We start from the raw sequence: 242,934 nt of genomic DNA on the forward strand, positions 1-242,934 counted from the left end.
TTGGTTTTTGCTACACTGTGTCACCGTCTGTTTACTGGGATTTCAGGGGTGTCACCATGGTGTGCCACAGGACTATACCATTAGTGTTATCCTAGGTCACACCTGAGGGTAGGCTACAGTGTCATTTACTCTCCCTTAATTCCCATTTGTTGTATATAACTTCCTAACGAATACAAAGAAGTATATCAAGGTAGTGAGAGCTCCAATAAAGATCTACAAGAATGGCTTTATTTATTTGTACAGTAAAAACCTGTAGAAAAAATGAAAACCGTGGAGCACAGTATATGTTGGAAAGAGCAGCAAAACACCTTAATGACTTATTCCTTAAAAATTGGAAGTAGAGAATTCATTACTTCAATCGTATGTGCATAATAATTAATAACTTTTACAAAGAGCAGTAAATACCTGTACAAAGCATCTGACAAGTAGATGCACATTTAGAGTCACATATAGAACAAATGCAGCCTCGAGAGAAAACATTCCGTTGCATAAGGTAACATTGTCACCCTCTACCCCCCTGTCCTTTGCCCTGCTACACAACATTCCCCACATTTTCTACTTCTCCTAATTAATCCCCTCTGACTAGAGTGACACTTTAACTCCAGCGGACTCTGACTCCTTATATAATTCAGAATCCCAATACAGAAGTACCTGTGTTACCCGAGGTAGCAAGCTGAATTTGGAGGGCACAAGTGCTGCCTGGGGACACTGCAGTCTTGGGCACAGGGCTCTCAGGAGACAGATCAAACCCTGAATAATTTGTGACACAGACTTCTTACTGGATTTATGACCAAAATATTTCCTTAACATCACCAAGTGGGTTCCGAGGGTTCTCTAAACTGCTGAGAGGTAATGTTTGGATCTTATATTAGCAATGTTATATTTGGTTCTTATGTTACCAAGGATTATAGCATTTGCTTTTGTTCAGGGCATTCCATTCGGTAGCTACATTGGGCTCATACTGATAAAGTTACAAGAAGCTCAACAAGTTGCACTTCTCTGCAGCAAAAACTCTACATTACTTTTCATTTCTTTCTCCATGCTGTGATTTGCACCTGTATTAGGCACAGAACTACTGTTCTTATTGTATTTACCCATGGTATTATGAACTTTGGCATATTGCAGCCTAAAGGCATAAAGTACTCAGGAATTCCTTGAACAGACAGCAGTTTAGTTATACAGTACCTAGTAGCACTAGATATTGATGTACTTTGCAACACTGGACATCATTTACAATGTGGGTGCACCATATTAGTGTGTTGCAGTTGCTTCCTGCTGCATCAGTTAGAAGATCTGTGCCCAACATTAGTTCAGGTATATTAGTTAGGTAGTGGTTACCTACTCTGAGCTGTTTCACTAGCCAAACTTATTGGGATTTCTGCCCTAGTGCCCAGGGGGTTGACCAGCACCATGCTGAATGTTGAAACAACCCAAAAGCAAACCATGTGGATGTGCTAACTTAAAAACTTACCATGATGGGGGAATATAATGTGATTTAGGTCTCAAAGTTGGCACCAGATCTAGTGACCCCCTAGCAGCCAATCTGATGCTTAGTAGGGATGTACTGAACCCTTCATTTTTGGATTTTGTTGAAAAAAAGTCCTCCATAAAAGATGCAGGTGAATACCAAACCAAGTCTGATCTGTATGTTGGACATAAATTGCACAGAGAAAGTTATATGACTTAAAGAGTACAGATTCAGCCGACCGAACGCTCAGATCCAAATCCTGTAGAAAGTGATGGAATTTTGCCAAATCCTTAGTTTGGTGCACCACTAATGATTAGGAAATGCTACTTTCTGATCATTCAGTCTGGTTAGCATGGGCTTATAGCGGGAATACCAATCTGTAATACTATAAGCTATGGGAGGCTATGGGAGCAGTACAGAAGGGCATTTGTACTGCTTGCGTGTCATTGTAATAACTTGCATCTTTATAAAAGGAGTCAAATTGGGAAGAGAAGGGGTTTGAGATGATCATAGGCTGGTGCCGCTGTACTTTCCCATAAAAGTTACTAAATATTTATATATTAGTGGTAGTAAATGAGCATTTTAGCACTTCTAATTGCATTAGCATTGCTCAAACCATCGGCAGACTGATCAGTAATCCTGTCAATGGGAAGATTCTTCCCTACAAAACACTGATCCTGCAGTCCTGGCACATGAAATGGGGGAAAGCTTCCCTCATAGTTATGTGGTCTCATGATTAATATGTTTTCTCAACCTGCCTTTTTCCCTACTGCATACAAACCAGCCATGCTGTGTGTCAGAAGTGCCTTGCCTATTGCTGGCTCCTACTGGAATCAGCAACTTCAAGCAGGGGAGATCTGTCAGCAACTTACAGCATGAGTGTGCTGTCTGTGTCCCGAACAAAACGGCTGACTTGAAGAAAAATTAAAGAATAATATTAGTGAAACAAATATACTAATCCATTACATCCACTACAGTTTATATAATTAGACTGTTCCCTTTTAAATCTAATTAATATAGCAACAATCTATTGAGTCACAGTATGGACTCATATTGATCTCTTTACAATGTGTCTCCTGTATTTATATTAAAAACAGCAAGCTATTCCTTGATGCCCTCTCCTTACTTGCTCACTAGAGCTAGAGCCAGGCCAAGGGAGCCCATGGCAAGCCCCCCGGTATATCTGCCCCCTCAGGGCCCTGGGAAAAATGTTATTGGTGGGTCCCCACTGCCCCAAGAAACTTGTGTCAGAATAACCCTCGAGCATGTGAACTTTAATATACCTGTAGTAAGGCAGACACTGAAGAAATGGTCTGCGCTTACTGAAGTAGATATGATCTCCAGGTGTTCCACTTTGGTCTTTGGATCAAACAAATGACAAATGGTGAAGCCACAAGAAAAAATTAAAAGCAATTGAATATCCATAAAATAGAGTTCTTCCAGTTGATTAAAATGAGGGGTCTGTCACCTCTGCAGGATGCTTTTGCCAAAGTGTGCTAGTGGGCAACCTATCCTGGTGCAAACTGCAGAGTGCAGCAGTAGCCCAAATACAATTGCTGTTTAAATAAGCACTAAGGGGTGCCTGGGGCATTATTAAATTACCCCCAGGTTGTCAGTATCCCATATAACCATTCATATTGTAAAAACGGAACTTTTTAACATGAGTGTATATCTTATATCTGTAGTTATGATGAGGTACTATACCAAAAGGCAATTTAAATTTAGATATATTTATATTAAACAGTTTAACATACTAATGCACACTAATACAGTGCAGCTCAAACCTGTCCTTAGAATAGAATTCCCTCTTATTAGACTGGAAGTAGAAAGAAAACATTTCTCTTGCAATAATCCCAGGGTCAGGGATCTCTTCAATAGAGCCGGGGAGATGATTAAATGAAAGGCACAAATGTAATGCAACTTTGGGAGAGGATATAATGAAATGTAAGCAATAAAGTGCAAAAGTATGTACTGTATAAGTGGCTCACTAAAAATAAACCACACATACACTCTTAGCTTTATAAATATAGTATAGCCCCTGTACTTTATTTCCTCAATGAAATGTATGACGATATAAGTCATGAAATAAATCTATAACAATACACCAGCCTAACCAAGGGCTTAACTAGATGTCATGGGGCCTCACAGTAAATTTAAACTGACTTTTTCTGCTACAATATATTGAAATTGCTAATTAATTACCCCCTTACATTCCTGGGCTCTCCTGCAACTATTGGGTCTGCTTCATCTGTAGTTAAACCCCTGAACGTAACACTAATAGGCTTGCCAAACATATAAAAAATCATTTCAGGGCCCCAAACCTTCCAGGAGGTTCCAATATTTTAGTTAAGCCTGCTGGGGCTTATTTACTAACAGAGATACTAAATGTATCAGATCAACTTTTAAGATTTTTGCTTTCATTCTCTAACTTGTAGTTGACTGATCACAACTAATTGGTGACTGGTGCTAACTGCAAATGGCAAATGAGAGAACCTGTAGTAGAGAACAAGCTCCACCGTCTATTTTTACACCCTAATAAATGGGACAGAGAGCTAATTTAAGGCCTTTTCTACATAGAGGTTGGTGTGAGGAATGACGCTACAGTATGCAGCGATGTTAATCTCCTCCTGTATGAATCTGGGTGATTGCCCATTCTGCACAGACCATGCCTGGCTCCACCAAGACCACCACCAACGGTTTTAGTACAGATGATTAAAAAAAAAATGTAGAGTTGGCAGCTCTGCACTATGGTTGCAACCAAAGCCAGGTTAACACAGAATGGTGCCCAAGGCAAACTCCTAGGGGCTGATTTACTAACCCACGAATTCGAATCCGAATTGGAAAAATTCCGATTGGAAAACGAACATTTTGCGACTTTTTCATACTTTTTGCGATTTTTTCGGCGCCTTTACGACTTTTCGGAAATTATCGCGACTTTTTCGTTACCAATACGATTTGCGCTCCCGCAATTTAGGGGTCATAGGTGCCCTTTAAGTTTAGTAGAAAAGTGGCAATATTGTACATCCCTCCTACAACTGCTTCATTGAACAGAAAAACTCAAAGTGGGTAACATGAGCAAAAATAGAACCTGCTGTATATTTCCAGCCTATTGGAAAAGTGATAGGACTACTTCCTGGGTGCTGCTATGTGTTCTCATCAAAATTAGGACTCAGGGATGTCAATTTTTGTCTTTCTTACAAGTCATAGCTGTGACAATCCAATGAAATCTATAATTCCTTTACCCAATTCCCCTCACCCAGGAATGCTGATCTTTTAATCAGGATAACCTATCAGGGCTTGTACTTGTAATGCTGTTTGGCTTTAATTTACTCTCCCTATGGAGAACGCCTTGGCTGCTGTAAGCAATATAGCAGGGCAAGAAGATGAATGTCCTGTACAGAGGATAAGCTCACTGTCTGTTGAAAAGAAAACAGAGAAGACAGGCCCTAGTTGTACATGGGAAGTATTTCATGTTTAATTTTGTGTAAAACCATGTGCTAAGTGCTTCGTTGATCTTGAGCAGAAACCCTTTGCTGCACCGATGAACATTACATGGGTGAAACTGTTCTCTGTAGGTGGCTTCTGCCTTAATACTTGGCCACAGTTCAATTTATATCTGCATGACAGGACTGGAACGTAAAGGGGAACTCTACCCAAACACAACTTAAGCTTTTTGAAAAGTTTAAGCAACTTTTCAAAACAGGTATGGGACCTGTTATCCAGAATGCTCGGGACCTGGGGTTTTCCAGATAAGGGGTCTTTCTGTAATTTGGATCTCTAAGTCTGCTAAAAATCATTTAAATATTGAACAAATAATTAAATTGTTTTTGCCTTCAATAAGGATTAATTATTTCTTAGTTGGGATCAAGTACAAGGTACTGTTTTATTATTACAAAGAAAAAGAAAAATTGTAATTATTTGCTTATAATAGAGTCTATGGGAAATGGCCTTTCCTTAATTCAGGGCTTTCTGGATAATGGGTTTCCAGATAAGGGATCCCATACCTGTATACCTCAATTAAAAAAATATGCAGCCTTTTCATGAGTTTTAATGTAATAATATGGTTTGGAACAGTTCCCTAAGCCCCGCCCCCTGTCCCCCTGCTGATCTGGCTGACTACTTTGAGACTTAAATAAAATGTAACAGTAGACGCCTCTCCTCAGCCTGCCTTCAGCCTGCATCCCCCAAATCCTGCAATCCCTGCACCCACAATGTCAATAAGGAAAGGAATATCACAGTTAAATGCATTATGGGTTATGTACTGTCTGTAAGGGTTCTGGCACGCGGGGAGATTAGTCACCCGCGACAAATCTCCTGTGTCTTGGGCGACTAATCTCCCTGGATTGCCATCCCACCGGCGAAAATGTAAATCACTGGTGGGATGGCATATGCGGCGGCATGATTTCACTGAAATCGCACAAGTTTCCTCTCGAGGCAACTCGCTCCTGTGGGATGGCAATCCGGGGAGATTAGTCGCCCGCAAGCAGGGAGTTTTGTCGCGGGCGACTAATCTCCCCGTGTGCCAGAGCCCTAAGCTGTGGAGAAGTTGTTACAGTTTCTAACATCAATGTTTTAGTCCCTCCTCCCCTTCCAGGATTCCAAATGATTCAGAAAGAGAAGAACTGTTTTGCAGCTGGATTCTAGCATATAAAATTGTTTACAATGATAAGTATATTAGGGGTTTTAACATATTTTAGTTTGGAAGCCAAAGTTCCCCTTTCAGCTCAATATTCACTGCTCCAAAGTTACCCTTTTTTAAATGTATGCATGCAGCTGACTGACAGCAAAACTCACAACAAAACCACTAAAACAAAGTAGTGAACACCCCCAAAGTGCCTTCCCCCAGTGACAGAAAACACCTGCCCTCAGCGACCCAATTTTTTTTGCTTTGTGTAGCTTCTGTCAGTTATGATGTAGAGAAGGGAGGCTGCACATTAGGGAACAGAGTTATGAAGCTGAGAAAGGTTTCGCCTTATTGTGCTGATTACTATAAAAGGTAAGGTTGCAGCCGAGGGCAGTTGCTATAATTATTGCAGAGTCAAAAGCTAAATGACTTAAATCAATAGCGGTAACAGAATTCCAGAAACTTTAAAGGTAAACTAATCCCACAATGCACTTCAAGCTGTAATGGCAATTACATTTTTGTATCAAATCTCCTATATTTAAGGGGCTGCCTGGGTCATACTCTGTGTAGTGTGTCATGGAGGAAGAGATTCCATTTTGTCTTACAAATATATCACTTGAGTGTATGGACAGAATAGTGTGAGAAGCAATGGGAAGAATAGCCTCTAGGAAGGACTGACCCGCATTATACCAGTCCTAGCTGGGCTTGAATGTGGCCTTGATGAGATATATAGGGCCCCTAGCATTCATTTAATCGCTATTTCTCCTTTCCAGAAACAACACTCTCTATTTTCTCTTTTCCAATAGCAATACAATCACACCATAATAGTATCTGCATGCATTATTTTGTGGGATAATTTGCCATGGTGCTTGGTTTTTTTTATAGTTAAGCAAGAGACAGATGGTTATCTACAGATGCAACTTTTTTTTGCATAAACTGGATTTTGGATTGCAGAACGTGACACGTTGATGATTTTACCTTTTGCCTCAGTAATGTCCCACCTATGAGCTTCCTGCTGTTAACTACAAATTCCAACATTTCCCTCAATGGCTCCTACAGCAGTCCAGTGTCTAAAGGTCCCCATACACGGTCCGATTGTAGCTGCCGATATGGGTCCCTTGGACCGTTTCGACAGCTTATCGGCCCGTGTAGGGGCAGAAACGAGGGGCCTGCCCAACCGATATCTGGCCTGAAATTGGCCAGATATCGATCGGCCAGGTTAGAAAATTCAGTCGGATCGGGGACCCCATTGGCTCGTTGATGCGGTCCCCAAACCGACTGCCCCATTGACACCACTTGCCGATCTCTCCAAGTGAGCGAATCTCAACATGTATGGGGACCTTAAGTGTACTCATGTACAAACACTGGGTAACTTTGTACCTGGGCAGTAACCCATAGCAATCAACTGATTAGTTTTTTTCAGCAAGTTACAGGTACAGAGCCAGACTGGCATCTGAAGATTCTGGCAAATCCCAGAGACAGACACTATTAAGCTTGTTAATGGGGGGCTGATTGGGCCTCTGTATACTTGAAATGCCTATTTTTAACCTCAGTCCAGACCTGTTCAGGTAGAACAATGAAATTACTCATAGTACTGTGCCTTCCAGTAGTTCTTATGGTACTCGAACTTTTCACTGGTTTCAGCAATGTTTTTGCATCCCTGTAAAAAGCAACTGGTTCTAGATTACTATCCTATAGTACACACTCCCTTTGCTCTGAGCATGATCCCCTCATCTAATTGTCCTTCCTCCCTCTCACAACTACAAGACATCTGCTGTGCTATATTCATCTCCTGGAACTCCCTCCCTCATCTAAAGAATACCTCCTGCTTTCTGCAATGCCTACCATCTGGCCCATAGCTTCACCTGACAAATCTTACTATTCCTTATCTTTTTCTGATCACCTGTCTTTAATCTGACATTCTTCCCCCTTTCTTACAAAACCAACCAATGATCAACATGTTGGGCTGTGAATGCTGTTCTGCAAGTCTGGAGGTCCGGGTTTCATTCTGACCAGGACACAATTTGTAGACAGTTTGAAGGGTGCAGCAAAATGCAAAGTAGACCCTGGTACTGCTGGGGGGTCCAAGAGTGTAGGAAGAACAATGGGTTCCATGCACTTAAATGATTTTCCTGTAGGACCTTAAATATTGTATATACTCTAACTGGATTATGTGTGTTCATTCCATGTCTGAGTGGGTTTTTTTGGTGTGTGCCCCCACCCCATAAGAAACAAACAAACAAAGGCAGACACTAATGCATTCTTCACTGTGGAAAACTCAAAGTAGAAAGGTGGTCCAGGTGTTCCAGACCCTCAGCTCAGAGAAGCGGACAAGCCATATAGACATATATATACATATATGTGTCTAACTGACATTTAATCATAAGCTAGCCTATTATTGTCAGTTACACACAAAAGGAGATGAAGGTTTATATAAAGATTTTGTTTGGTTTTTAACTATTTTTTTTGTTGGCCTGTTGGCTTTCCAGGGTGCCGAATACTCAACCGAACCAAAAGTCGCGTTATTTTAAGGATTCAGATTCAGTTTGATTTGGCTGAATCCAAATTCCGCTAAAAAAGGTAGAATCACCGACAAATCCCGAACCAAATCCTGTATTTTGTGCATCCCGGCTTCATTGTCTATATGTTCCCTCTCCAAAATCATACAGAAGGGTTAAATGGCTCATAATGAAACTGACCTTAGTGTGTGCTTGAATTTGCCTCTAGTAAGGACTTTAGACTGGAAACTCCATCCGGCAGGGACAGAGGTGAATGATGATCTCTGTAAAGAATATTTAAATAAAAGATAATAAATTAATATATTTCAAGCTCTCACCCTTCCACTGCTGCCAGCCTCGTGGCCATATTATACATCAGTACATCCAAAAGCCGTTACTAGGTTCAGTTTGTTCCATATCAGTTTCTTCTAATGCTTCTTAGTGCTTTTAGATGACTATAGTTATATTTATCTAAAATTCACTGTTTAACTTATCCTTAATGTACAGTGTTTTAAATTCTGCACCCGGGTCTATTGGCTGAAACAGTAATTCTTTGGTTGCTTATATAACAATACACATAATAATCCGAGTAACAGCCAAAGTGAACTGTAATTCGCAATACACTGTACAAATACATAACACTGAACTGCAATAATCATAAAGTCTTATCCACCAAATCTATAACCTGATTTTCTGTTAAAAAAAGACAAAATACATGAATATCCTTGCCGTCTGCTGGGATAATGCAGTTTATTCTGAAGCTGAAGGCCAAAACCAAGTACAATAATCACGAATAATCTAAAATCGATCTAGAAGAAATGATGCGAGTTTGGAGAAATCGATTTACAGGGAACAGCAGAGATTGAATTCCTTTGGTTTCTTTGGTGCAAATCTATTTAGTTCTCAAATTGAAAGTGCTTCTTACAAGGAGGTTAGTTAAACGCTGACCTGGGGCTTGCAGGGGGACAGGATTTATTCTGGATTTGGTGATTAGTCACACAAGCCTAATAGCTTTCTGTAAGGAGGTCAATAGGAACCAAGATGTGGTGGCTGTGATAGATTTAAATGTTCTTCAGGTTTCACACTTAGGAAAAGAATATACTGCACAGTATGGCCAATTTAATGCTTTAAATCTGGATGAAATACAGAGCACAGGTGGCTGGGAGGTTCTGTAGCCTAGGGGTTCTGTACTCGGACAAGTTTGTTGTAATTAACTCATTACTGTTGGCATACTAAGGGGCACATTTACTAACCCACGAACGGGCCGAATGCGTCCGATTGCGTTTTTTTCGTAATGATCGGTATTTTGCGATTTTTTCGGAAATTATCGCGACTTTTTCGTTACCAATACGATTTTTGCGAAAAAACACGAGTTTTTCGTAGCCATTCCGAAAGTTGCGCAAAATCTGTCGATTTTTTCGTAGTGTTAAAATTTGCGCGAAAAGTCGCGATTTTTTAATAGAGTTAAAACTTGCGCGAAACGTTGCGCCTTTTAAGTTTTAGCGCTACGAAAAAGGCGCGACTTTTCGCGCAAGTTTTAACGCTACGAAAAAATCGCCAGATTTTGCGCAACTTTCGGAATGGCTACGAAAAACTCTCGTTTTTTCGCGCAAGTCGTAATGGCTACGAAAAACTCGCGTTTTTTCGCGCAAATCGTATTGGTAACGAAAAAGTCACGATAATTTCCGAAAAGTCGTAAATATTAACTAACTAAAAAGCAAAAGAAATACTAGACGATCATATACAATAGTATAATTGTATTTTGTCTACTTTTTTTCCATGGCAGGGGGAAGCGATTTCCCTTTTGCATCTGTCGTGCTGTGAGCCTTGGCGCATAGTAACGCAGTACAGGTATGGGATCCCTTATCCGGAAACCCGTTATCCAGAAAGCTCCGAATTACGGAAAGCCCGTCTCCCATAGACTCCATTATAAGCAAATAATTCAGAATCTTAAAACTGATTTCCTTTTTCTCTGTAATAATAAAACAGTACCTTGTACTTGATCCCAACTAAGATATAAATAATCCTTATTGGATGCAAAACAATCTTATTGGGTTTAATTAATGTTTTACTGATTTTTTAGTAGACTTAAGGTATGGAGATCCAAATTACGGAAAAAACCCTTATCCAGAATACCCTTGGTCCCGAGCATTCTGGATAATGGGTCCTATACCTGTATCTAGATTGCTTTAATGTTACATAAATGATATATAATATTATTTGTTTGTATTCAAATCACAAATGTGGAAGTAAAAAAACATAGTTGTGTATTTCTTCCCCCAAATCAAACAAATATGGATATTATTTCTTATTTTTGTTTCTTTAAAAAAAAATATTGGGATTTTTACTTAAGATGAAATACTGGAACACAAGCTGGCTCCAATTCCCAAAGAAATCCTTTAGTAGGGCACAGTAAAGCTGCTCATTATTCAAGACACAAAGCCAGAACCTGCATTTGTACTGGGAAACCTGCTTATGTCTGATCAAGTAATGGCCAACATGTTTTCTGACTACACGGGGATGGAAAAAAACTACATGGAAAAAAACAAACCTAATTTTTGCCTTCCTCTCCCTCACGTCAGACAAATGAATATAGAAACTATCTGAAACTGGAACTGAATCTAAAATCTCAAGTCATTTTATTAACCCTCCCTCGAGGAACCTACATATTATAGTTTATATTTACTGTACAGGTATGGGATCCCTTATCCGGAAACTCCTGTAAAGTTTTAAATTACAAGACGGCCATCTTCCATAGACTCCATGGTAAGCAAATAATTCTAATTTTTAAAAATCATTCACTTTTTCTCTGTAATAATAAAAACAGTACCCATCCTATCCTATTGGCTTTTTTTTCTTATTAATTCATAGTAGACTAAAGGTATAAAATTTGGAAAAGATCCTGTGAAACCCCAGGTCCCGAGCATTCTAGATAACAGGTCCCATACCTGTACTACTACTGGATGGAAGCAGTAGTGTAACTATAGGAAGCAGACCCTATGGTTGTGGTGGGCAGGAGGCCTGGACCACAGGTTCTGCTTCCTCTATAGCCGCTCTTGTCACATAAATGTTGTGCCTCCCCTGCAAACTATCAGCATATGAGATGTGAGAGCAGGCAGTGGGGCCGCAGCTAGGTACTTGTGCGTGCCAGGCCCCTCTAAAGATTATTTTTGGCACGTCTTCGTTATGCCTCTGGATGGGAGGAAGGTTTATAAACCTTATCCCTTTTGATCACATATCAATCATGGGTTGCAAAAGTGTGTTAATATACTGTAAGTGGTGTATGTCACTGCAATAAGTACTCTCAGTTGTTATTTGTATTGCTAGGGTGCAATGTTCTTCAGAACCCTAAGGATGAAGACACACTGAGTTACTTGTAGCAGCTACTTTTTCACAGCTTCTAAACTCCAAAAATACCAATACTCTGCCATAGAAAATACTGAGAATTGCCTCTGCTAAAACACACTTAGAGACAGTTATCAGTAAATGATCAGCATTGTCTATTTCTCTAGCCACAATAAGTAGCTGCTACTAGTAGCTCTGTGTGTCCAATGTTGAAATATTTGGTATTTAGTGTTCTGCTTAATGAAGCATGAACATTGGTGGTTTACCTACATCTAACACCTAATTACTTTGTATTAGGTGAACCATGTCTTCCCTTAAAAATACAAGAAGTAAAACCTGACCAGGTACCACTCGAATGACCTTATTTCTCTGACACACAAATTCATTCAGCAGGTCTTTCCCCGTGATGCAAACAATAAATTATATCTTAATGAAGTTTTTCTAGTTAGGGCTATGTTAGACCCTACGGTAGGGTACTCTATTTAAAAGTGTACCAGTCAGAAAGAAAACCTAGAAACAGAGTATGCCCACAGGAATAGGAATACACACAAGCAAACCCATTTGTTAACCAATATAAGTAACATACACGGCATGTAATTCCCCTTCACCTTTACTTTGCTAAAGACATGGGAATAAATGCCAAAATAGTTTGTTTATGCCTGTGCAAGGAACCTTAAGGATTGCTGTAAAGATAAGTTGCCATATGGTAGACCTTACTGTCCTTAGGCAGGATTCCTGGGAAAAGTATGATTATAATAGCAGTAGCGTAACTAAAGGTGGTCATACACTGTACGATCTTCTCCCAAAGATCCCACCTATGGGTGGGCGATATCGGACTAATTCGGTCATTTGGCCCTGGGGTGGATATAGGTGCTGTTGGTTCGGGGACCGCATCAACGAGCCAATATGGTCCCCGATCAGACCGAAAAATCAAACCCGATCGAGACCTGGGCAATTTCAGGCCAGATGTCGGGCAGGCCCATTGTTGGTGCCTTTACGCGGGCAGATAAATCGGTCTAAAGGACTGATATCGGCAGCTAGAATCGGCCCATGTTTGGGCCCAAGTGCAGGATTAGCAATGGGGGGGATTGGACTGGCCACCCTCCAGAAGCATGCAGTTGTATGAATACCTTTCCCTTCCGTACTCTGTACTCAAGCTAGGCACCGCTGTATCTGTAATGGGCCCCATACACACCCCTTGCACTCCTGGTATTTAAGCCACTGTTCTGAAGGCAACTTTCAGCAAAATTCAGTGAAGCAGCTTAGGTGGTTAAAGGGGTGGTTTGCATTTAAATTAACTTTTAGTGTGTTATGGAATGGCCAATTCTAAGCAACTTTGAAATTGTTCTTCATCATTTATTTATTTATTTTTATTATTTACTTTCCTCTTCTGACTCTTTCCAACTTACAAATAGGTGTCACTGACTCTGGCAGCCATAAAACTATTGCTCGGGGAAACTGCCATTTTATTTTTATTGTTACATTTTATTACTTATTATTTTATTCAGGTCCCCTCCAGTCTCTTATTCAAACCACTCTTTTGTTGCTAAGTTGATTTGAACCCTAGCAACCAGATAACTGCTGAAATTCCAAACCTACAATATCACTCTCTACATCAAACTAAAAGCTAACTCAGAGGTGAACAACCCCTTTAAAGCAGATGAAATGGTAGCAGTGTATTAGGTTGGTTAGTTACCAACTTCAGTATGAGTGAAGTGAGATTCAGTTAAAACTAAGTGCAATTATTACTGAACTGTTGCTAATGATGATGGTTTCTGCACATCATTAACTCTGGCAGCCAACAATTTGGTGTTCAGTGCACCTTAGAGTTTAGGCCAAAAGCCTCTACTCAGTGCAGGGTCGGACAGGGGCCGCCGGGACACCCCCTGCCCGACTGTTCCTCCCCTGACGCGTTAAATTTATGCGTGCTCGGGAAGGACGTCGGGGTTAAGGGGGCCCCTGGGGGGGGGTTTAGGGGACGTGGCCAGTGGGGGCACCTGCAGGTCCCCAGGGGCGGGAGCCCCGGTTGGCCCTGAACCCCAGTCCGATACTGTTTGGGGTCAGAGACCAAGCTGTACTCACTACTGAATCAGTCAGAAAGGGTCTGTTCACTAGAGCTAGAAAACAAATATAACATTTGTAACATTTTAATTTAACTTTTTTTGTATGATGTTGTTTTTGATGATATTCTGACACACAACTGGTTTCCCTTTTCTATTTGTTGAGACTTTTGACTTATTATTCTGACTTATTATTCACCTCCCCCCCCTCCCAGCAGCCGATCAGTAGAACAATGGGAAGGGAGCAAGATAGCAGCTCCCAGTAGGTATCAGCATGAATAGCACTCAATAGTAAGAAATCCACGTCCGGCTTGGGACTCCTCCAGTTACATGGGTGCAGGAGAAACAATAGGTTACCTGAAAGCAGTTCTGATGTGTAGCGCTGGCTCCTTCTGAAAGCTCAGACTCAGGCACAATGCACTGACATGGCGCCTACACACCAATATTACAACTAAGAAACACATTTGTTGGTTCAAGAATAAAATTTTAAATGGCAGAGTGAATTATTTGCTATGTAAACTGTGTAATTTAGAAATATAAATGACATCATAAAAATCATGACAGAATCCCTTTAACAACCTACTGGGTTGGCACCTGAGAAGAAATCAGATTCAGTCTGAGGGTAGATTTGAATTTTATGTTATTTAATCTTTTTATTCAGGCCCTGTCCTATTCATTTTCCAATCTATGAATTAAACTATTGTCTATTGTCAGTTTGCAATTCATTAATGACATGGAATGGTTGAGTTTCTTACATTAAAGAAACAGTAAAGTTGTGTGTTTGCTACAGAAACAGTTTTTTACAAATAAGCTGCTGTGTAGCCACGGGGGCAGCCATTCAAGCTGGGAAAAAGGAGACAAGGCACAGGGTACATAGCAGATAACAGATACGCTCTTTGTAATACAATTAGAATCTACACAGAGAATCTGTTATATGCTATGTAACCTGTGTCTTTTCTCCTTTTGTCAATTTTATTAGCTTCCCCCATGGCTACACAGCAGCTTGGTTTATATACAGTAGGGTTTCTAAAACTTTTACAAGTGAAGGGCAATACTATATAATATATTACTTACTTTGATACAGGTTTATTTTTTGGTGTTACTGTTCCTTTAAATACAGGCCCTCCCCCCCCCACCCAAGCGCACCTTATACTTACTTTTGCCACAATAAGGGGAGGGAGGACAGCGGGGATTGGGTCTGGGTCAGCAGGGCCCACCGTGTTTCGACCCTGGGCATGTTTATAGTATCTCATGGGCAGTATTAGTATTTAGGGTTTATATTTCCCTGTATTTCTCCAAATCGTTCAGCAATGCGTTCTGCTGCACAGAGCCTTATTATATCTGCTTATTTGAATGAAGAGTATTATACACTTAGCAGCAGAAATGAAAAACCTTTCCACAGACTCGCACAGTGCACCCTGGTCATTTCACTGTTATAAAAACGGCAATAACCTTCCAAAAGAATAAACCTCCTGGGTGCTGCTTCTACCCCCCAAGATAAGTCAGGCAAAACAATAACTGTTTTTATAGTCCATAACTGGGCAGTGGTATGACCCTCTAAGGTAATCTTTCTGCGTATCCAATATATTTTATGCTTCTCTGTCTCGTTCCGTTGCTAACACCTCTAACTCCACTGTGTATTTATAGCAGAATTTTCCTCTAATCCTGGTTGTTATTTTAGCATTTATAATGGGTTTCATCCAGCCATGTTCAGTGTCTACATTTAGCTTTATCAAATGGTCTTATATTTTGACATTGTTAGAAATACAGTTGGGTATAGCTATTCCTAGGCACCGATGCAGGCTAGTATTTACATTTTATAGCATATGGTGTCAGATGGCTGTTCTAAATATTCATTATATTTGCATTAACATTCTCTTAGCAACCCCCAGGCTCATTGATGCTTTCTTTGTCAATAGGAAACCACACACCAACCCTTTATGACATATTAAAAAATGAAGGGGAACTATCATAAAACTTGCATTTGCATTTGTGCCTGAAACATTTAGAATATTTTATTGTTAATGTTACACTGTCGCCTATTTTATCTCCCATTTTACCTCCTAAAACTGTCATTAAATGAGAGCTGCAGAGACAACCTCTCAGGTCAGAAGCCAGAGTGAAATGAAAAGTGGGAGTGTCTCTTCAGTCTACCCAGGAAGTGGTCACAGCACTGATTGACAGGCTCAACTCAACAGTAGCAGGGAAACCCTCTCCAAGTTTCCTCTCTCTTTGTCTCTCTGTTCCCTGGCTGTATAAGTTTGCTTGTAAAATGTAACAGTAACATTTTCCTTTGTTTATAGTGCAATGGTATGTTCCAGAGCACATATGCATCATTCACAAACGAACATGCCCAAGTGGACATAACAATCTATAGTCCATAAAACATTGTCACACACTATGCAACTGCCTGTATCTATTATTAAATTATAAAAGATATACAAACAGTGCGCATTATTATTTAATGCTGTCCAATTCTAGAATACCAGGGGCCTGATTCACTAAAGGGCAATAAAACGTGCGCTATTTTTATTGTGCGCTAAAATTTTTACCGCGGCTTAATTTTGCCGATTTTTCGCACGATTCACTATAAGCATACTCGCGCTTTTTTACGCGCGATATTGCATGCGTTATTTAACTCACGAATACCAGCGGTATTTGCTGGTACATGTGCTAAATTACGCCCGCGAATAGTCACCGCATATGAATGGTAGCTTAGAAATAGTGTATAAAAATTGTTGCCGCATATAAATGGTGTATATAAATATTAGCCACATATAAATAGTAGATGCTTTTAAATAGTAGCCACTAGTGATGAGCAAATGTGTTCTGGTTTCTTTAGTGAAAAATTAGCAAATCTTTCGAAAGATCCACGAAACGGCAAAAATGTTGTGCGGGCAAAAAAATTGTTGCTGTGACTATTATTTTTTGACGCTTGTATAAATTTTTGGATGTGCGGTGAATTTTTGCGTGGTGAATTTTTTCATGCGTTTTGCCATTGGCGGATTGTTTTGCGAAACGCATGAAAAAATCCGCCGCAAAAAAATTCAACGCACGTCCAAAAATTCGCTGCGAATCCATGCCTGGCGAAACATTTCATCACTTGTAGCCAAATATAAATAGTCGCGCAAATGAACGCACGCCATGTTAGCCATACACGCCAATACTTGCGGAAAATTACTGTATTAAAAATGAACATTTCGCTGCAAACTGGCGGCTGCGTCACTCTAGGGGAAACACAGACTTGAATAAATAACACTGTAAGTCCATATTTTATTGCAAAAAATCATTTACTGTACTTTTATATAATTTTTCGCCTGCCTGTAGTAGGTGTTAATATTCGCATAGCCGAATGCGATATTTAGCGCACAAAAGTTATAGTGAATCATGCGATCGTATTCTTTTCAGCGCGGAAATTAACGCATACGGTAAAACTAGTGCGAGAAATAACCCATGCGAAAATGGCGATCTTTCACACGCGATAATACTATGGTGAAGCACGCGCAAATTATTTTGCGTTTTTTAACGCAAAAAAGCGTGCGATAATTTTTATCGCACTTTAGTGAATCAGGCCCCAGCTGTCTTTGTTTTCTTTGCAACCCCTTTCACTGGATCAGGGGAATCAGCAGAGCAGGCTAATACAGTCTGTGGAGGGAATGCAGGGTGGGATATTACAAACAGCACCACCCACCCTATGCATATTCACCCCACTCTAAAGGTCCCCATACACCTTCAGATCGGATTACTTGGCGATATTGCCAAGCGAGCGGATCTTCTCCCGATATCCCGATATCGGGAGAATCCAGGCTAATTAGATCGTTTGACCCTTGGGCCAAACGATCGAATTATTACGGCTTGTATAGGCAAAGTCGGTCTGGGGGCCGCATCAACGAGCCGATATGGTCCCTGATCTGACTAGATTTTTTAACCTGCCCGATCAAGATCTGCCCGATTTCAGGCCAGATATCAGTTGGGCAGGCCCGTCGGTAGTGCCCATACACGGGCCGATTAGCTGCCGAATCAGTCTAAGGGACCGGTATCGGCAGCTAGAATTGGCCCCTGTATGGGGACCTTAAGTGGTTTCTGCTCTGTTACTGAAGCAGATGGGGCTGGTGGCTCCCTAGCCACATACTGAATAGTCCTAAACTGAATTACTTGCCAAAGTTATGGACATATCTGAACCCAAAGGTATTAAAATAAAAGCACTTCCTTCTATTTTACATTATTTTACATGGTTTTGTGCATTGTAAAAATTTATGGTATATGTCCCCTTTAAATAGTGTTGGTGAGCCACACAAGCGTGAAAGAAGTTCTCTGGGGATGCCAAATAAGGGCTGTGATTGGCTATTTGGAAGCCCCATGTGGACTGCTGGCCTGCAGGAGGCTCTGCTTGGAGTAAAACTGTGTCTCTGTGACTCCAAAGCCAGAAATGTAAAAATGGGCATCAACTTTGAGGCCCCTGAGAGCAACATCAAAGGGGAGTGGTGCGCGCCATGTTGCTCACGAGCCACTGGTTGGGGATCACTGCTTTTATGGCATCAGTTAAAGGGGTAGTCCACCTTTAAGTTAACTTTTAGTATGTTATGGAATGGCTAATCTCTTAGCTTCTTTTCAACTGGCCTTAATTTTTTTTTATATTATAGATTTTGAGTTATTTGCCTTATTCTCATTCTTTAAAACAAAAAAAAAAAAAACAGACAAAAAAACTATACTGATTGTTACTTTTATTACTTATCTTTTAAATTCAGGCCCTGACCTATTCATATTTCGGTCTCTCATTCAAACCACTGCCTGGTTGCTAGGGTATTTAGACCCTAGCATCCAGATAGGTATAGAAAAAATGCAATAATAAGAGTAAGAATTAAAACCACATATAACAAATAAAGACCGGTTGCAAATTTTCTCTCTCTTTATATCATACTTGATGTCAACTTGAAGGTGAACAGCCCCTTTACTTATATTTAAACTAATGGAATGTATATATGTATGTATGTATGTATATAAAGCTATGACCAGCTCTACTACATACCAGCTTCTCTGTTTAAATTGTTGCTACTCCAAAACCCAATGTTCCACATTAGATACACAGATACACAGAAAGATATATAGATTCAGGGGTTACATCTCCCCCTTTAGTAAAAAAGTAGAAAATATTCCTTTGTATGGTTTTACTTGAAGTTTTTTTCATCATTATTGAACAAACTTGTCTTGTTATTTGCTACAGGGACATACAAAGTTTTCCTTTCTATTCTGGACTAAGAAAGACACAAACCTGCAGCTTCTCTGACAAGTCAAAGAGTTTATAATATTTGTCAAAAATGTCTTTTGCTGAGCTTCTGGAGAGAACTGGTGGTATGGGGAGGTTTCAGATAACCCAGGTTGTCCTTTTGTGCTTTCCTATACTACTGATGGCCAGCCATAACCTTCTACAGAACTTCAGTGCTGCTATACCAGACCACAAATGCAAAGCTAACGACACAGGGTACCAAAGCAACAGTACTGACGAAACGGGATATGAGAGATTGTCAGCTCCACTGGATGCCAACGGGCAGCCTGATAGATGCCTGGAGTATGTTGAAATTCAGTGGAGGATGGTTGGCTCCAACAGCACTTGGAACAATAGCTCAGAATTAGCAACAAGACCCTGCACAATAGGGTGGGAATATAGCAAAGATGAATTCAGTTCAACCATTATTACCGAGGTAAGTGGAATAATGACAGAAGGCTATACAGAAGATTCTAGAAGATTTTCATTGTGATTCATTTTCCAGAATAATTGTGAATGGATAAACATATTAAAGGGAAACTATTGGCAGCATTTAATCTTATCATTTATGGAAGATTGTTATGACATTCATAGTTATGTATCCCGCTGCACCAGAATATGCTCCAGCAGCAGATACCTGATCTAGTACATCACCAGAACATTAAGATGGGTCTCTTAGAATAACATCATATTTCATCCAAGTGCCTCCTCTTTTATACAGGCCAACAGAACCTTCCAACTAATGTTTTCTCCTTAAATGACTATTCCCTACGACACAGCAAGTCCAAAATAGACTTAGCTTTCATACATTGGCCAGCTAACCTTCCCCTGTGCCACCTTTCAACCAAATTTCCCATTAACAGACTATTCTCATCCCAGTATTACACCATTTGCTGAACTCTCTTTCACACTTCATCTTCCCTCCCACTTTCTTCTTTAATGGTCATATACCATTCTACAATCAGTAGTTTAAACCAAAGTCTAAATTCTTCTTCAAAGGCCACCTCTTTAGCCTTTACTAGCCATCGAGTTCTGCCAGAGAGGTTAGTGGCCTTGTGACAGATAGCAGCTTGTCTTGCTGCATAGGATGAGCACCCCTTTAGAACACATCTATAAGTGCTGTCAGATAAGGCAGAAATTATACACATGTAAAAGTAATACAGGTATGGGATCCCTTATCCGGAAACCCGTTATCCAGAAAGTTCCGAATTACGGAAAGGCCATTTCCCATAGACTCCATTATAAGCAAATAATTCTAATTTTTAAAAATGATTTCCTTTTTCTCTGTAATTATAAAACAGAACCTTGTACTTGATCCCAACTAAGATATAATTAATCCCTATTGGAGGCAAAACAATCCTATTGGGTTTATTCAATATTTAAATGATTTTTAGCAGACTTAAGTTATGGAGATCCAAATTATGGAAAGATCCCTTATCCGGAATCCTCCGGGTCCCAAGCATTCTGGATAACAGGTCCCATACCTGTACAAGTTATCTAGAATGCATGGGACCTGGGGTTTTGGATCTTCATACCTTAACTCTACTAAAAAATTGTATAAACATGAATTAAACACAATAGTATTGTTTAGCCTCCAGTGAGGGTAACTTATATTTAGTTGAAATTAAGCATAAGGCACTTTTTTTATTATTACAGAGAAAAATAATCTTTTAAAAGTTTCATTATTTGATTATATTGGAGTCTATGGGAGATGGCCTTCCTGTAATGTGGAACTTTCTGGATAAAAGGTTTCCAGATAACAAATCCCATACCTGTAATTGATTTTCTTTCATATATTCTTTATATAACAACTGCCTTGCATACAGCAATTTAGTAAGGGATATGTAAAAGCATCTGCTTGAAGAACTGAACTTATTTTCTAAATGAATGAATCCCATATCCCTATGGCATTGTTATGCGTTAATGCTGTTCTCATCAGGGAATTAGATGTCATAGACACTGCATTAACTCATCCTCTGTTACAGCTAAATAGAATGCATACGTATAACTGATCACATTCTGAAGCCATAAAATAACCACTCCATATGTATTTTTAAATAGTCCATTACTCTGCAGTGGTTCTTTCATACAATATATTTTTCTTCTTGGAATACAGTATATAAAGTTTGGGATTTAGCAACACTTCCATCCGCAGCATTAACTTCAGTGAAGCTTTAGTTGCACTTGTTGATCCACCCTGCACTTCAGCTAAGAGCTTTTTTCCAATCCCTTATTACAGAATGGCTTAAACTTATTGATATTTCGGAACTGTATGCCAACGTAAAATCCTCATTTCATGACTTTTCAAAAGTATTTCAGCTGCAGTAAGGTCAGGACTTTGAATTAGTTATTGCAGATTGAAAAGTATCTCTGCTTGAGCCATTCAGCTCTAAATATACAGCAATTGAGTGTTCAGTATTTTGCAGTGCAATCCTTTGTTGATGTAAAATCAACGAGAATGCTATTCTAAGCACTTTTGCAATTTACATTCATTGTTTTTTTTTAATTACATGATATTAAGGGTTAAAAGTACTGTTAATATGAATGCATTTTGTTACAACAGCGCCACCTGCTGGTCACCTTCTGGTCATGCTGTAGTCAAGGATGTTGTCGAGGGAGTTGTCAGGAGAAAGAAAGTGGGTTGATCTGATGTTCGTCTGGTTAGGAAAGACGTTTGAAAAAATATCTGAACTAACTGCCCCCTCCCTTGCCCATCTGTAAGAATAAATAAGTGGGTGTAGGGGCCACATTTTGGGCAGACAGGGAGGGCACACAAATGGGGGGGAAAAGCACTCTGACAGCAATACAGGAAGGCAACTCAAACACAGGCAGACATTGAATACCAAAATATGTTCACCAGTGCCCTACCTGATCCAGGAGCTGAAACACAGAAGACTTCAAGATATGAGATCATGTGCTGCGGAACAAAAAACAGAAACCCCTGTCCTTAGGATGCCTTATGGGCAGGCCTAATGCTTTCCCAAGGTTAAAAAGAAATTTTGCTTCCAATGAGAGCAAAAGTAGAAGCAGAAGGACAAATAAGTCATCATTAGGTGAGTGTGGTTGGTCTTTTAAAGATTTGGGGAGGGGCCTTCTGATAGGAGCAGAGGGGAGGAACTATCCCGGTGATTACTGACATAGAGTGAGTCTAGGGAAAGAAAGTGGGTTGATCTGATGTTCCTCTGGTTAGGAAAGATGTGAGAAAAATTATCTGACGTTTCTAATGTTTTTCCAAACCAGAAGAACATCAGATCAACCTTCTTTCTCCTTACAACTCCCTCAACATCTTCTCACCTATGTCATATTCAGCAAGTGACCAGCAGGTGGCGATGTTGTAACAGCATGCATTCATAACAGTACTTTTAACTCTTAATATCTTGGAATTAAAAAAAAAAAGTAAATAATGAATGTAAATGGCAAAAGTGCTTAGAATATCACTCCTTTAAACGGCTATGCTTTATCACACTGTCTAATGCCAACTCCCTGCATTGGATTTAAGTGCATCAGCTCTCTCAATGGAGATATTTTGAATCTGTTGTAAAGTCACCTGCCCACCAATTCTACTTCAGAGAGATTGTTTTCAACTTTATAATATGTATTAATGATTAAGGTCAGTACGTCTGGACAAGTAAGTAGAAAATATAAGATTTTTTTAAAAGAAATACAGATATTTCAGAAATGCCAACTGGGTGACACTGTTTATAAAGCACCGAAGAAGTAAAATTGTAGTAAAATTGTTTGATAATAGAGGCTGAACCTTTAGGGTTCTGTATATCTCTATTAACTGAGCGGTAGAATTACATTATCAGTAATTGCCTTTGTAGTGGGATTTGGTATGCGGACGCAAAACTAGAAGACAATTGGCCCAGTCCATTTATATGGGAGGAGTGCTGGTAGGCGCCATTATCCTAGGAGGCCTTTCAGACAGGTGAGTAACATGGACAGGTGGGTAAACTCTGACCTCCCTCATAGCTTGACATATACTACTTTAGTCTGTCACCCCCTTTTCCTTTCTGCAGCAACCCCCTCTTTCCTAATGGTGTGGCATGTGTCAGGGCCGCCATCAGGGGGGTAGAGGGGGTACAACTGTAAAATCTTTGCAAAGTTTCGCTATTTAAGTAAGTTCTGCATAAAGTTACGCCAAAACTTACACAATTTACGTAACTTCCACAAAAAACGCTGAGAAAGCTACGTAACTTGAATAGAACTTAAGTAACTTACGTATTAAGCAAAAGACAATACAGAGAAGCTTTGTAGGGACAAATTCCATCAACAACCAATCAATTAAAAATTTAAGGTTAATTCCACTGCCCCCAATGAACTGGCTGACTTATTATTATTATGTTATTATTATATAATATATATTATTATTCATTTTAACTATTAATATCAACTGCTTATATTAACTACTAGTGACTAGTTATTGGGCCCCTATACTTACACAGCTTACATAACTAATGCAAAAACATAAATAACTTCAATATCAAGCAATGACAGCGCAGAGCAGGGGCAGGTAGGTGGGAAAGGGTTAAACTTAAACCCCACTGACCCCCAATAAACCGATTTATTAGCACATTAATCAATTGAATATTTTATATGAACTGCTTATTAAAGAGTAATATCAGCTGTTTTAATTGCACACACAAGGGGCATGGTCAATATTTTGGTATTGTGGGCTTGTGTTTATGGGGCCCCATATAAATAACTTGTGCAGGGCCCCAATATTTCTGGTGGCGGCCCTGCATGTGTTTATGCATTGTGTTATTTTTGTAGGTATGGCAGAAGGGCACTGCTAATATGGTCTTACTTTCAACTGGCTGTTAGTGGAGTATGTGCTGCATTCTCTCCAAATTACCTCTCTTACTGCATTTTTCGTTTCCTCACTGGAATGGCACTGTCTGGAATCGGTCTGAACACAACTGCATTAAGTATGTGGGAGCTGTTATGTTACACTTGCAGCCTCTGGTCATGATTACGCTGTATGTGCATTATACATTGCTTGTCACTTCTATCAAGTCTGCCATAACTATAAACATTACTGACTCAGCAATCATCTGCAAATATTGCTACAATTAGAAATGCTTAGTTCAGAGGCTTTCATCTTGTAATGGTAGTTATGGTGGGATCTTCCATAATAAAAAGGGTGGTGCATGAGCATCTCTGGCCCTGAAATACTTAGATCAGTTCCAAACAGGGGTGGGCCAAGCCGACCAGGCGCCCTAGGCAACCCGGTCGGCCAACTCCGCTCACCTCCCCGCCCCCCGAACGGCGCATGCGCGCCAAAGCACAGGAGGAGGTGCGGGGGGGGGGCGTTGCGATTAGATCGGTCATTGCCTCCACCGCTAATGACAAGCGGCGGAGACAATGACAAAGTAGCACTAGGGGTAGGCAGGAGAGGTACCTGCCTGGCGCCCCCCAATCATTGCGCCCTAGGCAGCTGCCTCTTCTGCCTACCCCTAGTTCCAGCCCTGGTTCCAAACCATATTATTACATTAAAAATCACAAAAAGGCTGCATAATTTTTGACTGATGTATATTGCAAGTATATAAGTTGCTTGAAAAGATGAGAGATGTATATTGTGAAAAGTTCAAGTTATGTTTGGGTGGAGTTCCCCATTAAGTAATTTGTATGCCCTATTAGTTTTGCTGACACACAAGAAAGTGAAAAATACGCAGTGTCCCTACATTCTCTGCTCTTTGGTAAATATTGACCAATAATGTAAAGTTATGTCCTCCAGAACTTCCCCTCCCTACTCCACGCTTGGCTCTCATATTGTTCCCCAAACTTTCCCTGAACTAAATGTCATGGGAAGAAAGACATAAGGCACTGCATAGCTCTGCTGTGCTAAAGTATGAAGTTCTTGCAATAGGTGAAAATGGATGCAGGAAATGGCTTATATTAAATGCAAGGCATGGCGTTACTTGGTTGTGAGTTGCTGACAGAAGTGCAAATAGAGGTTAATGAACCTTGTGAGAAATTAATGATGACTTGTTGTACCCAAGTACCCACGCCCCAATCACTAGGAGTTTCTTATTCCCAGTCCCCTCTACCCACCCATATACGTCAACCTCTGCATTTTTTTTTTGCTTTCGCCCCATTCCCCTTCTTTTAAAGCATTATGCGGTGTCTGTGAGTAAAACCTATTAGGAGAAGGTAATAAAAGGCATAAATGGAAAAACTATGCACATTGCAAATAATTCTATCACTGTGTGTAATTTATATGTTATAGGTTGTGGGTTTTTTTTTCAATTCATTCCGTTACTGATATATATATGTGGAAAACTGATAATCCCATATTAAAGGGGACCTGTCACCCTAAGAAATAATTCCAAATCCTTTTGAATCAGGTTAGTAGAGCAAAATAAACTTTACTTACACTATTTCAATTATTGAATTTATTTTCCCTTCAGTCTTGGAATTAGTAGTCACAGCCAGCAGGCTGACGCCATTTTGTGGGCACTGTTATTAAGGCAAAGCTTTGTATCACCCCAAAATCTTATGCATTTGCCATGTAGGTGATGTATAGGAAGTGCTGAATGGAAAGTTAAAGTAATTTTTATTAAAAATCTGAGCTGTCAATCACATATTGCCAGCCCCGCCTCTAAGCCGTAGGCATAGAGGCGGGGCAGACAATTTATGATTGACAGCTCAGATTTTTAAATACATTTATAACAGGTATAGATGATTTAATTAAAAATAGAATTTGGGTTTCATGTTTAATCTTCAAAGGAGTTTTATTATACAGCTTTTTATGTGTGGGTGACAGGTTCCCTTTAAAGGGGATGTTCACCTTCTGACAATAGTCCTAATTTAAACAGCCCTGTCAGAATAAACATTTTTTGAATAATCCTTATTATTTATAATGTTTAGTTTTGAAGTTACAGACCAGGACCAGGGCTGCTAAAACTCTCACCAATCTGCTCTCTCTGTAGGGGATTTCCCAGACCAGGACTTGGTCGGCAATCAAATTAAAAAAAACTAACACTGAACTGGTTCTACGCATGCTTTCCCTCTCCTACTTTATTTCTATGTTTTGATACCATTGGCTTTTGGATCAATGAAATGCAAACAAAGCAGGAGAGGAAAGACATGTGCAATAACCAGTTCAGCCTCTACTTCCTGTTTGGGCAGAATGCCAGTTGGTGTCGGCGATCCCTTTTATACAGAGAGCAGAGGGTGAAGAGTTTTAGCAGTGCTGAGCCTGGTCTGTAGCTTCAAAACTAAACATTTTAAATAACAAAGGTGAATTACAAAAATGTTTTTTTCTGATTTTCAAATTCAGAATATTTTCTAAAGTTGAACATCCCCTTTAAAATTTGCTGTTTTCTTCCAGTTGTGGAATGGGTTCCAACCAGGGTTCGCACTGTTACTGGGACCCTTGCAGGATTTTCTTACACGGCTGGGCAGCTTCTATTGGCTGGGCTGGCATATGGTATGCGAGACTGGCGCTGGCTTCAGCTTTGTGTGTCCTTACCGTTTTTTATCTACTTCTTGTATGCTTGGTAAGTATCAGATACTCTTGGTCTGATTTATTGCTAATTACTGTTGCTATATTGTGTAGTCATTTACTAAAATGGAGGCAAGAGACAATCAGTGAGGCAACAGCCTCCAGTCAATGTTTTTCTGTGTAGAACAATAAGAATGATAGAAGGAAAGGTCTTAATGATTGCTTCAAGCTCTGTACTATTCTATAAGTCAGGGAAATAGCCTATACAGGTATAGGACCCGTTATCCAGAATACTCGGGACCAAGGGTATTCCGGATAAGGGGTCTTTCTGTAATTTGGATCTTCATACCTTAGGGGGCTGATTTACTAAGACACAATTTCGAATCCGAATTGGAAAAATTCCGATTGGAAACGAACATTTTGCGACTTTTTCGTATTTTTTGCGATTTTTTTGGCGTCTTTATGATTTTTGCGTAAAAACGCGAGTTTTTCGGCGTCTTTACGATTTTTGCGTAAAAACGCGAGTTTTTCGTAGCCATTACGAAAGTTGCGCAAAGTCGCGATTTTTTCGTAGCGTTAAAACTTGCGCGAAACGTCGCGCCTTTTAAGTTTTAACGCTACGAAAAAGGCGCGACTTTGCGCGCGAGTGTTAACGCTACGAAAAAATCGCGACTTTGCGCAACTTTCGTAATGGCTACGAAAAACTCGCGTTTTTACGCAAAAATCATAAGGATGCCGAAAACTCGCGTTTTTACGCAAAAATCGTAAAGACGCCGAAAAAATCTCAAAATTACCGATCATTACGAAAAAAACGCAATCGGACGCATTCAGCCCGTTCGTGGGTTAGTAAATGTGCCCCTAAGTCTACTAAAAAACCAATAAAACATTAATTATATCCAATAGGATTGTTTTGCATCCAATAAGGATTAATTATATCTTAGTTGGGATCAAGTACAGGTACTGTTTTATTATTACAGAGAAAAGGGAATCATTTAACCATTAAATAAACCCAATAGGGCTGTTCTGCCCCCAATAAGGGGTAATTATATCTTAGTTGGGATCAAGTACAGGTACTGTTTTATTATTACAGAGAAAAAGGAATTCAATTTTAAAAATCCTAATTATTTGATTATTATGGAGTCTATGGGAGACAGGCTTTCCGTAATTCGGAGCTTTCTGGATAATGGGTTTCCGGATAAGGGGTCCGATACCTGTATATCTTTTAGGATTAGTGATGAGCGAATCTGTCCCGTTTCACCATAAAATTCGCGAAATGGCAAGAAAATTTGCGAAACGCATTTACTGTATCGCGTGTTTTGTTGTTGCACTCGGCTATTTTCTGTAGCCCGCGTCTATTTTTTTTGGTCGCCCAAACTTTTTTTGACGCGACCTCGCCCAATTTTGATAGGACCGCACCTTTTTCTGACGCAACCGCACCCGATTTGGCGCGCAACAAAAAAGTTTCCGAGCGTCAAATTTTTCTATTGCGAATTTTCAAGGAAGTTTCTCGGCTTTAATCATTTTACATTGTATGATAAATAAGCCCCACAATCTGGCATTAAGGATACAGAAAATAAGGAGCCTTTTATCTAAAAGGTACAAAAAGTTGTTCAATTTTAGATATTGGAAATAATCTCCAAATAGGAAATAAGGATTATATTCAAAAAGTTCCTAGAGTTTATGAAAATTATCATTTAGTCATAGCTGCCACCTGGATTAAAGATAAAGTTTCCTCTTTAAATTACATATTGCCCCAGTTAAAATATCTGTGTATCTTTTTTTATCTCCTGAACAGAGAGAATGAAAATGAACAAACTGAGTTTTTTGTCAATTGCAAATTACTTAACTGCTACTGATATAGTTTGGTTATACTTATAATAATACATAGCCCATCTCTAGTTATTCTATCATACAGTCTGCAATTTAATCAGAATAGTATGTTAAGATATTCATGATATGGCCTTTGTTACTCTGGATGAATTGCTGTTTATTTTGAAAATTAATGAAAACATCTGAACATAAAAGAAAGGTTGATTTTGATGAACATTTTTGATGGCCTTTTTTCAAACTCAGATTTGCTTGACCCTTTTTTTGCACTGCTGCTTCTGATTCAAGAGCTTTCAGCAGCAATTACATGACACCAGGCCCCTCCTAACAACACCCAGCTCCTCCCCCCTTCATTTATATAACATACCAGAATTAAACTTTGGGTGAAAAAGGCTGCAAAATCCAAGGACATTTGGAAACCATGGAGTTGGTCTATATGAAGACAGAGACCATAGTGGTAAGGTAATAAAAAGCCCAGGAGCAGTAACCCATAGCAACCAATCAGCAGGTAGCATTTACTGGTCACCTGTTTAAAAGTAAGTGTCTTATTGGTTGCTATGGGTTACTGCCCCCAGGCAAACTTAGTGCCATTTATTACATTAGGGAGTAAGGATTGTCTGGTTATTGCCCAAAAGGTTCTGCAGTGGTGCTAGTAAATACACCTAAACATACTGTATATCTTACCCCTGCCTCAGGTGGTTTCCCGAATCTGCTCGCTGGCTTGTTCTGTCTGGTAAACCTGAAAAAGCCGTTAAAGAGATAAGGAAAGTAGCCAACCTTAATGGAAAGAAAGAAGAAGGGGAGAAGATCACGCTGGAGGTATGGGGTCTGTATGAAAAGCACAATTTGGAGTTTTGTTGTGTGGCCCATGTACTTTATAGTCAGGTTGTCAAGTGACTGATCTATAGGTAATGTTTCATGATTAAAATCAATGAAAAAAAGATTGCAAGACACCAAATGCCACCAATGGTTTCTGAGATGCTATGTGGCAAAGGTACCAATGATAGTGGGTGTGTAATACCCTCAGTGTCAGTTGAAAAGTCTTGAGCCTCTGCCAGTCATATTCATAGTGCCAGAGGGCCAATGATAGTAACCATATGCGGGCATTAGCAAACCTGTCAGGAGAGAACTGTATCTAAGCGGGATACCCAATATATATACCGTATATATATGAGGCCAGATATCATACTAAAATAAAACTTAACTCAGAGGTGAACTTCTGTCCCGATATTGGCCATAAATCCTAGTAATGGATGTGATCTATAACAAATCTCTCCCTGACACTTCTATTCTTTCTGCTGCAGTCACTAAAATCAGAAATGATAAAAGAATTAGCAAGTGCAAAATCCAGCTACTCGGTTATAGATTTGGTTCGAACCAACACCATACGGAGAATTTCTTGTGCTCTGAGCCTTGTGTGGTAAGTCAGGGGGCCACCTATCCCCTTATGTTATGCCGTTATATTCACTGGGAAACAAAGATCCACTCAAGGTACGGAGTGTGATTTGGGGGATTTCAAAAAGACAGGAAAGTCAAACCACCCACTAATCACCCCTATAATTGTCACCTTTCTAAATAACTTTTATCGCTGGTGGGGGGATGGAAACAAAAGAGGACAAACTGTTATGTAAAGGGGTGGGGTAGAGATGTAAAAGGAGCAGGGCTATGGCACACAATGGCCAAAAGGCAGGTTATGGAGACATTCGGCAAGAAAAAAAGGCAAGTTTGGGGTGGATTGGGGTAGATTGAGGGCAGACTTATTTTAAGGGTTTTACAAATTCACCAGTAACTTTATTGCCAGCCCTGGCCGTGGCAGGTGTTTCACTGGCTAGGCAGGTAAAATACCAGCTGGATGGCAGCTATTATCACAAAAGGTGATTTGTTTTCAAACAAGAAAAGAGGATAAGAGGGGATAAGGGGATAAGAAAACAAACAAATGCATATGGCTATGGTACCCTTTACCTTTTATAATCTCACCAGGCTTTAGGCTAGTTAGGCATTTTTTTCCCAAAGGAGTGAAATGCACACTTGGTGCACTGCAAAAGCATTCAAGTGTATATTTTCTGGTCAAAACTGTCCCTTGTGTGTAGTGACCAGCGTGTTCTACTCCTGTCAGTGCAGACATGTACAAAGGCAGCAGGGAGCCTTAAAGGAATACTGTCATGGGAAAACATGATTTTTTCAAAATGCATCAGTTCGGGATCTGAGCAGCTTAGTGCTTTGAAACCCTGTGGGTGAGCTTTTGTCTATAGTGTAGTTAGTGCTATGGTATGGTGATCCAGAAGAAAACCTTAACTGGAAAACCCCAATTCTCAAGAATGCTGGATATTAGATATATCTATATCTGTAGAATTTAAATGCCTTTATACATTTAGTGTAGTTTCCCTTTATTTCCAATTCTTTATATAATGTAAATTGTGCAGTCATACAGGCTTAAACAATGCAGCTGGCCATACTACACCTACGGTGGGCAGTATTGGACTAGGGCCAAACAAATGGATCACAGTGACATTTGTACCAGCAAGGACCACATGACTGAGCCGACACAGTCCTCAATCCAATGGGAAAATCAAACCTGGCTGATTGACACCTGACCAATTTTCAGCCAGATATTAGTTGGGTGGTCGGTGGGCCCCATACATGGGCATATGTATACCCAAATCAACAACCTATATTTGCCTGTGCATGGCCACCCAAACACAACAAAAATCAAGCCATGCCAGAATGGATAGCATATTCTTTAACATGCTATTTTTCTCTGTTCAGTAACTGGCAAAAAGATGCACTTAACCTCCTTGGATTTTCCAGGTTCTCAACCAGTTTTGCCTATTATGGACTTGCCATGGACTTGCAAAAGTTTAATGTCAGTATCTACCTAATCCAAGTCATCTTTGGAGCCGTGGACTTCCCAGCCAAATTGGTTTCTGCCACAGCCATGATTTATGTGGGTCGGAAATTCACACAGTTTATGTCACTGATTCTTGGAGGGATTGCTATCATAGCCAACATCTTTGTTCCAAATGGTGAGTAAGTCATCAATAACTGACGGTCTACTGTTGTGCACCGCTACCTTCCATGGTGCCTTCCATTCACCTTTAAGAAAACAACTTGGTACTGCTGATACAGGTGGAATCCATCTGAGAGGTGACATAGGCTATAAATGCAAACTATTTCATCTTCTCCAGCTTTAATATATACAGTAGATTATGCCATTAATATACTATTCATAGTTCCTAGGGACATTTACCTAATTCTGTTTAGCCTAAGGGGGGTTGTTTGTTTCATCCTAACCTTACTACTTCTCGCAACTTGGAGGATCAGGGTATTAGATCCCATGGAATCAGGTCCACCTCTTCCATGAGAATAAACTTGCTTCAGGCAGCAGTATGTTGGAAGTTGCCAGGGGTGGCAAAAAGCTTGCTCTGGGAACTTTGAGACAAATGTATATTTTTTATAAACGTGAATTAGTCTTTTCCAGTGTAGAGAGTGCAATTACCCCTCCTTGTCCTGCTCCAATGCAAAAGAGGTAAAGACAGGTGGGCAGGGCTTTACCCAAAGCCACCTCTATCTGCTGAATACAGTAGGTCACCTCTCCTTGGCTCGTTCTGCTAAGAAGCATAGACCACTATGCCATTTGCCATATAAGTCTTCACTTTTAGAGCTGTCACAATGGAATCTACATTTTAATTATGCTCATAAAACTATGTTATTGAAACTGGGTAAAAGAGTTGGCCTATATGCATAGTGCTACAAAGTACTGACCTTCTGAGTGTGTGGAAAAAGTCATATATAGATCTTCTCCCCAGCCAACGGATCTCTGTAACTGCACCATTACACATTTACTTTTGGAATGTCTTTCAGAGCTGCAGACTGTGAGAACTAGCCTGGCAGTGTTTGGAAAGGGTTGTCTCGCTGCATCATTCAGCTGTATCTTTCTCTATACAACAGAGCTTTACCCAACCGTTATAAGGTACTTCTTTCTTATCTAAAGCTTATTCCTACTGCTACTCTTCAGATGATTTCTCTTTCTGTAATCCAAACAGGGTATAATAACAAATGCAGGGAAGAAGCTGTATTAGTCTGCATTTGCACAAATAAGGAAATCCCTAGAGTGAGAGTAACCATATCATATCAACCTTCTTGCACCAGTACATTTCTACGCATTTTACAATGCTGATCTCCATAAGGAACATTTTGGTTCTGATGTGCTTTTGGTCTAACCTCAGAAGACCCTTCGAAACAAATTTAATATTTATAACCTGCCTCTCTCCAGCTGTTGGTAAACTGCACCTTTAAGCTGCCCTCAGACAACAGTATTGGGTTATCCTACTGTTGTCAATGTATTACCTTTAGGTAATCCTTTTATATTTCTTTCCATTAGGAAAGAAATATAAAAGGATTAAGGACTACCCTTATCTCAGATATAAGGATATTGTCATGAAGAAAGCAAAACCATTTAAAAATGTCATATAAGAGGTGACAAATGCGTGTTTTGTAACCTATAAATGGCACCATAAGTGTTATAAAGTAGCAATCCAGAAGACAATAATAGAAAATGGGGTATTGATTGCTTCAATTTCAAAGACTAAACCCAAAAAGTATATCAATAACAGATGAGTAAGAAGTGTGGCTCCATTAAAAAAATTAAATTCTGATTAATGATTACAGAAAAAGTGCTGTAATCGTTGTTTCCCCTGGGTATATACAATATAGGGGCTTTAGTTACAGTTCTGTACTTTAGCAGTATGCTACAGATAATCCAGCTCAAATGATTTGTCAGGACTTCGGTATAGTAATTAAATGTTTAAGCAAAATTAATGTGAACAGCCCAATGGAATACACCACCAAGTACTTATAGAGTTTTTATATACTTATATAGAGTTTTTAACATTTTTTATCTGATATTGTAGCATTCTATTAGAGGAAAGGTAAAGTAGTCTCCATTATCCCCAAAAGCATTACAATCTTTACCTGGCAGTTATAGGCCAGTAAATGTAACATCTGTAGTTGGCAAAGTTCCTACAATAATTAGTATGTGTATAATGGCCCAATGATCCCAATCAGTATCTGTATAATATGAATACTGCTCAGTTCATCTACTGAGAAGGCCTGAAAACTGTCACTGCATGGTGCAGATCGCCAGATGAGGCATCACAGCCGTTAGTCATTTTGGCTGTCAGCCCAAAAGAGAAAAATGATAGAAAGGTAACCATATTGTGTACTGCTCTTTGTTTGCTATGAATGCATTCTGTTCATGGTATCAACCTATGTATGGCAGCCTTAAAGGTTATGCAAGATGGGCAACTATAACCATATAAAAGTCATTCAAAATAAGCCTCATGTTCTCAAATGACAGCAGAATTGTGGGTGGGAACCAAATGTAAATCAAGGATGTTACTAACTTACATGGGTGGTAATTTAGTAAAGGTATGGGATCCCTTATCCGGAAACCCATTATCCAGAAAGTTCAGAGTTATGGAAAGGCCATCTCCCATAGACTCTATTATAAGCAAATAATTCAAATTTTTAAAAATGATTTCCTTTTTCTCTGTAATAATAAAACAGAACCTTGTACTTGATCCCAGCTAAGATATACTTAATCCTTATTGGAGGCAAAACAAGCCTATTGGCTTTATTCAATATTTAAATGATTTTTAGCAGTCTTAAGTTATGGAGATCAAAATTATGGAAAGATCCCTTATCCGGAATACCCCAGGTCCCAAGCATTCTGGATAACAGGTCCCATACCTGTATCAGGATATAGGTTACTCCTAGTAGGCTACTCCAAGTAACAGCAACCAATGAGATGTGTCATTATTTTTGGCCAGTAAACACGATGGGCTACTGGACCTGGAGGAATCTTTGCTCCTTTTGCTACAGTCCCCCAAAGTAAGGCTGTCCATACAGTGATGTTGCCAAAAGAGCATATGTTTTGCCACAATAGGGGTCTATAAAAACCTTTTGGGTGAAGAATTCTTACACAGCCTTGTGATATTCCCCAAACACTATTTCAAACCTGTCCAATAGCTATCTGGGAGATCCCCACTCATACCATGGTTACACAGGCCATTGTTTTGAATCTACTGATTGTATACAGAAAATGCCCTTTGTTTACTACATTCCTGAATTATTTCGTTTGGAAAGGTTTCCAGTCATCTTTATTCATGTATTAGACATGACTGAAGCCTTATTATATTGACTTACTCTTTACCTTCTCTTGGCATGTACCCTCCTTTTTAAGCCTTAATCTGTATGGGATTCACTGACTACACTGTTGGCACTGTACAAATAACATTTTTAGTACGCAACTAACTGCAGCGGGAAGCACAAAATAACTGTCTGTTAAGGAAATAGGGCTCTTAAACCTTGATTTAAAACTCTTGTTAATTTTCCAGAATGTGTTTCCTTCTAGCGCAATTAAATAATGGCCCATTACTGTGTTTACATTACCTTTTGTTTTAATATGCCTTTTATACAAAGCTCTAAAAATGATATTAGATAACCACTAAGTACTTGAGTAAATGTATCCACATCCCCTTAACAGCTTACTAAATTGCTTGCCTCTTGAATAAGTATGGTGCAAGACAATGCACTCCAGTATTCTAAGACAAGGAAAGGGGCACTCCTGCATTAGTACAATGCAATCGTTTCCAAACATTAAAGGCACAGTAATTGCACAAAAGTGAGCATTTATAATAGGTTTACCATGTGAATAGTACATGACAAATAGCTATATAATTATAGTATAGCTCATCACCCTGTAAAGACTATACTATGGAACCAACCTACCTAAAAGATAGTATTGTCCCTGGAGTAAAGTGAGTGGATAAGTTTCTGGAAACCCTCCCTTGATGTCATTTCTGTAGGGGGGGGGGGTTTGCTTATTGAAGTCCTTAATGTGAAGGTTTGAGTGACCCCCTGCACATATGAAAGAAGGGAAGGATAATGTTCACATATTTGGCCACCACTTAAAGGGATACTAAGGCCTACTGTAAAACTGTCCCACTGCACCCCCTAGTTACCCCCCTAATTACATATGGAAAACAATTTACCAATAAGCATTCAACTAACTAAAAACTTAATTATAGAATGCAACTGGAGTGGTTATTACAAGCACTATGTCAGGCTTCTTGCTGTTATTTTACAAACGGTGATGATTATGTCATATTGACTTCATTATATGACCGTGTAATCAGATGTTGGGATAAAGGACAGACTTGTATGTTCAGTGCTAGGAAAATTGTGCCTGTGCCTCACTGCAGTGCAGTACAGTAAGGTTTTGTATCCCTTTAATAGCTGAAGTGGATACCAGAGAATGAGGCCTAGTGAAGCCTAGTGGACCTGATGTATATATACTGTACAAACACAGGTCTGGACTGAGATTCAGCACTGGCATTTCAAGTACACTGAGGCCCAAACAGCCTTCACCAGCCCAATAAAGAGTGACTAGGGTTGCCACTTTTTTTTTACCAGCCAACAGGGGAGCAGTCTGTGACATCAAAGAGTGGGGTGATGACAAAAAGGGGCAGAGCTATGACATCAGGGATGACTCCAGGAGGATGGGGAAGAGAAGAAGGAAGAAGGATGAGTTTCCGCTAGATTCTGGGCAGATAAGGGGCTTAAGGGGGAGGGCTAGGGGCGGAACTTAAGGGTATTAAACATTTACAGGCTGCTATATTGCTGGCCCCTGCCTTAGCAGGTATTTTACCAGCTTGGCCAGTAACATAGGGTGGCAACCCTAATAGTGACTGTCCCTATGAATCCTGCACTCTCCGCGGGAGAGGGGCCAAAATAGAGTCCTGAGAAAATAGGGGGGTTAACAGTTTTGCTGAAGGCCAGCATTACATGGCATAAAAGTGGCAAGCCTGTTTACAATGTGGAAAGCAGGGACACAAAAATGGACACAATGTAATCTGCCTTCCATGTTGTATGAATTGCACTCTATTTTGGATACCTGCAGCTGCCCCTGGGAATACACTGGCTGCTCTCTTTTGCAGCTCTTGTGCCCCTCAGTGTGTTTGCACTTCTGCCCTTATGTCTTTATGATGTTCATTTAAAATTAAATACATTTCCATACCAGGGCAAACCTATGGCATACTGCCTCGTACAATGCAATTAGCATCGAGTATACCAGAGAATGGGGAAAAAAGACTCCCCAGCATCATTTATTTACGCCTTCAACCGAGTCTCTGGAGAACCTAAATGAAAATAACAAACAGTTACTAACATCTATGACTGCAGGAACAAACCAATTAATTCTATTTTGCCTGTATTCAGTATCATCATTAAAAGCCTTTTAATGTACAGATAAGGCATGCATTATCTAGGACTATATATATAGTATATATATATATATATCATCTCCTATGAGACCTGTGAGTGGAGGTGGCAAAGCAAAATCCTGTTTTATTGCTTAGTATTGGCTGCTTATAAATATAACCAGTAAGTCAAGCTGTTAAACTACACATTGCATCAATTTTTAATTAATGGCAGCCATTAAGCAGTATATTAGGCGCATACCAGCTGAAGTGTTCTCTCCATTACCCCTCCTTTAGTTCATTACTGGCAAGAATAGGAAACTCACGCTTAGTACTTGGACACTGGATGTTATATAACCGAAGGAATTCAGCTCAGAAGTAATGAATCGGAAAACCAAATTTCATAAAATTAGAGATCAGTGTTCTTTGAATGCAGCACTTTCAAAACCTTTGAAATGAGAATAATTATTGGAAACGATCGTGACATTTTTTCGCTTTGTCTTTCTAATCCTGCTAAGCTTTGCACAGTTAATTGCAATCACAGTTTTCCATTTTTTTTATAACTGTGACAAGCCTGTGTAAAATGGCTGGAAAATCCAAGAACAGAGCACAAAAGATAAGCGAGCAAGAATCCAGTAGGGAAGTGGCATGCATAAAATAGCTGTGAATGTCATGAAATTGGAGGTTTTACGATCATTGATAATGTGACCTTTTTATATTTTATCCTGTTGTAAAATCCAAAGCGTATATCTCTTGCCCATGGTTGTCTGCCTTTTATAGGAAAACTATACACCCAGAATAAATAGAACAGATAGTTTATATCATATTAAGTGGCATATTAAATAATCTTACCAAACTGGAATATATATCAGTAAATATTGCCCTTTTACAACTTTTCCCTGGGAGTGGAAAAGACAGAACTTTGCCCATTAATTGGCTGATGTGACCTAACATGTATGTGTGCCCCTGGTTTGTTTGTGTGCACTGGGAATCATATGATTCCTGGGGCAGCCCTTAGTACTTATAATGGAAATTTTATATTTATTAGTACCCAATAGCACATTTTTATGAATATGGTTTATTAAGATGAAGCAGGGATTTACATATGAGCTGTTTTGTGCAATATATTTTTATAGAGACCTACATTGTTTGGGGGGGTATGGTTTTCTTCTAAAACTAAAGGTTTTGTATTAAATATATACAATAATTATATTTTCATTGTGATGTTTCTATTTTTATTTATTCATTTATGTGCCCTTACATGAAAATACATTGATTTAGATTAAAGTTATCCATACACCTGCAGCCCTCCATGTTATGTAACTCACTGGCCATTGAGCTGGAAGGACAGATACCGTAGGAGTGGTAATTCACGTTCACAGTCACCTTTTTTTGTTCTCAGTGGCTACCAAAGAGCAGACCCTATGATTGTGGGGGGCAGTGAAAAGGGGCACAGAGGGGTGGCTCACAGGTATGCATTTGGGTTTGTAACTCAAACAACTTGCATACAAGGACTGTGGTCCTTCTGGTGGATGTGTGAGGACCATGGTCAGGAAATGATGCAAAATGATCTGACGATGCACCACCGACATACAGCAACATTACATACTAATGTAGTATTGGTGCAAACAAGGTGAATATCATTTGAAAATGCCTTTAGGGCACTTTCATCATTACCTGATGTTACTTGTTCTAAAGTATTACTTGTCCTAAGTATTTAAAATGAGCCAAACCACATATGTAACTGCTTTTCTCTCTTCAGACAGAGTGGTCTGGGCATGTGCAGCACCATGGCACGTATTGGGGGCATTGTGGCTCCTCTGGTGAAAATCTTGGGTGAACTTTATCCTTTTGTGCCGCTGTTGATATATGGAGGTGCCCCCATCATATCTGGCCTCTGTGTTTTCTTCTTGCCAGAGACTGTTAATAAACCCCTGCCAGACACCATAGAAGAAGTGGAGAAAGGGTAAGGCAAAAATGGTGGCAATAAGGAACTAAAAGCAGTAGGTCTGTGTAAGTGAATTAGATGTTTGCAAAACCAAGGAAAGTCATATATCACAAGACATTATTATTTAAGGAAATTGATTTTCACGTCAGACTGTTTATAGTAGGAATGTTTAAATGGTTTAGTCTTTACACAGAAGAGAGGAGCACACAAAAGTAGATTATACTGCTATTGATTCTTCATTCAGCTGATACGTTTCAGGCTGCAAAAGCCATTTCCAATGAAATACTTACCACATTCTGGACAAATTACTCTGCAGGGAACCCACATATCTGACTGAACCATTTAGCTCACGTGTGGCAGAATAATATACAGCCACTTACAGAATAACCTATCTACACATGATAATTCACCTGCGTCAGTTTCAGTATCTTCTTAAATTTCTATATCACTGTCGTTTATAAGCATTTTCTTATCTAAGGACGACTGTGGTTTTGTATGAAGGTTTACTGCCCTGACAATTTTATGCAACAATTTTATGCAACAAATGTATATAAAAACCAGATGGTTAAACAAATACAAACAGCAAATGCCACTAATAACATTCTGTGCAGCATAAAGACATAGTAAAGAGTTTAAAATTACATTCTCTTGCACTCATGTGCTGCATTTCTCTGAAGGGCCCAGTGGGGGAAGGGGTGTAATCACTCCCCCAGTAGTTACGTCAGACGGCAGGGCCATAACGCCACTGGTCCTGGCTATGACGCGGAGATGGGTGATGTGACCACAACTTTTTTTTGCATGTCCGCAACTTTCATGCGACTTTTTCCTCACACACTTAATTTTTGTGGCAGTTTTGTGAAAAAAATATTCACAGAGAATCCATGGCTGTCAAATAAAATCGCTCATCACTAATTATAAGACAGCCTAACTGTGGGAGGTGATCCTGAGAACAATGGAAAAATACGCAAGATTTAAACTGCAGTAACATTTTCATTGGCGCAATAGAAAAACAAAGCAAAAGGGAAATAATTAGACAGATTATTTACCCCTTAATATTTATTTTTGCAGCAAAACATACTCTCATAGAATATCTCCATATTTGTGACGAATAAGCTTTAGTTGTAAACTTTCTATCTCAGACTTAGATGAAACAGTGAGCTCGTTGGTCATATTATATTTAAACCTGCCATTAGGCCTACTGGGCTTCACCAAGCAATAACTTTAAAAGAAAACCTTTCTTAGATGTTAAAGTGATACTGACCCGAAAAAAACTACTTTTCAAAATATGAATGTACATAAAAAGTTACCTATAGGTCATGTTGATCATTGGTCATGCTGATCATTTCTCACTAATGCTTTTGTAAGTAATTGTTACTTGACGTCCCTAAACCTGACTGTTTTGCCAACCTGACTGTCCCTTTTCAGCCTGTCAGTTACAGTTTCTAATACTAATGAACTACTGCTGCGCAAATATGGCAGCCCCCTCATAGATGAACATGGAGATCAGACAGGTAATGTAAAGGCATCCGGCAAATACTTTTATGGCAAAATTATAAAGCTCATGCCATTACAATATTATCATATATATATATATATATATATATATATATAAAAAAGTTCAATTTATGGTGTCAGTATCTCTTTAAAGTGCCCACATTTTAATTTCCAAAAGCCAGATGAAACCTATTGGCTAATGAAGCCCTCCTTGGTGGTTAATATGTTCCTTTAATTTCCCTACAGCATAAATGCACCGAAAAAAGAGATTGAGAAGAATGAAATGGACTCTCTAAAGAGAGGAATGAAGGAGAACCCAGTGAATGAGGTGTTGTGACCCTGTGCAACATGTCAGGCCAAGCTCAACAAGGCAAACACTGAAATAGACTTCTTTGCTCTGGCTCTAAAGTTGAGAATTGACTCTTAAGTTGGGAATTTGGAACGAACACTAGACAACCGGGATCATCAATACCTTAGCAGCTAATGGCAAGAGCTCTTATTCAGTAACAGTTGGTGTTTGAGAGTGGAAGGATATAATTTAACTTAAACATGTTAGAAATATGTCAGTGTGTTTGATGCGAGTGTAAGGTGTGACCTGTATGAATCTGTATAATATAACACAGTGAGCAGTTTATGACCATCTACTTTGTTCTTTGGTGATAGAAAGGGAACATGTTCTGGTCTCATCTCGCCAGAAGGAATCCTGCCACTAATAACAACTTTCAATTTGTGTGTGCTTATGGCAATCATGCTCTAATCATAGACATGTACTTGATCATAGCCATGAGCTTATATGAAGGCCGTGGTCTTATGAAGTCAGTATATTAAGTTAAATAGTTATACCTAACTAAATGTTACCGAGCCCCACAAACTGACCTACTCATCATCAGCACTTATTAATATAGCACTGGCAAGTTATGCAGCACTTGAGTTATAATGAATAGGCATCTTACAATAATTAACCAAACAAGGGTTATAAAGTAAAGATAGTTTTAGAAGACCCTACTCGCAAGAGCTTACAATCTTAAGGGATAGGGTACATCTGAAACACAAGGAACATGAAAACAATTAAGCTTCCCTAAGCAGGTGGGTCTCTAGGGAGCATTTAAAAACTTGGAAAGAAGGGAAGAAGATATATTTAAAGTGTTACTATCCGTTATCCAGAAACCCGTTAGCCAGAAAGCTTTGAATTAGGGAAAGTTAGTCTCCCATAAATTCAATTTTAATCAAATAATTTTTAAAAAAAGATTGCCTTTTTTCTATGTAATAATAAGACAGTACCTTGTACTTGATCCCAACTGAGATATAATTAATCTTTACTGGAGTCAAAACAACCCTATTGGGTTTATTTAACATTCAAATGACTTTTTTTAGCAGTCTTAAGGTAAGGAGATTATTAATAATAATAGTAATAATTACAGAGAGATCACAGATTCCGAGCATTCTGCATAACAGGTCCCAAAGCTATAAATGAAAATGTTATATATATATAACCTTTAAGGTTCCAGATGTTGCTCCCAGCATTCCTCTGCTCAGTGCTGAAAATGACTTGTTCCTGGTTTGCAGTATATTGTATTAAATATATGGGGTGGGATCACTGGTTATGGGATTAGACGTGTGCTGGGGGAAAGGTCATTAAAGCAGCTGCTTAGTGGATACTGAGTATTTTAAAGGGATCACATGTGTACAACTAGCAAACCAGCACACAGCCTGCCACCATATGTGTCTGTTCATCATTTCTGGACAATGGATTATAACCCACAGCAATCAAAAAAGGATTTTGTGCTACTCTGCAAAGCAGGTTAGAAGGCACAGAGCCTCTTTTATTGAAGGTGATGAAATGCACAACATTTCCTGGCTAAAACCCTTCCTCGGGTGCACACTATCCCAAGCAATAAAGCCGGCTCTGTGCCTTTTCACTTGCTGTGCTGTGTAGCCCCGAATCCTATATTTGATTGATGTGAACTGCAATTACAATGAATCCCCAGCACCTTGGGATCTCTGGCGCACCAGTGCAAGGAAGCAAGATCCCATAAGTGAGTATAGGTGATTTTTTGTATAGTTTTGGAGATGGGATGTGAGTCATGTGAAACTGGTTTATGTATAGATGGGAGATATGTGTATTAAGAGATGAAGGAATGTGACAGAAAGGAGATGGGAGGTATTATTATTATTGTTATTATTATTAACGCATATTCCACTGAGCTGTACAATAAATTGTACATAATATGTGTATTATTTAGAGAAAGGTGGTATGTGACTCTGGTGTATATATTTTATAAAGGGATGTGACTCTGGCCTTTGTGTATTATTAAGGGGTGTATGTGTAATAAAATTTGTAAGGTCTGGGACTGGAGCATATGTTTTACTAAAAATGGGAGATATGTAACTTTGGCACATGTGTTATTAACAAATGGGACCCTGTGTGTGTATTATTAAGAGAAAGTTGGTATGTGACTCTGGTGTATGTGTATTGTTAAGAGAAATGTGGTATGTGACTCTGGTGTATGTGTTTTTTTAAAGAGATGGGAAGTATGTGACTCTGGCATATGTTTATTTAAAAGAGATGTGTTAGCCAGTAAGGCTCTGGGTTTCCGTGTAAGTAGTTGCACAGTAATTAAGAGTCTAATTTCATTGCTCCTGTCTGTGTAAATACATTAAAAGCTTGGATTAAAGCCTGCTCATGTGTGCTTCTTGGCCGGACTCCTTGTTCTCTCTTTCTTCATTGTGCTCCAACTCTCTTGCCTGAGCTATCTCTCTTCTCTTTTATCCCTTACTGATTCCCTCTTGGTGGTTTTCCATTGCCTTCTCTGTTAATGACAAAACAAGGCAGTGGCGTAACTATATATACAGCAGACTCCGCGGTCGTGGGGACCTGGGCAGCAAGGGGTCCCGGACAGCGAGGTCTGCTGTACCATAGTCCCCCCGGTCCCTCTCCTACCTTGAATATACCATCACGGCCGGGGTCAGGAGGTGCGGCGCGGTGGGGGCCAGGAGGGGGCCTTGAGGAGGGACTGGTCTGATATCTGTGTTTCATGTAAGGTCTAACACTTAAAGGGGATGTTCACTTTTAGTATGATGCAGAGAGTGATATTCTGAGACAATCTGCAGTTGGTCTTCATTGTTTTATTATATGTGGTTTTTGAATTATTTAACTTTTCATTCAACAGTTCTCCAGAATGAAATTTTAGAAGCTATCTGGTTGTTAGGGTTCAAATTACCCTAGCAACCAAACAGTGGTGTGAGTGAGAGATAGGAATATAAATAGGAGAGGGACTGAATAGATAAGTGATAAAAATTGAATAAAACTGTAGTTTCAAAGAGCAATAGTTTTTTTGGCTTCTGGGGCCACCCCAATTGAAAAGTTGTAAAGAAGCAGATCATTTAAAAACTAAAAAAAAATGAAGACCGATTAAAAAGTAGCTAAGAATTGCTCATTCTATAACATATCAAAAGTTTATTTGAAGGTGAGCTACCCTATAAAAGTGATACAGACTCCTTCAAAAAGAGGAATGTACATTAATGGGCTTATTTATCAATTTTTGAGTTTGTGAATTTGAGATTGTGAGTTTATAAACTTGAAAAGAAAACAAAAACTTGAATTGAAAATATGGCTTGCCTTTGCCTCGGACAACTCCCATTGACTTTTACATGAACGCGCAAGATTTAGGTGCCAAAGTTTTACATTCTAATTTTTGGATTTTTTACCCTTAAAGGAACAGTAACACTAAAAAATGAAAAGCGCTTTAAAGTAATAAAAATAGAAAGCACTGTTGCCCTGCACTGGTAAAACTGGTGTGTTTTCTACAGTAACACTACTATAATTTATATGATAAGCTGCTGTGTAGCCACGGGGGCAGCCATTCAAGCTGGAAAAAAGAAGAAAAGGCACAGGTTACATAGCAGATAACAGATAAGTTCTGTGGAATACAATAGTGTTTTATCTGTTATCTGCTATGTGCCTGTGCCTTTTCTCCTTTGAATGGCTGCCTCCATAGCTACATAGCAGCTTATTTATATAAATTATAGTAGACTTTCTGAATTAAACACACAACTTTTACCAGTGCAGGGCAGCAGCACATTATATTTTAGTTACTTTTATACACTTTCATTTTTTGGCGTTACTGTTCCTTTAATAAATACCAGACATTTGACATACTGGATAGATTACCATTTCCACCTTTCTAATAATTCAGTCCCCTATAACTATAGCCTGTCTTCCCTTCCTAGCGCTACTCCCCCCACCTGGGTGCTCTGAGAGTCTGCCTGCTCCATATATACCAGTTCAGAACTGTCCTTTTTCCAGCTTTTCACCCAAAATGGCAAATCTGTTGGTTTGGACAAGCTGTAGACCAGCCCCCCTACCCTTCCGTCCCCTACATATAATGTGACAAACTTACTGGCCGATAACTGCCAGGCTGAGGATCGTAATCCCTATTTTAATATAGGAATAACATCATCTTACCTCCAATCCGTAGGTACCATACCAGATGAAAGCAAGTCTAAAAATATCAGAAACAGAGGCCTGGCTAAAACTGAACTAAGCTCTCTCAGTACCCAAAGGTGTATTCCATCTGGCCCTGGTGCCTTGTTCATATTAATTCTGAGTAACCCTTTATGTACCACATCCTGCGTCAGCCACTGACTAGATTGAGCTGAGCCAACAGTGCAGCTATTGGGTGGGACTTGGAACTCTGGCTCTTCTATTTTATACACTGAAGAAATGATTTAGCACATTTGCCTTTACTGTTACCATAATTCACACTCTCAACACTCTCAGCTCTCAATGAAGTGATCTTTATATAAATCAGTACTTTACGTTTGTATTCATAGCAAAAACAAATAACTGAGCTGCAATAAGTTTTTTATGCTTGTTCAAGAACTCATCCAGGCCCCTCTTAAAGGCATTAACAGAATCTGCCATTACCACATCTCTAGGAAGGGCATTCCCCAACCTCACTGCCCTCACCGTGAAAACCCCCTACGCTGCTTCAAATGGAAGCTCCGTTCCTCTAATCTATAGGGGTGACCTCTGGTGCGCTGATTGTTTTAATGGGAAAAACGAACATCCCCCAACTGCCTATAATCCCCTCTAATGTACTTGTACAAAGTACTCATGTTCCCTAACTAACGCCTTTTTTCCAGAGAAAACAACCCCAACCCTGATAGTCTAACCTCATAGCTTAAATCTTCCATCCCCTTTACCAGTTTAGTTGCAGTCTCTGCACTCTCTCCAGCTCATTAATATCCTTCTTAAGGACTGGAGCCCAAAACTGCACTGCATACTCAAGGTGAGGCCTTACCAGGGACCTATAAAGGGGCAAAATTATGTTTTCATCCCTTGAGTCAATGCCCTTTTTTATACAAGACAGCACTTTATTTGCTTTAGTAGCCACAGAATGACACTGCCTGGAATTAGACAACTTGTTATCTACAAAAACCCCAGATCCTTCTCCATTAAGGAAACCCCCAACACAATACCATTCAGTAGATAGCTCTTGTTTATATTATTTCTACCAAAGTGCATAACTTTGCACTTGTCCACAATGAACCTCATTTTCCAGTTTGCTGCCCAGTTTTCAATTTTGTCAATCGCTCTGCAAAGCGGCAGCATCCTGCATGGAACTTTTTTTTGCACAACAGTACTCTCTATGCCCACCTCCAGGTCATTAATAAACAAGTTAAAAAGCAAAGGACCAAGGACTGACCCCTGCGGTACTCCACTAACCACACTGGTCCAATTAGAAAATGTTCCATTTACCACCACTCTTTGTACTCTATCCTTCAGCCAGTTCTCTATCCAATTACAAATATTATGTTCTAGGACAATATTCCTCAATTTTATCATTAACCTTCTGTGAGGTACTGTATCAAACGCTTTAGCAAAGTCCAAGTAGATCCCATCCACTGCCATTCCAGCATCGAGGTTCCTGCTCATAAAACTCATTAGGTTGGGGTTGTTTTCTCTGGAAAAATGACGCTTGCAAGGGGACATGATTATTCTGTAAAAGAACAATAGAGGGGATTATAGGCAGATAGGGGATGTTCTTTTTTCTCACAGAAATGATTAGCGCACCAGAGGTCACCCCTTTAGATTAGAGGAACAGAGCTTCCATTTGAAGCAGCGTAGGGGGTTTTTGACGGTGAGGGCAGTAAGGCTGTGAATGCCCTTCCTAGTAGTCTGGAAGAATCAGCAGAAAGTAAAGGCAAAGTTATTTCACTCTTCTTAATTTCTTTACTTTGGCTACAGCTTTCAAGTAGAGTATGTCATGTTACTATTTATTGGGCTGGTGGGGGTGTTTGAGCTTCTGTTTACTTAAAATGCCAGGGTCTATTTTGCATCCCATTCTGGACCTTTATGTGAGATACATGCCCAGATTGAGATTTAGAATAGGCCCTGGCAAGGTGAACAGAAGCTCAAACAATCCCAGACCAGCCCAATAAATAGTGAGTGACTATGGCATCTTACAGCAGCCCCTCTGGCATTTTGCCAGAACCCACAGGTTGCCAGTCTGGGCCTGGTGGGATATGAAAGCCTCTGAAGAGAAATGCCAAACTCTCTACTAATAAAGGGGCTATGATAAATATTCACAGGGGGTTGTGGTATTCACCTTCCTTGTAATAAATGAATGTTCTGAGCACTTTACTGTCTAGTTTAGGGCAATAGCTGACGGGGCATTTTGTCACCCATGATTAATCTCAGCTACAGTGGGCAACAACATGTCCCTTGTTTCATGCGCGGGACAAAGTCTACTTTTGTAAGGAAACTTCAGGCTACTTCGAAATGTAGCCTCCCGCATATGCTTCCCTGGTGGAGATGAAACAAGGGCTGTTTTGTCGCCTGCTGTAGCCGGGATTAATCACAGGCACCAAAACGTACCATCTGTCATCATTGCCCTCTATGTAGGTGTATTATTAATGGATGAAAAGTATAGGAGAGTTACGGTACATTTGGTTTCTGGGATTTAGGGGCATAACAGGGGATGGGGATGCAGAGACTGAAATATCTACTGAACCCTGAAATCGTGATTGTTCAATAATGGAAGGATAAGAATAAAAAATTCTTGGTCATGATTGGTGGACCCTTGAGGACCTAGTTTTTCCACTACTCAGGCAGATATTGGTTCATGCCTTAATTGTACCCTGGGAAAGTCTGGCACTCGCACTAGGCATTTAGCGCAATGCCCCTCCCCAGAGTTTCTTGGAAATGCTTGGTTATCTTCCTGTATTAACTGTTCTTCCAATTTCATGACATTTACAATCCATGTCTCTAGCACAGCATTATTCTGCTTTCATGCTTCTCTTTTATCAGCATACAGTTGGCTACTCTGCTGTATAATAAACCCCTCTTTCTAAAAAATACTGACCCCGCTTCTTTAGTGCTACAGTTTTGTGTCTAGTATCTCCCTGCACTGCTTCCAGAAACAGGAACAATGGCAGATACAAGCGGAAAACAAGCCCTGTAGCAGTGAAGGAATGCCATGGGAAAGTACAGAAATAAAGCCCCATTACAATTGTTATTTAGTAAAATAAGACAATGGGTTATGGGTCTGCATCCTTTTTTAACGCAAGTTGTTGCGCAATGTAATACAAAGTATAATAATCCTCAAGGGAACCCTCTGTATTTTGGAAGCTTAAAGCAGCCACCCTTATACTGGTCCTGTATAGTAAAACTTTCTTGTAAAATATATTTTTGTTCATAAAGTATTCTCAGTTATTATAATTAAATCCAAATAACCAAATGCAGTTGCTATATTGACCACCAGGGGTCAGTGTATCTCAAACTGGAAAAGACTGTCCAAGATGCAAATGGACTTTATTGTCCTTCTGCAGGGTATTCCCTTCACATATCTTGATAGATCTTACAGGCTCTTTAATAAACAAGAGAGGGAAATTGAAAAGGGAGTCTTTATCCCTGCATCCCCTTATCCTTGTTGCACTGGTAAATACCATATGTTTGGAAATTTCCACAAGTCCAGGGATGTGTACTATTTGCCAAGCGAAAGGGCCTGGGTGTTCTAAAACCTTGTAATAATTACCCACTCAGTTACCAAGTAGAAACTTTTCCTTTAAATACCTGTTATTTTTCAGATTGAAATCCTGTTTTGCCATCTCAGAACAAGTGTGAAATGTTTATAATTACAGGGCAATGTACAAGCTGGTGTTGGCAGCCATTCCCTTGTAATATTACACTGTTTCTGAGCTTCATTTACAAAGATGTTGTTCTGGCCATAATGGGCAGTGTGTCTGGCACTCCAGGTAGGAGCACCAGCTGCAGTTGGCTGTTAGTGGGATTCTGGGGATGTAATTCAGCAACAGGACATCACGGATTTATATGCTGCACAAGATCTTTACATTGCCCTGAATGAGGACTAGTCATATTTGCCTACCTACCAAAACATTTTAAGGTCCTACTGTTGTTTTCTTGAACTATATGGAATCATTTGATGCAAAGCACAATAATGGGAAAGGTTTAAACACACACATGGATAGGAGGGGAGGGAAGGAGAGGAGAAATATAAAGAGAGGAGGAATATAAAGTAGATACATAGCAGATAGATGATAGATAGATAGATAGATAGATAGATAGATAGATGATTGATTGATAGATAGATAGATGATTGATTGATAGATAGATAGATAGATAGATAGATAGATAGATAGATAGATAGATAGATGATAGATTGATTGATAGATAGATAGATGATAGATTGATTGATAGATAGATAGATAGATGATAGATTGATTGATAGATAGATAGATGATAGATTGATAGATAGATAGATAGATAGATAGATAGATAGATAGATAGATAGATAGATAGGGTGGAAGTTGTGCCCTTCACTAAACAATTTTAAACCATAAAGCGGTTGTGCAATGAGGGTGTAATCCCACACTAATAAGATAATGCACAAAATATATGCTCTTGTCTGTATATATATATATATTTATAGTATATATATATTTTATATGTTCAGGGTGAAGACCGCACTCAGACCACTCTCCAATTTTGGGTGCTTGGTCAATTATTAATTATACATGAAGAAAGAGGACCAGCACTCCATACTCTGTGAATAGTAATTATATTTTTATTTCACCATCGTGCTGCAAATCCTGAATTTGCAACACAAGGGTGAAATAAAAATATAATTACTATTCACAGAATGTGCAGTGCTGGTCCTCTCTCTTCATGTATATCTATCTATCTATCTATCTATCATCTATCTATCTATCTATCTATCTATCTATCTATCTATCTATATATATATATATATATATATATATATATACTCTCCATCCTATCTTATAAATCCTGAAGTTATATGTGCTGAATAGATGCCATTGCCCACCACCACCAGTAACTCCCAGGTAACAGTTCCAGCTGACTGTAAGACAACTGGAGATAAGTACAGTATAAGCTTTGTGTACTTATGGGGCTTGCTGAGGGCTATCACACAAGGGGAACAGCACACTTGCGCTCCATGTACCCAGTGCTCAGCTTTTTCAAAGGTTATGTTCAACAGGCAAAACAATGAAACAACAACACTAATTTGTAAGACTAACGAGGTTCAACCCCATAACCCTCGCTGAGGGGCCATGAAGATAGATGACCTGGTGAGGGTGCTGCCTGAGGCCCAGCTTAAACATGGTTGTGCAAAATGAGTTCATTTTCCTGAAGATGGGGAGAGTTCTTAATAAGGTTTTACTTGCTGCTCCCCTGGCAATCTAAATATTATGCTAAAAAACTCTATGCATGTAGCAGCTGCATAGCTCGTCCAGTGTTCCCTGCAGTGTATCACAAAGATTCTGTTGCATCAGGAGATGCCTCTGCTTGAGCCCCTGCACCTACTCATCAGCCTACATACATATTTATATAGAAACATTGCCCTTTTCAACCAATAATGCATGGCCTTGTCTGGTTTAAAATGTTGTTTTGAAGGCCTTACACCAATAGCCCCAGCGTTTAACTTTTCTAAAGGGGGTCTAATATGAAGGTTAATGTGTGGACCTTAGGGATCATTTACTCTTCACCAGTGCCAAAGGGCAGGTAGTGAGGACAGGGGTCCATTGTAGCATGCGTCTCCTGCCTCTCCATAACTTGTGAGTCTGAATGATGGGCAAGATCGGGGGACATGTATGGGGTGAGAGGGGTAAAGCCTACATGCCTCATCTCTACATGCCTACCCCTCTTGGTTACAGTGCTGCCTAATGCAGATAGCGGCCGGTTCAAGGGGCTAGCCTTAGGTCTATTTGCCAGCCACTGCTAGTAATGTAAATTACTTTCAAAGGTTGTCCACACACACACACATTTAGCACATACAGTTGGTACTGAGCCCAAAAAAGGTTTATTCATATAAGATGTTTGCTTTTAAAAAGGTGACTAGTCAATACTACCTGCTGATTGGTTGGTATGGGTTGCTGCTCCTGGGCAAACGTAGTGCCTTTTATAATAAAATCCCCCTGGTATGTTAACAACATGGTCCATTTTTGAGCACTTTGCCTGTTGCACTTGTGCTTGTACAAGCAACAGCCAATGAGCAGGGAAGAAGGCCGGCATAATATCTCACGCATTGGGGGGAAACAAAATGGAGACGATACAGCGAGGTTGGTTTGAAAAAATAATAAATGTAAAAATAAAGAGCAAAATAAATATGCAGAAATAGAATTAGCACCATGGACAGCATTCTGAGGGTTATGCCCTGCATACTGAGGTTTCCATTTAACATACAGCTGCTGGAATAACTTGTAATGCATAAAGCCCAGTTATCTCAATATTTCTACATTGTATGTAATGGGCCGCTGCCTGGTTCTACTAGAAGGAAGTATCTTCTGTGTTAAGACTGCAGATAGAATAAAGGATAGGTGAGATGCTTTTAGTCCATAAGTTCTTTTAAAGAATTATACAGTTGTACAGGTATGGGATCACTTATACAGAAAGCTCCAAATAACAGACCATCAGCCATAGAGTCAGTTTTTAAATAATTATATTTTGTGTTAAAATCATTCCCCTTTCCTCTGTTATACTACTAAAACACTACTTTGTACATTGCTGGGAGTTGCCCCTCACTCAGCTGGGTTGAGGTTAAGTCTTAAGGGTGGGGATTGGATAGTCCTTGCAAGTATTACACATAACATGTATGTGTGCAGGTATAAGGTATCATTGCTCCTAAACGTGCATCACTTACCCCCCCCCCCCCCAGTGAATCTGCGCCAAAACAAATGCATTGTATAGCTTACAGTGATCCAAAAGGTGCCAGGGCTGGAACTAGGAGCAGGCAAAAGAGATACACGCCTGGACTTCAATAAGGGGGGACTCTAGGCACATACCTCTTCTGGCTAAATTTAGTCAGATGGGAAGGAAACACAGCTCCATTGCCCCCCAAATATTCATTACATAGTTACATAGTTACATAGGGTTGAAAAAAGACCAGTGTCCATCAAGTTCAACCCATCCAAGTAAACCCAGCACACACAACCCACACCTACCAATCTATACACTCACATACATAAACTATATATACAACCACTAATACTAACTGTAGATATTAGTATCACAATAGCCTTGGATATTCTGATTGTTCAAGAACTCATCTAGGCCCCTCTTATAGGCATTAACAGAATCTGCCATTACCACATCACTAGGAAGGGCATTCCCCAACCTCACTGCCCTCACCGTGAAAACCCCCCTACGCTGCTTCAAATGGAAGCTCCGTTCCTCTAATCTAAAGGGGTGACCTCTGGTGTGTTGATTGTTTTTATGGGAAAAAAGAACATCCCCCATCTGCCTATAATCCCCTCTAATGTACTTGTACAGAGTAATCATGTCCCCTCACAAGCGCCTCTTTTCCAGAGAAAACAACCCCGACCTCGACAGTCTAACCTCGTAGTTTAAACCTTCCATCCCCTTAACCAGTTTAGTTGCAGTCTCTTCACTCTCTCCAGCTCATTAATATCCTTCTTAAGGACTGGAGCCCAAAACTGCACTGCATACTCAAGGCGAGGCCTTACCAGGGACCTATAAAGGGGCAAAATTATGTTCTCATCCCTTGAGTCAATGCCCTTTTTATACAAGACAGCACTTTATTTGCTTTAGTAGCCACAGAATGACACTGCCTGGAATTAGACAACTTGTTATCAACAAAAACCCCTAGACCCTTCTCCATTAAGGAGAAACCCCAACACACTACCATTCAGTAGATAGTTCGCGTTTATATTATTTCTACCAAAGTGCATAACATTGAACCTCATTTTCCAGTTTGCTGCCCAGTTTTCTAATTTTGTCAAATCGCTCTGCAAAGCGGCAGCATCCTGCATGGAACTTATAGTTTTGCACAATTTAGAAAAATAGAAACAGTACTGTCTATGCCCACCTCCAGGTCATTAATAAACAAGTTAAAAAGCAAAGGACCAAGGACTGACCCCTGCGGTACTCCACTAACCACACTGGTCCAATTAGAAAATGTTCCATTTACCACCACTCTTTGTACTCTATCCTTCAGCCAGTTCTCTATCCAATTACAAATATTATGTTCTAGGCCAATATTCCTTAATTTGATCATTAACCTTCTGTGAGGTACTGTATCAAACGCTTTAGCAAAATCTAAGTAGATTACATCAACTGCCATTCCAGCATCAAGGTTCCTGCTCACCTCCTCATAAAAGGCGACTAAATTAGTCTGGCAAGATCTGTTACGCATAAAACCATGCTGGCACAAACTAATAGTATTGTGAACTGCAATGTATTCAAGTACCCTATCCCTTATTACCCCTTCCATATAGTTACATAGTATAGTTACATAGTTACATAGGGTTGAAAAAAGACCATTGTCCATCAAGTTCAACCCATCCGAGTAAACCCAGCACACAACCTATACTAACCTATCTATACACTCACATACATAAACTATATATATACAACCAGTAATACTAACTGTAGATATTAGTATCACAATAGCCTTGGATATTCTGCTTGTTCAAAAACTCATCCAGGCCCCTCTTAAAGGCATTAACAGAGTCTGCCATTACCACATCACTAGGAAGGGCATTCCACAGCCTCACTGCCCTCACCGTGAAAAACCACCTACGCTGCTTCAAATGGAAGCTCCGTTCCTCTAATCTAAAGGGGTGACCTCTGGTGCGCTGATTGTTTTTATGGGAAAAAAGAACATCCCCCAACTGCCTATAATCCCCTCTAATGTACTTGTACAGAGTAATCATGTCCCCTCGCAAGCGCCTCTTTTCCAGAGAAAACAACCCCAACCTCGACAGTCTAACCTCATAGCTTAAATCTTCCATCCCCTTTACCAGTTTAGTTGAACGTCTCTGCACTCTCTCCAGCTCATTAATATCCTTCTTAAGGACTGGAGCCCAAAACTGCACTGCATACTCAAGGTGAGGCCTTACCAGGGACCTATAAAGCGGCAAAAATATGTTCTCATCCCTTGAGTCAATGCCCTTTTTTATACAAGACAGCACTTTATTTGCTGTAGTAGCCACAGAATGACACTGCCTGGAATTAGACAACTTGTGATCTACAAAAACCCCTAGATCCTTCTCCATTAAGGATGCCCCCAACACACTACCATTCAGTAGATAGTTTGCGTTTATATTATTCCTACCAAAGTGCATAACTTTGCACTTGTCAACATTGAACCTCATTTTCCAGTTTGCTGCCCAGTTTTCCAATTTTGTCAAATCGCTCTGCAAAGCGGCAGCATCCTGCATGGAACTTATAGTTTTGCACAATTTAGTGTCATCAGCAAAAATAGAAACAGTACTCTCTATGCCCACCTCCAGGTCATTAATAAACAAGTTAAAAAGCAAAGGACCAAGGACTGACCCCTGCGGTACTCCACTAACCACACTGGCCCAATTAGAAAATGTTCCATTTACCACCACTCTTTGTACTCTATCCTTCAGCCAGTTTTCTATCCAATTACAAATATTATGTTCTAGGCCAATATTCCTCAATTTGATCATTAACCTTCTGTGCGGTACTGTATCAAACGCTTTAGCAAAATCTAAGTAGATGACATCAACTGCCATTCCAGCATCAAGGTTCCTGCTCACCTCCTCATAAAAGGCAACTAAATTAGTCTGGCAAGATCTGTTACGCATAAAACCATGCTGGCACAAACTAATAGTATTGTGAACTGCAATGTATTCAACTATCCTATCCCTTATTACCCCTTCCAGAAGCTTTCCTACTACTGATGTCAGACTAACAGGCCTATAGTTTTCAGGCTGAGAACGAGATCCCTTTTTAAATAACGGCACCACATTAGCAATCCGCCAGTCTCTCGGCACCATGCCAAACCTCAACGAATCCTGAAAAATTATGTGAAGAGGCTTGGCAATCACAGCGCTCAGCTCATTTAATACCCTGGGATGAATCCCATCCGGTCCTGGACCTTTGTTTACCTTTACATGTTCAAGTCTCTTTTGAATTCCAAAAGTTTTCCTACTACTGATGTCAGACTAACAGGCCTATAGTTTTCAGGCTGAGAACGGGATCTCTTTTTAAATAACGGCACCATTAGGCATCATTAGGTATGTTAAATGAAATATATATCAAATAATGTACAATTCCTTTTAATGTAATGAATATATATATAAATATGTACCATAACCATATTCTTGTCGCTGGGGCCAAGCTTTGCTGTGATTGCCCATTGGTTCTAGAATAGCATCACATAAAAATGAACTTTTAATAACTTATAATGACATGGCATATTATATTTTTTTGTGGTTTCTGATTTCCCCCTGTCTCTGCATTCTGCTTCTCTCCAGCCCAAATGTTTAAATGCCATTACTGACCCTATCAACAAGAAAGCAGATTGATTTTAACGCTAGATTTTTATAGTTATTATTTTTTGTGACTTTACGTCTATTCGTGCCCTCTTGTATTCAATTTTCCAGTCTGTCAGGCTAATGCCTAGTTGCTAGGGTCAGTGACCCCATCAATCATATTGTACGCTGAATTCCAGATGGAACAGCAAACGGAACAGAAAGTGATTCAGGAACCACAAATAAAAGAAGACCATTTGCAGAATCTCCTTTGCTACCCAATACATTTAATTTTAAGGTTAACTTATAGGGAGCCTACTATAAGATATTGGTAAACTCATCATCTTTCTGTATTACTTTGTATGAACACCTCGAATGAGGCCAGGGGTCACTCACTCATTTTCCAATAAACTCTTCTCACTCTTTAATCATCACCAAACCTTGCACTTTAGATCTCATTTGCTAAACATTTCAAAGTTAATTCTTCAGTCCCCTGGTAACACTTTAACTAAATTTCCGCTACTGATAAATCTCTATGCCTTCTCACCATGCCAGCTATACATATGTTTCATAACTTTCAATTCCAAACCTCTGAATAGAAGTGGAACATACAGGTTTTTAAAGGGACTCAATGGTATAACAAAGTGTAACAGTAGAACATACTCTATAATTTGTGAAGAGCAGCATTTATAGAAATGGCTTTTCAGGAGATCCTTGAGTCCATAGGAGGGATGGGACGTTACCAGGTAATTCATGTTGTTCTTCTTTCCCTGCCTGTGTTCATGTTGGCCAGTCACAATCTCATGCAGAATTTCACAGCCGCCATCCCGAGACACCGCTGTCAAATCAATGGGTCATTTGAGGAGACTAACTTTACCGGACCATGGCTTCGGGCCTTAGTTCCCATGAAACCTACTGGAGAATTTTCAAAGTGTCTCAGGTACACCACACCTCAATATCACCTGCTCATGGACAACTTTACCCAGAATGTGGATGAGTTGGAGACAGAAACTTGTGTAGATGGCTGGGTCTATGATCATAGTGAGTTTGCTTCTACTATTATTACCCAGGTGAGAAATATATTATTATATCATATATTATTATATCATATATTCTTTCCTGTTTGCTGCCTATGCATAATATATGTATACCCGATCTTCTACCAAAACATAAATATTTCTCTGAAGCATTATTATACAGGTATAGGACCTGTTATCCAGGATGCTCAGGACCAAGGGTATTCCGGATAAGGGGTCTTTCCGTAATTTGGATCTCCATATCTTAAGTAAAAAAAAAAAATCAATAAAACAGTAATTAAACCCAATAGGATTGTTTTGCATCCAATAAGGATTATTTATATCTTAGTTCGAATCAATTACAAGGTTCTGTTTTATTATTATAGAGAAAAAGGAAATCATTTTTAAAATTCAGAATTATTTGATTAAAATGGAGTCTATGGGAGACGGACTTTCCGTAATTCGGAGCTTTCTGGATACTGGGTTTCCAGATAAAGGGATCCCATACCTGTATTATTATCTCTCTATACTGTATTAATGTTATAGTCTGGCACTATTGCAGCTTCCACTCAAAGGCACAGTAAAAAGGAAATATATAAATAATGTTTCTGCAAGCCCAATTGTTTGATTAAGAGATAATTAAGAGAATTCCAAGTGTGCAAAACTATATAGTTGTACTTGCACAAACCCTTAGGGGCTGATTTACTAACCCACGAATCCGACCCAAATTGGAAAAGTTCTGACTTGAAAACGAACATTTTGCGACTTTTTCGTATGTTTTGCGATTTTTTCGGATTCTGTACGAATTTTTCGTTACCAATACGATTTTTGCGTAAAAACGCGAGTTTTTCGTATCCATTACGAAAGTTGCGTAAAAAGTTGCGCATTTTTCGTAGCGTTAAAACTTACGCGAAAAATGCGCAACTTTTCGCGTAAGTTTTAACGCTACGCAAAATGCGCAACTTTTTACGCAACTTTCGTAATGGATAGGAAAACTCGCGTTTTTACGCAAAAATCGTATTGGATCCGAAAAAATCGCAAAGTACCGATCATTACGAAAAAAACGCAATCGGACTCCATTCGACCCGTTCGTGGGTAAGTAAATCAACCCCTTAGTCTTTAAATTGTTTGCCTTATGAAAAAATTGGTCTTTGTATAATATAACTACCCTACTTTCTTACCCTGAAGTCCTTACAGTTTTGTTTTACCCTTATTTTTGCAGTGGGATCTGGTCTGCAACCACCGCAGAATGAGACAGGTGGCTCAGTCCATTTACATGGCAGGGGTGCTGGTTGGTTCTGTTGTCTTTGGCGGACTATCAGATAAGTAAGGTTTTACTTTGTAGAAAAAAAGTTGCAGTAGTCACATTGTAAGAACTTTAGAATGCAAAGACAAGAACAGCTTGTCTCAAATCAATACCAGGGTGGTGTAAATCAAACTAAATCCTTCAAAATCACAATAAAAGACCCCTATGGTCTTTAGACCCTCTTCATTCTCTGGCAAATTAAAGCTGGTTCTGTCCGTTCTGTAGGTTAGAGTATACCAAGGCATGGAGTCACATACACAACTGGGTGATTGCATTTTAAAATTAGCAGCCAGTTTTTTTTTTATAATTTTAAGGTCCTAAGGCAGGGATCCCCAACCTTTCTTACTCATGAGCCACAGTCAAATTTAAAAAGACTTGGGGAGCAACACAAGCATAATAAAAGTTCATGGAGGAGCCAAATAAGGGCTGTGATTGGCTATTAGGCAGCTTCTATGCACACTATCAGCTTACAGGGGGCTTTATTTGGTAGGGAATCTTGTTTTTATTCAACCAAAACTTGCCCCCAAGGCAGGAATCCAAAAATAACTCCCTGGTTTGGGGGCACTGAGAGCAACATCCAAGGGGTTGGGGAGCAACAAGTTGCCCCCGAGCCACTGGTTGGGGATCACTGTCCTAAGGGCTAATCAGATGGTCCCATTGCCCAACTCTAGAACTACAAGAGCAGGTTGGGATTAGAAAGCGAGTAATTCAAAAGTAATAGATATGCTGCATTTTGGTTAGCGTTTTTACACAATATTCTCTCTAATTCTTCAATAGTGAGTACAAAAATCTATGTGCATGCACCTAGCCTGCATGAAATCAGAGGCAGCCTTAGTGTCTTTTGTCACACAGGGGGGGCTATCATGTGACAGTGTATAAATCTACTTTTATCATATTGTATATCTGATTTAATATATTTTAGGTGTAGTCATGCATTTATTTAATGCATATTAATTACAAATCACATGTGTTTAACAACATTAGAACATTAGAAACCTTTTGGACTGGTCTAAGCTTACTAGGGATGCACCCAATCCAGGACTCAGTTCAGGATTCACCCTTTTTTGTCAGGATTCGGCTGAATCCATGTGCCTGGTTGATCCGAATCCAAAACCTTAAAATCACGTGACTTATTGTCACATAAACACAGAAGTGCAACATCTTTTACTACAGGCTTAGCGCATGGTTCTATGGTTCTTTTTAAACCTTCCACTGGCAAATTAGGATATGGTTCTGTATTCTGACAAACCTTTCATGAAGAATTCGGGATTCGGTCCAATCCCAAAATAGTGGATTCAGTGCATCCCTAAACCTTGGAAAATGAATCATACCTGAAGCCTTCCCTGTCTGTGCCATTAACAAACACCAAAGCCTTCAACAATCTGGCAAAACACTGAACTAAATATATACTGTAATTTGCTGTATGTACCTCAAACAGGCTCTAGAGCAGTCTAAGGTTTAAAAAGAGCATTTTCAAGGGCAGTACTCACTTTAGAAAGTCATATCACAAAATACACAACTTTGTCTCAAAAGAAACTAATATTTGAATTTCTCCAAGGTTTGGGCGCAGGCCACTGAATATCTGGTCAAACCTACAGATGTCTGTGACTGGAATTTGCGCGGCCTTTTCTCCAAACTACATCTGGTATTGCATCTTTCGTTTCCTTACAGGAACTGCGCTCTCTGGGATTGTGCTGAACTCCTACTCTTTGAGTAAGTGGGGCCTTCATTGGGCAGTTGCTCACATGTTAATAGAAATAAAACATAGCAAAGATTTTGGGATGTGGTTGGATCGAATTAGTGATGTTGAACAATATAAAACACAGCTATATAAATGAATGCTCATTATACTTCTTTCTAGTTGTAGAATGGATCCCCACTGGTAACCGAGCTTTCACTAGCACTGCCACTGGGTACTGTTACACCATGGGACAACTGGTCTTGGTCGGACTAGCATTTATGATCAGAGACTGGCATTGGCTGCAACTGGCAGCTTCCCTTCCTTTCTTCTTCTACTTTTTGTATTCATGGTAAGATATATGTTTTAGCTTCTACTATCTATCTGTCATTAGATTAAACTACTGTTGTACTGATCCTTAACTTGTGTTGTATAAACCACAGTTGCACCACAACTATTAATTGGTCATTGGTCACATGGCTAAATGACATCGCTGTATACAGTCTTTACAACCTGTTGCAGAGAGAGATAATACATGAAAACATTTCCTTATCTGCAAAATCCTAATATATATTAGATACATTGGGACAGATTCAATTTGCTCTTCTAATTTAATTCTAGATTTTACCATGAAGCCTCAGTTAGAAAAAAAATAAAAAAATCTCACTGTTGCTTTCACTTGATAAACCATAAAATAACATTTGCTCATTGAATAGAATCTGACCCATTCTCTCTGCCCCCCAACAGAGATGGGGGTGCTGGCTTTGCTTTATGTGTTCTGCAACTTTTGCCGGATTCGAAATCCACTGCAAGGCAACACTGTATGTAATGCCTGTTTTAAGCAGGAGTTGGGTACATGGCTTTGTAGCACCTTGAATAATGCACAAGCTAGAAGGTGCCCAATGTACTACACCCTGCCAGGCCCTCATGAATACAGAGCTCCATTCTGGAGTGCAATGACCCATCCCAAAGAGCCTGATGTTTTTTGGTACCCTGCTCAACTTTTTACAAATGAGACACACTACTGTTCTTAAAAAGGCAACATATTTGTAATGAATCAGTCCTTCTTTCCTTCTATGGATTAGGTGGATCCCAGAATCTGGTCGGTGGCTTGTTCTTTCTGGTAAACCGGAAGTAGCCTGTAAAGCCCTGAAGAAAGTTGCTAAGATTAATGGAAAGAAAGAGGCAGGTGAAAAGCTCACAGTGGAGGTATGTATGCATATTATAAATAATAAATAATATTGTTAGTACGTGTTGATATGCCAGTATATCATTGTCCTTAATCAGTATCAGTGCCCTTAGAATTGTCAGATCTGAAGTAGTAGTGGAGATAACATGCTATACAAGCTAATGTCACTTTGTCACCCAGTTAAAAAATGCATTTGCTCCTTTACATCAGTCTCCTCATTTAAACCTCATAACCCCATTCTAACCTGATTGTTGTACTCTAGTCCCTCCCCCTGCCCTTCCTACTCAAGAGAAACAACCAAACATTTGCTGATTTTATATGATATATTTATTGCTCACAAATCTGAATGGAAAAACTTCATTTTAATTGGTGTACCTACAATTGATAATAAAACTACAATTTTAATTTATTTCAGTTACCTTTTTACCAGCAGTGCCTCCAACTATGGTATTTTCAGAAATCTGTTTTTTTTCCCACATCCAGGTCCTGAAGTCGAGTATGCAGAGAGAAATCAGTGCTTCCAAACACTCTACTTATTCTGTGTTGGATTTGGTTAGGACCCCTGTAGTCCGGCGAATATCCTTTTGTATTTCATGTACTTGGTAGGTTCACACTGTGAGTTATGTGAGTGGTACTCTAAGTTAAAAAGCAGTGAACTGTCTAAACATACAAATATGAAGAAAACAAGCATTTGTAGACAGAAGTCTCATTGTGCTTCATTGCTTCTCTCCCATCTCATGCTCCTTCTAGGTTCTCAACCAGTTTTGCCTATTATGGGCTGGCATTGGACTTGCAGAGTTTTGGTGTCAGCATCTATATCATTCAGATCATTTTTGGCACTGTTGACATTCCAGCAAAATTTTTTTCCTATTTTGTGATGACTTACATTGGGAGACGTGTCCTACAAGCTCTCACCCTAATCCTGGCTGGTATTGCCATCTTAGTCAACATATGTGTACCTCAAGGTAAGGACAGGGCATGTTCTCTAGTTAGTACCAAATCCAATTAACACAGGTACGTAACAGTCTAAAATTAACGATAGTCGCTATAGGCTTGGTAGAAAAGAAAACATTTATGGAAGTGTTACGTGACTGGAACCACCAAGCCAGAATCAGGTTCCAAAATACTGTATATATTCAATAATGATGGAAGAAATGCAATACATAACCTCTGTTGTATGTATGCAGAGAAGGGATGTAGAAGGGAAGGGATATAAACTATTTTCTGCATTCTGTTTAATGAACAAGATTAAGCATACATAGTAGTCCTTTTATGGCTTGAGAAAACGCTCACAAAGTTGCACAAGGCTTTATACCTGATTCTATGCACAAATACATCGGCCTTTGTACCTGAGCTTGTGCTGTAACCTATATTTTCTACTGTCATGTAGCTTTAATCTATAATTGAGCTTTATTTCCATTATATGTGTACGTGTATTATTGTGCCTCTGCCCCCATTTCCTTATATTATTGTGTTCCCCCTAGACTATCAAACAGTGCGGACCTCAATGGCTGTTTTCGGAAAAGGATGCCTAGCTGCATCATTCAACTGTCTGTTCCTATACACAGGAGAGCTATACCCAACAGTGATCAGGTACAAAAGCCTTCTGTTCATTAGTGTGAGGTTACAGGTGGTAAGTGAATGTTCCAGGCCTCAATATTATGCTGCTCAGGGCCATGGCCTATTGTGTAGTACAAGGCCAATCTCTCAGTTCCGTTTCATCAGTCTTATCAGAGGGAATGAAAAATCTATTACACTGCAGAGACAGACATGCAGCCCTGTTCAAGCCATATCAGTAAGGCTCACTAACATGAACCAAGATTAAAGAGAAACATCAGTTTGGAGAATATTTTTGCTCAAAAATATGAATCTTTCCATATGTATATTTCCAACCATATGAGCAATATGGGTAGTAAACAGGCTTCAATGGAGATGCCATATGTTAGTAGTTTAAAAGTGTATTCCTCCTGTATGTAACACCTGACCAGAGGTATTTGAGTTGTGTTAATTTCTAAAGGAATGAATCCTAAAATGCAGGAAACGGAAAGATTCTTCTGTGGGACCTAAATAAGGTCACATATCACATACCTTGACCATATAACTCCTTTTAGCTGACCTACAGGATGCTTTTATTACAAGATACGTGCAGTGTTGGATGCCAGGTAACTCCCAGTGGGCTTGGGTGTCAGTCGACCCATCTGCTCCTAACCATTTGGCCTATTTCATGGTCATTCTCTATATCTATATTTCTATACGGGAACAAAGAGGACTAGATTATAGTATGTAAAGAAAAGAGACTAGGAGAATAAAGAGGTTGAGTGAGGGGAGGAGGGAAAAATAGGAGAGTGGACCCATGACATCTCTGTTTAGTGCTGGATACACGTGCTTGCTGTTAGTTCATACAAGGCACGTAATGGGGCTGACGAGGATCCAGCTTCAGGCTCTTTTATGAAATTATATTCATAGCTAATGCCCCAGAGTTCCCGGAGCAAGGTTTAGGGGCAGTGGTTTAACTATAGTGGAAGCAGAGCCCAGGGTTGCGGTGGAGGGGCCTGGACCACAGGCTCTGCTTCTTCTATAGCTGTAGAGACATCCCCCATCCCAGTCTCTCTCCTACCTAAGAGCAAGCAGGCAGGGAGACGTGGAAACGACCAGGCAGGGGCATGTGATCAAGTGGGTGACTTGCTACCTAATTTACTTAAACTGTCACCTTGCATGTCCCCCTCTCATGCACCAATGAATGATACAGAAAAATGCCTTTTCTCTCGACCAATGTTAGAAGAAAGCCCCGCACTACAACCCACTTATAGGGTGCTCAATGTGTAATCAGAGTATACAGAACAAGAGAAAAAAGACACATATGTAAACCTGGCAAACCTATAGAATAAATAAGAAATCAGTCTTTATTAGTTATTAGTCTCGACCAAGAGAAAACAGAAGAAGTAGAAAAAGAGAGAAGAAAAGAGAAAGGTGGCATAGGGGAGAAAGAAGAAAAAATAAATGGTGGAAAAAGGCAGAAAGAAAAAAGATTGAGATGATGGTTGGTAGGCATATCCTACTTTTCACTTTCATGCTTATTGGACCATTAATTCACCTTTGAGGTCAGATACATTGAGCATACAGCACTGCTTTCTATGTAAATGTGTTCCATGCATTTAAAAAAATGCGTCCAACACTTACAGTATACTGTACCTACTAATATGTTTTTTCTTATAATTTGTTATCATATCTTTTATTACTTTTACAGGCAGTCGGGAATGGGACTGGGTACAATGATGGCTCGGCTGGGAGGAATTATTGCTCCTCTTGCTCAGATGACTGGTGATATCTATCACTCCCTGCCACTAATTATTTTTGGCTGTCTACCCATACTGTCTGGAATTGCTGGGTGTTTTTTGCCAGAGACACTTGGGGTCCCTCTGCCTGAGACAATAGAAGATGTTGAGAGGTCAGAAAAAGTTCTCAATTTTGATTTAGAGAATGCATGCTGTTGATTATTTGGTCTATAGTATTAAAGAGACAGTAAGGAGATTTTAACACAAGACACAAGACAAGCTGTCTGTTGTTACAGAAAAACTGCCTTAGGGCAACACATAAGGGTTCACTAAAGGTCGATAAGTGTTATCACATGCTTTTTTGCGTTAAAATTGACACGGAAAAAAAACGTGCAATTCGCTAAAGTATTATCGCATGTGTTAAGTCGCATATCGTGTGCGTTAAATAGCGCGCAACCGCATGCATTAATTTTACCGCATTGCGTTAATTCTCGAGCAGAAATAACACTAACACATGATTCACAAACACTTAGACGCGCTAAATATCGCATTAGTCTGTGCGAAAATTAACACCTACTTGGGGCAGGCGGTAATTATAGAAAAGTACAGTTCATGAGCTTTTGGCAACACAATATGGACTTTGCAGTGGGATTTATTGAAGTCTGTGTTGGCCCCAGAGTGATGCAGCCGCCAGTTTGCAGGGAAATGGTCATTTTCATTTAGTTTTTAGTAGCATTAATTAGCGCACATTGCGTAAAATTCCGCTCGAAAATAGTCTTCGCGACTTACATAACGCAAATAGCATCGCGTCTAAATTAACGCAAATATCCTTTTTGTGAATCATGAAAAATAAGACGTGATAAAATTTTTAACGCATGCTATAAATAGCGCACGTTTTAGAGCACCTTAGAGAATCAACCCTATAGGCTTTTGCCTGTCCTGCATGGTTCCTTCCAGCAATGGAAGGTGGAAAGCACAGCCTTTACCCAGAAATAAATGCAACTGTGATCCATAACTTGTGTCCCGGGTGTGTCCTTGTGTCCTGCAATAGTAAATGAGCCCTACAGTCTTCTATTTCACACCCTCTCCCTTCCAATTTTCTTTCAATTTTAAAGTCCTCAAACTACCAAGCTGAGTTCTCAGTGTCAAATGGAGGGCCACCAAAAAAGGCTTAGCAGTCACTTCTAACCATGTAAAATATCAACTTAAAAAAGCCAAGACCAGACTCTAGGGCCTACCACTCTCCTCTTCCACCCCCAGCCACCACCCCACAATCAGGGCCTAACAGGGTCGGGGGCCCACTGTGATTTTTCCTGATGTCCTGGTGGGCCAGGCCAACCCTGGCCATGACTGGGGATGACTTGGCAACCAATGCTGGACAAATTTAATTTACAGAAACTTACAGAACACGCAAGGCATTGTGGGAATAAAAGTCTTGGCTGGAGGAGAGAAGGCAGGGAATAGCAAGGGACAGACAGATAATGCTTTAAATAGGAATTACATTTTACAAATAACTTTACTTAAAATCACTTAAAATGCCAAAGTGATGTATACTGGAAGTTTGTTTAGAATTTACTTTATGTCATTATACAGAATTGAATTTTTTTTTTAGCATTTGGGTGAAGTTTTTCATTTAATTCTAGTAAGCAACTCTATATCATCTCTGTATTTATGTAGCTCTGATAAGAAACAAAAGAATGTCGAACTCAGTGCAAAGATGCCTTTGAAAGAAACAGAGCTGGCCAACTGGAAAACTGAAGTGTAAAGGGATCCATTACATCTTCTCAAAGCAGGAGGCCACAGAAGCACAGAAGAACCATGAGAACCTCAGCTCTAGTCCTAGATCCTTCGGTTGTCCTAGACAGCATTGCAGCATCACTATACCACTGACTGGTTCTGTAATGTGATACTTGCCATCAGGAGAATGCAGCTTCATTGTATTGAGACTAATACAGTATATCTTCAATTAACCTGGTAGAAAATACAAATAGCCATCATTACGAAACAAGATGTTTGCTGCATATTAGAGAGAGGCCCAACATACATAGGCCATAATTGTCCATAATTTAGTACTTTATATTCTGTGTATCATTATACTGACCCCCTCGCTCTCTTTTTACAAAGATAGAACGTCCGTATGATGATATAATGTACTACCACTGTATAAAATGCTTGTTATAAAAACCAAACTGTTGTTGAAGTCTTCCATTTTAGAGTCAGATATTGTCTACAAACCTCTTCAGAATGGGATATCTTTGCAACCTTTAAAGGAGCTACATTTTTCATTTTATTCCTTGCTAAAGCCAAGCAAGCAGTTTACTAGTTTTCACAATAAATTGCCACCAGGGGCACTGTTTCATTCTAGTCAATAGCCAGGCAGAGCCTGAATAAAATATAAGCAATAAAGTGTAAAATCAAATAGCTAGCTGCACGATGTGTTTACTCTCTGAATTACTCAAGCTGGGGAAGAATATACCTTCACCTAACGTGATGGACGTATGTCTTTTTTCAACCCAACTTACTATGTTACTATGTTACTATGTTCAGTCGAGCATTGTAGCTCCATGGCCTGCACCAATTCACAGTTATGGCACATTGCTACTGCCTGGGCTTTAGCAAGGACTTTTTTATTATGAAACTTGGAAGATTATTGAATGGATTGTCTGCACCCAGTTTCCTTCAAATTGCACTGCACTGTATTGGATGAAAAGAACATACATTAACCAATAGCAGAATAAATTACATATCATACCTGCCCATTCCCTGGGGCAGGGAATGGGCAGGTATATATCACCAGGGGTGGGGAAATGGGTGTGTTGGGAAAATGTAAGCCATGGGAGAGGTAGGGTTTAAAAAGGAAGTTTTACCAGTAAAAGGTTTTTGGAAATTGAGGAGATAATGGGTACCGTAATTACAAATTTACTGGCAACTACATTGATAGTAAATTTGCAATACTGGCTCCAACTAGGCCGGTCAAATATTGGCCAGGTGGGAGCCATAGTGGACAGGGGAAAGTAAATAGGCGCCTCCTTCCGTCTCATACCCATCATTCAGACACACAAGTTAGGGAGTGGTAGGAGGCCGCGCAGGCTGCAATATGGCAGCCAGTAAGGACAAGGCTCAGCTGTACCCCCTGGTGATGTAATCTCAACATTGAAGGTGAACAACAGCTTTAAGTGAGCACCAGAACCTTGTGAATGTCCACCACAAGTATAAAGAAGGTCCACCAGAAGAAGGCAAATTGTCATCCCTTGGAGCAATTTGGATTTGCATTCTTTTTTCTCATTATGCCATCTGATCTGTCCTGTGTTGTCTGGGCCCTTAGTTTTCCTTAATAAAATTCTTAATAAATACATCACTAATTTCAACCAAATAGATGATAAAAAGTTTAAGAACAGGCTCATTAGCCAAGTCACCTTAGGAAGCTAGTGTTATGGGTGAATCTGCAGATTTGGTTAGTGCAGTTTGAATTTGTCCATGAAGCATTTAATGGGCAGTTTCAAGGTACTCCTGCATTCTTGGTTACATCGCTATGTACTGTGTTATAGTTTTACTGTAGTAGAGCCCAGCTGCAAGCACAACCCCCCTTTTCATTTCCAAAGCTTTGCTGTACCCCTACGGATAAACTCCCTGTACTCCCTTCTGCAGGGCCTTGGCACAGCGTGTGTTTGTAGGAGGGTTTAAAAGCCCTCTCGGTCCTTTGTCTGATTATTGAGTCAGCCCTGCTCAGAATCACACAGAACCCATGATAAATAAACCTCTACCCCAGTCCGGTATCTTTAATATTAACATATGATGACAACAAAAAAGGAAAGGTTAAAAAGCCACTGAACCTTATCTTATGTGTGTTCCTTCTATGGGCAGTATAAATGGCTGGACTCAGGGCTCTTGTATCTTAAATTGTAATTTGTAACACATGGATTATGTAGTGAGCATGGCATCCCCAAACACCTGCTTCATTCTTCAAACTGGCATTTTGTCACTTAATGTTTTAGACTTTACTGTTTTATAATGAAAACTATTGAGCAAAACATGGAAAATCAATAGAACTGGAATAAATATTTTATTCAGCCACATAAATCTTAAATATTGCAGGTAAACATACAGTATATCCCGGAAGAACCAACCACAAGCCCAGTACAGTAGAGGAAGAATGGCTAACAACTTTCTTTAATTACAGTCCCCATTGGATCCAGTGTCAAAATTTAAGGGCCGTGGCAGACAGGGAAATTAGTCGGCCGCGACAAATATCCCTGAAATGCCATCCCACCAGCTAGAATGTTAATCGCTGGTGGGATGGCATACGCGGCGCCGAAATGGCCGAAGTTTCCTCTCGAGGCAACTTCGGCGATTTCGGCATTTCACCACGACGCGTATGCCATCCCACCAGCGATTTACATTGTAGCTGGTGGGATGGCATTTTGGGGAGATTAGTCGCCCGCGACAAGGGAGATTTGTCGCTGGCGACTAATCTCCCTATCTGTCACGGCCCTAATAGTTACAACTAAAAGCCCCCCAGATACCACTGCTGATGTGGAATAAACATTGGGATAATTGGGATAAAAAAAAAAGTCACACAGTCATTATTTTGCACTTTGCCCACTACATGGGGCATTGGGGCCCTATACCTATTGACCCAATGAGTAGAGCTCCTGCTGGTAAGTGAGCCCTTATGACTGGTAGAAGTAAATATGGCAGAATCCACAGAGCGAGGGTTCTTTACTTCTGACCAAACAAATATAATGTATCTCTTGCCTCTCTTTGCTAAATGTTGGAAAACAAAAAGAAAAACTTCTGGACAATATTTCCAACCAGAATCAGAATTAGGGGTGGAACATGCTGATCCTGTTATTTGAAAATGCACATAATCTGCCCCCTATAAAATATGATCAATCAAACTCACAAGGTCTCCAAGCAAGTGGATCTTTCCCCAGTATTGGCACCTATGTGTCACGCCATACTGGACCATCTTGGACCAATGGTCAGATTAATCTTGGACCAAAGGTCAGATTAGCCTATTCAATCCTGTTGGGAGAGGACCGCACCAATGAGCCAATATACTCCCCCACCAAACAGGGGTTTTAAATCTGCCTGATAGATATCTGCCCAATTTTTGTCTGTGGGGGAGGTCCCACACGTAGGCAAATTGTCTTTCAAATAAACCACCTGACTATATTTTCAGATATAATATTGGAGGTAGATAACACTTAACCCAGATGATCAATCATGATTTTAGTTTTCTTTCTAGAACAACCTATGAACATACAAGGAATCTTTTTCCTGGTGGTTTGTGCCACCTTCCAATGTACAGTAACACAAATAATATATACCGTAATTCCTTACAATAATCAAAACATGATAAAGATGGTAAACAGGGAATGTCGTTGTGCCATAGAATATTATGGATTCCTTAATCATTCATTAATTATAAATACTCAACTGACAAGTTACTCACAAGCTACTACTTGGGGATCACTGTGCCCTAGATTAACCTAGTTTATAATTACAAGTATATGAGGGCAATACAAGGAGTTTGGGTATAAAGATGGTTTTATTATCAGCATACAGTGGTTCTTGAAAGTTTGTGAACCGTTTAAAATGTTCTATATTTTTATATGAATGTGACCTAAAACATCATCTGTTTTTTGAACACGCAAATATGTTATTGAATCATTTTTTCATGACCAAATATAATAATTTTTGTTTAATTTGTTTAAGAAGGTTTTCTTCATCTACTTTTAGAACTTGTTTAGAAATCAGATAATATTTTAGGTCACATTCATATAAAAATATAGAACATTTTAAAGGTTTCACAAAGTTCTGAGAACTACTATATGTACGGTAGTTCCATGGACAATGGACAAAATTCTTGAAATTTCCACAAATTTGTTTTGATTGGCAATAAAGGCGGACCCCAGTCCTGTCCTCAGTGCTGGCCTTGGAGCAGACAGAAAGGACAGGGCCCTGATGCACAAGGTATGGGGCAGGAGGGAGGATGCCTTTGTGCCTACGCCTGCCCCTTTCGAATTTACATGGCCTAACACAGGCTGCTCTACATTCAAAGAGCAGATCTTTGCCCTCAGAAACAGCTGTTTGCACAATGCCCTGCGTAGTGGGCAAAGTGCACCCTATTGTCTCTTAATGAATTCCATTGTGGTTACAAGTTTTAATAGTGCTGCATTGTATATCAACATTCAAAGTTCAGTTTTACTAATGTCTGTATAGTAAAACTTCTTCCTAAAGGTGGCCATACACACACAGATTTAAGATGCCAATTCGAGTCCTTGCAATCGATTCGCCAAATTATCTACCCCTGTATGGGGACCTCCGAAAGCTTCCCCAACTGATATCTAGCCGAAAATTGGCCAGGTGTCAATAGATTTTCCCATCGTATTGGGGGCCACACCGGCTCATTTATGTGGTCCTCGCTCTGATGGCTCTTATACCCATCTTCTAGTTCAAATGTTTGGCCCTAGGGCCAAATAATAACATTATAGCCTGATATGGCACACAGATGGGCAAATTGGGAGGAAGATGCCCTTGTTTGTCAATCTCACCAAATGAGTGAATCTTATTGTGTATGGCCACCTTAAGCCTCTTCCCTGTTTATAGCTAAATAAGAGAGGAAATAGACTTCCCTGGTGCAAGTCAATATATGTATTAAAAAACAAAGAGAGTAGATCCATTTTCCAATGGACGCTGCAAGGGAACATTAATGAAGAATAAACCCTACGTATGAAGACAGAGCATTTTGCCTTGTGGTGATGGAGAACTTACAGAAGTGGCTGTGAGAATTACAATAAAAATGACGGTTAAGCCATGTAATGTTTAATATGCCAAAGCGCTATTGCAGCCAAGCTTTCCATTTCCATGTAGAAACAGTGATACTTTCAGCACACATCAGTAAGCACAGCCAACAATGTTTATGTGCCCAGCCAGAAAAAACAATTAGGATCTTTGCAAAACAGGAATAGTGTCAACTTATCAGCAAAGGTTTCCTGTTAAAAAGTAAAGAGGGGGGTGGGCTGGACAGAGTGGGAGAAATAAATAAATCATGTCAAACCTACATACCCTCCATCTGTTTGCTGAACTACAACTCTCAGCATCCCCAGCTACATACTGCATTTTATCTACAGCTGGAGGTTGGATATCCTGCTGTATGCAGTATGTAGGCAATAACTGTTATGTAATAATCTGCTTGTATTTACCCCCAAGTCCAAGGCAAATGCCCTCTGTACCCTAAACAGCACCGGGTCAGCACCATTCCAACCCTGCCCGTCACACATGCGCGAATAACCGCACACATTCACACTGAAGATGGGGAGGGGGAGTAATGTGATCTGTGGGGAGACTTGGGGGCAGTGGGAAGATAAGAGGTAGACAAAGAGGTCTTCTTCTGACCGTTGCCTCTTCTTTCTCCCCCTAGTACTCCTGACCCTGAATCCAGCTTTAAGAAGAATTGTTGAGTTGTCTATTTATCCTATTAAATGAGCAATGCCAGTGCTGCTGTATGGCTACTGCTTTAAGGGAAAACTATGCTCCCTATCAATATAGGACTCTATAAAAATATAGCTCATATGTAAAACCCTGTTTCATCTAAATTAACCATATTCATAAAAATTTTCTTTTTAGTAGTTTGTGCCATTGGGTAATCCTAAATAGAAAATTGCCATTTTAAGTACTAAGGGCCACCCGCTGGGATCATATGATTCATAGTGCACACAAACCAACCAAGGAACCTCGATGCTGGAATGGCAGTTGATGTCATCTACTTGGACTTTGCTAAAGCGTTTGATACAGTACCTCACAGAAGGTTAATGATCAAATTAAGGAATATTGGCCTAGAACATAATATTTGTAATTGGATAGAGAACTGGCTGAAGGATAGAGTACAAAGAGTGGTGGGAAATGGAACATTTTCTAATTGGACCAGTGTGGTTAGTGGAGTACCGCAGGGGTCAGTCCTTGGTCCTTTGCTTTTTAACTTGTTTATTAATGACCTGGAGGTGGGCATAGACAGTACTGTTTCTATTTTTGCTGATGACACTAAATTGTGCAAAACTATAAGTTCCATGCAGGATGCTGCCGCTTTGCAGAGCGATTTGACAAAATTAGATAACTGGGCAGCAAACTGGAAAATGAGGTTCAATGTTGATAAGTGCGAAGTTATGCATTTTGGTAGAAATAATATAAACGCAAACTATCTACTGAATGGTAGTGTGTTGGGGGTTTCCTTAATGGAGAAGGATCTAGGGGTTTTTGTAGATAACAAGTTGTCTAATTCCAGGCAGTGTCATTCTGTGGCTACTAAAGCAAATAAAGTGCTGTCTTGTATAAAAAAGGGCATTGACTCAAGGGATGAAAATTAATTTTGCCCCTTTATAGGTCCCTGGTAAGGCCTCACCTTGAGTATGCAGTGCAGTTTTGGGCTCCAGTCCTTAAGAAGGATATTAATGAGCTGGAGAGAGTGCAGAGACTGCAACTAAACTGGTAAAGGGGATGGAAGATTTAAACTATGAGGTTAGACTGTCGAGGTTGGGGTTGTTTTCTCTGGAAAAGAGGCGCTTGTGAGGGGACATGATTACTCTGTACAAGTACATTAGAGGGGATTATAGGCAGTTGGGGGATGTTCTTTTTTCCCATAAAAACAATCAACGCACCAGGGGTCACCCCTATAGATTAGAGGAACGGAGCTTCCATTTGAAGCAGCGTAGGGGGGGTTTTCACGGTGAGGGCAGTGAGGTTGGGGAATGCCCTTCCTAGAGATGTGGTAATGGCAGATTCTGTTAATGCCTATAAGAGGGGCCTGGATGAGTTCTTGAACAATCAGAATATCCAAGGCTATTGTGATACTAATATCTACAGTTAGTATTAGTGGTTGTATATATAGTTTATGTATGTGTTTGTATAGATTGGTAGGTGTGGGTTAGGTGTGCTGGGTTTACTTGGATGGGTTGAACTTGATGGACACTGGTCTTTTTTTCAACCCTATGTAACTATGTAACATACATGCTAGGCCCCATCAGCCAATTAATGGACAGAGTTCTGTCTTTTACTCCCACACTACTTCCTGTTACAGTTAGAGCTTCATTATTTCCTGTCACAAAATGGTGGCAATATTTACTGATTTTAGATTTTGATAGGAATCTGCTGCTGTAGGGCTGCACTAACAGATAGTTTATATGATATTAAGTGGCCTACTATACAAAATCTTACTAAACTGGAACATATATATATATATATATATTCCAGTTTAGTAGGATTTTGTAGTAGGCCACTTAATATCATATAAACTATCTGTTGGTGCAGCCCTCAGATTCCTACCAAAATGTAGCTAAAGCAGAACCTAGAACTATATCATAATAGCCTTAATCTCACATTCCACCCCTAACTGACTTCATGCTTTGTAAAACCCTGTATGTTAACCCAGAGGAAAGGCAAGCACAATTGCAGCATGGCTGCCAACTTCCCTTTCCAAAGTCTACAATGTGGGTAACCCTTTCACTCACGGAATCCTATGCTCGTGCCATGCCACTCATTGCCAGTAAACACACAGGATGGCGAAAGCCCAAAGAAGAACCTGGAAACTAAGAGGTATTTAATAGGAAATAGGAAATTGAGTCAATAATCTACTACCTGTTGTAATATTATCTTTATAATATTTATATTTATACATAAATTCACATGCATATATATATATGTGTGTGTGTGTGTTATATGTGGGTATGTACATATAAGTGAATATATATTGGTAATGCAAGCCATAAAAACAACTGGCTAATATTTTTGTTATAACTTCCAACTATGCAGACTCGTGTGACACGTCAAGTGACATCCCTATGATTATGGCTGATCACATCACATCAACACAAGATATGTGCAAGATATGTATATACATGGACAGACAGATAACATACGTATAAATAAAAACAAAATTTGCGTATCATAATTTTCTGGAATATCTCTTATATTAGCTATGAAAACTTACAGGCAGTGGTGCTAATACAAGGAGTCCGAAGATCCTAATCATTAGCAGATCATGGGAAATGAGGGAGGGACCCAGCCAGGAGCACAATGAACTAGATATTTCCCCACAAGGGGAATGAGTAATATAAAAGGATGTAAGAGCGTGCAGTATTGAGGAAGTGTTGGTAATTAGGTGCATTGGTGTTTAAATGTGAAGGAAAGGAGGACAGGCCCTATGAACCTCTACTGAAACCATTAGATGCAGCTATGTAGGTATGGTATGTAAGTGTGGCTTTACTGACAGGGAGCTACACATTTACCTAAACTTTCTATTGCTATCCATGCATTACTGATGGTTTCTAGAAATCAACATCTTGGTTTTACATTATTTTTATATGTATGTGTGGTTTTATATCCACCATGTCTTATGGGTAATGTATGCCTTCTAGAAAACCAGTTTTCCAGGTAGCTTACAATTAAACCCAACATTAAATAATATTATATTATTTAATTAATTATATTATATTATATTATACATATCAATGGGGTATCCTGTGAATGGCAGTTGGGCAGTATGTGAAAACTCACTCAACACTAATTGAACAATTGGCAAGGTGTGTTTTTATTTTCAACCCCCATCTGATCAGTTGGGATATTATCTGTAGGGGCAGTTGCTAATAGGTGTATAAATGTGGCCTAGACAGCAGTGAGGGGGGAGCAGCCTATGAAGAGAGGAGCCTGTGAATACGGAGGGAACAACCTGTGACAAGATAGCATGTGAGGCCTGGAGAGCAGAGGGAAGCCATGATGGGATGAGAGAAGCTGACCTTTATTCTGTTACACTGGTGGTAACAATAATGCAGACTGTATAATTAATGTCTAACTGTAAATAGTGTAAATATTGTTTTAGAATAAATAATGACTTAGTTGTAATAATTGCTTGATTTATTATTCAATATATTCCCTTTTATATACACTAATTGCCTGCTTCTGAAAAGAACTGTTACCCTAGCAAGAGGGGTGAATAATATAGTAAACAAAGTGCCCCCTATTGTAAAATATAGGGATATTATAAGTCACAAGGACTTCTAATATCCACATATATCACAACAGGGGATACTTTTTTATAATATACAATTTTTAGTGAGTCATGTGACAGATATTACATCACTAAGCTCCGATTATAACTGATGACCTCACTAAGCACCATTTATAAGGATATAATTTACAGTTTGGTACCATAGGGAAATGACCAAACTGTATATTATATTATTAATATTATATTAAATCTTACACTAGCAACTCTTATGACATCCTTCCTCTTCATTACATGTCTGTCACAGAATCTGCTGTACTACGGGGTTTTAACATATTTCTTTTCATTAAAGCCTGTAAAGATAATTATTCAGTTACCCACTTTCCTTCTGGCAGCTGGGTCACAGGCAGCATTGGCCTGGAAAGGTGGGCAATAGGAAAAAAGGGTAAAAAAAGGGAAAAGAAAACAAGAAATCTGACCATTAGTGCTAACACCAGCCATGGGGGAAGGGATTTCTTGTATCCCACCGGGGAAGACATCTGCTATAGCTGTCATGCCTGTAGGGTCTGCCCTGCATGGAAAGTCTCATTCATTTTTATTTTTGGGCAATTGGGGAATTTGATTTGTCAGACAGCTTGCAAGACACAATTCTTTTTTTTCAGTACTCAGTACTGTCCTTTATCCACCTAAAACTATTTTTCACCAAGCTACACCAAGCCTTAATTTGAGAGCCCCCTGCAGAATAACACTAGGATATACAGGTAAAGTACATTATAAAAAAGCCCCAGAGATAAACCTCCAGCTACACAGACTTGAAGGCTACAAACCTGAATAAGATGTTCTTTTCCTCTTCCTCTACATTTTCATTTAGAATGGATCCCTACCAGTGGATGGGAGAATAATCTTAGCAGGTTTGCCATAAATTGCAAGGGCCTGAACAGTACAGGTATAGGACCAATTATCCAGAATGCTCGGGAGCCGGGGCTTTCTGGATATAGGATCTTTCCGTAATTTGGATCTCCATGCCTTAACACCATTTAAACCCAACAGGATTGTTTTGCCTCCAATAAGGATTAATTATATCTTAGCTGGAATCAAGTACAAGGTACTGTTTTATTATTACTGAGAAAAAGGGAATCATTTTCAAAAATTAGAATGATCTTATAATGGAGTCTATGGGAGATGGCCTTTCCGTAATTTGGAACTTTCTGGATAACGGGATCCCATACCTGAATATATTGTTCAACAACAGTTGCTCAGAAGCTGTTTGTGTTCAGGTGGGGTTAAAATATAATTCATATATATGTTACTCCTCAACATTGTGAAGCCCTTTCTTGTATGTCTATTATACCTTCTGGCTGCATTCTTCTAGTTGGGCATATACAAACCGGATTCCAAAAAAGTTGGGACACTAAACAAATTGTGAATAAAAATTGAACGCAATGATGTGGAGGTGCCAACTTCTAATATTTTATTCAGAATAGAACATAAATCACGGAACAAAAGTTTAAACTGAGAAAATGTACCATTTTAAGGGAAAAATATGTTGATTCAGAATTTCATGGTGTCAACAAATCCCAAAAAAGTTGGGACAAGTAGCAATAAGAGACTGGAAAAAGTAAATTTGAGCATAACGAAGAGCTGGAAGACCAAATAACACTAATTAGGTCAATTATGATTGGGTATAAAAAGAGCTTCTCAGAGTGGCAGTGCCTCTCAGAAGCCAAGATGGGTAGAGGATCACCAATTCCCACAATGTTGCACAGAAAGATAGTGGAGCAATATCAGAAAGGTGTTACCCAGCGAAAAATTGCAAAGATTTTGCATCTATCATCATCAACTGTGCATAACATCATCCGAAGATTCAGAGAATCTGGAACAATCTCTGTGCGTAAGGGTCAAGGCTGTAAAACCATACTGAATGCCCGTGATCTCCGGGCCCTTAAACGACACTGCACCACAAACAGGAATGCTACTGTAAAGGAAATCACAGAATGGGCTCAGGAATACTTCCAGAAACCATTGTCAGTGAACACAATCCACCGTGCCATCCGCCGTTGCCAGCTGAAACTCTACAGTGCAAAGAAGAAGCCATTTCTAAGCAAGATCCACAAGCTCAGGCATTTTCACTGGGCCAGGGATCATTTAAAATGGAGTGTGGCAAAATGGAAGACTGTTCTGTGGTCTGATGAGTCACGATTCAAAGTTCTTTTTGGAAATCTGGGACGCCATGTCATCCGGACCAAAGAGGACAAGGACAACCCAAGTTGTTATCAACGCTCAGTTCAGAAGCCTGCATCTCTGATGGTATGGGGTTGCATGAGTGCGTGTGGCATGGGCAGCTTGCATGTCTGGAAAGGCAGCATCAATGCAGAAAAATATATTCAGGTTCTAGAACAACATATGCTCCCATCCAGATGTCATCTCTTTCAGGGAAGACCCTGCATTTTTCAACAAGATAATGCCAGACCACATTCTGCATCAATCACAACATCATGGCTGCGTAGGAGAAGGATCCGGGTACTGAAATGGCCAGTCTGCAGTCCAGATCTTTCACCTATAGAGAACATTTGGCGCATCATAAAGAGGAATGTGCGACAAAGAAGGCCCAAGACGATTGAACAGTTAGAGGCCTGTATTAGACAAGAATGGGAGAGCATTCCTATTCCTAAACTTGAGAAACTGGTCTCCTCGGTCCCCAGACGTCTGTTGAGTGTTGTAAGAAGAAGGGGAGATGCCACACAGTGGTGAAAATGGCCTTGTCCCAACTTTTTTGGGATTTGTTGACACCATGAAATTCTGAATCAACATATTTTCCCTTAAAATGGTACATTTTCTCAGTTTAAACTTTTGTCCCGTGATTTATGTTCTATTCTGAATAAAATATTAGAAGTTGGCTCCTCCACATCATTGCGTTCAGTTTTTATTCACAATTTGTTTAGTGTCCCAACTTTTTTGGAATCCGGGTTGTACATTGTTTGGTATGTGCAGGAAAAAGAGTGCATGTCATCTGAGGGAGATAAATAATTCCTTCAACAGAAAGCTCAGAATTACAAGAATGCCATGCAGGGCTGCTTAAAGGTACCAGCGACCTGGGCAAAAGTAGGGATAGAATAACCCTCAAGCACATGAAGTTCAATACAGTAAGGCAGGCAGTGAAGAAATGGTCTGCGCTTACTGAAGTAGACATGATCCCCAGGTTTGCTTCCCTCAACCAACAGCCCTTGGTGCAGAAAAGTGACAAAATGTTGAAGCCTCAAGAAAAAAAACAACCCATTAAAATAACCATACTGCAGGGCTCTTCCAGTTGATTAAAATGATTAAAAGGGTCTACGATCTCCTCAGAATGCTTCTTCCAAACAGTATCCCAGATAAAAGGTGTGCTAGTGAACTGCCCCTTTCGCTCATTTATTAAAATGGCCCTGAGGTCATGTCCCATAGAGACAACTTTAAGCAAATCATTGTATTTTTTTAAATGTTTTCATCTTTCTCTGTAATAATAAAACAGTAGCTTGTGCTTTATGGTAACTAAGCTGCATGGATCCATATTGATGTAAAAACAATCCTATTGGGTTTATTTAATGTTCATATGATTTGTAGCAGACTGAAATATGGGGATCCAAATTATGTGAGGATCCCTTATGAAACAGGCATTTGATATCTATAGACTACAGCTATAGCAAGCAATAGTATTCACTTTAGATGCATACTGTATGCTGAAATTGTGTATAGGGACAATTGGTAGCAGTGAGGCAAGAAGATCTCTGGGGTTCCATTGGAAAAACAAGAGTGAAAAGACTCAGCACATGTTCTACTCTAACATTCTCTCATACATACAGAGAGCACAGGAATTGGAACCTAGAAGCAGATTCTAGAACAGCTCAGGTTGGACAGCCAACAAGCAGGATCTGTATGACAGATAAGTCTGACCATCAAGCAAAGAGGCCAGGAGTTATGGGAAGGTCAAAATATTGCAGGCACCAAGTAGAACCTTAGGTTTATCACTTAGTAAAACCAAGTCCCAATATAAGTGGATTCCTGAGAATTCTTGCTTTGTTTATCACTTTGTTTTTGATAGAAATATTAGCATGGTATGCAGAATTTGCAGTTTGTGTCTTTAAATACTCTTCACTAAGCTCTGGGTCTTGGTACAACCTTTACTATGTTGTATAATAGCCAGACTTTAGCAACTTTTCAATTGGTCTTCTTTTTGTATTTGTTATTATTAGCCTCTTCTGACTCTATTCAGCTTTAAAAACAGGCTCACTGACTCCAACACCCAAAAACCATTGCTCTGCGAGGCTACAATTTTACTCTTATTCTTATTTTTTTACTTATCTTTCTATTCAGACCCACTACTATTTATATTCTACTTTTCTATTCAAACCCCTGCCTGGTTTCTAGGGTAATTTGGACCCTAGCAACCATATGGCTGCTAAAATTGCAAACTGAAGAGTTGCTGAATAAAAATCTAAATAATTCAAAAACCACAAATAATAAAAAAAAAATAAAGACCGATTGCAAATTGTTTCAGAATAGTACTCTCTGCAACATACTAACAGTTTATTTAAAGATGAAGATGATGAACTCCTTTAAAATACCAGTGAGGATCTCACTGGTGGGCCCCAACAACTGCTCCAATAAATTTCTAATAGTCGGTTGAGTCAGAGGAACTTGAATACCATAAAGCAGGAAATATAGAAAAAGTCTGTGCTTAATAAAATAAACATGAGGTCTGGGCTTGCCAGCCAGTACCAACGGTGGTGGGAAGAGATAAATTGTGATGACTGTTTATTAAAAATATTAATAAAAACATTTCTTCAATAAAATGTAAATGTTGAGCTGGTTAATATGAAGGCTCTGCCATTTATAGGGGATTATGCAGTCAAAAGTTACAGCAGATGAAAGGTCTGATGGTAGCCCCTTGGCTATTGCCTCCTTGCCCATTTATTTAAACAGTCCTGTAATTAACAATCATTTTGACAGCACTGCCAGGGTGCAGCACCAAGTCGTTCTGAGCACAGCAATGGGCTGCGTGTTGGTTCTCATTGTGGCTGCATTCCTGGACCTTCACATAAGACCCTCTGGCTAAAAGCTATAACTAACATCATCTTTCTAGGGCAATATTAAACTGCAGCATTGTGGGGTAAGAATGGACTGAGCCAGCAGTGTTTAAAGCAAGGCACTTAAAGAACAAGGAAAGGCTTCTACTACAGCCCTTAATATATTGTAGAGCCCCCTTGGCTGTAGCAGATTGCCAACTTTCTTTTTTAAAATAAAATAATGTGCCTTTGAACTTTGCTCTATTCGCACTCTGTCACGGCCGCCATCTTGGATCTTTTGACATGGCGCAGTGCACCTAAATGTGCATCCTCCAGCTCTTTTGACATGGCGCAGTGCACCTAAATGTGCATCCTCCAGCTCCCCCCAGCATCGTCCAGCATCCTCCCTGCCGCGCACTCCCCCCCCATGCTCCCTGCTCCCCCCCCGCTCCCTGCTCCCCCCCCCACTCCCTGCTCCCCCCAGAACTCGCCTGCTCCTTCTGTGTCCGGCTGAGCTCAGAGGGTCTGATGGAAGGGGAGCGCCTGCTTGTGCGCACTCACTGAAGAGAGACATGCGCATGCGCCGCCTACAGTCCTGGTCATGTGCAGGAGCGATGCATTATGGGAATCCTCTTTACCCAGCTCAGCGGTTTTTTTCACATTTGGCTTTTGATCATCTGAACGATCGCAATATGGGGAGACTTAAGGGCACTATTGAGACAGCTGAAGGTATGCCTGCAGCTTGAGATTAACTCTTTGGTAGCCTTTCCTTCTCCTTTAAGTTTGAATCATTGTGCCTTGCAGTGCTCATATATTTTATGCTCATATATTTTATGACCGCTGAAGTAATCACAAAACCCTATAATGCTGTACGTAGAATTAAACAGACAGCAATACACCTACATAACCCTCCCCTTACAGTACCCCCGCACTGCACTTGATTGGGCTTAATTTTAACACCATCATGGTGATACTTTTGACCCCATTGCTCAAATGCTGATTCACCATGACATCTTCAAGGCTGGTTAATTGTTGAGGAGTTAACTGCAGCAAGAAGAAAGACAAGAGGAAATGCTGAGTGTGGCATCTTGGAAAGCTTGGAAGCGTGAGGCCCTTTTAAAATCCAAGATTGATATTAGATGGGCAATGAGTAATCCATTGCAGAATCAATGATTCAATAGTGGATGCGTTTGAGCTTTATGTTGCAAGGCTTTGCCCAGAATTATGCTGATGCACATGGGCAGGTAGGTCAGGATTTTCTCCGGGTTTGGATATTAAGGAATTTCGCATTACTGTTCTAGATCTCTCTGACCCAAATTTCAACTTAGAACCAGTTCTGTGCCCTGGTTTATTACTATTTATTAAGAGTATGAAGAATAATCCTAAATAATTATTTCTTATGAAGAGCCATCCCCTAAAGCTGGGGCCCCATAGGTTAAGAATGTCTGTTTTAGAATATCTCATCTTGCTTGTTCCCCATCAATATACACAAATCCTGAGAATTGTAAGCCCTGCATATAGCAGCCAATTACATATACTATGAAGCAATTGGTACTCACTCTGCAGGGTATAGAAACTAAAGGATTAAATGTGTCTATTGTGTCCATATATACACTGTAAATGCAGATACTATGGGGATATATAAAAGGATGCAGCTATGAGAATGAATTTTAGAGGTAGAATTATAGAGAAATATCAAGTAGATACATTGTAAAAAAAAAACATTGGATCATGGGTTTGATTCCAACCCTATCTGCAAGGAGTTTGGGGAGAAGGTCTTCTCCCACAATTCAAAAGCAAAAAGGCAGGTTATTCATCTCCTGACAAGACTGACCATAGTCAATGTGATTGGAACTGTAAGCTCCACCGTGGCAGGGACTGGTGTTAATAATGTATAATCTCTGTAAAGGGCTGTAGAATAGGTCAGTTCTATATCCATAAAGTTTAATAATAAGTTTTCATTTGGGGACATGCAAACAGGCACATGAATAAACAGAGATTCACCAAATACTTGCTGCCAGTGTTGTAGTCCATAGCAACACATTAGATGTTTGCTTTTAAATAAAAACCTAATAAATTCTCACTGCTTATTGGTTGCTGTGGGTAACTGGAGAGTGAGCAAACTTTGCAGGTATTATTTCATTTCCCCAGCAGGGCCTAAGGAGGAAGACATGAAATTTATTAGTTATAAAGTAAAACACAACAATAAAGGAATAACTGAAAAAAATGACAGCTGTCATCTGCTGTACACCTGTCATGGTTACGGGTATTTCTTAGGAAATGGTACTTAGAAATATAGATGTGCACTTTCAGCAATTTTGCATTTCTTTTTTGGCTTTATCCTTTATTTTAGATTAGCATGTCTTCACCCCACTTATCGGACTGAAATACCCAGAGTACCTTGGTCATCAAAACTAACACTTACAAATGATCATAGGATCATGGTGAGTGGTTGGTGCACCATTATGTGTTGGTACAAGTGGGCAAAGTGCAACAACTCCACTAATGTGGCTATCCAAGCCGGATAAGGATTCTACTAATGTGGCTATCCAAGTCGGATATATTTTGTCTTAGAACCAGTTTAAGGCCCCCATACACGGGCCGATAGAAGCTGCCGATATCGGTCCCTTGGACCGACTCGGCAGCTTATAGGCCCGTGTAGGGACAAAAACGAGGGCCCTGGCCGACCGACATCTGGCCTAAAATTGGTCAGATATCGATCGGCCAGGTTAGAAAATCCAGTCAGATCGGGGACCGCATCGGCTCGTTGATGCAGTCCCCAAACCGACTGCCCCATTGCCGCAAATGTAATCTGATCGTTTGGCCCCTACTTGCTACCCGATATCGCCCACCCGTAGGTGGGGATATCGGGTGAAGATCCGCTCGCTTGGCGACATCTGCCCGTGTATGGCCAGCTTTACTGTCAGCTTGTGCTCTGCTCTGTACCTGTTTTGTACTCTTTTAGTGCAGAAGTACCATCTTGCCTACAGGCTTCCCTATGGTTGCCCTATGTGCCACTTTACAATTGCCAACACAATTCTATTAGCACCACTCTAAACTTTTGTGCTGGCACTTTAGCAGAAGCTGCCTTTTTTTTTGGAAAATCCTTACTGTCCCAATGTACTTCACCTTAGCAAATAAGCTCTGAGAGGTATTTCTCTCCCTTTTCCCTCTACAAATGCGGTAACTGTTTCTATGTGCATGTATGGGCCAGTGTTTCCCTGCAGTACAAACTAAATGAATAAAAACATGTGTACATGTAACACAGTCTGTTTGATATTATAAAATAAAGAAACCTCCAAAAGAATAAATGAAGTAACACCTTTATTGCTTGTGCAATTCATTACAGCACAGTTGATATTTCACAGGCATACTATACAGCTATTTTGTACATAGTACATATCCAGATAGAGGCTATTCTGCACTCTGAGCCACCCTGAGACAGACTTCCTTATGCCACCCTTCCTCACTCCATCAGTTTAAATATGAGGTACCAGAGGTACCTTTATGCCACCTCTGGTAAACTACTGCACCCCTTGGAAACTAAACTTACTGAGAAATGTACAGAAAAACTGTCACTGGGGAACAGATAACCAGAGGCTTCAAAAGTGAGAATGTCACTGAGAGACCACAGATGCACAGGTGCACAGAAATTGCCAAATGGTCACAAAGAGACTGGAACCTAGAGACAGCCACAACAAGACAGAGAGACTAGTAACCAACTACAGGTATGGGATCTCTTATCCAGAATGCAACTACTGGTAATTGAATGACAGCTATGCAATACATGAGGTTTGCAATGCATTCGCTTAGAAGCCAATGGAATACTTTCACCTGAAAATGGTAGCATCCACAAACATGGGATTCTCGCCCCAAGCTATACATATAAAGCTTGTACCCAAGGGTGCAGACACTACGAACAGCATTTCATAGATGCCCAGGGTATGTTTTTATGCCCGTGGCTATGAACTCCTAACAAGCTGGCATATGCCAAAGCAAAAGATTGACATTTACTACAGTGATATCAGATTTGAAAATGTCTTTTTTTCCCTAGGGGTCCATAAAACAGTCAGGAAACAAGTATCTAAGCATAGTCCCTGCTAGAGGGAATTTTCATGGAGCTCCCATTGATACATACATATGTATATGTAGGCTAAAGTTATCCTCCTCCCCTAATAGTCCCAGTCAGTCAGGGTTCAGTGCAACTAGGCTCCACAGCTAATACTTCTTAGGCCTTTCCATCTCTAATATAAGCAAAGCTGTTCATACCACACATATAGTGATGCTGTGCCCCAGTAGCTTTATATCTACATGATATATATGTCATTTAGTGTGCTTTTTTTCCTGATCCTGGAAGTGCTATTCCTTCCTTGGCTGTGTGACAGATTCACCTCCCAAGACATGCTTTAATGGTTGCACTTTCACTTCTGAACAAATTACTACATATGATCTATAACAGGGCTGCTCCATTAGATGTCCCTTAATGCGTGGTGCAATAAAACCCACAGAAATCTATAAAACACTCCTATATATTAAATCATTTTCATTTTCAGCTGAACCCAGTGGAATTTGTGCCAGCAAAGTTTAGCCATGGTGCAGAAATCAGCCCTAACAAGAAACTAAAATTTAAACAAAATGTACAGAAATGTATTTTGAAAAACAGATAAAGTCATTGTGCGGAATATTGTGTGAATATTACTGCCCAGGGGTGTGTGCCTTAGGGCAAAACATGCTGAGTATGCAGTATAGCTATCCAGTCTGTTGTCCTACAGCTACTACTGAAATCTAAAACTCACGGCATTGGGCTATATTAAGTTCAGTGAGAAAAATTTATCTCATGGTTTAACATGGGAAAACTTATGAAGAAATATCAATTTGAAGAGAAAAAACGCTTCTCCTAATTCAGGTCCAGTTTTTTTCCATAGACATAAATAGAATTTTGACATGATAAACAGTGAGATAAGTTTTCTCACTGAATTAAACCTAGCCCATTGTTTAAAAAGCTGCTGGGAATTTTATCTCAACATCAACTGGAGGCCAAACTGGGATACTCACATTCCTACAGCCAGTTTAGTAAAAAATAAAAAAAACATAAAAAAGCAAAAAGCACATTCAGTCTAAGCCCAATTTATTGAGCTGCACTAAAAAAGGGGATATCTTGCTCCTTGGTATTTGGAATTTGGTTTGATAAATGTCTTCATAAGTCCCCATGGCTGCCCTGTGCTTGAAACATTCCATTTGTGCTGCTGCAAAGGGGCCTTATTCTGCAGGGGCATATTTATTAACATTGGAGACAAACATCACCAGTGATGTTGCCTATAGCAACCAGTCAGATAGTTGCTTTTGTTTTCTAACTTGTAGGTGACAGTTCAAATCTAATTGCTGATTGGTTGCTATGAGAAACATAACAGGTGCTGTTTGTCTCCAATGTAAATAAATACTCCCCTATGTCTTTTACTGTCTCATAACCTCCATAACCAAGACCACACTCATTCTTGCCTGATACACTCTGACTAATATGACCACTGCCACCTCTCTTTGCCATTTTTTTTTTATGACTCAATTAGTGGATTTAAGGGATTTGGGGAATATCCCCACTGATTGGAGTGTGGTGTGTCCATCAGGCAAGGAATAGTTACATAGGGTTGAAAAAAGACCAGTGTCCATCAAGTTCAACCCATCCAAGTAAACCCAGCACACCTAACCCACACCTACCAATCTATACACTCACATACATAAACTATATATACAACCACTAATACTAACTGTAGATATTAGTATCACAATAGCCTTGGATATTCTGATTGATCAAGAACTCATCCAGGCCCCTCTTAAAGGCATTAACAGAATCTGCCATTACCACATCACTAGGAAGGGCATTCCCCAACCTCACTGCCCTCACCGTGAAAAAACCCCTACGCTGCTTCAAATGGAAGCTCCGTTCCTCTAATCTAAAGGGGTGACCTCTGGTGTGTTGATTGTTTTTATGGGAAAAAAGAACATCCCCCAACTGCCTATAATCCCCTCTAATGTACTTGTACAGAGTAATCATGTCCCCTCGCAAGCGCCTCTTTTCCAGAGAAAACAACCCCAACCTCGACAGTCTCACCTCATAGTTTAAATCTTCCATCCCCTTAACCAGTTTAGTTGCAGTCACTGCACTCTCTCCAGCTCATTAATATCCTTCTTAAGGACTGGAGCCCAAAACTGCACCGCATACTCAAGGTGAGGCCTTACCAGGGACCTATAAAGGGGCAAAATTATGTTTTCATCCCTTGAGTCAACGCCCTTTTTTATACAAGACAGCACTTTATTTGCTTTAGTAGCCACAGAATGACACTGCCTGGAATTAGCCAACTTGTTATCTACAAAAACCCCTAGATCCTCCTCCATTAAGGATACCCCCAACACACTACCATTCAGTAGATAGTTTGCGTTTATATTATTTGTACCAAAGTGCATAACTTTGCACTTATCAACATTGAACCTCATTTTCCAGTTTGCTGCCCAGTTATCTAATTTTGTCAAATCGCTCTGCAAAGCGGCAGCATCCTGCATGGAACTTATAGTTTTGCACAATTTTGTGTCATCAGCAAAAATAGAAACAGTACTGTCTATGCCCACCTCCAGATCATTAATAAACAAGTTAAAAAGCAAAGGCCCAAGGACTGACCCCTGCGGTACTCCACTAACCACACTGGTCCAATTAGAAAATGTTCCATTTACAACCACTCTTTGTACTCTATCCTTCAGCCAGTTCTCTATCCAATTACAAATATTATGTTCTAGGCCAATATTCCTTAATTTGATCATTAACCTTCTGTGAGGTACTGTATCAAACGCTTTAGCAAAGTCCAAGTAGATGACATCAACTGCCATTCCCGCATCAAGGTTCCTGCTCACCTCCTCATAAAAGGCGACTAAATTAGTCTGGCAAGATCTGTTACGCATAAAACCATGCTGGCACAAACTAATAGTATTGTGAACTGCAATGTATTCAAGTACCCTATCCCTTATTACCCCTTCCAAAAGTTTTCCTACTACTGATGTCAGACTAACAGGCCTATAGTTTTCAGGCTGAGAACGGGATCCCTTTTTAAATAACGGCACCACATTAGCAATCCGCCAGTCTCTCGGCACCATGCCAGACCTCAATGAATCCTGAAAAATTAAGTGAAGAGGTTTGGCAATCACAGCGCTCAACTCATTTAATACCCTGGGATGAATCCCATCCGGCCCTGGACCTTTGTTTACCTTTACATGTTTAAGTCTCTTTTGAATTTCCTCCCGAGTGACCCATGCGCCAGTAGCTAAATTACTAGAACTGGGCATATTACAAGGGAAGCCTTCATTATCTGGCTCCTCAGATGTATAGACAGATGAAAAATAAGAGTTCAAAATTTCAGCTTTTTCCCCGTTCTCATCAACCAACTTACCCCCCCGTGATAATAAAGTTCCCACCCCTTCTTGCTTCATTTTTTTACTATTCACATAATTAAAAAATAATTTAGGATTCTTTTTACTCCTAGCAGCAATATCCCTTTCCATCTCTATTTTAGCTTGCTTGATAGCTTTTTTGCATGCTTTATTTGCTTCCTTGTACCTGATGAAAGTTTCTGCTGTCCCAGCTAACTTGAATGCCCTAAAAGCATGTTTTTTCTTACCAACCTCGACAATAACACTTTTATTCAGCCATAAAGGTTTTGCTTTGCGATGCCTCTCCTTGCTTACAAGGGGGATATACTGTTGTGTATACCTGCAAAGCAATGTTTTAAAGATGTTCCATTTTCCTTCTGTGTCATTTAGCATATTTACAAACCTACTAGCTTTTTCTGACTTAGCCACCCCATTACTCCAGTCAATGTCCGGATAATTAAAGTCCCCCATAATAACAACTTGACCCAGTTTTGAAGCCTCCTCCATTTGCAACAATAGCTGGGTCTCATCCCCCTCATCTATACGGGGTGGTTTATAACATACACCAATGATCATTTTCTTTGTGACCTTCAGCCCTACAGAAATTTCTACCCAAAGAGATTTGACGTTTTCATTGGTAATGTCTTTATTACATGGCTTTAAGTCTGACTTTACGTAAAGACAAACCCCTCCACCCTTTTTAATCTCTCTGTCCCTCCTAAAAAGCGTATACCCATTTAAATTTGCAGCCCAGTCGCATTTATCATCCCACCAGGTCTCAGTGATACCTATTAAATCATAATTTTCAATACATGCAATATCTTGCAGCTCCCCTAATTTACCCGACAAGCTACGCGCATTAGCCAGCATGCAGCGGAGATTTTTACTTCTCCCTCTGATGTTTACATTAGCTAAGGGAGAATTAGAGCTAAGGCAATTATGAGACTGCTTTCCTTGTAACGGAAGCTCCTTATCTGATAAACTATATGCCCCCCTCACTCCTCCCCCACAACCCTTTGCTAGTACCCCTACCCCGTCTACACTAATTTTCCCATGGAATTCTAGCTCACCCACCCCCCCTTGTCTAGTTTAAACACTCCTCCAACCTCTTAACCATTCTCTCCCCTAGCACAGCAGACCCCCTTCCATTGAGGTGCAATCCGTCAGGGCTGTATAGATTGTACCCCAAGGAAAAGTCAGCCCAGTGCTCTAGGAACCCAAACCCTTCCTTCCTTCACCAAGACTTTAGCCACGCATTTAGCTCCCTAAGCTCCCGCTGTCTCCCTAAACTTGCACGCGGCACCGGCAAAATTTCCGAAAAAATGACATTGGAGGACCTTTGCCTAATCTTAGAGCCTAGATCCCTGAACTCACTCTTTAAAGTCCCCCACCTACCGTTCATTTTGTCGTTAGTACCGATATGTACCAAGACAGCCGGGTCATGCCCAGCCCCTCCCAATAATGTGTCAACCCGATCAACCACATGCCGAACCCTGGCACCAGGAAGACAGCAAACTGTCCGGTTGAAGCGATCCGCTTGACAGATTACCCTGTCCACTTTCCTAATGATCGAATCCCCTATAACCACCATCTGTTTAGGCCTAGCTCTGCTCTCCTCCCCACCACTACTAGTGAAACTGGTCTCCCGGCTGTTAGAGAGACCAGCCTCACCTAGAACCGCCAATCCAGAGTTCACACTCCCATCTTCTTCACACAATCTGGCAAATCTGTTGGGATGCACAAACCCTGGAGCAGCCTCCCTTTTCCTTTTCCCCACACTAGATTTTCTAGTCACCCAGCTTACTGCCCTATCATCCTTTTGCTGCTCCCCTCCCCCCCTACTATCTGACCCCACTAGTTCTTGTTCAGTTAACAAGAGACCCCTCTCAAGATTGTTGATTGAACGCAGTGTTGCAAAGTGTTCCTCTAGGACTCTAACGCGAGCCTCTAAAGTGGCAATTCACTCACATCCACAACAGAGGTATGCACTTTGGAACTGTTGTTCCACAACTGCATACATGTGGCAGGCTGTGCACTGTGTCAGACCTTCAATGTTGCTACAACTCATTCTCCCAGTTACAAGAACAGTTAAACAAAAAAAGGTGTAAGGACTTGTAGTAAATACCTTGTTTTACCTTGTTTATAACTCCCTTAGTGTTTAACTCCCTGAGTTTATAACTCCACTTACAGAGCCCCCACTAACTCCCTGAGTTTATAACTCCACTTACAGAGCCCCCACTAACTCCCTGAGTTTATAACTCCACTTACAGAGCCCCCACTTAAAGAGCAATCACTTACAGAGCACCTACCACCAGAGCAAGCTCCACTGGAGTGCCTGTGGTTCTATTTATGCAGTCTGTAAAGGTGAACTAATCAAACCCCACCCTCCTCAAGCTGAGGGTAATTACAAGGGAATGTAACCTGCTGTAAGCCTATGGATCCCACAAACTTTGTAAATTAGCTCCAAAAACAACAATTACTTATGAAAAAAATAAATAAAACCCAACAGTTAAAAAAACACAATGGTTTTGATAAAGTTAGTAAAGAATACTTATCCCTTTTTAGTTGAAATGAAAGCAAGTTGATTCAACCAGCCACCAGCCTGTTAGAATAGTTATTGTGATGAATCAAGAACAGAATAGGTAGCGGGACGGAGCGAGCATAGAGATCAAGAAAGGAAAGAGTGGGTCAGAGTGGGCATAGAGAGAGGACAAGGCTCCTGCATGGATCCTGAGTGAATGCAGAGACAGGACAAGGCAGGAGTGGGAACATGACAGGACAAGGCAAGAATGGGACAGATCGGGCATGGAGACAGGACAAGGCAGGAGTGGGATGTAGCGGGCATATTAACGGGAGAAGGCAGGAGCACGACAGTGTGGGTATAGAGACAGGGCAGGACTTCAAGGAGTGAGCATAGAAACAAGGCCAAGGCGGGAGCACATATACACAAATAAAGGCAAGAGTGAAACAAAGTGGTCATAGAGACAGGACAAGGCAGGAGCAGGGCAGAGTGGGCATAGAGATAGCACAAGGCAGGAGTGGGACAGAGCAGGCATAGAGACAGGACAAGGCAGGAGTGGGACAGAGCAGGCATAGAGACAGGACAAGGCAGGAGTGGGACAGAGCGGGCATAGAGATAGCACAAAGCAGGAGTGGGACGTAGCAGGCACAGAGACAGGACAAGGCAGTAGTGGAACAGAGTGGGCATAGAGATAGCACAATGCAGGAGTGGGAGGTAGCAGGCACAGAGACAAAAAAAGGCAGGAGTGGGAGATAATGGGCATAGAAACATGTTAAGGCAGGAGAAGGACCGAATGGGTGTAGGGACAAGACAAGGCAGGAACAAACGGAACGGGTATAGAAACAAGGCCAGAGCAGGAGCGGATATAGACACATGAGAAGGCAGGAGTGGGACAGAGTGGGCACAGAGAGAGAAGAAGGCAGGAGCAGGACGGAGCAGGCATAGAGACAGGACAGACTTAGCACAGGAACATGACCAGGCAAGACTGAAGCAAGGACAAAACTAGAGCAGAACAAAGCAAGAGGGGTGAGTGTAATAAGTACTAATGGGTATTAGCACTTTAAAAAAAACTTTTGAACAAAATGAGTGGTCTTAAACAGGATGTATTTTCCTTTAAGATCAGCAACCCTGAGATTGAATTCAGTGTGATAATGCAAATACTAGTGGAATATAATGCAAATAGGTGGAATATTTAATTGGGGTTAATATGGACATGGTATTTTACACAGGCAGGGGAATAAAGGGTTTGCATTGGAGGACAAGAAGGCTAGATCTTGTCCCTAAGGTGCGTCTTCAAAAGCGACCTTTCCTCGGAATATCTGTGGCGTTCAAAGACACTCAATTAGATAATTCCGAAGGACAGACAAGAGCACTCTCCTTATGATCTGCCAAATGCCAGTTAATCAAAGCATTGTCAAGCTGTCATGTCAGATTTTCTGCCACTTACTAACAAGCGCATTGGGAACACATGGCCACACAGGCTCAGGACTGCAGTTCGGCTTCTTTTGAGTGTAATTTGACATGGCACAAATGACTGCGGCTGTACGGTGATTAACCCTTGCCATAGGAGGGCTAAAAGGCTAAAATGGAGCATTGTAGTGATTTCATGTCGCAATGTTCCATGTTAGTGTTTCACTGCTCAGTCAGACACTCATGGCTCATACGGAGCTATAGACACTGTGTATAAGAGGTCAAAACAAAAAACACAGCCTTGGGCTTGCCCATAGTGAAGCCCCACAAAGCAGCAGTTATAGGTAGGGCGACATAGTTCACCCAGGGCCCCACCACTAAGCACAGCCCTGCTCTTATGCTGCTATGCCTGGGTCTCCTAGAGAGGTGGGGGGGGGCATAAACAAGGTTAAGCTGAACATTATGCCATCTATCTATGTAAAGGGGGTCAAATGGCTAGATTTTAGTTTTTCTTGCTTTAAAATCATTTTTGTTTTAACGTTCAGATTTTTTATTAAGCACTAAAGTCTAAGGAAAGTTATGTGATGACTTGTAGCTTAAATATATTTATGCTATTCTTCATTCATTCAGTAAGTTTCTTATTTGCATTATATTCCACTAGTATTTGCATAAGTAAATGTGCGATAAACATCCCTTGTTAGGGAAAGAGTCTGCGAAACTGGAACTCTTATCTGCACATTGTCATTATTTTTTAGATACAGAGTAGGCAAACTACTCTTTGAGTGACCCACACTTATAACATTGGCACCCTTGGCTGCCTTGGCAAACTACTCTTTGAGTGACCCACACTTGTAACATTGGCACCCTTGGCTGCCTTGGCAAACTACTCTTTGAGTGACCCACACTTGTAACATTGGCACCCTTGGTTGCCTTGGCAAACTACTCTTTGAGTGACCCACACTTGTAACATTGGCACCCTTGGTTGCCTTGGCAAACTACTCTTTGAGTGACCCACACTTGTAACATTGGCACCCTTGGCTGCTTTGGCAAACTACTCTTTGAGTGACCCACACTTATAACATTGGCACCCTTGGCTGCCTTTTTATCAGCTTGGGAGCCAACACAGGCCTTTACTGTGAGAGGTAGTCATGATACAAATATTGCGTTGAACCACAGCAGACTTTTGCAGGTGGTACAGGGAAAGACTGGAGACAATTGACCAGTAATATATCTCCCACTTGCATCAGAACGCTTACCACTTTTTCTTCTTTCTCTCTCACAACATTCCTCATCAAAGCCTCCAGGACCCCTATCTCGTTACAGTGTCCCAGCTTCACTTAAGTTGCCTCTTTGCAACTTTTGTAGGTTCTCCTAACCTACACCAGGATGCTACCTGTTTCCTATCTGGTGCACCATCACCCAGGAACTTTACTCCAAATTCTTAGTCCTTGCTAGGACTGTCCTTGTTAGCTGTTCTGCCAACCTCTTACTCCTTAAGCATGCTAGTCACAATTTCCTACCTCTCTGTCAATTCTAGCAAGGACCTGGTGCTGGTCTGTACTCACTGTAGATGTTTACAGGCCAAATAGGAAGTGCTCTGCTAATACACCTCCTCATATAGGCTCCTAAAAAGGACACCGCTACAAGCCAACCTTAGTGGTTGGTGTCATCTAATGGATAGCCCTGGTTATGCTTAACTGTATACATACTGAAATAAGTCCTCCTTACACACTTATGGTCCAGTACTTCCCACCTGCGGATCTGCTGTGCATTAACTGTGCATGAACTGTGAACTATGGGGTAACTAGAAAATTATGTCTCAATATATCATTTGGGTTGCACAAGCTGCATTCTCGAGTTTATTCTTAATTGCCAAGTCCAGCAATGCATACCATTGCTCTAGGTGATTGGGTCCTTGTCAAATGTCATATTGCCAAGTCTCTCCAGCCACACTGGGAAAGCCAAGCATCAAGTGCTTCAAACCATTGATACCACAGTGAAAGTTGAAGGAAAGTCCACATGGATTCCAGCACCCCACTGCAAGAAGATTCATCTAAAACCTGTTTTGTGAGTGAGCTGTAACTGTGGACATAATAACACCCCTTTTTCTGTACCAGCTAAGCCCCATGGACCACACTAGGATGAAGACAACCAGGATGATGTCTAATTGGGCTATGCCCCAAACGAAGTAAAAAGACTATGGACTTGCATTATCCTGATCAATGTGATTATGTTCCATGCCATATTTCTCTCTAACTTCTTTCAGGAACCAAGTGCAGCTGCACCATCAAAAGCACCCACAATAATGGCACCATTACTCCTGCTAAAGTTGTAGAGCGAGAGAGATTTATATGCTTAATTAGCCAATCCAAATGATAATGCTTGTTACTATGCATATTATGGCAGTAACCTCTCTTAATCTTTCTAATTGTCAGATATTTATGCGCTCTCTTTTTACTGCCTGCTGCATGCTTTGACCCCAGAAGTAATAGTAGAGATGCCACTGGGATATTTTACATTAGGCCAGTATAATCCCTTTTTGTATAGTATGCACCAGTAAAAATAGAACTGTTGCTCCTGGTGAAGTAGGTAAAGAGTGGCATTTGTGTTCAAATGGCATCTCCTTATTTTCATAGGATCCAATACTCAAAGATGTAACATTTAAAATTTTCCTCTGTTGTCTTTGTGGTAAAGAGCCTAAGGGGTTCGCAAGGTATGTTTATGATCCTGAGACATGGAAGCAACAGATCTCAAACTTTCTCATGTCCCTGCACACTTCCTTGTTATATGGAATGCCTGCAAAGGTAGCACTAAAGCTCTGAATGGCATGCCAAAGGTTAATAGGTGTTGCTTTAGCTTTAGCCTTATGTCAGTTCATTCAATGTTGCTTGACAACATTAGTAAGGAAAATGAAGCCACCTTGGTCATGAACTTCAGCAGTTCAAGACAGAAATTATGCAGCACGCCTTAGTGTTAGACTAGAAGGTTCACGGTCGGACAGGGGGGTCCAGGGCCCACTGGGGCTTCTGCCCCCCAATGGCCCCCGCTGCAGCCTTCACACCCCCTCCAACCTGTCCAACCCCTTCCCCCGAGTGCTCGTAAATGAAACTTACCTTTGGCACATCAGGGGGACCGGAGGATCGGTGGAGGGCCCTGCGGGGCTCAGTTCGACACTGGGAAAGTTTATGAACTATAGTCAAGACATTTGTAACTACATTGATGACACTTATAATATAAAAGAAGCAGTTACGCCAACAAAAGAGAATTTCCTTGCAGTCCATCTTTTCACTGTTAGCTCCATCAACATGGTTTCGGGGTACCAGCTGTTGGTTCAGTGGTACTTTTCTGTGTTTATATAAACCCTGTGATTTTTGTTTAGGGTTCTGAATCAGTTCATGTCAAATAAACTTTGCCTTTACCTCAAGTGGTCTCCACCAGTAACTGAATTTCCCTGACACTACTTTATGTAAGAGAATGGTATTTATGTAAAGGCACCTAGCCTATCAGATCTAATCCAATTGGGACGTATTGTGAATTAGTAATAATAACAGCCTGTACTTAGATACCTATGTCCCTCTCAACAAGCAGTATAGAAGGGGTTAAGATACATATGTACAAAGCTGCTAGAATAAAAAACAATTTGTAGCAAACAGCAATACAATTCCCTTCTGGTGTTTATATAGCAGCAGCTGACGGGGAATTGCTCGACCCGTCCTAGTGCCCGAGGGCTCTTAAATTGCTTGAAATGGAAATATCAATGTTTTAATCTCTTGTGGCATTTACAGTGACTTTACTGCCAGTGTGCAGAATGTAGCAATGATCTGTGGGTTACTAACCATTGGTGCATATTATAATGCCTAGCCCTAGCTAGCCAGGGTCTGTTTAAAAGCAAACAACACCCCTGGTAGGTGAGAACTAAAACACTTCTTATTCAATTTATCCTGAGGAAGCACACAACAAACCAATTTCAGTTTACCAAACGGAGACCAAATTTTGCCAACCTTAAAGGGACTGATCGGCTCTTATGGCATGATTTATAAGTACATTGCTGCAGAAAATGAAAGAACCCTATTTAAAACCACATTTATGCCTCTTTCATGGGCGGCATCTTGCTTGGCTTAGGTTAGTGACATTATTGTAAGGGTTGTGTGCATTTTGTGGCATATTTTAGTCAGCACAGGATCTGAATCTGCCGCTGGAACCTTTCATAGAATTTAGCATGAAACGTGTGACAAGTGCTGTTACAGGTGATTTTTAGCACTAAAACACACTGGCAGATTCACCCAATATTCTGGGGTCTGAAATATGCCAGAGAAGAATATAGACCTTACTGTCAGCCATGGCCAGAACTAGGGATAGGCAGAAATGTGGGCAGGGCTGGACTGGCAATTTGTGGCAACGAAATGCCAAAGGGGCTGTGGTAAGATGCTATAGGCAGTCAAATGTGATTGAGCCTGTAGGCATCTATGCACTTAAAATACCAGAGCCTATTTTGAATCCCAGTTAGTGGCATAACTAGTGTTGCCCAGGCCCTCCAAACCTTCTGTGTATGATATACCTTTATCATGCCTCTGGCGTGCCCCAAGGGGACCTGTGTACAATTGTATCCCCTGAACCTCCAGTAGTTAAGCCACTGATCCCAGTCCAGATTCAAAATAGTCCCAGGGGGTTATTCCACCTCAATTCCGAATGTTGCAGAATGAAAGCATTTAGACATCATAAAATAAAAAACATATTAGTACATCAACTAATACCCTAGTGCTTGCATATGTTAAAACATAAGCATCCAAGCCTGTGTGTGGTGTGTGCTGGGGCCTGTAGAGCAACATATCAAAGCCTAATATATGGCAGTGGCACAATGGCTCACATGCTTTGGTGAAGCTCTCTGCATCCTCACCGGGATCTAATAATCAGCAAATACATAAGTGAAAATGAGTGGCAGGAACCTGTGTATTTGTTTGATGCTGTAATTGGCGTGTCTATAAACACAAGTCTGCGTGCAATAATTCAGGCATATGCAATTGCCACATGCTGTGTTTGCTGACAAATTTACTGCATTAACTTATAAATCTATTTATATAAATTCTATTTGTGCATATCAGCTTACGTATACAGCTCAGCAAATCACACAGCTATACATATATATGTGTAAGAGGGTATAGATGACAGGAGGAGAGATGGGGGAGCTGAAATTGGGATTCTAAGGGGATTTATTAATAAAAATTAATATAGGTAACTCAGGAATAAGTACTCATGAGCAATGCATCATCTACATATTCCGAGTAGGTATCATGTCAGTTATACAGCAGGTTACATGTATAGATCATATATCAACACATATGGAATGCAAGGCTAGGTAAGCTAAGGTGCATATTGTACTTTTTTTCTGCCAGAGTATCAAATATAAGAATATATTTCACAGGATATTGTGTTGTTATAGTTCACTGATAATATGACTTCAGTTCACATAGGCACTTTGGCACCCTGTCCCCCGCTGAGATATTGATATCCTGCACATAATAATGCACCTTGATATACTTCCATATACAAAGCTTTCAGTTCAGGGCATTCCCTCTGCTTTTTTTTTTTTTAAACATTTATTGAAGTTTTGCAATAAACATGTAGGATGAATAATAGTCACATTCGACAGTTTGTCCTTCAAAAAGATAAGAAATGAAGAAAATAGAATGCTTACAGAGAAACAAAAACATTCCCTCTGCTATTTACTGTTGGGAAGGACGTTATAAGAGCACTAACCATATGTACCCAATGTCAGTAAATCAGACAACCAATGTTGTTTACTGATGCCCCTGAATGCAACAATTGTGGTCTGTAACAGGGATGACAGGCTGCAGGGATCACATGGGGCTCCCTCTGCCTGTGGGGGTCTGCTCCCCACTAATTACACCACTGTTAATAAACATCTGCTGCTTAGAAGCAGTTTTATTTAACACCCTTTGTTCAGGCCCCTACATTCATTGTAGGCATTCCTGGGGACATTTGTTGCCCACTGTAGCAATTTTCTAACATGGGCAAAAAATCTCCCCAATATGTCATGGTCCTTAAAGAAAAACACAAGGCCTTGTACATTCACTAATAGTGTATCTTGCCTTTGGGTTATGTGTTGACACTAAGAACATAAAAAGTTTGTTCCAAAGTTAAAAGTGATATATACTTACAGACAGCTGCAAGTCATGTTAGAAATGCGGCCCCTGAGGGCTGGACAGGGAAAGACCATCCACGTATAATATTGACAATTCTGTTTATTCTCGTTTTGGCTGTATAAATAAGAACACTGGGGACATTAGCAGAGTTCAAACGGTAAGGGCCACTCACTGGGCAAATATACCTGTGCATTTGTTTACCCTTTGCCTCTAACCTAAATTCCAGTACTACACAGTATATAACAGGCGCTGTGTTATTAGCTGCTTGCTCTTGTTTGCATATGACATTTGTATTAGGCATGGTATTGTCAGCGAGCATGCTCATACCTGCCATTCAACTTTATGGCACTCTTCCATGAATTCCTGATGTATACACATATATATATATGTTGTGGCAATTTGTTCACCTTGCTGCCCAGTGATACATTCTCTATCTAAATCTTTAGCTATTATGTCCCTTTCTGCGGTATAACTTTTCATAGACTGTAGACAAACTCTATAGACTTTAGGGGGGGGGGTTAACTAAGCTTGACAGTTAAGGGGAGGAATTCTGAGAGCTGTAGTTCACAACACCTATTCATGCTTGATAAACCTGATAAACTGCTGCATAAGGCCTTAAACATTACTGTAGTGCCCTGCCGTGCAATAAAGGCATTTTATTCAGGCCCAGATTTGTGGCACGGCTGACTGGGGGTGGCCTCTGTGCGCCCAGTGGACAAATCCGGCACTGATTTTATTTTAAAAGAGCCGTGTTCCAGATTATATCCATTACTACTTTCATGCAGCATTTGGAGAAACATTTTTGGATCTTGCAATCAAAGCTTCATCAATAAAAGTTTTAGCCTTCTCCATTGCAGTCATCGGGGAACTGCAACTTTCAGATCAACAACCAGGTAAAAGGGGCGGTTTACCTTTATATTAACTTTAAGAATGGTTTAGCTGGGAAAAGACATGATAAAAAGTAACAATAACAATAAAATTGTACCATTACAGAGCATTGTTTTTGCTGCTGGGGTCACTGACCCCCATTTGAAAGATGGAAAGAGCAAAATGTGTTTGTTTATCCAGTTGATACAGTAAATCACATGGGTTTTCCTTGTGTTCATCTGCATGTGGCTTATCATGTACCACTTCTTAACAGCAGCCCAGAGCACACTGAGCATGTGCAGTGTCACTGACTCAAAAGATGGTGTAACAGGATCAGAAGATGCTGCGCTGCTGTGAACAACTTTAAAGCCATGATTCATTAACATTATAGCACTAGCGCTGTGCAGTGATATGTCGCTTTGCAAACCCCTTTATTAATTGGCCATTGTTAAATTGCTTTTCTGCCAATGACACTTGACTTTCTAGCCTAAGAACTAGAAGACAGCTTTAGTAAATAGTAACTGGACAAAGGGCCCAGTTCTATGCAACAAAAGTTCATTCACACAAGGTGATAAGTCACCCTGCAAAGTTGCCCCAAGCTGCCTCACAAGGAAACTTCAGGTCCCTTCAGAAAGCTCAAGTGACACATATGTTTTCCTATTGGCAATTTACATTCTAGCTGGTATGAAAGCGTTTGAGGAAATTAGTTGCCAACGCCAACGCTAGAAGAGACTATTCATGGGGCAACTAATCTCCTCGTGTCATTGCACTTCATGTGTCATTGCCCTTAAGTGTGTCTACAGACAACATACACGCTGCTCTGGCTTTATTGCGCCATTTGGGCTAGGAAACCGGCAGTTCAGGATGTATATTTGACCACAGGGGCATGGACTAATTTGCATATGCCCCTCCCCCCAGTAATTCTTTACGTGAGCACTTTCATTTCTGGCATTTTTCATTTCTGGCCTAAAGGCAATATGTGTTGTATGGAGCATGTGGCTGTGTTCTATTTTTAAAAAAAAGCTTGTACTGTATGTATGTTATAGTGGGCACAATTTGGCTGTTGTAAGCCCACAACTCTTGTCACCACATGTCAGCTTGATTTAACCTTGAGTCATCTTTGATTTAACCCCACCTTCCCCAGTCACCAGTAGGACTGCCACCTGGCCTAGCCGATAAAATACCAGCCAGGGCCAGAGCTGGTATTCCTGTAAATTTGTAATAACTTGTCCTCTGCCCTTGGATTGCCTCCATTTCTCTCCCAGCCCACCTCCAATCATCTCTCCCAGCATCTCATTTAGACTGCCCTGCTCACTGTTTTCCCTTGGATGTGCCCACAACACCATGCCTCTGCCCCTATTTGCATCATAATTCTACACTCTACTCCCAATATCCTGGACCCAAAAAGTTGCAACTCTAGTCACCAGCTGTCATAATTTGCCCCGAATGTCAATAAACCTCACCCCAATGGTAATGAGGGGCCCTGCCACTGCAAAGACCTTCTTGCAGCTATAGATCGATTGCACTAGAGTAACTGTGGCCATCTTTGATTTTTTGTTTATTGTTGTGTGGTATGTGTGTTTGTGGTATTCTACTTGGGTGAGGTAATGCTTTGAATCTATCCTTTTATGCAGTGATGTTACTGACAAGTCTAGGGTTAACAGAGGTTTTGCAGCAATCTTACTGGCAAGTTTGAAGTTAATCAAGTGCTCATTAGCCATTTCAGTGACCTTACATTTATGAAATGCAGGGGCCACAGCATGTCGTTGAATGCTTAGGGCCACCATGCATCATAACAACGGTTGGGGCCACTTTGCCTTCTGGTGCACTTTGTGCTGCTATTGTAACCTGGACAAATGGGCATATTATTTGGGGGTGTGGCCACAAAGTGGGAATGGCCAAAATCATTTTACCGCTATGGACAATAGATCATTGTTTCACACTTTATATTTTTTATCATGTTCTGAGGTATAAAAATGCCAGTCAGAGTGTACTTTCTTAGTTAGGAAGGAGGGGGCCCAATTCTAGTTACGCCACTGAATAGAAAAGCCAAATTTCCAGTTAAAAAACTAGAAATGTTGCTCATAAATTTACCAGAGGCAGCTTTTTGCCCTAAATGCACTTTTTGCCCACAGACACTCCTTCTAGCAACCGTGGAATGGAATATGAGTAAGGGTCATGCATGTGATACCCATGAGCCGTCTATGTAGCTGCCAAATACCCATTTGCTGCCTCTCTGATCTCACCCTATAAACCTAGCCCCAATCTGTGGGTTCTGGCAAATGCCAGAGGGGCTGCTGTAAGATGCCATAGACAGTCACTATTTATTGGGCTGGTGGGGACTGTTTGGGCTTCTGTGTCCGGACCTGCTATAAACCATTTATATAGGATGCAAATCTGCAGTTGAACTAAACCCAGTGACTCACAGGGCATGCTGATATACATAGTACAGGTATGGGATCCCTTATCCGGAAACCCATTATCCAGAAAGCTCCGAATTACGGAAAGGCCATCTCCCATAGACTCCATTTTAATCAAATAATTCCGAATTTTAAAACTGATGTCCTTTTTCTTTGTAGTAATAAAACAGTACCTTGTACTTGATCCCAACTAAGATATAAATAAGCATTATTGGATGCAAAACAATCCTGCTGAGTTTAATTAATGTTTAAATTATTTTTTAGTAGACTTATGGTATGGAGATCCAAATTACAGAAAGACCCCTTATCCGGAATACCCTTGGTCCCGAGCATTCTGGATAACGGGTCCTATACCTGTACTACAACAGATGGTAACATTTTGGACCTTAAAGAAAAAATATAATAATACAGGTATAGGACCCGTTATCCAGAATGCTCGGGACCAAGGGTATTCCAGATAAGGGTCCTTCCGTAATTTGGATCTCCATACCTTAAGTCTATTAAAGAATCAATAAAACATTAATTAGACCCTATGGGATTGTTTTGCATCCAATAAGGATTTCATTTTTCCCTGTAGTAATAAAACAGAACCTTGTAATTGATCCCAATTCTGAATTATTTGATTAAAACAAATCAATGGGAGATGGGCATGCCGTAATTCAGAGCTTTCTGGATAACGGGTTTCCGGATAAGGGATCCCATACCTGTATCCAACAAATGAGGTTAGTGGTGTTGTAAAATTCAAGTTGTGGGGGCACTCTGAAACACTGATATGACCAGCCACTGTCTCTTCATTTGTTTCTGAACTACAGGTCCCAGAATCCTCAGGCAGCAGTTAAAATAGATGCAGTCACAGAGCTCAAGGATACGAGCCAACATGCACATTGATTGCTACTGGGAACAATTGATAAACTTTACAAATACAGCATCAATAGAAATAACCATTTCCCAGTGTACAATGAGCAGCCATTTTTCCAATGACTGACTGCCAGATCAGCCAATAGAAGCCAATGTCTGGCCCCCGTACGGATCAGATATTTCCCTGTGCCCTTGTGCCAGTGACATAAAGGTGACATTTACACACCCCTTACCTCCATCCTTAGGCTCTTGTTATTATCAAACATCCTCAGGGAATCGTGTATAAATGCAAATCCGTGATTGGCTCTGCGTATGCAAATATTGTCTTCTGTGTACTGAACTTATTACCTTGGGGTAATTCCTGGGGGGCTGCCATTCCCATTCCAACCCAAAAATCATGCACTGACTTTACGGAAGTTGATTTAGTGGCACCAGGAATCTGAACAAAAATGTCATTTTCTTAAAGAAAAAAGATCATGAAAATAAAATAAAAATCTGCGTTTTAGTAAATCTGTCCCTTTAAAGGGGATGTTAATCAACTTCCTATTATTATTATTATTATTATTAACATTTATTTATAAAGCGCCAACATATGCCGCAGCGCTGTACAATAACTATTCTATACTTATTGAATATTTCCAATGGTCTCAAAGTTATTTGTACATGTAACTGCTAGACAAACAGTATCTGTCAGTCCCTTGCTATTCTCTGTACTGCTGGTTCTGACTGGTGAAACAATGCAGCAGAAGGCTTACAGATCTGTCTTGGCTGGAGGAGAACTCACTTCTGCTATATTGTTCCAAGAGTCAGAACCAAAAGAGGACACACATATTGATTCCAGTTGCAATTACATTTACAAATACCTATTAAGTTGTAAATGAATGTATATTAAGCAGGGGGGGGGGGGCAGAGTAGTTACAGATAGGCAGGGCAGTCACAAGAGGAGCAGCAGGCCAAGTGGCTGCAGGGTGGGCAAAACTATAGGGGGCCTAGTAGAGCAATGCCCAATGCATACGTAGCACCTCATTCTGCCCAAAGCTTTGGGTCTTACAATGACTTTTTTTTGGTATCAAGTAACTACTTCTACTTCCAATGATGGAGACTGACAACCTTTAGCACCATTTAGAACTATATCCCAAGATGACTGATGCAGGGATTCTGAGACTTCTGCACCAACTGCAATGCAGACATTCAACTTTCCTCCTACATAGCACACAGGATACAGGACTTCTGGCCATTTACAACATTCAGCCCTTGCCTCTCCCCCAGGCCTGTTTGATAATTGAACTGGCCATAACTACCCCATTACAACAAATAAATCCCTGTGGCTAAGCATGCAAAGTGGGGCAGAGTGACTTTATATGGAGAATAACCATAGGCAAAGCAATGGAGGTGCTGAGCCCAAACTGCAGTGCTCTCAATTTATCTTCCCCCTTCCTGCTGATCAATATGAGTGGCATGTGTGTGAGGCTGAACTTGTTAGATGAATGTCTTTCTCCTTTCTTGGCCACGAGCTGCCTAGAGCAGGGGAAAGTGCCCAGTCACAACATCACTCAATCACAATACATTGTATTGCTACTCTCACCAAAAGCAGCTTTCATCTCCGCGCTGAGCCTTTTATGTGTCAGCCGTGAAATTGATTGGAACCAGTCTGAGGCCTCCTGGTAAATTCTGCATTATAGTGTTATAGTGATTAGTCCCACTGGGCCAATGTTATCATCATTATTATAATTGACAATGAATATCATCCTTCTAGAGTAATGAATAATATAGAGCCAAACATGATGAATATAAATCCAGAAAACCAGTATCCAGAAAGTCTATTTTAATCAAATCATTCTAATATTTTTAAATTATTTCCCCTTTCTGTGTAATTATAAAACACTACCTTGCACTTGATAGTAACTAAGCTGCATGAATCCATATTGGGAATATATATAATTATATAATATAATCTGGGTTTAAATTATTTCAGCAGAGTTAGGGCAATGGCCCTCTGTGAGATTAGTTGTCCATGGTTAATCTCGGCTACCGCTGGCAACTTATCTCCCCGAAATTCCTTTCCACCGGCAATAAAGTGAAGGCAGATGCATTGCTTCATTTTCCAAAGTCACACAAAGTTTCCTCCTGCAATAAACATCACATGACTTTGGAAAATGAACGACGAGTATGCCTTTCCACGAGTGATTCAGTTTATTGCTGGTGGAAAGGCATTTCAGGAAGATTAGTTGCCCACGGTAGCCGAGATTTTATTGTGGGCAACTAATCTTGCCATCACCCTAGTGCACTTATCACACTAAATTTGCTTCCCCGCCATAGGTGCGGGCCAACAGAGCCTTACACAAAACGGTTGGGGGAAAACATTGGGTTTTTTTTTGTTTTTTATTTATAAAAACAGTCCCTGCCGGCACAAGGACACCCGTATAGACTCCCCGCCCTCTCATTATGCACATGCGTGTGATGTAGGAGTGATGGATGTGACTCAGCTGTGTACATCACATGTATGTGCGTAACATGCGAGTTGTGCCTCATTATGTGCATGTATGTGCCAGAACATGGCTGACCGCACAGGGAGCACTCTTCCTATGTTAAAAAATAAAATAAGTCTATTGTTTCCCCCAACAGGAGTTTGGGCTCTATAACACCCCACCTCTAGCGAGGGAAGCAATATTAGGGTGACAGGTGCTCTTTAAAGTATAGACATCCAGATAACAGTATGTATGTATGTATATCTTTACTTATAAATCACTACTTATGTACGCAGCACTATACAGTAGAATGCATTAACACAAACAGGGGGTATTAAGATAATAATAGATAAATACAAAGTATAACAATAAATACAAGATACAGTTGCAATAAGTTAACAGTAAAAAAAAAGCCTTATTTGGAAAACCCCAGGTACCAAACATGGTAAAATGAGAAAAGAGCAAGAAAGAAATAAAATCAGTCTAAGTACCATTTCTATGAACTGAAATAATATGGTATACTTCTGTCTGCCTCCAAAATTTCTCCAGCGTTTTTCAGCGATTTCGAGGCGGAGGCGCAGTTTCAGTTTCCCATCACAAGAGGGCGGATGTGCAGCAAGTCCCCTCAGCTGTGTGTGTGAAAGTGAAGCTGGAGAGTCGCTCAGTGTATGTAGAGCGGTCAGGGAGAACAGTGCGATCTTTTTATCTCCAAGAAGAGGGAGCAGCCCCATGCACTTACCCACACACATACCCACATACCCACACACATATACATACACATACCCACATATACCCACACATACCCACACACATACCCACATATACACACATACACACACACATACACACAGCAGGATGGGAGCCCCGGCAGCTGCCATGGGATTATAAATCTGGGAGGGGAGCACTTGCTACAGGTCAAGGTAAGTCCCTGTGGGATTTTCTATTACTTGGGTTAGGGGGGGGGTAAATTCTTGGCTTTTATTTGAGGGGTTTGAGTTCTGTTCCTCTGGTGAATGAGAGCTGTTGGGAGCACCCAAGGCTCACCCTCATTGCCTCTGACCAATAGGTCCCTTCTTGGGATGCAGTGTATATAGGTGGGCAATAGAGTGGTGCCTTACTGTGATGCCCTAGGAGCAGGCAGCGAGTGCCTTATTGCCCTGCCATGAAGGAGAATCATTTAGTTAGGGGGTATGTGTTGCCCCTGCCAGGGCTGATGATGATGCCTAAGTGCAATACCTATTCGCCCCTGCAACAAGGACCTGATACAACTCAGAGCCGCATTTACTTTTATGGCAGCATTTCCATCCCTCGTGGCATTGGAAAGTCTACTGAAGTTGTTCTGTGCAACTTAGTTACCGGTTGGGATCAGACTGATGCTGGCACTATGCAGGGCTGGTGTTAGGCTGGGGCAGAAAGGGCACTTGCTGGACATAAAAGTAGGAAGGACATATTATACTGTGTAACAGTTGTTAATATTTTCAGTGTACTTATTAAGGATGTTTATTTGCAGCCTTTATAGGCTGCATTGTGTGGGGACCCTCATCTCTGTACTTCTTGCTCTAAAATACAAAGAGACCAATAGGAAGGCTGTAAGATAACCTAACTGTACTGTGCCTGCTGCATGCAGGGCTGCCCACTCTGGGGATAGACAGATCAATATGTATTAGAGGCTTCTCCCTGGTAACGTGGGTTCTAGATGCTAATTACCAGCGTGAGTGCTGCAAGGCAGGGCTGGAACACCTGGGTGTGGTGGGTCAGAGGGAGATGCAGAGACAGATGCGCCTGGCAGGGGGTACGGAGCTGCCACCAGATGAGTACTGGCTCACTCTCGCTCATTCTAATAAGAAGTTCCAGGTCCGGGTGCTGCTAGGTCCTTTTGATCTTGGCCAAATTGTTCAGCAATTCCAGGAAGCTTATTTATACAGACAATTGAAACCCAAGATTTGTCTGCTTATAAGAAATGTTACATAAAAATTTTATTATTGGAGAATGCTAAGCATTTTCATCATCTTTCCTGGAATATGACCACTAGGGGCAGAGTTTCATTGGAGCCTTTAGAATATCATTCGTTTTACCTCAAAATAGAAAAGGAAATATTTAGATAATTTTATCTTTTTAAAGAAAATTCTGTGCTCCCATGTTTTCTGAGCATTCCCAGACGAATAAAGGGAACAGAAAGGGAAACGGCAACTTTGAGAAACAAAGGTTGGGTTCCCCTACTGCCTTCAAGCAATCTTAGAAAAGACTGTTTGAATTTCTGTGCCCTAGGCAGCAGCCGTTAGATTGAAAGCTCTGTGGGGCAGAAGGAAACTGAGTGCCGTGCTGGGCACTATTAAGGGCAGAGTGTGGGTATAATGTTATATAAATAATATTGTGTATATATAGGACTGTTATATTGCAGTAATGGACAAAAAGGAAGCAGAACAGGAATATAATGGGGCTATAATAATGGGAGGAAATAAGGACACTTGTGCTGGGCGAGTAGTAGATGTAGGACCAGGGATGCCTAAAGAGAGATTGATATCAAGTATGAGAGCAGCATCTCCCACATTTCATAAATCATGCTTCTGTGAAAATGTTAAAAATCTACAGGACCCACCTCACATAAATATGTTTAACACAAATCACTGGCTCAAATAGCACTCAAAGGGGATAATATAATAAAAGGCACAGTGAGCAGTAAATGCCACCTTCTGACTGGTTATGGTGGGTCAGTGGATGATGGAACTTCTGCAACTTTAATTACATTACAGTGAAACAGGTCAGTTGTGACCTCACCATGTTTTACATCCACGTCCCTTGGGAGTCGCATGAGAAATAAAGGCCGGACATGACAAGATTTGGCCAGACATTTTGACCTATATAAGCCAGTTTAGCGATCGATAACAGGGAACTGAGACAAGAAATTATGGAGAGGACATTATGGCATGAGTATGAGTGTCATACTAATTTGGGTGTAGCAGTTGAAACCCAGCAAATACTTCCTGTCCAGTATATTTGGGAAATCCACACCCCATAAGCCATGGTCACAGGTAAGGACCCTAACCTCAATGATACACTATATGCTATCATTTTCATATTGTCTTAGTAAATAGGATTACCTTAATTTTTAAATTTCACATGGGGCTAGCCATATTCTTTATTTCCCAGGGTGCCACAGCCATATGACCTGTGCTCTGATAAACTTCCATCACACTTTACTGCTGCGATGCAAGTTGGAGTGATATCACCCCCCCTCCCAGCAGCCGATCAGCAGAACAATGGGAAGGGAGCAAGATAGCAGCTCCCAGTAGGTATCAGAATAGCACCCAATAGTAAGAAATCCAAGTCTGGCTTGGGACTCCTCCAGTTACATGGGAGTAGGAGAAACAATAGGTTACCTGATAGCAGTTCTAATGTGTAGCGCTGTCTCCTTCTGAAAGCTCAGACTCGGGCACAATGCACTGAGATGGCGCCTACAATGCTTTACCTGCATTTAGTTAGCATTCCCAGAGACTTTGATACCCCTCATGGTAGCCTTACTATGAGATACTTGTAAGTCAGAATGTCAGAATTCAAACATCCAGTAGGGATGCACCATAGAGATGGAGATGAGAGGACCAAAGGCCAAGACTCAAGCTACTTAGGATGGGATGGTGGTTCTGTGTTTTTGTTATTGGATACTTACATACCAGGGTATGTGTGGAGAGGTGAGCAATGGTTCAATAGCGGGATATGTAGCAGTTCTGTATGGATAGCTTCCCATGTATCCCTTTCCCTTATGCCAAATGTCTCTGAGACCGCAAGAGACGTTGCCTTTAGAAGAGAAGGTTTTGTAACAAATGCAGGTATGTGTAAACATTACCACGCCTCCGCAGAACTTCATTGCATGCGCTGCAGGTTTTTGTGTTTTTTTAACTTTAGCAGGCCAAGGAAAGTAAATTTACTTTGCACGGCCAACATCCTGGTCAGGAGTCAGTGAACTGCAACTAGAAGCGTCAGGAAAAGAGGAATCTAGGTATTTTCTCCAACTGCGGAAATGCAGCCCAGTAACTATGCTCGTTGGAATTGATTTCATTATTTATAATTCTTTAAATGGAATGTCCCATTTGGATATGAGCTCATTTCATTTCGCCTTCCATTAACAGAAACTCTGGGGAGTGTTATTTAGAGCAGAGTGGCAGGAATGGGCAGGGAATTGTAGGACGGTGGAATACTGGCACAGCCGGGAGCTCTAAGGAATAAACCACACTATGTAATTCAAAAAACCAAGCCTGAATGCTTTATTGGGCTATTCTTCCCACCAGTTGTTGCTTTCCCAAGGGTACATTGGTAACATCCTCTTAGAATCTGTTGGGCACAACAACCAACAATAATTATACTATGTGTTATAATTGTAATACATTCACAGCTTAGTATTTAAAAAAAGGTCAGTAGGTATCTTTGAGTTACAAAGGCATGGTGGGACATTCCCAAGGCCTTCTGTTGGTATGAAGTGTATCCCCCAGTGAGGAAATGTAGGAAGAATAGAAATTGTGCAAAGGGCCACCAGTTAATCCTGTGTGCGCCGCCGGCCAGGAAGAGCGCTCGGTTACATGGAGATTGGCTCATTCTGCACGATCTGCAGTTTGAAAATGGTTTTGGGTGGGGATCCCCTTTAGAGAGAATTTCAGTGCATAAAAGCAGGGCTGTGCTAGTATTTGTGGAGGTCGTCTGTGCCTGCAATGATGTTTGTTGGCACATTTAGCTGGGTGTATACAGGGCTTTCCAAAGGTTGGTTCCACCAGGGCTTTTACATTGCATAAAGGGAAAACAGCGTTCTAGAGCTGGATCACTGGGTGTAGCTACAGGCAGTATAGCTTGGATCTAGTACACAGGGCAATTAGTGAGAGAGGTATTTTAAGGTTGGGATGTTGTGTGCAGGAGAGGCATTGCTTGAGTGTCAGTTGTGGAGTTCATTAGAGGTCCAGACACATTTTGGTGGTTATGTAATAAAAGGCTCTAAGTTTGCCCAGGAGCATTAACACATACCAACCAATCAGCTGGTAGAATTTACTGGTCACTTGTTTGAAAGCAAACATCTTATTGGTTGCTATGGGTTACTGCTCCTGTGCAGACTTAGTGCCTTTTGTTACATAAGGGGGTTAGCATGTTATAGAATGCCCAATTCTAAGCAACCATTAAACTGATTTTCATTTTTTTATTTTTTATAGTTTTGAATTATTTCCCTTTATCTTGCTGCTTTCAAATGTGAGGGGTCACTGACCCCAGCAGCCAAAAATGATTGCTCTATGACCGTTTTTTTTATTGTTACTTGTTATTACTTATCTTTTCTTTGCAGGCCCTCTCCTATCAGTCTTTCATTCAAATAATTCCCTGGTAAGATAATTTAGACCCTAGCAACCAGATAGCTGATGAGATTCCAAACTGCAGAGCTACTGAACAAAAAGTGAAGTAATCAAAAAACCACAAATGATAAAAAATGAAGACCAATTGCAAATTGTCACAGAATATCACTCTCTACAGTATATTAAAAGTTAATGGAAAGTTGACGTGATTATTGGAATAGTTTAGGCAAAGCTCTAGATTGCTTGATGTGCTCATGAATTTTAGGGTGCGCTGTTGGATTCATCCACACGACTAGCAAAGTGTGTAGCAGTGCTAAATGGCGGCCCCTCTCTATACAGTGTGATGAAGGCAGGAATAGTAGGGCGTGCAGTAGTTATGCTGGTTGGCATCTCACACACTAAGAGGAATTGCCAGAGAGTGTAGCCACGCTGGGCTGGAACACATTGTATTACTAAAGTGCCAGAGGCTGCAGGAGCAGCAGAGCCCATGATCTCGCTGCTTGGAGCCGGACTCAGCATGAAGTACTGCCAGTGGGTATGTGTGTAGGAATAGCACTAGGGTTCCTGCTGCTGCATTGGAGACATGTATGGGAATAGCACGTACTGCTTTAATGGCGGATGGAACTGCATTGGCTTGGATACAATCTGTCACTGCAGGATTTTATTCCATAAACAAAGTGCGATACTAAACATACTTGACCCTATTTGCTGAGAAGGTGCATGAGCCCTGCCAGTAGAGCAGGGAATTGTGGGGCACCGTCACGCCCAGCATGGATGTGGGATTCTGACAGATGAGGATGCAGGGCTAGAGACTGGGGCTGACATTAGAAGACTTAGCTGTGTGTTAACATTAGGATTAACTTCCACCCTGTGCTTGTTCTTACTTCTGTCTCTTACATGCTCTGTGTATGCTGGAGAGGGCTGTGTATATATCTGGGAACCCCCTCCTGCTTCTTGAAAATGTAAGGCAGCTGCCGAGAATCTTCCCTGTGGCCGCTGGGAGATGTAGTTCAGCTCAAAATATCATCATAGCTGGCTTTTGTTTGCATATTGTGATTACTTTACAGATTGTGTACATCTGGTTATCATTGTAACAATGTCCATTATGGTAGATGTTGCAGTGCAACAGCAGGAAGGGAACTTTCATTAAACACCCCTATTTAGGGCCCCATTTTGTATTCTAGTATAATATGCAACTTTTTTCACCTGACAAGTTTCAGTGAAGTTAATGTGGGTGCTCTGGGGCATGCAGCATCAGTTGCGCCATTTAAGCATCATTCCCCTGGCTTGGGTGTGTACACCAGTATGTGCAACATGTAAAGTGAGCCCTCTACCTATCAATTGCTCAAGGCTGCACACAAAAGTATCATACACAGTGGGAAGATGCAGGTACAGGCTGAGTGTGGGTACTACAATGGTAACATTTACTGGGTTAGGGTTGGGTATGGGTTCAATTTTTCCTGACCCACACATCTAGAGTACATCTAGGTGCAAGCAGTTCTACACCCATATTTGCAACGTGCTTTATACCCTTCAGTTAAAAATAAGTCCTAAGGGCTCACTGCCAACCCAACACAGCATGCAAAGCGTTAAAAAACGGCCACAATTGGGCATTTTTTTTGGGGTACCCACAAAGTGGTTGGGACTCGGACAGAATCTAGTTGATGTCCCCACCATGTAGGTAACCTGCGGGTACCTGATCCACTGCAGTGGGGTGGCCTTTTAATGTAAAAAGATTGCTGCGTGATGTCAGTTCTGGGTATGTGATGTCACTTCCAGTCAGCACAACACTCACTGTGGGAGTGGCCTTGCATGGGGATCACAAAGCGGGTAAGCTGGTGTGGGTCAGGCTTAGGGCAAGTGGGTACGGGTTGGGCTGAAAAACAAAGCCGTGCAGGTCTCTAGTTTGCATGCTGCATTTGGGTTTGCACAAAGAGCCGAGTTAGTTAGAGCTGAATAAGTGAAGGGTAGATGTGAGGAGGCACAGTGGTGAAGTATGACTCCTTTTCAGTTTTTAAAATAGGCCAGAAGCAGTGAAGTAACTAAAGGGGGATCAGACCCCATGGCACTATAGCGCTCTGCTCTAAAAGAGCCAATTTCTGCTTTAAAAAATAGTTACCAAAGGTGGCTTTTTGCCATCTGCTGCCTGAGGCAAAGTTCTCACCTTATTGCAGGAGCGACCCTGCCCATGGCCCATAGAAAGAAAGGAAAGCCCTGGTGCCATAAATGCATAAATAGGGATCCAAATGACCAGCAGCCAGATTACACTGGTTTATGTTTATAGATTGGCAGAATCTGGTGCAACAGTGATTAGGTGAGAAGGAAAGAGTTAAGGCAAGAGAAAGCTGGGGTGGGGGGGGAGAAAGAGAGGGATGTGATGTCAGAAAAAGAAGCACTCACTTCCTTATCTTCTGAGCAGGTAGAGATATCCCACCTACCCTCCCCCTTTTTGAATATTTTGCAAAATTGTCAGGAGTTTCTCTTCTTTATGTTCTCGTATTATCTATTAATAACTGAATGTGGATGTTTTCCTAAATGCATTGTTATATTGTGCTTTCTGTATCTTTATACAGTATAAACTTGAGAGTCAGGATTGGATTCTAGTCATGTTAACTACGAATTTCTTGATCTAGGGAATGTTTCTGATCACCATTGGGGTCAGAAACAAATTTTTTTCCACTTGAGGCATAATTGGCACTGGCTTCAGGTTGGGTTTTTGCCTTCCTCTGGATCAGAACAGTGGATATATGATAATGTATTTTAAGTTTTATTTGTCACAGCAGCGGTAGGACCTTGCCAGAGTACTGCACAGGTCATTTTAGCAGAGGGAGAAAGGAGGTTCTCTCCTTTGATTGCATGGTGGATCAATTTATACAGACGCTACTACTGCTTGTGCTAGGTGACAGCCTGCTTGGATTTCCTATCAAGACACTGCAGATTCATGATGGGCAGCAGGGCTGCTGAACTTCTCCCATGGTGGGATATGCAGCTCCTGGTGGTAGCAGAGTTTGGGGCCATCCTCTCTGTAGGGAGAGGCAGCCTAATACTCAGTGCCGGATATAATGACAGTAAAATTCAAGTCTTCAGTACAGAACGGCAGAGCATTGTAGCAGTCTTTTATGGAATTGTAGAAATCCAAAAAATAGGAAAAAATGCTTCAGCAGGTTTGCTGCAAAACATTTATTATGGGTAGTGGTAACACAACATGTTTCGGGTCAAAAGGGTATTGACCCGAAACATGTTGTGTTACCACTACTCTTATGGAATTCTGGCTTTAGAATATTGCCTTGGGTAAGGCTGGCAAGGTCCTATTTATTTGATTATGTGTGAATAAATGCTGTGGCCATTTCACTCCACCTCTGTCTCCTGATGTTTCATTAAGGTATGTAACAAGGGGGTTCAGTGGGGTGCTTCAAGGCGAAGGGTCAATTGAGAAGTCTCCTTGTCATGTTCTTTCCCCAATCACGCACTTGTCCAGTGACTCTCCAGTCCAGCTGAAGCACTAGGTTTGGGGTTGGCTCACAGGTGTTGGGGTGCCCAGGCATCCCAAATTACCAGGCTTGGATTTGTGGGAAGGCCACAAAGGCCTGGACCTAAGGCGATGCAATTTTAGTGGCAGCATGGCGCTCAGCAGCATTTGATTTTTCCCGGGGCACTGGGGAAATAGGTGAGCAAGAGATTCTTTTGTGCGTGAATTCCTTGGTGCTCTGGGTCCAGAGGAGAAGCGCAAGTGACAGTGGCAGTGGTGGAGCAGTAGGGAGGAGCTGCTGCACATGCGTATGAGTGTGGGTGGGGTGCAACATAAGGTGGCCGGTCTAGGGGCACGCAAACTGGAAATCTGGGGCTGCAAATTACATATTGGTCAGAAGCCAGTACAAGGAGACATTGGTTTTGCTCTCCTCCTCATTCAGTACTTAAAACCATATGAAAATAGAGTCTGATGTGTATGATTTAATGTTCACTAAAGCACACATGGAGCATTCTGCACAGAGACTTAGACAGATGCATATTTACATGTAGAAACAATATATATATAAACAATATTCTACAGAAGGAGCACCTCCAGCAACCAGATGGTCATGCCCAGTGGCAAAGCATTTTCTTGTGCTTACTAACCATTCATTTATAATTAAAATATCTGCAAGTCATGGCAGTACCTAACTAGAAGAGCCGCTCTCTACTCTTTATATGGTTATTATTACGCAGTTCCTTGTGACTATGCGAATATTGCTCTTTTGTACCCAATAATGACAGCTTTTTCTCACTAAAATTACATGTATTTCTTTCCTCTCCCATTCATATATTTTCTCCCGGCCAAAAATAATTCTGTTGCATAATGAGGCTTTATACGGCAGTCTTTTTTTTTTGTCTTCACTTGCAGAAGCCGCTTTCCAAATTTGGGATGCCGAGATTAGTTCCCATTTTTCCTAGCAATCTGTAATAATGTCGATTTCGGTTAAGTCACCCTTATAGCCCTTCAGTCAGGAACTGAAACTTTTTCACCCTGTTAGCCCATCAGGCTGCTCCCCCATTCTGTGCTTTGGACACTCCTACCCTGATATGTAATAAAAGGCACTAAGTTTACCCAGGAGAAATATTCTATAGCAACCAATAAAATGTTTGCTTTAAAAAAGGTAAATGCTAAATGGTTGCTGTAGGCTACTGCTTCCGGGCAAACTTAGTGCTTTTAATAGCCCTGATAGTTTGGGAACCCCTGTTCTGGGGGCATTCTGGGGCTTGTCGTTAGGAAGCCATAAATTAGACATTCTTGCTGTAACAATCCCAAAGACTATAGTAAAAACATTCAAATTCATGCCCAGTTCTTCCTCGAACACATTCAGTAATAATATATATCCCCCTGTCACCCCCGTTAATGCCGCGGAGTGTTATTTATAGTTAGCGCGTGCGCTCGCCTGATGAAGATTATATTGTGTATATATATCTCTTTTGGGGCTGGAATTCTGTTCAAAGCTCAGGGACATTAGAAATATGTTCTATTTATACAATTATTCCTTTAAGGGCTTCTGAAAGCGTTGAAAGACTTGGCCCTTAAGGTTTTAGTAACAATCCAGTGCAAAGTGCTTCACTTTAATCTGCTCCGTGCAGCCAGACACATTTCTATATATTCAGTGAACTGGAGGTGTATAGTGGGGCTCATTTACCAACACTACGCAACTGGGCACTAACACGTAGCAACCAAGCAGTCATTACAAATTTTCAACAAGCTGCAGGTAGAACAATTACAAACATTTTTATTGGTCTCCAGGGGTTGCTGGCAAGGTGCAAATTTGCCCAGTGTCAATAAATGAGCCCTAGTTTTTGAGACCAGGGGAAGCAATTTCCCTTTTGCACTTCCTTGCCCATCCAGGGTAGGACTGGGCTGGCAGAAACCCTGTAGGAGTTTGCGACTGGGGTGGGAGCCCCAAAGGTTTCTGGGGTCCTTGCGGCCCTAAGGCAGCATTTTGGATTTCGCCCCACATACAGTGCTTACCTTTCCTTATGCACGGGATGGGCCGCATCACTTGTGCAATTGTGCTCTCTGCAGTAGCAGAGCTGAAAATTCAGATTTAATAATTGGAATTTTGGCTCTTGAAGCAACCAGGAACAGCTTTTTGCCACCCCTGCTGCCAGCTGAGGCAAGTTCCTCGACTCACCTCATGGCAGCAGCACCCCTTCCCCCAGACATCCCAGTCCGACACTGTGCCCATCATAAAACTTTTATGGGAAGATACAGCAGAAGGAGATAAGATAAATGAAATCCATAACCTTTGAAATTATTTTATGCTTGTAAAGCATTCAAGCTAACTGGGACAAATAAAGCATGCAAAAAAAAAACTAAGATGGAAAGGGATATTGCAACAAGGAGTACAATGAATCCAAAATTATATTTTAAATATGCAAGTTCTAAAAAAGTGAAGCAAGAAATTCTGAACTGTTATTTTTCATCTGAGGAGCCAGGTAATGAAGGCTTCCCTTTTTACCCAATTCTAGTACTACAACTACTGACGCATGGGTCACTCGGGAGGGAATTCAAAAGAGACTTGAACATGTTAAGGTAAACAAAGGTCCAGGGCCGGATGGGATTCATCCCAGGGTATTAAATGAGCTGAGCGCTGTGATTGCCAAACCTCTTCACTTAATTTTTAAGGATTTATTGAGTTTTGGCATGGTGCCGAGAGACTGGCGGATTGCTAATGTGGTGCCGTTATTCAAAAAAGAATCCCGTCTTCAGCCTGAAAACTATAGGCCTGTTAGTCTGACATCAGTAGTAGGAAAGCTTTTGAAAGGGGTCAAAAGGGGTAGGATATTTGAATACATTGCAAGTCACAATATTATAAGTTTGTGCCAGCATGGTTTTATGTGTAACAGATCTTGCCAGACTCATTCAATTGCTTTTTATGAGGAGGTGAGCAGGAACCTTGACTCTTGGATGGCTGTGGATGTCATCTACTTGGACTTTGCTAAAGCGTTTGATACAGTACCTCACAGAAGGTTAATGATCAAATTGAGGAATATTGGCCTAGAACATAATATTTGTAATTGGATAGAGAACTGGCTGAAGGATAGAGTACAAAGAGTGGTGGTAAATGGAACATTTTCTAATTGGGCCAGTGTTGTTAGTGGCGTATCATTGGGGTCAGTCATTGGTCCTTTGCTTTTTTACTTCTTTATTAATGACCTGGAGGAGGGCATAGAGAGTACTGTTTCTATTTTTTCTAATGATACTAAATTGTGCAAAACTATAAGTTCCATGCAGGATGCTGCCACTTTGCAGAGCAAAAAGTTTTGAAGCAAAAAAGGATTATTCAGTGACATCTGCCATTGACTCCTACATGATCTCGACAAGTTTTAGCTTGGAATTGTCAGATTCAGATTTTAAGTCATTTTGTTGCATAGCAAATCTCAAAAAATGTGCAACTTTTTTTCTGCGACTGAAAAAATCTGTCCGTTAGTAAATGGCCCCCTAAATATTGATGTTGGTATGTATAATTTATATATGTGAGTGTATAGATAGGTCAGTATGAGTCTGTATGTGAGTGTATAGATAGGTCAGTATGGGTCTGTATGTGAGTGGATAGATAGGTCAGTATGGGTCTGTATGTGAGTGTATAGATAGGTCAGTGTGGGTCTGTATGTGAGTGTATAGATAGGTCAGTATGGGTCTGTATGTGAGTGGATAGATAGGTCAGTATGGGTCTGTATGTGAGTGGATAGATAGGTCAGTATGGGTCTGTATGTGAGTGTATAGATAGGTCAGTATGGGTCTGTATGTGAGTGTATAGATAGGTCAGTATGGGTCTGTATGTGAGTGTATAGATAGGTCAGTATGGGTCTGTATGTGAGTGTATAGATAGGTCAGTATGGGTCTGTATGTGAGTGTATAGATAGGTCAGTATGGGTCTGTATGTGAGTGTATAGATAGGTCAGTATGGGTCGTATGTGAGTGTATAGATTAGGTCAGTATGGGTTATGTATGTGAGTGTAGAGATAGGTAAGTATGGGTCTGTATGTGAGTGGATAGATAGGTCAGTATGGGTCTGTATGTGAGTGTATAGATAGGTCAGTATGGGTCTGTATGTGAGTGGATAGATAGGTCAGTATGGGTCTGTATGTGAGTGGATAGATAGGTAAGTATGGGTCTGTATGTGAGTGGATAGATAGGTCAGTATGGGTCTGTATGTGAGTGTATAGATAGGTCAGTATGGTCTGTATGTGAGTGGATAGATAGGTCAGTATGGGTCTGTATGTGAGTGTATAGATAGGTCAGTATGGGTCTGTATGTGAGTGGATAGATAGGTCAGTATGGTCTGTATGTGAGTGTATAGATAGGTCAGTATGGGTCTGTATGTGAGTGGATAGATAGGTCAGTATGGGTCTGTATGTGAGTGGATAGATAGGTCAGTATGGGTCTGTATGTGAGTGGATAGATAGGTCAGTATGGGTCTGTATGTGAGTGGATAGATAGGTCAGTATGGGTCTGTATGTGAGTGTATAGATAGGTCAGTATGGGTCTGTATGTGGGTGGATAGATAGGTCAGTATGGGTCTGTATGTGAGTGTATAGATAGGTCAGTATGGGTCTGTATGTGAGTGGATAGGTCAGTATGGGTCTGTATGTGAGTGTATAGATAGGTCAGTGTGGGTCTGTATGTGAGTGGATAGGTCAGTATGGGTCTGTATGTGAGTGTATAGATAGTCAGTATGGGTCTGTATGTGAGTGTATAGATAGGTCAGTGTGGGTCTGTATGTGAGTGGATAGATAGGTCAGTATGGGTCTGTATGTGAGTGTATAGATAGGTCAGTATGGGTCTGTATGTGAGTGGATAGGTCAGTATGGGTCTGTATGTGAGTGTATAGATAGGTCAGTATGGGTCTGTATGTGAGTGGATAGATAGGTCAGTATGGGTCTGTATGTGAGTGGATAGATAGGTCAGTGTGGGTCTGTATGTGAGTGGATAGATAGGTCAGTATGGGTCTGTATGTGAGTGTATAGATAGGTCAGTATGGGTCTGTATGTGAGTGTATAGATAGGTCAGTATGGGTCTGTATGTGAGTGTATAGATAGGTCAGTATGGGTCTGTATGTGAGTGTATAGATAGGTCAGTATGGTCTGTATGTGAGTGTATAGATAGGTCAGTATGGGTCTGTATGTGAGTGGATAGATAGGTCAGTATGGGTCTGTATGTGAGTGTATAGATAGGTCAGTGTGGGTCTGTATGTGAGTGGATAGATAGGTCAGTATGGGTCTGTATGTGAGTGTATAGATAGGTCAGTGTGGGTCTGTATGTGAGTGGATAGATAGGTCAGTGTGGGTCTGTATGTGAGTGGATAGATAGGTCAGTATGGGTCTGTATGTGAGTGGATAGATAGGTCAGTATGGGTCTGTATGTGAGTGTATAGATAGGTCAGTATGTGTCTGTATGTGAGTGGATAGATAGGTCAGTGTGGGTCTGTATGTGAGTGGATAGATAGGTCAGTATGGGTCTGTATGTGAGTGTATAGATAGGTCAGTATGTGTCTGTATGTGAGTGGATAGATAGGTCAGTATGGGTCTGTATGTGAGTGTATAGATAGGTCAGTATGTGTCTGTATGTGAGTGGATAGATAGGTCAGTATGGGTCTGTATGTGAGTGGATAGATAGGTCAGTATGGGTCTGTATGTGAGTGGATAGATAGGTCAGTATGGGTCTGTATGTGAGTGTATAGATAGGTCAGTATGGGTCTGTATGTGAGTGGATAGAGAGGTCAGTATGGGTCTGTATGTGAGTGGATAGATAGGTCAGTATGGGTCTGTATGTGAGTGTATAGATAGGTCAGTATGGGTCTGTATGTGAGTGTATAGATAGGTCAGTTTGGGTCTATGTGTGCGTGTTGGGGTTTGTTTGGAACTATATGTAACTATGAAATCCCCAACCCCGCTTAGAAGCTAATGCTAATGACTATACAGGTGGCATACATTTACTAATATATGTATATTAATGTACATTTACATTAATATACTTTGCATAAATACCTTATTGTATACATATATACATTTCATGAACATTTAATACCTTCTAGCTTAAAGAACATGTATAGAAGTTAATGTTATCTGATGTATTTATTACCTAAACCTAAAAATGACATTTTACATAATGAAAGAACATGAAATGCTAAGCTACTTTCCAATATTCATTCATTACAAATTTTAATTAGAATGTAAGTACAGTATCAGCTACTTTCTGTTCTCTGTTTGCTGTACTGGTGTTTCTGACCTTTGAAACAGTGTAGCAGACCCCACAGACAGGGGTGCCTGGTAGAAATCCCCCCTTCCAAACTGCTTTCTTACCTACACTGGTACTAACAGGTGGGGAGTGGGGGACGTGAGCAATGGGCAGGTGGAAGTAGGTAGGTAGGGGTTTCTGTGCACCCCGGGCCCCTCTGAATTTATGGGGTTGTTGTTACGCCACTGCCTGTGTGCAAATCTGACTTCTCATCAGAACCAGCAATGCAGAAAAGGGCAATTAATTTTACAAATAACTTTTAAAATCAATGAAGATGTTTCATAAGTGTGTGCTGGAACATTGCTTACAGTTACATTTTTTACAAGACATTCATTTTGGGTGTGTATATTCCCTTTAAAGCAGTTTGCTAGTTATAAATATTGACATATATTACAAATATTTTCCCTTTTTTAGTTTTTTTTTTTTTTTTTGCTCTGTTTGTCCTCTAGTAAGAAAAAACTGAGATGATTATAGAAACATCAGTATTGCAGCCAGTACGTGGAATGCACCCCCCTTTTGTACTTACACCCCCAAGACTATTTATTAAGGTTACGGATTAGGTACTGTTCTTCGAAACAGCTTTAAGAAGAGAAGGGGGGCAGTTGAATAATGAATGGTTCTTAGTACAACGGGAGCTGACTGTGTGAGTCTGATTGTGGTGGTGGATGAGTTATCTGGGAGGATTCGGGGGGCTGACAGACTGATACATCCTCCAGGAGACTGCGCCGTGCACATGGTAATCAACTGCCCCCGCAAGCAGAGCCGGCATTTGGTTTAATTACACAGTTAGCAAAAGTCAGAGGGGAGAGGGAGACATTGTGTCTGTGTGCACCTGCATGGAGATATGTGTACGGACAGACGGACAGACAGTGCATGTACACACAGACATACAGGACATTTAGCAAAAGACAGTGCACAAAGAGACGGCCTGGCAGACAATACTCATAGACAGATAGGGAGAGACCAGAGGTGCTGCTGCCATGAGGCGAGTTAAGAAACACAATTGTGCCGGCCAAGGGGGAATGGCATCACAGGAGCCACCTTGGAAAGACATTGGTATTAGATATAGATAATGGATAGATAGATAGGTAGATAGATAGGTAGATAGATAGATAGATAGATAGATAGATAGATAGATAGATAGATAGATAGACAATATAAAGATAGATAGATAATAGGCAGATAGACAGACAGATGGTAGACAGATAAATTGATAGCTAGATAGATGGATAGATAGATAGTAGACAGATAGATAATAGACAGATAGATAATAGATAGATAGATAGATAGATAGATAGATAGATAGATAGATAGATGATAGATAGATAGATAGATAGATAGATAGATAGATAGATGGACGGATTAGACAGACAACACACAGATAGATATAGATAGATAGATAGATAGATAGATAGATAGATAGATAGATAGACGGATTAGATAGATAGATAGATAGATAGATGATAGATAGATAGATAGATAGATAGATAGATAGATAGATAGATAATAGATGATAGATAGATGGATAGATAGATAGACGGATTAGATAGACAACACACAGATAGATAATAGGCAGATAGATGGACAGAGGGATAGATGATAGAAAAATAGATAGAAAGATAGATAGATAGATAGTAGACAGATAGATAATAGACAGACTGATAGATAGATAGATAGATAGACAATATACAGATAGATGGACAGACGGGTAGATGATAGACAGAAAGATAGATAGAGAGATAGATAAATAGTAGATAGATAGATAGATAGATAGATAGATAGATAGTCAGAAAAGCCCCAGTTAAGAGTGCTCTGCTTTGTCGAGATGGTGGCACCCATGGCCGTGACATCATGTTGGCGCTTCATGTAGAGACACACTACTGCATTCTGCTCAGCATGCTTTAAAGGCACATAACAAAGAAGAGGGAGTGGCAAAGTCAATTGTAGGATATGGCTTTATTTTACAGTACTAATGGCTGTTTTTTTGTTTTATTACTACATTCCCCATGAATTACATAATGAGCTGTGCAAGCCCCTATTCCTCATCTGCTGCCTGTGCCTCGGGTTTACAGATAAGGGGGGGAGAGGTAAATTTATTTAACTGCCTTCCTCGCGTCTCACAACAGCTCTGAAGAACCATAAAAGAGTGATCTGAAACCACACATTTTTATTGTTTAAAATGGATTCTGTCACGTTCTTTATGATGTACTAAATTACACTGTTTACATAGCAAATAACCACTCTACCATTTAAAATTTTATTCTTGAACCAACAAATGTATTTTTTTAGCTGTAATATTGGTGTGTAGGCGCCTGGTGTGCCTGAGTCTGAGCTTTCAGAAGGAGCCAGCACTACACATTAGAACTGCTTTCTGGTAACCTATTGTTTCTCCTACTCCCATGTAACTGGAGGAGTCCCAAGCCAGACTTGGATTTCTTACTATTTAGTGCTATTCTGATACCTACTGAGAGCTGCTATCTTGTTCCCTTCCCATTGTTCTGCTGATCGGCTGCTGGGAGGGGGGGGGTGGTATCACTCCAACTTGCAGCTCAGCAGTAAAGTGTGACTGACATTTATCAGAGCACAAGTCACATGGCTGTGGCACCCTGGGAAATGAAGAATATGCCTAGCCCCATATGAAATTTCAAAATTAAACATAAAAAAATCTGTTTGCCCTTTTGAAGACACACCGAGTTACTTGTAGCAACTACTTTTTCACTGCTACTAAACCCTAGAAAATCCCCTGCCATAGAGAATACTGAGAATTGTCTCTGCTAAAACACACGTAGAGACCATTATCAGTAAATGATCAGCATTGTCTACAGCATTCAGTAACCACAACAAGTTGCTGCTACTAGTAGCTCAATAGAATCAGTTAACATGTGCTTACACAGTGAAAATAGCTTCTTGTAGCCCAAGGTGCACGTTGTTCCCACTGCCTGGGCAAATAACTACAAAAATGATGAAAACAGCAGCACTCCAATGTGACAAAGGCACTTGAGTAAAGTTTCACATTTTTTCAAAACAACCGGAGTGCTGCTGTTTTCATCATTTTTGCTACTAGTAGCTCAGTATGTCTTTACCCTTAAAAAACACATTTCAATGCAGGATTCTGCTGGAGAAGCTCTATTAACTGGTGTTTTTTTGAAAAAAAATAATGGTTTTCCCATCACAGTATTATCTTCCTAATTAAACAGTAAGTAGAATGCAGTATTTTGCCCTTTTAAATATCACAAATTGATGATAACTTGCATCCACTGTAGACACGTATCGACTTCCTTCCTGTCTAAAACATAATGCATTCATATAATAATGCAACAGAGCAGGAGACAGCAAACATGATCTTATCAAGTCGTTTTATTAAAACAGGATTGTGTCTAGAAGGGACTGTATCAGTGACTGAAAAAGAATGTTTGCAGGAAAATAAAAGCTGAGCAGAGAAATTATTTTGCCTCCCATATTACAAATACTGCCATTCAGTTTGCATGGAGAAGTTTGTTTCCTTACTTCCAGCAAACCATTTATTATCTTTATGACAGAGGACAGAAGTCATGGATACTCTATCTGAGTTTCTGTTTACATCAGCACAGCCAGGAGAGGTTTAAAATCAATTAGACTGGAGAGTAGCCTTAATAAGGAAGCTAAACAAAGGTTGGGCAAACTAAACCATGGCCCTTGTAAAATATGTAAATGAATAAAATTGGACATATTGTGCCCTTAGGAATATAATAAATATTCAACTAAGAGAAAGAAGTAGTCAAATTATTAGTTTCAGGTACTGGTGGGTCTGAAGGAGATCAGGTTGTCATATTTTCTACACAAATATGCTCATTATAAATGGGTTGAACTCACAGTACCCTGTTATATTAGTTTAATCAGTACAATTTATATACAATCAATTAGTGGTCCCCTGCTAATTTCCTCCCATCATCTATAACATCATACCCCCCCACTGTCCCACTTTCCGCGGGACAGTCCCGGTTTTTATAGCACATCCAGCTGTCCCGGATAGTTCAATGAATGTCCCGCATTTCTGTAATAGTTTACGGAAATGCAGGACATTCATTGAACTATCCAGCACAGTGGGATGCGCTGGCTGGGGTTGGGCACTCCGGCTTCTTCTGCTGCTTTGCTTCTTGTGCCGCTCCTTGTACAGCGGCGACAGGCCCTTTTACAAGGTTGTGCCCCATGCGTGCATGTGACGTCAATACGCATGGGGCACAACCTCATAAAAGGGCCTGTCGCCACTGCACAAGGAGCAGCATAAAGAGCAGAGCAGCAGAGGAAACCGGAGCGCCTATGGGGGTACTGTGTATAGGGGGTAATGTGTATGGGGGCACTGTGTATGGGGGGTACTGTGTATGGGGGCACTGTGTATGGGGGCACTGTGTATGGGGGGTACTGTCTATGGGGGCACTGTGTATGGGGGGTACTGTCTATGGGGGCACTGTGTAAGGGGGGTATTGTCTATAGGAGCACTGTGTATGGGGGGTACTGTCTATGGGAGCACTGTGTAGGGGGGTACTGTCTATTGAGCCATTGGGGGCACTGTGTATGGGGGGGCAAAACTGGTACATAGTGATGAGCGAATCTGTTCTGTTTCGCTTCACCGAAAAATTTGCGAATCTTTCAAAAGATCCGTGAAACGGTGAAAATGTTGTGCGGCAAAAAAAATTGTCGCCCGCGGCTATTCTTTTGACATGCGGCAAATTTTTCCGCTGCAAATTTTTTTTTCCCTTTCGCGAAACAATCCGCCAATGGCGAAACGCGGAAATTCGCCACGAATCCATGCCTGCCGAAACATTTCGCCCATCACTACTGGTACATAGTTATAACTCACTTATAACTGACTGCCTTCTCTCTATATTTGTATTTATATGTAGGAGTTGCTATTTTGTTTTCCTTAAGTCGTTCAGTATGAGGGTATAGCATTTGCATCTGATCCCGCCATTTCAGCTATATAAAAGGAGTATTTTTTTTTTTAAAAGATGGGGTGTGGTAATTGGGGCATGGCCACAAAAGTGGGCATGGTCAAAAAATTGCCACGCTGCACGCCATATCTTTTCATTTTTCAAATGTTGGGAGGTATGTAACATAGGCCTACAGTCCAGCAGTTGTCAGGGCCGTTCCCAGGGTAAGACTGGGCTGGTGGAACACCGGGGAATCACTGGCATCCCCCATCCCCGATTTGGATGGAAGCAACGTGTACAGGGTGCACCAGCATGCAACCTAGAATGGGGGCCCCTGAGGTGGCAGCCCTGGTAGGCCACAAACATCCCAGTCTGAGGCTGGCTGTATCTACCATATACTGTCAGAAAATAGTGAAAGTCACTATGATGCTCACGTGATGCTGGTGTAAACCTGCCTCCTCAGTAGTTTATTGGACCAGTCAGTGGATATACAAAGTACAAATGTTTTGGGGCCTCCCACCCTCTTTTTCAATGTAGCGTTTGTGCACTACACATTGAAAGAAAGGACAGATTATTCTTTGCAGGTTGCACATTCTACATTTTTTCTTGTATCTACCATATAAGCACCCGTGGGCTTGTACTTAGGTGCTTAGGGAAGCAGCTTAGGGGGTGGCCAAGAGGTACCTACTGTACATGGTAAATATGGAATTCACTTTAAAAAAATATATTCCCCCAGCCTGCCAACATATACTATACATATACTTTTGGCTTTGGCCGTGCACAGAACAGATGAGCCTCTTGCCCATGTCATAGGGAGAAGGCTCCAGTGCCTAGGGCAGCAATGGATCTAAATAGAGCGCTGGCTGTTACTGAATTACAGATAGGTTGCTGGAATATGTAGTTGTGGAGTATTAGGGGTACCAGAATTCCAGGCACCAACTTGACCCACCTGGCTCAGTAAGAAAAGTTTTCATGCTGCGATGGAGGCTGGCACTGCCACACTGGGCTGACTTAGTAAATGGCATAGACATGTGCTTATGCGTGTACTAGGTTAACAGGAAATGTGCCTTTCCATTGGATTTCCGTTCATGTTCTCTCTGCTATTCCTGCACTCATCCCCAGGGGATACAGCAGAGGAAGGTCTGACCTTATGTATACACATAGATAGCCAGGGTGGGAGGCTATCGTTTTCCTGGCACCTATGATTTCCTGGCACATGACGAGAGCCTGGTTGTCCGATGAAACCTTCAATAGGAATGCTGCCTGAGGCACTGAGCTTACAGTCAAGTTCACAGATACCTGACCGTAGATTCTTTAGATTCGACTTGAATTGCGTATTATTGTATTTTTTTTTTTTGTGCTCTGCAAAACTTTCAGTAAGACTGATGGAAAGGCATGAGAGACCACCTACTTTCCTCAGCTCAGAGCCCCCTGACAGCCATTAACAATAGGGGGATGCACGTAGGACTGCTCTGCGGCAAATGGTTGTATAGTTTATTTTAATGGAGGATCCCAGGTCAATAACCACAATCTTGCAACATAAAGCTGTGGGCTGACTGAACAGAAAGAAATAGATTTCATTATTACATGTGTAGAATTCACCCTACTCCTTAGTGCACAGTCCATCTCCATAAAATGGTATTGGCTCCTTGTCCTAAAAAACACCATCAGAGATTTTGGGACCATAAATAGACTGATAAAAACTCAAGACTCAAGACTGAGTTAGAAGTTTATTAGCTTGAGGATTGGTCCCAGGCCCAAACTGAGGGTTCTGGCAAATGCCAGAGGGCTGCTATAAGATGCCACAGAGAGTCACTATTTAGTGGGCTAGTGGAGGTGGGGAGCCTCTGTGTACTTGGAATGCTAATCCAGGCCTAATTGGGCTCTCCTAAAAGTCTATGCAACCTACATCTGGGCAAAAATTTATCACATATCAATTCAGCAAATTTGAAAATTAGACGAGGACCTTATTTGAGGGTTCATGTGGTCCTCTAGTGATGAGTTTCCATAGGCCCACAGGGTAATATAATCATTGGCCCACTCGTGCTGACCTATAGATGTATGGTCGGCTTTGGCCAGAGAAGCTTCTGTTGGTAGAAAGGAATTTCTTTACTCTTTCTGAAACTCCAACTGCTACAGGGACACAAAAAATCAAGAGGTATTGAGTGTGGGTTTATTTTGCCCAGCATGGTACAGTCCTGCAGCCAATCATGCGTTTGCTTCCATTATTGTGCCATCAGTATAAGTTCTGATTTGTTTCTATGTGTTACTGTACTGTAGAAATGTGTCCGGTGTTAGTAAATCCCTCCAAAGCTTACAGCATAATAACCAATGATAAACTGCCTCCCTAGGCCGAGAGTACACTGCCCTGCCTCTAGTTACAGTAAGTTAGTAACTAAACAATGCTGTCTTTGTCTTACTAGATAAATATAAACACTTCTCAGTTATGAATAATGCCACTAATTACACTCCTATTATAACAATATCGGGGAGGGAGCAGCTATTGTCTATCTTTATACTCAGAGCATTCATTAAGTGCTGCTGTGTGTGCGTATAAATATATATATCTGTTTGTGTTGCTTTTCAACAGCCTGTCAACTATCTGGCCAACAGCCAAACCAGTAGGAAGATATTAAACTTTAGTAAGGGCAGAGTTCTGCTGTTCCTATTCCACTTTTAACTTCCTTCTTCACCAGGCCCCTGAAATCGTTTTTGGTTGTGTGTTAGCTGGATCAGTGAATGCAGACCCCAGTAGGCTTAGGCTGCAGTGTAGAGTAGTAATGGGTAACCTCCAGCTACTGTTGTACCATAGAACGGTAACTCTTAGTATCCTATGACAACTCTTAGCTGGAGAGCCACAGTCTGTGCATTCCTGGTATGAAGGAAGATAGGCATGAAAATGCATGAGGCTAATGATTCACTGGGTTTTGTTGGATCAATTGTGCAGCATGTGGACATCTCCATATTTATCAGTGTCCCAATGATTAATGCAGAATATTTTCCCATGGTATATGCGCAGCTCTCAGTTACGGTAGGATGAGTACTGTGTGATGTTTAAATAATTATTTGCCCTTGGTCAGAGTTTTGCCTTGATAAATATGTAAAAATCTATGAAAAACAGACAGGACCTTAGACCCTAATCTGGATGTAAGCAATGCACTCTAAAGAGGAGCAATACCATGATCCAGAGATTTAGTTTGATTGCTGTTATGGGGTCTGGTGGGAATATTTTCCTTTTAATAATTCAATATTGATTTTCTTCTCTCTAGTTCTGTGTATTTACCTATGTAAATGGGTGCTGTATGATAAAGATTTAAGAAGGCCTAGCCCCTTGGAAAGAACCAGCCTTTATGTTTTCCAGTGGAAAACCTTCTACTGGCAGCCCCCACAGATATATATTTTACATCCTTCCCTTGTTGTTTTCAGACTGAAATTGTAGGATAAAGCCCTAAGCAAATAATAACAAATTGGAGGAGGTTCTGAACATGAAATAGCTGGTAGGCACCAGTCGTATGAAAGTGACTTCAATTGGAGGTCCCCCAAGGATATAGTCCGATACACAATACATGCACAGATTTTATCCAACCAAAATTTTCTAACCTGTCCGATTAACTAAATGACCAATCACCATGGTATGAAAATTATCGTTAGGATAATTCAGAGCCCACACACAGTCCGAAAATCGTATGAAACGACACTATGTACGATTATATTGCTGTGTGTATGGCCAGCTTAAGAGACAGATAAAGAGTATAATGAATGGTTCAACTTGATGAAGTAGGGAACCACATTGCTCTGCTGATAGAAGACATTATTGATCCCTTTGAGGCTTAACATGGGGTGACAGATCCCAAGGGATCAAACAATACAACATCTAAAGACACACGTGTGTTGCACCAAGCAGCAATTTTACTCTGTCTCTTTCTCCCATGTCTGTGGGTTCTCTCTGTGAATTGTAACTATAGGATTAATGGTAATAATGATTAGGATAACTAATTATTTTAGCTATTAGCATTATTGTGACATTTCATTTGGAAGGTTCGTATGAACTGTACCTACACCATGAGCAACATTAGTAGCTAATCATGTTTCACAATTTATGGGAAATCTAGAAATCTAGAAATTTAAAAAGCAGGCTTTTGAGGTAGTAAATGGGGAAGGTGGATGCTGGAGAGGAGAGTAGAATTGCTTAGAAAAGTTGGAAACAAGAGTAAAGAAAACAATGACAGATATAGAGAGAGACAGGGATGAAAAAAGGATTATTGGGAAAAGTGGAAAAAAATGGAAAAGGAACAAAAAAAGAGAAGAAAGTAGAATGGATGGGTAATAAAAGGGGATGAAGTATGGAGGTCAAAAATTATATGGATATAATAAGGTAAGAGAAAAGAGAGAGAGAGATAAAAAGTTGGGGGTAGCATGGGAAGAGAGAGAAGTTTGGGAGTAGTAGGGGTAGAGAAAACAGAAAAAAATTATAAAAGAAGAATTTGGGGAGAAAAAAGAAACCTGAAAAAAAGGAAATGGGTAAAATGGGGAGCAGTAAAAAAGAAGAGAGTAATGAAACAGGGAGAATGGAGATAAAAGGGGAGAGAGAAATGATAATGAAGGGGAGATAGAAGAAGATGAGCAATGAAAGAGAAGAGAAGGGTGCAGCTAATAAAAATATAGATAGAGTGGAGGAGAGAAGAACTGAGGATTAGGCAGAAGAGAGAAAAAGTACATTAAAATTAATGGATGGAAGAAGAGGGAGAGAGAAAGTCCTGCCTTTAACATAAATTCATTGGGGCCCAGTAACTTGATTAACTAGAGAGGAAGAAAATGTTTTGTTGGGTGGGCTTTGATCTTGTGGGCATTCTTTTGGGCATTATAGTCCAACCTTGCCTGGAGACTATAGTTAAATCTCCTTCTACTAGGAGCAGATGTATTAACTATCAAATTCAACCTTTTACAGCAACAAAAATTGCACATTTTCAAGTTAAATTTTTCAAAATTTAGTTAAAAAAAACTTGAATATAAAAATTTGGCATCTAAAAAGCTGGTTTTACAAATATAAATAAATGCAATTTTCAGTGTATGCTCCTCACTTCAGATACCTCGTGTCCCAGGTCAAAATAAAGTCCAATAAATTACTCCAAAGTGCCCTCTTCTGCTTTAGACTTAGCGATGAGAATCTAAAAAGCTGGGCAATGTCAATGGGAGTTATATTATATCATATTATATTTTATATTATAAAATGTAAGCTACTTTTCATTTGAACATTTTGAGACCAATTTGAAATTGGCCAGATTCATTGAAAATAATAGAATGCAATTTCTGTGTGTTCAAGTTGATATTTCATGTTTGCAAATGACCACGTTTTTAGGATTGAAGTTTTTTCAAGTTGAGAGACTGATATTGCTTAGAATAAAGTTTGCCTAAACACTATTCTTTGTGTAATTATAATGACTAAGTGATTATTATCCAATAAAAATGAAGACACATACAGTATGTTTGCTATAGGATGACAGATAATGAAAGACATTGTAACGGTCAGCCTGATAGATCTCCGAGCTACTAAATACTTCTGTATTCTATGTTTGATCAATAAAGCTTCCTTCTCTGATTAAATAATTGCTGCAGCTCTGGTAGAAACAGGAAAATTAGATTTTTTAAGAATCTACCTCTGTCTCATTTTGAGCAAGTTCTACGTCTGTTCCGGTCTCTGCCAGGAGGTTCCTGGATTCTCCCTAGATTTAAATTTTTTTGACCTCTGACGCTCTTTGTGCGGATCTGCCTTGCTAGCTAGGAGCTCCTCCATAGCAATGTAATTGTTTCTCTGTCTCCCAGTGCTTTCCCTGTGATCCTCTTACATTCTTTCCATTCTGTGCATGTTTTTCCTGCAGCAGCACATTGTCCTGCAGCTGTCTCTGTGATTTATCCCAATGCCTGCTCTATACGTCCCACTGAGGGCTCTGTTCTGTGTGTTAGCCTGGCTCAACTCTTGCCTCCCTGATTTTCTGGAATATTCTGAGCTTATAGAGCACCCTTTTCTCTATATATTCCATTATATTTACTCTACTCGGATTCCCTTTTTTGTATTATTCTAACATGGCCTTTGCAGTCTTTGGACTCATTGCAGCTCATGGCAAAGACATATAAAGCAGCTCATGAGTACAGAGCTTGAAACATGAATGTAAAGCCGTGCACTTGCCCTTAATCCTCATTGAAATGCAGTGTAATGTCTAGATTTTCCTTGGGCAGAAACAGTTTAGTGGTTGATAAATGGCAGTTCAGATGTTATAAGGGGATGGTTGAACCTCCCCAAATCCATCAGTTTCTATGTGACTGGTTCCCTTTGAAGTCTCGGGCTTAGTTAATATAATTTTTAATCTATGAGGGAGGCCCCCTGCTAGGTCTGTATATGTTTTGAAGAGCTGGAGTAAGGACTTTTCTCTTGTCATGGGCTTTTGATAGAGAATACAGTGCTTATCCATGTATATTATTGCATATGCTTTATTCCCTGTATGTATAATGAGTTGTCTCGCCTCAGTCTCTGTATTATTTCATAGTACAAAGTGCAGGAGAATCCAGGCCCAGACTGGCAATCTGTGGATTCTGGCAAATGCCAGAGGGGCTGCTGTAAGATGCCATAGACAGTCACTATTTATTGGGCTGGTGGGGGGCTGTTTGGGCCTCTGTGTACTTGAAATGCCTGCGCCTATTTTAATTCCAGTCCAGGCCTGGGAAAATCTGTAGCACTAGGATAACGTTAATGCTCATGCTGAGACCTGTTACATAGAGGGATTCCTTTGTAAAAAAAAAAAAAAAAACTTCCGTTCCCAGTGTCCCTCAATCATTCCAACTGTTGGATGGATAGTTTAAAATGTAGTTCCACAGTTTCCAGGTGTACACCCACTTAGCCATGATACATCCTGCAGCCCTATTCACTTTGCACATGCCTGTGTCCGATTCATGCAAAGGGGCATTGCACTTGTAATCCAATGTGGTTTGTGGTTTGTTCTACTTCATTGCAATATGTGGACCAGAAAGTAACAATCTGTACAACTGCGGCCACCATAAGCTTTCCTCTATACTGTCATGTGACAGCAATCTTATTTAATAAATAGCCTCTTACACCCCCCCCCCCCCACAATCAATCACTTCTTGGCCCATCAAGGAGGATTATGCATCCCCTGGTCTAATCCTTTTTTCTGTTTCCATGGAAATAGAACTGCATTTCTTAATGTATAAGGTTGTAATATCCTTTTGTTGACAGAAAAAGAAATGGAAAGAAAAACCTACTTATAATCAGGGCCTAATATCCCTTTAAGATGCCAGTTGTTTGTAAGCTCTAATGAGTAGGGCCTTCTTTATCTCTGGTATTTGTATGTAATCTGTATGTTCAATGTATACACCCATTTATTGTACAGCACTGCGGAATACAGTAAGTTGGTGCTTTATAAATATGTGTATTTAATTATAAATATTATAACATCTCACTGGAGCAGAATTTGGCCAACCCAAAGGGGTTCCCAAGTCAAACCTCCTCCCACCCTCTACACTTACCTTTGGGGATGTGCAAGAGGAGGCAGGAGACACAGTTGGCACGTGCCACCTCTGTCTTCCCATAGTTCCAGCACTAAACTGGCACCCGGAGTACATCCCGTACCTGCTTTGATAGCCCCATGGGTAAAGCTTATTAGTCTAAAAATAATATTTTAGTTGGATGGGGGTTTTAAAGCAATTGAAAATAGAGATGCTTTTTGTTTGTGGAAATTGTAACAAGGTGACATAACCCTCCTGGATCTGTACCAAGCTCATGAGGGGAGATTAATGCCATTCATGTGCATGTGGTTACCCTTACTGGCATTGTTCTTTGGGTTTGGGGTTGTGTCACAAGTTGTGACATTCCTTTGTCTCTCCTTTCTTATAATAACATTGTTCCCTTTCTATAATATTTATGTATCCACAAACATCAGACCAATGCACACATTTATTGGCGCTGCACTGGTGAATCGTGCAAAGCTGCAAAAGCCTCTCTCACAGAAACATTCAGCCCCCTAGTGTTGCCCTGAGGTGGCCCATGGAATGCTGCCCCCCCCCCCCCTTCCTTTGTGCTTAGGTTTTTGCTGCCACAACACTCATGCAGAGACTAGCAGAACTGAAATTCCCATTTAAAAATCTGAATTTTGCTTTTTGCTGCCCAAGGCGAGTATCTCAACTCGCCTCATTGCTGCAGTGCCCCTGTTATCATATTGGAGTCCTGGGACCAAAAACTGCATTGTGGGTAGCGTTGCCACCTTCAGAGTGTAGAAAACCCGGGCGGGAGGCAAGGCGGTGATGTCATGGGGGCAGGGTGGGTGACATCAGGGGCATGGTTGATGACATCAGGGGCGGGGTTATAACGTGTCAACCAGTCCTGCCTGGTTTCCAAATTTCAAAAACTGGGTAGGGAGTTTTAACCTGGACTGTCCTCCCGAAAACTGGGTTGTCAAGGTCAAAACCAGGTAGACGGCAACCCTAATTGTGAAGAAAAAGATGATTTTTCCTGCATGTTTGTGTGTAGCGCATTGCGTTTGTGTTCATGTGTAAACTGCTTGGATAGCTGTGGGTTAAACGATTCTGCTGGGTTAGTACAGGTGAAGCAGTCAGACAAGCACAGTAACTTCTGGTACATTTATTATAACATGGCAGGTAAGTGTGGCCTGCTCCATATTTGATCTCAGCTTTGACAGGAAGTAGGAAACAGGAACAAGATAATAAAGCATAAGACAAATGGCTAAAACATAAGGAATGCCCATAACCAAAATGTCTACACAAGCAGAGATTACTATATCAACAATTGTAAATGAGGGTATTTGATGTTATAAAGGAATTCCTTGTGTCCATAAGACACAAGGCTGCAGGCCTCATTTTGCAGGAGCTCCAATGGGACTTCTAGCATATTTTAAAGCAGACGGTATTATTATTTTACATGCATGTGACGCAAGTGACATCACTAAGCACAGAACATATATAAATAAATGATTATAGGGATGATGTAAAGCCCTGTGTAATTGCTGCCCCTATATGAATCAGTGCAGATGGTGATGTAAAGCGATGCATAACTTGCTGGATCTATATTAAGACATGATGACGCAAAGTGATGCGTACTAACTGGAAACATACAAAGGAATAATGAAAGTGATGTAATTAAGTGCTGCGGAACTTGCTGCTGCCACTATATGAATAAATGATGAGAACATTCGTAGCTGGAGCAATTCCATGGCACCTATTACTAGTTATGCGCAAGGGGCGGTGCCATTTCTCAGCCCAACTGAGATTCAAAATAGGCCCTGGCCCACTCCACACAACACCTTGGTTAGTTGGCTTAGTCATGACACAGATCCCTAAAGTTAAGGCTGAGACTCTCAAGTAGTGTCCTACCACTATGCACCCCCCCCCCCCCCTTTTTTCCAAAATGTTTTCACCCCAGGCAAGTCTCTCACTTGTCCCATCTTCCCGCTCTTTCTATCAGAGCTGCTGGCTTTACTTGATCTCACAGGGACCCCATGTGTTAGAGCAGGGGATCCCGGGGACAATGAGGAAAAATGTTTAACAGAAAGGACCCCAAGCTAAATTTTACTTGTCCTTTAAACCAGCCCCTTTAATTGTTTAGGACAAGATCTGCCTTTTATTTGTCAGCAGCTGTTTACTGCTTTCTACATTCATAATTGTTTAAACTCCATTTATCTGAAAGCAGCTGTATCACAGCATTACAAACAACAAAGGTTTGTGTGAAGGCTCCCAAGTTGATTTAGTGCCCCTGGTGCCTGGGAGACTCAGCGTTCCAAAGTTATTTCCTTCCCAGCATCAATAGTGCTTGGGAGAAGTGGTACCACAGCTAATCATCTATTAACCTACTTCCCTTTCATCTGCTATAATGAAGATTAATAGGGCATCTCCCAGCAATGGCCAACTGCTCCTGTTCAGCAAATGAGAGCGTTCCTCAACTGAGAGGAAGAGATTCAGAGAAGGGAATGAAACTCTCTTTAAATGGACAGTTATTTTAGGAAATATTGTACATTCATTTAAAGGAATGGGGGAATATTGGCATCACCTACTGGCGCAGACAAAAGCAGGTTGCAGCAAATGGAACCACTTTTGAATAGCGTAAAAAATTCCTACCACCACATTTTACTGTGAGTAATCTATTCAGATGTTTTACCTTCTATAATTTCCGCAATTGAAAGGTATTACAGGTTCTTTATTACCAGCAGGTAGCGCAGATTTCCTATGGGTGAGAAAGTGCCCCATCTGACAGCCCTCATTTGTGATCTGGCACACAAAGGGTGCCACTCAAATCAGAATCTCTAGCCTGGATCTCCTCTGTGTGCTGCAAATATCCTTATAATAAAGCCTCGCATGTGTCAGCTCTATTTAAAGGGGAAGTTCACCTTTATATGAACTTTTAGGGGCACATTCATCAAATCACAAGTTTGAATCTCGAAAATGGGTAAAATTCGGATTGGATACGATAATTTCGGATGATCGCAAATATCACGAAAATGCTTACAAAAAATCAGAATAGTCACGATAATATCGAATTGGCACTCCGAAAGTCACAAAATTTTCGTATCGAACGATCGTAAACAGCGGGAAAACCATTCTGACTTCTGTGCATGATTTTGGAAGCCTCCTATAGGACTCAATGGCACTCTGCAGCTCCAACCTGGCCCAAGGAAAGTCTCCCATAGGACTCAATGGCACTCTGCAGCTCCAACCTGGCCCAAGGAAAGTCTCCCATAGGACTCAATGGCACTCTGCAGCTCCAACCTGGCCCAAGGAAAGTCTCCCATAGGGCTCAATGGCACTCTGCAGCTCCAACCTGGCCCAAGGAAAGTCTCCCATAGGGCTCAATAGCACTCTGCAGCTCCAACCTGGCCCAAGGAAAGTCTCCCATAGGGCTCAATGGCACTCTGCAGCTCCAACCCGGCCCAAGGAAAGTCTCCCATAGGGCTCAATGGCACTCTGCAGCTCCAACCTGGCCCAAGGAAAGTCTCCCATAGGACTCAATGGCACTCTGCAGCTCCAACCCGGCCCAAGGAAAGTCTCCCATAGGGCTCAATGGCACTCTGCAGCTCCAACCTGGCCCAAGGAAAGTCTCCCATAGGACTCAATGGCACTCTGCAGCTCCAACCTGGCCCAAGGAAAGTCTCCCATAGGGCTCAATGGCACTCTGCAGCTCCAACCCGGCCCAAGGAAAGTCACAATAACAAAGCTTGAATAAATCCGAAACTTTTGTACTCAGCGCGACAATATGATTTTGTCTCACAAATTTTGTACAAGTACAAGTCGTGCAAAGGTATGAAAAAGTTGCGCAAGGTACGAAATTGTTGCAGAAAATACGCTCAGTATGAAAAAGTCGCATTCAGAGCATTTGTACATTCATAAATGTGCTCCATAGTATTTTATAGATCGACCTATTCTAAGCAATAAAATTATTTGTATATCCAGGCTGTTTTCTTGCATGTAGCTAAAAAGCCTGAATGCTGCAGTATAAAAATTGTAAAAAAAAAACAAAAAAAAATACCATTTGCAATTTTTTTACAGTTTTGCTGCCTACCCCATGCTAAAAGGTCATGGTAAGGTGAAGTCCGTTGGCGTGTTCTGTATTGCATTATGCTTATTAAGCTAGTAATTGTAACCACAATTTCTAATGATCGCAAGGCACCATTTAGTATAGTGGAACCCCACACAGAGTGGGTTATTGCTCAGTACAGCCATTAGAACCCACAGATCTTAGCGGGAGCTGTTGTTTTCTGGCCCAATTTGGAAGCATATTATACGGCCATAACTGTTTCTCCATTCGGTTCAGGTTTATTACAGGCTTTGAGCCAATATAAATTTTGGATGATTGTAATCTTGCTTGCTCTGCTTGGTTTTTTCAACAATGCTTATTGAATTTATCAGAGGGTAACTATACAAAGTGTTCTTACAGATGGCACACATACACATGCTATGAATGAAGCTGTTGTGCATATTGTAGGATATTGCAGTTTCCTTTTTCAGGTCAGTGGCATAACAACCATGGGAATAAGAGGTGCAGCTACACAGGGGCCAACTCCCCTGTTAGGGCCCGCCTGGAAGCCTGCAGCACTGTAGTCAGAAAGCCCACTGAAGCTGCAGGGCATGGTGGGGTGGAGCTCCCCACGCTCCAGGTGCTCCTTTCATTAGCTCAATCCATTCCTTCTGTATTTTGTTTTTTAAAAGTGCAAATGAATCAGAGTTTGGGTTTATCCTTATCTTAAAGAGATACTGACACCAGAAATGAAACCTTTTTTACATCTATCATAGCATTGTCTTTGCAAGAACTTTATAATTTTGCCATGAAGTATTTGTCTGATGCCTTTATATTACCTATCTGATCCCCCATGTTCTTCTATGAGGGGGTGGCCATATTTGGGCAGCAGGGTTCCATTAGCATTGGAAGCTATAACTGACTGAGAAGGGACATTCAGGTTGGCAAAACAGTCAGGTTTAGGAACTTCAAGCAATAATTACATACAAAAGAAGCCCTAACAGTGAAAAAAGATCAACATGACCTATAGGTAACTTTTTATGTAGATTCATAATTTGAAAAGTAATTTTTTCATGTCAGTATCACTTTAAGGTGGTCATACACAGTATGATCGACCTCACCACACAAGCAGATCTAAACAACCCCATTATTGGAGCCCCCTTATAGATGCTCCCTGGCACAGGTATGGGACCTGTTATCCAGAATGCTTGGGACCTGGGGTTTTCCGGATAAGGGGTCTTTCCGTAATTCAGATTTCCTACCTTAAGTATATTGAAAAAATATTTAAACAGTAATTAAACCCAATAGGATTGTGTTGCCTCCAATAAGGGTTAATTCTCTCTTAGTTGGGATCATGTACAAGGTACTGTTTTATTATTACAGAGAAAAAAAGAAAACCATTTTTAAAAATGTGAATTATTTGATTACAATGGAATCTATGGGAGATGGCCTTTATTTGGAACTTTCTGGATAATAGGTTTCCGGATAAGGGGTCCGATACCTGTACCTGTTTGTGTTTCTAATGAGTTATGGGTGTATCCTAACACTCCTTGCTAGAAGCAAAGTAGGAGGTAGCCAATCACAGCCCTGCAGTTACACAGTAAAGATAGGCTGCAGTTCCTTGTCAGGCACATCAAGCTGCTGATTGGCTATCACCCAGCAGCCCCAGGTGCTGCGAGATTGCCAGCAGGAGGTGGAACAGATGGGCGGTGCTAGTGCATTTTTTGGGGAAATATCCAATAAAGAAGAACTTTTGTAAGTTCCTTCTATATTTAGAGCATTGTAATGTAATTCCACATTCTTATTTGTTATGTAATATATCCCCATTAGGAACTGTATTGAACTGCGTGGAAACATATGGTTACCAATCAGCTATTTGTTTTTATTGGATTTTCATGTAGTTTTAATGAAAGGGGGTTGCCAAGACATTAATGGTGTAACTGGTGTCTTGTATGGCTTTGCCCTTAGCTGTATAGTTGGCATTTGGCTCTTTTCCAATTGGGTGATTCTAGCCTTAATTAACAGTGGCAGATGCAAAAGGCAAAAAAATGTGACTGCAGTAGTCACTTTCTCTCCAGGGAAAGTCCTCAGAGGAACCATAATATGTACCTTCCATGTGGGAATGGGAGCTATGGTGGGTTTCTAAGGTTGAATGGAAGGTAAATCTATAGAGTTTATGTTATATAATGTCCACAGCTCCAAGCAGGGGGGTGTCCATTCCCCCCCAGAATATTACAAATCTAAACAATTAGAGGTAGTTTTACTGTATTTACTCTCAAATTCAAGTTTTTTGACCATAAAAAAAATTGCAATTAAACTTGATGGCAAATAAAGATTCTTTCAGAAAACTGCAATTGTTCGAATTCATGGGGAAAAAATAGATAATTGATTAATCTCAAAAATCTACTTTCAGAAAACTCAAATTCAAGAAAAAACTTTTAGCCCCGCAATTTTTTGAATTGTAGATAAGCTTGGATCTGCTTCTGTGAGCCCATTCATGTCACTACAGAGCAGTTTGCTTTATGTTACAGCGTCGCTGCCTTTTGCAGAATATCCCAGCAGATTAAAATGTTGTTAAATGAAAGGGCAAATATATAACTTAACTTGAATTTCTAAATGAAACAATGGAATCCCCCATATGAAAATCCTGTAAAGTTTTAATTCTGCTTCAACCTCCCGCTCCCATGGTTTAGCCATTGCTCTTTCTTATTGCCTGTTTTATTTTGCTTTGACATAAAGAGACTAAATGTTAGCATTTTATTTCACATGAGCAGATCTCCCCAGTGGAATATTTTTTTTCCAGAGTTTGCTTTAATAAGAATTAAAACAAATGTCAGGCAACAGACATAGCAGTTCAGGTCTCTCACATGGGACAGGACTATGTTTAGATTTTATCCTGCTCTTTCCTTTCATTGAGCTCCATTGTACTAATACATCCTCGGCATGCCGTATTCTTGGAATTCTGCTGTGTCAAGTTAGCTCATGGGGTAAAAAAGACAAATGGGGCCCAGTACATGGTCCCCAAATGTAACACTAGAAGAGGGCCCAGTGGAAAATGAAGGTTTCCATAGGTGGTTTTTAATCTTTAGCTTTCTAGGTTCTACTAGAATCTTTATAAAACCATATAGGTGGATTCCATTATCCAAGCTGAAGGTATAAGTGGCAACTTTTGTACAGGAGTAGTCTGTTCCAAAATGTTGTTAAAAAAGGTAAAATAGGTCCCTGAACTAAATCCAGCCTTTGTGTTTTTTGAAGTAGTTCCTGGTAAGCTAAACCCAAATAAAACATGTAAAACATTGTTAACATTTTTCTAATGTCATTACAGGATCAGTGTCACAATAATTCTAATTCTTTATTTGAATCAACATAACCAGTTAATTCTGTTCATTCACTTGTTCAGCTTGCATGAAGGAACTTTCCTCTTATTAGACTACTTAGGTAACTGTTGTATCCTGATGTAACAAATTCCTGTCCTCTGATTGGGTGAAGACAGGGAATGGAATGGCAAATAAGTACTTTGCCCATCGCTCTTCATGCCCAACTGCCTCACTTCAAGTGACTCAATTAGGAACAGCGATTCACTAGCCTGAATATACACTATATGACCAAAGTATTTTGACACCCCTTTGAATTTTTAGAAATTGCCCACTTACAGTATACAGTGGTGCGGTTGATAATTCCATGCTCCCTAAAACTTCAGGAAAGCCCTTTCCTGTGCACAATTTAAGTTACATACAAAATTGGTTTGTGGAGATGGGAGTGGAAGAACTGACCTGAACAGAGCCTTGACGTCAGCCCAAATGAGTGCCCATGGGATGAATTAGAACACCGGTGCAAGCCAGTCCTGACCCCAACATAAGTGCCACTTACAAATTAATAGAAGCAAACCCACCAAAAAAGTTCCAACATCTAGCGGAAAGCCTTTCTTGAAAAGTAGTTTTTTTAGCAGAAGGAAATGAGAATCAACTTATGTTAACCCTTGGATTTGGAAGGAGATATTGGACAGTAAGATGACTACATGCTTTTGACCATATAGTGTAGGCGTTGAGGTTCTAAAACACCTCCAATATTAAGTAAAGGTAGGGCTGGTTGTTCTCACTCTATGATGTTGTGTGGTCATATAACAGATTCAAAGGCAGAACTAGTTGGTCTTTTAATTGAATGCCACGTGTTTCTTGGAAGTTACATTCAGATTCCATAATTAACATTTTTAATGCCTTGTAGATCTTAAATGGCTCAAGTACACACCATCAGTAAGGATTGGCAGACCTTATGGCTCACTGTTGAGCGCACCAGATAACACTCGCTTGAGTAACTTGACCTGTAGCCATAATCATGTGACCTGTAGCCACAGCCCCATGATTAAAAAGCATATCTCCCTTTTTATGACAAAGTTTCTGCCTGGGGCAAATCTATAGATTTCTCAAGACGCATGTTCCCTTGTTTGCATTTGGACATTAGATAAGGCATTTATTTGAGCAATTTAGCAGAGTGGAAGAAATGAGTATTGTAAACAGAATCAAATCAATCAAAAGAACATCTTTGCAAAAGTGGAATAGTTATGAAACAGAAGACTATACTGAAATAGGTAATTTTTTAAAAAGAAACCTGGATCTAAAAACTCTATAATGTACTGAAAGAAACATAGCACAAAGAGCAGTGGAACAGTATAACAAGTGATATGCATATCCCCACCCACAATTCCTAAAGTAAAGGTTAAGCTGTCACTTCTGGTTTAGCATGACAATGCTGTGGGTATAGCAGGAAGCATGTGAATACCTAAGGGCAAATTACATGTAAAGTGCAGATGCCGAAAGAGTCGAAGATGCACCTTGAGGTGCTCATATGCTCATAAGCAGCTCTAAATGAATTCAGTGTTTAAAACGTGACAATGGAATTTAGTAAATTTATGTGTGTAGGTATAGTCCATTTGCAGGCAGTGCTGTGCATTCAAAGAATCCATTATGTGGAACAGACAGAGAACAATACAGTAATGAAGAATACATGACAATAATGCATACACTTACAGTCAAGATATAAGGGCAGAGATTGCAGTGTAAATATGTGACAGATATAGATTAGAGAATTAAAGACCTGCAGCTGAAGAAACCTAAGGGTAAAGACACACAGAGCTACTAGTAGCAGCTACTTGTCATGGCTACTATAATAGACAATGCTGATCATTTACTGGTAATTGTCTCTACTTGTGTTTTAGCGGAGGCAATTCTCAGTATTGTCTATGGCAGGGGATTTTCTGGAGTTTAGTAGCCGTGACAAGTAGCTGCTACTAGTAGTTCAGTGTGTCTCCACCCTAATAGGTCTATTCCTGAAAGACTGTAAACTGCACCGTGGGTGTATTTGACCAAATGAATTGACTGGTTAATCCCAGCTTCTGTAGTTGCCCATCTCCTTCTCAGGTCTTCTTCGGATGGAGGACACTGGCTTCCTGCACTGCTATGGGCACCTTTTCTCCAGATTAAACTTAGGTGAAGATATGTTTTGTGTGAATCTACAGGATTTTCAGAATACAGTAGAGGTATAAAGGCAAAAAGGAGCATATCAGAGAATGTAGTCTCTTCCACTGCATTATGGGAGCTTCATAACTATAGCCAATTTAGGGGAGTAGCCGTGACAGTGGGAGGAAGAAGTGTTATTTGAGTGCACCCCCACAGCTTGTGGATTTTGGCCTAGAGTCACGATTTGGGCCCAGGTACAAAGGGCAATCAGCCAGCTGTGGTGGTGGGACCTCTCAGCAGATCTGGATCCTGGGAGAGATGGGTTCTGGTTGCCTGCCCTACGTGCCTATCCATTTACAGCTTGGCAGGCCATTCCTATAATTACATTTGGCAAGCATTCTTGTCTGCGGTTATTGTCTGACATTGTTGATTAATTGGTTACATAATTATACCAATGTTTGTTTAAATAATGTGTGTATTTGTTAATGAAAGCTGTGGTTATTTGTATCCACCCCTTGTCCCTTGGAGAATGAAGGGGCAAAATAAAGAGACTGGCCATCTTGCAGCCATCAAGTTAAAGGGGATGTTCACCTTTAAATTAACTTATAGTATGGTGTACAGAATGATATTCTGAGACTGCTTGCAATTCATCTTCATTCTGTATTATTTGTTATTCTTATTCAGCTGTTTTTCTTTAACTGCTCTCCAGTTTGGAGTTTTAGCAGTTGCCTGGTTGCTATGGTTCAAATTACTCTAGCAGCCAGGCAGTGGTTTAAATGAGAAACTAGAATATAAATAGAAGAGAGCCTGAATATAAAGATAAGTAATAAAAAGTAACAATAACAATAGTTTTTTTGGCTGCTGGGGTCAGTGAAGACCAATTAAAAAGTTGCTAAGAAATGGCCATTCCATAACATACTTAACGTTAACCTAAAGGTGAACCACCCCTTTAATGCTCATACACGTTGCACATTTACCCGTGGAAATATACACACTGCTGTAGAATATAATGAAACCAGGACATAGTAGATTCTATGATGAATGCTCCTTGTGGAACATATTTGTAGTAAAAATAACAATAACCCTAAAGTGGGGGGTGGGTAGGCACGCGTAACAAGAGTATACTATGGGCACCAGCAGTCCCCCAGTCACGGCTAGGACAGGAGACTGGGGGAGAGCCACCAAAATCAGGTAACTCCTGATGAAATAGATGGGGTATGACAGCTCTGCTCAGTACTATGAAATCTCTTCATACGTTCATTCCTGTGTCGCCGTACTGACCCTAACCCAGTCACTGCAGGCCTTGGCATTGCCTCCGGAGTGGATACAACATTGACTGGGAAAATATACATATACATATACTTGTATTTTGTGACATGTATGTCATATATAACATAGTGCAGAGTATTTAGTTTGCTGAAAGCTTGTAATTTTACTAACTGCCAAGTAATGTAAAGCGCTGTGTAATTTCCTGTCGCTAAATAAATAAATATGGCTACATTAAGGTGGGCACACATATATTCTGAAATACATACACAATCTATAACCCTCTCCCGTATACACGCTAGTGATGAGTGGATCATTCAGTCACTGGCTATTTACTTTGCATATTATTTGCACATTAAACATAATAAAGACACCTTAAACTAACACCTTGGTTAGTGGTACTTTGACCATAAAGTTACACCATTTGTAAAGATGCATTTTATTTCTGCACTTTTAATACTGTAGCTATGGAAGTAGACATAAGTAATATGGCAGCTTCTTATGCCCTTCATATATACTGATACAGGTATGGGATCCCTTATCTGGAAACCCGTTATCCAGAAAGCTCCGAATTACGGAAAATCCATCTCCCATAGACTCCATTTTAATCAAATAATTCAGAATTTTGAAACTGATTTCCTTTTTCTCTGTAGTAACAAAACAGAACCTTGTAATTGATCCCAACTAAAATATATATAATACTTATCGAATGCAAATCAATCCTATTGGGTTTAATTTATTTTTTATTAATTTTCTAGTAGACTTAAGGTATGGCGATCCAAATTACAGAAAGATCCCTTATCCTGAATACCCTTGGTCCCGAGCATTCTGGATAACGGGTCCTATATCTGTATATGCAAATATATTAGGTCCTCATACTTTGTGTATATATGGATTTACAATAAGGGTAAGCTAAACCCCACTTATTAATAGATTATATCTGACCCCTAAGTACAGTATGTTTCTGTGTGTGTTCCACTCTTTAGCCCCTTTGTTACCATGTCACACAGAAACAGCGCTTTATATTTTTTCTGAATATACAAATCCTCTTGGGCTTCTTCTGTACGTTCTTCATCCACTGCCTCTCTGTCTCAATCTAATTCGTCATTCTCGCATGCTCTATCCAACTGTCTGAAGTTGTAGCACACTGAACAAAACCCAGAAATCCTCTGCTGCCTGGGATTGGATGCAGTTCTGAAGCTACGGTGCCTATTTGTCTTCTTCATGTGGGGTGTAGGCTGGGAGGCCTCATGTGTGCAGAGAAAAAATAGGCAGCGCTTTGGTGATTTTATTTAAAGGGAAACTGCCGTCACTATTAAAAGAAAAACAATCTGCAGTAGATTTTTAGTAGGGATGCACCGAATCCCGGATTCGGTTCAGGATTCGGGCTGAATTCAGCCTTATTTTGATGGATTCGGTTTTGGCAGAATCCACGGTCCCGGCTAACACGAATCCGAATCCTAATTAGCGTAAATTAATTATTTGGAAAGGGTTACATTTGGGGGGGGGATTTTTAACCCTTCCTGATAGGATTCGGATTCAGGATTCGCAGAATCCATCAGGGTGGGTTCAGGGGCTCGGCTGGACCCAAAAAAGTGGGTTCAGTGCATCCCTAATTTTTAGTACCATTGCTCAAGATAAGTCTTTTATTATTTATTCTTTTTAGGTTTAGAAACATTTACAGTTTTGTTGTAAACAGCATTTTTCCTGCTGCAAATCTCTCACCGTGGCAAATCTCTCACCGTGGCAAATCTCTCACCGTGGCAAATCTCTCACCGTGGCTGTGAGTCTCAGCAAGAACAGTTGGTTGCACCAGGTGAAAATTGTTATATTAAAGGCAAAGTGCCCCATCTGTCGTTGCCCTATGATAACATAGACAAGTTAGCCATTTTCCTCATTCTAGCATAAGTCGCACATCTACAAACTGTATTTAAGAAAATGAATTATTATATATATGCTGTAGCGTTAGGGGGCACCTTTATATCTATGACTGCCCCACTTTAAAAAAAAATACTGTCACTTTAATCAAGAAAAGACAGCAGCAGCATTGTATGTACAAACTATTCTTAATCTGTTGCTCAAACTGTAAATGCCAGATGTAATCCAATATTGTGATTTCTAAGTGCTCCATCACACAAACACTGTGGATCAGGCAGAGGAAGATTCCTAAAAGTATGGGCAAAATACTGGAATAAATTCCTTTGCTGCATGCAAAATGTAGTAATCCCAATATTTCTGAATAACTTTATGGTTTAGCTGCTTTTCCCTTAGGCTAATGGGGGGAGGGGTAAGGCAAAATATGAAATAGGGCAGAAAGTGGGAAACAAACTGAACCTTTTAGCCCAATACAAAAAGGCTACTTTACTAATATGGAATATATATTCCATCAAACAGAAGAAACCTATATCTGCATCTGTGGCTCTGGTCTCTGGCTGATATACTGTTTGGGAGCCTATGTATTTGCATGTAGCAGTGCTAATAACTAATCTGTTCTATTGCAGTTGGTTTCTTTGCATTGATGCACTGAATATTTGAAATAATTACTAACCAGCCCTGCAGCATGTATATTTGTGGCATTTGATTTTAAAAGGCAAACTGCTATCTAGGAAATACTTAAGCCATAGACTGTTTAGTAATCAGATCATCCACATTCCATATGCTTGCATAGAAGCCGGCACTTAATCTTAATACATTAGATATGATTACTAATAAGACATATGGTGTAAGTGTTCTACAGTAGCCAAATCTCCTCCTTACTGGATGTATGTAGGCAAGGAATCCCTGCAGCACTAATGTTTATATATCCACAGTTTAAGGCATGATCTGGTCATCCTATATATATTATTGATGTCCAACACTGTGCCTGCAGTGTATCCAATTAAATCAGTCTATAAAATGTTTGTATTATATTTAGTAATCAGGAGAATATGGTCTGGACAAAGTTAATTTAAAGGACAGTTCAGTTGCAAGGCAACCCATGCAATATGTGGCTGTTATGTGAGAAATAATCTTGACTCCACCTTATAACTTTCTGCGGGAATTTGTGTTCTCTTCCTTCTGTGCGACCCAGAAGCAGACATCCCATGCTGCGTATATTTCCCTCGTGCCCAAAATTCCGGTCTGTGCTGCACAGTCTCAAGTCCCTGTACATGCTACTCCAAGCTATCCTCTCTACACGTCTCTGGGGCCTCCAGGATTCAGGTTTTGGAGAAGGAATCCTTCTTTTCTAGCCCTCTCCAAAGCCCTCATTACTCAGCAGGGTAAGTCCTGCACTCAGTTCATATCATGAGAAATCCAATGTTTTGATCACTCGCAGGTGACTTTCCTTAGGGACACTTCAAACAGCAAACAAACTAAAATAAAATGTAACCTTTCCTTTGCCATGGATCCTGGGACATGTAGTTCCACTGTGGAAAGCTGAGGAACTTCAAGCCCCAGAATCTGTCACTTCACAATTGAACTAAATGAGGAAGGGGCTACATTACACTGTGAGCCTAAGGGGGTGAGGAACTGAATGAAATCGGCAAGCACACAGACAGACTATCATAGTTTCCTTTCATTCGGAGCAAGATAAGGGGTCTTTCCGTAATTTGGATCTTCATACCTTAAGTCTACTAAAAAATCAATAAAACATTAATTAAACCCAATAGGATTATTTTGCATCCTGTATTTTTACAGAAAAAAAGGAAATCAATTTTAAAAAGCTGAATTATTTGATTATAATGGGAGACAGGCTTTCCTTAATTCAGAGCTTTCTGGATATCAGGTTTCCGGATAACGGATCCCATACCTGTATCTTGAAGTTCAAAGAGTGAATGAACTCATGTTAAAAATTGGGTTTCCACTACATTGCTGGTAATAGTGGCCCCAGAACTAGCTGGTATTTTACCAACTAGGCCGGTGAAATACCAGCCAGGTGTCACCCATATTCAAGGTTATATTTTACCACTGCATTCCACCTCCAGGTCTACCAGAAACTTTTAAGTGATCTACTGGTAGGCCGCGATATCCATTTGGGCACCCCTGCTCTAGGCCATTATAGTAAGTTCTGTATATAAAATAGTATATTATAGATGGACCAATTCTAAGTAAAAGGCCTACCTAATCTGATTCCAGAAGCCCCATTGAAATCCATATACCCAAGCAGAGAATTTGATTTGCAAAACCATTTCTTTGTACTGCAGTTTAGGCTCAATAATGTGTGGCATGCCGAAACACGGCACTATAGTATGGAAATGTGCTGGTGAGTGATATCGATTTGGCACATTACTGACCAGTTTTATTTTTGAATAAGTCTCACTTTTGTAGTCGTTCATGTCTCACTAGATATCATTTTGCACATGCTTTGTTATTTCTGCAACATAAAATGGCCCAGTGACTCCCAGCACCAAATGGCCCAGTGACTCCCAGCATCAAATGGCACAGCAAGTTATATCATCAAATAGCATAGTGACATAGTTAATGACACACATTGTGCTGTAATTCCTATTCATTATATTTCCATTACACTGGAAGCATGGCAGGACAGGTAGCAAGTGAGCAATGTTCCCTTCAAGCTGTGCGCTTTTGCACGCACACACAGATTTTAAGGCCATACCATGTAGGCTCATAGTCCCAAGGGAGTAGAGCCAGAATAATTTAACCTTTGAGAATTCTGTGTAAAAACCTAATTTAGTACATATTCTGACCCACCCACCTGTGCATACACATTGTTCATGAAAGAGGGCAAGATGCTTTGTCTTTGTATAGAGGGTCTGAATGGAAAATATCCTGGAGCGTACCACATATGATGGAAAGTAAGCTCTGCAGGGCAGGGCGAAACTACATTTTGTATAGTTAATATAGTGTAAACTCTGCAGGGAAGGGAGTTACTAATCACTGTATAACCATGCACTCTGTCTGTGGCTGTGACCCACTCCCACTCTGTATGGAACAAGCTGAAGACTCTACAGGGCAGGGAGTCAAACAACATTATATACTTACCTGCGTGAAAAAATAGAAAAGTAGCATCTGTTTGGAATCCCAAGCGGCTGTTCCACACCAAAAACCATCAACACATGCAGTAATAGCTGGACATGTCTCATAGCTTGCTGGGCCACAAGGCAAATATAGGTGCAACTGCACAAATCAGAAGGAACAGTAAAGCTTTTAAGTTAATAATGTAAAAATAATATTATGTCAAAAAGACTTCCATGAGCTTAACAAGTCCAGACCAATATTACTGATGAAAGGACTGCACAGTTGTATAAATAGAGGTTCTACCTGGTATAAATACATATATAAGACGAGCTGTAAATATCCAATAAATTTTATCTTGTCTATGAATGATGTCATAAGTTATAACCTGTGCTTAGTGATATCATTTGTAACACGCAGGGTCATTTAGAAAGATCCTCTCACAGAAGTGTCAACAGACACAAGCCTGCCTAGAACTTTGCGTCCAATGGAACTGCGAAACCCGGTTTATATTTACTAACTTGCTCAAGTTACAGAAACACAGCCCTGGTGGGTCCTGGCCATTCCAGTCTGACACTGTCTATATACTTGGATCTCCTCAAGCACCAGGCCTATACTCTATGTTCGATATGAGCTGTTGTGTGCAATCTTTATGGATGTGACTTTTTTCATGGTGTTGTGAGTCAATAATATTGATGAATATTTTGTATAAGTGTATAGGAACAGCTTCAGTCCCACCCTACTTTCTGGATGCCCCTTCATGTGTAGATCTGTGCTCAGCTAATAGTCCTGCTGAAGAAGCATTCTCATTTCTGGCAGAGCTTTGATACTCTAATAGGCTACATTACTGATTCCATCTATACTCCAGCCTATCAAAGCACTGTGCCTACCCCTGCCTAGTGTGAAAGCGGAACTTGTAGAGATGGCACCAGGATAAGCATTTGAGGCACCAGTATGAGGGCTTAACTCTAGCAACCCCAAGTCATTGTGGGTCCAGAAGGTGGGATGGTGGGTAGGTCTTATCTATTTAGCACAATTTAGCAATTGTTTTCCCATACCTCCCAACTGTCCTGATTTTAACAGCTCAGCCCTCAATCCCTGATTCTTATTGAAAACTCTCTCATTTCCCTTTTATCTTCTGCACTGAACACTAAAAAAGATACACATTTTCTCAAACTAAGTATCAAATAAGTAGCTTTTGGCCAGAGCCCAGAAAACTCAACAGGCAACACCTGCACTAAGATACAATTGAAACTAAGGCTGATGCCACACCATGCTTATGGCGTATATTTTTGGCAAGCCGAAAAACGCTTGCAGAAAAATATGCACCTGCACAGGTAGGAGCATATGGCACATATTTACGGCAAGCGTTTTTCGACTTGCCAAAAATATACGCCATACCCATGGTGTGGCATCAGCCTAATAAGATAAACAGGTCTCTTGGGGGAAATGAGACTTACAACCCCCAGAAATGTATTCAAACGTTACAAAACCTGCCAAATTTTGTAAAATGGGAGTGGTATTTGGAGGTGTGGTCACAAAATAGGTATGGTCAAAACATTTTTGCTATGCTACGGCTATGGAAAAACGAATTTGTATTTTGGGACAGCTTATACAATGCGGCATCTTCTTTTGTCCCTCTTTTCAAATGTTGGGAGGAATGTTTTTCTTCTGAATGAAAAGAGGAGCAAAATCAACACAAACTGGAGCAGTCTCTTAATATTTACTTTGCTACCTTTTAAACAGTAAGTAAACAGGAAAAAAACAGGTATCTCCATGTGTCCTCTAAACAGTAATTATTACAGCTCACTTGTAGAAACAAGTGCTAGTTGTATATATTAAGTGCCAACTACAGTACAACAACAATACAGCTTATTGTATACAGTATAAATCCACTCCAGTCCATAATGAATACTGCTGCCAGGCTCATACACCTCTCCAACCGCTCCTCCTCTGCCGTGCCGCTCTGCCAATCCCTGCACTGGCTTCCCCTACCATCCAGGATACAATTCACACTAATGACTCTCACATTCAAAGCAGTTCATAACTCTGCCCCACCCTACATCTCTGAACTTATCTCTAGGTACCAACCAACCCGCTTGTTACACTCCTCTACTGACCTGCTCCTCAACTCCTCTCTCATTCCCTCCTCACACACTCACATTCAAGACTTTGCAAGGGCTGCCCCCCTTCTCTGGAATTCGCTCCCACAAACTGTCAGACTTTCTCCCAATCTCTCTGCCTTCAAGAGATCTCTAAAAACACATTTATTTAGAGAAGTTTACCCTAATCTAGTTTAGCAATACCCTGTGCCACACCTCTCACAACTCTGGTCATGCCCATTCCCACACCTTGTGTCTCAACCCTTTCTCCTTGTAGATTGTAAGCTCTTTTGGGCAGGGCCCTCTTCACCTCTTGTATCGGTTATTGATTGCTTTATATGTTACTCTGTATGTCCAATGTATAAAACCCACTTATTGTACAGCGCTGCGGAATATGTTGGCGCTTTATAAACAAATGTTTATAATAAGTAATAATAATAACAAACATGGCCTTCCCAGGCTGCCTAAATGGGCAACCAGTGCTTCCGTGTCTCTGTTCTATCTATGCAGCCATTGCATTTATACGGCAAATGTCATAACTTGACAGAACCAGGCCTAGGAGCTTTGGCACCTAAGACAAGGAGCCACCCCTTGTGGCACAGCCACACTGTTACCCATGCCTGGAAGAGCTTGAGGACACAGACCAGTTGACATGGGAAGGGTATGGAGAGCCAAGAATCCAGTCTAATGAGGACACAGGAATAAACATATTTTCTGGAATAATCCCCAGCCCTCCAAAACTGCCTACCTCCAGTTCCATCTCTGAACATGACCCTTTATCTGAGACACATTGGGTTTTAGCCTTAGGGCTAAACTACATGGGAGATACTAATCCAATTTTGTGGCACAGACTTTATCTGACCCACAAAATATTGCCACGCAATAGCATGAGTTTTTGTGGGCTGCAACTCCCAAATTTCATTGATAAAATTTCATCCAAATACCCTTTTTTATCTGCCCTATTCTACCCTAAAACACTGATATACTTACAAATGTAAAGGGGTTGTTCAACTTTGACATAACTTTTAGTATGATGTAGAGACAATTTGCATTTGGTCATCATTTTTTTCTATCTGTAGTTTTTTACTGTAGTTATTTACTAGCAGCATTCCAGTTTGGAGTTTTAGGAGCTATCTGGTTGCTAGGATCTGTTTACCTTAGCAATCAGGCAGAGGTTTGAATGACTGGAATATTAATAGGAGAGGACCTGGATAAAAAATACATTATTCAAAGCAACAATAACACTAAAATTGTAGCCCCGCAGAGCAATCATTTTATGGCTGCTGGGGTCAGTGACCCCCATTTCAAAGCTGGAAAGAGTTAAAAGAAGGCAAATAGAATTGGCCACTAAAAGTTATCTTACATGTGAACCATCCCTTTAATGTCAACTACTGACATTGTCATTTGTCTAATATTTTCCAGCTCCATGACATGTGTTTGTCTGTTTAGTTTGGGCACTGTGTTTTGGGCTGTAACCTAGGGAATATTATCTGCCACGTAGGTGAAAATCTTTTTCACTTAGGTGAATATATTGCTTACCCGTGGCTAAACCTTTAAGCACTAGGGCCTGTAATTATAGCTAGAATATGTGTTTTTGAGATAAAGGCCAGCCTTACACTAATTCTTTAGGATCACCCTATTTCTTCTCCCCGCCCCCTAGTAATGAAGAGCTAGAGGCCATTCAATAATAAAAACTGAAAAACTCTATTGAAGTCTATGGGTATAATTAACTTAAATTAGGAGCAAAGTTTTCTTTCCTCAAACTGAATTTCACCCCATGGTGTGTGGTGCTCATGCATTTACATGACGAACAATGTATTTCAATGAGAAGAAAAAGTCTCTCAGTCCCGATCAGCTTTTATCTTGTTGGGTGCAGATGCAGCACACAGTGTTCCCTTCCGACAGGCATGTCACGTTGGATGGCAAATCTCCAATGTAGTATAAACATCAGATTTTCATATTAGTCCCATTATGTTTTGACCCACTCAACTTCATCTGACTTATAGGAAGGGATCTGTTAATCCAACACCATCTTACAACATCTCCTGTGTAGTTTTGTTCTTACTTGCCCTTTGATTTCTAAACAGCAATGTTAGAATGGCATTCATCACACTTTTGCAGCAGACAGCAGTGGGCAGATGTCGAAATCTGGAACAATGGAATATAATACAAACAGACCAAGATTTGAACCTGGCCCCCTAGTATGTAGTCAAGTATCTTCATTTAAAAGGACCAATTAATGGTTTACCAGTCTACATAAACCCTATGTTTTATCCTTGAATCCTGTACTGGTGGGAATGCACCATTTTGTAAGTAACAATAGCAGTTATGTACGCAACTTTTTGGTACCCCAGCAAATTATACAGTGACAGGCAAATGGGGTAAAATGAGACAATGGACAGGGGCATTGTGATACACTGCTTGTATATCAGTGGGTTAAGTGATTCTGCTGAGTTGTACTGGTGAGAATGTCCACACAAGCACAGGTTACTACAGGCATCACATTATGCAGTGGGGGCACTGGGTTATAGCATCTACAGCATAATATACAGCAAGAGCAATGGGTTATGGAATCTTCTGCATATTATACAGTGAGAGCAATGGTTAATGACATCTCCAGTATATTATTCAGTGAGAACAATAAGTAATGTAATTATACAGTGAGAGTGACAAGTAATGGCCTCTTCAGTATATTATACAATAAGAGCAATGGGAATGACATCTCCATATATTATACAATGTACCATGAGAGCAATGCCAGAAAGGCTACTGGAGTACAAAGTCAACCTAACTTTTAATTACACCAAAACCACAGAACATTTTGGGTGGTGTGCCCCTTTGTCAGGTGACAAACTGAGCGCCAAGCATACAGTACAGAAGCCTGGTGTGTTTCCTTATCTCCAGTATTTTATAAAGTGAAAGCATTAGATAATAGCATCTTCAGCATATTATACAGTGAAAGCAATGAGTAATCACATCTGCATTAGTGACCATAGCATAGAAGAATGACAGGGCCCAAAAATAATTTTACTCAGGGACGCCCAACCCGCAGCCCTCCAGCAGTCAAAGCGTGACTCCCAAATTTCACCTATAAACAGGATTTTTACATATATTTTTCATTAAGGCACCCCTGAGATGCTTATGACTCAAATACCACATCTGCCCTACCCTAAAACACTGATACTTAATAGCAACTACTGTCATTTGCTGGCAGTATTATATGAGTTTGTCTGTTTGTATGGGGACAAGGCACAGTGTTTTGGACTATAACCTGGGGAATAATATCTGCCATGTAAGTGAAAATCTTCTCAGGTTTCTTTCCTTTGGCTAAACCTTTAAGCACCATGGCTTTTACTTTTAACTAGAACGTGTGCTTTTGAGATAAAAACCAGTCTCCGACTAATACTTTAGGACCGCCCTATATCCCCCACCCCAGTAAGAGCCCACTTCCTTGTATAGTTGTTAACCCTTACTAATACAAAGCATTGAAAAGCCCCGTAATTTATCCCATTATACCTCATAAACAGGCACAACTCTAAATGGGATTAAAGGCATGGCCAGTGGCGGAACAGGGAGTGGTCTGGGTGGAATAGGGTCTTGTCACAAAAAAGCATGTCCAAACCACTAGGTTGTAAAAATGCTAAAATGTGAAGTGCATAGAAAACGCCTTCTTGTTTCTTGGCTTTAATCTTGCTTTTTAAGGCTATGTACATCTGACAAGTGGGTGTGCTGTTCTGGTGCACAGCCGGCAAGGCCTTGCTATTTGTCTATGTGAATTATTGCTAGCCTCCCTGCCTTCCAGAGGTGCAACGGGACTATGGAGGGTCTTGCTACAAGGATGATACCCTTTTCCACAGTGTGACAAAATAGTTGCCTACATCACCTATTGGGAGATAACAGCTGAAGGACCTTAGGTTTTACATGCCATAATATGTTAAAATAAGAAGACTAACATACAAAAACAAATACAATAAAAACATACACACTATAACAACACATACAGTGGAATAATATATTGCTGCCTCTTTATCAATAACATTTTGTGGGGCATCTCAGGTTTGAAGCCCAAGGTACACAACCCCTGTGCTATGCCCTAAACCTGGCCTTCCAGAATTTTCCAGGATTTTAGAATCATAAATATACAGTTAATTGTGTTTTTGCTGTACCCAACACAGTACTTGGCAGGTCAGATTTCCAGCCCATTAACCCCTATCAGTGCGCAGGCAGGAGGCCGGGCTTCACAATCACTCTTCACATGGATGAAGAAAAGCATTTTTTCTTTATTTTTTCAGCCATGCATAAGACATTCAATGAACCATGACTTCAGGCTGTGCAGAGTTCCCTATCTAATAACTACCTTCAGACCTTCCATCATATTCCTTTAAAGGGCCACACCATATTTGTTACACTTTATTAGGATTTGTGTAAGATACACATTAAGAAGTGAATTCATAGATATTTTATTTTCCTTTTTATTTTGTCCAGCTTCTATGAAGGTATTATTGACTGACAAAATGTCCATTTCCTCAAGCTGCATGACCACAACCTTCCTTAGCCCCATTCCATTACACTCCCCCTTATGTAAGAAAAGTCACTATGTTTGCCCACCTGTTATCTTTTAAACTGGTGACCAGTAAATACTACCTGCTGACTGGTTGCTAGGAGTAAAGGTGCCCATACACGGACCAATTCTAGCTGCCGATATCGGTCCCTTAGACCAGGGGTTTCCAACCTTTTTAGCCCCGCGGCCCGGTAGGAGGCACAAAATCTTTTTCCACGGACCGAGGGGGGCGGGGCGCGTAATACATGCGACGCGCTGGGGGGGGGAGGGGGTGCTGCGGCCCACTGCCATGCCGTCCGCGGCCCGGAACTGGTCCGCGGCCCGGCGGTTGGGGACCCCTGCCTTAGACTGATATGGCAGCTAATCGGCCTGTGTATGGGCACCAACGACGGGCCTGCCCGACTGATATCTGGCCTGAATCGGCTAGATATCGTTTGGGGGGGCAGGTTAAAAAATTTAGTCGAATCGGGGACCGCATTGGCTAGTTGATGCAGTCCCCTATCCAACTTCTTCTATACCCGTCGTTCTAATTCGATCGTTTGGCCTCAGGGCCAAACAACCGAATTAGCCTGGATTCGCCCGATATCGGGAGAAGATCGGCTCGCTTGGCGACATGCAAGCAGATCTGAAGGTGTATGGCCTCGTTAACTGGGAAAACTTGCCTTTTATTACATAACCCCCAATTGTGTTATTATCTATGCCTGTTCAGAGGCTTCATAGACTTCTTTGTTTCACATGGGAGCAAGCCCAAGTTAGGCTTTCTGGTGCCCTGTTTCCCCAGCAAAGTGAAATCTGGTGAAAAGTGGCTACAAAATTTTTGTAGACCCACTTTTTGCACATTCCCTCAGCTCCAAAATTATCTTTTATATATTCCTTCCTTCAGCAAAAGAAAAGCTAACAAGGGAAGTTTGGAGAATGTGGGAGGAGAGAAGGGGGTCAGGTGACAGAAGATCACTCCTTCCTTCTTCCTGTCCTGGAATAGCAACGATTGGCTGGGAAGCTACTTTGTTGCCACGCAGACAGCTTTCAAAGATGGAAATGGTTGCTGGGGTTAGATTTCCACAGGGACAGGGAATCTGAAATGGGGTCAATCCCCCTGAAATGGAGACTAATGGCAACCTTAAAGGGCATGTCAACCCCCAAAAAAATGTTTTGCATAAAGAAAGAAAACATAATTCTAAGCAACTTTCCAATATGAAATAATTAAATATTTGTAGCGCTTTAAACGTTATTTGTAAATGTAATTTACAAATCAGTCAGAGCCACCAGGGCAGAGAATAGAAAGCACAGGCAAGCACTGCTTCTAATAGCAATTATTAATACAAATAACTCAAAAACCATTACAAACTTGTAATAAATGTATATTGCAAAGCTGCTTAGAATTTTGGTTTCTTTTATTAGGCAAAAAATTATATTTTGCGTTGCCTTGTCCTTTAAACCAAACGTCAAATAAGATTTGGCAAATCAAACTGTTAGAAACATGGTAGAAGTATATTGGCAAAGCAAAACCAAATGATGACTCCTATTTGAACCTCATCAGGAAACACTCAGGCTACTTTTGCCACCTGAAGAGACATTCCACAGTGACTCCTGTGCCCGTTATCTGTCCCCGTATTTGGCTATGGGCAGAAGCGGGAGTGAAATTACTGCACTGCTACACCATACAAGCTGAACTTCCCACAAAAAATCAGAAAGCTGCAGTATTCTCCCCCTCCAATGGTAATATTCCATCTGATGCCATATGGCAGAAGCCCCCCTGTACGGCACCATTAGTTGTCTGGAACAGAATCTCTCAGAGCTTCTGTAGGTTCTTAGAAAAATTAGAGTTGAGGATCTAAAGGGAATTTAAATCTAAAGGAATTAACTGAATTAACTATTTACCTGCCAGTAACACACAGCTTCCTGCCCTTGCAGCTAAAGGAGCTGAAGGGTGTAGATAGGAGTTAGGAGGGAATTTTGTGCATCGACTGTGCCGTTTACCCTCAGTAAATACAAGGCCATTACGTCTTCCTTCGTCTGTCACTTTCTCGTCCAAGGGGAAAACGCGTCCCTGAGTGTCACTCAGTGTTCAAGGGGGAACTATTCCTAGCATGGAGGCTTTCCAAACTATGCATAAAGTTTCATGCAAAGAGTATTAGCTATCCTGAGAAGCTTACAATCTAGTAGGTTATCAGTAACTGGAAGTGACTAACTATATTATTGAGATGCATTCCTTGTCTGTAGAGCTTACAGTCTAACAGCTAGAACCTACACTAACCCTTGCTGCCTACATAGTTTGCAATCCACTACATGCTGTACAGCGCTTAAGGATTGCGTGTTGTGTGGAGCGTGCAGTGAATTAGATGCACATCACTGTGTGACTCACTGCTCGCTAGATTTTACAATCCCCTATGTATACATTGCCTTCTGTCTCTTTACACTGTGGATTTTACAGTCTAATTGATATACAGCACCGTATTATCTTCTTACCCTTCTGAGCAATCCAAAGAAACATAATCCTCAATGGCTCCCTGTTCTACAGACAAGTGTGTGTGTTGATTTGCTATATAAATATATTAAATCCAACACGGAGACTCCTTCACTGTAACACTATTGCAATGTCATGTTATATAGCGTCCCTGAAAGAACTGGCCTATAGAGTATAGGAAACTCTCTACAGCGCCATCTGCTTAGGGAAGACCATATAGCAGCAAATTAGATGTTTTTGGATTGTTGGGGATTGCCAAGGCCTATAGTTCCCCTAAACCCATTCTCAGTGTCCATACTGTTAAAGTAGTGACTGGACAACTTTACTAACTCCCAAAGGTTGAACACCCCTTTAAACGCCCCTTTATGGAAGCAACCTCTTCCTGCAGCAAATCACTAGCCTGTGGCCCCAGGCTCTTCAGCATTTGGGTGGGATAAATTGGTTCTGATTGGTGTTGGGGCTACTTTGGGCCAGGTGCTCAGATGCCATAAGGTTTGAAGGTGCATGCAAGAAAGTAGGAGGAAAGAATAAACTGGCACAGTTTGCTCAGGCATAAGTCTCTCTTGCCAGCTGGGCTGACACTTCCTCACCATCATACCTCTTGAATGCTGGTGGGCTTAATCCTTAGACCAGGGGTGTCAAACTCATTCACATAAGGGGGCCAAAATCTAAAACACAGGCTAAGTCGCGAGCCAAATTTTTTTAATTACTATGTGAGGAGAATGGAAATTGATCAGGCTGGATGATCAGACACACTCACCAAGGGCCACATAAAACAGCCAGGTGGGCCGGATTTGGCCCCCGGGCCTTGTGTTTGACATATATGCCTTAGACCCTCTAAAAAAGCAAGTGGCTCCAGCCAAATCTTTTCTTTCTCCTTTGGGTGTTATGCCCTCATCGCCACTCTCTTTCTTTTTCTCTCACTCACACTGTTATTTTCAGCAGGCTCCGTGCCCAGCAAGACAAGGGCTGATATTTCTTCCTTGTGTATATATATGTATATATACGCTGATAAATGAGCGCTGTGGCTTCTGTTTATTCTCAGTTCCCCGGGGCCTTTGGAGATTTGGCAATCAGATGCACTGAGGATCTTAACCCCTTACGGCTGCATTGGGATTAGAGCCTTTTCCTTCTCTCCTCCCGCCTCTGACATGCGCTGTTACCTGTGAATTAAACTTAATTAATGCTTACGAAAAGGGGCTCAGCCGCCATGTATATGCTGCCTGCCACTAGTTATACCTATAAATCCACATAATGTAGCACTTTAAATGCATGGCCACACAGGAATGGCTGTGCTCTGTCGCAGGTAAATACATTCATTGTTAATTAGTAAATAGTAAAGCAGGATGAGGATTTAAAGGGACAGGATTACTTTTTTGTTGGTTATATGTCCTTGTAGGGTTTAGAGTTGCTTTTATTCTTTTCTGTAATTTTTAGAAACCCAGAAAAACATTTATTAATAGATTTTGTATTCTGACACTAGGTGGAGCATGCAGCAAAAATTAAGAGCAGGGAAAAATCCTTGGAATATGGTATTGCTGCAAAGGCATTCCTGTAAGTAAAATAAAATATCTTGGAGCTGAAAGTATATAATGTTTAATATGTTGGAGCTGAAAGTATAATGTTTAATATGTTGGAGCTGAAAGTATATAATGTTTAATATCTTGGAGCTGAAAGTATATAATGTTTAATGAAGGAAACAATCAACAGCGTTTAAAGGAGCAGTATACATCTTTTTACACCTTTTGTTCAACATGAGTAAAATGAATAGAGCAATAGATGCTGTTATTTATTATAAAGCAGTACTGGAGAATTGTTTTAAGTCCCATGTAATTAACTGAATTAGTTAGGATGCTTGCCACATTTGGCTACCCATTGGCAGCTATTGGATCATAATACAGGCCGATGCAAATTCATCAGAGAGGATCTCATCAGTGGTCCAATGTAGTACTCATTGGACTGGCTTTTCTAAAGTGCCAGTTTTCACCAGATATCAGTTGGGCAGGTTGTGGCGTAGCCATATTTTCATCATAGGCCACTTAAATAAAAGTGCCTGGGGCCTAATAATGCTGGTGAGAGGAGGGCAGCGTTGGACTAGATACAAGCCTGGCTGCCGGTCAAGGCTTCATACTTGGACCAGTAAGCACCAATTTGGCCAACAAACTCTAAAAGCCCTACCAGAAAAACTACAGGAATATGATTACATATATAATAGAATGACAGGTGGTTTCCATTGAATCAAATACAGGTGCTTGACCAACCGTTAAAAACATATAGGTGAAGAATACACCAAATACTCAAATATGTTCGGAATAAGCCTCAGTATCCTACTGTGTACACCATCCTAAAAATCTAAAGTAAACTTCCACTTGCTATTAGGGACCTGCTCTATTCATTCTCCAGACAGAACACAGAGTGACTTCTGCATTTCAGAGCATTAATCGTCTGTCAGCCCTATCCTTTTCTCACTCTGTTGCTTCAGTATTGCGTTTGGTTCTGTGTTCTGCTGTTATATTGGAAAGTCATGGAAAAATATGGTTTTAATAAGTGCAGCTCTTGCAGTGAGAGGCAGCTCCTTGCACCGTACGTGGCAGCGGTGTCAGTCTGGAGCAGTTCCCTTCAGTTTAAGGAGTCTCCATAAATTATTCTTCATCATAAGAAGCAACTTATACTTGCAGCTGTAACGCCTGCTCGCAACTGTGCCTCAGTCATGCTGATAAATAGAGCGGGGTGTGGGTCTGCATCTGGCTTTAATAACAGTAAGTATGGAATGGTAGGATAGGGAACACTCTGATGTCCCAGCTCCCTTGAGGTGGCACTTGAACCAAGCGGCTATGAAGAAGGTGGTGATTGCATTAAAGCAGTAGCAAATGTGAGTGTCTTTTATTCAAAACTTTGCCTCCCACCAAGGCAGTAAACTATAGGGATGCAGCTTATTGGATACCCAGAACATTCCATCCTTATCTATTACTATTAATACATAAGAATAACAATGCTGTTAAATCAATTGAGATGATAAGATCATCACTAAAATCTGTAAAGAGTGTGCCTACTGTGTCCTGGGCTTCAACAATAGACAGTATTACAAAACATGACCACTAGGGGTGCAGATGCATTGGTTTATAGGGAAAATATAGGACACATTCATTTACCCAGACGCAGTGTGCAAAGTTCAATTTTTTTTGCAGGTGTACTGCACCTATTGAAGCAGTGCTTGATTCAAAACAGAATGGACTGAGCAGCACTGAGAACAACTATATGGGAGTGCAATTTTTTTTTTATGGCGGACTGGGCCCCCATGACACCGCGAATAAACCCGACCCAGGCCAGTTCCCCCCACTACACCAAGAACTTTTGCACTCCTGTTAGCGGGCGCAAGTAGGAGGAACATGTCGTCTGGCTGCGAGTTTAATGAGAGAGGAGGAGTTAGCAACTGGGGTGGGGGCCCTGAGGGGGTAGCCTCGATGGGCCCTAGTGCAAGTGTGGTACTGGAATGCAAAGAGCACATTTTGAAACAAGGATAATTATATTACATATTAAATTAATATATATATATAGCTCTAATAGTGATGAATACTGTTAATACATCATTTACATCAGCAAGTGCAGTGGGCAAACTCAAAACATTTGGGTAAAAACAGTGCATTGTGGGAAAAGAACATGGAGCTTACAAATAGCACTACGTGCCTTAGCCTAACACTGACCATACAACAATAAACCATTTAGTGTGATTTTTGGTGCTATAGTTTGGCTTTACAATCCCAACCTATATTTCAGTATTATTGGTCAGATTGTCAGGCAAGAAGGTCAATCTGCAGGGGTATTGTTGCCCAGGGCATGGTGCCCGCAGATAAGAAGTGAAGAGGGGCCATCTGTGCTTTTTAACATTATCCTTTTTGTTTTACTATATTCTGCTTTATGGGTGTGTGATGGGTGTTGATGTTGACGCTACATGTATACAATAACAGCAGTGTAGGTAGCAGCATATACTATATATAAGAGAGCAACAATGCCCAACTGTCCAATTTGTGCTTTCACAAGACTTTTATGAATCACAGACCCAGCAAGGGGTGCTGCTTTGTTGATAGATGGGTGTGGCCAGTGTTAATTGGATGCAACCTAGGTGGATCAGGGACATGAACTAACGTATCCTAATTTCTATATTAGGTACAATATGTAACATTAGCAGACACAAAAGACAACTTTCCATTGTTTAGTGACTTAATTGCTCTTGATGTTATACTCCCCACAATGGTATACTGGAAAATGGAGGCAAGTTTTTACTGCCTATGAGGCACATGTACAGTTACAGTAGGGTACGTGACACATGTTCAAACAGGTGCAATAAAAGTGTTATTTATTTTCTATTTAACCCACTTGAGAATTCTAAAAAACTGCAGTATTTGGCATTCACACAAAGGGCAAGGAAGGCGCCCATTATATTGGCTTGTGTTGTTCAGTCAGGGACAACATGAACTCTAGTGTCACGTTCAGCCGGATCCTTTTATGGCCTCATTCTGAATTTCCTTTCAGCCACTTTCGCTTTTATTGAAATAGGAAGGAACTGCTAACATTATCAATTCTAGGGACTCCCCAGTTGCTAGGATGCTACAATGCCATGTGAGATCCTTTGTGCTTCAGTGTCAAAATGGCCACCATAACAGCCCAGTTATTAAAGCAACAGTACCAGCGAAACAAAAAGTTCATTAAAGAAGCAGATGCTGTACATTTATACATATGTTCTTACATATTGCACATTCGAGTACAAGGTACTGCTTTATTAATACAGAGAAAAAATACATTTTATTTAATTAGTCTATGGGAACTTTTTGGATAAGAGTTTTCCAGATAAGGGAACCTATACTGTACTGTATATATATATATATATATATATATATATATATACAAAGGTGTAAATAGTGACTCTAAGTATATTACATTTCAGAGTCAGTTAGAAGGGAACCCTATGGAATGTGGTTTAAAAGTGACCATGGCGTTAGCATGGGGTGCACAGTACTGTAAAGCTGTATTATGTGCACCTCTGGGTGGCTGAGGGTTAATTTGGAAATTGAATTTGCAAACCAGTAATTTAATAGTGTAAAAGGATTTTCAAAAAAGGCAGCGGATATGTTTGATAGAGGAAATTCTCAGGAAAGATAAAAGACTATGGCTGGAGGGGACCGAAAGGAGATTTGAAAAACTCAATATCTTTACAGGGCAGACAGAATGAGCCACTAATACTGTTTTAGCCATGGGTCTCAGCTGTTTTTAGGAATTGTAATAACATAAAGTAATGCCAGATAGGAATCTAAATATACTGTACAGAACAAGCGAGGAGCAGAATTATCTCAAGATGACTTCCATTTAATGTATTGTATTTTCAAGAGCTCCCATCACTGGGGTCCAAACCAAATAGCCTCTGGTCCTCAGCCTTAAAGCAGCCAGGTCTTCATAGGGTGATGATGCTGCAGCAAAGTCACTCACAAGTCAACACCCATGTAGTCTTGATGTTAACTCAAATCAAGTATAATGTTTCCAACACCATCACTTTGGGGCACAAGAGTGTGTATTTTACAGTTCTATTTCCACTTGACATCACTGACCCAGGGCCCACCATTGCCAGTGCTTCATACTGCTGGCATGCCTTGTACCCCATCAGATCAGTGTCAGGCAGCGCGGTCAGCGCTAATGATCCCCTGGAGAAGTGCCCCCTGTACAGGGCAAGGCTTCTCTCCTCCAGTGCTGTCACAAAGATGTATCATCCATCAGCACAGTGGGGTTATTCCTCTCACCCAGACTGTCTGGGGGCACCAAACTCAATGCAGCCCCAAACCAAGTCTTTCATTCTGCTTTTACATATAGCAGATCAGCATTATTTCTTTCCGAAACACAATATTATGCCTTTAAGTATTTTATATAATTTCCCGTTGCCTTGACAGCATGGGACAGTAAAGATGACAGCTGGAGATAATTCTGTACAGTGACAGATAGTTGGATGGTCACTAAAGTGACAGGGCACGGAGGCCAGATTTCAATTTTAAATACAGCTAAAGGCTGTAAAAATCAGATTTAACCCACTATACTCCTAATTCATCATATTGTAGGTTTAACCCCTTGCCAGGTACTTGGGCAGGTGACACCACAGATGTCCCATATACAATAGGGCCCTGAAAAAAAACACCAAATAATGTTACTGCACATATTTTGTCATATTCTTTGTAACCTGGCTTGCATGTAATATTTGTAGTCCTTTAAAGGGGAACTGATCCATATTCAATAATGTTTGGAATATTTTAGTATCATATGAAGCCCTAGGCGTTGCATGCTGGAGGGTGGAATTCAGAACCTATTATACCGTAACCATGGCCGCAGTTGTTTGTCCCCCTTGGAGGGACACAGTACTATGTACTGTTAATACAATTCAGTTTACACTTCTACTTTTCATTTTCAATTTAGATTGTTTCTGTTTTCCAGGCTGCAGTGTGCAAGGTTTCTGTGCTTTTCTGTGTAAATACATCCACCATATATACACACATTTGCACCGGTCTGTACAAATATCCGCCCTAGCGCCTGCCGGGGGGTGGGAGTAAAAAATCTATGTCACGCAATGTTTCATTTGATTTAAGAAGATAAATAGAACGTTGTGAAATTGATGGAAAATGCAGATAAAGTACCTGAAATTCCTGTAACCCCTTCACACCTACCATAGGGACCATAAAGAGCTGTCACCTCCCCCCCCCCTATTTTTTGGGGAGTTACCCAATTTTAGCTTGTCTCCCCGTCTTCTGGATATCAGGGAACATTTCGCCTAAATTCCTTGCATATTGTTATTCAAAAGTTGACAGCTCTGCACTAGTACATCTCTGGGACAAATATACTAAGTTTTTGTAGGTAAAATAGAAGCAGAGCAGAGAGATTCAAAATTCTATCACTTTCCTGTTTGTCTTATGTTATTTTATCACGTTCTCAATTTTCCCTGTGTTTTACCCAATCTCTATAAACCATTCTGGAAGAGTCAGCATGCTACAGGAAACCTATGTATTACAGGTATAGCATCCCTTATCCGGAAACCTGTTATACAGAAAGTTCCAAATTACAGAAAGGCCACCTCCCATAGACTCCATTGTAAGCAAATAATTCTAATTTTTAAAAATTATTTCTTTTTTCTCTGTAATTATAAAACAGTACCTTGTACTTGATCCCAACTAAGCTATAATTAATCCTTATTGGTGGTAAAACTATCCCTTTGGGTTTATTCAATATTTAAATGATTTTTAGTAGACCTGAGTTATGGAGATCCAAATTACAGAAAGATCCCTTATCCGGAAAACCACAGGTCCCGAGCATTCTGGATAACAGGTCCCATACCTGTACTATGTAGGTCTCAATAAAAATATATTGTGTAAAGCAGCTCAGATGTAAACCCCTGCTTCATCTAAATAAACCCTTTTTATATAAATATACATAGAAAATTGCCATTACCGTGGGATTATATAATTGATTGTGCACACAAAGAAACCAAGGGCACACATATATGTTATGTCACTTTAGCCAATTAATGGACAATGTTCTGCCTTTTACTCTCACACTACTTTCTGTTACAGTTAGAGCTGCATTATTTCCTGTCAGGTGATCTCTGAGGGAGCACACAGCCCATCACTAAATGGTGGCTCAAAGTTTAAAGGGCTTTATTTACACACACAGTATATGTATATATATATATACACACACAGTATATGTAATGACACATGGCATGGAGGGGGTAAGACTAGCTACTGAAATGTGATGGTGTACAATGAATGTTTGCTGCTCCATTTTTGTTTATGCTTTTCCCAACATTCCCTTAAAACAATCCGAAATTGCCAGCGAACCATCTGTAAATGTCCCTAGGGCTAGAAAAAATGGCATCTGTTAGTGGTGCCATCTGACAGAAAAAATCACCAGAGATGTCATCTAACCCCATGTTATTAGGGCTGTAGTTGTTGGACTATTTTAAAACCTTAGGCTTCCTTCCTTTGCACAGATCCCCCTTAGTTCATAACAAGGCTACTTATATAGGAAAACATTTCTGTATCCAGCAACTCTCCCCCTGACTGGCCTTCAAGCTAATCCAGCCTACCGCCGCTACAAGCCACCACTCCCCTTAGGAACCTGGGAAGGTAATAAGGCATTTTGAAGACCTAATTTGATTGCTATTCGGTGGGAAGAAGAATAAGGTTTCTCTAGTATGTTCATGAAACATCATTTAGAGAAGCATATTGTTATCCAATGCTGCACAAGGCTTGCCGCGCCTGACCAATTACTTTTTAGTGGCCACTTTGTATTTGCAACTGATCCTGATATACAGAATTCTGAGACAAACCTGACAGCCAGTGACATTGTAGTGTGACTGTTAACATTGTGTACATGGGACTTGTTTATGTTACCTGGAAATATCAGTCAGCTTCTGAGCTGAGGATCTGAGAGAGCAAGGGAAATGGGGGGGGGGGTAGAAGAATGGAATGATGAGCATTCTCTAAAGAGCGTTTTAAATTATGAGAGTTGCAGATAATAAATTATGGTTAGGAATGAGTCGGACTCCTTTCCAAGAGGGAAACCTCTCTCAATAAGGAGAAGCCACCATAACAATCTGTCCGAATGGGTGTGCTGTGTAGGAATTGAACTGCTTCTCTGTAACACTGGGGCCATTAAAAATATATTAAAATAGTGTGAACATATAAATAAAAGTCCTAGTAATTTGAATGCTGTCTCAGCCAAGGCCACAGATAACTTGGAAATAGAAATCTGTAAGTGGAGTTTAGTGGTCATTCATTATAACTGGTTATTAGTGATGCCACATGAATTACTGACGTTTCTGTGTTTTAATGAAGAATGTGCTTAAGAGAAAAGAATATTAGAAGCTACCTCTGAGTTCAACCCTTGGACTCGTGCCTCCTCTTATTCACTTCTTATAAGCTATTATACATGGGGTATAACATTTTATAGGGCAGCAGCTGTTTCTTAATGCCATCCCATGGAGGTAGCCTCAATCCAACCCTGCCAAACACAATAATGTCAGAATGTTTTTTTGGGGCCTGACTAAATGCAGTCATTTGGTTAGTGTTAGGAGTTCCTAAACCATGAACAGGTCTGAACTGGAATGTCATGGCACTGGCATTTCAGAGACCCAAATAGCCCCTAGCAGCCAAATGAATAGTGACTGTCTTTGGCATTTGCCAGAATCCACAGATTGCCAGTCCGGGCCTGGTCATGAATATCTATTTAATTGCATATTTTTGCTTTAGAAATTACGTCACTAAAGACTCCCAGAAGACAGACCCTGGTTGAATAAGGAGCAATCTCCTTTATGTGTTGTTTTCTTTTATGGTGTGAGACTTTACCAGCGTTCTTAATTCTACATCTCAGTAATGATGGGTTAGATAAGTCTATCTACTGTGACTGCATGGTGTATAAGCCCTGTACAAGGCTATATTGGGATACTGGGAGTTGGAGTTCGGCAACAGCTGAGGGCCACAAGTTACAGATCAAGGTATATGTCCCAGTGATACTCCCCTTCCTGCCCAGAGAGCAAGAAAAACATGAGCGACATTACTGGTGCAACTCTGAGAGAAGGGCGCTCAGTAATAAATAGCAACACATATGAAGCAGGATTTGTGCCCCCGGGTGCTTCTTTCAGCCACTGCTCGACAGTGATTGCTATTACTGGACCGCACGGCAGCCCTGTGAGTCTTTATCTCAGTCGTCTCCATCTGTTGTGAATAATCTCTTTATTATTATTATCATTATCCAACCGCTCTGCTACAAGATGACTTTTATAAGATGGTTATGCGTGTGTGACCGGGTCACTTCCAGTAGATAAAGGGAGCCCGGCACTAATACATCAGATCTGCACCTGTGCTAAAGCAGTCTCAGGCCTATATATAGTACTGGGGCACCTGTGCATAAATATACAAATGTGAATCCATGTCTAGAGAAGGCAGAACAGTACTTGGCATATACAGGGAGACATATGTGCCTGTTTCAGTAAGGAAATGTATAAACATGCACAGAACAAACAGCAGCTGTGTTTATGAAGATTATGATTTTTAATATTAAGCTGCAAAGTTCCAGCATTCCTCCGCACATTAAAGAAGCTGACAATGTCGCGGATGAAAAGGAAACCCATAAGTGATGGATAAGCTGATGAGGAGCTGGTAATGGATAAATGGAAGCCTAGAATCTAAGGCTGTCCTGCTGGCAGCATGGTGCCTGGGGAGAGCCAGGCTTAGGGCAGAGCACAGCTGGCTTTTAGGGTGATCCTAAAGTTTAAGAATTACACATGACCCTGATCCACCCACATACACCCAGTTGTTATGCCCTGATCTGCCCAGAACTCTGCCCACTATTTAATAAGTAAATTCTTTTGAGGTTGGTGATTTATTTGTGTCCCACCCAGGCCCATTGAGTGGTATGTGTTCCAGTTCTGCATCTACACAGAACTCCACATGATTAAGCTTTAAAGCACCCTGATAGTTAGGCTTCCAGCATCACTCACACATTTCTCCACCAAAAAGAACTTGGTTTACTGCCCTACTTTAATAATACACATATCAGGGCTGCTAATAATGGAAATCATTGTATACATAAGGGCTCTGTGGTGTGGTACGGGGGTTAGCATTGCTGTGTCACATCACTGGAATCTTGGCTTTGATGAAGCCCAGACTGCCATCTCTGTGGAGGCTGCATGTTCTACCCCAGCAGGCCACTCTGGGTGCTCACATTTCCTTTACTAGTTACAGATATATTGGTAGGTTATTTGGCTTCAGAAGAAATTGCCCGATTTGTAATTAGCAACCTTCATTGGCCAAATTATCTTAAAAATAGTGGAACATTAGGTTGTACCAAGCAGTTACCTTTAAACCAACCTTCTCACAGAGGAAACATACAGCACAATTATAGACTATCAGAGTCGGATTGGGGTACCTGACTCATGGGCCCCGCTGTTGCCCAGTGCTGCTCCCCACTCCTCCCCCAGCCACCGCCGCACGCAATCTACGCTGCTTACTTACTGTGAAAAAATAAAGATGGGCGTGCATTCCCCTTTTGAAAACATATCCATCTTCTTTTTTTCACAGCAAGTAAGCAGCGGAGTGGCTGGGGGTGGAGTGGAGTGCGGACAGGTGGCAGGGCCCAACAGGGTCGGGCCCACCAAGTTTTTTTCCCATAGCCTGGTCAGCCAGTTCAACCCTGTAGATTATTCAGTCTTTGCCTGTCCCTTTTATGAAGGAATGACCTTAATTAAATAGAAGATTTGCCCTCCCTGTCTGCTCATCAGAACTCTAATCCAATAATAATTAGATTAGAAACTCTGCACCTTGTGTCCTGAGCTTCAGTACCAGCCCAAGGCAACCACAGCCCTTTAGCAGTAGATCTGTGCCCCCAAAGATACCCCAGTAGCCCCCTATAGTCTTTCTACATGCTCTGTGCTGCTGTCACTTACCTGAGCTTAGGGACTGACTGACAATTTAATGTATAAATAAAGTATGAATTTCACAATACAATGCTGATTAGCAATTATAAAGACACATTACCTGGCAGCAAAGAAACTGACACATTCTGCCTTGGAATAGATTATCAGCACTCTAGCATCAGCTTCTGTGAAAAAATGTAACCTCAGTTTGCTGATGATTTCCTACAACCCCTAAACTTAGCTTTTAACAGCCGAGAGTAAGTGAGCAAGTGCAGAGCCACTGACACTCACAGTGATGGAATAACAAGATCAGGAGCTGCTATGGGCAACTTTGAAGGCCTGGATCAGTACTGGTATATCGGTGTTGAACCCCTGGACTTAGTAACGTCAGTATATAAAATACAGACTTATGTATTCAGTTCAGGGATTTCTGTTAATGCCAAACCATTTTTTTTTTTAAATAAATTAAAATTAACCTTGCATTTCAAAAAGGTTAGGAAGAGCAAAGTCTGCACATTACAAAAAGGTACGGCCTGCTCTTGACATACAGGCAAAAAAACCCAGCAAAAATTAGCAGTGGGTGTTAGTAGCGCTAATGGCCTTAGTGTGGCTGCAGAGCGAAATCCCACTTATAACAAGGAAAATACACACTGTGCTTATCCAAAACATTCAGTAAAAACCATCTTTTTCCAAAGCTTTGCAATATGTAAAATATTTGAATTGATGATGTGCTATTTGTCAGCCTTTATGGTAACAGTAGTCCTATTCCTTAAGGGGACGATATAGGCAGTTTGTAAATAGTGTTTCTTTTTAATGTATTTCCCCTTAAATAGGCAGGGACAAGCGAGGGTTTGGCTCACTGCGTGTGCAGAACATTCCTCCTTCTCAGTGGATTTGCATTAAGGAGTTTTGAATCTAGAACAGAGGTTGATGTAATGTGAAGAGATGTCTCGGATCGTAAGTTTATATATACATACTGTCAGAGATGTAACTAAAAGTTACTAGGCCCCACAGCAAAATCATTTTAGAGCTCCCCCATTCCCTAAACCTTGAGGTAAATAATATATTTTGCTTACATATATTTAAATTATGCATGTCATGACTCCTGGTGGGCCCTTAGGTCTACTAAGCTTATGGGTCTGCTGTTATTATTGTGATGCTGTTATTGTATATAATATATATATATATTCTCATACCATAACAATGCCTAGGATATGTAACAATGTAGAGACCTTTGCTATGTAACGAGTGCGAGCAATTCCTTGTTATTATTCGTTTTAGACTAAAGCTAGAAGCAAACTGAATGACGTTATTGTGGCAATATGGGCTTCTCAATCTGGTTGAAAAATGTATTATTCTATGCTTGGTGCCCCACCCAAAAGAAAACCAAAATTCTGTATAAACAATCAGTAGGCTTATCAGAATGAAAACATATGGTTACCTGATGACCACTGTAATCAACATATGAAGTAGATTGAGTTTGCCCACCCTGAAAGAATAGTGACTGAAAGTCAGCTTTTACTATAGCATCTTGCACCCAGAAAGTGCCTAGACTACAATTCTCCCACAACGTTGCATTTTCATTTAGTCTCTACACAGCAATCCTGCACTTTTCCAGGGTGACAAAACCATTTACCTTTCCACCTTAGTTGATTGTAGATTCCTTCTGCACCACCTGCAAAACTGGGTTATAGACAGGGTCGGACTGGGCTACAGGTAAAAAAAAAAAATTGGTGGACCCTGACCCTAGTGGGCCCTGCCACCTGTGCACACCCTTCTCTGCCCCCAGCTGCTTCCACTCCGCTGCTTACTTGCTTCACTTTGGAACGCATGGCCATTTTTTTCACAGTGAGCAATGCAGGAGTAGGAGAAGCAGTGACTGGGGATGGAGTGGGGAGAGGCAGTGGGCCCTTGAGTCAGGAACCTTGGTGGGCCCCAAGTAAACCAGTACGACTCTGGTTGTAGATCACTTTGGAGCACAAATCTTTTCATTGGCTCTCTTGTAGCAATCTAAGCTGCACTATGAGACACTTCACGTATGGTTAACAGGTTATAAATTCCTGTTATTGGGATAGTGATTGCTTACCAGCAAGCTTAAAGGGATTCTGTCATGATCTTTTCATTCAACTATTTGAAATGTTGTTTTTAAACCAACAAATGTATTTTTTTCAGCTGTAATAATGGTGTGTAGGCGCCATCTCCATGCATTGTGCCTGAGTCTGAGCTTTCAGAAGGAGCCAGCGCTACACATTAGAACTGCTTTCAGATAAGCTGTTGTTTCTCCTACTCCCATGTAACTGGAGGAGTCCCAAGCTGGACTGGATTTTTACTATTGAGTGCTGTTATCATATCTACCATTAGGTGGGGCATGGGAGCATTTTTATGAATACAGGTGTCAGGAAGCTTCTATCTTGTTCTGTTCATTGGCTGCTGGGGGGGAGAGGGAGGGGGTGATATCACTCCATCTTGCAGCACAGCAGTAAAGAGAGAATGAAGTTTATCAGTGCACAAATCACTGGCTGTGGGCACCTGGGAAACTAAAGGTATGGCTAGGCCTAAAATTTCAAATGAAATGAAAAAAAAATACAAATCTGTTTGCTCTTTTGAGGAATGGATTTTAATGCAAGATTCTGCACTATTAATGGATGCGTTTTGTAAAAAAAAACAGGTTTTCCCATGATAGAATCCCTTTAGGCTTATTCCACACATAGGGGCAGATTCATGAAATCACGAGTTCGAATGCTGAATAGGATAAATTCGGATTCGGATGATTGCAAATATCAAGAAAATGCTTACGAAAAAATCGTATTAGTCACGATAATATTGTATTGGCGATCCGAAAGTCACTAATTTTTTTGTACCGAACGATTGTAAACAGCGGGAAAACCTTTCCGTTTTTTTCGCGCAAGTGTACGAAAAAGTCACGCAAGCGTACGAAAAAGTCGTGCGGGCGGCGAAAAAAATGGGCGAAAATACGCTCGGAGCATTTGAATGAACACTCCGAGCGTTCGTGTCTTAGTAAATCTGCCCCATAGTGTAGGTAGCATATTCTCGGCAAGCCAAAAAACACAGAGAATTCACCACGTAACCTTGCAAAATCCTCCTACCTGTGTCTGCACCTGATAGCAATGGATATGCTCAGGTGCAGGGACATGTAGCCAATATCTGCCGAAAATGTATCGGCTACATGTGCCTGCAATCGAGCATATTCCATGCTTTCGGGTGCAGGCACAAGGTAGGAGGATTTTAAAGTAGCGGGGCATAATTTAGGCAACCGTTTTTCAGCTTGTTGAGAATACGCTACCTATGCTACATGTGGCATTAGCCTACGGTGAAGTTGTCAGTGGTACCAATTTTGAACAGCCTTCTAATCCTGAGTTAAGCTGCCAGTGGATATAATACAATGATACAGATCAATTTGAAAGGGTCGTTGAGACCTGGGGCATATTGCATGTACTCAGAAATATGAGTCATAGATGCTCAAGCCTTCCAGATCTTCTGCATCATCTCTGTTATGAGAAGAACTTGCTTTTACAGTTCTGCTTGAATTACCAATGCACATCAGTGATAGTAAATACCAATATGTTAATAACTGGCAGAAAATAAATGCAAAGTAGGAGAATAGAGTCTTGAAAGGGAAACATGGGCATAATTGTGAAAGTGGTAGGTAGGAGTGCCATTAATCTCTCCAGCACAAAATGACAGGAACATTTCATCTTTCCTTTCTGTGATTTGTTATATGGTTGAATTTTAGGCACTGTGCTCATTGTTTATGTAGTGATTGGATCTCAGTGGTGACATATATTTATTGGTATCAGGTAGGTGTTTGAGCATGGGTCCAAGATCAGTGGTACTTGGGGTTCATTTAGGAAAAGGTTAAGATTAAAATATGAGGGTGTATGGCAATAGGGGATATGTGGGTGTATGGCAATAGGGGATATGTGGGTGTATGGCAATAGGGGATATGAGGGTGTATGGCAATAGGGGATATGTGGGTGTATGGCAATGCCAAAATTACAGATGCGGCTGTGCGGCATGCCACCCTAAAATACTTGCCGCTCTTGGCCTGGGCATTTGTGGCCTTCCCACAGATCAACCCCCACTAAATATTGACTGTCTATGGCATCTTACAGCAGCCCCTCAGGTGGCATTTGCCAGAACCCACAGATTGCTTCTCCAGGCCTGTTGGATATACTATTACATTATTTCTATATGTAGAGGCTGTGGCCAGGCGTATTTATGTGTCATTCTCACTCTCGGGCATTGCCAGTTCTTACTTCAAGCCCATAATCCCATGAAGATTAGACTTTGCCATCAATCCATGTGCCAAAGCCATTGCGCTAGAAACTGATAGCATATTGTGCCAGGAGAATCTAAGCCTGATGTCCCACGGAGCATTAGTCTCCCAGCACAGATAGGAATCGTTGGTGGAAAGGCCTTCGCAATGCTTCAGTTTTCCAAAGATTGGCAAAATTTCCTCCTGCAGACAACTTTATGCGACTTTGGACTCCTATTGTTGTTGGTGGAAAGCCATTTCAGAGCTGTTAGTCCCCTAACACGCTCCGTGGGACATTTTAAAATGGACGTTTTTAAATGGAAAAATTGTATCTTCATAACAATGTGCTGTGGCTGCATGGACAGATAAAACAGGCTTGGCTTCAGCGAGGATTAGTGTTAGACTAGTGTGAAGGGGAATGGAACTAATTCCACACTATTCTATATAGGTTGCATTCTGTACTGGAGCTTAGGCTCAGACTCATTTGCTACAATCATTTAGACTAATTAAAATGATATTACAGTTTGTACATGAGCTCCACATTACAATTAATTTGTTCTTGCTGTAGGGGCAGATAGTGTTTGCAAACCAGCACGACCCCTTCCACAGTATGAAATTCTCTTTTAAGCCGTCAGCGGCACTCAGGTAGAGAAGTAGTTAAAGGAATAATTGGAAAGGAGTCCAATAAAAAAATATAAAAAAATTAAATCATGTATATTTAACTAACTATGACATGTTCTGCATGTGTATATAACAGTTTTTGAAAAGTCAAATAAATTTTGTAATATAAACTTGAAAAAAATTTATTTAAGAAAAACCTGTCAAAATACAAGTGTGAGCAATGGCACAAATAACTCTGCTTGTGTAAAATGGTACGTTCAAACTCGGCTGCCTTCGTAACTCTTCAAACGGTTAAATCTCTGGCTTGTTCTGAGCTTAGCCCCATGGTGGTATTTTGGCTGATACCTTCAATGTCTCCCTCCTATTCTAAGCTACACGGCCTCATAAAACAGATACTGCCAGCACTAACTTTATAAGGAAGTCACTGTTTGAAATCACAGCCCTTATTTGGCACCTCCATGAACTTTTATGATGCTTGTGTTGCTCCCCAAGTGTTTTTACATTTGACTGTGGCTCATGAGTAAGAAAGGTCGGGGACCCCTGCCATAAACGCACTTACCTTTCCATTTTCTACCCTTGATCCTAGACCCAGTTTTGCTGTTCTGTATCAGTACTGCTATCCTATTGTTCCATACCTATTCTTAAAGTAGCACACATCTATTTACACACCACTATTGACCATGTGGCCCCCTGGGTTGTCCTCCGGCTCAATTATAGGACTAGAAAAAGGTCCATGGGTGGTGAAGAGGAAAGCTGTTCCCAAAAACCCTAAAAGCCAATGTTGCCATAAACGCACCGATAATATCGTACAAAACCTCATTTCGTACAATATTCGGTGCGTTTATGGCAAGTCGACTCGCCGATCAGCCGGGTTAAAAGATTTTGATCGGGCTCCATAGAAGGCGCCTGAGCAAAATCTGCCGTCAGGGCTGAATCGGCAGAAGGAGGTAGAAATCCTATTGTTTCTACCTCCTTATCTGCCGTTTCAGCCCTGAAGGTTAGTGGCGGATTTAACGATCTTTCATGCGACCAATGTATGGCCACCTTAATTTTGCATTAATCTCTTAAGGTTTATCATCAGTGTAGCTCTTGGGGGCACAGGAGGTACAACTGCCCTGGGGCTTCTGGGCTTTGGAGGCCCTTGGCTATGCTGTGAGAATGTTTAGTCATCTGATAATATCAGTTTTGTGTAACTGCTCTCTACATAGCCTTTCATGCTCCTTAGAAACTCCCCAGATTCCATTCTGCACAATCCTGTATCAATAAGGACAATTTTTCCCAGCCCTCATGACTGATATTCTTCATTCTCATAACATTGCATTCCAGTTTCAGTACCCATGAGTTATGCTTTCCTCTTCTGCTTGTTTAAAGAATGCAAATGCTTCCATCCTATGCCCAAACCCTGCTCCTGGCCAGGCTATAGAAGAGTGTGCGACTGAGTCTGACACACTGGATTATGATACCCAGTGTAACAGACTCTTCCATTGCATTTATTTGTAGTACTGTGTCTACTTCTTTTTATTAATAGAGATTGTCTCCCGTTTCCTGCTATTTTCATATTGTCTTACTCTAGCTGTTACCTCCCACCATTCCTATTGCTTCCAGGGTCTACAGGGAGATCAGAGTGAGGCCCAAGCCCCATCACAAAGAAGGGCAGTGGGGTCCCCTCAGTACAACTTTTCTCTACACTTTATAGCTCTGCCCTTTACATGTGTTCACTACCCTGGCATTATTGCGCCATACAGCGACTCACTATACGCCGTTCCCTACAACAATTGTATATCTATAAGTTCCTGGGCTCCACAGCAAAATCATTTTAAGGACCCCCCTAAACTCTGGGAATAAGACATTTTCATAAAGATACATTAAACTAATTATCGCTCAGCGCCAACTCCCCTGGGCCTTTTATTATTACTGGGCACCATAGCAGTTGTAGGGTATGCTTTCTCTATGTTAATACCCCACCTTCTATTATTGCCCCATGCAATTGGTTATAGCATTTATACCATTATGCCTTTTAGTCATGCTGAAATGTTACTGTCCTGTTAATTATTGTATATTATTCGCTCCTGTAATGTTCCTACATTGTGCCCTCACACAGGTGGGTTACCCTTGGATTGCCAGTTGTTTTCACCCTAGCATCACATTCTGGATATTGTGAATACACAGCGTGGCACTTCTAGATCTAATCTCCAGCCCAATCAGAGATTCAAAGCCTGGGGGGATCTATGGCTGTTTAACAGACACAGTCATACTCCCAAATTCATATCAGTTCTGAGAGGCACAAACATTATACCGGCCGGGCATTTTAGCTCAGGTTTGTCTGCTCTCTAAGTGCTGGTAACAAAATTATGCACAGATACAGATACGATTTGCACTGGTCTCTTCTACGCCCTGCGGGAGGTCTGTATGGCCAATTGCCATCTAACAGATGTCATCCCGTTATTAACTCAGTCAGTGAAACCTACATACTACCCTACAATAAATTCATCTATTTCTCTTTAAAAACAAAGCAGCAACATTTTTAAAAATGTGTCTATTGAAGTAGAGAAAAACAATCATATTGTGGCACTTTATGTAAATTTAGTGAATAATGTACCCCCTATTGTAAAATATAAGGATATTATAAGTCACAGAGGAGTTCCATGATAATATAAAAGCACAAGGCTGAAGCACTGTTTATAAGTATATAATTTACAGGATTGTAAGGATCCTATTGTCCCTATAAACACTGGCCCTCTGTGGACACTTTTTCCCAGTGCTGCTAATTGGCGGTAAATGAATGAAACCCATATGGAAGTGCTAGAATTGGCTTTAAAACAGAAAATCCTAGAAAGAAATGAAGTTCATCCTCAAAAATTCCAATTTCAAGCACAGGAGGCTTGTTGTGTACAGGTGGGGAGGGCCAGGCATGGGGTGTCATCTCACCAAACAATCACCCTATGCACCATAGCTTTTAGGTTGTTGTTGAAGAACTCCCACATTCCTTTATACAGTTGGTACAGTCCTAATTATTAATGCTGTTTTGTTCAGTTCAGATGGACAAACTGGACGCAAACTATATTTCCTAATAACATAAGTATACTGTAAGGGGAGTAGGCAGTGTGTACAGCTAACAAACAACTGGCATACATAGTTGGTTAAGTAAATGAACATTATTGCTCAGTTTTCCTACAATCCGGAACGAAGGTTAACCTACTGTAATTCATTCATCCATTTAAAAAAAGCCCTATCGGGGGCTGTTTCATGTCATTAGATTGAGGTGGGAAAATGATATCTCTCTGCCAGGCCTGAAATTTATTGTAACCATTTTTTTCTAAGCTTTGGTTTTGTATAAAAGAACACAGTAAAAGAAAAGTACAAAACAGGCAGACAGACAGACATATAGTTGTTTCATTGGCTACTCGCTACTCAGAATTAGTAGGGGGTGCAGGTATGGACCAATAGCACCCCTGTCATCCCTGACTTGTAGTTCAAATACATTTTTTTTAATTTCACTTTCCCATATCTTCTATCTTATAGAAGATATGGGATATGGGATTATAGAGCTGGCCTTATTATAAATGTTGAAATTATCGTTGTGGGTGTGGCTTGGGGAATGTTCAGGGTCAGCATTAGAAAGGGAACCAAGGGCATTTGGCTTGTAGCTTACAGGGGTCCCAAGGCTAAATTCTAACATGGACATTATTATTGTAATATAGCTTGAAATTGTATATATAAAAACAAACTTGCTACTCTGCAAGACATGTTGAAGGTTGTTCAATATGCTTATTAATCCCCCTTGTTACAAAATGACAGCAATTAGTATTACAGTCAAATGCAGACACACAATTAATATGATCGGCATATTTGAAAGTTTTGGTTTACACTTTCTCTGTATATTTATCTTTATACGTCGGATTTAGTTTCTCTTCCCATTGCTGGAATGCAGGTTCCACTTGTAGGTATAAATTGGCGGGAAGGAAACTTAGGGTTTCTAAGAAATAGCCTTTTTGTAGTTTTGTTTTCAAAGTTGGTTTAATTTATCAAAAAAAAAAAAAACACTTTCTCCACTTTATTTTGAACTTTTTACATATAATATGACTCTTTGTGCCCTTTAAAGATGCCGTTTTAAAAAATGCATTTCAGCCTGCTATTTGCATTAATATTTTATAGTGCACACCATTTTCTAAGTGGGTCAGTTCTGCGGTTGCACAGCGCAGCTTGTATAATATTTAAAGTCACTCAGTCTGTTATATGTATATATTTATACCTATATTAACCCAGACTAACACTGCCACTTGCTTTCATTGACTAATTAACTGAGCAATTGGGTTTAATAGGCCATTAGCAAAGCAGCGACAGTGTTAATTCTCTGCCATCCAGGCTGCTGGGTGTTGAATAATAAAAGAGCCATTTGAGTTCTAGAGTGTATGTTGTATGGCCGAGTGCTCTCGGAGTGCAGCCATAAGTGTGTTAAGTCACTGCTTAGCGACTAAGATCTGGGTTGTACAGACTTATTATAGAGTCCAGTTGAGCGAAGGCTGATGAGAATTGAAATATTCATTAATAACTTATAAACATTGTTAGTACGGGAGTTTAACCCATCTGGTTATGTAAAGGAATAAAGCATGGGATTAGAGGCGGAGGTGTGAGAAGAACGTACACGGGTGTCTCCTATGGAACAGTGACCACAGACTGAAAGTCCGTATGAGGTTGGGAAGATGACAGATGGCGCGGTTGGTCTTTGTGACTTAGCACATGGCACAGGCAGGAGAAACTTGTCCTCGAATGTAACCTGCGGCCTGTGAAACTGGAATTTTAATTAAAGCACAGACCAGGGTCTCCCTGTTCCTCACCCCTAAGCTGGCACAGGAAAAAGGTTGTTTGATTATCCTTTCCACCGGAGTTCTGCTAGAACAGCAGGTTGGCATATAAAAAAAGTACTTAGAGTATCCCACCTACCCCAGGGTGACAGTGCCTGTCCCTGTCCTGCTCTTATAGAAGCTGACAAGGGTAGATCTGTAAGGCAAGATGTGCTCTGGCAGAATTGTGTCATAGCATAAATCTGAGCATCCCTTAACCCTTCCTAGAAAGAGATATAACCATCAAATGCATCTTCCAACTCCGGCCTTAGGCCAATTGGACCTGTTAGGAATAAGCTGTTCAGCCCTCCCCCAACAACGATTGCCCGATAATGCTACAAAGTGTTCTGGGACATTAAACACAAAGTAAGCACTGCATTCATACTCGCACTGTATATAGTGTGCTTGGGGGCCAATAATCACTGTCTCTCATTGTATATAGTGTGCTTGGGGGCCAATAATCACTGTCTCTCACTGTATATAGTGTGCTTGGGGGCCAATAATCACTGTCTCACACTGTATATATTGTGCTTGGGGGCCAATAATCGCTGTCTCGCACTGTATATAGCGTGCTTGGGGGCCAATAATCACTGTCTCTCACTGTATATAGTGTGCTTGGGGGCCAATAATCACTGTCTCTCACTGTATATAGTGTGCTTGGGGGCCAATAATCACTGTCTCTCACTGTATATAGTGTGCTTGGGGGCCAATAATCACTGTCTCTCACTGTAGATAGTGTGCTTGGGGGCCAATAATCGCTGTCTCGCACTGTATATAGCGTGCTTGGGGGCCAATAATCACTGTCTCTCACTGTATATAGTGTGCTTGGGGGCCAATAATCACTGTCTCTCACTGTATATAGCGTGCTTGGGGGCCAATAATCACTGTCTCTCACTGTATATAGTGTGCTTGGGGGCCAATAATCACTGTCTCTCACTGTATATAGTGGTCTTGGGGGCCAATAATCACTGTGTCTCACTGTATATAGTATGCTTGGGGGCCAATAATCACTGTCTCTCACTGTATATAGTGGTCTTGGGGGCCAATAATCACTGTGTCTCACTGTATATAGTGTGCTTGGGGGCCAATAATCACTGTCTCTCACTGTATATAGTGGTCTTGGGGGCCAATAATCACTGTCTCTCACTGTAGATAGTGTGCTTGGGGGCCAATAATCGTTGTCTCTCACTGTATATAGTGGTCTTGGGGGCCAATAATCACTGTGTCTCACTGTATATAGTATGCTTGGGGGCCAATAATCACTGTCTCACACTCTATATATTGTGCTTGGTATGTCAGTGCCCAGTGCTTGAGGGCCTCATTGTGCCATGAAATGTTGGGGGCCAATGGAACAAGAGAAAGACAGGTAAAAAGGCAGGATTACACCATCAGTCACATGGAGAGAGTGTGAGGCAGGGACTGTTTGCCCACCCAGCCATTGAACCCTGTGCCAGCTGGCAACACCTTGTGTAGGAGCCCTGCCAAAATAGTCCCAAATTGTCCCTCAGCATAATAGCACTGTACATTTCCATGTTTCACCTTAATCTTTGCAAAGGGTTAAAGTCTTGCTGCCCAGGCAGGGGTTGGTGTGGTGCTAGGGTATTATAGAAGGTTTTGTGGTGCAGCTCTCCACTTCTGAATTTGGGTGCTTTGACTGACACTGTGCTCAGATAGAAAACAATGGCAGTCGCTGCCTCTGATATGGGAATCACTGTGCCTGTGGCAGACCTGCTGGTCACGGCCCCTGTCCTTCCCAGGATTGGATAGTTGGCTGGAAGGTGTATTGGAGAGTATCTGAACTGAAAGATAAAGTCTGTTTCTAGGCTGGGCCAGATTTCATGTGCCAATACATGATCCGCAAACAATTCCCAAATCATGAAACACATTTGTAGATGCATTGTGTGATAATGTATAATGATAATGGTGGATTTAATGAATCAAATGTGCTCATGAATGCTCTGCCCCCTGGTAGTGTCAGATATGGATGGGTGGGCATGGGGATATGAATGGTAGGGTATAAGTAGGGAGAGGGGGGGTTCAGACACAGGCCTAGAGTTGCCAGCTGGCATTTTTCCATCAGGGCCTGTAAAATACCTGCAAGACTGGAGCCACTATTACAAATACACTGGCAATGTATTTGCCAGCAAATGTGTAATACCCTTAGGATGAGCCCCAGTCTGTCCTAGTCTTACATTGTTTGCCAGCCATATCTGCCCTCCAGCCATCCATGCTTCATAGCTCCACCCCATTTACATCACTGCCCCTCCCCTTTATACCACGAACTGTCCCCTTTTGTGCCACCTTAACAGCTGGGTAAAATTATTCAGAAAACTGGTAAACATACAAAGGTCAACTATTTGTCAATCTGCACAATTTTATTTTGGCAAGTCCAGCTAAATAAGCTTATGTCATTAAGGGGGGTCATTTTTCCTTTCAGGACAGGCCTCGGCCTCTGAGTGGCTGAACTGGTAGAAGGGAAAGGGTTGGAGACTGGGTAGGAGGGGCCTGTTGAGCTTTGCAGGGTGCTGCTTACATAAGGGCCACATTATGTTGTATGGACTGTTAGAAAAAATGGTTACGTGATGCAATGTTCTGTCAGGCTGAGTGTTGTAGTTACAGGCCGTGTGCGTGTCTGGACTGTGTACACCTGTCTTCTATCTCTGTTTGCCCCAAGATCACCTGTTTAACCACAGAGCCGGGGAGGGAGGGGGAGGAAAGAATTCACCTGAGCAAGGCCAATGTGATATGTAACCCATTCTCTGCCAGATTTCATTCCTTATTCATTTTAGGGAAAATGTACAATAGAATTATCAGGAGAGCTCTGCTACTGCAGGGAAGTTCTATGCACTAAGCTAATATACCTCCATTTAGGGAAGATCTAGGGTTAAATGGAATAACAGGAGGGGTTAAATTTAATGATAATGGGTACTGTGGCCACTGCTTACCTATAATGCAAAACTGGCACATTTCAACCTAGAATTATTCGAGCATTGGCACAGTGTGAGGATAACTCAGAAAGAAATCCCATTAGCCTCTCCAAGAGCAACAGTAATAAGTGAAGATAACATATTTTTCCCCATATCTTGGGCTGTCCCACAGAACAGTGGTAATGAAAGCTCAGCTAACAGATCTTTCTTACTAAGAGACTATGTGGGGCTATTAGGGCATATATATATGTATATATATATATATACATACAGTGTAGTTTTAAAAAAATGCCTCCTTTTTCGAGGCAAAACAATTGTTTTTAGTTTATTCAATGTTTACATTATTTTTTAGTAGCCTTAAGGTACGGAGATCCAAATTATGGAAAAATCCCTTATCCGGAAAACACCAGGAGCATTCTGGATAACAGGTCCCATACCTGTAGTACTATACAATTAAACAATCGGGCAGCACTGATATAAAGTGATGTTTATATTGCCTTTCTGTGCACACTTTGCCATTGTTGCAGCCCTTTCCTACAAAAGACATAAATTCATGGGGTTCAGTGGAATATATTTTTATATTTTATTATTCTAGTGTATAGAGCTGCTACTCTGACTGAGTTCACACAAGCCTGGGGCATTTGTCCCTATCTGTTCTGTTCCATAAGGGTTGGTCACCTATAAGTTAATTTCTAATATGTTACAGAATGGCCTATTCTAAACAACATTTCAACTGATCTTCATTTTTATTCTTCTTCTCCCTTTTTCCAGTTTTCAATTGGGGGTCACTGACCCCGGCAGCCAAACCCCTATTGTTCTGTGAGGTTCCAGTTTTATTATTATCTCTGTTTTTCATTACTTACCTTTCTGTTCATGTACTCTCCTATTTATTTCCAGTTTTTCATTCAAACCATTGCTTGGTCACTAGGGTAAATTGGACCCTAGCAACCAGATAACTGCTGAAATGTTACACTGGAGAGCTACTCAACAAAAAGTTAAATAAGTCATATACCAATAAAAATAAAAAATGATAACCAATTACAAGTTGTCACTTTCAGCTGCCAGAATATCACTGTCTATGTGATACTAAAAGTTAATTTGAAGGTGACCTACCCCTTTAAAGACAGCTTTTTATCAGACTCTTGCTACAGATACAGGTATGGTGACCAAACAGCACCTTTAATACAGATTAAAGCAGGGGGACATTCACTGATATGTGGCAGAATCATTTCGCCCTGCATTAAAGCAAAGCCCACTTACACAGACAGGCGGTGGAGCAATGGCAGGTAGTATGTGCAGTACTAGAGGGTAAGACATGGTGCGCTACCAGAAGCAGTAGGAGGAGTCTGTTTGGTACGAGCAGTTCTGTTTGACAAGGAGGAGCTATAGAAAGTTCTGGTGCCATATGTTATGCTTTCTGAAGTCCAGCTACTTTTTTCTCTCCTTGACTTCCTTCTTGAGTTCTGCATTTTGCATGTGAGAACGGTAAACCCGTCCAACCACTTCTTTCTCTCCACTTTTTGCTTCCTGGGATGGGGTGGGGGTTCCCAACATAACTCCTTCCTCCAACAATCAAACAACAGAGATCATAAATCCAGCTATGTTTAGTTACAGATTACGGAGACACACATAGCTGAGAGAGAGTAGGGTGAGAAGCAGAGCGTGAAATGCAGAAAGAATTGTTAATATCAGCCAAGACAGGGAGACACAAACAGTGTGTGGAAAAAGGAACTCACTTGATACCAAATAGAGTGCAGGAGAAGTAGGGCAGAAGGGGAGAGACAACGTGAGCCAAGTGCTACATTCAGAGAGAAGAGGTAGAAAAGTGAGAATTAAACGGTGGAATGGATTAAGAGCTTGTTCAGAATTTTATGGTTTAAGCCTCTCTTTGAGGTTCCAAATGTTGGCTCCACAGTCCTTAACAAGGTTACAATAAAATACTTCAGTTTCAGTAACTCAGTATAGGTAATAGGTGTTCACTTTAATATCTCACCCTAACTGGCAGTCAGGTGTTTAACCTTCATTATCTGAATGTGTGCACCAATATATTCTAGCACTCTATAGATATTATTATACATCATTGACATGAGTCCCTGCCCCAGCGGAGCTAACAGTCTAAGCTCCCTATCACATTCACACACAGTAGGGTCAGTTTAATTAGGAGCCTGTATGTTTTTGGAGTGTGACAGTGTTAGAGAAAAAGAGAGGAGAAGCAAGTCTATGGAAGGAGCCAATGTGATCTCCTATAGCAGCTTAATCTTGGACATTTATCAGGAGTTTTAAACCTTATGCATATATAGTAATATTGCTGCTTCCTACACTGATGTTGTATCTTCCTTCTCTTTACAGAGTTGTACTGTGGTGGATAAAGGCTTCTGAACCTTGGGCTGAGAGAGATCTTCCCCTTGTCTTCCAAAGAAGAGCAATTTATGTTGGCCCTGCATCAGAATGCTGGGCAAGAGATGGTGACCCAGTGGCCTCCAACCATGGCCAGTTCCACAGTTACCCCATTGACCTCAAATGCTACAGAAGAATACGATCCTTTAGGTGGACATGCGGTTTGGGAAGTGGTCCTCATTGTTATTACGACCGGCATCCTGTCTTTGGTTACAGTCATTGGGAATGTCCTTGTTCTCTTAGCTTTCAAGGTCAACAGTGATTTAAAAACAGTCAACAATTACTTTCTGCTCAGTTTGGCCTGTGCTGATATCATCATTGGTGCATTGTCCATGAATTTATATACCACATACATTGTTATGGGGCGGTGGGCACTGGGCCCTGTCTCCTGCGACCTGTGGCTGGCACTAGATTATGTTGCAAGCAATGCATCTGTCATGAACCTGCTGATCATCAGTTTTGACCGCTACTTCTCTATAACACGGCCACTTACATATAGAGCTAAGAGGACACCAAGGAGAGCTGCAATTATGATTGGCATGGCATGGTTCATCTCTTTTGTGCTATGGGCTCCTGCCATAATATTCTGGCAGTACATTGTGGGTGAGAGGACAGTGGAAGCCACCGATTGCTACATACAGTTCTTTAGCCAGCCTATCATCACCTTTGGCACTGCTATTGCTGCCTTTTACCTACCAGTTACCATTATGATTATACTATATTGGAGGGTTTACAGAGAAACAGAGAACCGAAGCAAAGAATTGGCAGGGTTGCAGGGTTCAGGGACAGATCATACTTCCCACCCTCTTGCTTTGGGTAGCGTCAGAAGTGGAAGCAGCAGTGGAGCTGGAGAATCTGAAAGACTATCAAGAGGGCAAAGGACGGTGCCAAGAGCTAAGCAGGGGTGTTGTTTCCCTCGTCAGCTTACTTCTAACCCATCTCTCAGGAGTTACCCAGAACATCGAAGCAATGGCAGTTGTAACACCATGGAAGATGCTGCCTCTGCAGACTCTCTCTCTTCCTCTTCTGAAGCAGAGGATCGTCCATATGAAATGAAGAACATCTGTTCAGCAGTCATACGGCTTCCCATGGTCAGCTCTGTCGTAGGGACACCCAAAGGCTCAAGGGGATCTAGCGACACTTTGGGAAGAGGTGATATTGAGGCGGAGACCAATGGTGGGAAAAGCGAGGTTACAAGGAAAACATCCAGGGCGCAAGTCACTGCTCTGCCCTCAACCATCATCAGAGCCAAGTCTGAAAAAAATCATCATGGGAAGAGAAAAAGCAACTCTCTCATAAAGGAGAAGAAGGCAGCAAAGACATTAAGTGCCATTTTGCTGGCTTTTATTTTGACATGGACCCCATACAATATAATGGTGTTAGTGTCCACATTCTGTCCGGATTGTGTTCCAAAGAAATTATGGGAGCTAGGTTACTGGCTGTGCTACGTCAACAGCACAGTCAACCCAATGTGTTATGCACTCTGCAACCGATCTTTCAGACGCACTTTTAAAATGCTGCTTCTTTGTCGGTGGGACAAGCGCAAGTGGAGAGCACACAAACATCCAGCACCTTTCTTCAGGACTCCATCACAATGAGCGGTGGGTGGGAAAAACTGCAACTATAGGAAATATGTAAATGTATCCAGTACTCTTGTTAGCATGTGTTTGCACCAAGCAAGGGGCATTAACTTGACCTGTTTGAGTCCAAAAATGTCCGATCACAGCAGTAGATTTCATAGAGCTGCCTTTTAAATAACCCAGTTTGATCTCTAATAAAACTGTCATGTGTTTTTTATTAGTGTTATGAGTGTCATGCAACCTTAGTAATTGAGCATCTTTTATCCTTGTGTTTTATTTTATTATCAATTACCATTTCATGGTCACATGTGGGAAAGCAAACACCTGATTGGTTGCTGTGGGCTCTAAACTGGGTGCAAATGTTTTAGGCATGCACTGAATCCACAAAAGTTTCAGCCATACCAAATCTGAACACAAACTGAAATATACAAATGAGCACAATAAAAAAATAGAAACCCCATTTGGCACATACAGGTGTCCAGGAACCAGAAGTCATGTGATCTTATGGGTTCAGATTTGATTTAGCCGGGTACAGGTATCGGACCCCTTATCCAGAAAGTTCCAAATTACAGAAAGGCCATCTCCCATAGACTCCATTTTAATCAAATAATGATTTCCTTTTTCTCTGTAATTACAAAACAGTACCTTGTACTTGATACCAACTAAGATATAATTACCCCTTTTTGGGGGCAGAACAGCCCTATTGGGTTTATTTAATGGTTAAATTATTCCCTTTTCTCTGTAATAATAAAACAGTACCTGTACTTGATCCCAACTAAGATATAATTACCCCTTATTGGGGGCAGAACAGCCCTATTGGGTTTATTTAATGGTTAAATGATTCCCTTTTCTCTGTAATAATAAAACAGTACCTGTACTTGATCCCAACTAAGATATAATTACCCCTTATTGGGGGCAGAACAGCTCTATTGGGTTTATTTAATAGTTAAATGATTCCCTTTTCTCTGTAATAATAAAACAGTACCTGTACTTGATCCCAACTAAGATATAATTACCCCTTATTGGGGGCAGAACAGCCCTATTGGGTTTATTTAATAGTTAAATGATTCCCTTTTCTCTGTAATAATAAAACAGTACCTGTACTTGATCCCAACTAAGATATAATTAATCCTTATTGGAGGCAAAACAATCCTATTGGGTTTAATTACTGTTTAAATCATTTTTTTAGCAGACTTAATGTAGGACATCCAAATTACGGAAATACCCCATATCCAGAAAACCTGAGTATTCAGGATAAAGGGTCCCATACCTGTACTAGGAATTGGCTAAATCCGAATCCTGCAACAGAGTAACCCTGTTGCCGTGCTGGGTCCATGCACAGAGATTGGCTGAGGTGCGTTGGTCAGAGTTGTGTATGGGAGTGGTGGGGTAAATGTAATTGATGCATCGGGGGGGTGGGATTGGCGTAAATTATTGGTGGCAGAGCTTGGGGCGGTTAGTAGTAGCAGGGGCTTTTAAGTTCAGGTCCTCCAGGAGGTCAAAGGGTTCTCAGTCAGACACTGGAACTGAATCTGGAATTCAGTGCATCCCTGCTTTTTCTTATATTGGTCCCTAAATCAGGAATTCTTCCACTATTTGATCAAGGAACCTAGACCTGGCCTAGCCTGGAAATTACATTCATAACCCATAAATTGATTTATAATCCAATTACTGTTTTCTGTTGTAGGAAGAAATGTCACTGAATTAAAAGGGATCAGGGTAACTCGCCCACCCAAACACCATGGGGACCTATAGGTTAAGAAATCCTATCCAACTTGCCCCAACATTCCAAAGCTAAAAATCAGAATGATGATGATGATGATGATCTAAATATTACAGAAAAAATAACTAATGTAGCAACTCAGTAAAGGATAGAGATGATTCTGTTATTACTGTTATAATTACAAGAACAAAGCATAAAGATAAAGTTAAAGGAGGTGTTTGGTTGGCACGTTCCTCTCATGGAGAGCATGGCATTCAAAGCACCTCAAACTATGGGCGGTTGAATAGGAATCACGCTGCTTGTGGCTCACTCTGTGTAATCTGATAAAGTGATGTGTTGAGTTCCCATTCAGCAGAATGGTAAGTGGGTTTGCTGAATGGGCAATTCTGTTTTTTCAATGGGGGAGAAATGTCCAACAACAGACAGAGCTGTACAACATGTTAGCAGTGATACTTCCTGTCTCTAAAGGTCCCCATACACGGGCCGATTCTAGCTGTCGATATTGGTCCCTTAGACCAATTTGGCAGCTAATCAGCCCGTGTATGGGGACTACAGACAGGCCTGCCCGACAGATATCTGGCCTGAAATCAGGCAGATCTCGATCGGGCAGGTTTAAAAATCTAATCGGATCGGGGACCACATCGGCTCGTTGATGCAGTCCCCAAACTGACTTTGCCTATACCCGTTGTTATAATTTGATTGAATTAGCATGGATTCTCCCGATATTGCCCACCTGTAGGTGGGGGATATCGAGAGAAGATCTGCTCGCTTGGTGACATTGCCAAGCGAGCGGATCTTAAGGTGCATGGGGAACTTTACAGTGGCAGCCATTCTGTTGACCAAATATAGACAATTAACTTTCTTCTTAATTCTTCACAGGATGCATCACCTTAAAGGACACAGATAAAGTTCTGCATTATTTGTGTGTAGAACTGAACTGGATGCCAGATGGAGTCTCCATGCTTGTGTGACCCGGGATGATGGCAAGAAATGCTGAATCCTGTACAGCAAAAGGGGCGGAAGAAGGAGTACCACGAGGTCGGCTCTTTGTAGCTCCCCATGAATACTGCTCTGACCATGTACTTGAGGCAATTCCTCAGTGGTTTTACCAGGTCTTGTGCGGTATGCAGAACTCACTGAGGGCCAGGGGTAGTTTGGTAGGTGGCCAGACTTACCATTCAAAAGATAATTTGTTCATTTTTGGGAAAAAAACGGATGCCTGATATGCCAAACCAAACAAGGACAGGCCAAAGAACATGATAAGGATTTTCTACTGTTTACAGAGCATAGGGAGGGGTTGGTTGTGTATTTATTCAAAATAAAGACTCTTACCACAAAGTCATCAGATCTTGTTCTTTATGCAAAGTCAACTTTGCCCAACACGGTATGGCAACTGCACTGCCATCTTGTTTGCTCCTTTCTGATATAATGAGCTACCACGGCAACAGGATGAAATGGATGTCTGTGACGGTTATGTTCCTGCAAGTCTGTAATGAGCACTATGGTCCCATTTTTGTTGCCCTGCTCTATGGACATTTGGTTCTCGTTTACTTAAACGATGAAATGTGTGTTGATGTCATGGTGCACTTGACAATGTGAGTTGAACAATAAGCCCAGCTCTGTTCTTGTAACATAAGTGGCCATCGGTCTTTAAGATCATTAACCGTGCTTATTAGCATGACATCATTTACATCTTCAACCAAAACCATAAAGCTACATAAAGTCTCTTGCTTTGTTATGACACAATGTATGCCTTTGTTCAAGTGGAGTCTGCTTTCTATCTATCTCCTACTGTATAGACTGTGTGAGTGTTGCAGTAAACTCAAAGAACCCCCTGAGTGCAGCAGACAGAGATGGATTAAGACTTAGCTTGGGTCCCGGGTGGCACGGAAGGCATGGGCTACTTGGAAGCTGGCCTATTTTCCTTTAAGTGCCCCATTCACCACACTTTTTACTGTACTCCTTGATTGATCACCATTGTGCATATTCTTTTGGCCTTGAAATGAATCACTGACGACCATGTGGCATTTACAATATATAACAAATACCCTGAAAGCATAGCATAATGTATGTACCAAGGAATGCCACATAAAATGTAAGAGCTGGGAAAATGATATCACATATTACAAGAATGGAGGTGGCTAAAAAATGACAGCAAATACAATCAATAAAATCTAATGAGTCTGTTTTACTGTTGGTTCTGTGTCCTCCCCTGGAACATCTGAGATGTATCCGAGATCCCTCAGGTGCATATGACATGTTTTCATGGGTTAACAGTCTGCACGTTGGTTAATTGGAGTTGTCACGTGCATTGCTGTCCATATGTGATAAACACGTGCCCAAAGGTCTGTGAATTGGAAACCCACAGGAACCTCATCATAGGGACATTTAAAGAAGGTAGAAGGTTTTTCAATTTTTGGCAAACCCACTTTGCCGTTTTCCTGAGGGGTAGACATAATCCAACACAAGGGTCCTATGCTGACAAATCCCAATTCTTTAGAATGACTTGTTATATGAGTGTCCTTATGATCGTAGCCACCTTGGGCTACAATACCACTTGCCACACCTGCCCTACACAGCTCTGTATGTACATGAGGCAGGGGGAGTGCACCATATGGATCATTTACTTACAGCACTGCAGTGTGCAAAGATGTAAAAGGCCAATATTTACTGATATATATCTATTCCTGTTTGGAATATTGGAGATAATTGATTGGGCCACTTAATATGATATAAACTGTTGGTTAAGTATTCACTGGGGATTCTTTCATGTAACTGACTGCTGGCAATTCAGCAGCCCCATAACTGCACTAGTTGTGGTTGTAAATGACCCCTCATGTGTTTGTAATACAACTCTCTTTTACTGTCAGGGTGGTCAACTGCCTCTTAACATAAGAGGACAGAGCTACAAGGCTGGAAGGGCAATAGGGGTAACAAGTAAAGCCAGCCATACACATTCAGATTGTAGTCTACTTCTGTTGGACATTCAGATATCGATTGTACATTTACATGTAATGATCTCAAACTAGACTAGATTCAGACTGAAATTTAAGAATAAGGCCCAAAAAAAACAAATCAGAGGATGTTCTGAACATGAAATAGTTGGCAGACACCAATCGTACGAAAGTGACTTCCTGGAAATGCACTGTAGGTCCCCCAAGGATATCGCCCGATACACAATACATACACAGATTTTATCCTTATCTGACCAAAATTTTCTAACCTGTCCGATCATGGTAGTAAAATTTAGAGACCACGTGGTCTGAAAATCGTACAAAACTAAGTACGATTATATTGGTGCAATTATATTGGTGCGTGTCTCTTAAGGCTAGAGGTATGGGTCAGTGTGTGTGTATGTGTGGAGGATTCTAACATTGTCATGATACAGACCAATCTATATATATCTACCATAAATCAACTGGTTCGACTTGGGTTGTCCCTTTTTATGTAATATCACCCATACATTGTATCTTGGATTGTTTTAGCACTGGCAGTATATTTCTGCATGACCAGTGACATCCACAGACACGGGGCACATAAATGCTGCATCCCTCTAACACAGAGAGATATGTGTCACAATGAGTTTATCAGGCCGCTGCCCTATGCTGCCCCTGGGTTTCCTAGAAAGTAGCTGCACACCTTCAGCAACGGACTAAATGCTAATAAGGATGGAGGCTGCAGGCATGGCTCTAATCTAATCCCTCCTAATGCTGGCCCAAACATTAAAAGCTCTATTGATCCCTTTCAGTGAAATTCCCTTTAATAAACTTATAACTGCTTTAAAAATAGACACAAACCATCATGGATGTCAGTGATCATTTTATTTTGCTTTGAAGGCCGATGTTCTGTGAATGTCTGAACATATGCTGCTATGTGTGCGGTCCCTGCACATCTCTATGAAAAACCCAGATTTCCGTCTCTCCCCCAATAATGTTCCTTTTGTATGTTCAGATGATGCGGATTTCCCTAATGATGTCTAAAAGCTGGATGAAAAGTGCAAGGCTGGTGGGACTTCCGCAGTGGGCTGGGAACTGGGAAGGCAGATTTATTGACTGGTGTTATTTTGCTCTGCAGATCAAGCCTGTGGTTAATGAAATAAAACAAAAGAAAGCAGCCCCAGCTGCCAGATTGTTGGAAAGCTCATCCTGCAGGTTATGGGTTTTTTATGAGGGAGTCATGGGTTTCCCATTTGACCCTGCCACCAACCAAAATACAGCATTCAGTTACGGTTTATGAGTGAACTCAAGTACCAGTTGGTTTGTTGCCTGTTGGCACAACCCTAAAGCTCAGGAGGTCAGGAGTGGTGGTAGCCAGGCCCAGACTGGCGAACTGTGGATTCTGCCATATGCCTGAGGGGCTGTTGTAAGATGCCATAGACAGCAGGGATGGAACTAGGGGTAGGAAGAGGCACCTGCCTAGGGCGCAATGATTGGGGGGCGCCAGGCAGGAACCTCTCCTGCTTCCCCCTTCTCTTGCCCCCGGCGGTTGTCATTAAATGGTGGGGGCAATGAATGGATCCTGCCTTGGGCACATCAAAGGTTTGGCCGGCTCTGCTCATTGGCAGCCATGTGGAAGTGCAGGAATGTGTTTAAAGGCAAGTACCTTTATGAATTGCATATTTCATCCTAATATTTGCCATGTTGAAGTGCCTGCATGTATGAAACGCATTTTTTGTTGGCACAAATCATGGCGTAATAAAATGTTTATCTTGTTCTACTGCCTGAGGAGTGCCAGTTGTTTCCTTTCTCCTTGACAATTTACCAACACCAGTTTGTGTTCCTGATGCACAGACTCCCCCAATCAAATGGCAGAAGTTTCCATCAGTAGCGCACAGATGCCATGGCTACAGGGGCAATACTAGTGACTGCCCTTGACCTATGGGTGCCAGTCCTGTTTGCATACACCCGGATTGTCACTGACAACAGCAAAGCAACCATTATTAAAAACCATTTATTTTGTATTTTGAGGGTTTTCTTGCTAAACAAAGGCCTTAATAAGGATTGTCCCTGTGACCATGGGGGGCCCGGATGCTCATGGAGTCTGCCGTATGTTCTCGCCAGTTCTTGCCAGGGTGAGAGTTGGGGAGGGAGTGTGGCTACGGGTGTGAGACATTTGTGGGGGGAACCTGAGAATTTTAGAAATGTAGTGACTTTTTGTATAAATATAAGTGAATATAATAATTCTGTTTACTATGATTGATAGTGAATCGTTCCTTTAACTCAGCAATTCATTTTAGTGGTGATGTGAATAGTGCACTGCTATGAGCATTGTTTTAATATTAAACCAGAATTAGCAGTTTTACACACACACACAAAATATTTATTGGTTACAGATAATACGTAACAGGAGTTAATAAACCAAACAAGAGCGCAACCTCAGTCTCTGGGCTCCAATGCCACAAAATCTTTGAAGGGGCCTGTCATACAACACAAGTACTACCTGCCCCTCCCATTCTGCTCCCCCCGCCTCTCATGTCTCAACTCCTCCCCCCCACCCCTCCGTCATTTCCCCCTTCCCTGCCTGCTAGCACTCAGGTAGGATAGCAATGGGGTGGGGGTTTACTAAAGCTATAGAGGAAGAAAATCCTACAGTCTGGGTCCCCCTATCCCCCAGGCCCCACTTCAACTGAGGGCCTCATTCTTCTATACTTGCACCACTGCTAGTACCACATGGTCCCCATGCTCCTCCCTCCTCTCGTGTAAGAGTTTGGTGCTCTGCATCAGCCCCCCCCCATAAAAAAATGGGGCAAATTAGCATCTATGTAGGTAAATACTGCAGTGCAAGTTTTGATTTGTGATTGGCCGCTGCCCATCTGCCAGTTTGGAGAGATCATCTCCACTTTCCCACCATATTAATCCGTGTAAACGCGCAGCGAGAAGTGCTTTATATTCCATTTTCTAGAGCTTTAAAGGGGTTGTTTACTTTAAAGTAACTTTTAGTATGATGTAGAGAGTGATATTCTAAGTCAGTCTGCAGTTGGTCTTAATTTTGTATTTTTTGTGTTTTTTTTACTTATTTAACTTTGCCACTTCATTATTTTAGTATCTATCTGATGTCTAAATTACCCTAGCAACAAAGCAGCGGTTTGAATGAGTGTCTGGAATATGAATAGGAGAGTGCCTGGATAGAAGGATACAGTCGTTTTTGGTCAGCAACCCCCATTTGACAGCTGGAGTCAGAAGATGGCAAATAATTCAAAAACTGTACAAAATAAAAAATGAAGACCAACTGAAACATTGAGAATGGACCATGCTATATTACACTAAGGGGCTGATTTACTAACCCACGAATCCGACCCGAATTGGAAAAGTTCCCACTTAAAAACGAACATTTTGCGACTTTTTCGTATTTTTTGCGATTTTTTCGGCGTCTTTACGAATTTTTAGTTACCAATACGATTTTTGCGTAAAAACGCGAGTTTTTCGTAGCCTTTACGAAAGTTGCGTAAAATCTTGTGATTTTTCCGTAGCGTTAAAACTTACGCGAAAAGTTGCGCCTTTTTCGTAGCGTTAAAACTTAAAAGGTGCGAAGTTTCGCGTAAGTTTTAACGCTACGAAAAATCGCAAGATTTTACGCAACTTTCGTAATGGCTACGAAAAACTCGCGTTTTTACGCAAAAATCGTATTGGTAACGAAAAATTCGTAAAGACGCCGAAAAAATCGCAAAAAAATACGAAAAAATCGCGAAATACCGATCTTTACGAAAAAAACGCAATCGGACTCATTTCGACCCGTTCGTGGGTTAGTAAATGTGCCCCTAAAAGTTAACTTTATATTGAACAACCCCTTTAAAGTCACAGGATTTTAAAGGGGTGGTTCACCTTTAGGGTAACTGTTACCATGCTATAAAATGTCCTATCCCTAGCAACTTTGCAAATGGCCTTCACAGCTTTTCAATGGGGGTCAGTGACCCCGGCAGCCAAAAAACTAATGTGAGTCTAGAACTTTATTATTATTGTTAATTTTTATTAATTATATTTCTATTCAGGCCCCTCCTACTCATATTCCAATATTTTATTCAAACCACTGCCTGGTCGCTAAGGTAAACCAAACCCTAGCAACCATATAGCTGCTGAAATTTCAAACTGTAGAGCTGCTGAACAAAAAGGTAAATAATTCAAAAACTGCAAGCAATAAAAAATGAAAAACCAATTGCAAAATGTCTCTGAATATCACTATGACATACTAAAAATTAATTTATAGGTGAACAACCCCTTTAAAAGAATTTTAAAACAGGTTTGTGGAAAATGGGCCGGCGGGATAAACAGATCTATTGCCACTGAAAGATTTATTACAGTCTCTTGTTCCTTGAGTAAAGAAAGATTATTTGTTGCCATAACCATTACCAAGTCCCAAGAGCCGGATATCTGTGCCCCAGAAGTGAATGCAAAGAGAGATATAGAGCGAAAGCCACTGGCGTTAATCTTATGTGAGAGGAGAATCCCCTTCTCTGCTGCCCTGAAATAAACATTAGCAACGCAAACATATATAAATCTGCCCACGTTGGGTTAGCAGGAGTGATCCGACCCCCGGCAGGTCAAACCAATACCCATTTATTCAGCAGCAAGAAGTGCGCAATGTAAACTCGCTGCGTGTGTGACACGTACACATTATCTTTCCCAATGAGCAGGGAAAACAATCACCAAAACCACTAATTCTAAAATCTGCTATAGAATAAATATCACAAAGGAGTTAGTAGAGCTTCTCCAGCAAAATCCTGCATTGAAACGTGTTTTTCATAAACACAAACAGATTTTTTCTATATTTTATTATAAAATGTCCCATGGGGCTAGCCATATTCTTCATTTCCCAGGGTGCCATAGCCATGTGACCTGTGCTCTGATAAACTTCAGTCACACTTTACTGCCGAGCTGCAAGTTGGAGTGATATCCCCAACCAACCCCACCAGCAGCAGAAAAAATAATACATTTGTTGGTTCAAGAATAAAATAAATTAAATGGCAGAGTGAATTATTTGCTATGTAAACAGATGTATTTTTTAGAAATAAAAAATACATCATTAAAATCATGACAGAATCACTTTAAGTGGTATATTTATTATTAACATTTATAGGAGCCACAGCAGGTGGTGAGCCCTCATGCATAGACTGTGCCGTGCCCCAGACATGCTAAGGACTCGCAACTTCACACACAGTTGTTGACCAATCGGCTGGCTAGTGTATGTGTCTTCTGAAAAGTCATCTTTACCTTCCATCTCATGGTTGGCATCTCAGCGTCTCTTGTACCCTCTTCCAAATTCTTAGAGACACTAGACTAGGGATGTGCAGAATCCCACGGGGTTGGACTAGGGGGTACAGGGCCCACCGGGGCCCTGGATTTGGTCCAGGATTCAGCCAAATCCATTAAGAAAGATTTGGGTTTCAGTCAAATCCCAAAAAGGCATTCACTGCAGGCTTAACTCATGGGCAATCCACTTCCAACTGTGCTCACACTGATACTTTGCCTCAGGGAGAGACAGGGCTGATTCAGGTAAATCATGGGGGGACACAAGTTTTTCTTTTCATTGTGCATTTTATGGAGGAGGGGCAGGGCTGTGTTTAGGAAAAGCGTTTGCTGAAAATTCCGCCCTACGTCTCTTACTTGTGCCTGCACCCGAATGAATGAGATACACTCGAATGCAGGCACATGTAGCGGAAATACGCATAAAAACGTAAGACTTTCAAACTCTATTTCTGCTACATGTGCTGGCACAAAGGTTCTATGATCCCATGACCAACACCAGCCCTGGCATGAAGGTCAACACTGGGGTGTCTTTTATGTGGTCTCATGTAGGTTGCCTCTCCTTGGTCTCACCTAGGTTGTCTCTCCTTGGTCTCACCTAGGTTGTCTCTCCTTGGTCTCACCTAGGTTGTCTCTCCTTGGTCTCACCAAGGTTGTCTCTCCTTGGTCTCACCTAGGTTGTCTCTCCTTGATCTCACCTTGGTCTCACCTAGGTTGCCTCTCCTTGGTCTCACCTAGGTTGTCTCTCCTTGGTCTCACCTAGGTTGCCTCTCCTTGGTCTCACCTAGGTTGTCTCTCCTTGGTCTCTCCTAGGTTGTCTCTCCTTGGTCTCACCTAGCTTGTCTCTCCTTGATCTCACCTTGGTCTCACCTAGGTTGCCTCTCCTTGGTCTCTCCTAGGTTGTCTCTCCTTGGTCTCACCTAGGTTGCCTCTCCTTGATCTCACCTTGGTCTCACCTAGGTTGCCTCTGCTTGGTCTCACCTAGGTTGCCTCTCCTTGGTCTCACCTAGGTTGTCTCTCCTTGGTCTCTCCTAGGTTGTCTCTCCTTGGTCTCACCTAGGTTGTCTCTCCTTGATCTCTCACCTTGGTCTCACCTAGGTTGCCTCTCCTTGGTCTCTCCTAGGTTGTCTCTCCTTGGTCTCACCTAGGTTGCCTCTCCTTGATCTCACCTTGGTCTCACCTAGGTTGCCTCTGCTGGTCTCACCTAGGTTGCCTCTCCTTGGTCTCACCTAGGTTGTCTCTCCTTGGTCTCACCTAGGTTGTCTCTCCTTGGTCTCACCTAGGTTGTCTCTCCTTGGTCTCACCTAGGTTGTCTCTCCTTGGTCTCACCTAGGTTGTCTCTCCTTGCTCTCACCTAGGTTGTCTCTCCTTGATCTCACCTTGGTCTCACCTAGGTTGCCTCTGCTGGTCTCACCTAGGTTGCCTCTCCTTGGTCTCACCTAGGTTGTCTCTCCTTGGTCTCACCTAGGTTGTCTCTCCTTGCTCTCACCTAGGTTGTCTCTCCTTGGTCTCACCTAGGTTGTCTCTCCTTGGTCTCACCTAGATTGTCTCTCCTTGGTCTCATCTAGGTTGTCTCTCCTTGCTCTCACCTAGGTTGTCTCTCCTTGGTCTCTCCTAGGTTGCCTCATTCATTGCAGTAATATAATGCAAGAAATGAGTTTGTAGCAATAGAAATTGCTTTGCTTTGTGATCACTCCCCTTTCAGACTTGGAGAGGGTTGGAGATAGATTGCCCGTATTCCACACTATGTATCACCGGTGCAAGAAAGAGCCGTTTGGTAGAAGCAGAACTGGGCTGTATTTGCCATTGATTGAAGCAAAGCTAAAATGGAACTATTTTGGCAGTCTCGTACATGCTAACTTTTCCTTCCAGTTGGGTGCCATTTGAGATGAGGTAACAAGGACAAATGAGCCTACCCATGGTTTGTGGATTTATTGGTGCAAATATCTATCCCATCACATTCTGCTGAGCCTGGGTGCCATCGCTCAGTTTGTAGATATGTCAGTGCTAAACAAATCTCTTTGAGACAGATTAAATACTTGGTGCTGATGGAATACACATGTGCTCAGTAGTAAAAATACCACTAATTCTAATATTTATGGATTCCTTTCCATAGAAGTTGGTGTCACAAGGCTAATGTAAATGTTTTAAAAAAAAAAGACAGCAGTGAAAGCCCTCTTACATGTCTTTTGCTACATACATAGCCTTCCTTACAGCCGTGGTTGCCAAGCTGCGGGGCTTGCCTCTCTGGGTGGGCCTGGGGCAGTGGCTGGGCAGTGCTTGGCCTGAAGTAGGGGTTTGACAAGGACAGCCCAGTTCTTGATGGAGTTGTTTGGGCCAATACTACATGCCTGGTTTTCCAACTAAGGAAATCTGGATAGGACTTTTCTTGGCTGACATGAGGATCGGGCAGTTGCTGATAGCTATGTCATAGCCCCACCCCTGACATCATCAGACCCACCCCCTGCACTGTAAATGAAAGGTGGCAATCCCAGCCTGAAGGCCAGTTAAGCTGGCCATATGTGCACCAATGATATCATATGAAACCTCGTATCGTATGATATTCAGTGCGTGTATGGTGGCTCGACAAGGCGACCGATATCACAAAAGGCTGTGGATACCTTTCGACTCGTCAATTGGCCAGGTTAAAAGATTTTGATCGGGCTCCATTAAAGGCGCCCGAGCAAAATCTACGTTCAGGGCTGAATCGGCAGAAGGAGGTAGAAATTCTATTGTTTCTACCTGCATATCTGACGATTCAGCCCTGAACATCTGTGGAGGGTGGGCATTATCCCCAAGTCTAAAGGTGGCTATGTGTATGGCCACCTTTAGACTTGGGGATAATGCCTATTTGCTACCGTAGATAAAACTTTAGGGTGAAGACACACAGAGCCACTAGTAGCAGCTACTTTTTCACAGCTACTAAATGCCAGAAAATACCCTGCCATAGACAATACTGAGAATTGCCTCTGCTAAAACACACAGAGACAATTATCAGTAAATGATCAGCAGTGTCTGTTTTAGGAGCCGTGACAAGTAGCTGCTACTAGTAGCTCTGTGTGTCTTCCTCCTAAAGACCAGTTAGAAGGTCAGTTAAGGTGAGATATGAGGTGAAGTCACCAGTAACTTTGTTATGGGTTAAGAACGCTGCCCGAAGGTTGGACCTCCAAGATGTGTTTGAACCCCAAAACCTTGCCTTAACAACAGAAATGAGAGGCTTTTAGCAAGGAATTATGGGTAAAGGCATGGAAATGACTCTTTTTCCTGACTGGAGAATTTTGAAAGTGTCAGAAAAGTGTTAACTGTTAAACTGCTGTGAATTTGTCCATATCACAAACCTGCGGAAATGTGCTGGAATTCAGCGGAATCCTGGATTTGATGCGTTTTATTCTTCATAATGAGACTAAAGTGACTCAAAATAGCAGAAACTGAAATATTTCAAATTTTTTGCCAAAAATAATTGAAATAGGAATATTTGACTCTCTAATGGTGCCCCTGAGCGCAGTTCTGATTGGGCGGAGTCAGAGTCTCAATTTTTTCTCAATTATTTTGTATCTGGACTTTATGAAAAACCAAAATAGAGGCTTTCACTATAGTTTGTATAGCGGCAGCGTAAAACTACAACATTGAGCAACCAAAGCATCACTTCACAAATACCTGCTATGACTATATATAAATCAGATATTTATTTTAAAAACCCTGTTCCTTATTTTAAGTCCTTTAATCTTCCATAAATATTTTGACGTGTAGAGGTTTCACTATTTTAAAAGCTACCTTTGGCAATGCTTCAGATGTATGGCATCTTGTTCACTTGGCTACGAGCTGTTAAAGGGACGCTATTGAAAGGCTTTTGTTCGGGACTGTGATTGTTCAAGGGTAAGTAGCACAACGCTTATTTTAGAGCTGACGTTTTGTGCATAGATGTTACAGGGGTCATTTCTCCCTTTGTATCTTTGTCAAGCTCATTTCTTAGTATTCTAGCTGCTGATATTAGTCCCTTAGACCGATTCGGCAGCTAATCAGCCCGTGTATGGGCACTACCGACGGGACTGCCCAACCGATATCGTTCGGGCAGGCTAAAAAATCTAGTCAGATCGGGGATCACATCGGCTCGTTGATGCGGTCCCCAAACCAACCTTGCCTATACCCGCCGTAATAATTTGATCGTTTGGCCCCAGGGCCAAAACGATCGAATTAGCCTGGATTCTCCCGATATCACTCACCCGTAGGTGTGGATATCGGGAGAAGATCCGCTTGTTTGGCGACATCGCCAAGTGAGCGGATCTTAAGGTGTATGGGCGCCTTAAGCCTATTACCTTCCCTCTCCTGCTTCATTTTCATGTCTTTGATGCCATTGGTCGGCAAGGTTCAGCCAATTGGCTCAATGAAATACAAATGAAGCAGGAGAGGGAAGGTGCAGCAGTAACAGCAACTTCCTGTTAGGGCAGAATGCATATTGATGTCGGCGATCCCTTCCATAGAGAGAGAAGAGGAGAAAGAGTTTCTGGTCTGTAGCTTCAAAACGAAACCTTTTAAATAAAGCAGAATTGCAAAAATTGTATTAAATGCAGACTATTGTCTGAAGGTGAAATCTCCTTTACCTTAACAAATCATTCACAGCAGTTTGGTGTCCAGTAATGGTTCTTTCTTAACATCACCCACCCCCATGTTCTGTAATCACAAGCCCCCTGTTTGCCCCCAAACGCCCCCCTTGCTGTCAGACTCTTTATGGGAAGAGACTGTCCCTGCACTGAACTACTGAGGGACTGCAGCATTCCCATGCAGGGTGTGTGCCGGAGACAAGTAGCAGCTAAAGGGTTGGCTGCAAATAGGAGCCTTTCAATTTAAGAAAAGAAACAAAAACATTTTAATGAATCTTTTCCCTTTGTCCGTCAGCCTCCAGCCCTACAGTATATGGGACAGAGATCTGACTAAACCTCCAGCCTCCCCTCTGCTCAGCATCTAACGTTTTCTTCACTTGGCAAACAAGACCTGGGAAGGTGATGTCAGGAAGCAGAGATTTCACACGGGACAGTGGACGGAGTGTTTGCTCATGGATCTGGGTATGTTTGTGTGTGTGTAACCAAGGCCTTGGGTGGGGATCTTTTTGTGCAACGGGAGGTTTTTAAAACCAACATTTGCGTGCAGAGCAAACTGTCATCTCTTTGGCCTATAGCTCTGGTCAGTGGTAATAAAGTATCTACCCCGGGACAATATCACCTACACGGTGTATCCCGCTGCTCTGTAACCAATATACATGTGCCACCAGTGTTGGACTGGGATGCCAGGGGCCCACCAGAAAACCTTACACCATGGACCCACTCCCAAACTATTTTTCATCCACTTCTTACTCAGTCTCTATATTTTCCTAGTTTTTTTTTTTATCTTTACATACTATAATATATTCTTTTATATATTTAGTTGCTTTGTTTCCATAGAAAAATAAGTAATGACCATGAATTAGGCCCAATGGCTAAAAGCACTGACACCTGGGCCCACCGGGAATATTCCTGGTATCCCTGTGGGTCAGTCCGACACTGTGTGCCACTATGTGCCATACTTTATGTAGCAAGTTCCTTCCCATACCAGGCTGGCACTTTTAAGGTTTTTATTGTGTGTTTTAAATCTTTAACCTCAGAGCAAGATGCAGGCATATTGGGGTTTTCACCAAAAACCTGAATATTTTGCTTATAGAAAGAAAATAATTCTAAATAAATTTCCAGTTAAACATTGATGTGCAGTTGTTACATTGTTATTTGGAAAGGTAATTACGACTGCAAGCAGTATTTATTTAGCCCTTTCTTTTCCCTGTGTGTGACGCTGAAAACAATGTAACATGGGTCAGGCGTCCTACAGGTCTCATATTCAGCTTTAAAGGAACAGTAACACCAAAATATGAAAGTGTATAAAAGTAACTAAAATATAATGTGCTGCTGCCCTGCACTGGTAAAAGTTGTGTGTTTACTTCAGAAAGTCTACTATAATTTATATAAATAAGCTGCTATGTAGCCATGGAGGCAGCCATTCAATGGAGAAAAGGCACAGGCACATAGCAGATAACAGATAAAACACTATTGTATTCTACAGAACTTGTCTGTTATCTGCTATGTAACCTGTGCCTTTTCTCCTTTTTTCCAGCTTGAATGGCTGCCCCCGTGATTTAACAGCAGCTTATTATATAAATTATAGTAGTCTTACTGTAGCAAACACACCACTTTTACCAGTGCAGGGCAACAGTGCATTATATTTTTATTACTTTAAAGCTCATTCATTTTTTGGTGTTACTGTTCCTTTAATGGGCTGGAGTCAGAGCAAGGAGTGCAGAGAATATAAACAGACTCTGCTGTTTATATAAAACCACAAGTTGTAATTACTGGATACTAAATAGTTAGTTATAATTAGATTTTCTTTCACACGTTTCTGATCATCATTTATATGGGTTCTGCCAATAGGCAGAGTGGGGAACCAATGGGTCACGCTCCTGATCTATTTGTGCCCCAAACTTTGGACATGATCCGCCTTAACTCTGCCCAACCCCCTGTAACCCTCAAATTGCACCTTGGCATTTCTTGGGGCCCCTGACTAGATTACCCCTTCTACTGATGGCAGCCATGCACAGGCCAGCAAGCTGCCAATCACATGTCGACATTGTCCCATGTATGACAACTTTATCCATTCCAACCAATCGGTTCTTTTTTTACTGAATTTGTCTCAACAAAAAAAAACAATGCAGATTTGTTGCTATAAATAGGCACACAAGCAGTTTTGCACCTATGTTTAATTCCAAAAACTTATAATTGTTTTATCATTATAATATTAACATATAACAGGCTCTCTCGCTCAGTGAATACAGGGATTATAGGCAGTACGGCCATGCTGTATTCACTTCTCGTGCAATGTACAGCTTTCTCCTTTTGTCCAAATATGGGCAAATATCCCTGGGTTGTGTCATTTTCTGCTGTTGCTAACATATCCCATGCACTTTGCTTCATTACAGTCCACAAAGAAAAGCACATATGGGTCATTGAACTACAGGGGTGTTACACTGCCTTAATGGTGGGGGCCACAGTCCCAAAACAAAATATTCTGGAGTATAGTACGGTACCCCAATGTGGCTGCCTAGCTCATGGTATAACCACTTTCTGGTACACCTAGGTTTAACTGCTCATTAAAGGAGAAGGAAAAGTTTGATCAATGGTGGGGGTCAAATGTTAGACACCCAGCTGTGATTGTAATCACTTACTGGATACTGTGAGCCGGTGCTCCTGTTAGCAGAAAGCTGCACCAGCCCAGGGTACGCAATGCTGGGGGGGGACAGGAAGGTTGCCACCTGTCCGGTTTTGACCTGGACAGCCCAGTTTTCGGAAGGGCTGTCTGGGTCAAAATTTCCTGCCCATTTTCCGAAATTAGGAAAACCGGGCTCGAATCAGTAACATTGATGTGACGATCAGCGACGCAGCCCCTGCCCTGTGACATTGAGAACCCGCCCCGTGATGTCAGGGTCCTGCCCTCCCCCCCCCCGTGACCTCACCCCCCCTGCTGGAGTGAGCAGATGTCTAACATAATAGCCAGAACACTACTTCCTGCTTTCAGCTCTCTAATATCTTAGTTAAGGTGGCCACACACGTGGCGATCTGCGATCTCGCACGAAAGATCGTCAGACCCGCCACTAACCTTCAGGGCTGAAACGGCAGATAAGGAGGTAGAAACAATAGGATTTCTACCTCCTTCTGCCGATTCAGCCCTGACGGCAGATTTTGCTCAGGCACCTTCTATGGCGCCCGATCAAAATCTTTTGACCTGGCCGATCGGCGAGTCGGCAGATACCAACAGCCTCCTGTGATACCGGTCGACTCGCCGACTTGTCATACACGCACCGAATATCCTACGAAACGAGGTTTCGTACAATATTATCGGTGCGTGTATGGCCAGCTTAAGTCCGTGACTTTGGGGGGGGGGGCTAACAGGTTGGAGTGGAGAGCTATAAAGCAGGAAGCAGTGTTGCTATTATGGCTATTATGTTAGACATCTACTCACTCCAGCCTTTATAGATTACATTTTTGCCTAACTATATTACAAATATTTTTTATTTTGCACAGTCTGTCTATTTTGCCCATTTTTACACTGAATTGCTCCTTTAAAAAACAGATTTCAATGCAGGATTCTGCTGGATGCATTTTGAAAAAAACATGTTTTCCTGTGAGAGTATTCCTTTAAAAATTCTGGGTATTTGTGCATTAAGTCTTTCCACCAGTGCAATTTTCTGGCACCTCATACCACGGGTCGGTTGAATTGCCGCCGTCCCACCTGTAGTTCCTGGTTCAGCGCAGTTAACGTCATACCCAGTGCATTTGGTCTTGCAACTTTCTCTGAGGCGTGACTAGACACATCCTACGCCCCCCCCCCATACAAAGCAGTGATCGCATCACCATGGCAACCTGGGAGACACATCTGCCTACTGTATATATAAACCTCACCATATGGCCAAATATCTCTGTACTGTGCTCATTCCAGGACCAAGGGTACAAGTTAGCCTTCCCGTTCCTGCTATAATGCTCTTTACTCTTCTGGGAAGAAAGTTCTTGACTAGATGTTGGTTCCCATTCAGCCACAAGAGCATCAGACATGTTGGGCCTTAATGTTGATTGTTCCAGTTCATCCAGCAGGGGTTTCGTTTGGTTGCAGTAAGGCCAGCCGGGTTCTTTCACTCTCATCTCAGCAAAGCCATTTTTGGAGCATTATTTTGCCAAAACAGAAAAGGTCCTTACCCTTCGTACCCGCAATGTAGGAAGCACAAACTAATCAAGAATTCTATTGCCTGTCGTAGGATTCAGGTTTGCATTCACTGGGGCTTCAACCCTAATCATGAAACCCTCTGAAAATGACCCCCCTTAAAGTTGGTATTAGGCTTTTGCGCAGGTAGTGTTGTCTTGCCATCTGCCAAACTTACACTGTCAGACTTGCAGATGGAGCAATGAGATTCATCATTCTAGAGTCCAATGGGCTGAGCTCTCTTGTCCCCACCCCCTCCCTGCCTGCAACCTTACTCTGACTGGCTTATTTCAAGACCAGTTGGCGCCATTTCTGGTGTTTGGTGGCAGAGTGACGCAAGCACTCAGTTCTTTAGAAACAAGTGCGCTGCTCCTATTGACACAAGGCGCTAGGGGAACCCTGGAGTTACCGCCTGGTCAGGAGGTGGCAGTAGCTCTAGGGTTCCGATGCGTCAGTAGGCGCAACTGCAATCAGTTTGGAACAAAAGGCAGAAAGCACTGAGAAGCGCTAAAAACCATAAAGAATAAGCCCCACTATACTTTTATATGGCTGAACACTATGCAGAAATCTAGCTGGATAATTTCTTGCCTTTTCATTCTCTTCCATGGGATGCAAGTTCAGTGCATAAACACAAGGTTCAACACAAAGCCAACTCATTGAGCTGAAGGAGGTGGAAAATCAGGTGATGTGTGAAGTGTATAAACCCTGCAATGGCAGCCTATCGGCACAGTCATTCACCACCAAAACCTCTTGGGAGGGAAGTGCACATTCAGTGAATGCACGGAAGTCTCTGAACCACATGATCTGCAAGAACTGCCCTGTCAAAGTTTTCAATTCTGCCCCTCTTCCTGGAAGATAAAGGTCATCGACGCCAGCAGTCAGGAAGTGGATCATGATGACAGATTATTATCAATATTACCTTACAGGCTGTTATTCAATGCACTGCCACATTGGGTAAGTGTGACCCTACACAACAAAACATGCCGCACACCTCTCTCTCTCTCTCTCTCATACGAATGGTGTATTTAAATCCTCTACTTTCATTTGTGCATTAGGGTTGGCACAAAGGTGTTTTAGGCTATTAATCATACCTACAATTTATTTAGAAAGAAGCCCTTTGTAACATAACTCTTCTCTACTAACCTTGCCTGCCTTGGTGCAGTCACTGGCAGCTGCATATGTCAGAGGTAGCAGGGGGTTATCTATAGGTTTAAGAACAGACAAATAATGCAAACATCCAACTTCCCAACATGATTTCATTTTGGCCCCAGTGAGCCTGTGGTTGTTTGCCTTTAAATTAACTTTTAGCATGGTGTAGAGAGCGCTACTCTGGGTTAATTTGCAATTGGTCCTTCTATTGTTTTATTATTTACTGTTTTTTAATTATTTTGCTTTTTGTACCGTAGCTCTCCAGTTTGGAATTTCAGCAGCAATCTGGTTGCTGGGGTCCATTTTAACCTAGTAACCAGGCAGTGGTTGAAAGAGAGACAGGGACATGAGTAGGGGAGAGCCTATATAGAAAGATAAGTAATAAAAAGCAACAATAATAATAAAATTGTAGCCTCACAGAGCAATAGCTTTTTTTTTTTTGCTGCTGGGGTCAGTGACCCCCATTTGAAAGATGGAAAGAGTCATGAGAGGAAGGCAAATTATTTTAAAAACAATGAGGATCAGTTGAATAGTTGCTATGCATAGGCCATTCTATAGCATACAAAAAGTTATCCTGAAGGTGCACCACCCCTTTAAGAGCTACTATGTAATAAGAATATGAATAAATTACTAATCAAATTACTAATACTGTTACAGTTATATTCTATATATACAGAGTCGGCCCCTAAGCTCAGTAAGTGACAGCAGCACAGAGCATGTGCAGGGAATCGGCAGAAAAGAAGATGGGGGGCTACTCCCTGCTAAAGGGCTGCAGTTGCCATGGGCTGGTACAGAAACCCAAATTATAATGTACAACATTTCTGCCCTACTTCTTTAGTCTCCTTTGAGGTTTGGCAAAAAATCTCAAAAAAGTATTAGCAGAAGTTGCTTTGTCCACACTAGTTGATGTGTAACATACTGGTTTGTAAGCTGACATAAAAGTTAACTTTCATTGTAAACGTATTGTTTATAAACAATGTGTATTAAAAGCCAGTCCCTCAGAAGAATATGGAGAGATACTGCGGGCATCTTCAGCAACTCAGATATTCACAGTTCAAGGACTCCGTTGATAGGTACAAAAGCAGAAAGTATACAGTGTAATACTATATGTTTAGATTTTTTGTTCAGCTTTAGTTCCCCTTTGAAATGCAACAAAATCTGTAGACGTGTACAAATTAACAATCAACAGCATTTTATGGTAATGTTTAATATACCAGCTCATGCTGGTAACATGTTGTTCACCAACCCCTTGGATGTTGCTCTCAGTGCCCCCAAACCAGGGAGTTATTTTTGAATTCCTGACTTGGGGGCAAGTTTTGGTTGGATAAAAACAAGATTTACTACCAGATAAAGCCACCTGTAAGCTGATAGTGTGCATAGAGGCTGCCTAATAGCCAATCACAGCCATTATTTGGCACATCCATGAACTTTTACATTTGACTGTGGCTCACGAGTAAGAAAGGTTGGGGATCCCTGCCATACAGAATCCCAAAGACCATTTGCATATGCCTCTGTCCCACAAAATTCCAATTTACCCATCCTCTGCATGCCACCTCCCCTAGACACCACTACTGAAAGAGGGCACTGTGGGAAGAGCTCAACCCGAACCAGCCCACAACCTGCAAGTCATGCGCTGAGGTTGGACCAAACCCACCTGCCCTACGGGTATTGTGCCGGCCCGCACCTAACTAAAAGGTACAGTTAATATGAATTTTAACAGGGCTACCTGCTGGTCAGTTGACAAGAGAGAGAAAGAGCTGGTCTGATGTTTTTTGTTAAAAAAAAGGAAAGAAGTTATCTGACATTATTAATGATTTGCTAAACAGAAGAACATCAGATCAGCCTTTTTTCATTTTCCTGAGAACTTCTTCTACTTCATTGTCAGTAGCTGACCAGCAGGTGGCGCTGTTGTAACAATTCATACAAGCTGTACACTATATCCCTTGATATCTTGGAATGCTTAGAATGGCAGGCTCATCAATTTCACATTTACTTAAAGTAAACATTTAATCACGGTAAGGGTAGCCAGTTTCTCAGCTGCCCCGATAACCTTATATTACACTAAATGCATGGCCCCAACATTTGCAGGGTGCCCACTCCCTCTGGAAGAGGAAGACTTATTAAATATGCCTGTTATTTCAACATGAACACAAGGCACTTTTCACAAGTCTCCCTCTTAAAAGAATACTGCCATGTATGAACACCCTCACCTAAAAGATGGAGAAACCACTTTAGCAACAAACAAATGGCTTACCGATGACAATAAAAAGATAAGTGGGCAGTAAATATGGTTGTCCATCCATTATGTTCCTGCAAACTGGATAAACCAGCTGACAGAGATGAAGAGGTTGGGTTCCATTTTTGGCCAGTGCAATAAGGTTCTGTGTTTCAGAGGATCACAAAATGTTAGTCCAGCCCACAGCTACGGAATACTGAAAGGACAGAACACAGAGCAAGAAATATCTATGCTGGGTCTCATAGTCACAAGGCCTTGCTAAAAATGTGTGTGTTCTCTCTGTTTGGAAGCCCTGCTTCCCTGTAAATGACTGCTATGTACCTGATCTTGAGTGCGCATTGATAGATAATAAAATCAAGGACTTTCAAATATGTTCTGGAATTCAAGTATATTACTGAGAAAACACCATATCACTTCATGGAGGAACAGAAGAAAAAGATGACAAAACGGCAAAAGCCTAGGCTTCGAGATGATGTGAAAAATCCTTTATTGTTTAATAGTGTTTTATTACAGTACTCAGAATAAAAAAAAGGAGCCAAGCTACCCTGCAGTTCCCATGATAAATATTCTCATTCTGTATCTTTTATATCACCATATACATGTGTGGCTAAGGAACTAAAGCATGTGTGCCCATACAAGACAGTATATTGAAAGGAGGTTTGGCCTTTTTGCCCCACTGAGACATCAAGCGCTTCGGATGCTGTTGGTCCCTTGCACAAAACACCAAGCAGAATACTAGGGCAGAATATTGATAATCAACCAACATTAACCAAGTAGTCACTATAATAGGACTGCTGTACCTGCTGTTACAGTAAACCTTTTAAATAAGTAGATGTAAACTTAGAGACTTTTTTCTAAGCACTTTTGTAATTCACATTTTTTTTTATTCCAACCATGAAGTAGTCAAGGAAGGCGTCAGGATAAAGAAACAAGCAGGTTTGATGCCCTTCGGGTTAGGAAAAGCTCACAACTTTATTTTACATCTTTCTAACCAGAAGAACATCAGACCGGCCCTCCCTCAATAACATTAAAGTGGGAAACTGACCAGCAGTGCCGATGCTGCAACAAAATACATTCATATAAACAGTACCTATCTCTCTCAATATCTTGAAATGAATAGAAAAGAATAATATAAATTGCATAATTGCTTAGAACAGCACTCCTCAATTTCACTTTCACTTATTTCAAAGGTTTATTTAACAACTTGTCTGGGGCTTCAGCAATAACAATATGTAACAGTATTTTTGGGGAGGGTGGATTTGCTATAGAATGACTGTATATGCCCTATGGATGGGTAGGAGTCAGCTTTTCCCCCTAAATAGGATGCCAAGTGCACAAGTTGGATCTGCCACACTGCTTTAGTTAAGGTATGGAACATGTGCGAATATCTGAATTAGCCTGTGTATAGAATGTATAGAATAAATGTCTCTACAGGAAGGATAAAGCTAAGCACTACTTCTTTAGATAGGGAATCAGTTGCTGTAAGTATACATGAGCCCCAAACGGTTATTACTAATTCCAACACATACTAGATAAGGGTGCCAAGGTGTTTATTCCTCCCACAAATAGTTCACAAGCCCTTTATTACAGGATAAAGGACAACCCATATGCAGTAACATTCAATACATCTTAATACACAGCATAACTAAACATGTTGGCGCTTTACATATATTTGGTAATATTTACAAGCTGGAAGTCATGCCATTACAGTACTTAGGATACTTGAATCCATATGCTTTAACAGTTGCTTACTTCTAGACCAGCTATAAACCTGCCATACAATAGCGCTCCAGGTGCAGCTTGATGCTCTTCTGAACCATGATGAAGCAAATGTACTATTCCTATGAACACAATTTCACATACTCTGATGTATTTGTTAAGAAGGTATATATATATATATATATATCACTTTGTTGAACGGTACAAAATACTTTCATATTCTTGCAGCTTGTAATAGATATGTTACATTTAAAGGCCTGGCAGGATCCCTGACAGCACGGATAAAACCACCTCTTCTGGTTAATCTACACACAGCATGCCAATGCAGTATAAGAGGAGTATATGGTCAGCATCCATCTGACATTAAAGTATACATTCTACCGACAATAAATATAACTAGCCCGAAAGATGCATAAAGGCAATATCAGTGTTGGAGGTCAGAAACAGTGGAAAGCTCTGTAAGCCATCATTGCTTTACAACTAGAGTTAAAAATAAGCCTCTCTGATAAAGAAAATATCCGTACCTTTAAATCTAAAATTTTCTGTATCGATTGACTGTGCATGGGGTTTACTATATTATAAAACTAAAAAAATCAAATGACCTTACCGCTGACAGGAAATTAAAATTCTAATTACTATTGGTTTAAGTGTGTACAACCAAACACACCAGATCAAATAAAAAACACTTATACATTTTAACCTGTCAAAGGTTTGGATTTATAGCCAGGCCAAAGCAAGACAGGGAGAACTGCTATAAAGGTTACAGATGTTAAATAAGTAGTCCCCCCTTTTTAATTCAATCTATTTTGTATTTGTCTTCTCCTTTTGTTTTGCTGGGGGGGGGGGGGGGGGAGAGGTTCCATAGTCAAAGGACAGATATTTGCATAGGCGTAACATTTTTTTTTCTTTTTAATTATTTCTTAAAACTGGCCATACACGTAACTATTTTTATCTCCTTATCGACCAATTTCAGTGCGATCCAACAAATCCGTCAAATTATCATACGGTTAGGGGGCACCGGCGATCGTACGTCTATCAATTTTTCATTGGCAGGTTTAAAAATGTTAGTCATGATCAATGAAATGAATCCACGGTCCAATTGTTTGCAGGACCAAGCAGGTAGATTTCCTAGCTTCAACTAGACAATATTGCTTGAAATGGTCGTTTTCATTGACAGACAAGTCGCACTTTTAAGATAAGCTTGGTTGTACTATAATGAAAACATCTTCAAAAAATCTACACGTGTATGGCCAGCTTTAGTCTTCCAGAGCAAACGCGGGTTCAGAGCACATAATTAAGGAACTAGCGCCCTCTAGGGTTCAAGTTTACTTACAGCAGCGTAAGGGAAGAAATTACACAATCACTTAACAAGGCTGGTGTAACAATATTTTTTGCACCAGATTTCACTGAACTGTGGTGCTGCATCTTGAGTCTTTTGCTGGTTAGAACCGCTGTGTTTGAATTCTATAATATGGTATACTAATGGCACACAATGCATTTTCTCCATAAGCAGAAAAAACTCATATGGGCCATTGCTGGTGCGTTTGCAGTATCTGACATGAATGGCATCCTTCTGTAACTGCACACATACGGTGGATTTCAGCCAAAAAACACAAGCACTTTCTGATCAAATTTTTGGCTTATTATACAATGAAAGGCGGATGCCGTTCGTGGCACTTACTGCATGAATGGGCCAGACATTGGCTGAACTGGCTTGTTCTCCACTGGAGGGCAAAATGCATTATTGTGCCATTAGCCTAAGGGGTATGGAACACAAGGTGTTGATTGTTGCTACAAACTTCCTGGTGTATTGCAAGAAAATAAGACTGATAAAAAAAAATTCTGCTTTAAGTAAACCCCTTTATTTCTAACATTTAAAACCATTAGCTCATAGAAAATGATTTTTCTTTACAGAATGGTTGTACCTGTACTGTGTAAAATAGGCACATATTAGACTGTAGGGATACGGAGGCTTAGATAATGTCAATACCAGCATATGCTTTATATGGAATAGATTTACAGACTCATTTTATACTAAGAGCCCAATATGCCTACTGGGCATGACTCTGCTTTCTGCCTAAGATTCTATCATTGGTTAAGTGCTGGTGACATTGCCGCCTTATCACTGTCCGAAGGAGCTGTGCATAACATCACAGAACCATCATTTGCCCGCAAGTCATGGGCGGGTAGCCCAATAAGTGAGGTAAAGCGAGAGAAGTGGTGAATTTAACAGCATGTTAATAAAATAGTCTCTAACACTCTGGCAAGGAAAGGTACTTTGTGGTAATCAGACACATAGATACACTATTCATTTTATATACAAGAGCACTCAGTGCTAAGCATGCTCTGATCCAAGGACAACTAAAAAATAACGAGGTAAACATATTTATCCTATACGCCCATATAGTATCTGTAAAAATTCTCTGTGGTGAAGCAATAGTTTGAATAGTTTGCCTAAGGCATCAGGAATTGACAAGCAAGAGAGTCAGTTTTTACAGATGCTGTTCTAGGGGTACGATATGTAACAGTCCAGTAATGGTTAGGTGTTCATTTTACCTTAAGGCATTGTTTACATTTACATTTTTGGTTGCATTGGATTGCATCTTCAACTATTTCATGCCTCTTGGCACAAACAACTGTATCCTGGAGGCTTTTGGCCAACAGTGTCAGGAGGTAGGAGTTATATCATGGATTTTTGAAACCGTTATGAATCCACAATGCCCAGAACGGAAGGGTCCTTTTGAGATTGGGATCTTAGGGGTCCATGTCCCCACAGGCATCTAAACAGTTACATTTTGAAATTGTAGAGTGCTCCCTGTTCTAAGCAAGCATAACATGTTTTGTTAAGTATTAAAAGATTTAAAATAGATTTGCTCATATTCCTGACTTCTACAAATAAGTTCCTGAGCAATGCCTTAAATCCAGAGATTTTGAGCGCATTCTCTGAGGCCCACTTCCTTCCCATATTAAGTAATATGGATAAATCTGCTATGATTAAATTTTCATTTTGAGATTTCTAACTGGGGGCCAAGGGGAAACAAAATATAGGACTATGGGGCACCACAGTTATTTCTTAATAAACACAAGTTACTTTGATTAAGATCTAAACCTTGTCCCTGAAACATAATCATTTTGTGGGTTTAAAGATGTTTAACAGGGCTATATGTTAATAAAAATAAACCTGCTATATCTGTTCTCTGGTGCAGGACTGTCTGGCCTTTATGCATGCACTCTCAATCAGGTGTTCGCATGTCTCTGGTGTCAAGATGTCACCTCCAATGACATTGCTTTTGGCAGTGTATTTGACAAGCAGGATTAGGCTGATTTCAAAGAGCAGTTGTCTTTATTATACAATGCCACCTCAGTCTCATAAAATAGCAGCAGTGTTAGGTCCAGAGACTGAAGTATCTTTTCTACAGCATGAAACACCTTTACGTTCTCTTAAAGACATAATGCTAATAACCACAAAATAGCAAAGTGCCCTACCAAAGCCTCTGCAGTAGCAAAGCAACATATCGTTACACTGCCAATCAGGAGAGTTCTAACTAAGATAAAGTACACTTTTATATTTCTCTAAAGCCACTGTTTTTACAGCAAGTTATTAAAATATAGAAACACTGGAAAACTGACAGTGTGTTAATCTCTAGTTATTCTGGCCAACTAGTGCAGGGATAGACAGGCTGCTGAATGTCAGCTAGGGCAGACTTACAGCTTACAGTAAGTAACACAAAGCTGCCAATCCCTGCCCTAGAGGGAATGATGAAGGAATATTGGAAGTGTGTGGGGACAAATTATTAGGGAGCACTGGCTGAATCAGTATTACTACTGCAGATAACAGCAGGAGAAATATCATCTCTGCCTACTCCAGAAAGATGATGGTACCTGTTTGGCACCATGTTGAGTCTACACAAGGAATCAAACAGCACTCAGCCACAAAACAATGTTCAATCCACCATACTTTGCACAGTGGTGACTACATTACTAGTTTGTGACAATCTTCCTCTATGATACAAGGCTACTGTAGGTATTAAAAAATAAAAGGAGAACAGAACTAAAGTGTGCATAAATATTTGTGCATGCTCATAGGCACACATACAAACCAATACACACACTTCATCTCTGGAGAGGTAAGCATGGGACTGCGCCATTACATCCTTCTCAGAACCTGGGACCGAGGGGCCGAGACTGTCCTCCTCTTTCCCTCAGCCTGTTTGCCTTTAACGGCACCTGTCAGGACTGGTTCTGGTAAATTGATGCTTTGTCCTTTAGAAGATCCAGACAGAGGTGACAACTCCAACTTCCTAAAAGTAAAATAAAAGCAAGAACGCTTATGTAAACGGGAGATGCAATGTAGAAAATAAAAACAAAGATGACAGTGGAATACAAGCAAATAAGAACACACACAACAGGGAAGTGCTTAAGGTGGACAACACTAAGCAGAAGGCACATGGTATTCTTTACCTTCAGGTGGTTCAGCCATAGGCGGCGAAAGGCAGTACATATGATAACCACGGTCACAGTCGTCACAGAACAGCAACTGATCCTACGGAAACAGGGAGCTCAGAACACTTCTAGGATAAGAGGAGAAACAGGGCTTGGAGCACCTAAGAACCCCCAAATCCAAACTAACCTTTTTTACAAATGGTGCAGATTAAGCTGCCCAGAATGTACAGGTACATTTAAAGGGACAGTATCATTTTGAAAACATTTAATACAGAGATAAACAAAGTGTGTGATGTAGCTAAGGTTATGTCTCCAATCTACTACCACCCGCCTTGCTTCAAATTGTTAACCCACTGCCACTGTGTGTGTGGGACAAACCCTCTGTACAGGGAAGAAAGCACAGCTGAAAGTCAGAAATCAGAAACATAGCCTGAAACCTTAAGTCTGATTTACTATGTCCCCAAAGGCTAAGGCTTGGCCTGAAACCAATAATCTATGACATAATTCTTAAAAAAAGATGCCCCATGCAATCAACAGCATGCCTACTGTTCTTTATTGCAGAGGCAGTTTCTCAAAAATGTGCATAATTCAGTTTATTTCTGTTTTTAAACATTACTTTACAATCTCTTGATCAGGCATAAAATCCCCAATATTTTTTTCTCCAGCTCTCTGCAAACAAATGTAATATTTAATGTATTTACTGCTAAAGCTTTCTGTAGTAAAATATTTTTTGAGCAGGTATTTCCAATTTTATACTCTATCGCTTGCTGTACGTTATTGTAAAAAGAGACTGCTTTTTAATTAAATAATGTGTAAAATTAACAGTATGTTAACAGTTTGTTCATTACTGGTATGCCATTATAACTTTAACTGACCATATATGTTTTACTATAGAGTCCCAACCCCTACTTCTTGCCACTAACCTTTTTGTTTTTCTGCCATTATATGTTCAGTTATGACTTGGCTTTATTGAGTTTTGTTAATTTTTTTTTTTTTTTTTTGAAGAAGCAATAAAAAAGCTCAAAATGTCAACCCTAACAAAGAAACTCCAAAATCTGGGATCTGTAAATATTAATGATAACGTCCCTTTAAATGTGCATATGAAATAGCAACATGGCCAATTAAGCATAGCATTAATCTGACCATTAGTGGACCTGGGACATGAGTGAACCCAATTCTGTGCTGACAGGGAATAGTAAGGAATATTCCCACAACAAAGTACAGGCCATTGCAATTTTTGGCACTGGCTGCATGCCAGTTTTTGCTGAAGAGCAAGGCTTATAATGTCATCTGCAACAGGCGGATATGCAATGGAACTAACAATCCTCTAATGTAAACAAGGTAAAATGCATATATAGTACTTGGTAATTAAAGATTTAAAACAAGGCATAAGGTTATCCCAAATGCAAGTTATGCAAAATGAAAGATATAAACAGGAGCTTAATACAGGGAAGTTCATAAACAATTAGCAGCAAGTAATTACTCACGTCATTCTCAGAGGTTCCGCAGATATTACAACATTTGCACTCTATGCACTGCCAGCGATAAGTCTTAACTGCCGCCATCATTACGGGTGTGAACTGCAAACAGGAAGGGTGCCCTGTGTCCACAACATAGTATGTAAGTGAATATTTTGCATACATATGTATCCAATATCTGCGTTCATCCAAAAACTAAAAAATACCATATTTCTGCTGACCTCTGCAACATGTGCATAGCAACCGGCTGTAAATCTCAGCAAGCTAATCTGATATTTCTGACCTGAGGATCAATAACTCAAATCATAGGGGAACTTTAGAAGGCAAGCTGCCAAATGTTGAAGGGAGTTAATTTGCTGTACAATGTTGCTGTATACATTTGTTCTATGGATGTACAAAAAAAAAAAAAAAAAAAAAAAAAGCAAAACAAATGATGGTGCCCCAATCCTGTCCCCCCGCACAGCGCTTAATCTTTAGTGTCGGAGAAGGTAAAGGTGGTGCCACATCACTAGTGCAGAAAAGTGCTATTGCACTCTCTGCACTAGAAGAAAAATAAAAAATTGTAAATTTGGCTTTTTGCTACCACTGTTAACTGGCCGGCAAAGTGGTTTAAAAGTTCATCCCCAACATTCATTTTGAGGTCCACAACCCACTTAGCTTATAGCAAGGTTTCAAATGAACCCGTTTTTCAGTTTTAAGAATATCTAGGGCTGCAAGTAAGTCTTCACTCCTCACTTAACCCTTCAATGGGGATTTCAGGAGTATCTAAAGTGCAAAAAAAAGCTCTCACCCTAATTGGCTTGCTACTCAGAAATTGCCCAACTTCCCCGATCCCCCATGCCCCTCTAAGTGGATGAGGCCCGCAGTTAGCCAAGAACTGCTCTAAATTATTAGCAGAATGCACATTTATATAGCTTCTAAACATATATATGCATCACAATATCCCATTTTAGAATATTTAAATTGAGAATTCCTGAAAAACATTATAGTTCGGAATTCCTATGAGTGTTAGGACAGCCCATTTGGGCCTTCAACTTTTAAATGCAAAAGCTTTCCAGTTAAAAATAAAATCAGATGCATCATGTAGTATTAAGTCTTCATCAAATACTAGAGTCTTCTTTTAACATACCAGAGCGGCCGCAGTCTGAGCAGGACACAAGCTCCTCAGCCTGGTTTGTTTTCTTGTTAATCTTAGAGTCTCCAAGGCAGAAGTCACAATAATTGTTTGGCAGTGCAAGACCATCTGGGCCCTTTTTGGCTGGGAAAAGATAAAAGCATCAAATATGTTGAAAAAGGAGAACAAGAAGGAACAAACTTAAAAAAACTATTTTGAATAACCTAAGTAATGCAATCCTAAGCAATTTTTGATATATACTTTTAATGATATGAAATGTATTTGTAATTGCTATTGAATTATTTGTAATTAATGAATTTGTAATCGCTTTTGAAAGCAACACCTAAAACAATGGTGCCCTAATCTACGCTACCATGGGCGACTAATCTCCCCAAAATGCTTTCCCACTAACAGTAAAGTGAATTGCCGGTTGGAAAGCATACATGGTGCTTCGTTTTCTGAAGTTGCCCAAACATTTCCTCTGCATTCTGTGTAGATGCCTAAACTTACATTTTTGTTCCTCTGGTCTCTGCATGATAGGAGTGGGAGGCTGAGAATCCTCCTTATCTTCTGCCCCGGCACCTTCTTCATCCACAAGGTGTGAGTGGGCATAATGATAGCTCAAACCAGGCCTGTTTTTATAGCGTTTTCCACAGACTGGGGGGAAAAAGCAGGACAGCAGAAAATGAAGAGTAGAAAGAAGTAATAAAGCATTAGTGCAATGATAAACATTAAAAAGAGTCAGGTGAAAAATCACTACCCCACCAAAACAGGAGGATGTATAACAAAGCAAAGCCACAAGGGAAACTGGGTGGCAGGAAAGGATAGTTTGCAGGTGTTTTACATTGGGGACAGATGTTACTGTTACAGTAAAAAAAGGTCATGTTTTCACAAAGAACTTAGAATGTATTTAGTAATTCAGCAATAATTTTGCAATATCAACCACTTTTTTGTGCCATAAGCTAAAAGACACCTACATAACTCAATATGCTTTATAAGGTGAAAGTAGAAAACATCATGTACCACACAGGAGTACCAACACAATACTGCCAGATGTAAAAAAAAAAATAAAGTTATTCTTTTATTGGAGGTACAGGTCCAACAGGCAGATCAAAGATCAAAAATGATTTTCAGTTTTTGAGATGATATTTTAAAGATGCCAGCTAGGATGGCACTGGAATGTCTGTGTGGTTGGTATTCAAAATCTAAAAGTGCACCTCCAAGTAAACCTCCCTGGACTTCAGTCTTCATGCTACAGCTTTTGGTTTAGGTATTTTAAATTCCTGTGGCTGAATATTTAGAAGCAGTTTGCCTCCAGGCCAGACTTTTACCAGCATAACTATAAAAACCTTAAACTTCTGCTTTGGGGTAGCCTGCTTTTAAAGTGAGAAAAAAAGCAAACAATGTTATTGAATTACGAAGCAGATAAATACCTCTGCACTTCTGATCTGGCAACAGAAACATGTGTTACACAAGGAGTAAGGAAGAGCACACAGACAGACAGAGACTAATCAGTCAGGCATGTTACATTGCCCCAGAACTTTGAGCCTGCTTGTTGCACAACATCCTGACCTGGGCACATACCTTACCAATTTAAGGTAAAAGGTTGTCCCAGATCCGGAGTAAGACCCCGATTTACATATATGGATGAAACAGTACCCTGAAATATATGTTTGTGTGACCCTATGGGTCCATTTCTTGATAGGTTTGTTTCTGCTACCTATTTTAATGATGCCTTAAGTCCCTTTAGAACAGAAATTATACGGAATTCTTAAGGTGGCCATATACTAATATTTGCTGGTAATGACCACTGAGCCTGTGGGCCAAAGGACGGATATTGTATTGTATCCATAAAAAGTGCATCCACCTTTCTACCATCTCAAATGACAGAAATCAAAAACAGTAGGAGCCGTGGCCAGTTGGGGGTGGGTGGGGGTCCTGAGATTAAATCCAGCAAAACCCATATATCTCTAGTTATGCCACTGGCTATGGCTTTACCTTCCCTTTGACAAACCAACCTATAAAAACTGATAAAGGATATCAGCCAGAAGTATTTGACAAACATATTTGAACTGAAGATAGGATGAAAAGCTTATCAGTATGTTTATGGCCAGCTTTAGAGGAGCATCTTCATGGAACATAACCTCCATTCCCAACACCCTTAAAGGAGAACTAAACCCTAAAGATGAATATGGCTATTTTATACTTTTTTTTTTTTTTTACTAAACTGACTGTACTAGCTTCAAGTTTTAGTATCTCTACAGTAGTATATAGTAGTATAGTAGTATATAGGTCTTTACAGTTGCCACAGGAGCTTCCCATCTTGGATTCTGTTAGAACTGTCCTGGACAGTGCACACGATCAGTGTTTTCTTGGCAGCTACTGAAAAGCTAAGCTTAGGGGTTGTCGCAAATGATCAAACTGAAAATGAGGCTGGCCTGTCAAACTGATGCTACAGGTCTAATTATAAAATTCTGATGCAAACTGCACTGGTCCCAGAGCTGCCATATAATGAGAATCTGAATTACTAATCAGCATTATACGGTTACATTTATATTCTATATTATTCTAAATTATCTGCCTGATGAGAAGCCAATGTGCCAAGAGAGAGAAAAAAAACAATACAGCTGTGTGATGGCAGATGAGCACAGGCTTACAGAACCCACTGTGGGAAATGGCATGGGTAAAAGGAAACATGCTAAGCTGCAGTGCAAGGGGGTGGGGCAGTGAGCAAGATGCTAATTTAGCAGTATAAGCGAGCACGTAGAACTACCTCTTTCGGAGAATTTCGAAGTTTGCTTTAGTTTGTAACTGTCTGAAATAAGGAAAGACACACAGAGAAAGAGAAAAGAGAGGGGTAAGTAGACTACCCAGACAAGAGCAGAGAGAGCAAGTAAAGCAAAAGGTGTGTGGCTACAGTGGGATGACCCAACACATTTATTCAGCTTCTTAAGACATTACACTAATGTAAACAGTTTAAGGATGACCAACCTGTAAAATGGCAGAGACCTGTCAGACGAGGACTGCATTAACAGAGCAAGATGGTACTTCCCTGACAGGTCTCCATAGGGTGCAGTATGATCCAATCCTTGCATACCACATGTGTGGCCAAGCAGAGATTCACTTTTTGCAACCTTAATCAAAAACCACTTATAATATTGTAATTTCTGTATGATGTATATGCTAATAGAAGGGTTTAGAAGGGTATCTTTTTAATGTGAAATATTTGTGTTACTGTTCCTTTAAATAGACAGTATAGTCCCCTTTGTTTTATTTAGGAAATATTTATGGCTTTGGCTATTATTTGCAATAAAGAGGTACAATGTGAAATAGAAAATTCTACTTCCTGTTCACAAGAGCACAAATAAAACAAATTGGCAGACCACAAAGAAACCTTCTGTATAATGAGCTGCTCCTTATTACAAAGGCAGCTGGGGGGAAGTTATATTTTGGACAACAATAGTTTTTGCCTGTTGCTTTAATAGAAAAATATGTTCAGCGCAAGCCTGTGTCATTAAACCTGTGATCTGCAACCAGTGGCCTCAAAGCAGGTGCTTATTTTTGAATTTGTGGTTTAGAGGCAAGTTTTGGCTGGGTGCTTGCCAAAGAGAGCCTCCTGTTGACTGTCAGTCCATATAGGGAATACCAATTAACCAATAACAGTCCTTCTTCGGCACCCAAGAAATTTTTTTATGTTTGTGTTGCTCTCCAACTCTTTTTACATTTGAATGTAGCTCATAGGCAAAAAAGGTTGGGGACCCCTGCATTAAACTAATGATAAAACAGAGGTTATACTGCCTCTTTGGGGCAACAGAAATCAAGGTGTTTTGTCACCACTGCTAAATCACCTTTCCAATATATATCACCAGCTGCTTGTCAGTTCAATAGGATTGTGTGAAAATGCTCCCTTCGACATTTTTGTGCTGTTATGAAAGTGGGCTGCCAAGCAGATGGCAATATACCCTTCAATAGAAGGGTATTTTTAAGGTGTTTTGGGGCCTGCAAACGAGGTGATTTTGTAAAATGCCTTGTCTGCCATTACCCTAAAGCTGGGTTGGCCAACGTTATGGTCTCCTGCTTTTATTCTTTCCAACTGCAACTACTGGTCGTCTCATTGGCTCATCACAGTGCAACAGTTAAAGAAAATATAAATTAATTTAAATATATAATTATTTAAAGAATGGTTCTTAAGCAGGGCCAGGAATATACTCACCATCCACCGAATTTAACAGCACAAAACCTAAAACATACATTACACAAAGGCTAGAACATTACATGCGTAAATGTTTGGGCACCCTTTGCAACTTTGTATGTTAATCATTTAGCAATGCCTCACAGGGCACAAAACTAAAATCTTTCTACACATTTTAATGGTTAATTTTTAGTAGTCCTGTCTGATGTAACTAGCAGCAATAAAGAGAAAGCTACATTAGGCAGAAAGATTGATGTTTGGTGCTAATTTTAGATGGGAAATGTCAAAGGGATGTTTGTTGCTAATTTTATTGGGAAAATGTCAATGGTGGAAGTTAAAAAAGCGAGCAACTAAAAATAAGGGACACTGTCTGCAGCTAAACCTGTGTTAAAAGATGGTCATAGGTTATGGGATCCAACCAAAGACTACAAAACAAACTGCTATTAAGATTTGAAAACCATGTTCCAAGGCAAACAAATGAGTGATGAGATAATTGTGGTGAGTAAAGGAGAAGAGACAATAAGTGGATTCTGTATTAAAGGATGCGGAGATGCTACTACATGTACAAAGGTAACATTCCAAGCTTGCAAAAATCTTAGTCTTGACAAGACTAGGTGTCCGCTTTATTTAAATGACTTTAAACAATAACACCAGAGGAGGAGGTAGAAACAAACATTTACAGAACTGCACTGCATAGCCATCTAAAGAAATACTAGTAAACACATAACTATGGTTTGGTGCTAGAGGTACGTTCAGAAGAGCTAAAAAACTAAAAGTTATATAACTTTATCTCTAGCACCAAACCATAGCTGCTGCAAATTATTTAGCAAAGCACAACATAAACTGGCTGTTAATTAAAAAGTAAGCCTTTCAGTAAGACAATAAAGGCGATAGATATGGTTATAAAGAAAAGGTAATGGGCTAGAAAAATTTAACTTACTGTCACAAGCGTATGGTTTATCCCTTTCATCCAGGGCAGCTGCATCCAACTTTTTTCTTGCACCACCTATACCTTTGCCCTGTTTTAAAACAAAAACAGTTTGTCAATGAGACATTACAATAATTTCAGATAAAGAGATATTTGCATGTTTTTTTAAGACAACAAACTAAGAAAATGCTCCTGTTCATTAGTCCTATATTAATTGCTAGAATGTTACTAAATGTTAGTAGCACGTCAGAGTTGCAATGTGCCTACCCAGTCTCCCCCTAAGTTCTGCCACAGTTAGTTCCCACCATTATTCGGCTGCCACCTCCTGCAATGTCATTTCTGGATTTGCCTGTGACAGGCTAACTTTGTTAGGGGCAAGAGGTGCTTGGGGAAAAAGCATATTAAAATAGTTCTAAATACAGTCTGAACTTTAAAAGAAGCAATTAATTATCACTTGAGCTCATAGATCTTTAAGTTAATCATACACACGTTTAATATCTTGAGACTATTATTATCCTAGATATACAGGTCCTTTTCAAAAAATTAGCATATTGTGATAAAGTTCATTATTTTCTGTAATGTACTGATAAACATTAGACTTTCATATATTTTAGATTCATTACACACAACTGAAGTAGTTCAAGCCTTTTCTTGTTTTAATATTGATGATTGTGGCATACAGCTCATGAAAACCCAAAATTCCTATCTCAAAAAATTAGCATATTTCATCCGCCCAATAAAAGAAAAGTGTTTTTAATACAAAAAAAGTCAACCTTCAAATAATTATGTTCAGTTATGCATTCAATACTTGGTCGGGAATCCTTTTGCAGAAATGACTGCTTCAATGTGGCGTGGCATGGAGGCAATCAGCCTGTGGCACTGCTCAGGTGTTATGGAGGCCCAGGATGCTTCAATAGCGGCCTTAAGCTCATCCAGAGTGTTGGCTCTTGTGTCTCTCAACTTTCTCTTCACAATATCCCACAGATTCTCTATGGGGTTCAGGTCAGGAGAGTTGGCAGGCCAATTGAGCACAGTAATACCATGGTCAGTAAACCATTTACCAGTGGTTTTGGCACTGTGAGCAGGTGCCAGGTCATGCTGAAAAATGAAATCTTCATCTCCATAAAGCTTTTCAGCAGATGGAAGCATGAAGTGCTCCAAAATCTCCTGATAGCTAGCTGCATTGACCCTGCCCTTGATAAAACACAGTGGACCAACACCAGCAGCTGACATGGCACCCCAGACCATCACTGACTGTGGGTACTTGACACTGGACTTCAGGCATTTTGGCATTTCCCTCTCCCCAGTCTTCCTCCAGACTCTGGCACCTTGATTTCCGAATGACATACTTTGGACCACTGAGCAACAGTCCAGTGCTGCTTCTCTGTAGCCCAGGTCAGGCGCTTCTGCCGCTGTTTCTGGTTCAAAAGTGGCTTGACCTGGGGAATGCAGCACCTGTAGCCCATTTCCTGCACGCGCCTGTACATGGTGGCTCTGGATGTTTCTACTCCAGACTCAGTCCACTGCTTCCCCCAAGGTCAGGAATCGGTCCTTCTCCACAATCTTCCTCAGGGCCCAGTCACCTCTTCTCGTTGTGCAGCGTTTTCTGCCACACTTTTTCCTTCCCACTGAGGTGCCTTGATACAGCACTCTGGGAACAGCCTATTTGTTCAGAAATTTCTTTTTGTGTCTTACCCTCTTGCTTGAGGGTGTCAATGATGGCCTTCTGGACAGCAGTCAGGTCGGCAGTCTTACCCATGATTGCGGTTTTGAGTAATGAACCAGGCTGGGAGTTTTTAAAAGCCTCAGGAATCTTTTGCAGGTTTTTAGAGTTAATTTGTTGATTCAGATGATTAGGTTAATAGCTCGTTTAGAGAACCTTTTCATGATATGCTAATTTTTTGAGATAGGAATTTTGGGTTTTCATGAGCTGTATGCCACAATCATCAATATTAAAACAAGAAAAGGCTTGAACTACTTCAGTTGTGTGTAATGAATCTAAAATATATGAAAGTCTAATGTTTATCAGTACATTACAGAAAATAATGAACTTTATCACAATATGCTAATTTTTTGAAAAGGACCTGTATATAGCACCAAAATGTTCTGCAGCACTTTAAAGAGTGTAGCTTACAAACCCTGTCACATTCAGCCACACACACAGACTGGTCAGTTTTATCAGGATCTAATAATTCTGCCTTTAGTGCCCTGGCTGGAATCAAATCTAGGACCCCAGCACTGCAAGGCAGCAATGCCATCTACTTTACAACAGTGACATTATGGTCAGCCTTGACCAACTGCACACTGCAAAAATGTATAGCAGTTCTGTCTTAGATTGCATCATATAACAAAGTTTAAACACCAGTTTGGTGTATCTTTACAGCACACTAAAAAGCAAAGCTGAATTGTGTATTTATAGACATATGTAGATCATCTAGTAATCTGCCGATTGGCTAATGATCTGAAGAATTATGTCCAAGTGCCAACAGAATAAAGAGACTGGATTTTCCAATGCAGTTGGTGGAGGAATGTTTAACCAAATCTGCTCAATGGTCTTAATGTATATATGATGCCACTGCTTGGTGTGTGGAGTCTTATTAACTGGATATTATTTATCTGAGGCTGTTCATCAGCAAAATTGTATTTGTTAACATGCACTGGAGCTTTCATACTATTTTATATGTAAGTAGAATATATCTACAGCCTAAAAAAGGGTACCTCCAGTAGCCAAAGGGTCATAAAATAGTAAATCTGTTGTATAAATCTTGACGTTTATTCTTTAACAATGTCACTTTAGCAAGCTAAAGTACCCAAAAGAGTATAATTAATTGTTCAGTATAACGGCAAAAATAAATAAAAATGCTCAAAATAAAATCTTTCAGCCTTAAAATAGTTACAATGGTTAAAGCAGCAGCAATGTTTTTTGTAAACAAAAAAAGTAATGTTTTGGGTGTTTTTACATAAGTTATATTTTGGACAACAATAGTCTTGACAAATATAAACCACTATACAAGCGCCCACACAATGTAATTTGCCATTTTTAATTTTATGTGAATAGTCAAAGACAGTCACAGGGTAAAACAGGGGAGGGTGTGCATATTTTTTATTCATTGCTGGAGTGTTAATATGCCTAACTTCAAAGATGATCAGTGATAACTGGGTAAAAATTTGAATGTTTTACCCCGTTTGAGGGCACAAGTGATTATACCAAGTAAAGCAGAGATTTTAATTGTCAAATCAAGCGCTGTAAGCAAATAAAGGTGAATAAAAGACCCAAGTTATGCATGTATGATCACCTCTATAACGCAACCATCAGCTCCCCCTCTAAACTCAGGGACCCTGTGGTGTGACATTACTTTAACATCAGGCTTTGCTTAGATTAAATAATGCTAAAAATAAAATTGAGCCAAATCCTGAATTTGGTAAGTGCTAATTGACATCCCTTATTTCTATAGGCCCAAAACAGAAAGGACATTGAGAAAGTTTTCTTTATAACCTTTGGCTGGATACAGAAGCTCTGCTACTTAATTGCCATTTAATACATGATCATCCTGCCTTCATAGCAAGAAGAAAACTAGTCTCCAATGACTGGGTCTGAAAAAAACACATTATTATTATATTATTCTATTTCACCTTGGCTTTGCCTTTTCCACGTCTTTTTGGCGTGTCCTCTTCATAATCCTCATCATCCAAGTCATCTAAGAAATCATCAGGCTCCAAGATACGCTAGGGGAATAAAAGGATACAGTTAATGTAAAGAAAGGCAAGTCACAGATTGTGGTTAATTATCCTACTTCTTCTAACCTGAAAAACACTGCAAAAAATACCATATCCTGTATACATTTAAATGGAAGCAGCTTGCCATGTCTAAGCATTTTGACCTATGTCACCGGCATTTTGACCACTGCAGTGCCTTAGCATCTGCTGGAGAACTGCAAGGGTCGATATCCAAAAATCAGCCATCACCACTTTTTCCATAGCGACACATGTTAAACATTCCACCTATAGCAGACAGAGATGGTTACAGAAGACCATGCTCAGAAATGCTGAAGTTAGATTTATCCTGGTTGTTAAATTTTAAGCATTTTGACCACCAGAGTGCATTGGTGGTCAAAATACCCCATGTGACATAGGTGTTACAAGGATAATATAGTAAAGATTAAGCATTACACCCTTTGTGCAAAAACTTCTAAACTAGGCACCGTGATTAATAAAGCTACCAACAGCTACTAAGCATGCATCAGTGACTAAATGCCCAAGCGGCTTAGAATCTAAAAGCCTATGATATTAGAAATGGCAACCATTTGTCAAGGTTCATGATACAGTTCTGTCAAACAAATACTTTTCCAGTATGATTTTAGTCATCTATCACTTTACTTGGCCTAGTTATGTCACAAGCAAGCAACTAAAATAAATTACCAATAATCTAATATCACAGGAAAATGTCACACAGTATATATTTAAAAGAGAAAATTATTATTACAACCCTTTCTGTAAGTCTAAAACTTCAGGTGATTATTTACGGAATACTCCTTCCTGCTCTACTTCGTAGCAAGTTGTATTGTGACCTTTTGTGGGGAGGTTTTCACATAGGATATGTTTACAGCAGTGCAATGAGCATTAGTAAAGGATCATTTAGTAAGTAAAAATCAGCAAACAAGAAAGACTAGTTTATGCAAGCAGAATGAAAATTATTCATATGCTGTTTTCCTCCCAAACAGGCAACTCACAGAAACTGATATAGCGAACATTAGACTAATGCTGCTGTCTATTCCCCCAGGCTTCATGCTGCCTCGCTGTCTTTACCGTGATTATCCCTTTTGCTACGTAGCGCTGCCGCTCGCCGTAGGCCTGTACCTTCCGTGCGCTTCTGGAAAGAGGAGGGAACTCCGTAAGGCTGTCATCATCCCGGGGGTCTGGCATAATTCTCTTCTCAATGGGGTCTGAACGCAGAAGAGCTTCAAGGCTACTGCCATCTGGTGGTATTAAGCCCTCTTTCTTTAACATCTGTTCGGGGTCTGAAATGCACAATAACCTTAAGTTTTGATAAAGATATATTCTTTTTTCCATTGGATTCCTCTAAATTACCAAAAATCAATGGACATTGTTTATCATGCACATTCAACATTTTTTAATAGTGCATCCATTGTCGAGGTAAAGTGAAAATAGTCTAATAAATGTTCTGCTATTCTAAAAAGAAATTGTATTTGCTCTAAATATATCTTACACATCGGAAGACTGTTGGTTTTCTTACTAAAAATTACCACAAATCTAAAGTCTGCAAAATATAATAATGCCTTTTTTATTGCCTAACATTTTCAATGTAAGGGGAAAAAACAAAGGTTTGACCTGCCAATTGTTTTACAGACACCTCTTTCATATATCTCATGAAAGATTAGGTATACAAATATTTGTTCCAAAATGTTCATCACGATTATATCAAAACATGAAAATAAAATGAAATTCCCATTAAGCCATGAAACAAGGCCCTACTGCTACTTGACAAGAACCAAAGAACTATACTGATTTTCTATGTCCTCTAGCACAGTCAATTAATATTCTGCAGGTTTAGCTATGTAAAGCAAACAAGGCTAAACTTGGACTTGGTAAATATTGTAACACGTGATTACTGTTGAAATTTGCACTGAATAATTGAAAATATTGGTGTGGAAGAAGTGTGCTGTTTCGCTTTGTTTTAAGCCAACAAGGCTATGACTAACAAAATGAACTGTAACTATATTCCAGGCTGGCCCTGTGTTGCTATTCTCAACAAATGCCTTTTTTGCTTTGTGTATGGAAAGTGTATTTACAAGACAAAAAGAAAAAAAAACTCACTAGCCCTTAAGTGCAGTGTTTTGATTTCAGTGATGTTGGGCTCAGAAAAGCCTGCCCCCTTTTACCTGGTTTGAGAGATGGGAAAGAGAGCCTGGGATCTTCAGGGGGATGTGCCCTTCTCTTTTTGCGCCAGCGTCGAGATGGATATGTATAAAGTTGCCCTGGTGCAGAACCTTAAAAACCAAAATAAAATAATTTACCAAAACATAGGTAATGCTTTTTTGGGGGGGAGGGGAGGAATAAAAAAAACGCAATCATTTAGTAAAGCCTCAGTAAATTACCAATAATCAAAATCAGCATATCTTTAACCCTTTTCTGTAAAGACATCTGATAGAGGATTTATACAGAATGTATGGGATAAAACTTCCTTTTGCAGTTGTGTTTCTATACAAAAAGTAGGCTTCTTTCTTCCTTTTCTGTATCCCTCCCCTAAAATTAAACTTAAAGATGGGCACAAACTAAGATGACATTGTGCCCAACTCATGAACATGCTCTTTCCTTACTGATGACACAGCCAGTACTTCCAGTACTTCAATTTTTAATTAAGGGCCTTAGTAACTAAGGGACAGAAGGTTTGAAACCTGGTGCCTGCAGAATAGATACTTAAATTAATGTCCAAGCATAAAAAGCAACGTTTGGAGTAGGTTTCCGAAGAATGCCCTGAAATCTAAAATGCTAAATCCTGGCAAGGGTAAGAAATTACCTGGGCATAGATAATAAACTTCAAAATATTCCATATATTTCTGTGGTATTAGTATGGTTTGATAACACAAGTACATTTTCAGTAGCACATAATCTGTTATACCTTTGAGGGCTGAGCACTTTCAAGTCTAAACCATATACACATTAAGACCCTTGAAAAACTTTTCTTGTGAATTGCAAGGATTCTAGGTCCTCAGTACATTCATGGTCATCATTTAAGTTTCAGCTCTGCGAAAAGTGTCACAGTTATTATTTTAAATCAAGGCCATCTGCTTGAGTTTGTTGCAAGCATAATTAACAGGGGCTTGCAACTTCTGTCAATTCTTAAACACATGGGAATGTACAAAAGGGATCTTGCAGCACTATGCTATGCAGGGCCAGCAACAGACAGGTTAAGAAGCTATACAATCTTACAGGACATAATATTTTACCTGGCCCACGATGTCTCTTCTCCATCCAAATGTAGCAATTGCTTTGAGCCACCCCTGTTTGAGAGTCTAAGAAAGGCATTCGGACACTGCGCTCAGCGCACAGGCGAGCATTATAATTGTGGCACTGCTCCATGGCATCCTTGTAATACTGTTCTCCAAGGCTAGAAGAAAAAATATATATATTTGTAAAGTTATGGGATGTGAGCAAATTGCTTCACTCGCTTTAAACTGGAAGCCTGTGTGGTGGTTGTGCTGAAATTATCAATGGAAAACTATTTCATCAGAATTAATTTTTAACAGATAACGCATATCAAAATAAAAGAGCTCTGTCCATTCACTAGATATATATGTGGGCCCATCATTTCTGTGTGAGCACAGTGAAGGTGGCCAAACAATCAAATTATTATATATGTATATGGGCCGTCGGATTAACAAGCCAATGTAGTCCCCGATCTGATGGGAAACTTAAGTGACCACCTCAAGATTATGCTCTGGAGCAGTGGTCCCCAACCAATGGCTCAGAAGCAACATGTTGCTCCCAATAGCCTAAAGAAGGTGCTCATTATTGAATTATTGACCCAGAGGAAAGTTTTGATTGCATAAAAACCAGGTGTACTGGACAGTCTTCTGCAGGCTGCCAGTCCACATAGGGGCTACCAAATAATCACAGCCCTTATTTGGTACCCTCAGGTACATTATTCATTCTTGTGCTGCTCCACAACTTTTTTATCCATTTAAATGTGGCTTAAGGGCAAAAAAGGTTGGGGACCCCAGCTCTGGAAAAAGGCAATAATAATTTATAACAAAAAAAAATAAAAAATAAAGATTGTGCCAAACCAACTAACTTGTTTTGTTTAATGTAGCAGATACATTAAAAACAGTGGGGCTGCAGTAGAGCTAACTGGTCTTTGGCAAAAGGTTTTGATACAGAGCTGCATAAATGTTGGCTTTCTAAATAAATGTCTTTTGGTCTTGGTGATGCTATTTTTGTAATGGATGAAGAACTGACTAAAGGATTGTGTAGTGACAGTAGCTGGCAATGGCAGATTCTAGTTAAACTAGGATTCTGTGCGCCCCAGCTTCTGCACTGGGTTTGTTTATATTTCATCTGTTCTTTACCGACACAGGTTACACTGGAAAAGAAATGCTTAATGAGAAAAACAAAATGCCAAGGCCCCCAACAGCAAACTCCATTAATGAAGTTTCATGAATTATTACACCTGCTTGGAAGATACCATCCGTCTTCATTTTTGCAATTCTAAGCTGTACAAAATGCAATCAGTACAGTCCTTCCAGCTAGCCTGCCCACAGGATTAGGTTGAAAAACTGTAGTAATGTAGGGCAGCGTTTTTCAACCGCCCCCGGTCCCCTCTGGGACACCTTCCACTTCCTGGCTCCCTGATGCCCGGAAATCGTCACTCCGGCATCGGATCCAGGAGGGCGGAGCAACCAGAGAGGAGAGGCAGCACTATCCTGCCCTGGCACAACCCGACCGGGGGGAGCAACTGCCCAGGCCCTGCCCCGACAGACCAGATCCACCAGGGGCCAGGCCCATGCACAGCCGCCCTACTCCCCACCGGAGGACAATCCCGGGACACCCCTGTATGCCGCAGCCTGACATGTAAGAAAACAATTAATAATATATATATATATATATATATATATATATATATATATAATATAAAATTTTTGTGTGTATAAAAAAAAAAAAAAAATCAGTGGGGGGGTGGGTTTGTGGAGAAAATGTCCCGGAAAATACTTTCTTTGTGTTTGATTCCTATTCAAGAGAATTACTTTATATATAGTCAATATAGGCACAGAGTTAAATTTTTTAACATTTTCTAATGGTGGTGTGCCTCGTGATTTTTTTCATGAAACAAATGTGCCTTTGCCCAAAAAAGGTTGAAAAACACTGATGTAGGGACCAGGTTTCGGATACGATCTAAACCACTACAGGTTAAATATGTAATAATGATGGCTTGAATACTGGCCATAAAGAATTGCTACATTGTGAGATAAATATAACTTACCCTTTTGATTGCACTTTATTGCTGGATAAAAGCATTATCTAAAGAACTAGCCACAGTGAGTTCTCTACACCTATAAACCTGCTGCACCATCCTACAAATAGCATATGATGGATCAGAGAAGCCTTCAACTAGGCCTGGGTTCCTCAACTATGGGTGTATTTGGCAGAAACTTGTCATACTGGCCAAGTCACCCTTAAGCAGCCAGTTTACAATCCTAAATTAAATATAGCACTATAGTAAAACATCGTAATGAGATGTATCACTTTCACCTATTTACAATTAATACTAAGCAAGCTTAACTTATCTGTGTTCACATTAATATCTGCATGGCAAGCAGTTAGAGAACAATTTGTCTGGAACAAATTGAAAATGTTACATTGTACATCTTGCACAAAGTACATTTGTTTGATAATGGTTTACAGTAGATGTTCAGTTGTTACAAAGAGGATTTAACATGTTACAATTTGCTGCTTTAACACAGGAAGGAAGTGCAGTGATACTATTACATGGCTGTGGGCCAGACCAGCTCTGCTCTGGTGTATGGGGTTGTGCCATCAATGTGTAACACTATACTCTTAGGGCTGGGCGATATACCGTTTAATACCGAATACCGGTGTTTTTTTTTTTTTTTTAAAACTATATTCATTTTTCTGATACCGCAATACCGGGGTGTCAGGGTACTCACCCGTGCGCGTGTCCCGTTGTCTCACGGGACGTTGCGCACATGTCAAAGTGTGCATGTCCGCGACACGCTGACGGCACCGGTTCTGCGCATGCGTGGGGGGGTATTTAAAGCTATCAAACGCCTCCTCCTGTGCGATGTTGTCTGCGGCCTTGCCTGGGAAACTAAGCCTGCCTGATTTACCTTACGACTTTCTGTTGCCGATCCTTCGCTTGCCTGACTCTGATTTTCAATACTGCAGTAATTTTTCTCTAATTTATTAGGAAATGGGGTTAACACCTAATCACGCATGGAAAAAAAAAAATACCGTCAAATACAGTGACACCGATTTTTTTTTTTAAATACCGTGATATAAATTTTTGGTCATACCGCCCAGCTCTATATACTCTCTTCAACAGGGCCAAGTGGGACCCCATGCAACAGAACATGGGGCAATAGAAAGGCTAAAATACCAAGCAATGGGGCAGGCCAATGATTTGTTTCCCCTCAAACAACTTCCCAACATACATTCATTTAGCTTTCCAATGGTGTTGAACTTTTTAGTAAATGTAATTCCAAAGAGTTCGCTGGTTCTGCCTCACCCCAAGTCCCCTAACCAGCAGCCTGCTGCTACATTGTTTCAAAAGTCATAATCAGCAATGCAAAGAATATTAGCAAAGAACATACACTTACAAATAAGTTTCAGTTAAGTAAAGCTGGCCGGAATTTACAGAACAGCTTTTATGAATAGGGCCCTTTAGCCTTGCTGTGAGCCAGCAATGGGGCCAGCCTAATGCTACACAACAAAGGGGCTGCGGGACTGAGATATGCGGTCGGAAACCTCCTCTTAAGATGGCCGAGAAACGTAGTTCAGCCGAGAGCAGTCAGCACACATGATATAGAAACTTTATATAAGAGCTCTGTAGGCACATACTGAGCGCTCCTACATAAAAGCTTCCGTGCCCATTTGAGACTCTGAACGCTCCCTTACCGTATCATTTCCCTCTCATATTACCGAACCCCCAATTACATTTCCTTACACCCCGGGGGAACGTATTCCTCAATTCCAACTCTCTATAATATCTCCCACCCCACGCTAAATCCAACCCTCCATAACGCCCTTATATTACTCACATCTTTTCCACAGCAGCCGCCATTTTCTCGCTCTATAATGCTAGCGAGCCGTGCGCCTGCGCGTCAGCAGTGACGCAAACTTTACGCATGCGCATTGCGGTCAGTGGTTGTGCGCAGGCCCGCCAAGGCGCTAGTGATTTGAACAGATGTGGGGATACAAAAGTGTTTGGTGGCATGTTTTATAGCTTTATTGAGGCATTAGTTCATTATGCACATGAGCACCAAACAACATGGCCAAGCTCCCTACTGGTGCGGATAGCCCAGAACAATATGGGATGATAGTTGCACTATAAGCAATTAAAAAATATATAGGTAGATCACATTCAAATTAACTTTTAGAATAGAATAATGTAGAGAGTGCTAGTCTGAGACAGTTTGCAATTGTTTTTGTGGTTTTTGATTGTTTTAGCTTTTTATTCAGCAGCTCTCCAGTTTGGGTTTTTTAGCAGCTATCTAGTTGCTGGGGTTTAGTTTAACCTAGCAACCAGACTGGTTTGAAAGAGGCAGGAGTATGACCTAAATAGATAAGTAATAAAAAGTAACAATGACAATACAATGTAGCCTCACATAGCAACAGTTTTTTGACCCCTGTTTGAAAGCAGGAAAGAGTCAGAAGGTATTTAAATTATTTAAAAACTATTAAAAATGAAGGCCAATTAAAAGTTGCTACTAATAGGCCATTCTATAATATACAAAAAGTTAACCTGAAGGTGAACCACCCCTTTAATATAGCTTTACTGTATTAGTGAGTTGCTTAGTATTGTTATGTATGTTCAATACCGAACAGAACAGCTCAAAAATACAGCCATTGCTCTGTTTAGTGTCAGTGGGCAGCATAAACATTCTGGCACTTCATTAAGCACAGGAAGCCATTGTTCTTTATGGGAGAAGCAGACAATCCAGTGTTCAGTCGGGATCTGGGCTGTATTTTGGGGCTGCTCTGTTCTGGGAATGGTATTTGTTGGTGTCACTAAAACAAAGAGAGTCACCTTCCCCAACTGAACCCATGTAAACAACACTGACCTAGGAAGACTGATCTTGGAATTGGGTAAACAGGGCTAGGGTAAACTGGGACACAGAACTCAATGGATACCCATGGGATTCACGTTTAGAAGGCCAGGGAATTCCCTACCACTCGGATGAGTGGAAACATTTTCAAGAATACCCAGGAAGTCCAGTTGCTTTAGTAGATACTGTATATTATAACCTGGATGCAGGGGCAGACCAAGCCAACTGGTCTACTAAGCAACCCGGCAGGCCACCTTGCCCACCCCCCCACGTTTGGGAACATACACACACATGTGCAGTAACAATGTGAGGGGGTGGAGAGTGTGCTGACAAGCACAGTAGCAGGAACAAAAGAGCCCGGACTAGGGGTAGGAAGAACATGTACCGTCCTAGTGCCCCTTCCACCATTGCGCCCTAGGCAGGTACCTTTTCTGCCTGCCCCTAGTTCCAGCCCTACCTGGATTCACTCCCCCCACTCAGAAATATAAATATATATATATATAATTATATATATTTCCAAGTGGGGGGAGCAATAGCATCCTTTAGCAGGATTATTAAGCAGAGTAGAATGTGTGGGTTTAGTCTTAAGCTAAAGAATATGGAATAAAAAAAATTATATATTTTTTATGTATACAAAAATTTGTGTTGATACTACCACTTGTATAAAATTCAGTCAGACAATGTTGTTTTTATCATCTTGTAACCTGCAAAAATATTGTGCTGTAACAATAGGCAGGGGGCACAGGGGGCACACGTACATGCTAGGGCAGTGCTGTCCAACCTCTGTGGTACTGTGGGCCAGAATTTTTCTGGCCTACATGGTGGAGGGCCGATAATGGAAGCCAGTTTTGACCACTCCCCATTTTAAAACCACACCCACTTGAAATCACACCCATGACCATACCCATATTAATGGTGGTAGTACAGCAAAAACCTGCCATACTCTGCCTGGGGGTCCACAAAGGGTGGGTCATGGGCCGCATGCATCCCGTGGGCCGGCAGTTGGACAGCACTGTTGTGGAACATTCTGGGGTTTTTATGACACCAGAAATTAAGGATGGTACATCCAAAACACATTCATGAAAAACTTATTGGGCCAAACTGAGGTCCCTTAAAAAAAATAAATTTCAATTCCAGATTTCCCAATACACTTCAGCTGAATTGAATAGGAACCAATATATACTGCTATTTTAAAGGACAGTATACAAATACTATGCAATACTAATGCCAGGCTAGCATCTTTTAAACCACTAAACCCAAAAATGGGATAAACTCTCAAATACGGCATAACCTCAAGGTTAAATGAATTTCTGATAAAAAAAAGTTCTACAAAACTTACTTCAAAAAGCAGCATTTCATATTGCATTGTATTTTTAGTCCAGTCATTAGGTGCAGATGTTTTCTAGGGTCAGGGGTTTGTTTTATGTGCTCAATAAACTTTGATACGTACACATATCTATATAGTTTGCTACTGATTCTTGAAGTACCTTTTTTTGAGGACTTATAGTTCAGCTATACTCTTTTGTAGAACTTTCCACCAGAAATTTTTTAACCCTGAGTTATTCCACTTTTGTATGTGTTTCACGTGATTTTGAATACGCAATGACTTTTAAAACGATTGAGGTACAGGTATGGGACCTGTTATCCAGAATGCTTGGGACCTGGGGTTTACCTTAAGTCTACTGAAAAAATTATTTAAACAGTAATTAAATCCAATAGGATTGTTTTGGCTCCAATTAGGATTAATTATATTTTAGTTGGGATCAAGTACAGGTACTGTTTTATTATTACAGAGAAAAGGGAATCATTTAACCATGAAATAAACCCAATAGGGCTGTTCTGCCCCCAATAAGGGGTAATTATATCTTAGTTGGGATCAAGTACAAGGTACTGTTTTATTATTACAGTGAAAAAAAAAATTAAAAATGTGAATTATTTGATTAAATTGGAGTGTATGGGAGATGACCTTTCCATAATTCGGAACTTTCTGGTTAATGGGTTTCCGGATCAGGGGTCTGATACCTGTACCATGAATGAGAAAGAAAAGTTCCTGGTTAGGGTTAATTATATAAATGCAGGTAAAAAGGGGAGAGGAATCACAATAACCCGAAAAACAGCAGAGAGCAGCAGCTCCAGTAGGAATGGAGATTTTTTTTAACTTTAATTTTTGAGGTTTATCAAAGAAAAAGAAAGCTTAAAGCTGACGAGCTTCGGTATAAGTAAATAAGAGGTGTATTTTGATTTTTTTTCAAAATTCTTCTCTTTTTATTCAAGATTGTGCAGACTCATTGAAAATGAATGGATGCAATTTCATTACAGTTGAGTTTTTTCATTGTGCATGTAGTAGCCATGCTGACAGATATAAAAATAAACCACCAAAAATACTATATTTTGACATAGGGGAAAGGCGAGTAGGTCTCAAATTAAGACAGAAAGGCAATATATTTGGCCCCCTAGTGAACACAAACCAAAGAAGAATGTGTTTCCCCCTTCATGCTCCTCCCTTTGATTATATCTTTCCGGTCTCGCAAATTTCTCAAAGCTAATCTCTCAGATTTAGATTAGGTATACCACAACCCTTTTTCCCATGGTTAAATTGCACTTTTTATGCACCTCATCCTTAACCATTTGAGATCAATCTCAAAAAAGTTAGGGAAAGAGTCAGAAAATAATGAAAGATCCTTTTTGTAGAACTTTTAGTTCATTATCTGTTAATGCACAAGCAGATATATTTACCACCAGCTGAACTCTGAACTCTCTGCGGCTGGTCCTTTCTCCCTTCTCCTTTGTTTCTGTCCACCTCTCCTTCTCCTTTCCAGGGTGCTATTCCTTGTGTGGCACTTTTGGTATTCGATTCTCTTGTTGGGATACCCCCCCCCACATCTCCACTCTCGCCTACCTATAGATCTGTTTCCATATGACCGCTTTCAATACCGATACTGTTCAGACTGCAGCCACCTGCATACTTCTGCATTTTCATAATCTGTGCTGTCGCGTTTAAACTTTGGGAACTTCCGTATCTCTCTCTCCTCTTGGACGCTGTAGAGTGGATTGGAAGAGACTCAAATACCTTCCCAAAAATTCATAAAGATCTTAAGCATCCACTGGGGCATACGATTGTGGCCGTTATATAGCTTAATGTTAAAAAATCACAAGTTGAATGAGGAGGTGTACTTAGTGATACTTGATATTGAGAGTTTATACAACAACAAACCACATGGAGGCGGAATTGAGGCACTAGACAATGACCTCTTTTGGGATGGAGCTCAAAGATGTTTGATCATCACTTTGTTTAGTATTATTCTTAAAATACATTTTTTTTTTTGTTTCAGGTTACATTTTATAAACAATGCCACGGAACTGCTATAGGGTAAAATGTGTCCCCTACATATGGCAATATGGCGCGTGACATCACCTGCAGGTGCATGTGGCAGTGACTCAAAAGCGCTGGCATGGCAGCAGGCACTGGTAGGTCCCCTCAGATCCCGGCAGCAGGACTAGATGCCCCCTGCATTGTAGGATCTGCAGGGGCCTTATTTACGCTACTGATTACTAATAATAGAGGAAATTCAAAAATTGATTATCATTTGTTAGCGGGTATAACAATCTGTCTAGATAAATTGGTAACAAGTGAGTAAACACTGGGATATATTGAGGGTTGAATTACCGGAGGTGACAGCATTTCAAAACCCCCATTAATATCATATAAAAAAAACACAGTCACTAAGAGATAGTTTAGGTGGGCCTGATAATGGCAGTGTATCATCCACATAGGGGTACTGTGATTAGGATAAAGGGTTACCATACCGTTTTGTCCTCCAATGAGGTGTATGCTATAAAATGCCCCTGTGGGCTGATGAATGTCGGCCAAACAACTAGGCAGTTGAAAGACAGAATAGGGGAGCACAAATCCAACATTAAGAGAAATTTAAGATTCCTGCTGCGAGCCATTTTGTTGATGCAGTAGCTCAATTGTGCTTCCAGGTATTACAGCATGTCCCCAAACCTATGAGAGGGGGTGACACAGTGAAATTGCTATTGAGATGTGAAGCAAGTTGGATTAAAAAACTTGGGAATTTAATGCCTAGGGGTTTAAATAAAGACTATGAACTAAGCCAAATGATACATGTATGGCTCAGGTTGTTTTCTAATCATGTCTTTTATATTTTGTATTTCTTAGCGGCCATCAGAGAATCAGCAAGCAAAACTGGAGCACCAGAGTCAAATAGGCTCCTTTTCATTGTATCTATTGGCAGAATTTGATAAAATGTTTTATATATATAAACACGTTTATTAGCCATTAGAGGGCAATGTTGTACATTGTTATTGTTAAAGGAATGTGTTTAGATTGATGGTGAAACTTTTTAACCACTAGAGGGCAGTGCTATGTATGGATACTGTATATAAGAAGGTTGCAGGTGTCCTAAATGATATTTTGTCAGCATGAGCAGGGTCTGAAACTTTGCAGTATCCGTGCCATATGTGAAATAAAGGCGTTTCTATGATTATGAAATGGGAGTGCTGCAATTTCAATGACCTAGATTCCTGTATTTTCCAACAGTTAATCTATAGACATGATTAAACAAACTCTGTGGGGTTTGCATGTCTTTTATCAGGGTAATATAATCTAATGTGCAAAGTAAATGAATCCATCGGATGTGTGTTTTTGCACAGATGACTAGTAAATGCTACCTGATAATTGGTTGCTATTGGTTACTTGCGTAGTACCACATTTTGTACCTTTGTTTTTTTTTTTTTTACATGACCCCATTTAAGTAAACTTTTACATTTCTTCTTTGAATGTCATAGAATATATTAAAGGGGTGGTTCACCTTTACCTTGAACTTTAGTATGCTATAGAATGTCCCATTCCAAACAACTTTGCAATTGCTCTTTGTTATTTTTTTTCCAGTTTTTTAATTATTTGCCTTTTTTTTAAGTTTTTTTACAATTTTATTAGAATTTTTACTTTTTATTTCTTATCTTTCTATTCAGTCACTAACCTCCAGTCTCTCATTCAAAGCATTGTCTGGTGGCTAAGACAAACAAAGCTGTAGCAACCAGATAGCTGCAGAAATTCCAATCTAAAGAGCTGTGGTACAAAAAGCTAAACAACTGAAACCACAAAAAATGAAAAACAATTTCAAATTGTCTAGGAATACCAATCCCTATGCCAAACTAAAAGTTGAAAAACCCCTTTAAATGCTCCCTTGCCTGTACTTGGTCACTTTATTTAAAAAAATAGCGATTTTGTCTTCTGCAGATCGCTTTCAAACATTTCTCTTGTGCCTGTCTGTTGCGGCCGCCATTTTAGATATGTAGAGATCATAAAGATGGTGCCACATTAAGAAATAGGCACGCACAAAGATTCAGCCTCCCACTAGACACAAGCACAGTTAAAATTTGCAGCACCGATAGAAGCAGACAACACATACTGTTCGACTTTGGGTAATAATTACTTCTATGAGACAGGAGATTAGTATGTATAAGGGTGAGCGCCCCTTTGCTGTTCCTACTAAGCCCCCTCACCAGTACTTTTCAATGCACACATGCTGCCTCATAGTCTAAGCCACTGCTCATGTCAAACGGTATTGGTCTTGACTGACACCAACTGTCCTCTTGACACAGCTTTGCACCTGCCACAAATGTAGGTCTTCATGAAACTCCATTCAAAATAGGCTTTGTTCAGCATAAAGGAGAAAAGAACTCACACAGAGACCTCTGGCAGCCATACCCAGCATGCCATGACACTGACAGGTCCACCTGGCTGCTTGGTTTTTCACAAGTGCCATTGTAGATGGATGACTGTTATTATAGTAGTCCAATTTCCCTCTTCTGGTAATGTCAGAATAAAAGATGGAACTTCCTTCTTCCTTTTGGGTAATGTTTACATCACAATGCATTTGGGTGTGGTGAGTACTATTTATTGGCTGTTATGATGAAATAGTAAAGTCCATGGAGTTACTGCCTTTCATAAGAGATGTTAGTAATCCGTTTAAAAGAGGATAGTTATGAAACCAATCAATCATATTAAGGAAAATTAATTTTACACACTGCTCATTTCTGACTTAAGGCTTAATAATATGCAAAATGTATACATTTACTTCCTGATAATCATGTGACTGCCAACATAACTTTTCATGCTTTTCTCTAGTCGAGGCCTATTCAACTGGAGATCCATGGTCATGTGTGGCCCTAATCTATCTATCACATAAAAAAGTGGGGAGAACACTGCCTTAGCGAATGAAGAAAAATATTATTAGGACTGAACACTTACCATTCACGAAATGCATAAAAGCTACAACATACCTAATGCAAAAATGGAAACCATCCTATGGTATCCAAATATAATTTTCACATGAATCTCCTCTAAATCGTACAATAAAAAAAACTAATTCTTGCACAATACTTGTGATTGATTTTTGGTCCCCACTTGCAACTACAAATTCTTAGTCTTTATACCAACAATACATTAGCCTTTGTGTTTTAGAAGAGTGCCAAACTTCTGATATGGTGGGCATTATCTGGAAACCCTTTACAAAATAGCTCTAAATGTTGGCAATGTCAATTGCTATAGTGTCATTATAAAAAAAATATACTTTATTTTTTAACAGACTTGTTTTTTTTGCTGTAATAAAAAGCCTTCTTACTCTGTTACCATCAGTCTCTAATTCCCAAGTGTGTGGCCCACAGGCAGCTAAGCCTATATGACACCTCCTACTGATGGCTCTGATTAGACAGTATCTTGCCCTTCATGTTAACTAACAAATCCAAGCTGATGACAGACCAGTCCTATTTTTCATGTTTACCTGGTTTTTTTTGGTAGCCCTAAGGCATACCCCCCAACTGTCCCGCTTTTCGTGGGACAGTCCCGCTTTTTTCACCCTGTCCCGCTGTCCCGGATACTTAGAGAATTGTCCCACGGTGCTCGGCTTTCTTCAGGTTTTCTCGGCTTCTTCCAGCTTGCTTCTCTTCGGCTCTTTTCGGCTCCTTCAGCTTCGGGTCATCTCGTTCTCCTGCAAGTCTCGCGTGATGAGAGTTGGGGATAGGCTGCAGGCTGTTTCAGTTCTTGTACCCACTCGGACCTGCCAGCTTCTAGTTTTATTTGTAATGTATGTGGACATTGGTTCAAATTTACTTTACCATTGCGCCAACCTACCATGCTTTGTACCAACAGTAATGAGTGGCAGGACCCACTGTGTCATCTTTTATATCAACCAAATATAATATGAAGATCACTGGGGTCCCTGCATGCTTAGCCCATTCTTTTTGTGGCCTAGAGTTTGAGTTTTTACAGTTAAAATCTTTTTTGTAATTATTTTTATAGTGTAGTGATGCATGAATTTTTCAGAACACATGGACTCGCATTGGCAATTTTTTTCATGAAACCGCAGCAAAAAATGCCGCTGTTACATATAAATCACATGTACCCCATACAGAGCAGTGTCCATTTCTCTACAAGAAGTTGAGTGTGACCCTGCATAAGATCTACAGGAAAGTCTAATATTGGCAAGGAAATGCCGTAAAGATTGTGCCATATCTGCATCTGTTACATAATGTAATTATGCAGTAATCGTGTGTGTGAAGGGAGCATAGTACCACCAGAGTCTGCGCAAACCCATGTGCTCCTTACAAGATCCTGTGTTCTACATTTGTGTCCCCTTTCTACAAACTGCATACCTCCCAACTGTGACGATTTTCGCGGGAGACTGTCCCTCTTTTAACAGCTCATCCCGCAGTCTCGGATTCTTACTGAAAAGTCCCTCATTTGCCTTTGATCTCCTGCACTGAAGCTAAAAAAGGTACGCATTTAATTAAAAGTAGCTTTTGGCAGAGCCCAGAAATCTTAACGAGTGTCACCTGCACTTAGATACAGTGTTTCTCACTTTTAATTAAAAAAGTGGGCTTTTGACAGAGAGCCCAGAAAGGTAACAAGCCCCCCCTGCACTGAAATACAAGTGTAACTAATAAGCTAAACTGGGGGAACAGAGACTCACAGCTTAAAGGGCAACTTCACCTTTTTCAACAAAACTGTAATAACACATAAAACATGACCCCAAAACTCACAGAAATGTGTTCAAACTTTAAATAACCTGCCAAATTTAGTCAAATGGGAGTGGTATGTAGAGGGTGTGGTCGCAAAAATGGGCGTGGTCAAAAAAATAGTATTTTAATTATACATAACCCACAGCACATCCAGTCACTCCACTATTTATCATTTATAGCAGTCTATCAGTTGTACTTACCAAAATCATAACCAGTCAACCAAACACACCAACATTAGTTTCTCAAAAATACCTAAACCACAGCACACACAGTTTCTCAAAAGCACCTAATTCACAGCACAACCAGTTAATCCAATCGACATAACTCACAGCATAACCAGTCACTCAAATACAACTACCAACATCATAAACAGTAACTCGCGAGTCTTTTTCGGCGATTTCCCGAAATTGCGCCGCCGCGTGTGCAATCCCACCGGCGACTTACATTTTCACCGGTGGGATGGCAGGTGAAGGCAACTCTGGGAGATTAGTCGCCCGCGAACAGGGAGTTTTGTTGCGGGCGACTAATCTCCCCGTGTGCCAGAGCCCTTAAGTGTATTTTATTTGCTTTCTTTTGGCTGATTGCTTATACACGCAGATACTGGGCTGTGTGGTAATTTAAATCCCACTGATTAGCTAAAGCTAGATGTCAGTTAAATGATACTGATATTTTTATACTTTTGAATAACCCTCAACAAGAGTTTAAAAAACCAATTCCTGTACTTAGTCACCCATTTATTTATTATATTGAATTGAGAATCTATAAGAATATTAAAAGTGTTATCTATCCTTTTCATTGGCTCTTGTCCTTACTTGTTGCACAAACCCAGGGCTGCCATAAAGGGGCAGTGGGCAGGGCTCTGGGTATCATTTGTCCCTGTAGGGAGCATTGAGAATGGTTTGATCTGGGTTAGCATAAAGCTCATAAGCTTGACTTCACACTTTCAGCTGTCAGAAGCTATACATGTACTTGCACAGTATAGGTATGGGATCCCTTATCTGGAAACCTGATATCCCAGAAGCCCCAAATTATAGTCAGGCCATGTCCCATAGAGTCCTGTGTAAGCACGTAATTCTATTTTTTAATTATTTCCTTTTTCTCTGTAATAATAAAACAGTAACTTGTTCTTGATGGTAACTAAGTAGCATGAATCTATATTGGTGGGGAAAAGAAACCTATTTTAGGATTTAATGTTTCTTTTACATATAGTGATCAACATTATGGAAAATCCCAAGTCCTAAGCAATCTGGATAATAGATCTTATGCACAGATTTGCCTTTCATATGTACATGCATTGTATGAGGACGCAATAACTGTGACCATTATGTGACTTTAATCATGCATTTATATCAACTTGGTGAAATGATATTATGAATTTCTTATTCGGTACACAAGACATTTCCTTGCACATGTTTAGGTATTAACACTGGGGAGAGAATATTTTGCTTTGGATCTGTGTGTCTGTGACCGAAATATTAAGCTTGCAGTAAAAGTCTATTTGGGGATTCTGGGAGCTGTAAATCCACTGTAAATTATATTGACAGTTTCCCTTTGGCTTCAGGAGCATGGAATATACTGTATCTGGGCTTTGGTGTGTCCCCAGTTATTATAGATCTTATAGGGATGTATCTGTATCACAATAAAAGCTTTTCTGGCACAAACCCAACTGTTTATTACTAAACCTATGCCTGGCTGCTGCAGCTGTGACACATGGTTTTGGGGTAACACTGATGTAAACAATGTCTTCAACCAGTCAGTTGCATTGTCCCATCCCTAAGCCTGCTTCAGCCTAAGGTGATTGGCTATCTCCTGTCACATGTTTAGCATTATTGCTAGAGATCACAGCTCATTACCTGCTCTCTCTGTAAGTACATTTTTCAGCTAAATATTATAACTTTATGTTTATCATTCATAAATAGGATGGAATTGCACATGTTGTAGCATTATTTATTTAGCAGCAGACAGAGATTTCTGCACATTCCCTGTGCCACTGACAGTGCTAAAGAGCCAGGGTGGCAGTTAATGACAGTTGGGCAGCAGCTGTATGGATGGAAATATTAAAACATATCAACACAAATGCGTAGGGATATGTCAGTATCACTTTGATCTTTTGTGTCTGTCTGTCCTTTTGAAGTGGTAGTTGCCAGAATCTTTACTCATTTAGGGGGTGTTTAGCCAACTGCCAAACTCTGTTGGATGATGGTGGGAGTTGTAGTTCAGTAACAGCTACATGGCAACAGGTGCTGCTGATAATGTATATTTTCTCATACACCTACATGAAGGGGCATATTTATTATAGTGTGTAAGCAATTGAGTTTAAACTGTCACCTACAATTTAGAAAACAGCAGCAAAAATGTGATTTATTGCTATGGGCAACATCACTGGTGATGATGGCTTGCAGAATATAATAAATATGCCCTAAGTCAGCCAATTCCCTTTCTGGTCTCCAAGCTATAGAGATGGTTGGACCCACCTGTCAAAGTATAAGAGCAGCTCCCAGTGGGCTCCAGCCAAGAACCCTTCCCATCAGCCCTTTCTTATTCCCTACATAACTCATAACATTTAGCAGTATCTATAGGTAATATTTGTGAGTGTGAGCCGTAGGTTTCCCACTGGGCCCTAGGAGGCCCATTCCAACACTGGCTATACACACAATAGCAGGTAGTAGATTTAGCATTAAAAAGAATTTAAAGGAAACACAATGTTCACACCATGTCCATGTTTTGTAGCTTTCATGTTGCCTCCATATTAGCTGTGAAATATACCAATCTCTCTTCTCTATTACAGGAGAAACGGTTATGGGTTGCAAGCTGTGTAGAGTCGAGGTAAGGATGCTCACGTGTTCCCTTTTGTCTCTCTTAGGGGCCTGGGTAAAGAATATGGTGGCACTGGCATAGGGGGGTGTGGGAGTTCAGGGCAAAACAGATGGGGGCCAGGACTAAATTAAACACCTGGGCACATGGAGCTCTACTTACATATCTGAGACAGATAATTACCCAC

At 40.7% G+C, this 242,934-nt stretch overlaps 4 protein-coding genes and 1 long non-coding RNA gene across 18 annotated transcripts; 4 read left to right on the forward strand and 1 right to left on the reverse strand.

The window, feature by feature from the left end:
- Window positions 1–628: 628 nt before the first annotated feature.
- Window positions 629–41,355, forward strand: slc22a8 (solute carrier family 22 (organic anion transporter), member 8). Its single transcript, XM_002937508.5, has 11 exons — window positions 629–849; window positions 19,220–19,697; window positions 23,086–23,189; window positions 24,035–24,189; window positions 26,595–26,763; window positions 29,231–29,354; window positions 29,840–29,955; window positions 31,344–31,558; window positions 32,397–32,505; window positions 38,556–38,759; window positions 40,482–41,355. The coding sequence occupies exons 2-11, from the start codon at window positions 19,314–19,316 to the stop codon at window positions 40,570–40,572; spliced, it is 1,671 nt and encodes a 556-aa protein (XP_002937554.2). The 5' UTR covers window positions 629–849; window positions 19,220–19,313; the 3' UTR covers window positions 40,573–41,355.
- Window positions 41,356–55,589: 14,234 nt separating this feature from the next.
- Window positions 55,590–65,686, forward strand: slc22a6 (solute carrier family 22 (organic anion transporter), member 6). The gene is made up of 10 exons (XM_002937494.3): window positions 55,590–56,092; window positions 57,261–57,364; window positions 58,903–59,057; window positions 59,206–59,374; window positions 60,108–60,231; window positions 60,695–60,813; window positions 60,962–61,176; window positions 61,696–61,804; window positions 63,459–63,659; window positions 65,164–65,686. Exons 1-10 carry the CDS (start codon window positions 55,718–55,720, stop codon window positions 65,249–65,251), a joined length of 1,659 nt encoding a protein of 552 aa, XP_002937540.1. The 5' UTR covers window positions 55,590–55,717; the 3' UTR covers window positions 65,252–65,686.
- A 38,619-nt stretch (window positions 65,687–104,305) lies between these two features.
- Window positions 104,306–188,001, forward strand: chrm1 (cholinergic receptor, muscarinic 1). Of its 2 annotated transcripts, XM_004913661.4 has the most exons (4): window positions 104,306–104,574; window positions 157,482–157,552; window positions 182,465–184,113; window positions 186,695–188,001. In XM_004913661.4, the coding sequence occupies exon 3, from the start codon at window positions 182,545–182,547 to the stop codon at window positions 184,108–184,110; it is 1,566 nt and encodes a 521-aa protein (XP_004913718.1). In that variant the 5' UTR covers window positions 104,306–104,574; window positions 157,482–157,552; window positions 182,465–182,544; the 3' UTR covers window positions 184,111–184,113; window positions 186,695–188,001. The 2 variants fall into 2 exon arrangements, with proteins under 2 accessions (XP_004913718.1, XP_004913717.1); XM_004913660.4 differs by lacking the exon at window positions 157,482–157,552.
- Window positions 188,002–206,675: 18,674 nt separating this feature from the next.
- dpf2 (double PHD fingers 2) lies at window positions 206,676–231,022 on the reverse strand. 13 transcript variants are annotated; one of them, XM_012960499.3, is made up of 12 exons: window positions 229,770–229,825; window positions 227,055–227,215; window positions 225,987–226,094; window positions 224,893–225,104; window positions 223,720–223,812; window positions 220,099–220,177; window positions 217,740–217,781; window positions 215,477–215,623; window positions 214,982–215,110; window positions 213,862–213,974; window positions 212,393–212,468; window positions 206,683–212,232 (listed from the first exon to the last, which is right to left on the reverse strand). In XM_012960499.3, the coding sequence occupies exons 1-12, from the start codon at window positions 229,808–229,810 to the stop codon at window positions 212,162–212,164; spliced, it is 1,272 nt and encodes a 423-aa protein (XP_012815953.1). In that variant the 5' UTR covers window positions 229,811–229,825; the 3' UTR covers window positions 206,683–212,161.
- Window positions 231,023–235,230: 4,208 nt separating this feature from the next.
- Window positions 235,231–236,400, forward strand: LOC116410276. Its single transcript, XR_004222232.1, has 2 exons — window positions 235,231–235,355; window positions 236,068–236,400. It is a non-coding gene; the product is annotated as an uncharacterized LOC116410276 (long non-coding RNA).
- Window positions 236,401–242,934: the final 6,534 nt, after the last annotated feature.

This window comes from Xenopus tropicalis, chromosome 4 (assembly GCF_000004195.4).
Source record: "Xenopus tropicalis strain Nigerian chromosome 4, UCB_Xtro_10.0, whole genome shotgun sequence".
Taxonomy (NCBI): Eukaryota; Metazoa; Chordata; class Amphibia; order Anura; family Pipidae; genus Xenopus; species Xenopus tropicalis.

Coding starts and splice junctions, on each gene's coding strand:
- slc22a8 (XM_002937508.5), top strand. CDS start 19,314: ATGTCTTTTGCTGAGCTTCTGGAGAGAACTGGTGGTATGGGGAGGTTT. Junction 19,698..23,085: donor GTTCAACCATTATTACCGAG/GTAAGTGGAATA, acceptor TTGCCTTTGTAG/TGGGATTTGGTATGCGGACG. Junction 26,764..29,230: donor ATCTACTTCTTGTATGCTTG/GTAAGTATCAGA, acceptor CCCCTGCCTCAG/GTGGTTTCCCGAATCTGCTC.
- slc22a6 (XM_002937494.3), top strand. CDS start 55,718: ATGGCTTTTCAGGAGATCCTTGAGTCCATAGGAGGGATGGGACGTTAC. Junction 60,232..60,694: donor GTGAAAAGCTCACAGTGGAG/GTATGTATGCAT, acceptor TCCCACATCCAG/GTCCTGAAGTCGAGTATGCA. Junction 63,660..65,163: donor ACAATAGAAGATGTTGAGAG/GTCAGAAAAAGT, acceptor GTATTTATGTAG/CTCTGATAAGAAACAAAAGA.
- chrm1 (XM_004913661.4), top strand. CDS start 182,545: ATGTTGGCCCTGCATCAGAATGCTGGGCAAGAGATGGTGACCCAGTGG.
- dpf2 (XM_012960498.3), bottom strand. CDS start 229,810: ATGTGCGCAACGTCCCGTGAGACAACGGGACACGCGCACGG. Junction 213,975..214,981: donor CTCAGACTGCGGCCGCTCTG/GTATGTTAAAAG, acceptor TTGTGGACACAG/GGCACCCTTCCTGTTTGCAG. Junction 212,233..212,392: donor TATGGCTGAACCACCTGAAG/GTAAAGAATACC, acceptor TTTTACTTTTAG/GAAGTTGGAGTTGTCACCTC.